This window comes from Atractosteus spatula, chromosome 8 (assembly GCF_055471065.1).
Source record: "Atractosteus spatula isolate fAtrSpa1 chromosome 8, fAtrSpa1.hap1, whole genome shotgun sequence".
Classification (NCBI taxonomy): domain Eukaryota; kingdom Metazoa; phylum Chordata; class Actinopteri; order Semionotiformes; family Lepisosteidae; genus Atractosteus; species Atractosteus spatula.
In genome coordinates this window covers 15,337,633-15,581,474 of record NC_142713.1, presented here as the reverse complement: position 1 = coordinate 15,581,474, position 243,842 = coordinate 15,337,633, and the positions used below count along the sequence as shown (strand labels likewise).

General features: G+C 38.3%; 1 protein-coding gene and 1 pseudogene across 2 annotated transcripts; both read left to right on the top strand.

The window, feature by feature from the left end:
• Window positions 1–5,470: 5,470 nt before the first annotated feature.
• On the top strand, window positions 5,471–6,852 carry LOC148829204 (uncharacterized; annotated as a pseudogene).
• A 29,229-nt stretch (window positions 6,853–36,081) lies between these two features.
• On the top strand, window positions 36,082–189,674 carry wnk1b (WNK lysine deficient protein kinase 1b). 2 transcript variants are annotated; one of them, XM_088922938.1, is made up of 31 exons: window positions 36,155–37,058; window positions 39,847–41,000; window positions 75,555–75,727; window positions 80,646–80,866; window positions 82,594–82,751; window positions 92,941–93,029; window positions 94,048–94,267; window positions 94,459–94,768; window positions 95,712–95,911; window positions 101,404–102,672; window positions 104,117–104,197; window positions 104,318–104,353; window positions 105,705–105,839; window positions 123,972–124,033; window positions 124,249–124,411; window positions 124,899–125,015; window positions 126,363–126,521; window positions 127,561–127,615; window positions 128,023–128,163; window positions 128,406–129,685; window positions 141,228–141,311; window positions 143,245–143,331; window positions 145,697–145,763; window positions 146,131–146,207; window positions 146,844–147,388; window positions 148,437–148,639; window positions 156,849–157,040; window positions 173,299–173,391; window positions 180,175–180,216; window positions 183,122–183,327; window positions 184,624–189,674. In XM_088922938.1, the coding sequence occupies exons 2-31, from the start codon at window positions 40,251–40,253 to the stop codon at window positions 184,972–184,974; spliced, it is 7,566 nt and encodes a 2,521-aa protein (XP_088779064.1). In that variant the 5' UTR covers window positions 36,155–37,058; window positions 39,847–40,250; the 3' UTR covers window positions 184,975–189,674. The 2 variants fall into 2 exon arrangements, with proteins under 2 accessions (XP_088779063.1, XP_088779064.1); XM_088922937.1 differs by lacking the exons at window positions 101,404–102,672; window positions 173,299–173,391; window positions 180,175–180,216 and having other exon boundaries at window positions 36,082–36,157.
• Window positions 189,675–243,842: the final 54,168 nt, after the last annotated feature.

Here is a 243,842-nt window from a genome sequence, read left to right as displayed (position 1 = left end):
TCGGATGTCGGAAGGGACGAACCGTGGAATGGCAAGAGAGCGGAAAAAGACCCTATGCATAGCGGCGAGACGGGGGTTAGCCCGGGATCAGCTGTTCAGGAAATGCCGTATAGAAACCTATACCCACAAGTAGCGGATGTGGGGTGACCTGGTGCTAGGCGGGTTTCAGGACATCCGAACCTCAATGCTGAGCGAGGAGCAGAGCAGAAGCAGGAAGTAAATAGGCTACACAAGAAGACACACCAGAAAGACATGAATAATCACAGGGAACTAGGAACAGGACAGAAGTAGAGCGCCCTCTAGGTGTACTGGGTGTGACACCTAACATGTTCTCTGAATCAGTTTCTGTGTATCCATCTTGTTTCCCTAATGTGGGCTTTTGTTTTCCCATGCTATATTATCTTAACTAACTGCCACATCTTTCTTACACCCAAATAAGGCTCCACAGCCTAAATGTTGTGTTTTCTTTCTTCTCTTTTCAGCATGGAATAAACCTATTACATGTTCCTTATTGGCCTTTTTTGCCCCCTTCACTAAAGAAGAAATCTTTGATTTAGCATGTTATAAAAGGAAGGCGCTACACTAACACCAGCTAGTACTATATACACTAAACATATTAATTTTAAAAGACCAAAATTTAGAAAAAGAGTTCCTGATCAAATGGATGTTTTGGTCTTCTGCTTACTTTATTGTGTTTGTCACTGCTCTGCTGCAGTATTTCACATGTTAAGACAGAGCAATTCTAAACGGCAAATTATTTATTTGTACATTGCCATTTTTTCTCCTAAACTGCTAATCCTGTGGAAGTTCTTATCACCTGTAATATGTGAAGAAGGAGCAGGCAGTACTAGTCACTGAATCAGTCTTCTCATCGGTCCATAATGACCCTTTATTCCACCCCATAAGGTCAGAGTGACTCAGACTGAGAAAACCTCTGGCTGGCACTGCAGCTGCAGGCTCCCCCAGCAGTGGAATCTTCAGTAGACAATGCCTAATGTGTCCTTGACATTCCACCCATAGAGAAGATTATCTCTTGTGTAATAAAAACTGTGCCTGCTCCCAGATAACATTGTGTACTGTTCCTGTGTCCCAGGGATTGCCAAGATATTTACACTGAAACTTTTCAAATACTTAATAAAATACAGATCCGATCAGAACTATTTATTAGTCTCCATAACTAGATATTTCATACTGAATGAACTAAATTTTCTTATGCATAAAACGACATTTTCTTCATTAACATGTCTATGTGATTGAGCAATTTCTAAAACTGATTCCTGAGATAACTGGTATTGGAAAACTCAATTAACATCTAAAACTGCTAAGTTATAAGAGTCAGTTATAACCTAAACACGCAGAAAGTCCACAACAGTTTTCAAATGCCACGTTGGCCAGCTGCTACTTGAGTAATTGTTAATAACCATAGCCATATAGATAACCAAGTTTTGGAATATATAGTTCATCACATAGGAACTATAATTATGTTTTTCATTAATGAGCTTCTAAGGCAAAGTTAAGTAATCATAGAATGGAAACTGTGTGAATACACAAGGTGATGTGTCAACATAAGGGCTGCAAAGGAACAAGCAGAGTTTAATTCCAGGTAAAAATAAGAAATACACACCTGAAGAAGATGCAACAGTACCTTTATTTCTGGGTATTTTTTCTTTTTTGTTTCATTTTTTCCTTTTACATAGTTTCTTATTTGCAGATAAAAATGTGAATGAGAGATTAAATTAATTTCTTAAATAAATATAAAAGTGTTCAAGTACATAGCTGTGTCAGCATGCGTAGGCTGCAAAGGAACAAATAAAGGTTTATTCCATGCTGAAAAGAGAAGAAAAGAAACACAACATTTCGGCTGTGGAGCCTTCTACGGGTGTCACACCTGATGAAGGCTCCACAGCCGAAACGTTGTGTCTCTTGTGTTTTCTAGAACCTGCAGTACAGTTTTGAGATATACAGTATATACAGTATATTCAGATAAATTTTGTGAGAGGGAAGAGAACTGAAATCTAGGCAAATGCACATAACTAAAAGGGACTCTTAAGTGTTCAGTTATATCTGGGTGTCATTTCAATATTTGTTCTGGTATTTATTGTGAGAGAATTCTGTACTGGAGTTTCTTAGAGAGCAGTGGGGATATTGAGGAACAGGGGTACTGTGGGTGCCACAGTTATTTTATGTAATTTCATGTACAGTAGCTAAATGTAAGGGTATATACAACTAAAAAGATCACTTAGATTGTAGTCAAGGCTCCAGTAGCTTAATTTTCAGAAATCCTTATTATCGAACTAAGAACAGGTTTAGCGGGTCTAAAGCGTTGTTCAACTGCATGTTCTTCCAGTTGACCCTAAGAGTCTTCATCAATGAGAAACCCAGGATAAAAGACAGGTAGGCAGAAGCAAGGAGGACACATGGAATGAGAAAGAAGAGACAGAGGGAAGAAACGAGATCAGAGGACCTTGTTTGAATCAATCATAAAAACCAGATTCTAGCTAAGTATGTAAACCTTGTTAAAAGAACTTGCCAATCTGTTATTTTAGGAAATTCTGATTTCTTTTAAAAATAATCTCCAGGTTAAAGCCATTCTTTCCAGATTAGGGTCCCATTCACTTTGGAGCATCTGGATTTACAGGAAGAGATATATACTGTAGTTCTGGGTTGTAGTCTATTTTATTTCGGACACAGGTTTAACCCACTTGTTGTCTGTTAAGCATCATGTTGGATTTCTTAGTACTTGGTTAGCAAGTACTAACTAGGTGATTTTGTGTTTGATCAGGACATAAGCCTCTGAGATGCCATATTTGTAAACAGCATTATGTTTTATATTTTATTTGTGTAAAATTGTGTGTCATCTAGTTGTTGTCATTGTTAATAAATATTGGTTCATCCCAGTTTGCTTCTGATTTAGTACTCTTTCACCAAAGCTGTGAAAGATAACAAAGAACTTGGGTGCCTCTTACTATACCACTCAGGTGTATTCTTGGCATATCTTTTACAATTTGGGCGTTATGATTGTTCTAATTACTGATTATCCTGCTCAGTATTTCTATTTTCTTAACTCCATCCATATTCCACATTTAGATGGAGTTTTTAACGAAAGTTCGGGAGGAATGAAAGCAGCCGAGCTCATTCGACACAGCTACTGCAATTCTCACTAATCCTGACGTAAGCAACCGGTCTCCATATATATCAAACGTCACCCTCTCCTCTTCCTCGTTCGTTTTCTGCATGGTTCGTTTTCGCCTAGCTCGAATCCGTGCTCCCTTCTCATGGATCTGCAAATTCGCTGCTCCGATGAAGACCTTTTCTGCAGCGCAGGAGACTCTCCTATCCCTCTCGTCCAGTCTTCCCCCCCCGCTCCCCTCACCTCCGTCTCATCGCCTCCTTCACCCGTCGTGCCACATCAGCGCCGCTCATCTCCCAGCCAGTCCTCACAAGATCCAACTCCTCGCCGAAGACTGCGTTCTGCCGTCGTAGTCCCTCTCTCATCACAAACCCAGCCTTCCCGTCCCTCCACGGCAAAGTCTCCAAATAACCCCCGCTTCTCTCGAGGATGTCCCAGCCGCCGCGCTTCACGCACATCGGCTCCCCCTTCTCCTGGATCATCTCTCGTGATTTCCAACTGGACCATAGCAAGCCTCCAGAGGATACTTCAAAAACATGGCGTCTGTTTTAAAAGAAACGCTTCCAAAAAAGCTCTGTTTTCCCTGTACTTAACCGCAGTCTACACAAAGGAAACATCAGCTACACAGCTTCCCCCGGCGCCTTCCGATGACATCACCCGCGCCGCCGCCACTCATCCCAACGTGAGGACCCCGAGGCCGTCTGCGCCTCTGCCTGTCACGTCTTCTGTCTTGTCTTGTCCTGATATATCCGTGTCTGTCTCTTCCCCAACCAATCCATTCCTCTGCTGAACAACTGCACCTAGCCTCTTCCACCCAGCCTCCTTCCCTAAACTCCTTGCTGCCGAGTCTAAGGCCCCAGGCTCACGCCCCTCCCCAACCCCCTTCTCTGCTTAATCTAATTTCTGCACTCTCTTCTGTCTCTACCTCCGGCGTCCAACACGGCTCAAGCTCCGCCAGCTTGGTGCCTTCGGCCCCGGTTTCTTTTCTTTCGGCCCCTGCTGCTGTCTCCACGGCCCAAAGGCCATCCAGTAAACGACCCCCAGCTCAGCCAGCAGGCGGCTCTTACCCTCCCCCACCCCCTGGCGTCCAAGACGACTCGGCAGCCTCCTCAGTCCTTCATGCAGCCTTTGCCCCTGCTTCAATTCCTCCTCAACAGTCTTCGGCTTCCATATCCCAAGCCAATGAGCTTCAGGCCCCAGATCCGTCTAACCCCTCCTACCACAATCTGCTTTCCGCTCTTCTTCCTTCCTCATCTTCTCCCATCCCCGGTGTCCAACACGGCATCAGTCATCCCATGCCTTCGGCCATGGATTCCAATCTCCCCTTTACTAAGGACTTTTCTCTCCGAACAGCCGTTCCTCTCCCAGCTCCTCCTAACGCACTAAAGTTTAGTCCTCCTCCCATTCCCTTTTCACTCCGGCAGCAAATTCTACGAGGTGCGGATGTCAATCTAGCTCACCTTCTCTCCTCCTCCACTTACAACTCCGATTCCAGAACAGTTGACTGCGGCTTGATTTCCGTTACTCTCAAATCTTCTGACCCTAAATCTGCTTCAGTCCTTCGAATTTCCGACTTCTGCTTGGCTTTCAGCATTTTTCGCGACATCATGTGCTCCGCCTTTCCTGAACGTCGTCAGGAACTCGACGATTACATGCACATCATCCTCGATCTATCTGTCCGTTTCGAGGGCTTACTGTTCTATGACTACCACAAGCAGTTCTCGGCCAAGGCCGCTGCCCGCCTACTCCAATGGAACCAGCGCACCTACTGGGGAGCCCTCGACATTGAGCTTTACTGCCGCACTTTCGCTGGCATCAGAGCTCTTTCCTGCGACTTCTGTTCCACTTGGACACATTCATCAAATCTTTGCCCAAATACAATTCTTCCGCCAGGTCTTCTTCAAACCTTCCCGGTCCGGAGACGTTCGCGGTCGCCCCATCGTGATGATCAGAGGTCAACAAATTTGCAACAACTTCAATTCCTCGACATGCACCTCTTCCCTTAGTCGCTTCCTCCACATTTGCAACTTCTGCGGCGAAGCTCACGCTTGCTCTGCCTGCCCCCGCTGGCCTTTCCACGCTCGCTCCACCTTCAGCGTTCCCAAATGACTACTGCCTTTTCTGTCTACCCCAATCGATATCCCCGCTCTTGCTTCCGAACTGCTCCGTCACCCCGACCCCTCTTCCACCCACATCTTACTCGACGGCCTTGCCTTCTGATTCTCACCAGGCCTGTGCACACTTCCTTCTTCCCCCGTCTTTTGCAAAAATTTGCAATCTGCCACCGCCAATACCTAGTCCGTTGATTCCTTGTTTGCATCTGAAGTCGAGAACGGTTTCATGATCGGCCCACTTGACTCTCTCCCATTCCCTGCATACCGCATCAATCCCATCGGTATAGCGGTCCGTAAGTATTCCGGTAAAAAATGCCTTATAATCGACTTGTCAGCCCCCCATAACTCCCGCGTGCCAAGTCTCAATAGCCTTATTCCCAGTTCAGACTTCTCCCTGCACTATGCCACAATCGACCATGCCATTTCTCTCATCAAAATCGCAGGTCCGGGCGCCTGGCTCGCTAAGGCCGACATCTCCAGTGCCTTTAAAGTTATGCCTCTCGACCCAGACTTCTGGCACCTCTTTGGAGTTCATTGGCGGAACAAGTTCTTCTTCGCAGTCCTCCTTACTTTTGGATGCAGGAGTAGCCCAAAAATTTTCAATACCTTAGCCGAAGCTCTCTGCTGGATCCTCTTGAATAACTATAGGCTTCCTTTTCTCGTCCACCTTCTCGACGATTTCCTTACCATAGATTTTCCTCACGCCCCACCCACAAGAGCCTCTTCCACACTTATTTCTGTTTTTGGGAAACTAGGGGTACCTCTCGCCACAGACAAAACAACCGGTCCCTCTCATATAATCCAATTCCTCGGGATCACCCTCAATTCCATCAATTTCTCTGCCTCCCTGCCTCGCGACAAGATCGACAGGATCCAGATGTATATCTATACCTATTCTCACGCCAAATCTTGCACAAAGAGGGAACTACTCTCTCTGCTCGGCCACCTCAATTACGCCCTGCGTATCATTCCTCATGGACGGTCATTCATCACCTACCTTCTCGTCCTCGCCTCTTCCGTGTCCTCTCTTTACCACCACGTAAGCCTTTCAGCCGACTGCAAATCCAAGCTCAGGCTTTGGCAGCTTCTCTTGGCCAACTGGAATGGCATATCTGTCTTCTACGATGACCTCTCCGACGCCGAGGATATCCAGCTTTTCACAGATGCAGCCCCCTCAGTCGGTTTCGGAGGCTATTACAAAGGCCAGTGGTTTGCGGCCCCTTGGCCTCCTGAATTCTCTTCAATCCCTCTCGCAGACCAGTCATCGGCCTTGTTCAAAATATTTCCAATTGTCGTTCTCTTTCTTCACTTTGGGGCCACAATTGGAAACAAAAATCCGTCCTTATCCATTCGGACAACTATGCAGTAGTCCATATAATCAACAAAGGAAGGTCTTCATCCCGATCTATCATGAAATTTCTCCGCTGCCTTAAATGGATTTCTCTCACACATCAATTCGTCCTCATAGCTGCTCACATTCCAGGTCACCTTAATGAGATAGCTGACTCTCTCTCTCGCTTTCAATTTCAGAAATTCAGGAACTTGGCACCAGATGCAAGACCGAACCCATGCACAGTACCTCCCTATTCGGAACTCACGTTCCTCTGAATCATCCTTTCCATCACTACGTCCAGCTGGCCCAGCAAACTATCCTCTTAGGGATTGCCCCTCGAACTCTCAACTCTTACTGGACTGCCTGGAAGGGCTTCCAATCCTTCCACCTCTCCACGAACATAAAATTCCCTTCTTTCGATATTCTCACCGTATCATCCTTCGTTTGCTATTGTAGAAACTCACTCAAGGTACGAGCATCCACCACCAAAGTATACCTGTGCGGCATCCACTTCTTTCATAAACTCCTTTTCGACACGACCTGTCCCTCCCTTATCCACCCTCAAATTAGTCTCCTGCTTAAAGGCTTTCAGCGGCTTGAAAAAACACTTCCGAACCAACGCGCACCACTTACCTCGGACATCCTCGAATCCTGCATCTACGTTCTCAGGTCGGGTTACCACTCACCCTGGGTCGACCGCACTCTTGAATCTTTATTCTTGTTAGCCTTCTTCGGCTTCCTAAGATGCTCTGAAATGACCGCTGCTTCCACATCCTTCGATCCTTCTTCTCAACCCTGCTTATCCGACATCTCCATCTTATCTTCCGATACACTGACCTTCTATCTCAAGAAAAGCAAAACCGACCAACTCGGGTCCGGCACTCTCATCTCTGAGAGATTCAAACTCTGTTCATACGTAAGCCCATACGAGCCTCTATCCCATTACGCACATCTTCGCACCTCTGCCGGAACTTTGCCTACTGACCCTCTGTTCGTAAACGAGAAGGGCCGTATCGTGACCCGCAACTGGTTCCTCTCTCACCTCTACGACATCCTTCTAACCGCCGGATTCCCCCCTGAACAATTCTCCGGGCACTCCTTCAGATCAGGGGCCGCGTCCTCTGCCGCTCGCCAAGGCATACCCGAGTATCTCATCAAGCAACTTGGCCGTTGGTCCTCCAAGGCTTATCATGCATACATCAAAACTAACCCCGGTACCCTCAAGCAGGCACTTTCTCTCCTCGGCTGAATTAGTTTAATAATCATTTGGTTTTTGTTTTTGTTTTTCTGCACTGGTGACTGGGGGTCCCGCTTGGTTCTTTTGGGGGTCCTATCCTCCCCGTCCAGCGGCCGGGAGGTTGGCCCTCAGCCAAACGGGTTACGCCAAATCTCCACATCTCAATATATGATTCTAATTTCTCCCAAGCTTTCGGCTGCCGTCATTCCTCGTGAATTATACTTGTTGAGAAAACTAACACCGCAAACATACATAAAACAAAATAAGTGAGTGAATTCAATAGCTGGATACGAGACAGCCCGCTAACATAAAGTGGAAATGTATATTCTCATACTAGAATTGAGTTTGGAATGATTTTTAAACTTGCCTCGTGTATTAAATTAATAATTTGGTAACTTATTTCAGATGTGTAGTAAATGTAAATATAATTTAAAATAATGGATTAAAATTGCGAGTGATTACATTGTCATTTGACATAGGATAATTATTTAACTGTGAAAAAGCAGACTTTCTTTCATAACATCATTAAAAATGGTCTGGCAGTTTCACTAATAGTTCAGACAAAAACTGAAATTCTAATTCACAAGGACAATGAAAAAAGGTGGAATCCTCAGTCATTTCATCAAAAGACAAATTTGATGTGACACATGATCACTAATTTACAATAGTACATGCAACAACTACTCAGAAAAAGTAAGAGATGCTGAAAACACACAGCATATAATTATAAACTTCAAAAACACAGCAACACAGCCCTTGTGGCAGGCAGACAATGCATTATAAAGCATCCTTGAAATCAGTAAAATATTGCAGTAAGGGTTTCAAAATAGAACAGTCATGTACAGTACACATACATGGTAGGATACTACATGTTTGATTCTTCTTTAGACATACAACATTGTTTTTCTTAGGGATTTTGTTTTCACTGTTTAATCATGATTGATGACTGTTACTGTAATATCCAATACTCCCCTTGAGGCAGCTTAAGGCGTGCTCTGGAATGGACTAGATTGACTCAGGTCAAATACAAGTTACAAAAACAGGTTTGTTAAGTAGGGCAAAACTGTTTATTCCATATACACTATCACTCCTGCAAAAATCCAGTGGTCTAAAACAAAATATTAAAATAATTATTACATTCGGTTACAATGTAAGATGACAAAATATTTAAAATTGTAATTAAAATTCACATTGTCTATCAAAGTTATTTGAATTACTTTTCAGTGTTGAAATACCTCCCCTTGAAAAATGAAAGCCATCTAGGTAAAATGTCATTGTCATAGCATTGTGTGTGATTGATAAGAGAACACCTAAATCATGCCTGGTTGCAACTAAGAGTGATGACTGATTGTTATTAAAATGTTGGGAGAAAGACAACACATCCTACTGTCAGTGCATTAACATATTCAAGTTGCTCACCTGGAATTTTGAAAGACTATGAAAGAACTCCTGTTAATTTGCCCAAATTCAGTGCAGCCAGAAAAAAACTAATTTATCCAATATTTCTATTCTGACATTTTAGAAAGTACTTGGCACTACCTATAAACATTAAAAGTAGTATGAAAATTGCTATACTTGTTTCTAAAATGGAGAACTAGAATGAAACAAATGTGAATCACATTTGTTTCAAAATATTAGCTATTAAATATCAGCTAGGAATTATGAATAAATACATGTTCACTGCAAAACATTTACAAGTAAAAAGAAGGTTTCTTAGACCTTCTTTCACCATAAGTTTTCTTTATGAAACACATTTGTCAAGTCATGCTGTTACATGACTGTTTACTGCATTATTTCTGCCACAAAATATTTTAAAAAACATAAGAAACAAAGGTTCTTTAGACTATAAATACTGCACGATTGTCCAATTATTGTAACATATAACGTCTTGGGGTGTAATCCTCAAAATATGATGGAATAAGGAGCAAAGATGTTAATTTAGTTAAATTTCAATGGGGATTTGAAGGTGTCACAAGGTACGAATCCCTTGCATGCAGTAAATATTGGTTGTTGTCTTAGTCATACTATTGTTTACTTAACTTGGATCATCCGCCCTCCATGAAAGAACAGCACAAATTTTATGCACTGCTTCATTATCTGTTGTTTTTACAAAAAGTTATTGAAAATCAGTATAAAACAATTTTACAATTTATCTATAAGTGAAAAGTAAAGCTATCAAAATGTGTGTTAAATACATTTTAAACACATGATAATTAATGCATACTTCACCTAATATGCAAGCATTCTTTTCATCTTGTTTGCTCTAAAATATACAACCACAAGTTCATAGGTGCAAAGATTTAACACGTGAAAAATAACAGAATGGAAAATAGGAACGATTTTAAACGGTTATTAGGAGTGTTTTTACATTAATTAATTTTACCACATATACAGAGCTTTTGAAAATAGCACAAGTCTGCAATCAAAAAATGGAGAAAAAAGTTTTGAACATCCTGGCTCTCTTTTTACAGGGTTATGACAATGAAACTAGTGCCAGATTTCTATTGTCAATCACTACATATGAAAAACAGTTCATTGATCTGTTAGTGATGCATGTTGCTATTCATGTTGGGAGTATGTGGGTCCCATTCACTGAGGTGAATGTTTGGAAGTAGACCTTTTTCTCTTTCTATCTTGTTTTCTTCTCCTTTTCTTTCTTTGTTTAGTGTAGGGGTTTTTAATTGGGTTTTGTCACTAGGAAAGGACTTTTAGTTTTGCATCTTGGCCGCTATGGTGGGGTCAAGAGAAAGCCCTCCCTGACAGAAACAGTATTCATTTGAGCGTTTAAGGCGACATGAAGTGATTGTGTTGGTAAAGTAGGGAATATTGTGGGCTGCAGCAATATCTGTTCTGATTGTAGAATGAACAGGGCTATTTTATTTTTAAATGAAGAAGATCTTGTAGACACATTGGTTTAGACTGGAATTAGTTAAATCATATAAAAATTATTCATTTGAATTATTACCGGTAACACTTTGTAGCACTGATGCAATCTATTATTGTAACACACAGGAGTACTATCCTTTTTACTCTTTTTACTCTTTTTTTAATTTTACTCTTACATATGAAACAGGATTCTGAAATTTGAAACCTTTTTCAAAGTGAGGAATTAAGTAGTGGAATTAAATAGTGAGGTTAAATTTCAAGTAGGAATGCTCATTGTTCAGCTTGCAGTAAGTTATCTATCCACTTAGATAAGTAATCTTATCTCACCTTACTTCTAGGTGGATGCTGCACATTGGTGGTGGTTGAGGGGAGTCCCCGTTACCTGTAAAGCGCTTTGAGTGGAGTGTCCAGAAAAGCGCTATATAAGTGTAAGCAATTATTATTATTATTATCTTCTCTGCTGATCCCTGTTGGTAAAAGGGACATAGATGTGGGCATACTGTAGGTGTTCTAAGAGACCCTAGGACAGCCAATTCTCCTCACACATTGCTCTTAAGGATAAGCAAAATCTTCTTGTATTCCTTCCCAGGAGAAAGTACAAACATCACCCCATCAGAGACAGTAACCTCCTTCCTGTGTGTGCTCAACAATTGGAAACTAGCAGCCAAATCAATGCGCCACCATCTTAAAGTCTAACAGTAATGGATATTCATTTTATAGACTAACTTTTGGTTAATTATCACAATGCATGAGCTCCACTACACACAGGATGTATTCACATCTAAGCTAGACATTATATGGCTTCAAACCTACATGCTTGACTAGAGATCATTGTATTTGGATCTAAAATTCTTAAATATCTTTCCATTACAATATTCTGGAATTCCTTCCAGCTTCCAGCAGAACATAGCAGAAGCAAAATCTATAGTAATCTTCTCCTGATAAACTATTTGCCAGCTAATAGCAGTGAAGAAAAATCACAAAGTTTTGCAGTATTTGTTCCAACAGTTGATCACATTTTGTTTTAATTAATAGCTCATCTAAGCATATGAAGTTAAATTAATGTCTAAACAACAAAGATCTAAAACAAATAACAAACAGATGCCTTCTAAGGATTTCCATTGTTTTAGTCTTCCCCTCTGTGCATAACAGACCTTTTGTTTTGCTGGAAGGTTTTTTGCAAGTATGAAACCTTGGAGAAAATTAAAGTAAATTAATCAGAGGTAAATTTAGATATATTTTTTATAAATGTCTTGTAAAACTGTAGCATTGTAATACGACAACATTGCAATTGAATAATAAAATCAGACTTACAGTGCATAATCTCCACGTGAGAAAGCAGATTACTTCCAGCCTAGCCAAATATAACCCTTACAATTCATAGGAATGTCTAGCATGTTACTTAAAGGCAAAGAGCTTAAACTGAACACGAATTCTTAGGCACTACAGTGGATGTAGATCTGTAGATGTAGATGATGTAGATCTGTAGATCTGTTCAACTAAAAAATTCAGGGGATTTCAGGATCTGGTTAACATCCTGAGCTAGTCAAAGAATACAGACAAGACTATGTTAATGACAAGTCTAAACTAGCAGAGGACAGGATTCCTGCAATTGATGCCATTAGAAAGAGCCAGTAGGAAATACTGCGGGAACAGGGTACACGCTTCACCACTATTTGAAGCAGAGTCAGGGGCAGCACGACAACACAAAAAAAACACCAATGCTCTATTAACAACTTGATATCATCAACACTCAAGCACAATATGTAGGACAGGACCTCCAGCCAGGCACTTCAGAATGGTTATTACATTCTAAAAGTATGTTTGTAACCAAAACTGTACTGTAGTCAATCATATACTTCACTCACAGCTATAAGAGTGGGTTACTTTATTTGGCACAGAAAATAGTTGCAGGAAAAACTGAGTGTTTGTATATAGTGTAGTTGTGCAGCTACACGAAGTGACACACACTAAGGTTGTTGACCTTAGTCACGGCAGACCCAAGCTGACAGACACGGCCATCACAGTCTGTTGGAGAAACATCTGTTGTACAATGTATTCTCCTCCAAGAGTACAGCAGTCTCTTGCTCTCTCATCTGAAAAAGTCTAGGACTACTACAACTAAGTTGTCACCAGGAAAATCTATGTAAATTAGTATATTTCTCCCCTCTCTCACTTCATCTGAGCTGTAACTCTTGAGGGCTTCTGGGCCTTTTTCTCTCAGTAACCCTGTCTCAGGGATCTGTGAGCCAATTTACTCCACCCTTTGCGGAATCCGAGGGTCATTAATCTGTATACCAAGTTCAACACCCTCAGTAGAATCCCATAAGTCCTTATCAAGCTTTCATGACCTCCTCCTCTCAGTCTTTTGGGATCATTATTTTAACCTAAAAAAAAATGCAAAATCATTGTCTTGAAACACAAACTTCCACAAATAAAAAAACATCAGCATGCATATTTGAAAATGAACAGATTACAGCAACCATATTGAGGGAAATATTGTAACCAAGCACATAAAGTGTTTAAGTACTATATAATTCTGCCCATGTCCCTAATCTTTCACTCCCAGACTCGGGGCAACAGGACAGGAACTGCTGCCTCTCACACTGCTGCCTCTTGGGTAGTAGCAGTGGAATCCCCTCTCTTGGTTGTTTCTATTTGGCTGTCTACCACCTTCTTTACCTTACCAGCGACTTGACACTGCAATGACCATGTCTGATACTATTTGTGGAGCCTACTCCTACTCCTTGATGTAACTCTCTCTCTCAGCACCCTATTTCTGCTAGACAGGCCCTCCAACTTCCACACTACTATGGACGCATATAGCCTGCTGGCTCTGGCCACACACACCTCTCCATTCCACTTGCTGACAGAGAGCCAGCAACTAGTTAGACCCTTTCACTGCTCTGGACTTCACACTCTAGATCTGGAGCTGGATTTCTCCAACCATATACCTGCTCTCTGGACTTCACTCGCTCACACATAGTCTATTTTAGTCAGTTAATCAGATAACTGTTTTCACTCACTTGGGCATGACGGACAGCAGAGAGCCTTGCAGGCAGAAAGCTCAGTTCTGTGGAAACACCTCCAGAACCCCATTTTGTTATTGAACGCTCATGGATGGCTTGCCACCAGGTTCCTAGGTCTAAACATTGCTCCCCTTCCAGGGGAAGCTACAGTCTGCTCAGCCTGCTAACTTCCTGTACAACATTATAATACACTTACCCAAAAGCAAGAGAGAGACACAGTCTCCCTAGCCTTCTATCTTTCACACACACCATAACAATTAACACTACCATCAGCTTCCTGCTGCTGCATATGCATCTGCAACATACACACACCTTGTTCACTCATAACACAGAGTGGCTGTGTAGTGGCAAGGCTTATTAAAAATACAGGAATTAAGTTTGCTGCTCCCTTGCCAGTCTCCCTCTCCCTCATCTCAAGTGGTGCTTGATACAGAGAGGCCATTCCATTTGGTTCACAATTAAGGTGTTTTTCTAGCTGATAGAGTGTCCTGATAAGGAACAACTCCCATAGCTGAGACACATCAGCCACCCTAATAAATGGTCATCTCTGGCACCTTACTGTCTGGGAGATTCCAAGGGAGAGTCATCCCAAGTTGTTTACAACCCCTAAGGTCAGAGTGCACTGTTACTCGTCCTCAGCCAATCAGGGACTGGTAGGGCAGGGTAACCCCACGTGGGTCTTGAATGCCCATGAAACTTTCAACCAATGAATGACCATAGTTCCTCCAGGTAAAACAGGCAGCACAGAGCCCAGAAGGTGCGCCTCCTGGACATTTCTCAGACTCAGCTCCTCCTGGACATCCTCAGACTCAGCTCGGACAACCACGTAACGGCCAGTGTGTCTGAGTGCAGGACATTCCTTTGTTCTAAGAGTTGAGAACAGAGGTCGCCAGCGCGTAACCAAAGGATCCACCCGAAGTTAGCCCTGCAGCAAGCCTCGTGAACCCACTGCGAACGCTCACCTGATCAACAAGTGAACTATGGTCGGAACTGTGGACAGCTGAATCTAAGTATTCAGAACTAGCGCTACAACAGGAACGAACCGGTCTTCTTCCTGTCTAAAGAGTGACCTGCTTGGACCCCCAGTCACTTTCCTCATGTGCACAACTCTGCTAGTAAGCCAGAACTAACTAGCCGGTCTTCAGAGAGCCCACTGCTAGAGCATCGAAGCAGAAATCGCTCCCTCCTTATCCCACATCGCACGCCGAACCAGCACTGCCTGGAATCGAGCCAGAGAGCGCCGATTGGACAAAGCAACAGCCTGCCACTGCTTCTTTGTGTCTGCGAGGGATCTGAATCCACACAGATTGGATGAGTATTCCACATTCTGCATTACAGCTCGAGAATTCAATTGTTACCTCAACCTGAGTTGATATCAATTTAATTCCTATGAGTGATGTATTTGCTTTTGAGTATCTAGTGTAGAAGTTGTAATCCAAGTTCATTTACGAAACGGTCTAAATGAATGATATACTGAATGTATGTCCCTCTTGGTTTGTAACTCTTCGTGTTTGAATATATACTTTTTGTATTCTGCTAACTCTCATGATAAGATCTGTTATGTTTATATGCACATTTTATGTATTAATAAATGTATTGTCGTGTATTAGTACCCTGTGTCTGCGTGCTGAGTTATCTCGCAAGGTTGGTCTTCTAATAGCCATCAAAGAATAATTTTGTGACTTACTGCTACAATTAATAATTGTCCCAGTAAATGCACAAAACTCCTACACTTATTGGTGCCTCGTGAGAGGATCCCTACAGCTGTATCTCACTGCCCCACACAGATAAACACATACCTGCACTTCCTCAGCTTTGCCCTGGCCAGTTTCACTGCCTTGTTTGGTAAACACATTAATACTAACATGCTGGCACCTCAATCCTTCCGTCATGGCCCAATCTACTGCCTCACCCCACAAATGGCCTCCTCTTTAACTGCTCTTATAGCTGCTATGCATTAACAACTAACAGTACCTGTGACTTCCCAGATGAGCACTACCTGATGCCTTATCATGCTGCCATACAGTCAACACTGTTCATCTGCTTTTAAACATTTGCCTAAGCTTGATTTTCAGTACAAAATATTAGTAATATTATTAAGAAGACCAAGAAAGCCTAGGTTATTAAAAACCTTGCAGTTCATTAAGCCACAGACAACAATCTATATTATGTTATACAAGCATTATTCATGTCAAAATTCCATGTAAGAATTACATTTTTCTTGGTGTACTTGGTGTGTTTTTTTGTAGCCTGTTTTTCAAATTTGCCTTATGTACTAGAAGGTCCCAGCCCACTGGGTGAGCTTGTTGAGGGCCCATCTGTACATGAGCTTTTTACCCACTTTCCCCAAACCCACTCACTGTTATATTTCCTTTTCTTACACAAGGCTGCACCTAGACACAGTCAACTCACTATATCTTTTTCTCATACTTGAAAATAAACAACCATTCATAATCTCAGTCTGGAGTGTACACTCCTCTGCCAAGGTCTTTCTCTGTCTCAGCAGTGTAGACATGCCAGACATCACTTGTTGCTAGAGAGCGAGCACTCAAGCAGGCCACCTCTGTCACTCTTCCCCACAAGCATGCACACACCTCCACAGCTGCCAGCATGTCTCTCACACACCCCGCAAGTCTGCGTCTATCAGAACGCCACTGCATCTTACCAGCATCTCACACAGAATACACAGTGTCAGCAAGTTTGGAAAATTCTGCACCAACATGCATTGCTTTTAAGGATAAGTAGATTGCCTTCTCTCCCTGTGGTCTGAGAGAGACACCTGCAGTCTCTATTCAGAAGTCAGACAGGCCATTTAATTAGAAGCAAGCTGTATCTCATCAACTATCAGTTTACCATAGCTGTGGCTTCTTAGACAGCGGCTATTGGCCAGTCATACCTTATTCATATTTATTTTCTTTTTACCCATAGCACACAGATAATACATATGCTAGCTAGTACTAGTAATAATCATAAAATATTTGTTTTATAATTTACTAAATGCATGGACCTATTAGCCAGACTAAATGCCTAAATTATTTGGCATTACTATAAAAAAAACGATTGTAATATCCACTGCTTACATTGAAGTAAAGCAAAAGTCTGCAGCTCGTAAGATGAACCCAGGAACAGGCAAGGGAAACACTGGAGAACAGGCAAGTTGCATGCAAGTGTAGCAAACAGTCAGGGAAAACAGGAAAAACACAGATCCATAATCATAGAAAGAAGAGTTCAAAGCCAGATGAAATAGAGAAAGTGGCAAAAGGGAAATCAATAAGGCAGAGTACAAACGAGCACGCAAGGTTCATAGCTGAGGGAAACATAGTTTAAAAGCAAAGGCACTGTCTGGGAGATCAAAGTAGGGTCAAGAATCCAAGTGAAGCACACGATGGGAAACAAGGGATCTAGAATACTGTTGGCCTTGAGAGGCTACAAGAAAAAACTAGTTTCACAGAACACCGAGCACTGCCAGATCAGACCTTAAATAGCCTGCATCACCTGAGATGGGGAGGGGGGGCATAATTGCCCATAGGTGAGATAGGCTTCCTATGTGACTGCTGACTGTGTAGCCATGACACTGACTAACAGGTAAGTAGAGACATGGCCAGCTTCCGCTGTAATGCTAGGTTACTCCACAACACTCCAGCAGTGCAAGCATAGCAACCAGTCACTTTTGTGTATACTGTATAACAACCAACAATTTGCTGTTGATATGGAGAAATAATCAGGAAACTTTAAGTTTATGGGTATTATCACTTTACTTCCTGGTTTATTACACATGCAACCAGAAAGAAGCACTCTTACATATTTTATTAAATTGTAGGCTAATTTAATATTTAACTGCAAGGACCAATCAAACTGCTTCTCTTACAGTAGTTCTCAGCAAGCTGTGTTAGGGCTCCAGTACACACACCACTGATACCCCAAAAGACCCAGCTTGCTGTGATGGAAATGTATTGTATACTTCAGGCAGCATTTGTCCACAAGCCCTTTTTTAAATTAGTTAGTTTCAGTGGATTTCTTAATATATTTTCAAGCCGTTTCATTGATTAAGAATAAAGTAGAGTCCCACCTCTAGGAGTCTGGCCTTTACTTTCACTGTTTTACTCTGCACTCATATGTTGTGGCTCCACAGGTCTTAAGATTAATATGCCTCACTTTCCAAAATCAATGATCTTGCTGCTCACTGCATTCATCTTATCCTTAGATAATGTTTTCTTTTGGGATAGAAAAGTGCAGATTTGTTCATGTTTTTGTTTTGATTCTTATTTTTTTCTTTATTTTATAATATGTAAAAAAATAGTTTTATTTCATGCTTATGCAACTCTGTTTGTTTCTATTGGTTCATTTCCTCTTTTATATTCGTTGGAATGGTCTGTGATAGAATTGTGCATTGAAAATGCAGAACAATGTCACCTTATATGTACTTGCATGTAATATTCTGTATCATGGGTAAAAAATGCATCCTTTTGCATTGGAGCATCCAATGATGTGGGCATTCTTCCAACTACCCCCATGAATGGAAAATTACATTACCTTTCTGCATGATTGGACATATTCAAAAAAATTCTTCTATTAAATTAAAAAACACAAAGCTCAGGAGCAAATTATGTTGAGATTGATCATCAACATGTTTTAGTTTCAGTTCCTGCAGTTTTATCCCATGGGGTATATTTAATTAGGTAATGTCTACATTAGTTACATGTCAGTATGTAGTATATTACTTAATTTACTGTTTAGAAAGACAACAACAGAGACAGATTTAACTTTTCACTAGGAAAGACAGAATTTAGTGCTCTCTCTTGTAATATATGCACAGAACTCAAACAAGAACATTTTATCTCTTTATATATCTTTATATACAGTGGTGTGAAAAAGTGTTTGCCCCCTTCCTAATTTCTTATTTTTTTTGCATGTTTGTCACACTGAAATGTTTCAGATCATCAAACAAATTGAAATATTAGACAAAGATAACACAAGTAAACACAAAATGCAGTTTTTAATTGAAGGTTTTTATTATTAAGGGAAAAAAAAAATCCAAACCTACATGGCCCTGTGTGAAAAAGTGATTGCCCCCCCTGTTAAAACATAAATCAACTGTGGTTTATCACATCTTTGGAAAGCTGAGTTATATTTCTCTAGCCACACCCAGGCCTGATTACTGCCACACCTGTTCTCAATCAAGAAATCACTTAAATAGGACCTGCCTGACAAAGTGAAGTAGACCAAAAGATCCTCAAAAGCTAGACATCATGCCGCGATCCAAAGAAATTCAGGAACAAATGAGAAACAGAGTAATTGAGATTTATCAGTCTGGAAAAGGTTATAAAGCCATTTCTAAAGCTTTGGGACTCCAGCGAACCACAGTGAGAGCCATTATCCACAAATGGCGAAAACATGGAACAGTGGTGAACCTTACCAGGAGTGGCCGGCCGACCAAAATTACACCAAGAGCGCAGTGACGACTCATCCAAGAGGTCAGAAAAAACCCCACAACAGCATCCAAAGAACTGCAGGCTTCACTTGCCTCAGTTAAGGTCAGTGTTCATGACTCCACCATAAGAAAGAGACTGGGCAAAAATGGCCTGCATGGCAGAGTTCCAAGACGAAAACCACTGCTGAGCAAAAAGAACATAAAGGCTCGTCTCAGTTTTGCCAGAAAACATCTTGATGATCCCCAAGACTTTTGGGAAAATACTCTGTGGACTGACGAGACAAAAGTTGAACTTTTTGGAAGGTGTGTGTCCCATTACATCTGGCGTAAAAGTAACACAGCATTTCAGAAAAGGAACATCATACCAACAGTAAAATATGGTGGTGGTAGTGTGATGGTCTGGGGCTGTTTTGCTGCTTCAGGACCTGGAAGACTTGCTGTGGTAAATGGAACCATGAATTCTGCTGTCTACTAAAAAATCCTGAAGGAGAATGTCTGGCCATCTGTTCGTGACCTCAAGCTGAAGCGCACTTGGGTTCTGCAGCAGGACAATGATCCAAAACACACCAGCAAGTCCACCTCTGAATGGCTTAAGAAAAACAAAATGAAGACTTTGGAGTGGCCTAGTCAAAGTCCTGACCTGAATCCAATTGAGATGTTGTGGCATGACCTTAAAAAAGCGGTTAAGGCTCGAAAACCCTCCAATGTGGCTGAATTACAACAATTCTGCAAAGATGAGTGGGCCAAAATTCCTCCACAGCGCTGTAAAAGACTCATTGCCAGTTATCGCAAACGCTTGATTGCAGTTGTTGCTGCTAAGGGTGACCCAACCAGTTATTAGGTTTAGGGGGCAATCACTTTTTCACACAGGGCCATGTAGATTTGGATTTTTTTTTCCCCTTAATAATAAAAACCTTCATTTAAAAACTGCATTTTGTGTTTACTTGTGTTATCTTTGTCTAATATTTCAATTTGTTTGATGATCTGAAACATTTCAGTGTGACAAAGATGCAAAAAAATAAGAAATCAGGAAGGGGGCAAACACTTTTTCACACCACTGTATATACTGATGGAAAAAAGAAACGAAACACCTCCTCCTCCACACTCTGTTCCTCTCGTCTGCGTGAAACAGGCTAAAGAGTGACTCATCCGTAAAAAGGACTTGATGCAACTGCTGACGAGTCCATTGCAGCCTCTGTCTGGCCCAAGCCAGTCTGGTGTGAGGAGAAGGCCTCTGACAGGTCTCCTTGCTCTAAGGCCAGCAGCATGGAGCCTCAGTTCTGTCACTGATGCGGGCATTGTGTCTGCCGGCAGTTTCAGCAGTAGTACTGGTGGCAGATCTGAAATCTTCCTCAGATGGACCAGTCTGATGGGTCAGTTCAGTTCTGCTCTGGTGTGGTCACTCGAGGGTGACCGGATCATGGATGGTCATCTGTCCTGTCGGTCTGCTGAAACCTTCTCTGCAGTCGGAACCCAGTGTAATGGCTTACTCCATAGTGTCTGGCAACACTGGAACATGACATGCCTGCCTGCAGCATGCCAATGGCCCCCTCCTTTGCTTCTGGTGACATTGTTCCACCTTGACCTCGTTAGGTAAAAGTGGACCTAGCGAATTTATGTGTGATTGGCAAGTTGCAATGCTTCACTGCACAAGCTGTATTGCTGGTCAGAGGGCTTAAAACAAATTGACAACTTTTTGTGAAAGTGCATAAGCTTTAATTATAGTATTCTCATTCCAGTAGATGTTGCATTTCTTTTTTCCATCAGTATACAGTATATAGGTTATAAATGAACAGAAATACAAGCCAAGACTGTTAGTGACTATTGACTTCTCCAGTACCATATTAACATAGCTCTGCAAACACAGAAGCATGTTCCTTCCACCTATTTGAATTCAACACATTAATACTTAATGCCAGGGGATGTAAAAAGTGTTCAAGTGTATTATAGTACTTGGGTAAAAGTACTGTTACTTAGAAAAGTACTGTAAGTAAATGTTTCCTTCTTGAAAACTACTTGAGTTAAAGTACTAAAGGATCACCTCCCAGAGGTACTCAAGGGCTGAAAAGAAAAAGTCACCACCCTCACATTCTGCCCAAGGAAATTTGCCATTGGTTGCACAGGAGTACTGCTGCTTCGCAGTGCTGGGGACCTCGGGTGCAATCAGCATGGATTTTGTACATTCACCCCATGTTCATGGGTGCTTCTATTGGACCATGTATTGGTAAAGCGGTAAGAAAATAGCTGAATTTAAATTTGCCATTACCCTGAATTTCACAACAGTTTTATTTATTAATGACAGTGCTGTTTTACTGTTGTTGTTTTTTTTGTACTGTGTACCTAGCTACACAGAAACCTCAAGAAATCAAGAATTAAAATCACAAAAAAAACAACAACTATAAAATCAATGCATTGTGTCTGCTGCTCTTACTGGAGAAAGGCAGTTGTTTGTATTTGTAAAAGAAACCCAACCAGGCATAGAAACAGCAGAAAACAAGCAAGGAGCAGCATGAGCAGGCAGCATGGTGTTTATTGCCAGTAATGGATACAGATTGGAGCACTGAAGGTGAGCACAAGCAAACATGGTATAGGATGCAATCCAGAACAGGTGAGGTTCAAGCCATGGAGGTATACCACAAAGGTAAATCCAAACTCCAAACTGAGGGAAACAAGCACAGTAAGTAAACTAATAGGCACAGTACAAAAGCAGTGGAGGAGAATCCAGAGAATGAAGTAAGGGTAAAACAAAGGTCCAGAGCACAGGAACCACACTTCAAGAAACATTGCAAATTCCATGAGAGTTCCTGAGCACTGCCAGGTCATGGCTTAAGTAGCTTGAACCACCCAAGGAGGACATGGTACATAATTTCCTCCAGGTGGTACAAGACTGTTGTCTAATTAGTAACCACAGTGAACAGTGCTGAATGACAGTTTGCACAGGAGTGGCTGGCTAACATGTAAGTACTACCTCACACTGCAGCATACCAGCTGGTACAAACAATACAATCAAATATTAAAATGTGAAATTTCGGTTTTGAACCTGCTCCTAGTTTCCCATTTCTCTTTTAAACTACTAAATGTATCCTCCACATCTGAACTAGAGCAAACCACAATAAATAAGGTAAGTCAAATAACTTTATTGTTTTTTACATTCAAAATTCTGCATTATTTTTAATATGGTTATTTCCAAAACCTATTTTTTTCAGCTTCAGGAACAGTTGTTTACCAGAATTCTAGTCTTGCTCTTTTTGGATAAAATAAGAGTCTAGCAACTGTCGAAGAAAACTCAGTCTTCACTCAGGTTAGGAGATTGTCAAACAGAGATCTTTAATACAATCAGCTGAAGGTGAGCACATCACAGAGATAGGGTTTCCCCTAGCACTCAAGACATGCTCCCTGTACTGAAGTTATACTTTCCTTTTTATACATTAAAAGTAGGCAAGACTTTAACATATCAAAGGAACATACAGGGAAAGGGGCAGTATCAAAAGTCAAACAAACAGGACAGGAAGATGCCATTTGGCATCCTACACTCTGTTTCATTTCTCTCTGGTTGAATGGGTGTGAGGAATCACAGGCTTTAGTTTGCACCTAAGACAGTGGTCTTAGGTGCGAACAGAAAACCTTTCCCGCGCATAGTCACTGACCTTTTGACTCGGTCTTCCACACAACACAAAAGAGCCTTTCACAGGCAACTGAGGCTGGTAGAGGAGTATTGACCGTGATGGACACCTCTTGTAGGTGTCACGTTCGTAAACCCCTCTTCTTAAGGATGCTCCAGCCCTTCCTTGTTTTCTACTCATCGACCGCACCTGCTCCCTGTTCCAACCCCCCTTTCAGTTCTCCTTAAAAGCCAGGCACTCACTCTATTCCAGGCTCTGCTCTGGTTTCCGTACCAGGCGAGTCCAGAACCTGGAAGCGCCTGGTCCCGTTAAGGTTTTAGTTCCTGTTCCCGTGCCAGTTCCGACCCGGTTCCCATTTTTAAATCTTGTTTGTCTTGGATGGACCGCCTGGTTTTGGACTTTTTCCTCCTTTTGGATTCTCCCTTGGACTTCTTCCTGGATTGTTTGCCTCGGCCACACCTCCCCCCGGACACCAGCGCACCAAGGACAAGCCCCCTATTTTCATCCCCGTATCCTGCATGCTTTTTCCCCATGTTTTCCCCACTCATTCCCAGATTGTGTCGCCAGCATAGGGTCCTGAAAGAACTCGTTCGACCTCAGGTGATCTATGCTGTCTGTTGAATAAACCAAACATCCTTTGAGGTGTTTTGCAATTTCTTGAGTCCAAGAAAACCTTACAGAAGCAAAATTGTCCTCCTTTTCAGAGAAGTTGTTGTGTGGCTGAAGGGGTTCCAGCAAGGGCTCCATTTGCTGACTGATGCTTTTCATACCTGTATTGCATAGTAAACAGTTAGTTAATAGCCTTACTAAAAACTTGTATTATACAAATGTAACATGAATAACATTACAAAAATAATTACATTAGAAAATGATTACCCAATTAGCTTTCTGATCAAGTGATCTCTTGGTTAGCTACAAGTGAAACACACTCAGTCTAATTTGTGGTCCCAAGCCCTACTCTATTCTATTAATCTTATGGGAATAGCTCCTCCCTTATGTCACATGGGCAACATTTATTACTGAAACATCCATATTTACATAGGTTTTGTGGGGGAAAATTCTGTAAGCCCCAACCTTCTGGTCCTGAACCCTGACATGCTCTGTCTAATTATTTTGCTTTTGGGTAAAGAATGGGATGAAGGTTTCAAAATTGTGATTTCCTGTGTAGATGTCAAAAATATAAAGAAAAAGAAAGATAGTATACTGGGTAAATTCAGTTTCTTATGACTTTCTGGAAATATGGTTAAGGTCATAGTAGTTAAACTGTATAATGAACGTATACAAGAAAACTTTGTAACATAACTACAAAGATACTGTATTGTGCTGAAAGACAAGAGTTCAAGTAAGGAGTGTAAAATAGTGAAATAATGTTTATGGCAACTCTGTTGTTCATGTCTTTGACCAGATGGAGTAACCTCAGGAGAGCATAGTTGGCTACCATAGTAAAGGGACTGCCTTGTAGGAAGTACCATAGGATCTCAGTTGCCAAATTGATGGCACTCCTTTTCAATCATGCTGTATTTTGTTCCCTAGGTAACAGCTTCCCGCTGAGGAAGGCTACCAGTTCCTGGATATGTAGTTCTTTAGCAAGATCTAGGCAATTCTCTAGGGAAATATCTAGACAACTAGTCCCTGGATCTTTTTAGACAACACTGCTCCCAGTCCTGTACATGAAGCATCTGTCTGCAAAATAAAAGAAAGAGAAAAGTCTGGGCAGCACAAAACTGGTCTCGACACAGCAGGTCCTTAATTATCTAGAACAGTGGTTTTCAACCTGTACTGCAGGGGGACCGTCAAATGATTATAACATTATATATAATATAAAAAACATAATGTAGCACTTTCAGGTGCACATGGGTATGCCCCCTCACCACTGCCACCTCAGGTCAGCCCTCCACTGCTAGGGGCTTGAACCCAGGCCTCCGGTGTCACTCAACAGGGACCCAGCCACTTGAGCTAAAGGGAAATCTCCCTTCAGCCCAGTGGCTGAAGTCCCTGCTAATCACAGGTAAGGGCGGTGACATCACCGTGCTGGCAAGCTGGCTTGCACAACCTGTAATGTCGGCCGTATGCGTTACACAGGGGTGGATTAATGAACAGGTTCGCCTAGGCTGTAGCTGATTGATCCGGGGCCCCTGATTGGCCGGGGTATTTTTTTAAATGGACCTGTGGACCCCAAACGGTCCATAAAAACGTTGAATAATTTGTGAACAAATGATTGGTTAGATGCAATGGGTTCGCAGTTCAAATTTATTTTGGCGGATTCATCAGGTGATCTAGGGTGCAAGTTCACGGTAGCTAGCCTCAAAATGTGCAATAGAAAATATGATAGTGGGACGCAAAAAATGAAAAGCACAGGAGTTAAAAGAGCAGTATGGGCAGGATCTACTTAAAAAGATCCCCAGATTGACTGGTTATTTCAAATTTGCTGAGCCAGACCCCGATCCTGGGTTCCGGCAAACGTTGCAGCCAGTACTACAACAACTGCAGTTGAAAAATTAGCTGCAGCTAGCTCTAGCCTGGGCACAGTCTACATCAACGCTGCTCATGAGGACAAGCCAGCTCCCGCAATGGGATCAAAGCAACATGAGTCAGAGGCAGAGCCATCTGAAACGCCACCACCATCTGCCACCATCTCCACAACACCAACTAGCCATGTCCGAGCCGCCACAATGGCTGTTGCACCTGCTGCCGTGGAGCTAACAGCTCCAGCTTCCTATAGGTCGGACAGAGCCTGCTGGGGTAAAAGAGATAAACAGATACGGGCATACTGGGCTAGACTGGGCCCGAAATTGTGTCAAAACCAAAACGCGGATGTTGCAGCATCAGAAAGACAACATAAACACCAAAAGAGGTATCTCTTTAAAACCCTCTTCAAAAGAAAACTTGGAAATGGCGAGAGGATGGCTGCTGTATTCCCTTTTGAAAGGTGCAGTGTTTTGTTTCGCATGTAAATTATTTGGGGACAGCGATAATCAGTCCGGACTGACCGTAGGCTATAGTGACGGGAAAAATGCCGCCGCACGCTTGGCTGAACACGAAGTGTCGGGGAGCCATAGAAAAGCTATGGTTGCATACATTATGCGCTGTGCTGATAATAGATTCAGAACTAAAAAGACAGTTTGACAATGGATACGAGTATTGGACTAACGTCATGAAAAGGGTGGTTGCAGTGTTGAAGTTTTTAGCAGAGCGAGGGCTGCATTTTAGGGGACCTAGCGAAACGTTCGGGCGCCCCAACAACAGGAACTTCATGGGTGTCCTTGAAGTTATCAGCGAGTTTGATCCCTTCTTGAAAACCCATATAGAAAAATACCTAATGCAGTGTATTGACTGATTTGAGTCTATTGACTGCAGTGGACTTGCACGAGTTGGGAGTTCTGCTGTTCTTGAAATAATGCGCTCATACAGGGTGGTCATTGGTCTCTGCTGTGCTGATCTTGTTGTTGTTGTGTATCGTCGGTTTCAAAGTAAGCATGCGCATGTTTTCTGTTGTCAGCTTGCAGATTGGCTGTGAATCTGACTTATCGGTTGCATTGCTGTATTTACATTACAGGGTATAGTAGTGCGTGTGTGTGTGTATTTGGGCTCCCTGTGTACATGTGTGTTCCCTGCATGGGCCGCGTTACATTCCGTTTGAATCGGCGGTAGCAGGCTCTTACTCCAAACGTGTCATTGAATTATTACAGTATTTTCTCTTGCTTTTTTTTCTGGTAATGGGATGGGGGGAGGCTACACAACGTGTAGCCTAGGGGCCTCTGATCACCTTAAGCTGCCACTGGCGTTACAATAATATAAACATATGTATATATTATGGCTTAGCATGCTGGCATGACGTGACCGCCATTTAGCGCTATTATATGTGACATTATAAGAAAGCTAATGCAGAATGTAGTATAACTGCCTCATCACCCTTCACATCGTGGAGAAGTGGCTTGCATTTGGTTCTCTTACGAGGACACAGTGGAAGTCCCATCTACAAGCAGTGTCTTATACCGATAACCCAAAATCCAAATTGAAACTAAAAAATGGAAAATGGGAACTGAGAACGAGCCGCTGTGTTATCAAACGAGGCTTTTAAAGCCAAACAAAATACCTCTCTGCACCCCGACATCCAGCATTTGGTATCTGTCAAACAGCACCAGCCCCCCTCTCACTAAGTGAGCCAGAAAGAAGGTGCACAAGTTAACTGCCGGGCTAGTTGCAAGCTATTGAGTGACTGTGCATTCCTGCATCCATTGGAAAATCTACATGTTGAATATCATGTAACGGATGGGGAGTTAACATATATGTTTGTTTTATAATTGTTCTTATAGTTATTGTGCATATTTTTGTTTCTCAATGTCTTCATAAGTTCATTGGCACCGAAGGCTACCCTGCACTTGTGTAAAAATATTCAGTTCCATTTGATTCCACTCGTTCAGTTTTGTTTTTGACAAGGTTAACGTTAAGTACGAGAGATATCATAATTAAGAAAGAGCTCTACTGGTGCCTTAGTTTTTACAATATTATTCTTATTTTTATTTTTATTTAATTTTTGAAAGGTGCTGACTGGACTCCTTCTGTAATCAATAAAAGGTCTTTGTAAAGTCATGTTTGTAGCTTGTACAGTATATACGTATTTTCTCTGATTACCGGTGTTGATTAGGCTACTGCTGAGGTTTAGCGCTAGCCTGTTTTAAACGGTGAGGATGGTCTGGTCCTTGTATGGGCCACGGAAGTTTTTATGGTCAGTAATGTGGACCACGAGCTGTAATACTGTAGGTTGGTAACCTCTGATCTAGAACATGGATCAACACTGCTACATCCACTTAACTATATCTACAGTACCCTTTTTGGTTCGATCAGGGGGATGGGTGATTCTGTCAGAGTTAGGAATGAACCTCCTGGAAACTTGCAAACCGTAAATAACCCAAACAATTCCATTTCTGACTTGGGGGTAAGTAGGTAACAAAAGCAGCCTCCTTGTACTTCATGGACGTACACCTCCTCCGACCAAGAGGTACTCCAAGTATTTTGTCTTGGACCTCCCAATTGCACATTTCTCTCAACGACAGACTTGTTTCATTTTCAGGCTTCAACTTGTCACCTCTCTTCATCTCTCTCAACTTTGCACCTCCTGAGTGACCACTCTGCCTCCCCCTGCTCTCTTTTCAGCATGGAATAAACCTTTTACTTGTTCCTATATAATTGAAAGGATAGAATTTAATTTTAGGGCTGTTATGTTTAACAATGTGCTAGTAAGACCTCATTTAGAATATTGTGTACAACTTTGTACCCCACAATGCAATGAAGTTATTGCAGCTCTGGAATCAGTGCTGAAAAACATTCTCAGATACATTTCCAGGTATAAAGGAATATTCTTCTATTGGGCTAAAATAACTAACTGTACGTTTTTTTGTCTTTAACAGAGAATATAACAAAGGCACTTAATGCATGTATCCAAAATCCTCAAAAGCACTGACAAAGTTAATCTCTGGGATCTGCAGTGCAATATGAACCAGTAGACAAATGAAAACTGCAGGGAAGTGTATTGAAAACTGTGAAGGGGATGTACTTCTTTACACATGGGAATATGGAAATGTGGAAAAACCAAACCAGCAATACTATCAAAGCTCATACCATAATTTAAAAAAAATGGCAGAATAGGATCCACTAACTAGCTACAAAAAAGCAAATAAGCTTGGTCGGCCAAATTGCTTAATCTTGTTTGCAGACATTTTATTTCTATAAATTGTTTGCCATTATATATATTAATAGCACAACGGCATTACAGCGTTACGATGTGTTATAGTATGATCCTTACTAACCCTGAAAATAAGTGAGTTATTACTGAAAATGTATTTTCTTCTGAAATGTTGCCAGTGCTACAAAGATAACTGCTGTCTGTATTTTGAGATGGCACTGTAACACTTAATATGCATTTATTTAAAAAGGACTTTTAAAGACAGTACTAACATGTATATGCAACACCTTTTGCTAAACCCTTTTACAACTGTTAAAGACTACCTCATGCACTTGGCACGTAAAATATTCAAATAAATCATATTGAGACAATGTTCTAAAACCATTAAAGATTTTGCCTTTGATATATAAATTTGAAAAACATATTATTAAACATTAATAATACTGCAGGTTCTCACAGTGTCAATTATAATTTGCGTCTGTCTACAGCTCTGAGGATGATGCCACTATCTACCCTACATTTGCAGATAACTGCCGGTAACATGCACTTCCTGGCAAACTCAGTCTGGTGAGTGGGGGAGAACAATTCACAGGAAGTCTGTGGTGAGTTGTATTTCAGTCATGTTTCAGACACTTCCTGTTGAACTGAAGCTCCTTAGATATGTTACAGTATGTCATTTTTTCTTGAAAATAGAAGACTACTTAAGTTAATCATTTGCCCAGTTTCTAAGGATAGCCATAATCAAGACTTAAGTTTTTAAAGTTTTCTTTTCTGCATTATTCACTTCAGAAAATTGTTTTGCCATTTCCAGATCATCATTAAGGGTATCTTTTAGAAAAGCACTAAATATTACAAAGATTTAATCTTTGCATTAAGAAATGTAGTACACCTTTATGTAGTGTATCTTGGTTTGAATATGTCTAAAATGTAACACTCCTGAAACACTCCTTTGTATCTATTAAGTGGTAACCAGAAATGAGTCATACAGTCTAGGGGTGTCAGTGATTCACGTTAGTACTCTTTGATTGTGATACTCTGCCCAATTTTCACTGGTGCCTGCCTGCCTGAGGAACGAAAAGAGAAAATCATTGCAATTAGAGTCCATAGAATCCATGTTTAAACCTCCAGAGAGTGCTGGCTCAGCAAACTATATACTGTTAATGGTTAGCAACGTGAAAGAACTGTAAGGCTGTAAGGGTTGTTAGGGCTTGGCAGTATGGCATAGTGTGTATAGATCTTAACTTGAAGGCTATGGGTTTAAATTTCCATTGATAAAAATATTAATAATTCTAAGGTTGATAACAATAACTCCTTACACTTATATAGCACTTTTCTGGACACTCCATTCAAAGCACTTTAGAGGTAATGGGGACTCCCCTCCATCATTATCAATGTGTAGCATCCGTGTGAATGATGCGATGGCAGCCATAGTGCAACAGTACGCTCACCACACACCAGCTATCACTGGTGAGGAGAACAGAGTGATGAAGCAAGCTCATAATTGTGATTATTAGGACACTGTGATTGGTAAAGGCCAATGGGAAATTTGGCCAGGACACCAGGGTAACACCCCTACTCCTTTCGAGAAACACCCAGGGATTTTAAATGACCACAGAGAATCAGGACCTCAGGTTTACATCTCATCTGAAGAACAGTGCCTTTTTACATTATATTGTCCCCGTCACTATACTGGACCATTAGGACCAGTATAAAAACCTCAGGGCAAGCCCCACTAACACCTCTTCCAGCAGCAACCTTAGTTCTTCCAAGGAGGTCTCCCATCCAGGTACTGACCAGGCTCACTCCTGCTGACCTTTAGGGGGATGCCAGTTGTGAGTTGCAGTGTGATATGGCTGCTGGCTGTAAAGTTATTCCCATTTGGTCATTGAAAATGTTATTGTATGCAAATTAGTCATAAATATTTTACCAAATTCTAAATTTACTTAAAAATATTGTCCCATTTTTGTACAAAAATTGAAACGCTTATGTACATCACATTCTATAAACCAGAATTAATTTCCTTTCTAAATCTAAAAAACGTGCCTTACTTCCCCTGAAGAGAAGATGGTTCGCTATACCTGTATGTGCTCTTTAAAATTATTTGAGGTCATAATTTGAATAAAGTCAAACACTGTTTTTAAAAGGGGTTGGAGTTTAATGGATATATTGAAGCAGAATTTACAGTTATCAGCCTATCTCCTCCTGTTTAACAGTTTATCACCTGATAAAAATGATAAAAAGGATGCATCATTCTGTGATTACTCTATAAATACAGAATGCAGTATGTATGTTGCTTTAATAAATCATTGCTTTTCAGGTGTCAGATTTTATCTGTGGAGGAAAGCACACTTTCCGAATGGGCCTAGGCATGTTCTTACTTTGATACTGTGATGTGTAAGCAAAGTGTCCAAATTCACTCCCACCTTAGACTTAAGGCATACTTTACTGTTGAGGTTTGTGCTTTACTATAGATGGATTTCTTTGATGTGAGTTGGCATATGACATATCATACACCAAAAATGTGTACTCAGATTAGGCCCTGCCGTTCTTGCCTCCAAGGCTTTAAATTAAGACTAAATAAGGAAGGAAGGTTAATGTTTTTTAGCTTTTCCACCAAAGTTTCCCTGCATTAAATTATTCTCCCTATTTTTTCCCTGATGGCCTCAAGTTCACCCTAAATTTGAATATAATGTCATATTTTGAAACGTGATCACTTAGATCACTTAGCATTCATGTTTATGTTCCAAAAAATGGCACTTCAATCTGATTTTTTGCCTGTAACGATGATCCCGGATGGAATCGTAAAGATAATCTGTGCAGAAAGTCATACTATCCAGCCAATCCTCCACTAAAGTCGCTTTACAGGTAATGGGGACTCCCCTCCACTATCACCAATGCGCGTGTTCCCATGTGCACCTATTTTGTTATACTTTGTTAAGTTCTGAGCAATGACTATGTCTCAAGCCGCAGAAGGACAGGGCTTTTGATAAAGATTGAGAGAGTATTGGATAGTATTAACAGCATAGAGAAAGGAGAACTATTCCGTGTACTAGAAACACTCAAGAGTAATAAATACAAAGGGCCGAATGGTATCTTTCAAATAGTAGTCAAGGAAATGACAGAAACCATTGGCACATCTATTCCAACAGTCTCACGCAGTCTCTTTAAGACATGGATACTGACCAGGGACTGGAGAATTAGTAACATGGGACTCATCCATAAAAAGTGTAACTATAACTAAACCAAGTAATTACAGACAAATATATACATGTAAAGTAATGGAAATGATCACAAGAACTAAACTAGAGAATTACCTACATGGAATCACCTAGTGTATCACATACAGTATATACTAGTAAAAAGATAGGTCTTACCTAACAAATGTGTTAGAGTTCTTTAAACAAGCAAGAACAGTAATGCATATATATAGGACTTAATACATGGTGTATTTAGATATTTAGCTCAGTTGAGGTTAGATTTTTAGGTTTTTGATAATGTTCCACATAAACAATTAATTCTCAGATTGCAGGTGGTAGGCATTCAGGGAAACCCAACTGTTAGGACTGGGAATTGATTATTAAGTAGAAAACAAGGGGGTACAGATAAAAGGTGAATACTCAATTTAGGATGATGTAATTATTGGTAAACCTCAGGGATTGATTATCAGATCATTGTTCTTCTTAATTTATGTCAATGATCTAGATTCTACCAGTCAAATTAGGAGGATTTACAAACATTGTAGAGGCAGAAAAAGACATTTTAAAAATACTTCAGTAAAATTCAAGAGTGGGCAGACACATAGTAAATGATGTTTAATGTCAGGTACTGCATGCGGTAGCTAGAATGTAAACTATAAATACAAAATGGGAAACAGTGAACTAGAAGAGGTGCTTATGAAGAAGCCTTAGGTATTTGTATTGACAGATCACTTACATGTTCTAGGTAATATGGGAAAACAATTAAAAAGACAACTAACATGATAAACATTCAAGTACTGTAAGTAGCTGTGTCAGCATGCTTAGGCTACAAAGGAACAAGTAAAGGTTTATTCCTGAATAAGGTTACAAGTGTTTCTTTTCTTCTCTTTTCAGCATGGAATACATCTTTACTTGTTCCTAAAATTATAGAATATTAAAAAGCATACAATTTAAATAACCAGATGTTATGTTATGTAACACAGAACTGTGTGTCTGAACAGTTGGTGAGTAACACAGGGGCTCCTCAGGGGACAGTTCTTTCTCCGTTCCTCTTCACCCTCTATACTTCGGACTTTAAATACAACTCTATTACTACTACTATTCATCGACTTCAGCTCAGTTTTTAACACTATCATTCCAGAGAAACTAGTCAAGAAACTCAGTGCACTGGGTCTCAACACCACCCTCTGCAACTAGATTCAGGACTTTCTGACAGGCAGACCTCAGGCTGTCAGGCTTGGAAACCACACCTCCGGCACACTAACTCTGAACACTGGGGTCCCCCAGGGGTGTGTGCTTAGTCCATTGCTCTACTCCCTCTATACCCACGACTGTAAGGCCAAACACAACACCAACCCCATCATCAAGTTTGCAGATGACACCACAGTTGTAGGTCTGATCACAGACAATGATGAGAGGGCCTACAGGGAGGAGGTCAATCTCCTTACAACATAGTGTGAAGACAACAACCTTACCCTCAACGTCAGCAAAACCAAGGAGCTGATTGTTGATTTCAGGAAACTGCAAAACGGACATGCCCCTATCCACATCAACAGGACTGAAGTGGAAAGGGTCAGTAACTTCAAATTCCTTGGCGTCCATATCACCGAGGACCTCACATGGTCTCTCAACGCCACCTGTCTGATCAAGAAAGTGCAACAGCGCCTGTACTTCCTAAGACGGTTGAAGAAGGCTAAGATATGTCCCCAGATCCTCACTAACTTTTACAGATGCACTGCAGAAAGCACACTGACAGGTTGCATCACAGTGTGGTATGGCAACTGCAGTATTGCTGACCGCAAAGCCCTACAGCGGGTGATGAAAACTGCCCAGTCCATCACTAGGGTTGCCCTCCCATCTATACAGGACATTTATGACAGACGGTGCTTGAGGAAAGCTCTAAGCATCATCAAAGACCCCACACACCCCAGCTACAGACTGTATGACCCTCTACCATCTGGAAAATGGTACTGGAGCATTCAGGCCTGGACTACCAGACTCAGAGACAGTTTTTACCCCCGCACTATCAAACTATTAAACTCCCAGCCTCTCTCACACTCACATCACCTCTCACCTTTGATCTGAACCTCACAGTTCCTTCTTTCTTACCAAAAACTCAAACACACATTGAAATCTACCTCTACCTTACATGTCAAAAAGCTCACTCCACATAACTTCTATCCTTTTATTTCATTCTGTTGATGCATATTTTTGCACATCTGATGTTGTTTTACACATTACCTGTTACCTTTTGTTGTTTTGTACATTGGCTGTTGTTGTTTTGCACATTGCCTGTTGTTGTTTTTGCACACTGACTGTTGTTATTGCACACTGCCTGTAGTCTCTGTCTTTCTTTTATTATACAATTGTATTGTTGTTTTTTTGTACTACTTATCGTCTGAGAGCTAGCTAAATAGCATTTCGTTATACCATATACCTGTATATGAGTATAACGACAATAAACTTGAACTTGAACTTGAACTCAAAGTCATGGCACCTGCAGAAGTTCTCAGATGACTCTGCAATTGTGGGATGTATCAAGGGTTGGCAAGAGGGAGAGTACAGAGGACTGGTCAGCAGCTTTCTGGAGTGGTGTGGGGAGAACCACCTGCAATTGAATGTAACAAAGACGAAGGAACTGGTGGTAGATTTCAGGAGGAAAAGGGTCAAACCTACTCCTGTCTACATCCATGGGAGTGGCGTGGAGATGGTGGACTCGTACAAGTACCTGGGAGTGCACATCGACGATAGACTAGAATGGTCTAAGAACATCAAGGCCACTTACAAGAAGGGTCAGAGCCGACTTTACTTCTTGAAGAGGCTCAGGTCCTTCAATGTGTGTAGTAAGATGCTACATTTGTTCTATCAGTTGGTGGTGGCGAGCGCCATTTTCTACACGGTGGTATGCTGGTGCTCTGGGATTAGAGCAGTGGATTCTAACAGGCTGAACAAGCTCATCAGAAGAGCAAGCTCCATCATTGGATCTGGCCTGGACCCCCTGGAGGTAGTTGCTGAGAGGAGAATGTTGTCCAAACTAGAAGCCATCATGGACAACGTCTCCCATGCCCTCTATGACATTTTTGTAGAAATAAAGAGCACATTCAGCAATAGGCTGATTCATCCAAGGGTGCGACAGGGAGTCCTACAGGAGGTCATTCTTGTCTTCTGCCATAAGACTGTACAACGCATCCACCTTGCATCTGGGGAGAGGCAACATTGACAGTGACCTGTTTCTGGTCTGAACAGTAAACTGATACATCTGTTCTTTTTTTCTTTTCCCGTTTACAACCGTTTTTGGGCAATATATGCCAGGGACCTGTGCAATACATTTATATTTATATTTATATCATGCAATATGACTTTTTTTGTGTACTGTTCTGGTCTGGTTTGTTCTTTGTGTGTTCTGGACTGTGAGTAACTCTTCTTAGTGCACTTCTCACTGTAGTGATTTTATTGTATGTATTGTATTATTATTATTATTGTATCATTCGTTACACTGTTGCTGTGTTGTCTGTGTTAAGTTGCTGTTGCACTGCAATTTCCCTCACGGGATCAATAAAGTATCTATCTATATGTTATTGTTACAGCTTTAGGTGACTGAGAAGTGTCTCTTTCAAATGCTCTTTGTTAGAATGAAATGTCATACGTAAATATGTCAGTGTAATAAATAATATTTATTGAATAATATGAAATTGTATCACATAAAGTATGCTGATTATAAGTACCAAACATTGTAAATGTTTTATGAAAGTAGTTCAGGTGGGTAGCTGCATCAGCATGCGTAGGCTGCAAAGGAACAAGTAATAGGTTTATTCCATATTAAAAAAAGAAGAAAGAAAACACAACGTTTCGTCCGTTTCTTCCTCACACCTGAAGAAGGCTCCACGGCCGAAATGTTGTCTTTTATGAAAGTGTTGAATTGTGTGTTCTTTCTCGAGATTTATGTATATTAACAGCAACAACAGAAACAGTAATGGTACTGTAAATACCTCAATTAACTGTATTATATGTAAACCTCAGTATTAAAAAAAATAGTATAATCCACTACAACACTTTTATATCTTGGAAAACTCGCTGTGTGTTTTATTATTTACCTTTTTCTTTCCGCCCTATACAGAATATAATGCAGACCAACAGCATATGAGCCTGCGATTAGTTGATTTTATCTTAATGTTGGTGGTTAACATTTGTTTACTGTATTTCCTAACTATAGGGTGTTGAGCACTAGGTAGTTTAACTACATTTCCCAAAACCCTTTAGTTTACAGAAAATATTTGACCGTTAAAAACTTGGATGTCTCCGCGCGGGTTTTACAGATGTATCTTGGGAATTGAAGTCTATCATCGGCTAACAACCAGGAAGCTTTGTCTAATCGAATGGAAAGACTACAAAATCGATGAGCTCATCGCTTCGTTGCGCAGACGTGGTGAAGAATTTTTAAGCTCGGTATGTGGGTCTATTGGAGGGGGAAGGTCCTTGTCGGTTTTTGAGGTAAAGTCGCCATTTAGTAAAGACTAGTTTGCAGAAAATAGCGTACATTGGGAGTTAAATTCTGATTATAGACTAAAATAATATTTCGCATTATGTTGATATTCATTAATAAAATGCTTGTTTTTATTTTCCTTGTTATTGAATGTTCAAGCTGAAAACGCAAACTCATTTTGGTTGTGGGGATGCGGTAATAGCGTAGCAATTTATGTAAACTTTTTTTAATGTGCTTTTTCGTGTACAACTTGGCGCTCTGAGCGGAATCTGGAATGACACTGCGATAACTTTATAAGTATTTTATACTTTTATCTTTTAATTATTTAAAGTCATGGATGCGGTGCGCGGGGGGAAGTTTTAAATCACAGGGTGTTGGGAGGGTTTCAGACTCCCTGTGCTCCGCATAAAGGGGTTATCCCACCCGAACTACGCTTTAGTCAGTCTTGCTATGCTCTGCTGTGTGAAGGGAGTAGAAAGAGGTGATTTCCCAGGCCGGAGAGAGACGAGGCCTGGCGGCCGGGTTTTGGCACAGAAATCGAAGGCAAGCTTATTTTTCGAATAGTTAATGATAAGTTGTTAAAAATCAGATATCGGCCATATCTCCGTCAATCTTGAGCATGGAAGGCTCCCAGTCGCTTACGTGCAAATAAAAAGGAATACGCAGATGGAGACTGGGCACAGTCACACTTTGTGTGTTAAGAAAACAAAGACACTCCTCCATGCCCTGATGTTTTACGGACAACACGGGCGAAACTGCTCGGGCCGACATTCGACCTGGATTCACCGTGCTCTTTAAAAACCCTAGCAACCAAGAAAACGGAAAAGCAGGAGACTGTTGTGAATCGGTGAAAATCCAGGTCAACCGGCGGGGAACACTCCAATGAGCCATGTAGATCGTCTAGTCCAGGTTCGTTGTGCCCGCTGCAGTCAACGAGCGAAGATACTAATTTTTTGACATCTTAACTTAAACTTTTGGCAGGGTTTGGCTGGTAAAACTATATCCACGTTCAGAATGGGTTTTGTACGTTGTTAGGCTGGTTTAGCGAAGACTCGGCAGCCTTTCAATAACTCCGGATTCACATCTGAAATAGCAGCTTGCGCTGTGCTCCAGGTTCAATTCTCTCCGGGGTTTTGACAGTGTGATTGCTTTCAGACTGACAATCCGATGTGAAGAAATGTGGGTTTGGTTAGGCTTTAGGTAAGCAGGTACCTTCGATATATTGCCTCGCATTAGGACGTTGTGGCAAACCTTTCCGGTACGTGAGGGATGGCAAAGTAGTGATTTACTTGAATCCCGTAGAGATTAGGGGTATAATATGGTACTCAATGTAAGATTTTTTTTCTTCTGTGTGTATACTGTATGCAATTTATTGTTCTTAAAATGCTTTTAATATATGGCCTTGATTTGACACTGCATCATATAATGTCGCTTGTTTAAAGCGACATTACTTCGTTTTAGCTTGTGCGTTCCGAGTGCTTACAATGAGGTTCTTAACATAAAGCTATTTTTAATAATACATTTGCTTTGGCAGCCTACCGTGTTTTGTGCACTAGGTTTTAAACTGTATTGGAGACAGCGTTGTGCATTGAGATAATCCTATTTTAGGTCAGCCGTGGGTCTTGAGTAGGCCAGGCCAACCCAGCCCGGTTGGTGCTAATGCTGTGCAAATGGCCTAGCGAACAGTATGAACAAACTTTTTTTGGGTTGTCTGTGACCCAAATCTTTAAACAGTCCTATGAATAGATTAATTTGCTGTCACAGATACTCCGTAGTTGTTCGTTGTAGGTTATAAAACATTTTTCTGTATTTTTTCCTTTCCGTTGCAGGATCAGAACGCAAAAGGGTATTTTCCTGGCTGTTTTGAAACGTTAAATGTAACTTTAAATGATTTTCGAATTCGGTAACTCAATTATCAGTGCATCAAAGATGATCGAGCTGACAACTTGCTCATGACGTTTTGTCCTTAATCCTTTAGTTGACAGAATTGAGGAACAGTCTCACTTCATAGCGTCCGTGTTAGTTGCTGGTTTGGCGATTTGACGCTACGTTTTAAGTGTTTAAAATGAATGACGCAGTATTCAAGATGAACTCCGCATACAGTGGAGTGAAAACTGTATATATGTTTCATCATATTAATGTCTTTGTTGTTAAAATCTATATAAGAGTCTAGAAAGGGACGAAATGAATTATGAAAGTCATACGAGGGAGAACAACAGTGGTCCTGTTAGGATTTTTTTATCCTTAGAATTTCAGAAGAGTTAACTTCAGCAGCGTGATATTTATTATAAGAATTCATCAATATGAGTGGTAAGGCTTCCCCATGTACAGTACTTTCAATGTAACCAACAATGTATTGACTGAAAACCGGCTTGGTACTGTTCTACAATATGTATTTGTTATATTTATTAATAAGTGTTAAAACTGGGAAAATGCAGAGCTCTTTTTGTTCGAGTGAAGGTGACAACCTAATATTATTAACAACTGTTATAGCAATTTATTCCAAAACAATTTAGTGATGTGATAATTCATGGACTTTATTGTACAAGATTTTTAAAGGAGTATCAGTGTAATGTTCTTAGTCTCATTTAAGTGTTAAGCTGGATAGAATATTTTGAAGTGGTTAACTTTTGAAAGTTGGTGTTACATTGTAAATATTATTACCCTTCTTATTTAGTATAATTATTTAATTTAGGTGGATTTAATCTGAGCACTTGAACTCTCTTGTTAGCCTGGGGTGGGAGATGAGCATCTTTTCCCTATTTTTGTTCTTAAAATATTCATACCTGTTATTTTTAAGGATCAGGTTGTATTGATTTACTGCCTACTTTGTGGAATGCAAAAATTTGGAAATGGTTTATGTACTTAAAAACATTCTTTCTGTGGTTCAAAATTATGCATCATCAGCAGCACAACGTTTTCACTCTAGCATTGATTTTTTTTGTATCTTTGCTGTTCCACATGATTGAAATAGCACAAAAACAAACTTCCAGTACAGCTGAGAGCAAGTTGTTTATAGGGGATACTAACTTTATGCCCCATATATTGGAAAAACTGCAGGGTCTCATGGCAATCATAAGATAGTTGGTGACTTAAAGATTAAAAAAAAAACCCTGTTTGCGCTCTCGGATAACTTAGTTTGCTACATGTGAGGTGTGGCAGATTAACAGTTAGAATGAAATCGCACAGAAGTATGAAATATTTTCCAAGTGAAACTGTTTAAATCACCATGTTACTCAAACTTCCAAATACTGAGAAAGTGGGACAGGAAATGTCATCATGCTCATGTTGGAAAACAATACTTTGTACATAACCATGGCTGGAGTGTTTCGGTTCTTCATGTTGACTGTTGACCCATTTTCTGTGTACTTGTATATTGTAAGCAGGGAAAATGTAGCAATATTGTGTGTACTTTTAACATTGAAGTAACACCTTAAGTAACCAGAAGTATGTTCCTGTACGAGTTAAGATTTAGTAACATTAACATGTAGTTGGAGATTGTGAGCGTTGTGGACACATAGACCAAGAACCTCTCTTTACTATTGCTGGAGGGTTAAATCTAGGATATTCATACTAATTTCCTACGGACATCTTTGAGTGAAAAGAACATGATAACCAAATGAATAGAGCATGTTAAAACTAAAGGAAAATGAAAATGTAAGTTTGGGTGTGCAGTTATTTTTTTTTTCTTTTGCAGTTCAAGTGTGTGAGGATCAAGCTTTGGATTACACCTGGTTTTTGCTACAGAGACTACAAGCAAGAACACCACCACCCCTTCCTTTTTCTGCTCAATGCCGACTATCTGTGGTTCCCTTTCAGGATGGATTGTGTGAATCTGATGGTCATTGTGTGTTTACATCAGCATTTAATTTTCTGTGACATTATCTTGTTCTTTTTCATTTACAAGAGAACACCCCCTCTCCAAGCCCCTGACCCTGTACACTGTAAAACTCTTAGCTTTTATTGCTAGTTTGTTAAAAGAGAGACTCCTTTAAGCTCCAAAGGCTTAAAACCAAATTTGACAGGAAGAGGCATTTGAAAGGAAAACCTTTTTTTTTGGCAACTTTTGTTTAATTTGTGTTTTTAATTTGGGCAAATACAATGTCGGAAGACCCAGATAAAGTAGTGACGTTTTTGGCTCCTCCAAAAAATGGCAATGGTTCTAGTTCAGACACATTGGTGGGTGAGAAGCTGAATAGCAGGCATGAGGTTGAGTTCAGAAAACGGAGACATACCATGGACAAGGACAGCAAGACCACGGCAGAGCACCGCTTCTTTCGTAGGAGTGTCATTTGTGACTCCAATGCAACGGCCCTGGACCTACCCAGTAAAGCCTGCTTTGTGTCCTCTCCTCCTGATTTGGATCCACTGTCCATCATCATAGCGGAGCCCAGTGATAACTCCTTTGTGGCTGTTCAGCCTCTATGCATGATGTCAGTGGAGTCGGGTACTGATACACTCACCAAGGTCAATGTACAAAGTGAAGAATGTAACACAGTTATCCAGGAGGTTTGTGATGGGGAAGTGAAGCAGTCTTCTCTGGCAGGGCCCACAGATGACATCAGTCAAGCCGAGGAACCGGATGATAATGTTGTGCTAGAGAAGAGGGATGGGGCGAAGGGGGCTGCGAAAGTGAAGGTGGACCAGAAGACAGAAACTGAACAGCGGGAATTAGAGAAGAGGATCCAAATCCAGGAAGACAATGAGGAGGTGGAGACCAAAGCTGTGGGTACCTCGCCGGATGGCCGCTTCCTCAAGTTTGACATCGAGATTGGCAGAGGCTCCTTCAAAACGGTCTATAAAGGCTTGGATACAGAAACCACTGTTGAAGTGGCATGGTGTGAGTTGCAGGTAAGATGTTTTTTAAACATTTTCTTTGCACATGGAGAAATAGACTTTATTTCCTGTAGACCTTCTTTTATATGCGTTACAGATTAAAAATCACAAATATAATCAATTCTGACCAGTGTCTGAATTTAAAATTGTACCACAGGCCCTTTGTACCTGGGCTGCAGAAAAGTGGGGAAAAAACATTCTGCATCTGAAATGTGAAGAGAGAACATTCTCTTGAAACCTAAAAACTTTATAAAATTTTCAGTGGATAGGTTACAGGTCTGTGATGTGAACTAGGAAAAATAAGTTAAAATGATAAATGAATTTTTTTTTGTTCTAATCCATTGCAAAACCTGTCAGAAGAACTAAAATATGAATATAAGAAAACTGGCATTATATTAAGAGTATTACAGACAATTAAAAAGCAAATGAATGTTTTGACACTTACGAAATAGTGATGAGTAAAGGGAGACTTACATGTAAATGAGATTTGCATAAGGAGTTGTGTATTCTAATTATGCCTGTTATACATTCTTTGACTGAGGCCTCCATAAGATTTTACATTCCTTCAGCTCAGGTTCTAAGCAAACTAATTTCTATGCAAGTCTTTTTTTTCCAGATTTAGTTAAAGGAAGTAATACTGATAATCTATACTGCCATGTTGAATAGGTGTGGCTCAGTTTTGTGCTTTGAATAAATAGCAGTGCACATGCATGGCTTGAAGAGCACATAGGGAGTGTATGTAGGTTATTTTGAGACTTTTTGGAATACCTAGATGCTGTATTTAAATAGACATGAAAACACATGATACAATAGAAGCTGACAACTTCAGTACTGATTTAAATCAGTCAGTTAAATCATTAAAAGTAAAGCCAGGAGGAAAAAAACATATCGCTTCTTACATCACCATTTAAGGGGTCCTGTGTGCTAAATTTACATTATTTCAATTTGCTAAAAGAGTTGCATTATATTTTTTTTCTTTATTCATGAAGATGGCCTAACTGGAGGTTAGGAGGGTCTAAATATTATTGAAGAAAATATTTCTGTTGTGCGACATGATTCAACAACTTGCTTTCACTCATCCTGTTTTACTCACCTGGGTTGTCCTTAATGGTACACTTAAATCTACCTGTCCATGTGTTGTTGGTCAGATCACTTCTAGTCTTGTGATAACTTGCAGAATAGGGTCCATGTCCTGTCTGTGTCACAGTGATAAAACATGAGACGCGACTGTTCTTAGTTCTTAGGTTTTACTTGGCAGAATCATCTGGAGTCTTTTGTTGGTTAATGAAAAGCATCGTTTTACTTCAGTGGCATGTTACTTTATCTCTGAGGTCAAGGGGTCTCCCCTCAAACTACCCCTGTAGCACTGGACATAATAATTTTAAAGGTAGTGCACACAGAAAGTAAATTCTGATAAATTATATGCACATTATTACATAAATATTAGTATCTGACATTAATACAGAGCACTTACGTAAATACAGACATGTTTTAATGTGTCCTGTAGGAAAATTTTCATTTAAGAGAACACCGATGTAATGTCATTTCCCTTTATAATGTGGCTATTAGGGCTAACCTTCAGATTCCAGCAGAAGAAAAATCCATTTCAGGGGTTTTGTCTTTCCTTGTATTTCCCTTTAAGTTTAGTTAGCAGTTTAAGTTACAGCTAAATAGATTTGGTTAAATTCTCTGCCATCAGTAAAAATAGTGATTTAAGTCTTTGAAATTTTATGGATATCTTGCTGTATATCTGTGTAAAATATTCAAAGGTATCGCACAGATATCTTATTTTTCTGCTTGCCAGATCGTTATCCTTAATTGCTTGCACCTTGGAAACTGCTAAGCGGATGTCTTGACTCCAACTATCAGGGCCTGTTTAACTGAATCAGTAAATCATCATCTTTACAGCACTATAGTATATTGCATGTTTTAATTCTGTTTTGTGCACCTCTTATATTTAAATTTTTGGCGGGACTAATTTATTTGGACAGGAAAAGAACAAAAGGTAACTGTTGCACAGTAACTACACTTCATTTTTTGCGCATTTCGATAATGTACCCTGCTTTCTCTTTGTGGCTCTGTTACTTGGTTTTTAGATCACTGGATCTAGAGCTTAAATGCATCTCATGTGGAAAACAAGAGCTTAGTTTTGTGTTCTTTGGCAGTACTTATAACCTCTGTTGTGGATTACACGGCTTAATTAAGAGACACAAAATGCGATATCAGTATAATTGATTTGCTAATGATCTTGAGGTCTTTAGACTTAGATGTGTATATGATATTACCTGGGGGAGAAGACATCAGTGAGGTCATTCTCAGATTTTTTGAAATTGAATCATTAATATAATATATATTATGTTATATATATTATATATATAATAAATTAAAATCTGTACTTTAAGTTAATTATTTGAAAAATTAGAGATGTTTACCAGTCAGAAATAAATGTGGATACTTTAAGGTCTTGTACTAAAAGATGCAAGTAGCCTATTAAAAGTCTTTGGTTTGCTAGTGCCTTTTGGGTGAAAGTGATGCATTGGTTTATAAGTGAACAGATGAAGGTATAATTGGGCACAGGTGATGAGCTGATTAGCAGTTAAATGTCAGCCCTGATGAAAATGTAGACAGGAATTAAATACTCCCTGCTCAAGAAGAGAATGACACATTTGTTTCATTGGTATATCAGCACGTGCACTAAAGTAAAAAAAAAAACTGTTGCTTACTGTTTGGGGTGTTTTTATAGGCAGTGCTTTTGTGCCCTGGTAATGTTTTGATACTTGAGTGCAGTCTGTCAAAGATCACTTTTTGTGATATATTGCCAGAGTTTTGGGATTTACCATTTTCTTTGTGTGCCAATTCTTCAAAAGATCAGCAACTCTTCTAACTATAGGCAGTTTAAATGTTATTTTATACATTTTTATAAATGCTTCTTTAATTGCTTTATTCTTCGTATTGGACTGGTGGATTTTAGCAAAGTTAATTTTAGTATTTTATATTAGGCTATTTCAGGCTGTCAGGGCTGTATTAGGCTAGGAAAATGTCAGGACTGTTTTCTTCACCTGGTCACATCTGGCTCATAGCTATATTGTCTCCTACAGTTAAGACTTTTTGCTTAAACCAAACTTACAGCCATATATTAATTAGTGGAAATTGAGAGTTTATAGGATACTGGAATGTTAATCATAGGAGGCAGTTATTGCACTCAATATGAAAATACTGATTGAAGCAAGGACTAGGTCTTATTTAAGAATGGTTCAAAGCCAGACCAGATATTTTCTTTCACATGTGTAACTTGTTGGAAAACTTGGAGAAATCACACAAAATGTCTGTGCAAATAGCAAATTATTAACATCACTAATGATCCTAATCACAAACTCCTCATTAGTACTGATTTAGATTAGAAGATTTGTTAGTATTTGGATTGGTATGTTAGAATTTGATTGTTTTTAATGATACTTTACAATTTAGCTGAACGTGTGCTTAGTACAGTGCTAAGAGCTCAGCATTGTTGTTCTAATCAGCACAAACAGCAGAGGGCTCTGACTCAAACTTTAATTAATCTAATCAGTTAATTAATATGTATGCCATGTTAATGCCATAATTATTGCTTTGTCTTGTTTTTAAATATGACTGAACTACTGTATAACTACTAATGTGATACTCAGTTGCAATTAGTCATGAAGCAAACGGGTTTTAATGTGAACATGTATTGTATCATAGCAGCTTTTATTTCCATTGCCCTTCAGACAAATAAGCGAACATATCGCTGTATCTGTTATGTAAAAGCTACATTTGTATCTGCAATACTATGAAGGTAAGTCTTATGCACTTTTGGGGACTACATTGCACTTCCTCTGAGTGTTTTTTCTTTAATGTACTCTTACATTTGCCTACACAACTTCTCTATATCCCCAATATACCTGCTTTCCCCAGAGGATCACAATTGTAGATACTCATCACAATAAAAACAAATCTATTCAAGTGACACCCAGATGTGATGGAATATATTTAAGACTTACATACCATCTATATATGTATTTTCTTAGTCAGTCCTCTTCACTTCCCAGGATATCTGAAAATTCACTATTACATACTAAAATCCTGAAAAATCACATGCATTTGCTATAAGACAACTATTAATAAAGATCGATGTTTAAACTTCATTATTATTAAATTACAATTTTATTGATAAACATTAATAAACTTCATTATTAAAAAATGTGGTATGACTGAAAAGCAATTTTAGTTAAATATTCCAATAATCTTCAAGCAATGGATGGCTATGTTCATTACATAGTGATGATATTTCCACTTCATTCAGGAACATTCTGATTTGATCCAGTGTTTCTGCTTAGTACACTACTACGTTGCTTAAACCATCGGAAGTGGTTTACTTAAGTCCCCTACTTTAGTAATCTCTAGAGGGAAGCATCTGTAACTTGGGGCTTGTTGCACTTGAGAACAGGTTTGGAACGGTGCTGCGATCTAATTTCAGCTTCCAAGTTAGTTGCAATTGGTCTTAAGGTAGCCTACTAGTTTAGCACAGAGCTGTGTGCTAACCATAGTTTGAACTCCAGTTAGTACACTGCTTTCAGTTTGTTGCAATTGATGCATTGGGTGTTTTCAAAAATAGAACAGAGATAAGTACTGTGTTCTTCGCTATATTTAAAAATACATCTTCCCAAGTTAGCCTGATCATTTATTTAATGCGATTTATTTACAATTTTATCACCGGAGAAAATACTTAAAAATAACTTAATAAATCTCTCATGTTTGTATAGGATTTTATTGCTGCTCAATTTTGACAGGCCTCTAATTTGTATTTTTCTTTTGGACCCACAAGAAGACGGAGCCACAGGTTTCTGACCCCTGGCATATATATATCTGGCAGAGTGAAAATACTACTCTGCACGTAATAAAGCTAGCAAGTGCATTTAGTAGACAAGTCGATCGTGTTTAGCTAGCCTGTCTATTGAAACATTATTTATAGTGTACTCGTGCGTGATAAAGGTGGCAAGTGTATTTAGCAGACTAACCGACAGTATTTATCTATCCTATCCAAGGAAATTCCAGAAATATCGTGCCTCTAAATTTCATCCCAACCCTAGTCACTAGCATCAGTTTCTCAGGTTAATCAGCTTCACATCACTAAAATAGTAATTGTTGGATGGCTAAACAAGTGTGAATGGGTTACTAATGGTACTGTTGTCTAGTCCTGTGCAACAGTTCCAAAGTGTTTCCTCTTCAAGTGTTTGTGCATGGAACTAGTGCTGTTGTGGAGCACCATCTGTGTTTTACATAGTGAACAGAACCATTTTTTCTGTTTTTTTAGTGAAATACTCCCACACAGAAGAGACTTTTGGTCAATATTTGGAGGGACCTTCCTCGGCAGAATGTGGTGCAACTGCCGCCATGATTAGCCTACTCAGAAACTGAGTGTCGTAGCATCCTATTAACGGCGCACAATTTGGGGGGCGATTAGACAGTTAAGAAAATACGACTACTTTATTATTTTTGCGTCGATTAATTGCGGCAGCCCTACATCAAACTATTATCCTTAGGTCAAAGCCTTTTCAATCAACAGATCTGAACCCAGTCAAGCTTTTATGGGATGTTTTTTAGTATGATACTTGAGACAGTGTTTTCACTGTCAACCACAGGTGAGTTCATTGATTTTCTCATTAAAGAATAATACTCCATCCGTCTTTTTCTAGATGTTGTCTAGTTTCTAGATGCTGGTGCACTTGGCTGGTGGCCCAACACTCTTAAGTGACTATGCATTAGTCACTACAATTACATTATTTATTTGTCCATTATGTTCTGTGTGCATGTTTAAAATAGGTTAGGTGGTGTATTTTGTGTAGAGAGAATTAAGCTTTTGTGTCCTTGTTCTCCCTTTCATATAAGGGTGAAAGGGATATAAATGACCTCTGAGTTAAAAATTGGAGATGAGACCAGTCTTCTTATAGCAACTGCTTCAGTTACTGGATGAGAAGGTAGTGTTCCATGATGTATCCATTGGCAGAGAGGGCAGGCAGCAGTCTGAAATAGTAATATAACCCAGGAGTGATGTTTAATAGTTTTGTTAGACTTTTTCCTGATTTACATTGTTTATAAGTGATGTGCCCCAAAAGTCCCTTACATTTCTTAAACTATATAATTTCAAGAACAAAACACAAATATAAGTCTTATTTCCATGCTGGGCTGGGCATTGTAAATTTCTGAGCTGGTGGATTAAAAAAAGGTAAGGTTTCTCTGTGAATAATGTGTTTTAGCTTGTGGCAGAATCTGGAAAGAAGTATCACCTCTGTAATTACTCCTTTCGGCTTTCTGGATGAGTTTATTTTCAATAGTGAAAAGAAGCAGTCGTGACATACTGAAATAAATGGTGTAAAACACACCCCATCATCCATAGAATACATTAAAGCAACTGAAATCTGTTAAACACACCTTGCCGTGGTGTTTTATTATATTATTTGTACATTGTATTCTGTAAGCTAATCTGAAGAGAATTTTCTTTACAGACGTACACTTAATCACTCTTCGTCCTTGTGTGAGTTTCAATTAAATATTGAGTTAAGAATGAGTCCAAAACGGAAAACATGCCAAAACTAAAAACATTAATGTAGAGTTATAGTGATGGAGAAATAGTTCTGACAAATGCTGTTCTGGAAGAGTGGAGATCTGATCTTATCTTTGTATTCATCATTAGGTGAAAAGTTGCCATTAATAAAAAAAAAGCTTTGTTGAAACCACTTGGGTTTCATGCATATTCCTGTATTAGAAGGGAATGATGACATCATAAATGACTAATGAACAGAATGTATCCACGGAAGGAAGAAACGCTGATGACTAATTGTCATCATTTCCCTTTTATTTTGTTATAATTGGTTGAGATTAGAATAAGAGGAAGACCATAAAGTGATGGTTCACTTAATGTGGGAAGTGTGTCAACTTATTCTTCATTAATTTTGTTATTGAAATTTGGTCACCTGTGTATCACAGCTCAAAGAGGGTGTAGGCAATGACAAAATGCAATTTGTGCATTCAAGCGAAAGATGGGTGATAAATGTCAAGGGTACTACTATCAGTATTGTGCATTTGGAGTCTGGACACATTTGAGAATGACAGGTGGACCTTTTGAAAGTGTTCCAAGAAAAGAGTTTGCAACCTGTAAAAAAAAACTTCTTAAAGCTACGGTAACTGTTGTGCAGGTGAACCTAGACTGATGCTGAATTGCAGTGGGTTCGTCTTTAATTCTGGGAAAAATAGACAGGGTTTCATAGCTATATTATGCACAGATGGGTTCACCTTGCTGCAGATCCATAAGGCAAGCAGTTTTTCTTAATGGATTCAGACTGCATTCTTTACACATCATCTTTAGAAAATGTGGGTTTTCTCTTAACCAATTGATTTTTTGTGGAATGTGTTTAGTGAATACATGTTACAAGAAAATCATTGCATGTAAATATGATAAATACCAGGAAAGAATTTTGGTTGTCCTTCTAGTCTTTAAAAATGCATTGCTTGCCCAGGCTTGTTTTCTTTCTTTTTAAGATTCGTTGATGTCTAGTATAATTCTGTAAATTTCTTCAGACTGAAAATTGTGGAGTTTGAGGAAAAGCTGTTTCCCTTTAATTTTTTTTCAAGTAAATGGAAGGTTTTCAATTACATTTTTTTTTTACTTTTGAGCTGATTGAATTATGATCTCTGTTAACTGAATGCATGAGACTTAACTGGATTGCAATTTTTTGTTTCAGGTTTTGGGGATTTATCAGTCAAAAATAAGAGTTTGTTAATTGTTAGCTATTGTTTTAATTTTTATGCACAAAAATGGACAGTTCTCTGCTACCCACTTAAAAAGTTGACTCCACCAGTAATTGTATTTAGTGACTGGTGTACGTGGTTTGATTTAATATACTGCAGCACATCCTTTAATACATCTCTACTTATGAAATTAAGAATATTATAAAGCATGGGAATTCTGTAAAAAAAGTCAAACTGTGGTAATTACCCTTGCATTTCAGTTGTAAAAGCTGGAATCGATAAATCACGTGACTGAAATGCAGAAATGGTAATGGGAAGAATGCTGACTGCCAGCACTGTTGAAAATATCGATACATATATTGCTGGGCATGAGGCATTAATTTTTCATTAGAAGAATACAGGGAGTTCTATTAAGAGTGTTGTAAATCAACCCATTAAAAAAAAAAATCAGTGTTAAATTCATCCGGTAAGGGTTTGATTTAAAGAAAATAAAAAAACTCAAAACCTTTCAGTCTGCATAATTACAAGACGTGTAGTGTTTTAGTGGATGGATATTTAAATAATTTTAAGACATCTAGTAATTTGAAAATTGTAATAACCTTCAAGCAATTTCTAAAGTTGTTTTTTAATACGTACAACTAGACATTGCTGTACAATTCTGTAGGACAGTTTCTGCCCCTGGCTTTTAGTCATTCTGAATATGAAACAAGGGGAATAGTTCACAGTTGAGATTGCTTTCAAGACGTTATGCTTCCATGTAAAAAGTGTTGTACTTTTTTTGTTAACATACAGTTCTGTGCAAAAGTAGTTTTTTTCCCTTTCACATTTTCTACATTTTTGCATTTTTTTAATGTTATCGGAGTTGCTTAGTGAAATATGAAGGGAGGCCGAGTTAAATAACACCAAGCTTTAGTGCTTGTTTCATGTATCACATAAGTTATTCAATGTCCCCAGTATGTGAAAAAGTTTATATATTTTGAAATTTAGAATAGCACCATATTATGCATCTTTAATAAACATAATGCTTATGTGGATCCAATCAAAAGTATTTCATACCTTTTTCACAGCATAGTTTATAATTATTACAATAATTGAGATTCTCTCTTTCAAGAATGATTTCTTACCCTGATTCTCTATGGATATTGAACAATATGGATACTTTGTAGTAAAATACAACGCAGCAAAGGTTAGGAATGTCCTTAAACAGTAGTGGAAACAAATCAGAGGCAGCCATTTCTACGTACCCAGAGGTAATGGGTATGAAACACTTTTTTTCTCCTTATAATTCCTAAAATTCCTCTTTGAATATGTCTGTCAGTAATAAGTAGGTGTCTCGTTTGTTAAGGGGAAAAAGATTGGTGTGGGGAGTGAATCCCCACCCCACAATTGCATTTGTTTATTCTGCCTGTGAAAGTTTCTATTATGTACACAGAAAAAACTGAAATAAAGCTTTTTTTAAAGGGCTGTCTCTTTTTTTATTAATACGGCAAAAGATTTAAAGAGATGCATTTGAGTTTCTGGCATTTTAAAACATTTTTTGGAATATTTATATGTTGGGGTGTCAACATTTCAAACTGATTTTGCTGACTTTCTTAGTTTGAATTTTCTTTCCATTTCTATATTTGTTTTGGTATAGCTTTAATTGGCTGTCATGTCTTTCCTTATGATTAATAAACCTTTTACCTCCAGAGTGCATTATATGTTGCCTTGGGAAAGTCACTACAACTAGTTCTGTTAAAGCTTTACATGCACCTTCAGTTACTTGACTGGATGTGAATTCCCTAGGTTATATGTAAAAACGTGTAACGTTTGGAGGAAAAAAGGAAAAGCATTTGAAGATAAGAACACCTTGCCAACTGTTAAGCATGGAGGTGGATCTATTATGCTTGGGGGTTGTGTGGTAGCCAGTGCCACAGGAAGTATTGTGCGGGTAGAGGGAAGAATGAATTCTACTATCAACATATCCTAGAAGACAATGTCTCGCAGTCAGTGAAGAAACTGAAGCTGAAAAGGTTAGATATTACAACAATGATCCAAAACATACCTCAAAATCAACCATGAACTACTTCAGGAAACGAAAGATTAAGGTTTTGGAATGGCCTTCACAGTCCCCAGACTTGAATATTATTGAAAATCTGTGAGTAGATCTCAAACATGCGGTGCATGCAACATGACCTAAGAATATTTCTAAACTAGAAGTGTTCTGCAAGGAAGAGTGGGGAAAAAGAATCCTAAAGCAAGAATAGAAAGACTGTTAGTTGGCTACAAGAAATGTTTGGAGGCTGTGATTTCTCCCAAAGCAGGTGTTACTAAGTACTGACTGATAGGGTGCCCAAACTTTTGCACGTGCCACATATTTAATGTTTTATTTTTTTCAATCTGTTAAATTCAGCAAATAAATAGTAACTTTGCATTAAAAGTTGCAGAAATATGTCAAGTTTGTTTGTTCTCTGCAGAGGTTAACTTCACTTCAACAAAATATGTAATTTGGCCAGGGGTGCCCAATGTTTTGCATATAACTATGTTTAGCTGCCATCACTGTTACTTTTAAAAACAGTTTCGAAAAAAGTTCTAATATAGCAACTTATTCCTTTCAAGAAACAAAGTTTGCTTTTTGGAAAAATAGTTTAGTCTGACATTTTTTATAAGCTATTGCTTTGAGAAACTATTCAAATATCTTGGATATTAAGCTTTTTCAGAAAGGATAAAATCTGTTTTGTAATGTCCATTTTGAGTGTTGATTAAATAAAAGCATTAGTTGATGTTAACTAATACTGAACATTGAGGGAGTTTAACTTTCTTGGGCAATTTATTTTCACAAAGCTTTATGACAGGAATCAAGGTTAAAGAACAATCTCAATCATGGAAGCATTTGTAACCATTTATGCAATGTAGGAAGACATGAATAAAATAGAGAAATTGTTATTGGTTTTATTGACATCTTTTATTAATTCTGATATCCAGGTGTTGGTTCACCTTTCATTTAGGTTATCATGAACCTGCCTTTTCTCTCATTTCTTTCTGTGCTAAAATTTTAAGGCAGGCCCAGTTGCATACGAAAAATCTTTGCTTTTTTAAGTTTAATGGTTATAAAAGCAGCTGCCTAATATTTATACCAATATCCTTATTTAAGGGAATTTTTTTCACATTTTAAGCACTTTAAATATTAGTGTTTTATGCTACACCTCCTCAGAAGTGTATCTGCTATTTAAATTAAACATTTTTTTTTCCTACAGTGGATGTGTTTTGATTCAAACTTTAATAAACTGGAAGTCTTTCTTTTACTTCTGTGATAACAGTGGAATTTTACGTGTTTACATTGCAGCTGTTCTGAATGGGCAGGCCTTTTGCACTTATGATTTAGAACCTTAAGCATGATTTCTGTAGCTGCTGTTACTCATCCTAGAGGAATGGGAAAAATTTTAATGCCCTGCATTGTTTTGAATCCTAGATTGATCAGTAAAGAAATGTAGTGGCTTCCTTGGACAAAAATATTTTTAGTTCTTGCATATCTTTTTTAAAGCTTCAATTATTTTTAAAAGGAAAAAGACAACGTCAAATGTAGGTTTTAAATGTAGCAGTTGTACAATTTGTAAGGAAACCAGTGTACTAGTTTGCTACTATACTGAACTCCTTGTGTCCAATCATGCATCGCAAACCTCAAGCAATTGGGTAAAAAAAATAAATTAACATTAACATTAACAGAAAAAATTGACAATGTGTAAGTTTGAATCCTGTTCACACTGCAGTGTTTTGGTTTTGTATCCCTAAGACTACTTGATTAGGATTTGATCTTGTTCCCTCAACCTCCACTCAGCCTTCTCCTCCAGTCACCTGCTGAGCAAGCTTCTCTTTTGCCTTCATGTTTTCCATCTGTTGACAGCTCTAACAATGCAGAACCTGGGTGCAATGTGCAAAAACTGTGTTAAGGGTTAAGATAGATTTTTTAAAATCTTGTTAGGTGTTAAAATTAATTAGAATTTATACTTATGTGCCCAGGATTCATTCATTACATTACTGAAGCTTTTGTTTGCTTTACCATATTTACAGTATAATATTACATCACTTAATTTTATCATTGTGGTGTTGTCTTACTCTTTCTGCTGTAGGCTAGGTGTCACTGGGTATTAGTTTGCTTGAATCCCATCAATTTAAAAAATCCTTTTATCAAGAAATCTTTTCCCCCATTGCTTCCAGATATGAGGTGGTTTACTGTACATGCCTGACAGAAGTGAAGGAGAAAATTTACATGACATATAACATTGATTGGCATTTTTCTTGCATTTCGATAGTAAGCTTTTTGTTGTATCATATGCATTATCTGCAAAACTATTCGCAATTCTCGTACTAAAATATGACATACCCTGAAATCATATTGAATTATTTTACTGATAGTTGCATGAGATCAAGTTTCCTTGAGGTGTAGCCTGATGTTTTTGAATTAATCAAAAGCTCAAAATATTTAAACCAAATTTACTGCAACTGCTTATAAAATTACTGTAACAAATCGCAAAAGAGTGGAGGGTGATTTCTTTAAATTACATTTCATATAAACTATGGTGAAAGCAAGGAGTGGAATTTAGAGAGAGAAGCAGGAGAATATATATAGGAGCACCAGCCTTTTTATTTTTGATTAAATCAAAACTTAATATCTCACCAAAAGCATTTAACAGCTGATACTACATTTTTAAGTTGTTAATAGAGAACTGCTAAATTAAATTGTAAAACTCCATTGCCAGGTACATTAGTTTTGTGCTTTAATTTGGTAATTTTGAATTGCAGTTCAGTTTTTTTAAAGGATTTTTTCTTATTGCCTGAACTTTGGTGTTTCTCCAAATCTTCCTTGGCATTTATCCTCTAATCAGAAAAATTGGTTCACTTCATCCTGAGTCCATGCACACAACACGTAGCAGAAGAATGAGAATTAATGGCACGTGTGCAGAAACATCTGTATTTAGAAAACAGAATATGTGGGCAGCCTAACCCTCATGTTTTCCCTATCAGTAGATGTTCAGATGCAAGACATTGAAGGCAGCTTTTGTGGCCTAAATTACCGTAGTGGACCTATTCATTTCTAACACCCTGCTGTAGAAAGACTTCATGTGGGCCCTCTGCAAGGTAATGCTTTCGGCAGCAAAGTGAGAAGATTTCTGTTCTTTGAAGCACTACTTATTTATAGCGCAGACTACTACTGAGATATTTGAAAACCTGGAATCTGATGGATCTGTCATCTGAGTAACTAAGGAATTAGGTAAAACTATTTTATTTATTAATTTTTAAAATAAAGTTCTACATTTTATTTTTGTTTATTTTTAAGTATTTTAAAAAGCATGCCTTGTTTTCTTAAGGCATCTGAAATCGAATTTTTACAGTATGGTATCTGGATGTGAAATTTGACAAGAACTTGGTGCTATGCAATAGAAGCTTTTCAGTCTCCTAGTTTGAGAGAATTTAGTTTTTATCATTGCATTATTGTCACCATGCTGTTCCCCTTTGGTATTCAACAGGTTTTAGAGTTAAAAAAAATAATTCTGTGCTTGCAAATCAATACAGTTTAGACTATAAGCAGAAACACTTTTTTCACAAAGCATTATAATTAAGCTACTGATACATTCAAGCTGCTGTTTGAATTTAGGGGTGTGGATCTGAGGCTGAAGTTGTTGGCACAGAAGTTGAGATATTGGGTTGCTAGGATTGCAATGATGTATTTCTTACTTGTAGATAGCAGTAATTGGAAATCCTTTATGTTCTCTTAAGCTAGATGAATGTTAAGTACAGTCAGTTCTACTATATATACGTCACATGTTAAATAGTCAGTCATACACAAGTAAGAATGAATGGTGGTGCAGCTGCATCCGCACAGCATAGTCAGTGAATGTAAAATTACATTTCATAACTTTCTTTAGATTATAAATATTTTGAACTAAAGTTTCTTACTTTAAAAGTTATTAAAATGTAAAGGTTGTTAATTGCTTTCCCTCCTCCACTGCTATCAATAGGCTGACACATACTGAACCCGTCTCATACAAGTTTTCAATGTTTTTCTTATAGTTGTGTTCAATTAATGAATATTTTAACAAAAGTTTTTATAAAATAATATACAAAACTGTTCCGATTTAATCAGTGTTTTTCATACGTTTTTCATAACATGGGTTTCTTTAGGAATGTGACTGTCATGTTCTAGCAGAGCTGACTGTGTGTAATTTAGAAGGTGATGCTTCCACTTGGTCTTTTGGTATATCACTACAGTAGCTGTGGGGGAGGAGTGACAGGCATTGAGATTTTGTGTTGTACTCTATTTAATTTATCATCTTTTGCCTCTTGACCTATGTGGAGGCAATCCTAACCCACATGTTGAATTATCATGTGGCTGGGAGAAAACAACTGCAGGATGCCAAGGAGCAGATGTCTTTTTGTGAAATTAAAGAGAAGCAAATGCCAAATTTCATTTCCTTTCTATTTATTGCTGTGAGTGCTTTAGCCTTCACCCAGTGCTTTTAGCTTTTCATAATCCCTGTTTAACTTAAGTCTTTCTAGATAAAGCAAAAGTAATTTAGGTTGCTTAAAATGCAGCATTTTTATTTTAAGGAATAAGGAATTTTGAATTGTTTGGTAATGAATGCTATTTTCGTAGAAATAAGCATGCCAATTTCGCCACTCCCCACCTCCATTAGGTGAATATACCCGTATTCATATTCAGTTGGGTCAATCTTTTTTGTGAACCAAAGTGAAAAAAAAAATTTTTCAGTTCGTTTTTTTTTCTGGTACAGTGTATAGAAAGTCTACCTTCCATTTCAAAATGTTCACTGTTTGTTACCTTATACCTGGAATGAAAATTTATTCATTTTTAATTTATTGGCACCACCTGACCCACCTTCCAGGTGAAAAATATTCTAGGTATTAGAAAATTCACAATGAAAGCTGACATGGTTGGATAAGTGTTCCCTCCTTGTAATAGCAACCCTAAATAGTTCAGTTGTAACCAGTCTCCTTCAAAATAGTGCACCCTGTTAGGAGACCTTCACCTGTGTAACTTTTTACATGATTTAAGGATAGATTCAGCAGTTCTTGTGGGTTTTCTCTGTTGGGTAGTGCTGAGACAATGTTATGGAAAGGCATTAATTGTTGCTGCTGGCGCATTGTCAGTAACCAGTAATACTTTTAGTTTCTGATAACCTTTCGGAAAGTGTATTGAACACTAGGTGGTATGTATCTTGAAGCAAAAAAAGTCATTTCAGAACTACCAACTGAATAAAGGTAATTAACCACAGTTTTTTTACATTCAGTTTTTTGCATTTTTCCATTTTGTAATCTGAAATAAGTTATTTCCCTAGGGCTGAGTGCTTACAAAGCTTTCTCTTAAAAGCTGACTAACATTTCTATAATTCAGACCACTTCAGATGGCTTAAGATAAAAAAATACAATTGTTGCTGGATTTGAGTCAGCTCTTAAACTCTCTTAAACTACTTATTGGCAGGACTATTTTGTACATATTCAGGGTCATTTCTGCTGGTATTCTACCTGAATTTTGGTGAGGTTGCAGGTGGAACTAAATTTTTGATGAGCTATTTTAAAGACCTTTTTCACTTGCAAAACAGTGACACTACTTTCTTATTGTGTTTATTTTTTTTACTTCTTCATATGAGGTTAGATTATATGTTTAATTGCAGAAACAATCATATAATATAAACAAGCCCCCACTGGTAAATGACTTAATTCTAGATGCAACAACAAACATCTTAATGTTTGAAGGTCCCAGTATTCAGCTTGTATGATAAAACTAGCAGATAAAACTAAAAAAAGCTTGTGTGATAAAACTAGCAGAGAAACTACCGATGTGTCTTTTTAAATTAAGAGCTTCAATTGATTAGAGTAAAATAAATATGAAATCAGTAATAGTCCCAAGATCCATATTGCTATTTTTTTATGTTATATGATGTCAATTGTTTTCTGCTTATTTTTTTTTGTTAATTTGTGGACCTAAATTTCCTGTTTAGAATAATGGAATAATGGTTAGATCAATAACTAGGTAACAACGTTAGTGTCTACTATGGAAGAATATTATCATTCAAATATAATTGGCTGTTGTTTTCTTGTTTTTTTAGTCTTTATAGAGAACACTTTAATTTTTTACATCTTTTGTAGTATGACTTTTAAAATGGAATGTATTTTAAGAATATCAGTTTATATACAGCTGTATATGATCCTTTTGTCATTATTGTAGTTTTAACTAATGCATGAAATCTTGATAAGTGCTTGATATGGAGTAAAACATTTACCACATCATGCTACCTTTACAATAATACATAATAAAATAGACTACATTTAGAAAATCATTGCTTTAGTTGTATGCCTGAAATATGTACATATCTAGGATTTTGAAAGTGCAGTATAAGAATGAAAATAAAACTATAACACCACCTCTTATCACAGTAGAGCATGACAGGTCATTGTTCTGATTTGACCAGATTTTTTAAAGCTGAAATTCTGACTTGGGTTTTTTCCTCAACAAGACCAGTTTGAAATTTTAGTAAAATAAAATACAAGTGCTGTTCCTCATAAAGACCTCTGTGTTGCTTTGGATATGTCAAGTAAATCTGCTTCCAATACATCGATTGATATTTGCAACCAATACAATTGACATTTGAAAGTTTTGAATGTGACTTTCTGACTTTGACATTTTGATGGGAAGCTGCTCCATTATTTATATGCCTTTGACAATATTCTCTTATTTTTCTTCCACTTTCCCTTCACAGGAACACATAGGCTATGAAAGTGAATGTAGAAAACATGGACTATAAATCAGCTAGGGTTTCCTTTCTATTAATAAAATCACAAAATGGATTAAATAGTGGGTGCTCTGCTGAACATCTGAGTATATTAACAGGCAGTTGACAAAAAATGGAAATGCCAGTGTAATGTTACTTACTAGGGCATTGAGCCTCCAGATTCAGCCAGTGTGACTTGCATGTATAAGATGTGGCATAGGGTCTGCCAGAGTGCAGACTTCTGCAGGAGGGATGTGGTACCATTCTTAGAGAAAGTCAGACGGCTTGCTCCTTCCTGGTGGTGGTGGAAAACACTGCTTCGTGCATCATTCTAGACCCGTGGTTTTCAAACTGTGGTACGCGTATCACTGCTGGTATGCGGAGTGCCCCCAGGTGGTACGGCAGATGACCCTGGAAATTTGTTGCGTGCACTGAAAGATTGGGACAGGTTTTCATATATTCTATTTTAGTAAAATTCGTTTTGTAAATAATAAATTAAAAAAAGTTATCTCCAGCAAATAGGAAGGTAGGAGAATGTGCGTGATTTTGGAACAATGCCAATCTTGTAAGCATAGCAAAGCATAGGAATGCGTACTACGAATGTAAGTGACTAATTGTATTTTAAAAAAATATGGAGGTTGGAGTATGTGCATGGTTTTGGAACACTGGCAATCTTGTGAGCACAGAAAAGCATGATGGATAACAGAAAATTTTAAGGACTGTTCTAGGTTAATTTGAGAACAATACACAGAGTTTTAGATGTGTACTTGCAGGTGATACAGCGAGCTCTGTTGCAAGGGGAAGTGCCTGGTGTGGATGTTTGTTGAGGGCGGTCAAGGGAGCTGTGAACAAGGAGGTTACGCAGATTAGGTGGTCGGCGATATGAGATGATAGGGCGGTCAGAAAAGAGGGCCCCAATGGAGGGATCATCCTGTAGGATGGAAAAGTTGTCGTTAATAGTCCTGGGGATAGGAAGTGTGTTGGGGTGGTAGGGAAGCACCAAAGGAATGCGGTTGTTACGGCCGGGGTTCCTGATTGTGTTGATGGTCCGAGGGGTGTTTTTGGCTCAGGCAAGGGCCCTGTCAATAACGCTGCTGGGGTATCCTCTGTTGATGAAAAAGGAGTACATTTTGAGGGCTTGGTTCTGGAAGTCGATGTCGTCGCTGCATAATCGTCGTAGCCGAAGGAACTGTGAAAAAGGGAGAGAGTTTTTAGTATGTTTGGGGTGAAATGAGCTATACAGGAGATAGCTGTGTGAATCTGTGGGTTTGTAATAAACCGAAGTGGAGAGTCGGGGGTTGTTGATGGAGAAGTTGATGTCTAGAAACGGAAGAGTAGTGGAAGATATGTTCCAATTTCTTGTAAGTTACCTGTATTTCATAGTGCAGCAACATTTGTACTCTTGCTGTTAAGGTTTCTCTTTCCCTTTAAGGCTAATATCAACTTATTGGTGCAGGAGGAGAAAGTGCCTTGAGCATACTCCTATTGGCTTCCACTTGTAATAACTAATAGAATAACCTAATTTATTTGAATACATTTGGGTTTTAAACTGGTTTCAGAGTATGGATCTTTGCATAAGTAGTTAAAAGTCTGCATTATGTGGATCAGCTCAAACTGAACAGCATGATCATGAGATTAAAGAGAAAAGTGAAAGATGAAAATAGTCCCCCAGAATTGTAAGATTTTATACTCTGATAGGTGTTGCTTGTATTTCCATTGTATCACTTTTTCTTCCACACATTAAATCTTTATTACTATCACTGTATTGGACATGACCAAAAATGTTTTACCCCTTAACTGGCATTGCATATGCTGCAGGTGGTAGCTTCTGAAGTTCATTGTTATGAACCCCTTTCGAATACTGTTACTAACTGATAAATGTATAGTTTTAAAAAATCGTCCAAAAACACTACTTTGACATTTAGTGTCAAACTACTTTTTATTAATAACCTTTTTTTTGAGTTAATTACAACTTTAACAGCTGGGTTCCAATTGTCCATACATTTTTATATTTTTATATTGACTATAGTTATTGCATTGTTATTTTTGCACTCAATTAATGAAACACCCCTGTATATAGTAAAAAGTGCCCTTGGGTAGTGTTTACAATGTTTTATTTTCAGTTCTACTTTATTGCAGGGGACCTGCTGACTGATTGGTGGTTCTATCAAATTAGCACAAGATGAAAATAAGACTTTTTGTGTGTGTAAACATATCTTTGCTTATTTGTTTTGTCATGGTTTAAAAAAGGCAGCCCAAATATATAATGGTGTGCTATTAAAGTAAGCCTTTATTAAAAAAAATATTAGATTTTTTTAGTGGATATTTAAAATGGCATATCTGGTGTCCACGAGTCTGATGAGTAATTGTAAAAGTTTAGTTTTAGTTTATTTAGTTCATATTTAAAGTTTTTACTGGTGTCAAGGTCATGTCCCATACTCAAAATATTTTTTGTATTCAAAGCACCTGTTCTCCGGGTCCCGATATTTATAGCAGCGTTCTTAAAAAAATAGTGAATTTATAAGTAAATAATTATTTATCAGCTTTAAAATTGAGCTAAGTACTGATCTTAATGTTTAACATGCATTCCGTGTAAAACCATAAAATCAGTAATAAGGAATTTGCTTTTAACTATAGGGTAGCAATATTGTTAGACATAGGAAGAATTAGCTTCGTACAGGAAGATCCTCTATAAGTCTTTTTAACATCATCGACATTAACATCAAAGAAAGCAGTATAAGTTTTATAGATATAGTAATATAGATATAGTGTACATATATTTTCAGAAAGAATTTAAGGATTTACCAAGCTAAAAAAAAATACAGAGCAAGTCAGTAACCAGCCTTTTAGGGTCGATACTGATCACCGATTCCATGTCATTAGAATCAACCGATACTGATATTTTCTTTTAAAAAAACATTACATTAAGCTCCTAATTAACCAGCCATGTACAAGCCTCATGACCCATGGTAAAGTGTTACCTTTATTTTTTCCAATTAAAATAAACTGTAGACCACAGGTGTAATTTGTTTATTTTTTATTAATAAAATGAAATTTAGTGGGCTTATTGTTCAATTAACATAAAATAAACATTCTTGCTAAAATAAATAATCACTTAAAATAAAATAAAGACTTTTTACTAATAAAATGTGTACGCTATACATTTATACATATTGCATATACATTTCCCTATGGGATTAATAAAGTATTATCTATCTATCTACATGTGTAATATATATAGCAACATAATAAAAGGCTTGTCTTAATCACAACCCACAATTCTAATAAAATAAAATGTTCAATAAGATGTTTAACAAGAAGATAGCAGCCTACTACAACCAAAAGGAAACAAGTCAACCTAATTTGGCTCTTTAGCTACTAAGCCTGTTTACTAATCATCAAGGGCAGATTCTTGTTTATGAATATGAGCATCTCTGCATGTTTTGAAGACAATCTGCTCCTCTTCCCATCCAAAATGTGTGCTGCTGTACTGAATAGACGCTCGCTGTCCACATTCTAGGAGCGCAAAGGTAGGCACGAGCTGTTTCTGCCAAGGAAGGGAAACGGCTTTTATTGCTTTTCCAGAAAGCCATTGGCTCTGTGCTTGGAATGAGTTGCTCACAGAGGTAGAGATTAATCTCCGATGCTGTTGAGTCATTCCTGTCCAAACCATTGCTTTTATCTTCATTCATAATTTTCTCATACATCGCTTGCAAAGATTTTGGCTTTCTTACTAAACTTACTGTAAGGCTCAATTTTTTAAAGTGTTGCCATTATTGATAGTTGAGCGAGAGCCGGCTTGCCAGTCACCGCAGCCTTCGCACATGCTAATTTTTCGTACACTGCATGTTTTAGGCGATGATCCCCCACGAGTGACTTCTTTTGCACATATATTGGAAACTGTACATTTTTCGTCTTTTGTAAGAAGTGTGGTTAAACTGCCAGACCGGCAGACATGCTGACATGTTGCCAGTTTCTGGTAATGTCGGGAATTTTGTCATCACAAAATCATTTTTTGAGATTGGTCAATTTAGTGACTACCAATCGAGTCATTTGGAGTGAAAATCAATCGGAGCATCCCTAGTTATAACCTGGAATTATCTGTTTACAGCCAGGAAACAGAGAACTGACTGAAATGTTGGACATTGGAGAGTGTTAAGCGTGTTGTCTGATTAGTACATTGTTCTGTGCTCAGCATATTCCTCCTCCTAGTATATCCTAATAAAATAGAACAATATCAAGTATAAGGAAAAAAGTTAACAAAGGAACAAGTAATATGTTTATTCCATGCTGAAAAGAGAAGAGAGAACGTTTTGGCTGTGAAGAAAGTTCTTTGGGCTTCCATAAAAACAAAAGCAGCAGTGTTATCTGATAATTTACATGTAACAAAAAGTACACGTAAAATGTGCAAGGTAAAACTGTGTAACACCATGTGAGGAAAAAAATTGCTTAAAAAATTTTATAACAGATTCATCATCATCTGATAGATGATGAAATCAAGGGAAATGGAATGCATTATATTTAAAAGCATCAAGTACAGTGTGGGAGACTTTCAAAATGTCTTGGAGAAAGCTAACGTAAGGACAGCTGAATTTTCCTAAAGCTGAATACATGGATAATGATTGCCATTTGAATGATTTTCAGAACGTCTTCAGAACCAGTCATCATATCAAATCAAATGTCAGTTAAATCCATCACCTATAATTTCAAGCTCGACCAGGTTGTTAAGGAAGGGAGAATGAGGCTGTAAGATGAATAAGCCTTCATCAATACATACATATGCTATTACCACTGAAACATACATGATTTCACTGTTTGCAGCTCTCACTAAACATTCCAGATTTGTCTACTTTTAGCAATAGCAAATGTATAGAAATTATTTGGTTGAAGCAAGATCAGGAATCTGAGCAGTATTTTCCTTGGAAAAATCCTTCTCAAGTATGACATAATTGAAAAAGGTAGAAAAACTGATTTAATTCAAACCTCAGAAATATTTATCTTTATGGTAATTGTATGGTCTATTTAAATCCATCCAATTTTATTAAAAGGTTGCTTATTTCTGTCATGGGTCGCTTCCATCCCGGTAGTGGTACTATAGCTAAATCCATATCGTGGCACATATTTCTACAGGTATACTATCTATACCAGTTATACCGCCGACCCCTTTGGCTTATGGGCAGGGTAGGATCAACTAATAATTGCTTACACTTATATAGCACTTTTCTGGACACTCCACTCAAAGTGCTTTACAGATGTGCAGCACTAATATGGATGATTTGATGAAACCATTTCATAGATGGGGATTATTTGAAGACCATGATTGGTAAAGGCCACTGGGAAATTTGGCCCAGACACTGGGGTAACACTCTTTTCACGAAACACCCTATGACAGTGGTTCTCAAACTGTGGTACGCGTACCGGCAGTGGTACGTGGAGTGCCGCCAAGTGGTACGCCAAATGACCCTGGAACTGTGTCGTGTGCGCTGAAAAATCGGGACGGGTTTTCATATTTTGTTTTTTAATATGTGTCGAATACGCAGCCTACGTACTACGATACAGTGCGCGCTAATACTTCAGTGGACACAAGAGATACTCTGTAATTCTATACCACTCTATAGGAATGCGTGCTACGGATGCAAGTGGCCGATTGTATTTAAAAAAAGCTACTGTATCTCCAGCAAATAGGGAGAAAGGAGAATGTGCGTGATTTTGGAACAATGCCAACGTTCTAAACACAGGAATGCATAGAAATACGTGCTACGAACACAGGTAATCTTGTGAGCTCACGAAAGCGTGATAACAGAAAAATATTTAAGAACTGTTCTAATATGAGAAAAATACACCGAGCGTCTCTGTGTTTCGCTCCCATGCGCATGAAATAAAAACTTTAAATAAATACGGAAATAAAAACGGAAACGCGGAAAAATGCAAGCTTGCGTATTGCTAAAGCAGGTAAGCTACACTATTTTTGAAGAACCTTATTTACCTTGGCAAAAGAGCTGACACGTATTATGTGAAGAGAAAAAGCTGCTAAACAGCTCGACCTGCTGCCCCCCTCCCCCTGAAAGACACAGTCATTCATAGAATTATTGAAATGAAGGATTATGTCAAAAGTACACTGATAGAGCGCGTTAAGATGAGCAGATGTTTTTCACTGCAATTAGATGAGTCTGTAGTCGATTTGGCCAATTTGCTCGTTTACGTTAGATACGAGTTTGAGGGTATGTCCCATGAAGACTTTCTGTTCTGTAAACCGCTACCAACAGGAACTACAGGAGAGCACATATTTCAGCTTCTGAATGAATTTATCGAAGAGAATGGCCTCGACTGGATGAAGTCTGAGTTTGTACAGACGGTGCTAGAGCAATGACAAGCCGACATAACGGTGTAGTTGCACGAATTAGAGAGGTTGCTTCAGAAATTAATGTACGCATTACAACATCCACCGCGAGACCTTTGCCGTCAAGAAAATGCCTGACGATTTAATATCTGTTAGACTCTGTTGTGAATTGTATCAAGGCTCGAAAAATTAATTCACATCTGCTTTGCTCAACTAAACAGGCTCACCCCTCTCACTGAAATGGTGCTCTTATTAGTTGTTGTTAATGTTTTTTTTTCTGTAAAACACTTTGAGAAGCCACCTTTAAAGGCGCTATATCAAATAAAGTTTATTATTATAATATTTATTATATGTATGTGTGAGTGTGTGTGCACGCGCGCTCATGTTGGTCATTGAGAATTTCTGGGGTTCCTATGAGATGATGACTTGTAGGTGGTACTTGGATGCTTTGGTTGGATTAGGGGTGGTACTTGGTCCAAAAAGTTTGAGAACCACTGCCCTATGATTTTTAATAACCACATAGGGTCAGGACCTCGGGTTTATGTTTCACTTGAAGGACGGCACATTTTTACAGTATAGTGTCCCTGTCACTAAACTGGGGCATTAAGTTCCAAACAGACCACAGGGTGAGCGCCCCCTACTGGCCCTTCAAATATTTCTTCCACTAGCAACCTTCGTTTTTTCCCAGGTGGTCTCCCATTCAGGTCATGATCAGACTCACACCTGCTCAGCTTCAGTGGATTGCCAGTTGCTAGTTGCAGGGTGATATGGCTGCTGACAAATGTGGTAGACGAGTGAATGCAGAGTGGTCTGACAGCTGATCTGCCAGAGGGATATAGTACAGGTAAATTTAATTAAAAATATTTGACATGCCCCACATTTTTAGATGTAGTTTCATCTAAGCTTTGTGCCATATAATGCAATTATTATAGTTCATGTAGAACCTTTCAATTCATGCTTAAAATAGTCTGCTATTAAAAAAACTGCCTCTGGCTCTGCTTTATTGTCTATTTTCAGGTTCCAAACTGGTAAACTCTCCCATCCTTAATGTGTGTATTATCCATTAGTGGTATTTAGCAGTTGGAATAAAAACTGGTACCCTTGAAAATAGGCGTACAGATAATTTTTCAGTAATTTTCAGTATTATTAATGTAATCTTCAAGACTCTTTGCTTTGACTGTTGCATGTTCTATGATTATATAAAATTATTTTCTGTTTTAAAAGGTTTGTTGATGAAGATATTAATGAGCAAGAATGTGTTTTTATGCCATGTTTAATGGGAACTGCAAGCCCAATTTCTCAGACTGGGTTATTAAATCTCAGTAACAAAATAAATGAATGTCATAGAAAACATTTACAGATTTTAAATTAAGCATAAAATCATGACCTTTGTTGTCACAAACCCCTGGTTTTGTCACGGGCAAGAGCGAGCGTTCCCACAAATTGCAACGTGAAGTAGCCCTTCTTGTTCACTAGTGACTGTAAATAATTATGCAATACAATGTCTGAGCAAATAAATACAGGTTGTGCAGTGGACATTTCATCGCAGAAATGTTCCAACGTGATCTGCATGCTAAGTTAACAGGTAAACCATTTCAAAGTTAAGTGCAATATTTCTATCGGATTAAATGATTGTTTACAATGTAATAAGGTTTCTCCTTGTCAATGGAAGTTTTGTTGCCTTGTTTTGAAATGCAGAATGTGGAGCTCTGCATACCTGAAATTCTTTATTTTGTGAGGTAACTTGCAAATTTTATTGTGGTTTGAAATGCACTAAATGCTGATTCTTTCTAACCCTTAAATATAAAAAATAATGTTGCATTTCCCCTTTAACAAGACTGTATTAGTCTAATTCCCTTGCTGTAACAACCTTTCTGTAAGGTGTGGATTTCTATTTAGTTTGACTGTGTTTATAGAGATATGTTTGACTGTGCTTATTATAGCATAATGGGTCTAAGGAATAAAAACACGATGAATTGGACAAATTATGAAAACAACATAAAATCTTTGCCTTTTGGTTTAGTATTTTATGCTTTAAAACATAAGTCAGGTTGTTGTGCAATAAAACAGGTAAGAGTAAAGTTTATTATAATAAGCTCTCATTAAACGAGCACTTTGAGTATTCAATAAATGAGCGATACATTAACAAAAACAAGTCTATATTACAGATTGGCTTCCCTTTCTTCTTTGAGCTCCAAGTGTGTAGCTAGTTCTTCCATTTTTATTCTTTGCTTTTGGCTGCTGCCTGCGCGCATGATGGTGTGTATCTCTTGTGATGTCGCATAACTTATAACTGAATACAGTTTTAATGTCACTAAATATCAGAAGTCACTTAAATTCTTAACAGAAATAAGGGTATTATGGTAGTTATGGTGTAGAATATTTTCAGTGCAACATTTATAAAAATTGATTCCCAAATTAACTTTATAGAATAAGTTGTTTTGTGAGTTTTATGTTATTTATTATGTATCAATAAGACCAATTGAAATGAAGCTCTAGCCTACTTTTACAATTCTAGGTTTTAATCTGTTTGACCACACAAGATTAACATTTTTGTTTGAGAAAATTTTGATTAGTTCATGGCATTAATTGGCGTTTTTACCATAAAGATCACATTTTATTTCTTCACATAACTGCTTCATAATACATTTCAACTTAACTGTTGAAGTGTTGGTAGATTCATAGGTCAATGAAAATTACCCAAATTTAACTAGTTTATGTCCAGTTATGAGCACTTGGAACAAATCAGATATTTTAAATGTATTTTCATGGCGTTAACTTTAATGAGTTTTTGCCTACAAATTATTAAATCAGTTGTGCTTGCGTAGTAAGGGATGGGTCTTTTTCTGATTTTTATATATGGCTTGCAAATGTTCTTAAAAGCATAATGGTCAGTTTGTTTGCTATTTTAGTCTCAAAAACACATCTGTTTGCTGTGGGATTCTGTATCTATATTTTGATTGTGCACTAGGTGGCATATTGGTTGCATCAGGTTTAATATGACTTGTAAGCATATTAAACCTAAGTAAAAAGAAAGCAGCTTTTCTTCATTTAAGAAAATGTAACCAAGCACTGTAGGTCCTGACGTTGTCCTGTGTGTTCAGATAAGCAACAAACCATCACACAGAAAACTGATGTGATGATTGTGGTCCTGAAAAAAGTCACTTTAAGGAAGACACTGATAGTATTCCACAATATTCCCTAACAAAGAAGTTTTGAATTCCGTGTTAGCTTTATGGAATGTAGGCTTTTCCCCCCAACTATTAACATTCTTCAAAAAAATATTTGGTCTTCATGAATTGATTTGAATCTAATGCTTTTTAAAAAAAGGTCAGGTGACAAAACAGCACAATGGGTCTCGTGGCCAATTTGAGTAATATGTAGTATGCTTGTTTTATTTTTATTCTCAGGAATTATTTTTAAAGAACAAGTCTGCTATTCAGATTTTATAGGTTAGCTGAAAGAGCATTCAGTTAGTGAAGTGAGTTAGTAAGAGAAATCTAAGATTCCTTTCTATCATAAAACGTTTTGAAGTGAAAAGAGTTAAAAAAGTTCTATTTCAATTTCTGAGTGGTGCAACAGAGTAGAACAAGTTAATTTTACCATTTTTGCTGTGCTTCTAAAATGCTTTTGGAAATTGTACTTTAGATATAAACCTGCTTGAAATTGTGCTTTACCTTAAACCTGTTTAGTAATTATCATTTGATGATCTTTCCTTACAAACATCCCAATGTGTTATTAGAATATAAAGGCATTTAAAGTAAAAAAATGTAAACCTTACTAAAAGATATTTTACTTTAGAATACTTGATTTAAAATGAAAAAGTCATTTAAAAACGGCTAAGAGTTTTTGACCTTGGAAGACATTTCCAGATCTGTGGACTACTAATAAAAAGGGTATGATCTCTTGCGGTGCTTAACTTTGACCATGTTACATGGAGAATTGTGCATTTCGACACAATATTCAATATATCAGAAACGCTAAAAATATCAAAAACACTAAAGAAGCAAGATAGTATTTTTGAAGACTTTCCATTTTTGCATTGTATGTGTTTTAAGATTTATTGCCAGTCATTGTTTAATTGCTTTGGTCCTTCTTATTATGTAATATTCAACCTGTTTTTTAAATATTAGGTATATTTTGCATGTTGGAATTTTAGACTTTTGTGAAACTACCTTTTTAATATATCAAAAGAAAAAAAAACACTTACTATCAATGTATTTCTTCCTGTGAAATTCCATGAGGTGTTATTAGGCAGAATTTCTTATTTTTTAAGTGTTGACATGTTAGGGAAACCCCTTATTTGAGGAAAACCTGTATTTCTTCTCAGTATTTTCACTTCTGAGTGGTGCAACAGAATAGAACAAGTTAATCTTACCATAGTTCAGGTGAGTAGCTGCATCAGCATGCGTAGGCTGCAAAGGAACAACTTATAGGTTTATTCCATGCTGAAAAGAGAAGAAAGAAAACAACGTTTCCGAATAAGGCTCCACAGCGAAAATGTTGTTTTCTTTCTTCTCTTTTCATCATGGAATTTCATCATTACTTGTTCCTCAATCTTACCATTTTTGCTATTGCTATGAAGAGAATCTGAGACATCATAGGGATTTCACTTCAGAGTAGCATGGCGACACAGTGGTTAGCATTGTTGCCTTGCAGCACTGGGGCTCTAGGTTCAGTTCGTAACCTGGGGTGCGGGGCGTTTGTATTTTCTTCCTGTGTTAGTGTGGGTTTCTTGAGGGTGCTCCGCTTTCCTCCCGCAGTCCAAAAACATAATTACTGGACAGATAATTGGTTTCTGGGGAAACAGGCCATAGGTGTGAGTGTGTTCATGTGTTTGCCCTGCAATGGACTGGTGTCCTCTCCACGGTGGACTCTGCCTTCGGCCCGTTGCTTACTGCCCGGCTGCAGCTCTCCCGCGACCCTGAATTGGGAGAATCGGCTAGAAAGTGGATCAATGGATTTGACTGTCATTGTGAGATAACATGTTTTAATAATAAATGAAATAATTTGCTGACCATATTTACCATACCTTTGCTAATGCTTCATGGTCAGCAACCTTTTAAAACTAGAAAGCAAACTACATCAAAAAGTGGTGAATGAAGCTGGCATAAGGGCACGCACTTATGATTGACAATATAACTTTGTTCTAGATAATTGGCATTTTGATTAAAAGCATTCATAGAACTTTGTATTACTGTTGCATTTCCTTACCTTTGCTTCAGGTATTGAAGTATCAAGCATGGAGGTGGCAGAAAAAAAATTAAATTTGTACCTTTATGAATAATGCAAGAGAATGGTAGGTTCAGACAAGATTATAGTTCTTATCTGAAACCACATCCCCTAGAAGGCAAAGGGGAATGACTTCCCGTCCTCAGTCACCTGACATCTGAGCTAAGGCTTTTTTTATGCAATTACAGGGGATGCATAAGGGTGTAGAGAAAGAAGCAAGCCCGTGGACTATATATGTGAGGTTTTGGAAAGTGATTTTGCAGGAGACTTTTGATTTTGGCTGTAATAATAAATGAGGAATCTAAAGAAGTTTTAGCTATAGCTTAAACAGAATTGTGCTTTGTTTTATTGCTTTTGTTTATGGTGAAAGTATGAATAAAGCCTGATGTTTCATTCATGCTGAAGTAGAGTGGTTTCATGTGCAATGCCACAAATCCACTAAATTTAAATCTACTAAAAATGAGCTTAAGGCGAGTGAAGAAGGTGGCAACTTAGCTCCCAAAGACCGACCGTGTATTGGATGAGGTTAAAATCTCCACCTACAATAAAATGTGAGTAACGAATTGTGATTCGAAATAAACGGGAACATAGGTGGACCATAACAGAAACAATTTGTGTAATTAATGGTGTGTAAAGAATAAACCATCCAGAATTATTACCCCTGTTCCCACCCATAGAATTAACAAAAAGCTGTAGTTAAGTAATAGATGTCTTGATTTAATACAATCAATATATATATTTTTGGTGTAAAAATTCTAAACACCTTGTGTGTTTTGTCAGACTTCAAACCTTGTACATAACATGTTATTATATGAAAATTGGACATTGAATGAATGAAGAACTATACCACACTATACCATGACAAACTAGATAGGATTGTTTTATCATAAAATCCAAGGAAGGGGAAGGTGACAAGCATTTTGAAAGATTAATGATTAGTTGTAAAAGTTACAGTAGGGTTGATAAAAAAATAACAGCATACAAACAAACTGCTAGGGTATAAACGTTTTCCCTAAGGTTTGAGAAAATAAAAAACAGTTATACAGTGGTGTGAAAAAGTGTTTGTCCCCTTCCTGATTTCTTTTTTTTTTTGCATGTTTGTCACACTGAAATGTTTCAGATCATCAAACAAATTGAAATATTAGACAAAGATAACACAAGTAAACACAAAATGCAGTTTTTAAATGAAGGTTTTTATTATTAAGGGAAAAAAAAATCCAAACCTACATGGCCCTGTGTGAAAAAGTGATTGCCCCCCCTGTTAAAACATAAATCAACTGTGGTTTATCACATCTTTGGAAAGCTGAGTTCAATTTCTCTAGCCACACCCAGGCCTGATTACTGCCACACCTGTTCTCAATCAAGAAATCACTTAAAGAGGACCTGCCTGACAAAGTGAAGTAGACCAAAAGATCCTCAAAAGCTAGACATCATGCTGCGATCCAAAGAAATTCAGGAACAAATGAGAAACAGAGTAATTGAGATTTATCAGTCTGGAAAAGGTTATTAAGCCATTTCTAAAGCTTTGGGACTCCAGCGAACCACAGTGAGAGCCATTATCCACAAATGGCGAAAACATGGAACAGTGGTGAACCCTCCCAGGAGTGGCCGGCCGACCAAAATTACCCCAAGAGCGCAGCGACGACTCATCCAAGAGGTCAGAAAAAACCCCACAACAACATCCAAAGAACTGCAGGCTTCACTTGCCTCAGTTAATGTCAGTGTTCATGACTCCACCATAAGAAAGAGACTGGGCAAAAATGGCCTGCATGGCAGAGTTCCAAGACGAAAACCACTGCTGAGCAAAAAGAACATAAAGGCTCGTCTCAGTTTTGCCAGAAAACATCTTGATGATTCCCAAGACTTTTGGGAAAATACTCTGTGGACTGACGAGACAAAAGTTGAACTTTTTGGAAGGTGTGTGTCCCATTACATCTGACATAAAAGTAACACAGCATTTCAGAAAAGGAACATCATACCAACAGTAAAATATGGTGGTGGTAGTGTGATGGTCTGGGGCTGTTTTGCTGCTTCAGGACCTGGAAGACTTGCTTTGGTAAATGGAACCATGAATTCTGCTGTCTACCAAAAAATCAGGAAGGGGGCAAACACTTTTTCAAACCACTGTAGTTTTGACTCGTTCAAAAGCAGAGCAGTTGGTCCCCAATCCACCCCTCACATATACAGTACCGTCCAGCCGAGCCTTCAGTTACAGAATCAAACCCTTGATGGACTTAATAATAATGAGATTAATTGGAACTGTTTGTTCTCATCTCTTAAACATGTTGGAGCTTTAACTTATATTTTGTAAATTAAATAAAATTCCAAACTTGTGACTAGAAACAAAATGCAGATATTAAATTGAAACAACTTCTTAGATCAAGTAAGGCTTCACTTATCTAATTAAGGTGGGATGGAATAAAAACTAGGTGTGTGGATCTCTAGGACCTCTAATCTCTAATCTAATCTAAGATTGGGAACCACGCTGTAGATCATGCAGATACCATACCATACCAACAGTTCTAGGAAAGTAAATAATGCAATATTTATTAAGTAAATAATGCATCTCATAAGACAATATTTAGTTGTGCCCTTTTATCAGGGCATTTCGAAATTATTTTGTAATGGTTTTCAGAAACTGAGAAGAAATGCTCTCTTTTTTAAAATTCTATCTTGTTGTATAGTGGTCAGTGTATAGTATATTGACCTATTTTTGTTGTGGTTTTTGTTTCTATGTGAGATTTTGTCTCTGTTTTTTTTTTAATTATGAAACAATGTATACTTTCACAGCTGGGCTGTATCATTGTGTGGTTAAACTGAATAACTGAGTTGAGATTGCTTCCCTTGGAGAACTGTTATTTAAATTCCATGTTTCATACAGTACTTTCATTAATACCACACTGCTCAGCTGTTGTATGCCATATATTCAACTTGTTTCCTTTTAAAAATGAAAATGTGAAAAAATAGTCCAATTTTACGGTGGATATAAAAAGCCTACACACCCTTGCAGGTTTTTGTGATGTATTTTTTTGCAAAATTTAGACGGGCTTGGATGTTCTTTTTCGTGAGAAATGACGTGTGCAGAATACGGGAGATTGTTGTCACATGCAAGGAGTGACCAGTACCTGCCAGAAATTCCTGCAGCTCCTTTAATGTTGCTGTAGACCTATTGGTAGCCTCCCTGATAAGTTTTCTCCTTGTCCTGTCATCAACTTTGGAGGGTCGTCATGATCTTGTAAATGTCCCTGTGGTGCCACATTTTCTCCACTTATTGATGATAGTCTTCACAGTGCTCCATGGTACATTCAATGCCTTTGATATTCTTTTATGCCCCTCTCCTGATTGGTACCTTTCAACAATAAGATCCCGTAGATGTTTTGTCAGCTCCTTGCGGACCATGGCTATCCCAGTAGGATGCAACCACGCAAGTTTCAAGGAAGTCTTACAGGAAGAGCTTATTTTTAATTTGGGTTAATCGGAATCACTTTCATTGGTGGCAGGTGTATGCTACTTACCTTTGAACATGATTTTGAATGTGATTGGTTAACTCTGAACACAACTACAGCCCCCATTATAAAAGTGTGTGCATACTTATGCAACCAGGGTGTTCTAGGTTTTTTCATTTAAATTATTTTCTCTAATTATCTATTTGTTTTTCTCTTCAGTTTTGTTGGTTGCAAGGTCACTTTAAAGATGGAAAAATGTCTGACATGATATATCTTGATTTCTGGCTTCACATCACAAAAAACTGCAATTTCAATAATGGTGTGTAGACTTTATATCCACTGTATGTATGCCATTATTGTTTCAAATCAAAATTTTATTTGAAAAAGCAGCTTGCAACATAATTTGAACTAATTTTAAGCAGCTGTCGAGTTTTATATTATCTGCTGCTTGAAGGAGTTAAACCAAGCTTCTGGAATATGAGGGTGTTTTTAATGGTACTGCCTAATGTACCAGTCCACCTTTCATGCAAGTCTACAGAGAATTGAAAGAATGGCATCTACATCAAAGTTGTCACTGTGGATGTTCATGGAGACATGTCTGCCTTGGGCCTAATTGAAAGCTTTGATCATGTGAAGCACAGTTTTCTGACACCTTATTATTCTGTGCACAGATGATATGGCTGTATAGCTGTATTGTATTGTCCATATTCTTAGAAAGTGACTTAAAGGAAAATTACTGGTGTAAACACAAGATACTAGACGAGTTTAATACTGATTTAAAATGACACTGCACAGTTGGCAGTTATTTTTGTTTCAAATGCCTACTTAATTTAAAGCTTTGATATGCGCAACTTTCCCTGCCATATTGAATAAGCCTTGCACGTTAGAGACAGGTGTGGCAGACCTGCCTCTCCCAATCAAAGGCACTGCTGAAGGGTCCTGTCCCACAGTTGGTATTTGCTCAGCTCATTGCTCTCCTTTCCCAACACTTGTTTTATCCTGCACTGTTATTTTTTCTATTCTGCTACTGTATAAGACATCTATTGATCTATTTATATATAGTGTTGTCTGGGTATTCACATGAACAAAGCCAGTGGCAATGTGATTTTCTGGGTAACTTAAAGGATTTGCTTGTTGTACTACATCCTTTAGCCAGCAGCCATATCACCCTGCATCTCACAACTGGCAACCCACTGAAGCTAAGCAGGTGTGAGCCTGGTCAGTACCTGGATGGGAGACCTCCTGGGAAAAACTAAGGTTGCTGCTGGAAGAGGTGTTAGTGAGGCCAGCAGCGGGCGCTCACCCTGCGGTCTGTGTGGGTCCTAATGCCCCTGTATGGTGACGGGGACACTATACTGTAAAACAAGTGCCGTCCTTCGGATGAGACGTAAAACCGAGGTCCTGACTCTCTGTGGTCATTAAAAATCCCAGGGCGTTTCTCGAAAAGAGTAGGGGTGTAACCCTGGCGTCCTGGCCAAATTTCCCCATTGGCCCTTACCAATCACGGCCTCCTAATAATCCCCCTCTATGAATTGGCTTCATTACTGTGCTCTCCTCCCCACTGATAGCTGATGTGTGGTGAGCGTTCTGGCGCACTATGGCTGCCGTCGCATCATCCAGGTGGATGCTGCACATTGGTGATGGTGGAGGGGAGTCCCCATTACCTGTAAAGCGCTTTGAGTGGAGTGTCCAGAAAAGTGCTATATAAGTGTAAGCAATTATTATTATTATTATTATTATTATTACACAACAAAGTCTTAGACTTATTTCATTTGAGATATTTTGTAAAAACAAACAGTTTGATATCAGTTGAAATGGTGGCTTTCGTTGACTAAAATGGGAGCTTAATTAATGTGCCGCCATTAAAGAGATCGCTCAACTCGAAGTCCTCTCTGCGAAATTTGAGCCCATTGATAGCTCATTACCTTTTTGTAGTATGTTAAAGATGATCTAAATTTATGCATCAGTCACTTACGGTTAATTAGGGCAAGTAACTTATTTATGTAATAATAAACATAAGTATATGAGGTTTTATTTTAATATACATTATTTAATAAAATAATAGTAAATTCATTTATTTAATATAAATGCGCTAATATAAAATAAATTTGACTGCGTATAGAATCATTGTCTTTATGTTTTTTGGAACTGAGATTAAAAAATGTAGATCTCTGGCTACAGTAAATCTTAATGATTTGCTGATGGGGTTGAGATTTTTAAAAATTCATATAAAAGATTTCATATGTACTAGATTCTACCATTTGTTGTATACAAAGCACTGTCATGAAATTCCTTTTGAGCACTGATATAAAGTTGGGAACTGATTTGAGGAATTCCTCAGATTTTTTCAACATTATCCTGGATGTCTCACATCTAGTTTCTTGGTCACTAATGGAGTAGCTTTAGTCTCTGAAAGGTGATGCCAATATTTCAGTCAGTCAGTGAGTTTATCTTGCTTCAGTGCCTAAAATGCTGTAATTTAACATCTACAGGCCTTCCACTCACTCTGAAACATGTATGTGAAGTAGTTGTATTTCCTTGTTTTTTTCCCAATCATATTCACTGGAATGGATTAAAAACAAAATCAATATTTTAACGTTGTGGGCCAGTCAGATCCCAGCTTTCAGTGCAATCTAGAATCTGTGTCAGCTGATAATTGCTATGCACCACATCCCACTTGAGGAAGCAAGAGCAGTTTTACTAAGAAGACTGGGCAAAAATTGCTGTGTCCAGATGTGCAAAGATTGTAGAGACTTGTCCAAGAAGAATCATGGCTGTAATTTCTGCCAAAGGTACCTCTACCAAATATTGAATCATATAATATTGACTTATATAATTCATTTAGGATGATGTGTACAACTGTTTTCATTTTGACATGTTTTTTTAGCTTTTCTGCCATTGCACTCAAATTCCAAAATAAGTCCTGACCCAATTTCAGCAACATAATTAAAAAAGAGGGACACTCAGTAATAAAGAATGCTAGACATTAATGTGTCTTTTCTATTATTTTGTCAAGGATCGCAAACTGTCCAAATCGGAGCGACAGCGCTTCAAGGAGGAAGCAGGGATGTTGAAGGGGCTCCAGCATCCCAACATTGTTCGTTTCTATGATTCATGGGAGTCACCATCAAAGGGGAAAAAATGCATTGTGCTGGTGACGGAGCTGATGACATCTGGAACATTGAAGACGTGAGTATTTGTCCTATAATCCTGTAATTAAAAAAAAACAACTGACAACTCCTTCAGCTGTTTGAAAAAGCCCATTTCATGTCAAAGAAAAAATATGAAATAATGTTATTACATAAAACATCTTTTTTTAATAAAAGGCATTTGATTATATTTAAAGTGTTTGATAAATTAAAAAAATATTGTCTTGAATCGGACATTAACCACATATCGTTCATATCATTCACACATCGTTCATATACAGATTCAGTCATTCAGAATGCGCGACGCATCATGCACCTTTAGTCATGATGCATGCTGCATTACAATGCTTTGTACTGCCCGACAGCTTTCTTTAAAAAAAAAAAATCTGTGCTGGACTGCACTACTTTGTAAACTGCCAGGTGGCACAGTGAATGCTTAACGTGGCGTGTGGAAGAATTGTGCGCTGTCACACAAAACACCTGGGTTCGAATCCTGATCAGTGCCCACAACTGTGGAGAATAATCTTTGTCCAACAATAAAATTTTAAAAATTAATACACTTTTTATACTATATTAATATTTGTCTTATTTTTATACACCACAGTATGTTAAATATAGAAATAATATTAAAAATAAAGGTAGGGCTGTTTCATAAAGCAAGATTACTCAGCTGGATATTTAAAAGTTAGTAATTGTGATAGTAGGCCATTGTGAAGGGAATGTTTTTTCAGGTTTATGCATTAAAACTATATCTTAATGCTAATTTAAGTAAAATTAATTAGGAATTAGATCATTTTATTTTAAATTTTGATTATAAAGGTGTATTATATACAATGTAGCAGCTTTAAAATCAAACAGTATCATACTGTATTTAAGAGCAAATAACACAACAGTAAAAGAAACAAAAAAGTGCATTGCCTCTTATAAAGCTCTTTTTGTTTGTGTGCATGTCCAGATGTATAAGCTATTTTGATAACATTTTTCTTTGTATAACTTGTACCTAAAGGGTTTGTAGCAGTGAGGTTTTAGCTGCTTTGGTTACGAATGGTGGGAATAATAAGGCCTGAAAACTATCTGCAAAGTAAAAATAAATATTTGCAAAGTAATATCTACAAAGTAAATTATTTAAATCCAAATTGTTCAGTCTTGGTCCTGAAGGCTAGTGTATGTCGAAGTTTTCATTTCAACTCGGTGATAGACTAATTACTAGCAGCTAGTTACTGGCATTATTTATCAATTTAACAGCTTCTCCCAGCTCTTCTGGTACATAGACCTTGAAAACCTGTAAGCTCCAGCACCAGGAATAGGGAGCACTGCTTAAAATGCTACCCACACAACTCCTTTTTCTACAAATTCCAAACATTCCTGGTTACAGTATTGTTTTGTAACTGCAGCACTGACGTTTACAGTAGCTGAATAAATTGAAGTACTTAAAGAGACAGTGACCACTGAACAGCATCTCCCTCAAGTGGACATGGAAGTTTACAGCTAAAATGAGGTGACTAGGATTATGTAGATCACAAGTGCTTTGCCCAAAACACTGCTGCATTTTCTCTAGCAAAGCAGATGAAAGATTAATCTATCCTGGGAAATGGGAAAATACAAAATTTGCAAATGGGTAGACTATCTGGCAATTTACCTTACCTCCATCCCCACATCTCAGAAAAGACAGAAAGCTTTTGAAAGACTTTTGTCATACCTCAGAGACTTTTTGTTTCTTAAAAGCCTTTATTTCCTAGTTCATAATAGAGATCTTGTGCTTTTCAGTTTTCTAACACAAGTTTGGTCCATTCTCTGTAGAATATTGCTTTTGCATTGTAGGGATTAAATAAAAAATATACTTAAAATCCTCCATAAGGCTTTTGTTGTAATGTATCACTAAACAAAAATATAAGCCTTGGCATATGTATGCTAATATCAGAATGTTTTGCTTGCAGTATTCTTAACATTGTAAGACTGAAAGAAATATCAGGGTATTCAGTATTTTTAAGACTTTGAAAGTAAAGCAAAAAGGTTTTGATTTGTAAAAGCAATTTTGTATGAGGTAATTCATGTAAGGAAATCCAAGTTCTTTGTAGTTCACTACATAGTAGAAGTAGTTTTTATAGACGATTAAGAGAAGTATAAAATTAGAGATACATTTAAAATAACCTCTCTTTTCTAAGCTCTACATTGAGAACTTAAGTGGTTTTCCATGGGGCTTAACAAATCAGTGTGATCTACTTGTCAGTTATTGTTATCATTCATCTTTACAGCCTGTGAACTAGGTAGATTGTAGTAATGTGGATTACCAGCAGAAAACTGCCCATGGCTAAGCTCCATATTATTTCAAAAAAGGTTACTGATATAACAGAAGTGCATCTTGATGTGCTTCAGTCACATATATGTCTAAAGCTTTGGCCCCTCCAGGCTTGTCAAAAAATCATATAGACTGCTTGGAAAGACTAGTTTTCAGTATCTAAATTTGTACCATTTGTATTATCAAGTAAATCTCTATTTTATTGATCAGCAACTATAATTTCTAGACACCAAGGATTTTAAATTGTGTATCCATCTGGTCCTTAATTATTAGTGGCCACATTTTCTGCATTCACTTACCAAACTCACCTGTTAGCGGGCTGGGCAGTAATAGTGTAAATGTGGGCGCCCACTCGAGCATCTTCTGGTTAAGTGGAAAGCTGGTTAAGTGGGAAGGTATGCATCTGCGTAGGTATGAGTATACCTTGTCTGTTATACTGTGCCTTCAGAAAGTATTCACCCCCTTGAATTTTTTTGCATTTTGTTCCTGTTACACCTCCATTTTAAGACATCAAAATATTTTTTCTCCCTTCAATAACACAATAAATTCAACACATTTATTAATCCAAAAATTTCCCCCCCCAGTCAATACTTTGTACATAGTCCTTCAATGCAAATTTGCTCCAACTCCATTCCTTGATAGTTTTTGCCGTGTGGTTTGGGTCATTGTCCTGCTGGAAAATCTTCACCCTAAACACAGATCTCTGGCTGACTGAAACAGGTGCTCCTTAAGGATTTGCCTGTATTTGGCTCCATCCATGTTGCCCTTGATGGCAACAAGCTTTCCAGTTCCTCCTGCTGAAAAGCAACCCCAGAACATGATGCTGCCACCACCATGCTTGACGGTAGGGATGGTGTTACCCGCGTGTTGGGCTGTATTTGGTTTGTTAAACAGCGCTTTGCTTTCAGGCCAAAGAGCTCAACTTTAGTCTCATCAGACCACAACATTTTCTTTCAGAAGGTTTCAGGTTTTGTCACATGGCTTCTAGCAAACTCCAGGTGTGACTTAATGTTGGCCTTTCTCAGAAGTGGCTTGCTTCTAGCCAATCTCCCAAAGAGGCCAAATCTGTGAAGTGCTGAAGAGATTGTTGATGTCTGGATAGTTTCTCGCATTTCAGCCAAAGAGTTCTGCAACTCTGTCAGTGTTGTAGCTGGCTTTTTGGTCACTTTTTTGGCAATTGTCCTTCTTGTCCGGTTGCTCAATTTAGTAGGACGGCCTGATCTTAGTAGTATCTGGCTTGTGCCATGTTTTTTCCGTTTTTTTACGATGGACTTCACGGTGCTCTTAGGAAGGTTCAAAGGTTTGCCAATCTTTTTATAACCTTCTTCAGCTTTTGTCCTCCTAACAACATCTTGAAGTTCCACTGGCAGCTCCTTGGTCTTCATGACAGCAGGACTGATGTGATCTGCTGTTTTAGTTGTGAGGCCTCACAAAGTCAGTGATATTTATTGTGCAATCTTTCAAGATAATTGAATACCTCACCCAATTTAGGTTGTTAAAACAAATGGAGTGAATACTTATCAATTAAGTAATTTTCAGGTTTTATTTTTGATATAATTTTGAAGACATCTAAATACTTAATTTCATTTGAAAATTATAGAGAATTACTTCTACAGGAGTGGAAAAAATTCCATTTAAATATGCTTTAATTTGACTTTGCAACAGCAGAACGAGAAATAATAGGGGATGAATACTTTCTGAAGGCACTGGAACTGGTAGGAATTTACCTTGTCTGTTATAACTGTTCTGATAATAAACTTTATTATGCTATAGTAGTGCTGCATTTATAATGGTAATACGATGTAAAAAGTATGGAAACAAGCTCAATAAAGCATTATTAAAATCATATAACGGTGATCTAATTGTTTGCACATGCAATATCTTGAAAAACAGCAGGGTAAATGCTTCAAGGTTGTACATTATTGACTTTCATTAAAAGTGCTTAATACCAATAGTATCTGGAAATACCAATATTTCTGAAATAGTTAATATATTATACTATTATAATAATTATACATTACTACATTACATATAATATTCACAGCCCGAGGAAGTATACCTTGTTTTGCCTATATGTTAAGTCCAACATTCGTGAAATGGCTGTTTGCAGTACCTAACCCTGGCAAATACCAATGTTTTACTGAAGTAGCTACATTAATAAAAGTTTGGCTAGAAATCAAAGCAACTGCAATACCATACATACATGGCCATAGCCAGTTGCTGAAGTATTTTTAACAGGTGCTAAGCCAGAGTAGGCTATACAATACAGATTTTTACAGCTTTAAGATTATTTTTAGCAAAGATATCTGTATCTTTTATCATTAAGGGTAAGGACTATAAATAATCTGAAAACCTATGGCTCATATTTGGATCTTCAGGAAAAGTTTGAATCAAAAGCCTTTCTCTTTATTACATTTATCACAACTGCTTCAATGTTAGGTGTGGCTTTTTGTTGCTGTCTATCCAAAATAGTGTTGTGATTAAGTGAAACGCTAATCACATCGAGAATACAAAACCTGAACATGCTCTCAGGCTCAATCCTGTGGAGTATGCTATTAAAACCAAGCTTGTGTAAATCGAATATGGCTCCTGTTCTGTTAGAAATATTTTTTAGTAAAAATCATCACTGTTGATTTGGTTCCTGTGTTTCATTTGACAGGTACCTGAAACGTTTCAAGGTAATGAAGATTAAAGTTCTGCGCAGCTGGTGCAGGCAGATACTAAAAGGCCTTCAGTTTCTGCATACAAGGACCCCTCCTATAATCCACCGGGATCTCAAGTGTGACAACATCTTTATCACTGGTCCTACTGGTTCTGTCAAGATTGGTGACCTGGGCCTAGCCACTCTCAAGAGGGCATCATTTGCAAAGAGTGTCATAGGTATGCCACCCCTGTTTATGCTTTGTCCACTCAAGCCACATAAAAACAGACCACAGAATTCTGGTATAGCTGATTGAATTAAAAATATATATTACTTAGAGACAGGGTTTAGAAAATATATTTTAAATTCATAAAAGTTTTTTGCAACAGATCATTTTTCAGGCTGTTTCTGTTTTTTAAGCAGACCATAGTTTTTAATTTACCTTAAATTGTCCCTTTTCACTTATTTTTAAAATACTCAGTATTCAAATTCATAAGAAGTGTTTTAATCAACTTCTAAAGAACATGAGTGAAATGATCTTTCTTTCAAATAAGATCACTTTTTCTCATGTCAATGAAAGAAAAATAAAAAGGACCCATTGCAAAACAAATTTACATTAAATTGGGTTCAGGACTCAAAACACATTTTGGGTAGTTGTCACCCAAATGTAAAGCAGATAAAATGTCAGTAGCCCTTGTGGAACAAAATTGTGTTGCTAAATCAGTGGCTAAAACTTGATTTGTTACTCTCTATCATTACACCTTTTTACCCTTTAAACAATATACAATGTTTAACTTATAATTACATTGTGTAGTTTGTGTAAAAGTATCACTTCCAGAGTGTTTGCAATGGTTACTAACAGTTAAAGCGGTTATCCTACAAGCACTTATTTAGTTTTAGTGAAGCTTTCTGTCCTTAAAACCTGTGGTCTGCTTATTATAAAATGATAATATGAATGTTTTTAAATGTTTAATATTTCTCTTTGTAGGGTTTGGATCATGAGATTTTTTTCAATGTTTCAGATCACGGTTTATTTCTGTCTGGCCATCTCCCTGCTACTTTACTTTAATCAACCTTTTTTTTCTTTTTACATTCTTGAGTATTTTTTTGACTGTAGGCTGTTACCTCAACTCTCTCCCTCAGTCTGCAGTAAGGATTAAATTATAAACTGCAGTTCAGACAGTAAGTATTAAAGGAATTGGGTCTGGTAAGTGACTGAGCACTATGTGAACTAATGAATTCAAATTCAAATTTATTAAGAGTTTTTAGTTTTTCTGTGCAAGGCCTTTTTAGTCTATGTTTGAGGTGTACAGAACATTGCTTATCAGTTGCTAGCTATGGAATCTGCTTAACTTAAATTTCTCTTGTAACAGGTTGAAGAATGTAAGTCAAAGTTAATGTTTTAGAGCATATGGTGTTTAAGGTAAGGTTTTGTGGCTATATGTTCCATAGCTAGTCCTTTACCTTTTCTCTTCTTTTTTTTTCAGCCTACCTATGTATAGAACAAAGTAAAGCAGGCCCTTCTTAATTGGTACCATTACGTGCACTGACACATTCTTCAAATTAGAGCTCTGGTGCATTTGTGAGTTAAAAGGGGAGGGGGCTACGATTCAGCATTTGATATTGTTTGTCTGCCTAACAATGTTTAACTGTCCTCTCATCCTTTTTATTTTTGTGCTTAAACAACAAAGAAAACTTTTAGTTGGGCCTTAGAGCATGTTCAGTACATCTACACAAAAGGCCTTGCATAGGGAAACGTGCCTCATTCATTACAGACTAACTTAGCCAAGATTCCCCTCCTCTTTTTTTTCCTTCTTCTTTTTGCCTCCACTTTTCTGTCTCTTTTCCCACAGGTCACCACCACCCCTGACCATCACTCTCCGCCTCCCCGCCTCCCTTCGGTGGGCAGGCCAGAGGAGTCTGCTCTCTGAGACACTCAGAGTCTGAATCGTTCTTTTAATTTAAGGTACCCCAGAGTTCATGGCCCCTGAGATGTATGAGGAGAAGTATGACGAGTCAGTGGATGTTTATGCCTTTGGGATGTGTATGTTGGAGATGGCTACCTCAGAGTACCCGTACTCAGAGTGCCAGAATGCCGCCCAGATCTACCGCAGAGTCACGAGTGTGAGTCTTAGAATTTTCTCTTCTCTGTGACAGAACCTCTCTTGAACTACATTCGTCCATCTCTAACCGAGCTCACCTCTTACGGACATGTGCCTCTCCCAACCTCTGTTATATACTAGTCTGCCGTGGTACAGTTAAAGGTTATTAATATGTGCTTTGGTTCGTTGTTATTCTGTGCAAATAACACAAACAGGACATTTCCTAAATGCCAACAGAAGTTGTGACAGTGGAACAACATTTGTATGTTATGAAAAATGGAAAAAAAACCATCATAAATGATGCAGGTTTTCTGTTAAGGATATTTGTGTATAGTACATACTGGATGCCAGACTGTATTGCTGGTGTTATTTTTTTTTTACATTAGTAGAGTATTTTACTAGATACTAGTTTTCTATTAAAACTCTTCTCAAAAACAAAGATTTACACAAGTAGAATTGCAAGGGGTGCTTGAATATCTGAAGATGAAAGAAACACTTAAAGATATAATGGGTAAATTGCATGTGAGAGATGCAAAATGAAAAAAATGTCAATTATTTCTTTGTAAAGTATTCTGAAGCTTGACTTGAAGCTCATGTGTACCAGCCATATCCATGTAATAGTTCAAATAGTCAGCATGTGCAGACTGCAAAGGAACAAGTAAAGGTTTATTCCATGCTGAAAAGAGAAGAAAAGAAAACCAACGTTTCGGCTGTAAAGCCTTCTTTTTGGAAGGCTCCACAGCCGGGTGTCTGGTGTGACCAGAGTGCTTTGATTTTTTATCTTAGAAGAATGAATAAATTCTTTGGTCTTGAATAAGATGAATATCTTTGTTCAGTCATAATACATAATGAGTTCAATAAGAGGTTACATCCTGTAAATATCTAAGAATGTACATGGATGTTTCTGTCTTGTAAGGCACATGTTGATTGTATTTGTAATGAAATACAGCAGAAAATTTACTTTCTTATCTAGTTATTGACTTGAGGTGCTAGTAATCAGATTATGTTTCAGTTTTGTGATACAAAGTGTAATTCATAAAATAACGTCTGGTCTAAAATTATTTCTGTGCAACAAGATGCTAAGATGTTCAGACTTTTGCAGATGTGTTCTAAGATTGTAGCGAAGCCACTTGAGCAGAGTTTTCAAACTGCTTATATTAAGAGTATGTCGAGACTAGTTGTTAGCATATCCTATGGTCTCCCTCACATTCTGCATGAATCATATAAACTCATGCAAACAAATGTTTTAGAGTTCCTCAGTGTACTTAAAATTAATTTTTACCCAGTAGTCAAACAACTCAAGTAATAAGTTCAGAGTAAATGAGTAATGGTTTATGAGCAAGTGCAATTAGTGAATAACATGCACAAACAAAGGGGTAATGCATAATATGGGCTAAGTGAAATAGTGGGGGGAGTAAATTTGCAGGAGTCTAGTGTAGTTGTGTGGGTCCTATAGAAGTGGTGTGAAATGAACATGCTTGGGTAGAAGTCTGTTATTCAGTGTTTACTTGTACTGTTAGTATGTTTTGTAAGTTTCTGTGTATGTAAAACATAGATGCTAAGATGCAAGACAGGTTCAAGAAAAATTAAATATTTAATATGCCTTTAATGTCAGGAAGAGTTATCCACTTATTACAGTACAAACAGAGCAAACTGGCAGTCAGCCAGGCCCTCTACCAGATCTGTATTCCACTGAAGATGAAAACATGCTGAATCTACATCTCATCTGACACCTTCAGTCTATATTTCAACTTGTAAGGCCCAGGTGGAGGATTTTTTTAGGTTTTCGAACCCTTAAAGTTATTTTTTAATTAAATTACAACCTTTTCTTTTTTTTTAATCAAGCTGGTAGTGGTTCATTTTATTCCCTTGTAAAATGCCATTCTCTCTTTTATGTCTGGAATTTTGCAGGAAGGATGCGGCATAATTCTTCAGTGTGAAAATAATCACTCCTTACCATCCATTAACAAGCAGTTAGCATTGACCTTGCCTTGTTAGGGAATTAGTGCACCCATACCAAGCCAGGAAAATGTACCCCACAGCATTATGAAACCACCAGAATACTTCAGTGTTGAAACCAAGTATTCATGGTTATAAAGTTGCTTGGTGCGCATTCATCCATTTGTTGAGATAAAGGATGTCAAGGTAAAAGGTGATTCATCTGACCTTTTCACATTTCTTTATCTGCTTGGTATTCTGTTGTTCACGCTCTTTGCACCACTAAACTTGCACATCATTGCATGGTGTGATGAGTGGTATGTGCACACCAAACCAATTATGGTATTTTGCTCCGTGGATTTCTTAACAGACCATTTTTGATACAACTAGATATTTCAGTTTTTGTTCCCCAGGTTGGAAAGTCAGTTGATCTACTGTTGCCCACATATTTTGCCTTGCACTTCAAATAAGTGCACTGATATCACGACCCTGGAGTATGTGGTTCAGCCCACCGTTGCAATTCTTTCATTGCCATTTATTGGTCACCTCTTGCAGCCATTTAAGCCATAATTATAGGCAAACAGTAATGTTCAGCATTTTGTATACATGAACAGAATCAATAAGGAAACTATTTAAATAATACGTGAGCCACAGTAGTGCCATGTCTTCTCACAATAGAAGCCAGTTCTTTCAAAATATATTGTGTCCATGTACCCAGAGGTTTCCATTTTTGTCCACTATCTGTATTTACTCATTTGCCCAGGGACTAATTGTGTACTATATCATTATAAACCATGTACTTTTAAAACAAAGCCTTCTAATCTAAAAGGTTATTACTGTGTAATGTAATATTAAAATGTAACTAGGTAAAGTTGCTTTGTATAGTCAGAGTTCTTTTGGCTAGTGGTTTTGCACCTTGTCATTTTTAATAAGAAAAAAAGTTATAGATGAACGTCTTTATTCACTTTCAGCCCTTTTATCCTCTGGGTGAAATTTGTTTTACAGTAAACTACAACAGAACAATATAGAAAAAACAAACCACCACCAGCAAAGAATACAGTAAAGCAGTGTTTCAAGAGAAGAGTGTCACTCTACATTTAGTGCAAGAGCTATTCCCAGATGGGAATAGTGTAAATTCACAATGGATGGATGAACCACACACTCCATAATGCTCCTAGCGTTCTTTAGAACTCTTTTTGTAGAGGGTTCATTTGATTTGTCCCAATGCTTATGTAGTGTGCTCTCACGAGGCACCAGTTCTGTAGGGTTTGGGCATTTACGGGGACAATTATTAATTGTAGCCGTAAATCACAAAATGATTCTTTTAATGGCTTTAGAATCCAACCATGCGATAAAACTCAAACAACGCACACACACAGGTACTAATCGAGAGGATACATTTATTAATACATCGAATATGCATGTAAACCTAACAGATCTTATCGAGAGGGTTATCAGAATACAAAAGGTATATATTCAATCAGTTACGAAGAGTTACATATATCAAGAGGACATACGTTCAGTATATCATTCATTTAGACCGTTTTGTAAATGAACTTGGTTATAACTTCTACATTGGATACTAAAAACAAGTACATAACTCTTAGGAATTAAATTGATATCAATTGGTTGGGATAACAATGAATTCTCGAGCTGTAATGCATTGAAGTTGAATACTCATCCAATCTCTGGGGATTCAGATCTCCTGCGGGCTCTCTGGCTCCGTGCCAGGCTGTGCTGTGTGGCTTGCGACGGTGCGCTGCTGATGCTCACTGATCGGCTAGTTAGTGTTGGCTGAAACTAGCACAGTTTATGCACAGGAGAAAAGATGACTGTGGGTCCCAGCAAGTCAGGAAGAGGACCGGTTCATTCCTGATGAAGACCTAGTTCTGAATAGTGATTCAGCTGTCCACAGTTCCGACCTGTTCACGAGGCTTGCTGCTGATGCTAACCTCGGGTGGATCCTCGGGTCACTCTCTGGCAACCTCCGCTCTAGACTCTTAGAACAAAGGAAAGTTCTGGCACTCGGACACACTGGCCGTTCCGTGGTTGTCCGGGCTGAGTCTCAGGATGGTCAGGAGGCGCGCTGCGAGAATGTCCTGCCCTTGGAAGCCTTCTGCTCCTGGGCTGTCCTGCCCTGGAATTCTCCTTTGAATTCCCTTTAGAATTGTCCGAAAAAGTTCACAGAATTCTCCCAGGCCCTCTGTGTTGCCTGTTTTTACCTGGAGGAACTTCAGCTCATTCATTGGCTGAAAGTTCCATGGGCATCAGAGTCCCACGTGGGTTACTCGGCCCTACCAGTCCCTGATTGGTTGATCAAGGTGAGATATGAGTCACTTACTCCTGACACTTAGGAATGCAGTCCAGATGTCCATCTGGCACTCCCTAGACAGATAGGCGCCAATGGATGACCATTGATCATGATAGCCAGGCTTAGCTAAGTGCATCCCCATTTGGGAGCTGTCCCTTATCAAAAGAAAACATCTTTAAATCAGCCTGCATGAATAGTTTCTCTGTGGCTGCACCACAGAGATGAACAGAGAGATGGGGCCTCATTTGGGAAAGCCCAGCAACACTTAATTCTGTCTTATTAACAAGCATGGCCGCTACACTTATCTTTACTAATTTTCCAAATATTTCACAATTAACTGTACTGATGATGCCAAATCAGCATGTGAGACAGTATGTTAAAATAGGTTTAATAAATAATTTGTCGAAAAGTGTTAAAATAGTTCAGTCTACCTTAACCTAGTTGTTTCATAAGGAAAAAAAGGTCTGTGTAACACCATTTATAGAAATGGCCAGTCTCATCTATGTTTTTGTCTTTGACCAATCCCAAGTACTTTTAGTCATTGACATCCCCTGTAGTCTGATCATCAATTGCAATTAAGTTGTAGGGGTGTTGCATTTCTAATAAAATCAATCATTAGATGATTGAAAACAGTTTTATTAGGTCAATTAGAAATTTTGTCACATCACACTGCTTCTGAACATTTTTGTATTTTAAAAGTGAGAAGGTTGATTGCTGTTATTGTTTAAGCTTCATCTCAGAGATACTTTTTGTCTGCAACCTAACATCTTTATGGAAAAACTGTAACATCTAATCTTCTGCGGTTTTCTGTTAGAAAATGTTTTATTTATGGATCAAAATAGTCAATACAAGTAGTTTTATTTTATTAATAATAATAATTGCTTTCACTTATTAAGCACTTTTTCTGGACACTCCACTCAAAGCACTTTACAGGTAATGGGGACTCCCCTCCACCACCACCACCAATGTGAAGCATCCACCTGGATGATGTGATGGCAGCCATAGTGCTCCAGAACGCTCACCACACATCAGCTATCAGTGGGGAGGAGAGCAGAGTAATGAAGCCAATACATAGATAAGGATTATTAGGAGGCCATGATTGGTAAGGGCCATTGGGAAATTTGGCCAGGATGCCGGGGTTATACCCCTGGGATTTTTAATGACCACAGAGAGTCAGGACCTCAGTTTTACGTCTCATCTGAAGGATGGCGCCTTTTTACAGTATAGTGTCCCTGCCACTATACTGAGGCATTAGGACCCATATGGACCGCAGGGTGAGTGCCCCCTGCTGGCCCCACTAACACCTCTTCCAGCAGCAATCTTAGTTTTTCCCAGGAGGTCTCTCATCCAGGTACTGACCAGGCTCACACCTGCTTAGCTTCAGTGGGTTGCCGAGTGATATGGCTGCTGGCCATAATTATTTTAAATTTGGTCGAATTTGCTTTAGGTACAGCAAAGAACACAGATGAGACATACAACATATACATTACAAATTTAAATAGGACAGAAGACAAACATTGTCACATACATATGTAAACAGCTTTCTATGTAGCAGCATAATTATACAATGGAATTCAGAGTCCAACATGAATTCAGAGTTTGTATGGCAGTGGGAAAGAAGCTCAGGTTGAAGCAGGCAGTCCTTGAGAGGAAAGATTTTAAATGTTTTCCAGAAGGGCGAAGCTGAAAGAGATTGAGTTGGATGAAAGGGTTCTGAGGTGATTTTCTTAGCATGATTGGAGGTATGGCTAGAATAGAGAGATGAAATGGAAGAGAGTTCACAGCCAAGAATTTTTGCAGCTTTGGACACAATCCTTTCCTGTTTGCCTTTTGAATAGTTATCTAAGTTCCCATTCCAGACTGTAATGGAGGTTGTCAGAACACTTTGACTCATGGCTGTGTAAAATTGAATGAGGAGTTACCAGTTCAGATAGTGAAATGTTTAAAATATGGTATAACTTAAAGTTTAGCTGCATGCCCAGAATAATCTGTAAGCTTTTAAATGCCTTAATGTAGTGGTATTTGTGGGCTTACTTTTTCCTGCGTCAGGGTTTTCACTCCACTTTGTTGGAAACCTGTTTTCTTACAAGCTCAGTTGTAGTACCCCACATTAACCTCATAAAGACCTAACACTTATCATGGGTAATAAGCAGAAAAGAAGGGAATTATGAAGTGAGAATGTGATAAATTACTTTGCTAACATGTTTTTGAAAACCTATTTTAACTGGAATATTTAAAATAATTAGTTATTCACATAAAAAACATCAGCAGGCATTAATCCCTGGGTTCACCTGTATTACAGTGTCTCATTGTAATTCTTGGTTTACCAACACAGTTTTGCTAAATCAACTGTGTCTTATGAACAAGTATGTTTAAAATACAAAAACATTGTCAGGTTTAACATAGTACTGTACACTGTGTGTTAGATAGCCTTTTTTACTGACATGTCTTTTTTTTACACCATCCTAAAACTAACAGCATAGAATCCGTGTAATTTTCTCTTCTCTACCATTTGAATGTAAAATGTAGTAAAGTTGAAATGTCTGTCTCACCGTGTTTGGCATGGTGACTCAAACCAATTGAGTCACAAAGAAGAGGCACATATTCCATCAACAAGAACTCCTTTGACTTGGGATAATACTTCTAGTGTGACCATGACTGTTTAGCAACAAGTTATATCCCTTTACTTGCCTTTCTAATGGTCTCTCACATGATCAGATTAGAGGAGTTGTTTATACAAAACATCTCATAATCTGCTTTTTACTGTCCTGTAGCTTAAAGAACACTTAAAATGTACGCAGAAAAAATCAATTAGGAATATTTCAAGGAGTCAATATATTTTAGAAACATGTTCAAGTAGGTAGCTGCATCAGCATGCATAGGCTACAAAGGAACAGGTAATGGGTTTATTCCACGCTGAAAAGAAAAGAAAGGAAACACAAGGTTTCGGTCATGGAGCCTTCTTCAGGTGTGCAACAAAAGGAAACATTGTGTTTCCTTTCCTTTCTTTTCACCATAGAATAAACCTGTTACCTGTTCATTTTATAAACATTCTCTCTTGACATGAGAATCCTGCTGGTACTGTACAGTTAGTTTGAGGTGAGGGGATCTGTTACTGCCGCTTTAACCTTCATATATATATAGTTATAAAACTAATTGTCATTAAAATAGTCTAGTTTTAACATTACAGTGTAAACCTTGTTTCCCAGTATACCTTAAAGCACCACAAACCATTTTCTGTAGGTAGGGCCAAACACATTAAAGCAACAAACCATGTATTTAGCAAAATACAAATGAGTATTTTTGATATCTGAAATGCATGTTTTTGAGGAATATTGAAAAGCTGGCTTTCTTTTTTTCCCCAAAAATCCAAAAATTCAGTGACATATTCAAGTTTTGACACTTAAAATATTTTAATTTTTCTTTTGTCTTACCTCATTCTTAAGTGTAGTATCAGTGAAAATCGCTTTTCCAGATGGAGGGTAAGCACTTTATTATCACTGTGTTCCTTAATTGGCATTTTTTTATTTTATAGGTAGTGAGAGATAGACTTGGCTTCACTCATGTGTTGCTTATTTTATTTTAGTGTTTTTAGTGATTTTGTTCTTTGGGACACAATCCATAGATCTGTTTAGTACAATTAAAACTGTGGGTAAATGTATCCTTTTTGGAAAAAGAATGTAAAAATAAAAGGTACCCTCTCTTGCATGTATCTGAATTCCTTACACAAGATAGCAGGGAGCTTGTATAGTTATTAAAATGTGGTATTTGGTTTTTTACCTTCTCATGTTTCCAATGACCCAGAAGTCATGCCTTTTTAATATGTGGTGGTTGAGAAATACCAGTGAGCATCTGGCTTAAAACAGTCCTTTATTGTTATTGAGCTACAGTATACAAACAGTAATGAGGGATTTAATTAACTTATTCATATACTGTGACTTTGTGACTTAATTTCATTAGTTCTTCCGTCATTTAACTTTGTTTTGCCCCCATGTCCAATGGAATGACATTTTATAAGGCTGTGATCTTTGGATTTTTATGTTGAATAACATTGCAGTACCACACTGAAGAGAACAGTATGTCTTCGTATGAGAGATTTAATTCCAATTTAGATGAGCTTTGTGATTGACTTACAAGAATTTGGTAAGTGTCTTTTGTAGTAAACTTGTTCAGCCTTTTGATTTGTAAGCATGTTTGACATACTAAAACAAAGCACCTGTGCAATCTTCGGTACAAATAAGGGGCTGGTTTAATGAAATGTCTTTATCCTTTTAAATGCAATTTGCTATTTTTAGAGGCATCTCCTTCTTGAGTCAGGCAATTTATTTGGAACCCTTTTTTCTTTTTTTATATGCATAAAAAATTTGAAAGGGATGCCTAGTAGTACCTTTGTCCACATTTTAATGAAGTCTTCCAGTTCAGCGGCTCTATATCGCTTAGGTTTTGGCATTTCTGCTTTTTCCTGAGGATGTACCTATAACAGCATATAGAAGCAAATAGGAGGTATGTAAACTTCACTGTATACGAGTCTGAACCCAGTGGACCTCTAGGTTTTCTGCAAAATAAGAATAGTACCACCAGATTGTTATATTACTTAGCACAACATTGATATGTTGATAATTTTCAGGTAAATGATTTAAAGTGCAATTAGCATTGCTTTGCATCATTTGAAATATTAGTTATGCAAATAGAACTGGGCTGTATAAAATAGCCCAGCTGATGAGAACCAATGTATGTAAATATATAAACATTATGACAAGGAAATTAAAATCAGATCTTCCAGTGCAGCTTTGCAGTGGATGATAATGATATTCAAGAATAAAAATGAAGTATTTTATCTTTCAGTTAGTCAAACTGATTAAGATGTGAGGCAGTATTACAGTGGGAATTTAGGCAGCAATAAGACTGCACAACTTTTATTACATTCAGAAACAGTCATGATTTAAGTTTTTTTTTCCCCGTTATCCTGGATCACCCTTTAGAGACTAAAATCAAACCATTTTTAATCTCTCTAAAGCATTTTTGGAAGTAGATGTTGAAATGTTTTATTTTCTCAAGCAGTTTGCTGACATTTCTGTCAATGATGAATGAATGTGGTTATTGCACCTCTGTTATTGGTGCAATTCATACAAACCATGCTGTGAGACAATTCTAAAAATATCCAGACTTTCACGGACTGGAGTATTTTAATTGCACTTGATTGTATATTTTCAAGGCAGAGGTCAGTGTGCTTGTTCTTCTGTTAGCTAGCCAGCTCTCCCACTTCTAAAGCCAACAATTGTGAAAAATGTAGAGCTGACCGCTAATTCATTTACATCCTCTCTGTAACAGACTTCATCAGTGAGGTGAAGGTTGTATTCTTTGTTTTTGATATTCACTTATGTTTTACATAAGTTCTTTTTCACAATTAATATTTGTATTCTTGGATGATTCTTTTATCCAAAGCATTACACATATTTACAAGTTTTTACTGGAACAATTTCCAGTAAAATAGTTTAAGGGTACAATAACAGTATCTCTGCTAACACCCAACCTTCCAGTTACAAGTACAGTAAACTCCACATTGCAGCTTACCTTATCAAAAAGGCATTTTGATGGATCTAGACCTAATAAAATTCCACTATACCGTTCTCCCATATATAAACAGCACACTTTGTTCCTTATATTAATTGATTTATAAATAGAAGTTTATAGAGTTGCATGAATGTATATTGAGACTCTTTTTTAAAGTGAATCATTATGATTATGATGTCTCAGTTGCTGCTTGCAAGGATGAATGAGTGCTTTATGTAAGTGAAGAGAATAGTGCTTTTTGTGAGTAAGGGTACCAATACTTGCGACTGTGGGTGAAAATTGTACTTGCTCTTTTGTGCAATTTGCATTTCATTCTTTCACTGTTTTATATTGTCTGAAATTAAGCATTTCCTGTCCTTTTATTTTATGGGTATGTATATTTTTACAGGGAGTGAAGCCTGGCAGTTTTGACAAGGTAGCAATACCAGAAGTTAAAGAGATCATTGAAGGATGCATTCGCCAAAACAAGGATGAAAGGTAATTGTGCCTTTATGGAAACTTTATATGAAGTTGCAGGCTGATATGTAGACAAACTGTTGATCAATTTTGAGTGTGAATATCTGGGGTTTGAATTATTCTTTAGGTTTAAGTGAGTTTACTTATCTGGGAGGATCCTTAGAACATGAAACGTTTAATAGTATGTAGGAATAAATGAAAAACAAATAAGCATAAATTCTCTGTTGAAAATCATTGATGAATAATTGGTATATTTTTCTACAGTCCTATACAGTTGTGGAGCATAAATGTGATGTTAAAAGTAGATAGTTTTATAAATATTTTCACTTTAGATTGTTAATCAAAAGATTGAATTAAGATTAAGTCTTTAAGCATAATAAAAGGCTAGCCAGAAAGGGTTGTATACATAACAAAAGCACATAGTCCATCTACTTTAAAAATGGTGTATTATGATCTCAAACACAGGATTCATTCTTATGCTGAATGTCTTCAGTCTTGTGTGTGTGCTTTATGTTGCGGGAACAATATCTCATACACGTGGCTAAATGTGCTTGGGTTTTCCAGGCCAGGGTATCCTTAGTTTGCCATGCTGCATTGATCCTTGTGCTCAGTTTTCGGTGAACTCACTCCCAACTTTATTATAGGTGATTGTTCAAGTAAACATTGTTGATTTAACAGTACAAACATCTTGTAGGATCCATGCATGTTGCCGTCAACCCTCCTGTAGTGCTACAAAGTTATGGTTGTTAGCCAAGTTTATAAACATTTTACTAAAAAAAATAGGAGTTAGAGGAAGGTTGTAAGTTATTTTTCAGTTAGGATCTGACTTTGCTGACTGTAACAACCATATTTTCCAATCTGTTTCAAAACTCTCACCTCACTATTAAAATCTTTTGTGTACTTCCAACTTCATTTGGCTCACTTAATACCAGGCCCAGCCTTAAGTTGTAGCAGTCTATTTTAGTGTATGCTATCTGCCTTCTTTCTTATTATCCTTTGCCATTTAACATGCCAACAATGTACTTGTTTCTGTTTTCAGGTATGCCATCAAGGACCTGCTCAACCATGCCTTCTTCCAGGAGGAGACAGGGGTGAGAGTGGAGCTGGCAGAGGAGGACGATGGGGAGATGATTGCTATCAAGCTGTGGCTGCGTATTGAAGATGTGAAGAAGCTGAAGGGGAAGTACAAAGATAACGAAGCCATTGAATTTTCATTTGACTTAAACAAAGATGTGCCAGAAGATGTTGCCCAGGAAATGGTGGGTTCTTTTGAGAAGTCGACTGTTATTACCACAATAGTTTAGATGCACAGTTTAAACGGAAAATTTATTGTGGAATGCATTTGTTTTTCTTGTCAGCTGATACCATTTATGTTTTAGTTCACTTTTGCTTGGTTTCTTAAATTTATACAGAATTTTTTTCTCCTATGTCTTTTTTTCCTGTTTCCCAGGTGGAGTCGGGATATGTGTGCGAGGGAGATCATAAGACCATGGCCAAGGCTATTAAGGACCGAGTGTCTCTGATTAAGCGCAAAAGGGAGCAACGTCAGCTTGTGCGGGAGGAGCAGGAGAAGAGGAAGCGGGAAGAGCAGCAATCGGACCTTCAGAAAGTCCCTCCAGGCTTGTCCCAAACCCTGCAGAGCCAGTGTGCTGTCCCAGTTCCTGGCTCTGCCTCAAACACTGTCCCAGTGCAGCCGGAGGCAGAGGAACCAGAGGCAGATCAGCAACTACAGTACCAACAGCCTGGCATTTCCATGACATGTGCGCTTGTTAATCTAAGTACTGCTCTTGCACATTAGTGTTGGAGCTAGGGCTTTATTGTGACAGTGAATTTAAAAGAAGGGGTAGAGGCGAGTTTGTTCTAAAGGGTTCTCAGTGATTTGTGGAGCAATAGTAGCCACAAAGAATGAAAGGTAGTTTATCTGTTTGTGATTGTTCAAATATGCCAAATATGATCACTCATTTCATTGAGTGGAAAATCCCTACACAAAATTAAACAATCCACCTTCTGTGACTAGCTCAGGTTATTGGCAGTTTGTAAATGGCTGCTAATAAGTTCTCCAAGAAAGATGAGGTTCATTAAGGAAAATATTTTTTATATCCAGTAAACTTTCTTTCAGATGAATGTGGGCTAAACCACAATATAGACTCCTAAATAACCTTAACATGTCCAAAAGGTAAAACTCAATAAAAATGCTTTACATACTCTTGAATTCTCTTGTAGGATTTTAAACTGTAAATGGTGTAATAGGTTTAAAGGATTATGTGTAACAATGTAAGAAAGTCAAGGATTGCTTTTTACTTTTTTAAATAATAATGCAAACAAGGAACAAGTGGAAACGCATTGCATGCCCTGATGCTGAATTCTAGCTTCTAATATTTTTCACAACATATTTTGTTCAGGTTTCAAATATAAAGCTATTAAAACAAGAAAAGCTTAGGATTCATTAAACTGCACTGAATGTCTCAGTATTATTGTGTTTTCATTTAAGAAAATTAATCACTTTTATTTTCTATAATGTCCTTCATAATAGTTTCCCACATATAGCTTTACAGATTAGTATTACAGGTAACATTATAACAGTTATAAGAGGACTATTTATAGTTAATATGAATTATTTAGTATGGGAGTGAGCTTCATTTTATTATTTTGTTTGAATAAATCTGGTGACTTGTGTTTAGAAGCTTATTTCTGTTTCCTAAGCTGATGGAACAGCAGACAGTGGTCAAGGATCCTCTGTGTTCTCGGAGTCTCATCTGGGAAGCCAACCGACCATGTCTTACAACTCTCCTCCAGAACACCCCTTGTCCACCAAGCAGTCTACAGGGTACCCTGCATCCAGTAGCCAGATCAACCAGCCGCAACAACACCAACAGCAGGGAAATTACCAAACACCATCCTTGGTAAGTGGACTTGTGTTAAACAAGAGCAGTTGCATATTACTGGCAGATAGTAAAGCTGAACACTCCTGAATACAAAAATTAAAATGAACTGAATGTTAACAAGTTACACATTATCATTTGCAAAGGTATTTCTTCAGGTAGGACTTGGGTTGATCTTAGTCATGCAGTCTGGTCTCATCATATATTTTTTCTAAAAAAAAACATCACTTCAAATTCCTTTCTCTTGCACTATAAAACAACAAGCCTATGTTGGTGTGTGTCTGCAAGAGAAATTATAAGCTTAAAATGGTCTGTTTTTTTTACTGATTTACTGTCATGATCACTTTTCAACAAAATACTTAGATAAGTATTTTGTTGCAGGAGTGTTTAGGCTGATTAACAAGGTTGTGTTATATGACTGTGGGTAAATTCAATTTTTTATCTTATATCAGCTAATATGGTAAGTTTAGAATTTAGAATGTAAAAAAATATTATTAATTGCAGAGCTTTACTAACCTCTATGTCAAGCATCCTTATCCTAAATATTAATAGTCCCTATGTGAATTTCAAATGATCATAATTTAGAAATTGTATTAATCATTTGAATTAAGTCTTCATAAAATCAAGTGATATGTTGGATAATAAAATATAAATCTAACCACCCTTATTTTGGTGGTTATTCAGAAAACAGATTAGACTGACAGGTCTAAACCCATCTGTCTTGAAATGGTACAGCAGTAAAAATAATTTCATTTCTTAGTTGCAAAACACTGCAACTGAGAACAAAATCTTAAGCTTTCCCCTGGATCTTTAGTGACCATTTTCTAAAATCCAAGCCTTTGAATGGTCTAATCACATAAACAAAATAATTCAAAGAGTCCTTCAAGCACTCGGACACAGGTAATCACAATGTGAAAACAAATTCATAATTAAATGTTTTACAAATATGCTTGTGTAAAGAATGATAATTTTGTTCATCCACTCTCCTTGCCAAGGGAGTGTAAGCTGTTTTTACTGGTGATGGTATTGTGGGTTTAAACATGACAGCCCTGTGTCATGTTTACCTGGGATTAAAATCATTATTGTTTGATGCATGTGGATAAAAAAGCATATCATGTTCCCACTCTTCTGACACAAGCCATGCTGCTGCCATGCATCCTATATCTGTACTCTGCAAGTATGTTGCCTGTTACCCCTTCGCGCCATTTTATTTGTATTGCTGTTGCCATTGTTTCTTTCTTCTATGCTGTTTCCATTATTTTGGCTGAGCATTAATGCCATGTTTTGTGTACTTGAAAAGTAGCCAGGTTCAAACTGAAGTGGCCCATCAATCCAATTTTTCCTGTTCTTCCTAGTCTTTTGACCAATGATGTATTTACCTCCAGACCTTTGAGAACTAGCATGATCATGATCATGAAGATCTGACAAATCCGTTGGTTCTTTGGTCTATTGTTAGTAACAGGTCTTCTTTTTGTGTCATTGCACAAGAACGCCCCTCCCTTTTTGGACCTGGTTTCAAGTCTTAGTTTGGTTATGCTCGCAATGCATACTGGGACAAGAACTGGACCTTTCCACAATTAGAACTTTTTATCATTAATTCATAGCATTCCATGACTTTTCCAACCATTTTACTTTTTTTACTAGTCATGTGAATTGTGGTTTGTTTTGCTCATTTTTCATGTGCCAGATACATTTGTTTCATACTACCCATTTTGCAGCCTGGAAACTAGAGCCTGGCTGCAGTCAGTATCTGAGTAGGTTATATGGTAGTCTTCAAGGGTATTTACTTAATAATGTCTACTACAGAACCCCACTTGATTTCTCAAAACGTAGTCACAAAATAAAAAAGTTGTGCATGTATGTTGAAGGAAGCTGGTTTTACCAGTTATGCTTATTAAGAAATATATTGTAAAAGAATAAAAAATAAAATATTCAGATTTCAAACCTAGGCTTGTGTTATCACTATTTTTTACATTATGATACTCATGGGTTTGTATTGTTAACTTTACAAAGTATGTTATCAGAACAAGATATTCATCATTGTGTTTGTTTTTAATGAAGGTAAAAAACAAATTATGGAAAATGAGGATTGATGGTCAGCTGCTGAATGGTTTGGGTGGCATTATTTAATGCCTCATAACCCTGGAGGATATTTTTATTTTTCTGTATTGTGTTTTGGTTAATGTTTATATTCTGGCCAATAGTAAACAGTAGAAAAAATCTGCAGTTATAATATTTTTTCATTAGTCCTTTGTTTTTTAAACAATGAAATATCTGTGAATGATGCCACCTAAGATGTTTTCATAGTGTAACCATTCTCAGGCTGGTTTCGTAAAAAACTGGTGGATTATCATAACTACTGCAAATATAGGACCTCTTTAGTTGCAGAAACATATGGTGTGTGTTTAGAGAAACAATAATGGCACAACCTTATTTCCCTCATTCCTTCTCATGAGCACCAGATCTACAGGTGACCATTGGATCCACCTGATGGCTCAGCTGTTCCATAAATTTGACATTGACCTTATAATGGCATTCAAAAATTAAACTGTTTCTGTTTTTCTGGTCACATTAACTGATTTTTTTCACATGATTCCCCAAAAAGAATGCCAATGTTTCCTTAATTGTATACTTTTCCTTTGATCCTTAAGCTAAATTTCATCTTCATTTGTGCTTTGTGAGGTTTGCAGACATGGATACCTAAGCTTAAAAAACTGGTTAGAGAGATGAGAAGCCATAAGTGCTATCTTAATTCTGTGGCTGCCATTCTTGCAACAGCCAATCCTTTAGATAATGCTGTTGGTTAAAGTTGCTTAATTTATGGTGTTTTCCAAGTTGTGGTTTTGCATAATTACCCTTTTCCTTGTTTTTCCCACCTCACTATTCAATTGGCAGCAGAACTAGCTGTTCATGATATAGAGTTTTTTTGTTGGTTTATTAGTTTGTTAGTTATATGGCTAAGGATTTTACTTGTACCCCTTTAAAAATAATTATTTTAAAGCTGTAATTAATTTTTGAGCATTTATATGCATTGTTTTAATTTAAATGATCTCATCCAGCTCCATAATTTCTGCTCATGCATATATCAGATAGTGTTGATGTGATAGGGGTTCATGATTTACATTTCTTGTAAAGATATTTTCCTTCTTTTTTGAACCCCTTGCCTGTAGAAAACAAAATATGTAGGCCTTTTATGCTTCTAATCATTTTATTTAACCTTATAGTGCATTTTTTACTAACTTCATCCTTTTCATCTCATATCCATTTCACATTACTGCAGAATACCATCGGAAGCTGTTGTTTACTGTGGGCTAGCTTCACTTTCTCATGTGTTCCATTTTTTGATTGTTCCATTTATTGTTTTTTTTTATTTTTGATTCCCTTTCCCAGCCTCCTCGCCGTGGTCGTAGCATGTCAGTTTGCGCCCCCCATCTTTACTCCATCTCTCCTCTGTCCTGCCCACCCAAGCCACCCTCCACTCCTCCACCAGTCCTGTCCACTCCCCTCTCACCCTGCCACGGGACTCCCATTGGAGAGACCTTTGCGGGACGCCTTTCCAAAGCACTGGAATGTGTCCTGCCCATGCATTCGGCTTCACCGCGTCGCCGTGCCAGCCTCCCGGCACTGTTTGCAAGCACTGTATGTTAGTGCATCTGCGGGCCACAGGTTATGTGACCAGGGCCACTGAATGAGCTGTTTCTGGGAAAGGCAGCAAAGAGTATCTGAATTAAAGAAAAATCATGTTTTAAGAAGTGATTTATGTCTTGTGTACAAGTGAGAGGGAAATCAGGGGATTTTCCTGTGTAGAATCAAAAGGTATATGACCCCTAAAAAGTAAATATTTTTGTTTCTTATGTGGTTTACTGGGACCTGTGATGCTTTCTGGCAGGTTACATAGAGAAGTGAGGTTTAAACTTCGCTTAAAATTGATCTAATAGTTTTATAGATGGTAATTTAAATATACTATATCTTCAGATGTACATGTAATCTTTAATTTCCTATGCAATCTATAGTGTAAGCCTCAGAAAAGGTAAAACATCTTTGCAGTGTTACCGTTTGCTATCTTAGAATAGTGCATGCCCTTGGGCATGGAGAGATGTCTTCACAGTCTAGGTATTATCAATGCTGTATCATTGCTGTGGAAAACTAGTAAATTTTGCGCTTCATTGGTGTAATACTCTTAACTGTGGTTTTGGCCATTCTGGTAGCATTTGTTTGCATAATAAGTTTATTGAGCTACCAGATGAGCACATGCCCTGATACAAAAACAATATTCATAAGACTTGGTAACAATTAGGCTTATTGTACTTTGTGCCAAGTGGTGCAATTTAATTATCTTTGTTTTTTAAAGAAACATGGTTGAAGTTTTTGCTGTTTTCATTCATCATTTTAAAACTTGCAAGATTTGAATCCGTGCTAGTTAACTAAATATAATAATAATGTTAGTAAATCTGTTTCAGACAGAAAGGAAAAGCTGATGAATGTCTGAAGACTTTCTTTAATCAGATACTACTGTGCTTCTCTCTCATTACATTTTCATTTGGTGCCCTGTGTTCATATTAAATACAGACTGTATCTGGTAAACTGCCTTTTAAACCAGGTTGGACTGTTTTGCTCTTGTGTCTATATTTTCTGTATTCAGCTGGGTGAATTATAATTGCATGTTATGGAACAATATTAAAATTTATACAACAAATAGACATGTTTTAAAGTTTAAGAAATTAAACTATCTCCACTTCAGCTTGCACTCTGTGATTGATATTACTATTAAATATATTACTATGGACAAATAGTATTTGCCAACATGAAGACCATTGCAGGCCTAAATACAGATTGTCAAAACAGTGTAGGCATCATAATGTAGTTTTTAAGCTTATTCATTCTTTTAATTTTGACAAATAGTATAGTTATATAAGTAAAGGAACAAGTAAAGGTTTATTCCATGCTGAAAAGAGAAGAAAGGAAACAAAATGTTTTGACTGTGAAGCCTTCTTCGGGTGTCAATTTATCTAAGTATCCTGTTGGTAGATATTTACTTCATACTTGATACGATGGCTTGTGCGTTGCTGAAGTTAACAAATCTTCACTAGCTTTTCGCTCAGTGTTGCTAGTGTTTTAGGCTTCAGATTTGTTTTATTAGTTGCATATGCCAAGTATAGTTCTTACAATAAATTCACAAAGAGTAGAATATTGTTTTTAACTATTGTATTACCAAAGGCAGTTTCTTTCTTTAAAGCAAATTTAATATTTTGTTTCAAGGAATATCTTTTGAGGCAAAAAGCTTGAAACAAGCACGCAGCAGTCCATGAACCTGAAATGGTGCAGTGCATCACACAGCTGTATTTAAAAAAAACGTTAGAGTTTAATTGTCTTTTTTTCTGAAAAAGATGTTTATTCAGTGACGTTGGGGAACAGTTATGCACTTATATAATGCTATATTATTGCTTTTAATTCTTACTGGATATGATGCATTTTCTTTATAAAGATGATCTATCTTGTTCATGTTAATGCAGCCACAGTCAATGACGTATCCTTATGGTGGGGGAACTCCAGCCCTCCCAGAAAACGCGATATTTTTCCCGACCATCCCAGAGAGGCCTATCTCCTTCTCTCCTCCTCCTGCCTGCCCTCCTAAAATGGTCAATGCTCAACGACGCAAGAGTACCTCCATTCTGGAAGCTCATACTCGTCATTTTCAGCCAGCATACAGGACCTTTGGCAGCACCCTCCACTCATTTGCTGGAGCTGAATCGGTAGCTGGGAGCCATGAACCATCACTTTTGCTTATGCCTGGGATGGTACCCAAGCGTCTTACTGAACCAGTTCGTGTACAGAGCCAGTTTGATCAGGTGTATGGATATAAAGACACTAGGACTGATGTTTCTCAGCAAGATGAGGCTCTGCATAGACTAAGTCAAGCTGCCATGCTGGCCAGTGGCGTTCAGCCAGTTCAAGACCACTATGAGGCTGCGGCCTTTGGTGGCTACCCAGTGACTGCTCATCCACTGAACCAGCTCAGCCTGCACACAGCAACTGGCCTGCTGTATGATCCCTCCCGCACTGGACAGACATATCTGCCTGCTCATGTGCAGAACATGCGGTTAACATCTCAGCTGCCAACCATGAGTGTTTCGGGACCTGCCCCAGTCTCCTCTGCAGAGATGTGCTACCAGCATATTTCCTTCCCTCATTCAGCACCACCTGTGCTAGCTCACACAGGTGAGCCTCCAAGCAACAATATTTTTGAATTTCATGTGCAAAATGTCCCAGTGGATGGCAGTGGAAGTTATGCTTCCCGTCTTTACAGGGCACGCCATGGTTCCATGGACTTGAACCTAGAGGAATCTTCCTGCTCTGCAGGTCTGTATAGCCGGCTTCAGCCGGTCACTGAAGAGATCTACAGCTATGTGAGCCCAGAGCTACCACTGCCTCCAGGGAACTTGCTCCTTCATGGCTTGAGAGATCGCAGTCCAGAGCCATCCAGTGACTCAGTAGCCTCTTCTGACACAAGCGAATTCCACTCTCCTCCTCCTCATGGCCACCATGGAGACGTCTCGGCTGCACAGTCCATCCCACAGACTACCTATTATAGCATTTCCCATGGCAATTCCATTGCTGCACACCCGAACCACCCAGCCTTTCTGTTTTTGCCAGCCACGGATTCTACTGGAGGGTCCGCTGCCCATCTGCATGTACTGGAAGGCTCCTGGTCCCACCAACTACCGATCCAGCAAGACCTTAGTTACACAGATTCAGCCCTGATGCTTCAGGGCCTGCCTTTGGTATTAAAAACACCGGTCTACCGGTGCCTTGGCAATTTTGATTAATATCTTGTCATATTTTAGCCCTTTCCAGCTGTGCTTTCCAAATGTCTTTGACAATTGTCATATTGATCAGGTGCTTAGTAGAAATGCTGTTAAACCTGTCAATTACTTCCACATTCCGACCCCTCCTGGAATGTTTTTAATTTTCTATGTGTGTACAGCTTAAAAAACTTGTCAGCTGATCCATCTACCCATCGAAACCAGTTCAGTCATGTATGTTAGTCTGTGTGTAACTATGGACTATATGTAAATTGTATCTTGGTATGCAGACATATAACTATATATATATGTATTCTTCAGAAAATATCAGTTGTGCTTCTGAAGGCTCGTTTCGATCTGTTAGGTAATCCAAAGCTCAAATGTACTTGGATGCATCTTTAGATGTCAGACAAAGCACCTTATTCTGCAACATTATAGAAATCTAGTATGTCAAGCATGTGAAGGATGAAACCATCAGCCCAGGGCATTTCTTCAATATCTGCAGCTATTTTAACTTTAGATTAGAGACAATAATTCAATTTAATTTTGAAGATTGATGGAAATGTATACAAAGAGTGGAAGATTTTGGACAGGTTTATCTGTATACCTGTGGTTCATAGGTTTCAGTAACTAACCAGAAGTACATTTTCCTTTGATAGTAAAGTATACTGTTTTTTTTATTTTGCCAGGTTCAGAGATCACTGTTACTTGTTTATTCATGCTGGCTGGAAATGGTTAAAATAAGTTTATGCTTTTTTTTAAATTATTAGCACCAGTCACAAAAGTAATAATACAAAACTTCTACAGTCGCATTTTATGTGTATTCCACTAAATTTAAGAACTGTTGAACTGTCGGTTAACCCTTAGAATGCTGGAATTTCTAGTGTCATTCCACAAACTCCACACTGCTTTATTCAGCTTTGCATCTTTACTAAAGCACTTACAAGTATTTTGTACTTCTTACTCCAAACGCCTCTTACTTTCATGAAAACAGTCCTTCTGTCCGAAAACAAAGGTAAGGTAGGTTGACTGTGAAATGCAATTATACTTGTCTGTGGCTTCTAAAAGAGCACAAAACAAGTATATTTGTCTGCAGCCTTCTAAGGGTTGGTTCTGTTATGATGAGGCATAACTAGAACTAACTAGATTTTTAACTAGATTCTTAAACAGAAGTAACAATGCACTTCAGCTTAATCTTCACAAAAGAAAAGCTGTCGTTCAGTAATTTGTGCATGAAACGTACTCATTTTCAACTAACAGCCATGTTTTTATGTATACATTCAGTAAACTAACTGAATGCTGTTTGCCCAATTCTATATGTTCTGTATATGCATTATATGCGGTATAATTAAGGATCAGTAATAAAATTGAATATTGTGTGTTCAGCGACATTCTGATTTCTATTTCTGTTTTAATTCTAAAGCAGGCCCAGGTTTCCTGTCCATTGCCTCCTGGTGGTCCTTTAGCACCCACTTCTCAGTCAGGATCAGTCGCCGGTCAGCAGGTAAACACTATTCCTTCCTAGTCTCTTAAATGACAACTTTGTTTTATCTTTCTCCCCAGATGAGTACTAGTGAATCTAGAGATGCTTCTTCTTACGCTGTGTTGTGTTTGTTTTTTATAGTATGGAGGTTACTACGTCCCATCGCTCCCTCCACAGGTAGAGAAAGACTATTTCAAAACCAGCACATTTATGTTGTTGTGTGAATGGTTTTATTTTTTCATCTCACAAATGTTGTTTTACTACACCATGAAGCCTTTCTTTGGAAAGCTAAATTTAATTTTGCTCAGGCTGGGAGTGGTGAGTATGGGAGGGTTTTAGGAGGCTGCAAAGTTTTGATACATGAGCTCTAAAGGTAAGTCAATGATTTACTGCCTTGGAGTCAAAAGATGGAAAAATGTATGTTTTGCTGCTGTGAACATAAATTGTGGACAATTGAATAACTGTTCAGCGATGTTCGACATCAGAGTAACTCAGATGTTTAGAAATAAAGACTTACCATCTAATGTTTAGATCTTGGATTTGTCATTATTTATAAAAGTATAACCCAAATGTTTAAATATACCTACACAGCACAGATACTCCAACCAGGGTGTAATTAGCACTAATCTTTGATAACCTAATGATATTGGTTAGGAATGTTGATAATTCTGGTCTATGAAGCTAGCATTAATAATAATAATAATAATAATAATAGCTTACACTTATATAGAGATTTTCTGGACACTCCATTCAAAGCGCTTTACAGGTAATGGGGACTCCCCTCCACCACCACCAATGTGCAGCATCCACCTGGATGTTCGCCATAACGCTCACCACACATAAGCTATCAGTGGGGAGGAGAGCAGAGTAATGAAGCCAATTCATAGATGGGGATTATAAGGAGGCCATGATTGGTAAGGGCCAATGGGAAATTTAGCCAGGACACCAGGGTTACACCCCTACTGTTTTCGAGAAACACCCTGGGTTTTTTAATGACCACAGAGAGTCAGGACCTCGGTTTTACGTCTCAACCCAAGGACAGTGCCTGTTTACAGTATATTGTCGCTGTCACTATACTGGGGCATTAGGACCAACATGGACTGCAGGGTGAGCGCCCCTTGCTGGCCCCACTAACACCTCTTCCAGCAGCAACCTTAGTTTTTCCCAGGGGGTCTCCCATCCAGGTACTGACCAGGCTCACACCTGCTTAGCTTCAGTCTTCAGTGGGTTGCCAGTTGTGAGTTGCAGAGTGATATGGCTTCTGGCTGCCAGTTATAAGATTTATTTTAGTGATTAAGAATTTTTTTAAATTTGCAGGTTGTTTCAAATATACTTTGTTCGGGAAGCTTCTTTTTAATGTAACATTTTTGTTTTATAGCAAGGAATTAGCTGCTAGTCAGGATTAATTCTTTAGGTTTTTAAGCATGTGAAAATGGGTACAGAGCTTGACAAGAACTGAAACTGACAGTTAAAAGATTTTAAAAGGTTGCCAAGGCTTTGATGGCCTCTTCCTTTTTTTTCTTTTCAGGTGGCTCCTCAGCAGAGCTCTCATCTTCCTTCTTCTCAGCCCATGGTCTCACATCCAATGCAGCAGCAGTCGGTTGGCACCTCAGGGCAGTCTGTGTCCCAGTTGCAGATCCACCAGGGCTCAGCACCTACACAGGTAAATTTTAACACCAAATAGTGAGTGCAGTATTTCTTTGCAGTACACTTTTACCTCTAGAGACCTGAGCTCAAGTTTTGGTGAGAAGTGTAAAATATGTTCAGTTGTGAATTAAGGATTTAGAAACCTTTCATCAGAGGCTTACCCAAAGCTTCTTGACTGTTCCTTGGGATACATTGTTGTCTGTGTATTGTACAACATAAACTACAAACATGACAGAACAGGGTCACTTAATTGAATTTAAATGACAACTACAAATGTCATCAAGGACATTTATATAAAAACCTCCCGTGGGTCACATGATAAAATTTTCTCTATATGGAGAGTATGGAGAGTTTGTTACATGTGTAACATGTGTAATGCCAGTGCAGTAAGTCATTTCTACAGAATATCCAGGTTATAACCGACCTGTAACCTATAAGCGTTTCATACTTCAGAGGGGTAAAGAACAGAACCAGTTAGGTAAAGGCTCTTCTGAAAGGTTTTGAGTCTAGATTAGAAGGAGTTTAGAGAAGGTGACTCTCTGATATCCTTAGGTGTAGAGTCCAAGAGCTACGGAGCATAACAGAAAAAGGTCCTGTCAGCTATACAGTGTAGACAGGGACAGATACCAGAGAGACCAGAATTAGAAGAGCAATGATTGTGAGGTGGGGAGTAAGACAATAGTAGCTCAGACAGACACTGAGGTACCAAGCCATGCAGAGCTTTATAGGTGAGCCTGAGGTCTTTGAAGAGAACATACTGTAGTTTGTTCAGTGTGAACGTGGAAACCCCAGCGAGTAGAGAGTTACAGTAGTCGATTCGGGAGAAGAGAAGGTGTCAATCAGTTTTTCAGCCACAGATAATATTATAGGATGTAATCTAGCAATATTTCTGAGGTGAAGGAAAGATGTTTTGATAATATGTTGCACATGTGGGTCGAATGTCAAGCCTTTATTTTGTGAATCAAATATCAACCCCAAGTTTTTTAATTTAGACAGCATATCTGTTTAATTCAGCAAATAGTAACTGTGTATTAAAATTTGCAGAAATATTTCAAGTTTGTTTGTTCGCTGCAGAGGTTGTGTTAACTTCTTTTAACTTAGAAAATCAATAAAACATAATTTGGCCAGGGGTGCCAAAACTTTTGCATACAACTGTAGGTATTTTTTAAAGTAATGTATTTCAGAAAATAAATGTACCAAACAAAGTAATGCACTTCCTCCCTCCCTCCCAACCTTTGTTCTCCCGCTACTTTACCTTTGCCTACTGCCCTGTCTCTCTCACACCTGAAGAAGGCTCCACAGCCAAAACGTTGTGTTCTCTTTCTTCTTTTTTTCAGCATGGAATAAACCTATTACTTGTTCCTTTGCAAAGTAATGTACTGTTTACAATTACAAATGCCAAGCATCTTTTGGCATTCAGAGTGTTTCTGAGTGTGTAAAAAATACCCTGTTGAGATTACTACTGAAGTTCAAATATTTGGGTTTAAGCAGTCTTGCTTGAATTATGGAATTTATTAGATTTAGTTGTGGTTTATTTTAGGAACAAAATTCGCAAAGCTTCTAATTTCTTACTTCCTAAGAGTAGTATTATGAACTTTGTCAACTTAAAATACATTTTAAGTGTTTTTATAATATCCAGCGTTCTCTATCAGGTAATCATTTTTGTACTATTCTTCTCTTTGGAATGCTCTCTGTTTTTGCATGGCTGTTAGCTTTTTGCTAGAGAGTCGAGCCCATAAGTTCTTTCCCCTTCATCAAGTGCTGAACACCTGCACTTTTTGTCCCAGGCTGCCTAGCTAACTGTTGTTAGCTAATATGTCTTAGTCATATGGGTTTAGTGTACTGGTTTATTAATTTTTGATGAACTCGTGCTCGTATTGTTTATTAGTGGTATTGCCTATGTAGTTTGCGGTTTGTGGCCGTCTGTATGGAACCTGTCACTTTCAAATTAGTATAGGGTTAATTGGTGGCTTGTGTTTTGAACAGAAAACATTTTAGCCAGTTTGACTTTATTGTTGAGGCTTCAAATCAAAAACTTTTTTCATAATTTTTTTTATAAAGTTCATGTTTGAACATTGCCCTTGCTCAGTCTCTCTTAAAGTACATGGCTTTCACATTTTGCTTATTTTAAGTATTAAGTATTTATTATAAAGGTGGCATTTGTTTGAGCTACTGAGACACGTTTTTTAAGTCATAAATAATAGTTGCTCCTCTACCTAACCTCCTATATGGTAAAAAAAAGTTAAACAACTTTTAAACTTGTTGAAGATTTTACTGCGGTACATTAAAGAAGGTATTGTGTGTTTACTAAGGTAGCAATGCTTTCACCTGCTACTTGCAGTTTCAGTGTTTTTTCTGGAGGAAATTGACACTAATTCTCTTACAGTGTTAAATCTCGTTTTCAATTAATTTATCATGCAGTTTAAAGTAGTCCAGTATTAAAGTCCATTATTAGCACCCTCCAAAACTATCTGTTAACTAGTTTATTAGGTATACTTACTATTGTTTACACATTTTTCTTTATTTGAATGTTATGTCTGTAACTTTGTCTGAATTGAGTTGTGTTAAATTAGGGGTTGGCAAGTCAATTGTCTTCATAAATAATCTCTGATGCATGAACTGTTATTGGATCTGTTCTATTTCTATTTTAAACATTTGTGATCTAGTATAGCAGTATTGTTAGTGAATAATTAGTAGAAACAAATAAATAGATAGTTGCAATATGTGATGGTCAACTTTCTAAAGTTAAAATTCCTTGAAATACTATCCAGAAGAACTGAAGAAATATTTTATGGCATTTTTGGAGAAATGGTCACTTTCTGAAGTTCACAGATTTCTAAAGGATCAATTACAGTGGGTATAGAAAGTCACCACCCCCTTTCAAACTTTGTCCGTTTTGGTGTATCACACTCTGAAAATAAAAACAAATTAAATTAGGCTTGTTCCATTTTTATTCACACACAGTAACCTACATTATACAAGTGAAAATAAAATTAATATTATAATGGTAAAATACCTTATTTGGATAAGTGAACACCCTCCTTCAATTGCATTTGTAAACTTGTTCAGGTGTAACCAATCACTTTACAGATCACACAACAAACTTATTGGCTCCCACCTGTGATCAGTTGTTCAGAAGCAGCTTCAGAAGATTTTGATTAGTTCAGAAGCAGCTGTTTCTAGAGGATTTCACTGCTTGGAAGTGCATTTCAAAGCAAAGAATCTACTATGAGCACAAAGGTGCTTTCAAACGAACTTTGAGATAAATTTGTAGAAAAGCACAAGTCAGGGGATGGGTATAAAAAGATTTCAAAGGCTTTAAGTATCCCATGGAGCGCAGTCAAGACCATCATTAAGAAGTGGAAGATCAGGCTGACCAGGCTGTCCCTCCAAACTGGATGACTGAGAAGGACGGAGACTGCTCAGAGAGGCTACCAAGAGGCTGATGGCAACTTTGAACGAGCTACAGGCCTTTATGGCAAAGACTGGTCATTGTATGCATGTGACAGCAATATCGCAAGCGCTCAACAAATCAGAATTGAGCTTTTTGGCCGGAATGTACCACTGTACGTCTTGCAAAAACCCAATACATCTTACCATCCAAAGAACACCATTCCTACAGTAAAGCACGGTGGTGGCAGCATCCTGTTGTGGGGGTGTTTCTCTTCACCTGGAACTGGGGAACTTGTCAGAATAGAAGGGAAGATGGATGGTGCAAAATACAGGCAAATTCTTGCAGAAAACCTGCAGCCCTTAGCCAAAAAGTTAAAATTGGGAAGATGGTTCACCTTTGAATATGACAGTGACCCAAAGCACACAGCCAAAGCAACCATACAGTGGCTGAAGGACAGGAAGGTGAATGTCCTTGAGTGGCCTAGTCAGGGCCCCGACCTAAATCCCACTGAAAATCTTTGGAATGACTTGAAGATGGCAGTTCATCAACGGTAACTGCGCAGTTTTACTGAGCTTGAACAATTCTGTAAGGAGGAATGGGCAAATATTCCTCTTGTCTAGGTGTGCAAAGTTGGTAGAGATGTATCCAAACAGACTCAAGAATGTAAATAATGCATTAGGTGCTTCCACCAAGCATTAACTCAGGGTCTTCTTTTTATTTTGTTTTTCAGAAATTTTACTTTCTTTTTTCACTTTGATATTGCAAGGTACAATTTGTAAATAAAACTGGAGGAAGTTATTTTATTTGTCTTCTTTTTGGGCTTTAGGGCAACACAAGGTAAACATTTTGAAAGGGGGTGGTGACTTTCTATATCCACTCTATAAACATTAAATTATTTGTAATGTATATGCAGTGCCTTGCAAAAGTATTCAGAAAAATAAAAAATTGAAATATGCTGTTTGCATAAGTATTCATTCCCCACATTTTAATATTTTGTAGAGCCACCTTTTGCAGCAAACAGCTTTAGGTCTTTTGGGGTAAGTATATACCAGCTTTTCACACTGTTCAGGAGTGATTTTGGCCCATTCTTCCAAGCAGATTTGCTCCAGGTTGTTCGGGTTAGTCAGATGACGCTTGTGTACCACAATTTTCAAATAGTGCCACAGATTCTCAGTTGGATTGAGATCAGGGCTTTGACTGGACCATTGTAGGACATTCACCTTTTTGTTCTTGAGCCACTCCAATGTTACTTTGGCCTTGTGTTTAGGATCATTGTCCGGCTGAAAGATGAACTCCAGTTTTTCAGCAGACTGAAACAGGGTCTCTTGCAGTATTACCTTCCATTTTTCCTTCTATTTTAACAAGATGCCCAGTCCCTGCTGGTGAAAAGCAGCCCCACACCATGATGCTACCACCACCATACTTCACTGTAGGTATGCTGTTTTTTGAGGTGTTTTCAGTGTTAGATTTGCACCACACATATCGCTTTGAATTTTGTCTGAAAAGCTCCCTCGGTCTCATCTGACCACCACATCTTTTCCCACATTGCAACTGGGTCACTATCATGCAAACTCTTTTGGCAAACTCTAGATGTGCTTTCACATGGTTCTTACTCTCAGCTACTGAACTCTGTAGCTCCTTCAAAGTGATCATTGACCTCTCTGTGGCTTCTCTCACAAGTCTCCTTGTTTGCGCAGAGTTTTGAGGGATAACCTTTTCTAGGCAGTGTCTGGGGGGGTTTGATGTAGCTTCTACTTCCTGATGATTAGAGATAGACTGATCAACGATTTGTGAGACCCATACCAATTAACGATTTTCTGTAAGTAGGATCGGCAAATACCGATATGATCCAGGGGAAGGGAGGGGTTGTGGGGGAGATGGTATAAGCTAAAATTGTTTTATTAACAAGTAAGGCAACGATTGTCGCAACCAACTTACATGAAGTAACATGCTGCAGTCTAACAGTTCTTTCATCTAATGAAGATGACCACACACCATAGGCCTTAAATTAAATTAACCATATGTTATAGGCCATAAATTAAATTATTTTCAGGCATAAAATAGTCTAATTGTGTAACAAATTATAATCAGTTAAAATGCCGAACATTTTAAATTAAATGTGTAAAGTGCTATTAATGTAGAACAAATCGGCACTTAGCCACAGACTATTCAACTAACTTAGGGTTTACTATTAAGCATCGACGGGAGATTTTTCTTCACGAAGAGGAGCATTTCCGATTTCTGGCAAGAGAGTCTGTTCCTCTTCTTGTCCAAGATATTTGAAGCAGCGCTGAACAATCGTTTGCTATCCACACTTGTGCAGGGCGCAGAGAGAGGCTCTAGCTGCTTCGACGAGAGCAGGAAAGCGGTCCTTACTACTTTGCCAGTAAGCCAGTGCCTGTGCGCTCCGTGGTTGCCTCTGAAAGATATACACGTACTTGCAATGTGATCGGGTTGTCGCTTTCCCCGTCCTCAGTGTTTTCCTCCTGTATTTCAGTGTACATTTTCGACAAGGAATCCACTCGTGGTAATTTATCTGGTAAATTTTTCATTCTGTGTTGATGCATTTACTTGTCCCTGGCCTCTCTATATCAGAGTGCTGCTCCGAGCCTGTCTGCGCAGCCAACACAGTCATGAGCTGTTCCCTTGCTTGTGTTTTGAATGTGCTAGAGAAATACTAGTCCTTGTACCTTTCATTGAAAAAGAAACATCTTTTAAGACAGGTTAAATAACACTACACCCACAAGACGTTTTACGGGTGTGAAAAAATTTATTTATTTTCACTTAAGAAATATTTTTTTTGTGAAATATATATCTGTTTGGACTGGTTAAATTATTTATTTAAATTATGTTCGAACAATTATTGATTTAGACATTTTATTAAAAATAGCCTATAGCCTAATCTTTGTTTTCTCTCGCCTCGGATCAAGGATTGTTGCCACACAGTACAGGGTCTCTGCTTCAATATTGCTGAACCGCTTTTCAATGGCTTCCAAAAGTGTAGTTTTTTCACACCATGATCCGTGTAAGAACTTTTCCGAAGCAGCTGTTTTAAAACTGTGATGGAGGGTTTGACATCCGCGGCAGTAGCAGTGGATGCACAGATTTCTTTTGTAAGCTCTTCAAAAGGTGCAAGTATCGACACCATATTTTCCATCAGCCTCAAATGGGTGGCAGTGAAGGTAGCTGGCAATTAGTAGTCAGCTCCTAAGCACCAAACATACGTTTGTGTTCAAGTAGACTTTGTAACATGTAATAGGTTCTATTCCACCTTGTTGGCACATCTTGTTGAAGCCTTTTGACAGGTTGGCCCAGCTGCGTTTGAATACTCTGAAGACGGGAATAAGCCAGAGGCGAGTATTTTAAGTGGCCAACAATCCGGCTTCCAGTTGCCACAATATCACTCACACTGCTTTGCGACATTACCCCCTCATTTACCACTAGCTGAAGCGAATGTGCTATACATGGAAAACTTGGTAATGCAGCATCTTGCAGGGCTTTTGTTATGTTTTGGGCATTATCTCTCAGGATGAAATGTATTTTTTGGAATCGCCCACGTTTGAAGCATGTTATCGAACTCCGCAGTTGAAGCAGTAGCTGTGTGAGAGCCATTGAATTCTCGTGCATGCAGAACTGTGCTGTGTGGCTGAAAGTTGAGGTTGAACCACTGAGCTATTGAGCTTAACATGGATATGGGACTGACGTCAGAACTCCATATATCGCTAGTAAAGCTCACGGGGTAACATTGTTTTTCAGGAGTTGGTCTATGTGAGAGCAAACTGTCTGATAGAGCTCGGGAAGGGCAACATCATAAAAGTATTTCTGACCGGGAATGGTATAGCGATCTGATACTCACTGTACTTGGTCGGGTGATGTGTTCTTGTCGTATCAGGTTAGTTGTATTAAAATTCTTTGTGTTGCTCCCCCCAGCGGACATGTTAGTTTTACAAATATTGCAAATAGTATTGGATTTGATCTGGATAAGATATGTTTAAAAAACTGCCAGACGGATGACATGTTTTCATTCCAAGGCACACGGCGAAATTTTGGCTCAGATATTTTGCATCATAGATCGGCTCTCAGTACCGGCCAAATGAAAGGAACATCGTCCGATCAAATATTTAGAACTATAGCCGATCGATCCCTCCACCCCAACTGGTAATTGAACCAACAGTGCCTATTGGGACATCCAAACACTTGGATATTGTTTTGTACCCTTTTCCTAATTTATGCATTTGTTTTACTTTATCTCTAACTTCTTTGGAATGCTCTTAGTTTTCATTTTCACAGCTGTCCTTCAGATTAACAACCTGAATAATGATCCCTTAACTGTGGGGGTTTTATTCACAAAATGTGGCTGTTATTTTAATGATTTAATGATTGGCCTCACAGGTAGAGGCCAATTGTAAGGCAGTTGTCCTCGTTAGGGAAATTGTTTTTCACCTGTGTAAACATTTAAAAAAAACATTTTTCTCAAAAACACATCAAAATTATTGGCATCCCTGGAAAATCTTATGAACACAATCTAATTAACATATATTTCCATTCATATGTTACGTTTTTTAAGCACACCTTAGTCTTTAGGAACTTTTAAGTGGTCAGCCATGAGTTTCTGTTTCACTGGGGTATAAATATGAGGTGACATGCAGGCCAAATACCCTTAGTCATCCATTAACAAGGGGAGGATCAGACAATACACAAATGAAATGAGACGAAAGGTTGTTTACCTTCATAATTCAGCTGATAATAAAGCTGATAAACAACACAGACATTTTTTCATAGCCTTTTTTGCTCATCTTTACCAAGGGTGCCAGTAATTCTGGAAGGCACTGTATATGCATGTACTGGAACTTTACCATGTTGGGAGGACCTGGCAGCAGGTCAAGACAAAATATTTTTCCTAATTTTGGCTAACAGGAAGCAACAACAAGACTGGAGCAATCCTGTAGATCCAGATGAATGGGTCATCATAGGATATGGGTGGAAGGGGAGGACCCCTCCTTCCTTAGGGAGCTAATGTTATACAGCAAAGTACAGCACGTGTGACAGTGATGTCACATTAAAAAAAGCCTCTTCAGTTTCATTTTATAGCTCATGGATGCACCAAAGAGAGGTTTAAGAGATCCTTTCTACCTGCAGCCATCTGTGCACTGAATAGCTACAAAGCATTCTAAGACTTGGGCCTTTAATATTTTTTTACCGTTCTTGTGCACTGCTTGGTGTGATCAGTGTCAGTGTACTGAGTTATATGTCTGTTCTGATCATTTGTCATGTCCGTATAGACTTTTTTATGTGCTTACTGTATGTCTTATGAGCTGTGCTGGCAACTGAATTTCCCCCTTGCTGTCTTGCTGAAATATCCAAACTATTTTCTGGTTCAATGTCTTCACTAACTGTGGGACACTAGCTTCTATGATTTGTGGCTATTTAGTTGAATCCCTTCTTCCTTTCACCTGCATAGTATTTCCTGTGCCACTGGCTGCCACACAACCCCAAATCATAATAGATCTACCCACAAATGCATACATCCACAAATTTATCTTTTGTGGTTATGAACAAAAAGGTCAATTTTCATCAGTTCACAGCACTTTGTTCCAAAAAGTTTATTTAAATATTGTTTTTCATACTTCAGATGTTGGCTTTTGTGATGATGCCGTGGAAAAGGTTTCCTTCTGACAACTCTTCAATGCAGATCATTTTTGTATAAACAACGCTGTACTGTGAACCTGTGGACCACTACCCTGTTGTCAGCTAAACCTTTCTGCAGGTCCTTTGCAGTGATATGCTTTGCATATCTGACCAGTTTACAAGCAGTTCCATCAGAGATTTTTCTGGGTCTTTCAGACCTTGCCTTGACTTCAACAGCTCCCCTTAACTTTGATTTCTTAATGTTTCTGACAGTGGAAATTCCAAGCTAGAAGTATTTAGATATCTTTTTATAGGCTACCCTTGTTTTGTAAGAGTCAGTTGTCTTTATTTGTAAGTCCTCTGTCAGCTGCTTAGAGGAGCACATGATTGTTGAGAGTAGGCACAAAGTCCTGAGAGGGTGGAAGAGTTAGAGTATTCAACTCTGGAATTGTGTTCATATTGCATAATTTAAGGCCTAAAGAGTCAATCAAGTTTTGAGTCCTTAAAAATGACCAAACTTCTGCACATTCCACGTTTTATTTTTCTGTTAATTATGGCAAATAAATAGTTGTGTATTAAAATGTTTAGAAATATCATGTTTAAGTTTGTACCCTGCAGAGGGTAGTATTAACATTTCAATTAGAGATTCAGTAAAATATGCAATTTGAAAAACTCTTGCCCTAATGTTTGCATACAGCTGCATTTATGAATGTTTTAGCAGTGCTTAGCAGTGCTTAGCAGTGTAGCCGGGTAATGAGGGTAGTGAACTAATAAACTAATAAGAACAGCAAACAAATGCAAGTAATAATGAACACGCATTTGCCAGGTGAAAACTGAACCTCACAGTTATTTAGAAAAAGTAATCTGTAGGACAATTAGTAAGTGCAAGAAAATTGGTTTGAGGCTTACGAACACACTTTTGTGAGAAATTAAACTGACCGTTCAAACATGCACACAGTGCAGCATACACAGCCTATTAATCGCGCAGATATAAGAAGGGTATAGAAAACTACGAGAGCAGAAGAACATCATGGAACCTGTATAGGGAAATCTGCTTGCTTCTCTGAAACTACATGGTTTGAGGATGGGTGATTCATTGGGTTGCCTATACTGACCTGGGAGGAGGTTGATTATAGGTTAAAGACCTAAGGCCTTCTAAGATTTAAAGTGACAGCAGCCTTTTGAGAGCAACCATTCTAGCACCATCCGGGTAGGCGCCAGACTGAATAGAAGATTTACATGTGAAGGTGTAAAGGAATAGCACACTTGGGTACAGCCAAATGACATCGGCTGTTAGGTAAGGTAAATTGTATAGTGGACATGGCCAAGCCTGATCAAGGAAAGATTTACATTGCTACTACTGGGGATACGAAGAACAGACTATGATTCATTTTTTCTCTTTACTGTGCACATTTTAATCCACTTAGTATTGAATATTTATATGGAATTTTACAACTAAAGGGACATTTTAGTAGCTGAGCATAAAAAGAAGAGGAGCATAATGCATCTGAAGGTCATAAACGATATTAATTTAGGAACATAAACATATTATGTAGACTGTATATTGCTGGTATTGGTAGTTTAATTAAAAAAATACACACCAGTATTCCATTTCTCCCTAAACATTTTAAGCATCAAAGTCTTACATGTGTTTATTTCAGAAATGTTTTTACATGCTCCTTCTGCCCATATTACTGTACGTTTATATACTTTGTGAAAATTGATCGTTTTAACCTTTTCTGCGAATACACTCGTTATCGGAGTAAACAAAAGCATACTTTTAGAATTTGATTAATAGGGAATATAATATGGAATCGTGTATCTAAAGAAATTAATAACGATATAATTATATTCAGGTACTGTAGCACAAACAGTAGTATAAAACTTTCCATTGATATGTGTACAGCTGTTTCAGTGCATATCACGACTGAATCAGTGGCGTGAAAGCTTAAGTGACTGACTTATAAGCATGAGGTTGGGTGTTCAAATCCAACAATTGCTCTGAGTTTTCTTTTAACAAATAAACATTTCTTTGAAAAACTAAAATAGCAAATATTATGGACACTACGGTATATTGACATTTTTTATATTTCTAAAAATCACAACATGTTCGTACTGTATGTACACAGTGGTACTGCAGGGTGTAGGGCGCAAATCCACGTGAGCCGAAAACGCTACATCATTAATACAGTAATATCTTCCGTGTCGCATTAACAAGTTTAAAAAGAGGAGACACTTTACACTTTAACTCTTCAGTTCCCAGAGAAATTTCACCAGAGCCTCTTCTCTTCTTGTGTCTAAGTTTTAGTTTAGCACGATTCAAGCTGGATTTCAGATGATAGACAGTGACGTCAAGCAAGCCCAAATCAAAGTTTAACCCATTCAGAGCCTACATTACATTTTAGCATTTCATTTTGAGCTGAAGGCCCTCACACCTGAAGAAGGCTTCACAGACAAAACATTGCGTTTTCTCTCTTCTTTTTTCAGCATGGAATAAACCTATTACTTGTTCCTTTGCACACTACACAGGCTGAAGTAGTCTTGTACAGTGATAATAGACGTGGGTAATGTCATCCCCATTAAACAATGTGCTTATCGCACAAATCCTGCTAAACTAAAAGTGTGTATTGTCTGTTTAGGGTTCTGTAGCATTCCAGTTTATGTTTGTACTTCAAGAATAGCGATTACAAACATTAAAATCATACTTGCTTTATACTGTCCAACTGAGCAATCTTGCTTTTATAAAATATACCCACTTTTTCATGTTTAATGTGTATGATGCTGTAATACAGTTTAAAATAATTAAAAGTCTGGCATCAGGTCCAGAAATACAATGTCTGCTGAAGTCAATGATTAGGCATCAAGATATTCAATAACTATAATTGACTTTCAAGATGCATTGATGGCCGAGGGGATAACTCTTACTGATCTTTAGACCATTAATGCAAAAAACACACAAACACTTTCATTCATAATTGATTTTTAATAAAACGGACTTTAAGCTTGCGAGCATCGAATGCCCTTTCCCTCAACAATCATAATGTAACTGCACCTTTGACACAATTTGATATTGCTCTTGTAGGGGGCGGTGATATTGCAGGAAATCGCAAATCGCATTGTTGTTGACTTGAATAGAGCATTTCAGTGGTGATCATTATTCATTCTGGAAAGTCATCTGCTATACCACATGTGGCACAATCTTACACGGAATATCTTATTTAATCTGTGTTTGCTTGAGCTCATTTCATTGTACTACAAGTAGGGAACATGGAGAAATGAACATGCAGGCAGTTTAATCATACAAAAATAGTAATAATTTTCCGGATGAAATGATGTATTATATGGCATCTCCTGCAATCCAAAACTCAAGCCTGTTCATTAGCCTTCAAATTATGTTATATTTATGTTTTCGTGCTTTTCTATTGCTTTTGACTTGTTACAAAACTAAAGATTTTAATTGTCCATATAAATTTGCTCATAATGGCTTGCCAAGTTATCAGCACACAGCAGGAGTATGTTTAAAGATTCTGATCCTAACTTTAGTCTTAACTCTAATTCAGTTCAATCCTTCTGCTATAAGCCTCGCCTTTGCTGCTGTGTGTTTTGGATCATTGTCCTGAAAGAAACGGTGCCTTGATCCAAAGTGCTCCCTGATATATGGGGCGGCATGCTGTTTGACCACGACTTCCTCGAAGATTTCACAAACCATTATTCCTTTGAAAATAAGAAGTGGTCCTGGGCCAAAAAGAAGTGGATTTTTTGGCTTCGGCTTGTCCACATGCAATTTGACATGTTCCTTGTAACTACATTGCTGTCAATATTGTAGCAATAGACAAAATGAAACGCTTGGAGTTTGTAATGTAGGGATTTCTGTACGTCTTTATCTAGTGGTTTCATTAGTGGCAAAGGCTAAACCTGCCTGCAACACACACACGCCTCAGGACGGTGACGTCACTGCCTTTCATATGAATCCTTTCATATGGAAACATTGACACTGCGCTTAATCTTAGGAAGATCACAAAACAAGCCTGTTAGCCTGGTTTTTGCCTAAACAAATCACGCCCGAGAAAGTGAAGTAGCATTAACTAGCAAAGGTGTTTCGCAGATGTAGGCATAGTACGTAATTCAGGCTTTATGAACTCTAATAATTAAGAACCCTAATTAATCGAATCCCAGGTGTGAGTTCATAAAGCCTGAATTATATACTATGCCTACGTCTGCGAAACACCTGATCATCTACTCTAAAGACTTCAGTGCTTTGTGTATATTCTAATCACAGTGGGGACAGGGTGTGTGGGGATATTTTGCTTTAACAAAATATATTTACAAATCCTTTCACTTGGCAATCTACCTGAATGCCCAACTTTCTGAGAAGCCCTCCATGAAACCATGTTCACTGATATTACTGACAATAAATATTATCGACACTATATTGTTATTACAAACATGTATGCCATGTTTAAAGCTAAAAGTTTAGCCCTTTTCACTTATGTAACCACTAAATAAAAACATAAATATAGAAATCCCTACATTACAAACTGTATATGGCTGGCATTGATATTTTAAAGAAAAAATACACACCAGTATTCCACTTTCTCCCTAAACATTTTAAGCATCAAAGTCTTACATGTGGTTATTTCTGAAACGTTTTTACATGCTCCTTCTGACCATATTAAGTTTCTATTAAGTTTAAGTGCCTGCAGGCACTTTTCCTGTCCGTGGGGGGAAGGGTGGACTGCCTTTCATTAGAAGGTTAGCCTATTCTACTCTGAGAATGTAAAGGGGGTGGAAAGTGCCCGAGGTCATTTAATTAGTATTAAAATTCACACTGATTCCCTTGCGAAGATCGGGACATAAGAATATTCGTGCGTGGTCAAAAAAATGGCATAAAAACGACAAAGTGAAGGCTGTGAAAACATTCACAATGTATTTTATACACAAACAAGTGTTCTCACAACTCTAGGAGGTGAAAATGCTACAGACGTGTCAAAATCGTTTTTGAACTTCAAGCTAACTTTACCCCTGTTTGCATTGTCAGATTGTGAATCAAAAATGGCATTTAATTAAACACGTGTTAGTGATTTTAATCAAAATGGGGTTAGACCATTAGATATGCAATACAGTTTCCCGTGATCATCTTAGAATCTTAAGCTTTAAGGTTTTTTTGACTTTTTAATTATACACTTTAAACACTTTAATTTTGTAAATGCAACACACATTCCGTACAGATACAGTACAATCACATTCTCCTGTCTTCCAGTGGTGTAAAACGAATTAGCAGGTGATTGAGATAACAATGCATCACCCACTGAGTGGAATGTTCTCATTTGTTCTCAAGTGTAAAAAGAGGTGATAATTCTTAATAATTCCGTGTCGCATTAACTAACTCCTCAGTTTATTCCACCAGACAGTACATGAATATAATTATATCATTATTAATTTGTTTAGATACGAGATTCCATATTATATTCCCTGTTAATCAAATTCTAAAAGTATGCTTTTGTTTACGCCGATAACGAGCAAATTCACAGAAAAGGTTAAAAGACTATCACTTTTCACAAAGTATATTGTATAATCTTAATATGGTCAGAAGGAGCAAGTAAAAACTTTTCCAAAATAACCACATGTAAGACTTGGATGCTTAAAATGTTTAGGGAAAAAGTAGAATACTGGTGTGTATTTTTTCTTTAAAATACCAATACCAGCCATGTACAGTTTACATGATATGTTTATGTTCCTAAATTAATATTGTTTATGAGCATGTGAAAGGCATGGTGAATCGAAGATTCTCAAAACTTACATTGTATGATTGGAAATGAATACGTGATCAGATCAACGAAATGCTGTGGTGTTACTTTTTGTCAATGAAAAAATAGTCTTTTCGTTTACAAAGACGGTTACAAAGTAAGTGGACCAGGGTAATACTTTGAGCTTACAGCTTGTCCAAGGTCATTCATTATTAATACTATTAGTAATATCTTTGGTAAATACATTGATGCATAAAATATTTCTGCATAATTAAAATATTTATGATAAAGGTAGGTTGTGTACTTTTGTCCAATTGAGCAATCTTGCTTTTATAAAATATACCAATGTTTTAATGTTTAATGATTAACATGCTGTAATACACAGTTTAAAATTAAAAGTCTAAAGAATATACAACTTAAATTCTTAATGGGATAAAGATTGTCCCTCAGCAGTGATCGGGATTCAAAACCGGGTGTTTTCTGGTGACAGTTCAAATGCTGTACAGGAGAGGTTAAACTTTATTAGTTCCACCTGGCAGTTTTACAAAGTGATTCCGGATACTATTAACATAATCCAATTTGCATACGGTATAGTGCTCATTTTGAATGGCCGCATCTGTATGTGTGCAAAGAGCTAGGGATGCAGAAGTGTGTAAAAGAGGGGGGGGTGTTTTGGAGGAGGAACACTTCAGAATTTTCAGTAACCCCGAGTTATCCCTTAAAGGCTTTTACGATAGGTAGATGCATCACAGAATGCAGCGAGAAATTAGATTATTTTGCCGTTGGGTGGCACAACCTCATGTATCAATCACTGAGTCAGGGAATCCAGAGACCTTAGGAATTAACACTCAGGTGGAGTTAGATGAAGAACTAAAAAGTCTTCACTGGTTGAATATCTGTTGCTTCTAGTCCCAGTCTCAGTGATAACTGAAAGTTCCCCAGGGACGGAAACAAGAACAGTGCCACTCTTGGAGGAGAGTTCTATAAAACCAGTCAGGTTGTTAATCTTTTAACACTCAAGAGGCTAAGCCTGGAGTGTTCATTCTCTGGGAAAGGATTAGAGACTGTAGGTATAGTCTCACCAGAGCTGCATAGTCACTGGACCCTCAAAACAAAATGTGGTAACAGGCTACAGAAATGCCATAGTCCTGCAAAAAATATGTAAAATTTATCTGCCAGCAACAATCCTACAGGAAAGAGGTGCATTAGCTTTCCTTTACACTGTATACAGTTTTTACTTTGGTTGTTAGTAAAGCAGATGGCATTTTTGCTCAATAAACTTTGACTAAATTTAAGAATACATTAAAAAGTTCGTTTTTGTTTTCTTATGATTTATTGTTGTAATTCAAGTTAAATAATTCATATTATCAATGAATTTACAGACCATTTAATTTGACATGCAAGGAGATTACACAAGGTTAGTTGTTTTCTTAGACCTCTTGCTATGTAAAAAGTAAAATAGACTGTAAGATAGTATGTCATAGTATGAAATGGAAGTGTTTTGTTTTTTTTTAAAGGTTTACTTATTTTATTTACTATATGTTCTATGCTTTGTGGTGCCATGGGGATAGTTGACATCGCATTGGGCGTGGACAGGCTCTCAGTCTCTCCTGTCACGCCTCTTTATAAGCTCTTTTGTGTTCCTTTACTTTCTTACACTCCTAACTCCTCCGAGAGTGGTGATCACACTGACTCCCTCATCAGGGTAACAGGATACATGACTCCGCATTCCATTATTTCTGGGCCCTTTACCTTCGGAGTCTCAAGTTCACCCAGTTCATCCTGTTGTCCTCACTGCTAGGAACCTCCTGCTCCCAGACCCCAACACAGAGCCTCCTGCTCCTACTCCATTAGGTCACTGTTTCATACTCAATCAGTGCCTCAGACTCCCAGGTCTGCCTCCAGCCCTGACGTCCTCTTCCTGACACCACCAGGTTGGGTTACACAAGCACACACTACCTACATCACTGAGTCTCTTCCGCACTACACACTGTACCTAGACCCAACACACAGTCCCTCTCTAACACACACTCACAACCTTTCTGGCGCCTCACTCTCACGCCCATTGGTTATGAACTTACAGCTGCCAGCGTATCTCACATCGTGCCCAGCCACCACTGTTACATCTACGCAGCTGCCAGTGCACCTCACTGTGCCCAGCCACCACTGCGTTATACCATGCAGCTGCCAGTGCTCCTCACTGTGCCCAGCCACCACTGCGTTATACCATGCAGCTGCCAGTGCTCCTCACTGTGCCCAGCCACCACTGCACTATCTCCTAGAAGGTGCAGCTAGATAGACTCCACTCACTTCTTCGATACCAGTGTATTGCCAGGGGGAGGATCCCTCTGCCACACAACCCACTCTGGTCCACACACACTATCTCACAACTAACTCATACAGCAGTCACAACACTCAGACACACAACAGTCCTGCTCTCACACGCTAGCCGGATGCTGTCCCTTTAAATCTTTAGACAATCTCATAAAGCTGTTTCTTCTGTCAGTCTCCTCAACAGACTGACGTTTTCACTCTTTTCCTCACAGGCTATTCCTCTCACAATCCCCTCTGGAATTGTCATTCTTCTCCACCTCCTCACGGGGTTTCTACAGCAGCTAATCAAGTGTTTGCTCACTCATACTGTACATGGCGGCACGCCCTTCTAACATTGCCCCGACTAGTAGTGTCTCACACCCGCTACTGTCATGCTTCAGCCCGGCTCTCTCACAGCAGAGCCTCCGCATTTGTTCTCTCACCACTGCAGCCACAGCCAGGCAGAGGTCCTGCTGGATCTTTTCCCCCTTTAAACCACTTCTACACCTGCCATTCACTTATTCAGGTCAGGTGTGGTTTCCACGGCAATGTGTCTTCCTTAATCTGGGGCTCCGCCCCCCACACTAGACACTCCCTGCATTGTACCACAGCTTGCTATAAATTGCTATTAGCTTGCTGATGATTTCACTACTCTACTTTTATATGATTCTGTTCTGTATTTATTCTTTAATCTAATTAAATATTTCTCTGGTGTCTGCTAGTTTACCTTAATCTGTCTTGTGTGTTGTGTATATGACCGATTTTATTGAAGTATATTTGTAATAACCTGTCATAACTACCACGGTCAGCTTTAAGTGTAATACTACATAGTGATGTTATTAGTGATTATAGCTCTTATTCCTTATATACTGTAGTGACAGTGTGCTATCTGCAGTTAAAATTGTTATCTGAAATTAATCACATATGAGTTATTTTCTTGTGAAAAAGATATTCTCACAGGATATACAGGTTGTTTCTTACTCAGGTTGAGAAACTTGTTGTTTAGATGAGAATGCTTTAGGGACACAGCTTTGACTTTTCCTGTTTGTAATATTTTCCTTTGCAGTCCACCCAACCTGTACCAGCTGAGCAGACACAAACATCCCAAGTGCCTACTTCTATGGAGAGGTAATTCTCTTCCTTGGCATACTAATGGACTGGTAGAGGAAGCTTAATGAGGATTAGTGGTTTGACAAACTGTAAAAAAGAGCTTTTTAAAGAAACTTTGAAAAAATATTAGAGGTAATATAAAATATAAAATTGTATATGTATAAGTCTACAGAAAATGGCAGTGCTATTTGATATTACTGAATCTGTATTTCTGTCTCCAATTCTGTCTCCAGTGGGCATTCAGATGTGGCATCTGGAATGAGTGATGGTAATGAAGGGGTTACAGCAACCACTGGTAGACATGAGGGCAGGTCCACCAAACGGCATTATCGCAGATCTGTCAGGAGCCGGTCTCGCCACGATAAACTCTCCAGGGCCAAGCTAAGGATTCTAAATGTAAGAGTTATAGTATTGTCCAATCAAGTTTAGACATTTCCATTTAATAGACCTTTTGTAAGGTTCCAGTTTACATATCATATACACTTGTTCTTAAACTGTTAGCTAACACCTTAAATGTCATTAAAGTTGCACCTTATTTGCATAACAGTATTTATATGAAGAAATACAATTTTACTATGAGCACTTCGCAAGAAACTCAAAATATTAGATAATAGGGCAAATGTAGTATATAACATATAACAGATGTAAGGAAAAAATTGTTGTTCTTATTATTTGCCACTGCATCTTGTCTTTTTAAGACTATTTTATTATGTAGAGTAGCAGAACGTTTTCCTTTTGCTTATTTACTGTTGAATGTTTTCATTTACTCTTGAATCAAATAAAATGACAAGTATATATATACAGTTGGAGGTAGAATGTTTCATACTTATGGTTTACACTGATCAGTTCTTAGCATGATCTTTAGTCTTTTCTTTTTTTTCAGGTTTCTAACAAAGGTGACAGAGTTGCTGAATGCCAGCTTGAAACACACAATAGAAAAATGGTCACTTTCAAATTTGATTTGGATGGAGATAATCCAGAAGAGATAGCAGAAATAATGGTAAATTTATGTCCCGTTGTCAATTGTACCACAATATGTTTGTGGCTTGGACACCCCCTCCTCCCACTTTATATGCCTTCTTTAATCAGAAATATAACCATTTATTGCAAATGTAATTAACAAGGAAATGGAATACAAGTCCAGTGCCACTATCCCATTCACCTGTTGTAATGCTACCAATGTCAGTGGGAGATTGGAACTTCTTTACTACTGTAAAGGTTTTTAACAGTAACTTTCCAATTATTGTGAATTATAGTTTGCTGGCAGAATTTCTGTATTACATTCTGAAATGTGCCCCGCCATAATCCTGGAATAGAAAATGTGGGAGAGATATTATCATGTTTCTAAGCAAATCATATCTCTTCAGAGTAGGGTGTTTCCATCCTGCATATCAAGAGATTTATTCAGTGAATTGAGAAGTATAAAGAGACAGGTTTATTTTAGCAGAAGATTAACTAGATTAAGATTAAAATGATGAGAAAGCACTCCTCCAACCTAATGCACCCTGCATCACAGCATTACCCTTTAACCCTGTTTACAATGGCACCTTTTAAGATTGCTCTGTGCTGGCTTAGGTGTAAATACCACCATTTTTACTGTATCCAGAGTTGTCAGTATGAATTATTACAGTTAACTGTAATAGAAATTCATACTGACATTTGAACAACTCATATCCCTTTGGCATTGACATACCTGAGAAATAAGAACTAAAACCAATAGCAAAATTGTGGAATTACCCATAAATACATTACTAATACCTTAACTGAAGTATTTGTAATGTGTACACTGTAAGACGATAATAGCAATGCACATTGCAGTGTGTCATACTTGTGTGAAACTTGCTAAGAAAAATGTTGGTCATTCCTTTAAAAGAGCAATGTAATATAATTAATCTTTTCTTATGGTTGAATACAGTCTATACCTACTGATCATTAGAATGGAAAACGCCTTATTTATATTAAAAAATAGGAAATCATGATAAGATTCCATTTCTTGGTATAGTACAAAAATTAATGCTTCTTAATTTGCAAACCAGTCCTTGCTAAAATGAAGGCAAAAATGTTTATTCTTGCTTTTACCATTTCTTAATATCACGTTTGTTTTTTTGCAAGACTTGAATTACGTTGATGAACAAAAGTTAATTTTGCTATATGCCAAGAATTCACCCAGTTGTGACTATAATTTTAAAATATTTACTGATGCATTTTTGTTCTACCTAAATTTGGGTGCTCTCTCTGGCTGTGGTAACTGTATGAAATGTTCTGTCAGAAGCAAGTAAGCTGCAGGAACACTACTTTGTGGGTGACTCATGAAGAGTAAGAGAATAATTGTGCTCTTGTGACTCAGGTCCAGAGTGAGTTCATCTTGGAGGCCGAGAGAGACTCCTTTATTGACCAGGTGCGCGAGATCATTGAGAAAGCAGATGAGATGCTAAGTGAAGATGTGGGAGCGGAAACTGAGAGCGGACAGGGACTGGGGAGACCTCCCTTCTTCCCCGAATGCCAGGTACAGTCAAGAGTTTGTCAGTGCCCCATTGTTTACAAAGGCATGCAATTAATGTTACATGCAGTGCCCTATTTAATTGGTAGTGAGCGATCTTGACATGGGGGTAACACAACGGAAATACAATGCACAACACAAAATGAAGCAGATACATTACATTTAACATTACAATGTCCCTTGTTCAGGCCCTAATACAGGTAACAATCCAGAAAGCAAAGATTTCAGAACTTAGAAGAGCTATTGAGAAAACTGCATAATTCAAAGATGTTTGTAGATACTGTAACGCTACGGGGTTCACGTGGACTCCCTTGCCACTGCCGCATCAGGTCGGCCCCCCCACTGTCGGAGACTCGAACCCGGGCCTCTGGCATCACTCAACAGGGACCCAGCCTGTTGAGCTAACGAGAGATCTCCCACAGCCCAGCAGCTGCAGCCCCTGCTATTCACAGGAAAGGGCGGTGACATCACCGCTCTGGTAAGCCGGCTTTCACACTCAATGGTGGCCGTAAGCGTTAAACTCTCCCCCGCTTAACTTGCCGTCCTCGGCGAAGATCTATCCCATCCCACTCTGACACCAGTGTAACGCTACGGGGTTCAAGTGGGTGCCCTTGCCGCTGCCGCATCAGGTCGGCCCCCCACCGTCGGGGACTCGAACCCGGGTCTCTGGCTTCACTCAACAGGGACCCAGCCTGTTGAGCTAAAGAGAGATCTCCCCAGCCCAGCGTCTGCAGCCCCTGGTATTCACAGGGAAGGGCGGTGATGTCACCGTTCTGGTAAGCCGTTTTCACACTCAATGGTGGCTGTAAGCGTTACAATACAAAAGTAGATTACTTTTGTTTCATTTGTTCAATTTAAATGTTAGTAAGTATATATCATTAGAAGATGAAAATGAATGTTGCTTGAAACAGTTATCTTATCCTAAATAACTGCAATCACCAGAGGTGACCACGTTAAGCTGATTTGTGACAGTTTAAATTCTACTGTACATTTTCAGTTGCTATGTAAGAATTAAATGTTTGTACTTGCACTCTTTATCTTCAAGGTGGTGAGTGAGTTTAGACAGCCAGAGCCTGTGACGTCAGTTCCTCTTCAGATAGGTAGGAAATTACATTTGCTCCCATGTTGTTCACTTTTTATTTAACAGAACTGAAGAGTTTATTTTAAATGAATCAGTCTCTTTTCTTAATTTGAAAACATGTTGTGGGTGTCACTTTAGTCCTTGTTGCTCAACATGGTTTAAAGCAAAATAAAAATGACCAAACATTCCAAGAACATTACCACCTCTGTACAAGTGCCAGATTTATCTAAATCTCAGTAGACAGGTTGCATTTTGGGTGGTCAGTCCCAAATCATTTACTTAACTATTTTTAAGTTTGCAAAGCCTGAATAAATTTATGTGGGGGAGGTGGGTTCCACTGATATATCTAATGGTTAAAATTGAGAACAGTTCGTAAAATTTGCAAGGATAAAGTCCTAAACTTTCTATTCCCTTATTATTGCCCAGGGGTCCAGGCTAGTTCAACTACACAGGTTGTCCACTCAGCCGGTCGGCGGTTCATCGTAAGCCCTGTTCCAGAGTCCCGTCTCAAAGATCAGTTTTTTGGCCAAACAGCTTATAGTCTACCTAAGGAGATGTCAGCCACAGGTGAATTACAGAAACTTTTTTCTCACTGTTTTTGTCTTACTGGGTATATTGTTGTACTGGTGTTTTTAAAGTTTTATTTTTTAGAGCTTGTTTTCATTTGAAGCACTACCTTGAAGTGTAAGTTGGCAGTGTGTTTTTGTTTAATATGGTCCCCTATATACCTTTTTGACATACTTAATAGATTAATCTTAGGGTAAATATATCCTTTAGACTTACGTTTTGTTTTTCCTCTTCTCTTGTAGCTCCAGTGAGTTCTCATAGCTTGGGCCTTTCTCACTCTGCAAATTCCTTGAGTTTGCAACAGGCCTTCTCAGAGATGCGGCAGGGCCAGTATGATGAGGGACCCAGTACCGCTCCACCCACAGTCAACCTCACTATGCCACCTCTGATGCCCTTGCAGTCGGATAGTACTAGCATCACTGGGATAGGCCCAGAGACCACTGAAGCAATCAGTGTTACTTCCAGTAGTCCTGTTACCTCTTTGCCGGTAACCCAAGTACAGAGTAACGTCTCCGATGTTGTCTCTGCCTCTTCTCTCTCACTACTATGTTCCTCCTCACCACCTCCAGTTCAGCAGCAGCCTGCCCAAGCGGTGAGCTTAGCTGGGGGTATTGGAACTGCACCTGCCCCATCTCTGCTTGGCCCTTTGTCCCCACCAGAACCTGCCTCTCAGCCTTCACTTGTTAATGCAGTTGCTCCCTGTATTAGTGCCCCACCTTCTGGATCTCCACCAGGTGTCCCTCAGCTGTCCCAACCACCTGCAGTTGGACCAAACAGTAGTCTTCCCATCTCCTTCTCAGCCCAGCAGCTTATCAGTGTGTCAGTGTCCAAAAGTATGGTTCCTTCAGCTTCTGGTTCTTTAATTACCAGCAGTAGCACAGAGCAACCTCCATCTACTTTCCATCCAGACAGCTTGGCCTCCAGTGCTTCTCTGACCCAAGCTTCTACCTCCCAGCCAGTTGGTCAGCCAATACAAACGGTTTCAACTTCTGTGGCAGGTGGTGGCAGCATTCCTTTACTACCCCAGCTTTCCCTCTCTAGTCTGCAGCCTGTCACCACAAATATTCCTGTGGTGCAGCAGACACTAGTACACAGCCAACCCCAGCCAGCACCCTTCCCCAACCAGCCCCACACCCACTGTATCGAATGTGAGAGTGAACTGCAGGGAAAGGCCGTGGGCATTGATGACATCAAGGCCCTGGACCAAAAGCTGCGCTCATTGTTCCATGAACACAGCTCTGCACTGTCTTCTGCCCAGCATGAAACTTCTGAGTGCATTGGTGGTCTCAGCCTTGCTGGAACCTCAACCCCTACAGGCACCTCTACTACAACCACCACTTCTGCACCCACACCTCCAACCAGCTTGGCTTTAGGCTCCACTGGGCAGCCAGGGTCCACCCCTTTACCCACACCGGGGCAAGCAGGTACCCCTGCCAGCTATGGGCAAACTACACCCTCCAACTCACAAGCTGTGGTCAAGGCTGGGACACCTTCAGCAAAGCCCTCTTTAGGAAGAGTACCAGTAAGTGCAAATTATCACTAAGTTTATCTTCTTGGTCTTCAGCAGTAGTATAGCTAAAACAGTTTAATTTGTTTTCCAGTTAATCTGTCAATAACAGTTGTATAAATACTTAACGTGAAATAATTTGGTGGTCATATTTATCATATTTGCTTTACTATGTCTGCAATTTAATGTTAAGACTGAAGGAGTATGTAAACAGTTTGGGTAATGGGCATTTACAGATGCAGCCATTCAAAATGCGCGGGCGATACCGCATTATTTTGCGGTACGCTGTACGCAGTCTACCGCAAGCTACCGGTAAATACCGCGAGTTACCGTAAATTCTCCTATAATACGACAAGCAAAATAATAGTATCCGGAATTTCCGCAAGGTGGAGCTAATAAAGCTCAACCTCTCATGTTTGAGCTGTGGCCATCAAAGTCTTTAACGAAGATATTACTAATAGTATTAATAATGAATGACCTTGGACAAGCTGTAAGTGTAAACTCAAAGTATTGCCCTGGTCAACATTCTTTTTTTCATTGACCGTCTTTGTAAAAGTAACACCACAGCATTTCGCAATCACGGATTTGTTTCCAATCATGCAAAGTACAGTGCTTCACCATGCCTTTCACATGCTCATAAAAGAGATTGATTTAGGAACATAAACATATTACCGTATGCAAACTGTACTGTATACAGTATGTATATGTATATTTAATGTCTTAACTGTGCCCGTTTAAGTATTGAATATTCATATCTAATTTTACCACTGAAGGGAAATCTTAGTAGCTGAGCAAAAAAGAATAGGAGCATACTGCAACGCATGTGAAGGCCATAAACGATATTAATTTTGGAACATAAACATACAGTATATGGCTGGTCTCGGTACTTTAAAGAAAACATACACGAAACATGGTTTCATTATGACCAGAATCGGTCTTGAGATATTTTTAACTTGATTTACAGTATTTGAGAGGTATGTCTTAACACCGATACTACAGTGCTTAAGTACCGCTCACGTATATGTTTCTAGGTTTATATTATGCATTTCATACGGTCAAATTACTTTTGAGCAACTAATAAGAAGCGCGAAACGGTATGCGTTTTAGTTTCATTTTGTGCTGGGACCTGTGGATTGATTAGAGATATCAAGTACATACAAGTCATTTTTTAAATGTTGTAGTTCGTCTTGAAAAAATGTTACGAGTACATCATCTATCAACAATTACACAGGTTCTGTTTCCATATTGTGGATTTTGGTTACGTAATATTATTTTCTAGATTTCACGTTGTGAATATATGATTTGGGCAAACAGAGCCGCAAAGAAGTACATTTTTTTTTTGCAGTTTTATCTAGAACAAGCGATGCTTAAACCTTTGTCTGATTCTTGTGAAACTATCCACACGACAGTTACAGTACCTAGGAGTTGACTTCAGTGATGTCACTGATGGGATGTTTCTAAAAATCCATCCACTGTAAAACGTCTTCTCTAGTTGTCCTGCATATGTATTCGCTAATGAAGCTGTGTGTTCTGAGCCTGGATCTTTACATTTCTGTATGAACCAGCTTAGAGGGCTAAAGACAGCTTGTGTTTAAATTGAGTGTAAGGCAATTTATGCTTCTAAAGTCATGGTCAGCATTTATTATTGTACTGTGCTGTAAACTTGTTCTGTGCCAAGTCACATTATTTTATAGCGTTTTTATAGCGTTATCAAATCCGGTGGCGCTGTGTGTTAGTTTCCTGACTCCCATGTCACATGGTCTGTGATTGAAACCTGTAATACCGGTTTAATTCGTCACAGCCAGCACTCCGGTTGTAAAGTAGAAGCAGGTGAGATTTCCAGCGAAAAACACCTCCCCCTTCTTCAGGTGTGAGGGTCTTCTGCTCAGAATGAAACGCTAAAATGTAATGTAGGCTCTGAATGGGTTCAGTTATGATTTGGGCTTGATTAAGGTCGCTGCCTTTCATCTAAAACCCTACTTGAATCCTTCTAAACTAAAAATCAGTGTTAGTGAGTTCTAAATAAAGAGGTATCCAGGTAACAGTGAAACGGGTGGACAGTCTGGGGAGATCGCCCGTTTTCCATGTAAATAGTTCCCTCGTTCCGCACCCCTTGGTGTTTCTCTCACTCTCTCTCGGGTCACCTGATCATTAGCTCGAAAGATTTGAGTGCTTTGTGTATATTCTAATGGTAGTGGGGGCAGGGTGTGTGGGAACAGGTTTGGTTGAAATTGCATTGGAGATCTATGTTCTTCACACCTGAAACATTTTCTCTGAAAGCATTTTCTTCGCAGTTTAACCGATCTTGTTACAGCATGTTACAGTTTACTATTATTAACCATATTAATTTTAAGTGCTTAATGTAAAATCTTGTAAAAATATATTTTCATTGTTCAAATATACATTAAGTCTGACTATCATATAATAAGTTAAATACAAAACTAAAGAAGGGTTAAATATAATTCAAAATATTTTGCTAACAATGTTAACTGTTTATGAATAATAAAATGTATTAACTAAGGAGTAGGATGGCACAGTATGTTTTTTGTTTTGTTTCTTTTTCATAAATACAACAGTAGTACCTGATGTCTCAGTGGCTTTCAAAATTAAATTATGCATGCAAACCTGTGAACTAGAAAGATAACTAAGATATCCATCCATTATATTCCATAATATCCATGAAATATATGGCGCTGAAATATGTGTGACGCAGTGGTGGCCTGACACGGTGAGGTGCCCTGGCAGCTGTGTGGTGTGACGCAGTGGTGGCCTGGCACGGTGAGGTGCGCTGGCAGCTGTGTGGTGTGACGCAGTGGTGGCCTGGCACGGTGAGGTGCGCTGGCAGCTGTGTGATGCAGTGGTGGCCTGGCACGGTGAGGTGCGCTGGCAGCTGGGTGATGCAGTGGTGGCCTGGTAGGTGAGGTGCGCTGGCAGCTGTGTGGTGTGACGCAGTGGTGGAAATGTTCACCATGTTTCACCATGCTGAAAATGTTTGTACCAGACTTTTTTGAGGCCTGTTTAATTGTGTCTGAAGTCTGATGTTGTAAATTTTATTGTTAAAAAGATCCATGAAAATATCACTACTAAAGTTAGCTGGTACTGTTGGTATTGTAAGTGGCAAGTAGAGCTCATATTTTAGATTTTGTGTAGTTGCTAGCGTTGAACTGTGTGTTGGATGCACATGAATATATTCATTATATGCCAGCGCACCTCACCGTGCCAGGCCACCACTGCATCACAACACACAGCTGCCAGTGCACCTCTACATACCCGACCACCACTGCATCACACAGCTACCAGCGCACCTCACCGTGCCAGGCCACCACTGCGTCACACCACACAGCTGCCAGCGCACCTCACGGTGCCAGGCCACCACTGCATCACCCACCTGCCAGCGCACCTCACCGTGCCCGGCCACCACTGCATCACACAGCTGCCAGCGCACTTCACCGTGCCAGGCCACAACTGCGCCACACCACACAGCTGTCAGCGCACCTCTACATACCCGACCACCACTGCATCGCACAGCTGCCAGCGCACCTCACCGTGCCAGGCCACCACTGCGTCACATAGCTGCAAGCGCACCTCACCGTGCCAGGCCACCACTGCATCATACAGCTGCCAGGGCACGTCACCGTACCAGGCCACCACTGCGTCACACCACACAGCTGCCAGCGCACTTCACCGTGCCAGGCCACCACTGCGTCACACCACACAGCTGCCAGCGCACTTCACCGTGCCAGGCCACCACTGCGTCACACCACACAGCTGCCAGCGCACCTCACCGTACCAGGCCACCACTGCGTCACACCACACAGCTGCCAGCGCACTTCACCGTGCCAGGCCACCACTGCGTCACACCACACAGCTGCCAGCGCACCTCACCGTGCCAGGCCACCACTGCGTCACACCACACAGCTGCCAGCGCACCTCACCGTGCCAGGCCACCACTGGGTCACACCACACAGCTGCCAGCGCACTTCACCGTGCCAGGCCACCACTGCGTCACACCACACAGCTGCCAGCGCACCTCACCGTGCCAGGCCACCACTGCGTCACACCACACAGCTGCCAGCGCACCTCACGGTGCCAGGCCACCACTGCATCACCCACCTGCCAGCGCACCTCACCGTGCCCGGCCACCACTGCATCACACAGCTGCCAGCGCACTTCACCGTGCCAGGCCACAACTGCGCCACACCACACAGCTGTCAGCGCACCTCACCGTGCCAGGCCACCACTGCATCACACAGCTGCCAGCGCACCTCACCGTGCCAGGCCACCACTGCGTCACAACACACAGCTGCCAGTGCACCTCTACATACCCGACCACCACTGCATCGCACAGCTGCCAGCGCACCTCACCGTGCCAGGCCACCACTGCGTCACATAGCTGCAAGCGCACCTCACCGTGCCAGGCCACCACTGCATCATACAGCTGCCAGGGCACCTCACCGTACCAGGCCACCACTGCGTCACACCACACAGCTGCCAGCGCACTTCACCGTGCCAGGCCACCACTGCGTCACACCACACAGCTGCCAGCGCACTTCACCGTGCCAGGCCACCACTGCGTCACACCACACAGCTGCCAGCGCACCTCACCGTACCAGGCCACCACTGCGTCACACCACACAGCTGCCAGCGCACTTCACCGTGCCAGGCCACCACTGGGTCACACCACACAGCTGCCAGCGCACTTCACCGTGCCAGGCCACCACTGCGTCACACCACACAGCTGCCAGCGCACTTCACCGTGCCAGGCCACCACTGCGTCACACCACACAGCTGCCAGCGCACCTCACTGTGCCCGGCCACCACTGCATCACACAGCTGCCAGCGCACCTCACCGTGCCAGGCCACCACTGCGTCACAACACACAGCTGCCAGTGCACCTCTACATACCCGACCACCACTGCATCACACAGCTGCCAGCGCACCTCACCGTGCCAGGCCACCACTGCGTCACACCACACAGCTGCCAGCGCACTTCACCGTGCCAGGCCACCACTGGGTCACACCACACAGCTGCCAGCGCACTTCACCGTGCCAGGCCACCACTGCGTCACACCACACAGCTGCCAGCGCACTTCACCGTGCCAGGCCACAACTGCGCCACACCACACAGCTGTCAGCGCACCTCACCGTGCCAGGCCACCACTGCATCACACAGCTGCCAGCGCACCTCACCGTGTCAGGCCACCACTGCGTCACAACACACAGCTGCCAGTGCACCTCTACATACCCGACCACCACTGCATCACACAGCTGCCAGCGCACCTCACCGTGCTAGGCCACCACTGCGTCACATAGCTGCAAGCGCACCTCACCATGCCAGGCCACCACTGCATCATACAGCTGCCAGGGCACCTCACCGTGTCAGGCCACCACTGCGTAACACCACATAGCTGCCAGCGCACCTCACCATGCCAGGCCATCACTGAGTCAGAGATTAAATAAAACCTCACTCGCACCAAACAAATTTATATTTCTAAATATCACAACATGATCGAATTTAAGTCATTTTAATAACAATGAATAGTCACCTAGGCGTTACAATATAAACATTTATATTGATTTAAATAACGTTTTGATTTAAATCGCAAATGCGGGTTTAAATATATGTGTTTTTTGATTCACAATCAGACAAATGCAACATAAATTGATATCTTTGTCTTCTAAGTATCTTAATAAACTTTCAGCATAGCTTTCTCCCCGTTTAGATTTATTTTGGGATCAAACGTGGAAAGATTAGATTGTAATCGTTTTTATTTTTTAAATACATTTTAGAAAAGTGTAATCTATACTAAAAAGCTGTACACCACCTGCTCTAAAGATACATATTGTAATACTTTCGGGTTCGGATAGGACAGACACAAGAACTCAGACTTGCGGAGTTAAAGCAAGTTAAAGCCTTGATTTTATATATCACCTTTAAAAGTGGCATCTCAAAGCAAAGTAAATACCCAACACTGATTGTACCCATCTGTCATGCTAATAAAGCAGCTTGAATTGAATTGAGGGGGGGGGTATATTTGCTTTGTGTATAAAGTACATTGTGAATGTTTTCACAGCCTTCACTTTGTCGTTTTTATGCCATTTTTTGACCACGCACGAATATTCCTATGTCCGTATCTTCGCAAGGGAATCAGTGCGAATTTTAATACTAATTAAATGACCGCGGGCACTTTCCACCCCCTCTACATTCTCAGAGTAGAACAGACTAACCTTCTAATGAACGACAGTCCACCCCCCACGGACAGGAAAAGTGCCCACAGGCACTTAAACTTAATATGGTCAGTAACAGTAAACAGTAACATGGTCAGAAGGAGCACGTACAAACGTTTCCGAAATAACCACATGTAAGACTCTGATGCTTAAAATGTTTAGGGAGAAAGTGGAATACTGGTGTGTATTTTTTCTTTAAACTACCAATACCAGCCATATACAGTCTGTAACGTAGGGATTTCTATATGTCTTTATTTAGTGGTTACATTAGTGACAAAGGCTAAAGTTTTAGCTTCAGTAACGTGTACATATCTCCCCTTTTTATAAAACGACATGGTTGAAAACTGTTCCAGAGCCACTGTTGTTTCATCAGTGAAAAGTACATCATGAAATGCCTCTCCCTGTTCAATCCACTGGAAAAAAGAAAAGGAGCATAAAGCTTCTGATGGTCATAAACGATATTCATTTAGGAGCAGCATCAGAGGTATGTTTTTAACTGCACTGCATTGGAGAGAATACCATAGTGTGTTTTTTTTTTTTACTCCCTGGCGGAAACTGGCTTCCAGAAGAATCAGTATGGCTCAGAGATTAAATAAAACTTCACTCGCACCAAACAAATGTATATTTCTAAATATCACAACATGATCGAATTTAAGTCATTTTAATAACAATGAATAGTCACCTATGCGTTACAATATAAACATTTATATTGATTTAAATCGCGTTTAAATCACCTTTATTTAAAACCCATAAATAAAGCTGATACTGTTTAGACTTTTAATTATTTAAAACTGTATTAAAGCAGCACGATACACAATGCAACGCAAATCGCTATCTTTGTCTTCTGTGTAATAATGTTCACCTCTCTGTCCAGCAAATTTACAATAGTAATAATAATGAACTTTATTGTATATGGCACCTTTAAAGGTGGCTCCTCAAAGCGCTTTACAGGTTAAAAACAATACTGTTAGGCTGGGAAAACGATTTTTTTTTAAGAAATACAAAATGAGATATAATGATATGTTCCGGCTTAGACATTAACGAAGAGCATAACGCGTGTACTGTATACACTGCAAGTACAACCCCCCTCTCCGCACGAGTGCTGGCTGTGACGAATTGAACCGGTTTCACGGGTATTTTCAAAGTAGGAGGCGAGATTTCCAGCGAAAGACACCTCCCCCCCCCTCAAAAACCCAGTAAGTACAGTACTTACTAGTTAAAGGCTAGGCTCCTCAATGAAATCGCTTTAACATGCTAATGCGTTGGTGTAACAGTCCGGGCGTGGCAAGCTTCTAATTTCAACCCGACTACGGCGAAAGGAACCCTTCTTTCATTAGAAGACAATGAACATATTTTAGCCCTGAATGAATTAATAGCAAACATGGTTTACATAAAAGACATTTTTCCAAGAAAGTTTAGCCTTTGTCACTAATGAAACCACTAAATAAAGACATAAATATAAAAATCTTAAGATTTTTAAAATACATGACTTTGCTAAAATTTATTTGAAAATAAAAACAATTACAACCGCCAGGGGAGGGAGAGAACAGGGGAGGGATGTTGGTTTTGCATAAGGGGCGGGGCTATGGAAATTAGGTCTGTTTGGGAAGGTGTAGTTACATGTTCTGGCTGTTTGTGAATTATCGTTGTTGAGTATGGAGTGTTGAGGTATTGATTTTGTGTAATGCTTTATGTTGAAAATTGAGGTGGATTTTGTTTATGATAAACAGGATAAACTGGGATGGGAGGAAGGTTTGGTTTTGCATAAGGGGCGGGATTATGATAATTGGAGGACTTTGCGAGAGTAAAATGGTTTGATATATTTGATTTTGTATTGTGGTTGTTATCTATGTTTTTGGTTGGTATTATGTTTATATGGTTGTTTTTGTTGGTTGGTTGTTATTATGGTTATTAATAATACGATCTATAGTTGAAATCTGAGCCTAAATAAAAAGAAAAAGCAAGTGATTAGGTTTATGAGCAATCTAATTACTTATTCGTTTAAAACGCTATATAAAATAAAGTTTATTATTAATTTGCTGGACAGAGCGGTGAACATTATTATGCATAAGACAAAGATAACGATCCTGATCAGTTTAGAAATCTGTGTACGCTGTAAGGTTTTTACTTCTTAAACTTTTAAAATACACGTTTTGAATAGAAAGAAATCCTCTTCCTGGTACAGTATGTATAGCAAACCAGCACGTCTTTTTTCTCCAATCAGAGGGGTGTCAGATGGTGTCAGCCAATCACCATTCTGAAGCCCTACCATAATCTCTGGTATGGGAAGACCCCAGAATTCTGTCCCATAGTTTAGACAGATGATAGATACTTTTATTGATCCCGTGAGGGAAATAAAGTAAATCATTTTCATTTTAGGAAATTATTAAACGCTCGGTTAAAAGCAAAGGAGATTGTCTGTTATAGTGGACATAAAAACAAGAGTTCGCTGGCATTATATCCTGGAAGACACAGACCGGTGCCAGACCGGTAAAATGCCTGATGAACTAGGGATTGGACAGTTTCCAAGTGCTTGTACAATCGATGGAAATGTTCAAATAAATGTGCAAAAGAAATAAACAAAATAATCATTTATTTCTTTATCATATTGGGTAGCTAATGTCCTCTCTTTGCTAGTTAGTGGCTGTGTTTCTGCATTGGGTAGCAACGGGTGACTGTTCTCAGGCGGAAGATGTAAACAGCTTAATGTTCGTGTTAAATAATTTTTTTAAATTAAAATTCATTCTATACAGCAATCGCATATTTGGGTACCGTTTCATAAAACTTTCATGCTTAAAATGTTTAGGGAGAAATGGAAGACTGGTGTGTATTTTTTCTTTAAACTACCAAGACCAGCCATACACAGTACAGTTTACATACATACAGTAATGTTTATGTTCCTAAATTAATATCGTTTATGACCTTCAGATGCGTTATGCTCCTCTTCTTTTTATGCTCAGCTACTAAAATTTCCCTTTAGTGGTAAAATCCATATAAATATTCAAAACTAAGCGGATTAAAATGTGCACAGTAAAGACATTAAATGATTAAATCTTTGCACTACCAACCAATGCACCACGAGTGCCCCTGTCGGTCATTTTGGCCAGCCAATCACTTACCGCGGTGCCCTGCGGTGGCTTGTGGGTAGGTTACTGTACCGTGGGTTTTTACCGCGCATTTTGAATGGCTGCATCTGTAGGTTTGTTTCTTCAGTTCTTATTTTATCCTAGTTAAAACCAAGAAAAGAAAAACTGTAATTTCTATGTGTGATGTCAATTTCCTGTTCTAACTCACCATTTGTTAACCCCTTTTGGCTGGTTTCAATGCCTGGTCTTTCAGTCTCTTAAGAAATTAATATGTGCTTAAGGAATGATTTTGTGTTGCATGCTAATGATTCTTCCTGGATTCTAAAATTCATTTTTTAAAAAGACAAGATGTACTTCTAACAAGGATGCTTCACATAATTTTGTTTTGACTAGTAGATATTTAGTAATAGCATAACCTCTACTATGTTAGAACAATAATTTGTTTCACAACATAAATTTAATACTCCTAAAGCTCCTATATTTTTCTTAACTACATCAGTTTTTGGCCAACTGCATAATATGGGAGACATTTACTGTGTATTACTCTGTCAATATACATAATATTTTTCTAAGGAAGGTTGTTAGGTTGTGTTAACAGATTATTCAAAGTCTAATACTTAATTGCAACGGTAATGCTCCCAATTTTATTACTGTACCTTCTCTAACACCAAGACAGATCTGTTTCAATGAATACATCAAACATTTTATTTCAATTAAAAGGTACACATTTCTTAATTTTTGTTCTCTGCTTTGAAACTAAAATATCCTCTAATTATTCAGTAATGTCTATTTGAGACCTTGAACCTGGCGCAGTTCACCTTGGCACTTCCATTCCGTTACAAAACTTGAAACCTTTCAGTAATTTCGTTTGAGCCTTAATTTGTTAACCCAGGTGCTGAAGATCATTTCAATAGTTAAGATTAGATCGAGCAAAAATGAAAGTGCCTAGATTGACTACTCGTGCCTTAAATTGAAATTGATGTTAATGTGCAGTGCTGTGAAAAAGTATTTTCCTCCTGCCTGTTTTTCTGCATGATTGCAGATTTTTCACAGTGAATCTTATCAGATTCCAACCAAAATCTAATATTAGATAAAAGGCACCCTGAGTGACATTGATGACAACCACCACCACCATCACTATGCTTGACCGCTGGTATGAAGTTCTTACTATGGAATGCAGTGTTTGGTTTTCACCAGACATAACAGGGCCATGTAGGCCATAAAGTTCCATTTTTGACTCATCAGACCGTAGAGCATTGTTCCAGAACCCTTGAAGATCATCGAGGTCCATTTTGTGTCATTCTGATGGTGGAGTCATGGGAAAAAACATGCCTTAGCCAACATAAGAGAGGCCTGCAGGTCCCTAGATGTTATTAGGATCTTTGTTACTTCCTGGCAGGTTTACACTTGCACTTGGACAGATTTTGGCAGGACGGCCACTCCTGGGAAGATTCAGTAATGTCCCAAACTATCTCCACTTGGACAAAATAGGTGTGTTTCAGTGGAGTCCCTAGAAATGGCTTTGTAACCCTTTCCAAGGTAGACAACTTTTGTTTCTGGAGGTTTTCAGGAATTTCTTTTAATGAGAGGTATGAATGTGCCTCTTCTGTTGACAACTTAACCAAATGTACTCAGATTTATATTGGGCAAGGCTGGCCTAAGTGAGGCCTGAATGTTAACCAAAGTATTCAAACAGCTGACCCTAATTATCCTTTTAATTGGATTACTTCACCAAGGGGGTAGGAACATTTTCACGGCTGAAAATTGCATATTTGATTACTTTGCACACCAGACAAATGAAAGAAACACCAAACTTTAGTGTAATGTTTTCTCAAACTCTGCTTATATAATACTACAACCCATGAAAAGATCTGATGAAAAAAATTGGCAAATATGCAGAAAATCAGACAGGGGGCAAATACTTTTTCAATGCAGTGCATGTTTAGTGACTTGAGCTTTATATAATTTTATCAGCAACAGTTATTGCTGTTCGTAAATTAATAAATTCATTTCATAAATTTCATAAAAATAAGTTCATAAATTGTCTGGCAAGCAAATCAGCAGGGATTTATTTAATTATTCAAATTATTTAAGCACAAATCCTAAATCTTAAGACTAAATCTTGCTGATGCAGTTTAGAAAATTGTTTTTACATCATTGGCAATGCTTTAAAATGAAGGGAATTTTATTCATTGTCTTTTCTGTGATTAAGTGCCCTTGTTTCATTTCCTCTTCATTGTCAGGTGTTACCTGTAGGCACAGAATTGCAGGCTGGCACTCCACCCACTGAACATCTGCCACCTTTTCCAGGACCTTCTTTAACCCAGGTGCTTCTCCATTGCCCTGAGACCTGTTCTCACCTTTTTCTCCTTCTCTTGGTTTCCTCTCCTTCCTTGGTTATATCCTCTGTATAAGCATGTCCAAAATAATAAAAATACAATCTGCATGAAGGAGTTTTTTTTTCTGTCAAGCATGATCCGAGTCCCAATACTTTCTCGATTAACACTCTTATTGAAACCATAAATATCAGTGAGTAATTATTCTGTCCCTAAGGCAAAGTTCTATAACAGTTCTCATTTTCAGTTCTGCCTGGAATGTTGTCATTTGTCAGTAAATATCTGTTTTTAGAGCTGAAAGAAGGTAACACCATTTTTGTATTTTGTATATAACAGACATTTTCTTCTTTAAAAAAGACACTCAACAGTCCAAACATCACTAGTTAAAATGCTTAGTCTGCTTTGATCTGGATACCCAGATATCAGCACAAAAATGCCAAAAGAGGTGGAAGGAGTTGAACCATCCATACTGTCCCAGGTTTAGCCAGGCATCAGTGACTCCTAAGTGTCTGAAAACTTGTCATGTATCTGTCCATGACCCTTTGGTGCCATCTCTGTGGTGGGCATTGTAGGGCTAATAGAGTGGGGAAAAAGAAAGATGGTTTTAATAGTGCTTGTTTCGGAGAAGGCATGCATTTTGCCTTTATCCCTCAAGTGCTGAAAAGATCATAATGGCAAACTAATCACAATTGACAATTCCAAATTGCAGCTCACATTTTGTAATGAAAGAAATCAAGAACAGACAACCATTTGACTTGCTTCTAATAATATTATTGAGAAGAGCAAAGATTGTTAAACTGAAGTTTTTCATGTGCTCTAGTATTATATCTGAAGTAGTTTGTCTTAATTTGTAAGTTTGAATGAATTCAGCACCCCTCCTCAGAGTAAGTGAAATGTATGTGCTGCCTCCAAGATTGAACTGAAAAATCTAAATAACCTAGAGTTTCTGGTTAAGACTTTTTAACTCTTCTATCATACTTTAAAAAATTAAACTCCCTTTAATGTTTAAGGCATATTTAATGTGTATAGCTTTTTTTTATAACATTACAAAATCCTTCATAAGGGAATTTAAATGCAGTGTTTTTTGGAGGGACAATTTTTTTTTTCAGTTAAAAATTATTGTTTCTTTGTGCACATAATATGACCTTAAAAAATAATACTCTACCAAATATAAGGTTTTTCAGACTACAAAATTGGTTTTGAATGACTTCTTTAATGCTTTTTTAAAATTTGTTAATGCTTTTTCACTGATACAGAAGCCTCTGCTATTCATGACTTTCTAGAACTAAACACCAGTTTTTGTTATGGTGTTGGTTGTAAAGATCATTTTGTAGATAAACTGCAATAATATTATTCAGATAATGTTTATAAATATGAACATTTTTTCATCCAGATGTAATATTTCCCTCTTAGCAGCAACACAGATTTAACTTGATTTCGAAAGCATCAAAGTCAGAAAAAGTAAATGATTTCCCCTAAAACTTGTCAAATACATTTAATGTAGAAATGAATTGTTAGCAGATTGTGAATATGAAAAAAAAACTAAACTGAAGGAGCTCTGGAGCTCTGTATCTGTACAACATAAAGTAGATTTCAGAAAGATCTTTACAATGCAGGCATCTCCTAAATTTAATATGCTGTTTTTATTCACAAGATTCAACATACCCCAAGTTTTCGCCTGTATCGAATTAAAACTGTCTGTGACCAGATCTGCTTAGCATTCATTTCTACCATTGATATCCATAAAAATAGGTCTAAAAATGCTCCAGTTGAATGTTGGTCTCTAGTAGCATGGACATTATCCCTGAGTGTGTCTTTAGCAACATTCAGTGGATGTTTTCAGTGGTTGAAAGAAATGGAAGAAAAAAGTTTTTATTTTAACCTGGTTGTTTTTACCTTTTCCATTTATATTGTTGTATATTAGTCTCAGCAGCCTCTAGAAGACCTAGATGCCCAGTTGAGGCGGGCCCTCAGTCCGGAGACAGTTGCCATTAACAGTGTCACTGCACAGGTGAGAGACAGTTGTTACACTGAAAAGGTTCAGAATTGCAGTCATCCCTCGCTTTTTGCGGGGGATAGGTTCCAAGACCTTTCGCGAACAGCAAAAAACAGCGAATAATTGACTGCCCTCTCCAAAACAACCCAGATCCCCCCACTCCAAACATTTTAGTATTCTTTTTCTAATCGAGGGCAATTAAGTGAACATTCGAGAGCATATTGCTGGATTTTGGCATTTTTTGACACATGGAAAGGGAGGGGGGAGATGAAGGAAAGGCATACAAGTCTTGCTTACAAATGAATAATTGTTCTGACCAATAAATGACTATGTGTATTTCTAAGGATTTTTATACAATTTTAATGTTTCTTTGTTACTAAATCCCTTTTAGTTATTTAACAAAATAATAAAAATGAAAAGCATTTTATTTTTATTCACTTTTAATGTCATTTTGCGACTGGTTCACTTTTGCTGGTTGGAGTTTCTTTTCTTTGTAGGAACATTGTGATGGGGAGCTGCTTCTTTTTCTCCTTCAGCTCCTTGAACAGATTTTCTTTCTTTGAACGTGTCTAAAAGTGCAACCTTCTCTGCCAAAGTCATCACTTTCTTGTGTCTTTTAGGTCCAGGATTACTAGCACGAACACAGAAGCACGTTTAGGTTCCATATTTAATAAAAATAACAGATATGTGGCACAAAAAACTTCACTTGAACAATGAAACGTAGAGAGATAACGAACGTGAAAAGGCACAAAGGAGGACAGATACGTACGAAGTACAGGGAGTTTTTTTGGGGGGTAGGGGCCACCCGCGAATAAACTAAACCAAGAAATATGAACCTCGCGAAAAGCGAGGGATGATTGTATTTAAAATCACAGTATGTTGATTACTGATAAACTGTAATCAAGAATCAACCTATTTCAAATGTTAATAGAAAAATGTTTTAGAAAATAAATTAGCTGAATCATGTTTAACTGTATCTGAATTAGCCCATTACATTTGTCTATCTGGGGTTATAAAATTCAAAATCAATTCCCTTCCAAAAATTCCCTTGTGCATTATAGATAATCCATGAAACATGTTTTGCAGTAAAGCTGAAATTTGTTGGGTTTTATGCATACTCATTTTTTTCGTCTTGGGTTGTTGTTTTTGCATCCATGTCTACTGCTTTAAGTTTCTTTACCTTCTTCAAAAACCTATTTCCTGATGATGAGGAAGGGTATACATGCAGTGCAAACCTGAAGAAGTAAAACTTAATTTAGTAATCATTCTGACCTGATATTTATCTTTCCATCATTTCAAGAAATATTTTTATATCCAAATTTATAATTGCCATTTATATGCAAAAATAATAGATCTATAGGCATCCAATTTATAATATCCAGTTGTATACTTTTTAAATTTTGGCTACAGTTACTATAACCGAACACAGGGCAGAATGAGGAAGTGAAAGCACAATCCTCCAACATGACCATTTTTGTGCCATTAGCCTTTTAAGATAAGATCACTTTATTGGCCATATACAATTTCTTGTGTTAGGAATTTGTATTTTCGCATACCCCAACTTGCTCTCCATGAGACACACAGACAGGGAGAGAGAAGCTTGGGGTCAGAGCACAGGGTCATCCATTTATACGGTGCCCCTGGAGCAGCTGGGGTTAAAGGCCTTGCTCAGGGGCTCTGCCGGCTGCAGGATACCAACCGGCAAGGCGCAGATCCTTAGCCACAGAGCCACTGCACTGCCCAATATGACACAAGTACCACAGCCCTGTACCAGAGGTTCAGCCTAATTAGAGAGATACTTTCTCCTCATGCTTCCAAGCTCCTGGGAGACTTCAAGGATTGCTATATCACTCAGTCTCAAGAGCTCTGGTTAATTAATCACACTATAACTTCGGTGGTGCTCAGCCAGTTGTCTTGGTGTGTCAGTACAGTTTACTAGTAATATGAGCCAGGCTTGAAGTTGTGGTCATAAAATTCAACCTGCACTCAGGTGATGGAGCCACTCAGGAAGTCTCATATGAAATCTTATTACTAGCAACAGCCCATGCATTAAGTAGGGATAAATGTATACATTTTCTTCTCTTTCTTTGAAATATCATTTCTGAGCAATGAGAGTGGTGAGCAGTAAGCAACTGTGAAAGTTTTGCTTCAAAAAATACTTGGAATAGTTTAGAAACATACAATATTTTAATTAATTGTATTATTCCATCTGATCAGATAATTTGATATTTTTAGAAGTTGATAAAAATTTGAGAACTGTCATTGTTTTAGGTTTTGAATGTTTAATATTTAAGTATTCTTAAAACTAAAAAAATAAATATATTAAATAAAAAAATATAAAAAATGTGAAATTAAGAATCATTTTTTTTTTCCTTTTAAGCCTTCGGTGACTGTACCTTCTTCCGGTTTTTCTGATCAGAGTTCATCTGGGCTGTCTCCGACTACAGGTGCGTGAGATGTGGCAGTTTTGGTATTAAAGGGCTTCCTGGCTTTCCTTTGTATACATGTTACACAATAATCCATACCTTTTCCATATAATTACATACAAATTAAAAAAATAAACTGCTAGTTACTGTTTTCACTGTCAGAGGAATTTCATTAGTTAAATCTGATCATAGAATATATGTTTAGACCTAATCCTATAGCAGCTGCATTAGGTGTGTGTACATGTCTACTCTGAGCAAATACATTGTCAATATCATGAAACTAACACTAATGGAATTGGAGAAACTAAATGCTGATAGTCCTGGGGATCAAGGCATAGGTACTGTGTATGGGGTTCTTGGTTTTTACAGTGGTGTATTAATGTTTCAGCACCAGTTGTGCCAGCTGCAGATTCTGAAACAGGAGCTGCATCTTCAGCGGGAGTTGTGAAGCTGGGTCGATTCCAGGTTATTTTTTGCCGACATCCACATCCACATCTACTTCCGTATTTCAACATTTTGTAAAGGTTTTTTGTACATGAAACTGGTAACTTATTCTATATGAATAGTGAGGTTTCATGGTTATTAAAATGGTGCTTTTCATTTGTCAGTGCAGAATAAAACTGCCAATATTGGGTGTGCTATATATCAGCAATGGTTTTGTCTTTAAAAGAGCCAGTAAAATTTTTCCAGTCTTTGAGCAAACTAAAATCAACAGATTTTAGTTTGTCCAGATCCTTGTCATTCTTGTCAGATCTTTAGCCCAGTACAAAGATGATGCTTTCCTGAAACTTACTATTCTTCCTGCACTTAAACCTCTTCTGTTCAAGGATCTTTTGTTGAAGTGCTGCACGTAATGTATACCTCACTTCTAGATTAATTATATATTTGGCCATTTTGTGAAGAAAGCCAAGCAGACTAATCTCATCTAAAAACCGTCAAGCTACATTCTGGCTGCCTTATTAGGGAATATGCAGTGCTGTGGTTCATGATGTGCAGTAATTGGCAAAACATGCGGTTGTTCCAAAAACAGAAAGAACAAATTATTTGCTGCTTTTGCTTGTGCTCCACTGAATGCCTGTTGTTGTGTTCTACCCTCTCCAGGTTTCTGTTACTGCTAATGAACATGTGTCTGGGATAGAAAGTGAAGTCCATTCAAACTCCAAGGATCCCACTTCATCTTCCACGTCCTCTTCCTCCACCCTGTCCAGCCCTGAACACACGCTGCATGTACCTGTTACACAGTGCCACACACTCGTACAAGATGTAGTGGATGGCTTGCCTCCTCCACCTAACCGGACTGAACATGGATCTGGAGTAGAAATGGCACAGCCTAGCACCATTGGGAGATTCCAAGTGACCACCTCTACTGACACCAGGGTGGGCCGTTTCTCTGTAAGCCGGGCCCAGGAGGATATGCCAGGCCCAACAGAGGAACTGGAGGCTGCGAGTGGGGAGAGTCCATCTGAGTACCATAGTCAGGAGAATGGACCTTTGCAGAGCACAGATGGAGATGTTAGCCCTACGTCCAAGAGCTCCCTGCCTATGCCCAACCTGAACAATTCCTTTACCTCCTATGTCAGCAGTGACAACGACTCTGAGTTTGAGGATGAAGATTTTAAAAAGGAGCTACGCCGGTTGCAGGAGAAGTAGGTTTTGCTGTCAGTTCAGTAAGCAGCCAATACCGTTTTTAGTCACTATTTTTAGAAAATCTGCAAAATAAAAATAAACATTTGCAAAGTAATATCTACAAAGTTAATTCTTTAAATCCAAATTGTCCAGTCTTGGTTCTGGAGACTAGTGTATGTATAGGTTTTCATTTCAACTCGGTGATAGACTAATTACTAGCAGCTAGTTACTGGCATTATTGAATAATTTAACAGCTTCTCCCAGCTCTTCTGGTACATAGACCTTGAAAACTTGCAAGCTCCAGCACCAGGAATGGAGAGCACTACTTAAAATGCTACCCACACAACTCCTTTTTCAACAAATTCCAAACATTCCTGGTTACAATATTGTTTTGTAACTGCAGCACTGACGTTTACAGTAGCTGAATAAATTGAAGTACTTAAAGAGACAATGACCACTAAACAGCATCTCCCTCATGTGGACAAGGAAGTTTCTTTAACAAAAAAGGTACAGCTAAAATGAGGTGATTAGGATTATGTAGATCACTAGTGCTTTGCCAATAACTCTGCTGCATTTTCTCTAGCAAAGCTGATGAAAGATTAATCCATCCTGGGAAATGGTAAAATACCAAAGTTGCAGATGGGTAGACTATCTGGCAATTTACCTCCAGCCCCACATTTCAAAAAAGACAGAAAGCTTTTGAAAGTCTTTTGTCATACCTCAGAGACTTTTTGTTTCTTAAAAGCCTTTATTTCCTAGTTCATAACAGAGATCTTGTGCTTTTCAGTTTTCTAACACAAGTTTGATCCATTCTCTATAGAATATTGCTTTTGCATTGTAGGGATTAAATAAAAAATATACTTAAAATCCTCCATAAGGCTTTTGTTGTAATGTATCACTAAACAAAAGTATAAGCCTTGGCATATGTGACTGTTTTGCCTGCAGTATTCTTAACATTGTAAGACTGAAAGAAGTATCAGGGTATTCAGTATTTTTAAGACTTTGAAAGTAAAGCAAATTCGTAATTTACTTGTCTACAGAGGCTGTATATTTCTCTTTGTCTCTTAGACATATGAAAGAGATCCAGTCTTTGCAGATGCGACAGAAGCAGGAAATTGAGAGTCTTTATATGAAGTTGGGAAAACAGCTTCCTGCTGTTATTGTACCCCCGGCGGCACCCTTGTCAGGCAGGCGGAGGAGACCCACCAAGGGAAAGGGCAGCAAGTCCAGTCGAAACAGTTCCCAGGGGAGCAAGAGCCCATTGGAGCCAGGTATTGTGCAGAGTGTCAGGACAGAGGGGATTCTGATACTGACTTATATACAGGACCAAGTATTAGATTTATTCAATGCTGAAAAAAGAAGAAAGAAAACGTGACACCTTCTTCAGGTGTCATGGCCAAAACGTGTTTTCTTCTTTTTTCAGCATGGAATAAACCTATTACTTGCTCCTTTGCAGCCTACGCATGCAGACGCAGCTACCCACCTGAACTACTACAGCCTTATATGCAGGACTACCCTTTGGTACATGACTACCCTTTGGTACATATACATCAGTGTTAAGCATAAACTGAAGATAAGATGTAATCAATCAATCAACGTTTATTTATCAAATGCACAACAATACGGCATGCAGCAGTAGTTGCTGGCAATGAAATGTCTTTTCTACGAGCTCACCGGGGAAGAGGGGGGGTAAAAATCACAAAATTAAGGTTACATAATAAGGTTACATGATAACAGATAATAATGTAATAGAAATTGAATAAAATAAACTCAGACAAAACTCAATATAAATAGAGCTGCTATGTGTCCATGGTGTATGTAATATATTATGTCCAAGTAGTGCCGTATGCACAATACAGTGAAAACAGTATGTCCATGTAGCCATTATGGGTGATTTGCTAAAGAAGCTGCAGGTTGGCTATCTAGCAGTCTTATTGCCTGGAGGTAGAAGCTGTTCCGTAATCTGTTGGACTTTGACCGAATGCTTCGGTACCATTTACAGTTTGTGACTGGGATAACTGGAGTCCTTGAGAATGCACCTGGACTTCTTAAGACATCTAGCTGAGTAGATATCCTGAATGTTTGGTAGCTCACAGCCGGTAATGAGCTGCGCTGACTTCACCACCCTCTGCAGTACTCTGCAATCCTAGGTGGAGCAGTTCCCATGCCAGGCAGTGATGAAACCAGTCAGGATACTCTCAATAGTGCACCTGTAGAAGATGGCCTGGATATGTGATGGCATGCCAAACATCTTTAGCCTGCAGAGAAAGAATAGGCGCTGCTGTGCTGTTTTGACCACGATGTTGGTGTGGTGGGTCCAGGTTAAGTCCTCTGTGATGTTAACCCCCAGGAACTTAAAACTGCTGACTCTCTCCACTGCAGTCCCATTGATAGGTGTGTGATCTCCTCCCTGGTATTTCCTATAATCCACAATCATCTCCTTAGTCTTACTGGTGTTCAGAGAGAAGTTGTTCTCCTGACACCATGCCGCCAGGGTTTCAACCTCCTCCCTGTACGTAGACTCTTCACCATCTGTGATCTGGATGACGACTTGTATCGTCCGCAAACTCAATGATGGAGTTTGAGTTATGCGTGGCGACACAATCATGGGTAAATAAGTAGTAGAGGACAGGACTAAGCACACAGCCTTGGGGGGCTCCAGTGTTTAGAGTCAGGGTAGAGGATATGTTGGTGCCCACCCTCACCACCTGCGGACGTTCCGTCAAGAAGTGCAGGATCCAATTACAGAGGGAGGTGTTCAGTCCCAGGTCCTGGAGCTTGATGACAAGCTTTGAGGTCACTATGGTATTGAATGCTGAACTGTAATCAACAAACAGCATTCTCACATATGTTCCTTTCTTATCCAGGTGTGAGAAGGCAGTATGGAGGGCAGTGGCAATAGCATCATTTGTTGACCTGTTCTGGCGATACGCAGATTGCAGTGGGTCTAGGATGTCAGGCAGTGAAGAGGTGATGTATGCTTTGACCAACTGCTCGAAGCACTTCATGATAACTGATAACTGATGGCGGTAGTCATTCAGGCATCAGATTCTGGGTTTCTTAGGAACAGGGACAATGGTGGTTTTCTTAAAGCAGGAATGAACTATAGACTGAGCTAGAAAAAGATTGAATATGTCCGAGAAGACATCTGCCAGCTGGCCTGCACATGCCTTCAGAACACTGCCAGGGATAGCATCAGGGCCAGGAGCCTTGCGTGGATTGGTCTTTTTAAAAACTTTACATACATCCACTCTGGATATGATCAGTGGGTTTCTGTCTTGGATTTCTAGAATCTTCCTGACTGGATCTGTGTAACTGACCTCAAACCGAGCATAGAATGAATTTAGCTCATCAGGAAGAGAGGCAGACTGTTGTACGATATAGCTGGGTTGCATTTTGTAGTCTGTAATGGTGCGTATACCACTCCACGTGTTCTGTGTGTTGCAGCCGTGATAATATGACTCTAATTTTACTCTGTAGTTGTATTTAGCTATTTTGATAGCTTTCCTGAGGATGGTGGCATGGTTACCATTGCTTCTTCGCAGTACTGTAGCCCTGAGTTTGGTGATGCAGTTAGAAAATAGTTGGCTGGATGTAATCTCAGGGAACAAGAGACTTCACATCTACCAAGTTAGCAATAAAACAGGAAAATGCAATTCATATAATATTTCAGGTGGGTAGCTGCGTCAGCTGCAAAGGAACTTTGGGTGTGAGTTCAAAACTGAAGAAGGCTCCACAGCCGAAGCGTTGTGTTTTCTTTCGTCTCTTTTCAGCATGGGATAAACCTGTTACTTGTTCATATTATATTATTAATGCTGTTGAAGTGTCATAAGTCAACCTTATGACAGAGCTTCAAAGCAATGAGATGGAGTTGAGGTGTTTACTGAGCTGTAGGTAATCTGAAATAATAATCCTTTCTGGTTTACCCTAGGTAATTAACTCCTTGTTAAATCATTAAGCATCATCATCAGTTTAGAAAAACAAAATAAGTACGTACTCATAGAATTGGCAGTCCCATGGGAGAAGGGCATAAAAGCTGCATACAGATGTAGTCATTCAGAATGCGCATTAAAACCCTGTAAGGCGCTACAGGGGCTGTGCTTTACCACGGCATGTGATTCACTGACCAAAGATCATCAATAAGTGGCACTTGAAGAATTGCATAACTAAAGAAATTAATAACTATATTTATTTCAGAATTTAAATATTACATATTTATATAGCTAGTAGTATTACCATACTCCACTTTCTTTGTAAACATCTGCATCAGTTTCATTGACTTAATTCTTGTGATTACTTTGGAAACATTTTAACCTGTCCATTTCAGCTTTGTTTCAGAGTGGCGTGTTGGTACAGCGAGTCTGGTGGAAGGTTCTCCCCCACCCCCCCCGAGGTCCGGGTCCGATTCCCGCTTAGGCCACACATTTTTCTTCTAACACTCTTTTTTTTAAATAGTAAATATTATGTACACTATATATATCCACTTTGAATACAGTGGATCCCGTGGGGGGTAAAGGAGTTCATAACGAGAATCACTATTCAAAAGCTTATCTGTGTGAAACACCTGACCATATAAAGCAGAATAACAAACTTGTTGGGTTCAACCTCTCTTTAAGTTGGGAAGCTTTGTGTATTTTCTGTTTTTACTCAGATAATAAACTACATATGTAATTTTTTTTGACAGGAGGAAAGATGTTCTGTGCTCAATCGCTTTTTTACCACAGCACACATTATGCTACATTTTTTTATGCATCAGAATTACAGAGTATCTCTTGTGTCCACTGAAGTATTAGCACGCAATGTATTGTAGTACATAGGCTGCGTATTCGACACGTATTAAAATACAAAATATGAAAACCCGTCCCGATTTTTCAGCGCACACAACACAGTTCCAGGGTCATTTGGCGTACCACCGGGCGGCACGCCACGTACCACTGCCGGTACGCGTACCACAGTTTGAGAACCACTGCATTAGATAACAGAACTACACTTATCTTGTATATTTAGTCTTGCATAGGTATTCAGATCCGTGCACAGTTTTTACATTTTGTTGCTTTAAAGCTTGCAGTCATGACACTTTGAAGGAGCAATTAATTTGTTATACACACAAACCTATTCCACATATAATGAATATAAAAGAAAAATCAAAAAGTAATTTGAATGATTGAATACAGTACCTTCAGAAAGTCTATAACCCCTTGACGTTATTCACATTTTGTTCTGCAAGTGCCTCAGAGTTTCATGTATTTAAATAGGGATTTACATTTAATGTATTTAACTGAGGATTACAACTGTGAGTCTTGCAGAGGGCAGCATGTTTTCCCCATGGACTTTTTTGACTTTTTGCTACTCATTTCTGAAGTCTCTCGAAAATGTAAGAAATGTATCATAATACTGTATAGCACGATGGGCAATGGAGTATTTTTTTTAAAAGAAAATCAAAAATAAGAAACAATGACATGTCCCTGCCTAACCTAGACATTGGAAGACTTTAAGAGCTATAAAAAATGGATTAAGATAGTTAAAAACCACTTTTTATGCGTGACAAATTAGTGTTTTTTCTTTCTCATGATCATCTTAGAATCTCTGTGTAAAAGTTTTTTACTTTTTAATTAAACTTTTTAAACACTAATTTTGTATACACGTGTTTCATACAGAAAAAATCACATTCCCGCTGAGAAAATAGCACACCGCCCACTGAGCTGCAGTAGAGAAGAGGTGACACTGAGAGAGAGAGGAGGTGTGGAGGATAGCCATACAGAAATACTGTTTTGCAGCCTGGAGGGCTTACAGTACCGGGCACATCTTCCTTTAAAACTTAGTTTCTAAAATTAATCGTGCAAAGTAAATCATTTCATTTAACTTAAAGTCTTTTAATTATCATTAATCATGGCTTTCTCACCAGTTATCTCATTATACTTCCTAATGACATTACATGTGGAAAGATTATAAAAAAAGAAACCCACTATGAGTTACTCACTGAGGATAAATTTTAAAATGTTGGCTAAAGGAAACAGCCTTTCCTCCTCTCTGGCACATCAATATCCATAGCTAATTTAAACAAATTGCCTCTAAATATAAACATCTTAAGATGCTGGTTCCATGGATCAGCTACTGTATGCTTGCCTACTCTATTTATATGCATCCAACAAACAGTTTAATGCTAACTACTACACAAAATCTAAAATACGTATACATTTAATATGTTTTGATTAAAATGTTTAATCTCATTTCAGTATCTATGTAAACATTGTTTACATGTTCTTTGTAACACGTAGCTTTCTGTGATGTTTTTGTATATTTAAGCTTTTGCAGGTCTTCCTGTATTCCTTTTCTGCCCTTATGTCTGGTCACTTTTTTTCCCTGTTTGCTCATTGCAGATTAATTCCTGCTCCATTTCTAAAACTTTTTTCACATATGCATTTTTTGTATTTTTACATCTAAACCATTTAATTGTGAAGTTTCCTGAATCTTTACATTAATCAAAGAAAATTTTAAACTGTTATTACTGATCAAATTATTGCACTTGACATAATTTGTCAATTCACCCTTTCCTGAATGTCTATGGTAAGCAGATCTAGTGCTGTCTTTGGTGTGATCTTGAAATTTCACTGCAGAATAAGAAATTAGATTGCTCAAATTTCTAATTACTTATTCTATGTAAACACAAATAGTTGTTCTCTGAATGTTTTTCTTTAAATTGATTTCAGATATCAAAAAGACTATTTTATATTTGTATTTCTGCTCCAAAAAAAGTACACATATCCAACATTCCTCTGTCAAAATTTTAAATTAATATTGAGGCTCAGATTTCCACTATAAATCTTACACTAATAACTAGCAGGAAATACTGATGTTTTGCTTCCCCTTACCACAAAAATATATAAATGTATTGTAGCTACATTTTTATGCTTTTTTCTGTCTGTCTCTCAAAATGGGGACAAGTCAGGCAGCTAGATGGTAGGGGGGTCGTCTTCCCATCTCTGACTAAAATGCCAAATAGGAATGGCTTAAGCAACATACAGAGCCTAGCAGCAGATAGTTTGAGGTAGCCTATCATGTAAATGTTGCTTTGTTGCTGATAGGATAAGCTTTTGAAATGGAGCTCCAAATTCATGTGACTGATTTTTCGCCCTGTTTCGTAAACTCTGATCACAAGCATTGCATTGTTAACCTGGGATGTGTAGTTTTTAGTTCAGTTTGAATTTTTACTATACATACTGAGTATTTGGCCAGGGATTTAAACTGATGGAGTGCCAAACATTTTTGGTGCCATCTTCTCTACTTTAATGGTACCCTTCTCGTGGAAGAATTTTCACCTCGAACATTTGCCCACCAACTAACAAGCAGACACAAATTAACAATACAAAGTGTATTCACAAGAATAGTGATAACAAATGTTTAAAAAAAAACGCACTTGCAAGATCACAGTAATTCTCTCTTATATTAAAATTACCACTCTATGGGCACTACATGGTGAGGGAATCTGCCCACTAACCCTCTTTTCCGAAAACGGAAACAACACGGGGCAACATCACATAGCTTATTCGAAGCCGGATACAATTTTAACTTCCCTTGTGAAACTGAAAATACAGATATTTGTCAACATATTTACTAAAATTATCTGTCTCTGTAATCTCACTGCGCATCTTCACATGCCCAGTATAATAAAAAAAAAATTTTTGGGGGGTGTGAAATATCTGTTGTAACTGTTAATACAATGAAGAATACAATTGGATTTCTCTCATGATAAAATACTATGCAAACTATATTCACATTTCTGGTAATTGTACATATCAAAGGATAAAACATTATCCTTTTTTATGAAGTATATCAACTTTGTGTAGTTAGAACAAGCACATCAAAACATTTCCAAAATAACGACCACAAGTTACTGAATTAAAGACCTTAATGCATAAAATGTTTATGAAAAAGGTGGAATATTGTGTGTACTTTGTATTTTTTTATATTTAGCCACCACAACCATCTACTATATGTACATTAGTATGAGACCATGTGGCTTTAAAGCCACTACAGTACAGTATGTGTGAAATATATTTTTCAATTGTAATTTTAAAGATAATTTATCCTGATTACTCATTGCTAAAATTTGCATCACTCAGTCAGTGACGTCACCTGCTCTGGTAAGCCGGCTCTTACACAGTACCTGTCGGCCGTAAGCGTTACAATATAAATGATCTCAATGTGGATTTAAACCTGAAAGAAGCACATTGGTTCACAACAAGCCACAGAAGAATAATCTATTTTTCATGTATCAAACCGAGTAATGTTGTTTTTGTAAAATAGCCCTACTCTCTTTTTTAATTTAATATACTGTAATAAACAGTTTAAAATGAATAAACGTCTCAACAGTATACTACTTCTATAATTGGAAAAAGGTTGTCCCTCAACTTTGACCAAGATTCAAAATTGCCACATTAAGTTTTCACTGTTCCACCTGGTGATTTTACAAGGTCCGACAACTGAGTATTTTTAAAAATGTGCTGTAATCCGTAGCATTGATACCGCAATGAATTGCATTATCCAGCAAGCATTCTGAATGGCTGGATCTGCATAAGAGAAAGAGTTTGCAGCAGAATGCAGACAAAGTTGCTGGAGACCCTTAATCTACCCTGTGGAAGCGGAATGCCAAGGCTTTTTGAGAACATCAATGTTACACCTCCTCTAGGTTGTGGGAGTGGCTGGCATAACATTAAAGAGGAGAGGAAAGGATCTAGCGGAAGAGGCAGAAAAGGGAAGCTTCTGGCAATGATTGAGGAGAACAAATAGAAGCTGGGGGCCAAAATCCCCTAATTAGAGAGCTACATTTGACTTGTTGGCCTATTTAGGTATCATATAGCTTTCATCAGAGTTGTATCAGAGAATAAAAAACTTAGTCCCTCAAACTATACCAAGTGCTTGGGTATATTTTTGGCATTGACAGTTGGGGGTTATAATTATTTTAATTACTGTTTATCCCATTCTATATTTCATTTTTTAACAAAATGTTACAAACATCATAATATCTGGTTGAAAACAATACGAGAGATTTCTGGAGCACACATTTCTGGAAAACATGTCATGGCGTTGCTGAAATCGCATTCATACATGTTTTAAAACTTAAAATTAACTGAGTTATTGAATTGTAAGCTGTAAGTAACAGCTTTTCTCCTCTTAATTACCATTAGCTGAAATTTATTGAGAATTAGATCATCTGTTTCATCAGATTTGAAAAAACTTAAGGTATGTTTTTGAAAATGAGATCTGATCACTTTGATACAACTAACATGAAATATCTTAAAATTTAGTAACTATTTTGAAATCAGTTGTAAAAGAAATAGGAACTGAATCATTTCTAATGCAGAAAGAATTGTTTGTTAGAAAGAGTGTTCCATATTTATTTGTGGAAGAAAATTGTGTTAACAGAATAAAGAGTACATCATTTGATATAACTTAAATCTCTGCTTGTTGGGTTTGCAGGCACTTTATCAGCACAGAGTGCACCCTCTGTGTTCACATCACATCAGGGTCTTCTGGTCCCTGGGATGATCAGTGAACAAGGACAGAGTTCCCTCCTGCAACCTCTTAAACCCTCGCCCTCTAGTGAGAACCTGTCAGCTTATACCAGTGATGCAGCATTGTCTGTGCCCAGTCTGTCTGCACCTACACAAGGTAAGTTAATCTACAGTGCACTAAAGCATTTACAAAGGACTTTTTGAAAGTGCAGGAAATTGTCTGAATTATAAATCATTATAAAGTGTTTGTGTAAATACAGAATTCACCTTTTTTGGTTTTAAAATCTCGAGATCAGGCTGTGTTGTCAACACCTCTCTTTAAAAAAGTTGTATTTGTGCCTTAATTTCATAAAACAATTTTCCTGTGTAAAAAAAAGTGTTTGTTGTATCTTGAAATGCTGCTTGGTTGTTTTTCCATGAAATTGTCAGTGAATCAATGGAAAAGGGCTGTCTTTAAAGTCACACATTTTTTGGCTGAGGGAATCAGAAATACAGTAAATTCAAGCACAAAAGCAGGTGAGACATTCTTTTTCTGACATCTAAGTCAGGGATTATGATAGATGTGTTAGGAGCATTAGTGATTTAGTATGAGCTTCCACTTCTGTTTTCTACATGTAGAACCAATTTGTTTATCAATACAACTTAGACTGATTGAAAGTAAACAAAGATTGTTATTTAACAAACTTTAATTTACATGGCATGTAAATGTTTAAAAAACTGGTCACAACAACTGAAAATAAGATGTAAAGTGTATGAGCAGCCAAGGTAATGTGTTGTGATTACTAATGTACTACATTTGTCAATCAAATCTAAGTTACTCGTAATGTGGGAAATTTCATAAATTCAAATCTAGCGTGGCACACACCTGGGAACTATTCACATAGCTTATAGAAGGACAGTGCTTTCTTTATCATGTGGAAACAGATACAGAGAGGAAAGAAACAAGTATCAGGGTTCCCACGTCATGGAAATCCTGGAAAAGTTATGGAAAATGAAATTTCATTTTCGAGACCTGGGAAAGTTTTGAAAAATGCTAAAATATCCATTAAGTTTTGGAAGAGTTATGGATTTTTTTTTAATTGACCCCAAATTATAATGCTCTGTCATGTAATTTTGTAAGTAAGTTAGCAAGCTCAAAAAGCGGCTGTGGCATTGCCATAGCTAAAATTACACATTATGGTGTCACGTCAGACCCTCTCGCACGAATTTTATAGTAAGTCATAAGCTAGCCTAGCGCCCATGTCAAAATGCCGGGTAAATGTGTTTTCAGTGACCTCTGGTTAGCAGATGAAAAATATAAGCTATGGCTACAAAAAATGAAGACCCAAGATGTGCGAGATGTAAATTATGCGGGAAAACTTTTGACATGAAGAATATGGGTGAAGCTGCACTAGCAAGTCACGCAAAGGGTAAAAATTGACATTGACAATGATAAGACTGCAAGAGAAACAGTTGGAATCAGCACCCTTTTCAACTCATCAGCAGCTACAAACACAGATATCAGTGTCTACCAATTATGTACTTTCTGCTGGCGCTGAAAGTAATTGATTCACATTATTCGTACACATCGTTGGGCAGCTGTTTAAAACAATGTTCCATGACAGAGAAATCGCAGCTACATTTTCTTGTTGCGAAACAAAATCCGCATATTTGCTGAGTTTATGGGGCTTGCCACTGCTCGGGACATTATGGAGATGATGCACAACATGCTCTTAGAGGGTGGACTAAAAACTCCATTGAGACTGATCTAATTCACAAATGACACCTTTCTATATTAATATTGCACAAACTATGTTCAGTTTGAGAGGATGTTGAGGTACTCGAAGTTATTCAGACACAAAAGAGTTTGTGTTTACGCAGTTAAGCATTTCAGGAATGAAAAGGGCCATATATTTTCCTAGCCGATGTGGGCTTACTGATGAGGAATGTGGCTCATGTTATAGGAGTAAACATGCTGTTCAGGTAAAAGAGAAGTAATGCTATGCAAGAATGTATTTCAAATGAAAGTTTTGTATCCAAAACATCTATAGCAACTGTAGACACTTAAATTTATTGTTTTGATGTTGTTTTTTGTACAAATATCCTAAGAAATAAATCATAAGGGAGACCTTACACTCAGATATATTTGTCATTGTGCAAGTTGTAGTACACATTTATGCTTAGTGGTATTTAATTGGCCTTCATATTTTTCCTCTAACCAAGCTCTTGTACACCTGAAAGAACTAATCATCAAATCACCAAACCCTTAGTTGAATCAGGTGTGCAAGAGTTGGGTTAGAGGAAAAATGTGCAGGACAGAGGCCCAAGGAATGAATTAAATACCACTGCTCTAAATCCCACAAATTGTTGTAGCAGTTGTAAGGCCAACTTATTCAATAAAATGCAGAAATATAGCCAAGGAAATTTGGTTAGTTTTGGAATTTTCTTGGTAAAATTAGTGAGAACCCTGAAGTATGAAGGGGAATGGCAAGTGCCTGATTTGGAGTTAAAAATCAAGATTTTGAACAAGGGGTTGGATTGTGAAGACCAGTTTGGCTAGTATGTATGGCAATAATGAACTTTTTTTTTGTGCAGTTAGACACAGAGAACACTATTCATGAGAGCTACAGATCCAGCCATTCAAAATGCGCGGAATACGTCGTGTTAAAACGCGGTAGGCGCGGCGCATCTTACCGCATCATACCGCATGAAAATTAAATTATGATAGTAGTATCCGGAAGCACCTTGTAAGACCTTGTAACACCGCCAGGTGGAGCTAATAAAGCTTAATGTCTCATGTACAGCATTTGAGCTGTCGCCAGAAAACGCCCGGTTTCGAATCCCAGTCACTGCAGAGTGACAAAATTTTTCCAATTAAGAATTTAAGTTGTATACTTTTTAGACCTTTAATAAACTGTGTATTACAGCATGTTAATCATTTAACATTAAAAAGTAATTATATTTTATAAAAGCAAGATTACTCAGTTCGACAAAATTACACAACCTTCCACCTTCATCATAAATAATTTAATTATTCATAAATAAACCCCAGCTTGCTCTCCATGAGACACACAGACACACAGACGGGGAGAGAGAAGCTTGGGGTCAGAGTGCAGGGCCAGCCATTGTACAGCGCCCCTGGAGCAGCTGGGGTTATGGGCCGTGCTCAGGGGCCCTACGGAGTAGGATTCCTCTGCCGGCCATGGGATTTAAACCGGCAACCTTCCAGCCACAGGTGCAAATGCAGCCTTAGTCACAGAGTCACCTCTCCGTTGTTTCATGTTGGGCTTCTCAGATAGTTGGGCATTCTGGTAGATTGCCAGGCGAAAGGATTTGTAAATATATCTTGTTAAAGCAAGTCAGTTTTTTGCATAAAATACATTTTTCCTTTCCTTTTTAACCTTTGTCACTAATGAAACCACTAAATAAAGACATAAGTATAGAAATCTAAAGATTTATTCATTCGATGTTGGTAGCAGGATGAACTGTCAGGTTGAGCTAAGTGTATATTTTGTTGCAGAGTTGGGGCAGATGTTAACAGTGAAAACAGGTATTTAGAAATGACTCACTTCAAGAAGATTTTCAGAATAATTATAAATCTAGCAGGATAGAGAAAGAACAGAAGAGGTAGATTGATCAGATTAGTATGCAAAGCCATTTAGCAAAGAGGGTGCAAGAAGAGTGACAAACTAGTGTACTTTCAATCTTTTTTTCTGAACCAGGGAAAATCTGATCATGTTTCTCTATAACAATAACAAACTTTATTCTATATAGCACCTTTAAAAGTAGCATCTCAAAGCAATGCAGTAGGTGTAAAAACAGTTATAAGGACCACAGATTGCAAAGTAAATACATATAAGAAAGACAAGCAGTTAGAAGTGCTACCGAAATTAGAAAATGAACCAGATACAGACACTAAATAAGTCTGCTGAAAAGAAAGGTTTTGAGGTTAGATTTAAATGCACTCTGGGTAGGTGACTCTGCTATCACTGGGGATACAAATCCAGAGCTCTGGGGTGCAGCTAGAGCAGGTCCCGTCACCCACAGAATGTAGATGTTCTTGAGGACAGCTAGAAGACCAGAGTCAGACAGACAAAGGTTGCAAGGTGGGGAGTAGACAGATAATAAGCCAGATAGGTACTGAATGAGGATGAGGATTTTGAGTTGACTCGAAACCTGATAGGAAGCCAGTGCAAGGTCTTCAAGACAGGCGTAATGCATCCCGATCAGGATTCTGGCTGTCAAATTCTGAACATATTGGAGATTGCTCAGTGTGGATTTAATTACCCCAGTGAACAGGATGTGCGTTTATTAATTCTAGACAAAATGCCTTTCTTGATTTCTCTAGTTCCTAGATTCTCTAGTTCCCTTTTAAAGAAATTATTATTCCACAGTGCAGAGTACTACACGGCCGGTATTTACATAGATATTTTGTGATTTAAACAAATTAACACAAGCAGTTTTTGAGGATTTAAGTGTTGGCTGAGTTATTGCAGGATATAAGACTAGAGATGTAGGTAGGAAAAAGATAATTTGGGAAAAGTCGAGGAATACCCCGATAACAAGATCACTTCCTGATAGGGTTAGGCATGCTTTTGACAAAATGACAGGAGATGTTATAGACTTCAGAGGAAGATGAGGAAGTTAACAGACTGTATGTTTACATAAATACTGAAATGAGGATTGTATTTTAGATTTTGTGTAGTTGCTAGCATTGTACTGGCGATCTGTTTTAATAACTAACTAGGTATGGATACTGCTGTGCAAGAGAGGTGGAAAGGCTGTTTCCTTAAGCCAGCACTGTAAATAATTTATCCTCAGTGAGATGCTGCCATCTCATAATGGGTTTCTAACACTGTATAATTCCATCCACACAGTGCCTTAACTTCCATCCATTTTCTGATCTCTTTATCTGGTACAGAGGATTCTCTGCAAGCAACGGACGCAAGGCAGAATACACTCTGGACATGACGCCTGTCCATCACAGGACAAACAGATAGAAACACACACACACACACACACACCAGGGCCAGTTTTTCTGTAAGCCAATTAACCTACCAGTATGTTTTGGACTTCGAGAGGAAATCATTTCACACATATCAAGAAAACCCACTGAACACAGAGGGAACATGCAAACTCCACACACACAGGATGGCAGGAATTTAACCTAGGGCCCCAGTTCTGCAAGACAGCAACGCTAATCACTTTGCCACCATTAGAAATGGATGGATAGCTTAGTTATCTTTCTAGTTCACAGGTTTGCATGCATTTAATTTTGAAAGCCACTGAGACATCTGGTACTATTGTTGTATTTATGAAAAAAAACACACAAAAAACATGCTATGTCTGTGCCATCCTATTCCTTAGTTAATATTTTTTTATAAACAGTTAACATTGTTAGCAAAATTTTTTTAATTATATTTTACCCTATTTTTTCTTTAATTTTGTATTTTACTTAATTTCTGATCGTCAGATTTAATGTATATTTGAACAATGAAAATATATTTATATATTTTTATATAAGACGTGGGGAAAACTGCAACAATTTATAACACTGCTAAATTTAACATTATTGATTACTAATAGTTAATGCCAACACCTAACTTTCTTAATTAGATGTATTTAAAACAGTGAACTAAGTGTGACATAACCTTCAGAAATACAATCGAGAATAGTTTTGTGGCGTTTTGTTTAGAAACATTTTTAAAACGTATAACAAAATTAAAGACAATTAAAATCTGTAATCTTTCCATGTGTAATGTCATTAGAAAGTACAGTAAGTTCCTGCTTTGTCTAACGATGGTATCAAAAAGTAGTCTAAGTGGTGAGAAACCTGTGCTTAATGATAATTGATGATAAAGTCAAAGAAAATTATTTTTTTGTTTGATTTTAGACACTAAGTTTTTAATCCATTTGGACCCCACTCTGTAGATTGGCCATTGTGTAATACTGAGCTCTGCGCCACCTCCCTCCCTCCCTTGGTGCCGCCTCCCCCTCTGACGGAGCACAATGGGCAGTACGCTATTTTTAAAGCCTCTGACTGGGGGAAAAAAGACCTGCTAATCTGTCCTACATAACAGGAAGAGAACAGAATGTAATTTTTTTCTGTTTGAAACGTGTGTCGTCTTTATGAAATTCATGTATTTTAAACGTTTAATTAAGAAGTAAAGAACTTACAGTGTACACAAAGATTCTAAGGAAGAAGAAAGAAGAAAAATCACCCATTTTTCATGCATAAAAAGTGGTTATTAACTATTGAAACCTGTTTTTATACCTTTTAAAGTCATGCCATGTCTTAATTAAGCAGGAACACTATCTTATTTTTATTTCTTTTTTTAAAAATTAAAAAAAAAATCATTTGCCCAGCGTACTAATAAGAGGCTCTTAATACCAGGAAGATGTGTTCCACTTTGGTGTTCTAAGATTGCAGAACTTGCAGGAAGTCAGCACTTTCAAATCTTCAAACATGCGTGTATCCTAGTGTTAGAATTAACAGTTGAACAGGACCTTTAGATGATGTACTAGCAAAGGTGCTATAGAAATAAAGGTTATTATAATTTTTCACACTCAGATTTAAGACGCATATTCAAACCCCTGCCACATGAATGTGACTATAGAGTGGAAGCTGATGGCCACACACCTGGAACAACTGTAGACAGCAGGCTAAATAACCCATTGTAAACAGCCAAGCAGGGAAGATCGCCCACCATCCAGACAAGAAAACCAGTAATTCTAAGCATGCAAATGACCAAAAATTCAAATTTCAGACCCTCTACTGTGACCAGCCTATAGAAATATGTTCATAGCTGTGGCATATATGAGCACATGCTCATATATAATACAGTACTGTCTCGACATCTGCAAATTTAACATTCACGATTCAGTCTGGCCAACGGGGACTTGAATGAAAGAAAAGCAGAGTGGAATGAAACCAAGCCAAAGGTTATTAATCGCAACTTTCAAATCTGTGCAGTGGACTAGGATTGTGAGATGAATTCAGCTAGTGAGTGAGCCTCCCTGCACCCTTCCCAAGAACGCACAACCTTGCATCCACATCTCAATGTGTTTTTTTTTTGTATTGTAATAAACGCTCTGGATTCTGTTTCGGCAGTGGGGGAAGTAACAGGCTTAAGACAACTTTACAAGCTCACTGACAGTTTTATTGCCCTTTTCATACAGTGGGATTTGCTGATTGCAGAGCAGGTAAAATAGCTGAAAAGGCAGACAAAGAGATCAGGCATCTGCTGGACTCAAAGGAGGGATTTATGTTTTTATTTAGTTGATTACTATAGGTTTGTGATAACTGTTTTAATGGAATAGTGTCACTGCATAACTACTCGTAAATGAGAATATAGGGGGGAAGGAAAAGTGTCCGTGGTCATTTTTTCACTGACAAAGTTGTCATTTTTTACAACTTTTAAAGTCACGCAGTGTTTGAGTTAAGCAGGAACACGTCATTGTATCTTATTTTTTATTTCAGTTGTAAAAATAAATATAAGGTAACCAGCAATCAGATGTCCTGTTTTTTCTTAACACTCTTTTTTCCATACTGTAGTTTGAGTCTTTGTGTAAGCTATAAGTTCTTTTTACTTTTTATTTGTAAATAATTTTGTAAATGCTTCACGCATTCTGTACAGAAATGAAATAATGTTTTCTACAGGTTTAAAGCAGATTAGCAGGTTGCTGACAAAATAGCACACCGTCCACCACTGCCCAGTGATATAACTTTAATATTAACAAGATCTAGTACCTGGTGCAGTTTTTAAAAAAATATATATTTTGAATTAATCGAATCACAGATGTGAGTTCATAAAGCCAAAATTACGTACTATCCCTACATCTGCGACAACACCTGATCATCTACTGTAAAGCTTTCAGTGCTTTGTGTATATTCCAATCGCAGTGGGAGCAGGGTGTGTGGGGGACAGGTTTAGGCTGCAATTGAATTGGGGATCTGTATTCTTCACACCTGAAACATTGTTTTCTCTAATAGCGTTTTCTTCCCTGTTTAGCATTTGTATACCTGTCTTTTTTGTTTGTTTTATTGAACAAATAAATTGTTGCACTTTTCCCCACATCTTGTCAAAATATATTTTCATTGTTCAAATATACATTAAATCTGACCTTCAGAAAATAAGTTAAATACAAAATTAAAGAAAAAATAGGGTAAAATATGATTGAAAATATTTTGCAAATGTTAACTGTTTATAAAAATAAAATGTATTAACTAAGGAATAGGATGGCACAGTTGTTGGCATGCTTTTTGTTTTTTGTTTTTTTCATAAATACAACAATAGTACCAGATGTCTCAGTGGCTTTCAGAATTAAATTATGCATGCAAATCTGTGAACTAGAAAGATAACTAAGCTATCCATCCATTTCTTATGGTGGCGAAGTGGTTAGTGTTGCTATCTTGCAGCACTGGGGCCCTTGGTTCAATTCCTGCCGTCCTGTGTGTGTGGAGTTTGTATTTTCTTTCTGGGTTCCATGGGTTTTCTCCATATGTGAGATATGATTTCCTCTTGCAGTCCAAAACATACTGGTAGGTAAATTGGCTTATGGGAAAACTGACCCTGGTGTGTTTGTGTCTGTTTGTCTGTCCTGTGATGGACAGGCGCTATGTCCAGGGTGTATTCTGTCTTGCGTCCGTTGCTTGCTGAGAAATTTGCTCCAAATCCTCTGTACCAGATAAAGAGATCAGAAAATGGATGGAAGTAAAGGCACTGTGTGGATGGAATTATACAGTGTTAGAAACCCACTATGAGATGGCAGCACTCTCACTGAGGATAAATTATTTTATAGTACTGGCTTAAAGAAACAGCCTCTCCACCTCTCTTGCACATCAGTATCCATACCTAGTTAGTTATTTAAACAAATTACCTCTAAATATAAACATCTTAAGATGCTGGCTCTGTGGATCAGCATCAGCTATGTTTTCCCATTCCTTCAATTCATGTGCATCCAACACAGTTCAATGCTAGCAACTACACAAAATCTAAAATACAATCCTCATTTCAGTATTTATGTAAACATACAGTCTGTTAACTTCCTCATCTTCCTCTGCAGTCTATAACATCTGCTGTCATTTTGTCAAAAGCATGCCTAACTCTAGGGATCTTATCGGTGTATTCCTCAACTTTCCCCAAATTATCTTTTTCCTACATACATCTCAAGTCTTCCATCCTGCAATAACTCAGCCAACACTTAAATCCTCAAAAACTGCTTGTGTTAATTTGTTTAAATCACAAAATATTGTATGTAAATACCGGCCGTGTAGTACTCTGCACTGTGGAATAATAATTTCTTTAAAAGGGAACTAGAGAAATCAAGAAAGGCATTTTGTCTGGAATTAATAAACGCACATCCTGTTCACTGGGGTAATTAAATCCACACTGAGCAATCTCCAATATGTTCAGAATTTGACAGCCAGAATCCTGATCGGGATGCATTACGCCTGTCTTGAAGACCTTGCACTGGCTTCCTATCAGGTTTCGAGTCAACTCAAAATCCTCATCCTCATTCAGTACCTATCTGGCTTATTATCTGTCTACTCCCCACCTTGCAACCTTTGTCTGTCTGACTCTGGTCTTCTAGCTGTCCTCAAGAACATCTACATTCTGTGGGTGACGGGACCTGCTCTAGCTGCACCCCAGAGCTCTGGATTTGTATCCCCAGTGATAGCAGAGTCACCTACCCAGAGTGCATTTAAATCTAACCTCAAAACCTTTCTTTTCAGCAGACTTATTTAGTGTCTGTATCTGGTTCATTTTCTAATTTCGGTAGCACTTCTAACTGCTTGTCTTTCTTATATGTATTTACTTTGCAATCTGTGGTCCTTATAACTGTTTTTACACCTACTGCATTGCTTTGAGATGCTACTTTTAAAGGTGCTATATAGAATAAAGTTTGTTATTGTTATAGAGAAACATGATCAGATTTTCCCTGGTTCAGAAAAAAAGATTGAAAGTACACTAGTTTGTCACTCTTCTTGCACCCTCTTTGCTAAACGGCTTTGCATACTAATCTGATCAATCTACCTCTTTTCTGTTCTTTCTCTATCCTGCTAGATTTATAATTATTCTGAAAATCTTCTTGAAGTGAGTCATTTCTAAATACCTGTTTTCACTGTTAACATCTGCCCCAACTCTGCAACAAAATATACACTTAGCTCAACCTGACAGTTCATCCTGCTACCATCATCGAATGAATAAATCTTTAGATTTCTATACTTATGTCTTTATTTAGTGGTTTCATTAGTGACAAAGGTTAAAAAGGAAAGGAAAAATGTATTTTATGCAAAAAACTGACTTGCTTTAACAAAATATATTTACAAATCCTTTCGCCTGGCAATCTACCAGAATGCCCAACTATCTGAGAAGCCCTCCATGAAACCATGTTTGCTCTTAATTCATATGAGGCTCTCTGACAGAATTGCTGTTTTTTATGTGTGCTAATTTTCTGACTCTATCCCATCAAACCTTCATACTCTCCCTGCCAGAATTGCACCTGGTTATTCAAGCCCCTCACTCTTTGCCAAATCTACTGTATTTCATGTTTGCATGTTCTTTTGTAACATACCTTTCTGTGATTTTTTGTATGTCTAAGCAAGTGTTCCTGCATCCCTCTTCTGCACTATGTCTAGTCATAGCTTTTTTTCCTGTTTGCTTATTTCAAAGTAACACCTGCTCCATTTCTAAAACTTTTAGCTCATGTGCATTTTTGTATTTTTACATTTGTTTACACCTGTAGCACTTTAATGTCCTAAATCTTCATTTGCCTTAATCTGGAGACTGAATTTTAGTTTTAGCCTTAAAAAGCTTAGGTTTTCTCTATCTTTTGTTGTTCTACAACTGTTATTATTGATCACTGAATTATTGTACTTGACATGACTTCTTTCATTCACCCTTTCCTGAACATCTGTGACAAGTAGAGATAGTGCTGTCTCTGGTGCGATCTTTTGCAGCTGAAATTTTACTGTTTTAAACGAATAAGAAATTAGATTGCTCATAAATCTAATCACTTTTTCTACATAAACACAGCGTAATTGCTCCCTGAAAATGCTCTTTTTCCTGTTCGATTTGGAAACCTTGATCGAAACTGATTTGAGATGTCAAAAAGAATTTACTTTCTCTCTGTATTTCTGTTGCTTTGTCGAGCTTTTAACTTTATATTTAGGCTCAGATTTCAGCTATAAATCTTACACTAATTACTAGCAGTAAATACTGATGTTTTGCTCCTCCTTACCACAAAAATATATTTGTATTGTAGCTGGGATAAACTTTTTTTTTGTATGTGTCTCTCCCTACTGCTATTTGGACACGGAACAGTTAAAGATGGTGACAAGTCAGGCACCCAGAGGGGGGGTGTCTCCGCCTCCATAACTAAAAAGCCAAACAGGAGTGGCTTTAGCGACGTACACAGTTGTGTAACTGACAGTTTGAGGTAGCCTATCGTGTAAATTTAGTTTTGTTGCTGATAGGTTAAGCTTTCGAAACTCAGCCCCGAAGTCATGTGACTGATTTTTCGCCCTGTTTCGTTGGTTAAATGCAAGGATCACAAGCACCACCATGTTCACTGGGATGTGTAGTTTTTAATTCAGTTTGAATTATAACTATACGTACTGTCTTCGTATTTGGCCAGGGCTTTAAAGAGAGGGCGCACCTTCTTGTGGAAGAATTTTACCTCGAACGTTAGCCCAGCATATTGTTACTGGAAGAAGGCCAGAGTCCAAAGAGCAGAAACAACATATACAGTGTCTTGCAAAAAGTATTCACCCCCCTTGAAAGTTTGAAAGTTTTTGACCCCAATGCATAATTTAAGATTTTTTGTTTTTTTAACCACAAAATGCATATTTAATCAGAATATGTCACTTCCTAATTGAAATAAAGTATAATTATTCACCAATTTGAGTGTTGTGAAAGAAAATGTCCATGCAGCAAAATAATACATACAGTATACAGAAATTGTGCAGGTGCAAAAATAAGTGAACACTTAGTTCTGTGACTTATATCAAGGTAAAGCAAGATCAAGTGGGTCAATGACAGTGTTAACCAATTAACTGAGATAACCAATGAAACTGAAGATCTGAAATGATGTGTTGGGGAGGAGCAAACATAAATAATTGCAAGAAAGCAGGTCAGTTACTCTTCCTATGAGTCTAGCATCATGCCTCGAACTAAGAAAACATCAGCAGAACTGTAGTAGATGCTCATCAATCTGGACAAGGTTATAAAGCCATTTCAAAAAGATTCGGACTCCATAAATCCACTGTTAGGCAAATAGTATACAAGTGAAGGGCATTTAAAACAATAGCAACCCTGCCAAGAAGTGGACATCCTCCTAAAATTTCACCCAGGACCACAAGGAGAATAATTAAAGAGGTTAAAGGTAATCCTAAAATAACATCCAGAGATCTACAAGCTCTCTAGCTGTTTCTGGAGTAGTGATGCATAGATCAACAATAAGAAGAACCCTGATCAGAAATTCCATCTATGGAAGGGTCGCCAGAAGAAGCCTCTTCTGTCAAAATAGAACAAAGCTTCCCGTCTGAAGTTTGCCAGAGACTACCTGGACAAGCCTGAAGACTTCTGGAAGTCTGTTCTCTGGACAGATGAGTCCAAAATTGAACTATTTGGACACACCAAGAGGGCCCATGTTTGGCGAAGAGCCAACACAGCCTACCACCAACAAAACCTTATCCCTACTGTCAAGCATGGTCGTGTGAGTGTCCTTGTATGGAGCTGTTTTTCTTACTCTGGCCCTGGGCAACTTGACATCATTGAGGGTATCATGAATTCTGAGAAATATCAAGGGATTCTTGAGAAGAATGTCAGGCCATCAGTTCTAAAACTCAAGCTGGGCACAAAGTGAATGTATCAACAAGACAACGATCCTAAACATTCAAGTAAGTCTACTAAAGAATGACTTAGGAAAAAGAGGTTCCGTGTTCTGGAATGGCCAAGCCAAAGGCCTGACCTGAATCCTAATTGAAATGCTGTGGCAGGACCTGAAGAGGGTTTTTAATGAAAAACATGCTTCAAACCTCACAGAGCTGGTGGAGTTTTGTAAAGAGGAGTGGGAATAAAACCCTCCAGCAAGATGTCAGAGACTGATAATTGGTTATAGGAGGTGACTGTGTGAAATCATTGCTGCTAAAGGAGGTGCCACATGTTATGGACTGAGGGTTCATTTACTTTTGCACACAAGTGTATATGGTGATTTGTTAAATATCACAGTCTAATAATCTGAGTTCAGATCCCTTTTTATGTGTGGGAAGTCTTAATTTAGAATATTCATTTCATATATTCATTAAGAGTTCAGGTTCACAAACTTTCAAGCATGACTGTATTGTGTTACAGCATGGAACCATGAAGTATTTAACTGAGAATTTTTGCCACTCACCAACACAAAGTACTCTATAATGTCAAAGTGATTCAGACATTTTACTAAATTAAATAAAAATAAAAAACAGAAAATAATTGAATGCATAAGTATTCACCCCCTTGCTTTGACACATCTAAATTACCTCTGAAGTAACCAACTCTCTTCTCCAAGTCACATAATTACTTGACTGGAGTCCACCTGTATGCAGTTGAGGTGTTTCACAATCCTGGATTAAAACGTGCTACAATCTGCAAGAGCACTGGGACTTGGAAGATGAATCATGTTCCAACAGGACAATGACCCGAAACATACAGCAAAAGCCACACTGGAGTGGCTTAAAACCAAAAAGGTTAATGTCCTGGAGTGGCCCAGACCTCAATCCAATTGAGCATCTGTGGAATAACTTAAAAATTGCCATTCACAAACGGTCCCCATACAACTTGAGCTTGAGCTATTTTGCTAAGAAGAATGGGCAAAAATTCCAGTGTCAAGATGTGCAACGTTGATAGAGACTTTGCATTACTGCCAAAGGTAGTCCTACCAAGTATTAACTCTGGGGGGTGGGGGGGGGGAGTACTTATGCATTCAATTATTTTCTGTTTTTTATTTTTAATTAATTTAGTAAAATGTCTGGATTTTTTTTCACTTTGACATTATAGAGTACTAGAATTCTCAGTTAAATACATCATGGTTCCATGCTGTAACACAATCAAATGTGAAAAAGTCCAAGGGGAGTGAATACTTTTGCAAGGCACTGTACATGTTTAGGGAGTGGAGTCAAAAGTCAAACTGTTCAAGCAGCAGTAAATATCTAATTCTGAAATCCACAGGCAGCCAGTGGAGTGAAGCTAACAGGTGATATACGCATGCCTTTTAGTTTTTGTACTAAAATTATAGTTGCCTTTCAAGCTTTTCTACAAAGTCAGAGTTTTCAGTATGGTTCCTATATGGCATTTCCTGCAGTTTGTTTCCGGCATGGTGACATTGTTAAAATTGTTCTTTAAACAACGCAGATTGTTACTAGTCCTCAGTGCACCTTGCTCTTATTTCTTCGATATGTTTTTCAGTTTGGAGCATGCAAACTAAAGGTTGTGTCAAGCTGCTGTATTTCCAAAACAAAAACTGTGTGGACTTAGTCAAATATTTATTGTACTATGATAGGGCATTAGTTACATATTTTAAATATTATGTATATAAGGTGAAGCACAAAGTATTGCCATTTAAAGACCTTGCTCTTGCTATATTACTGTTTGTGAATTCAGTGTAATAAATATAGTATGTTAAAATAACCTGTTTAATACTATTTGTAGTGAACTATTTGGGGAGTTGAAAAATATAACTGTCGTTTAACTTTAATTACTAGAAACTATCACTAGTTAGGATGAATGTGTATAAAGTAAATACAGAAGACTTCTTATTGTCAAATAACAGTAGTTTACGGTTTTGTACTTTTAATAAACTCATAATTAGCAATGCTGTAAACGGAAGGTGCCAGTACCTGTTTATGAATGTATGTAGTCAAACACATTTCACCCTAAATTTGTTTTTAATGTAGCATTAGTTCCTAATGAGAAAAGTACATTTATGGACAATACATTAAGACTTCATGATTTCAGATTCAAGTGTGTTCGAACTTGGCCCAAGTTCTTTTGCATTCTAACTCTTGCAAAACCTGGTTTTCCAAAGCCTTGCAGCATTCATAGCAAAATATGCAAAATTGTACATATTTTTCTGTTCAGTGTTATGCATTAATTGACATTTCATAATAACCACAATTCACAAACCTGTTGTTTCTTCTTTCTATAGGAAAATAATGTGCATTTTCAATTAATAGATTGCATGATTTTATTAAGTACTGGTGGATTAAAGTTACTTTTGTATTGAAACATTTAAAAAATGTACCCCAGTGTTTTATTGTATTTATATTATATATACCAGACTTTTCCCACAATAGATGAATATACAAATAGGGTAGGTAAGTTTCATATGATGGGTGTTTCAGAGGCTTTAGTAACTTTTATACAGTTTATTTATGACATGAAATAAATAAATGCTTTTCTGGACACTGCATTTAAAGAGCTTTACAGGTAATTGGACTCTCCTCTGCCACCACCAATATGTAGCACCCACCTGGATGATGCAACAGCAAGCAAAGTGCCAAAGTTCACCCACCACAGATTAGCTATCAGTGGGGAGGAGAGAGTAATAAAGCCAACTAATAGATGGGGATTATTAGGAGGCCATTATTGGTAAAGGCCAGGGGAAAGTTTGTCCAGGAACACCCTGGGATTTTTATTGACCTCAGTTTTACATCTAATCCGAAGGATGGCTCCTTTTTTTGCAGTATAGTGTCCTCATTACTATACTGGGGCATTAGGACCCACACAGACAACAATGTGAGCACTCCCTACTGGTACCACTAACACCTCTTCCAGCAGCAACCTTATTGTTCCCAAGAGGTCTCCCATCCAGGTACTGCCCAGGCTCACACCTGCTGAGCTTCCATGGGTTGCCACTTGTGAGTTGCAAGGTGATATATATGATGGTTAAAGGAATGTCACATCTCAGTAGTTAAGTAGTTGAAGAGCCTTAACCCCCTACTCTACAGGTATACTATGTATATTTATGATAAAAAAAGTACATGAACATTTTTCATTTCCTATGTTGTTTGCAATTGTTAAATAGGTAAAAAGATCCAGGAAACATGTATATCTAGTGTATGTTTTCCTCATATAATAGTGTGTTTTGGGGCTGAGAAAACATCATTCATGATTTAACAGACCTTTGGCAATATCGGACACTCCTTTCCTCATTAGTCCTCCAACTAGTGTGTATGAGTTTTTTGTGTGCGTACACCTTTATTCCACAATGTTATCTTTTAAAATGCAACAAGCAGTCATAACGGCTAGCACCATCTTCATGTCTTTAGTCTTGTCTTATTCCACTGTGTCCTAGCTGCTCTTAGCTATCAATTTGTACCATTCTTACTGTAGATTTGTGTACGTCTCTCCTCTTCCTTCTCTTTCTTTCTCTCCCTTGTTTTTGTGCCACAGGCTGCGTAAAGTTCAGCTGTGTTTCGGAGAGAGTGACCTTCAAACCTGGTGGCAGAAGGACCCGATTTCTGAGTACGCCCTGCTTGGCTCTTTGTGTGTAACGCTTTTCCTATGTCTTTCCTTCACTGTCATGTTATAATCCTCACTGTTGCTGGTCTTCTGTCATTTTATATCTACATTTTAGTCTACTGTGCATTTAGGTTAAGGCTCTGAAGGTGTGGTGGCAAAAGTATTCAAATCCATTCCAGATTTCTTTGTTTGATGTGCCCCAGTGTTAATCACAACATTACGTACAGTGGGTATAGAAAGTCCCCACCCCCTTTCAAAATGTTCACCTTTTGTTGCCCAAAATAAGACTTTTTCCATATTTATTTACAAATTGTACCTTGCAACATCCAAGTGAAAAAAGAAAGCAAAATTTCTGAAAAAAATGTATAATTACTGGGTTGGATAAGAGAACACCCCCCTGAGTTAATACTCGGTGAAAGCACCTTTTGCTTGAATTACTGCCTTAAGTCTGTTTGGATACATCTCTACCAACAAAGTTGGTAGAATATTTGTCCATTCCCCCTTACAGAATTGTTCGTGCTCAAACTGCGTGGTGACCGTTGATGGTATTTAGGTCAGGGCTCTGACTAGGCCACTCAAGGACATTCACCTTCCCGTCCTTCAGCCACTGTACGATTGCTTTGGCGGTGTGCTTTGGGTCATTGTCATGTTGAAAGGTGAACCATCTTCCCATTTTCAACTTCCTGGCTGAGGGCTGCAGGTTTTCTGCAAGAATTTGCTCCATCCATCTTCCCTTCTATCCTGACAAGTGCCCCAGTCCCAGCTGAAGAGAAACACCCCCACAACATGCCACCACCATGCTTTACTGTAGGAGTGGTGTTCTTTGGATGGTAAGATGTATTGGGTTTTTGCCAGACGTACCATTTGGATTCCGGCCAAAACGTTAGATTTTGGTCTCATCTGACCGCAGCACCTTTTGCCACTTGGCAACAGAAATCTAAGGTGCTTTTCAGCAAATCATAAACAAGACTTGATGTGGCTTTTTTTTGCCACATTCCCATACAGGCCAGATTTGTGGAGTTATTTTTGTTGTTACATGCACACAATGACCAGTCTTTGCCATAAAGGCCTGCAGCTCGTTCAAAGTTACCATCGGCCTCTTGGTAGCCTCCTTCTTGCTCACTCATCCAGTTTGGAGGGACGGCCTGATCTAGGCTAGGTCTGGGTGGTGCCATACGCCTTCCACTTCTTAATGATGGTCTTGACTGTGCTCCATGTGATACTTTAAGCCTTTGAAATCTTTTTATACCCATCTCCTGACTTGTGCCTTTCCACAACTTTCTTTTGAAAGCACCTTTCTGCCCATAGTGGATTATTTGCTTTGAAATGTACTTCCAAGCAGTGGAATCCTCTCGAAACACCTGCTTTTATTCTGAACTAATCAAAATCACCACAATTGGAAGCCAGTTATCACAGGTGGGAGCCTATTAGTTTGTTGTGTGAGGTGATTGGTTATACATGAGCAAGTTTACAACTGCAATTGTAAGGGGGGGTTTCAGTTTTCCAAATAAGGTATTTTACTGTTGTAATATTAATTAATTTTCAGAATGTTTTAGAATTTTATTTTCACTTGGCTAATGTGGGTTAGTGTGTGTAAATAAAAATGGAACAAGCCTAATTTAATTTGTTTTTATTTTCAGAGTGTCATACAACAAAAGGTACAATTTTAAAGGGGGTGGTGACTTTCTATATCCACTGTTGGCTTGGTATTAGTGATGCAGTCAAATGCATACTGTGTTTGCCAATTTGTTTACTTCAGTGTATCACATAAGTAAATAAACCTCACCCAATCAATGATATTTACCCCTGTGGCAAATATCCTGGGTGTATTATGTGAAGTGTTTATTTTGTAAAGTCAGTGCAGAACAAAGTGACAGAAGTGCAGCTTTTCAGGTTTGTACATGTACTATAATACTCCTTTTATTTTCCATGTGTGAGCATATTTCCCTTCATAGAAAAAAAGGTTTCCCCAACTGTAAAGTAGAGGTATAGGGTATTTTTACATGCTAAACCTAATGAGAATGACCTGTGTGTCCAGGAGGTGGCAGTTTCAGCTAAATACTATACTGTATTGCAAATTACTGTATTACAGAAATTTAGAACTGCAACTATTCTAAGTAAAAAAGCCATGGCTTTATTGACCATCAGATTTTCCATGACTTCAGCAGAGGAAAACAGGAGCTTGATTTACAGAAGAGGATGAAGAGTATAGTATGATATTTAGAAAATAGGAATCAGTAAGAACAAAGTGGTCCATGCTTTTCATTAATTATATATGCTGCCTGATTTAACTCCTACAGCAGGATCTGGCTAGCTAAAATTGGATGGCATGTACCAACCTTCTTACTAGCTCGCTTTTGGAAATACAGTTGAACAGATATAGGTAGATGTTCTATAGAGCACAAGAATATTGCATACAAATAGGACATAGGTTTAATTGTAGTTCACCAGCATTGGGTGCTCACAGTGTTACAATTATGGGAGTGAAAATACAGCAACTGTAACACATTAGGCCCTTTCAAAATGGCGATAAAAATGTTATCTCAAAAACAAAATACCACTCTAAAGTGGAAAGGCATCACTGCTTCATTGTGCTAAACTTGATTAAGATTTAAAGATTGTAGTCAAAGAGAATCTGTTTGAAGCTGAAGTAACCTCTTGATGAATTGGATGAACAACTAAAGCATTGTACTGTATAGGTTTAGAAACTGCAATCACAGAAAAGTGGATTTCGAAACCTTAGTCCATACATCTTTCAAGTTTCTGCACAGGTAAACTAAAAAACAATGTACTAATCCTCCTTAGGATAAGTTTCAACTGATTTAAAGTTGAGGGGCCAATGTCTTAAATCAATTAAACTTGATAATCTTTTTTTAACCTATTCTTTTTCTTAAATTAAAATCATCAGTGAAGGGATGACTTCTGTGGTTTTTCAATGATGCTGTTTTTTGTCTAAGTATCCTGATAATTCCTAACTTTAGTTACCCTTAACCTACACCTCTTAATGATTTTAGACATGAGAAACTTATATTGAGATTACTTGTATTATAATGTATTGTCCTCCCAATTGGTCCCAATGCCAGGTATGCACTGGGCCTCACTGGTGATGCTGCATTTGAACTACTGTATATTATTAAGCAGTTGGGTTTCATTCTAACTGTTGTCTTTAAGTATTAAATCCAGCTGGGAACACTGGACATGTGCTGTTTAGGTGATTGTAATTAATGCTCAGAACCACCAATGTGTATATGATATAGTTTTGCAGTTCTGGTTGATTACATTTTCTGAAACTTCTCAGTAGCCAATAGTGGAATGTATTTAAATCAAATCAAAGTTTATTTATCAAATACACAACAATACGGCGTGCAGCAGTAGTTGCTGGCAATGAAATGTCTTTTTCTGCGAGCTCACAAAAATCACAAAAAATCACAAAATTGAGGTTACATTTTAGAAATTGAATAAAACTCAATGTGAGTAGAGCTGTTATGTGTCCATGGTGTATGCAATATATACATGTAGTGCAGTTATGCTGAATATAGTGAGAATTGTGTGTCCATGTAGCCATTACAGGTGATTTGCTAAGGAGCTACAGGTTGGCTATTTAGCAGTCTTATTGCCTGGAGGTAGAAGCTGTTCCGTAGTCTGTTGGACAAAAAATTGTTTCAGTATAACATGTCAATGCTATTTTCTTGCTATACTGCAAAAAAAGCCAATTACAAGACATTTTAAACTGTTCTTGATGTTCAAATTAGCATTTTTCTTTGTTCTCTCACAATTTCTCTTGCCTTTAAAAATTTTCAGACCTTTTGAGTGCTAGCCTAACTTAAAATGGAAGAATAATATAGTTTCTTAAGTAAGCTTTTTTGTAATGTTCCCTGATTTGTAACTTAATCGTTAATTTTTCATGCATACCAAAAAAGGCCAAACTGGGTTGCATTAGGCTGTAAAAGTTTCTACTGCAAAGAAGCACTTCCCTGTTGTCTACAGTGGTTCTCAAACTGTGGTACGTGCCCCCAGGTGGTATGCCAGATGACCTTGGAAATTTGTTGTGTGCACTGAAAAATCCAAGATCCAATAGATCACGCACACCCATTGAGAACAAGGAGGATTATACATTGGCCACTAGGGTTTTACCATATTTGAACATCCAAAAAAAAAGAGGACACCCTGAGGAACTTTCCTATTGCCATGTCTGGGAAGGGGGTCAGGATGGAGAGGGTTTTCAAAATATCCCATGTTCATTGGTAAAGTAACTGTGATAATGTTTGACTGTGTGAAATGGATAAGTCCCCTCTGTTGCAATAACAGTATCCTCTGTTTTGCTGCCAGATTTTACAAAATAATCTGTTAATTTGGTTGATGAACTCGCTTCGAATTGCCTTTTTGTGTTTGTCTGAGTCAACACGAGCTTGCAAGTCAAGTACACCTTTTTTTGCCACTGAGGCAAAAGTACCAGGTTTACACACCAAACTTTCAGCTTCCCAGTCTTCTCTGCCTCTTTGAAAACACAGAAATTTATTTTTCGCTTTGGCATTGTATTTGAGGGTAGGAAAACGAGAAACAAAATAGGGAGCCTTTCGGGGAAATGCTTGGTGTCGCGTAGCAAACTAGAGAAGTTAATAAATTCTCTCGCTCTCTTTCTAACCTCCTCATCTACTATCTTTAAAACTTTTGTTAATTATGCTTCATGCTGAAAATAAAGCGGTTGAAATACCGAACATTTTTTCTTCATTGAGGTATTTAATTGAAGTATGTACCTTGTTTTGAGTAACACTCAGTAAAAGAAAGTAAACAAATAGTTTACCACTTTATCCTTTATCAACAGCCAGCCTATTTTCATAGGAAGTTTTCAATTTCTCATTTAGCACCTCTTTTTAGTTCTCATTTGGAGCTGGCCTTTGGATGGAAATTGAGATTTTTTTCCACATGATTCCTATGAACATTATTTTGGGGATTATTGATTTAAAATTACATTTTTACAAGTTCAGTAAAAATTTTATAACCTCATTTTTTAATGAAAAAGTAACTTAGTTTCAGTTACAGAAGTTCAACACATACCTAACTCTGCACTACATATTATATATTTAATGTTGTAAATCATGAATAGCATGCAGTCTACTTTACCAAGAATGACAAATCTTTAATAAGTAATTGTAAAGTCAAAAGCATGACATGGAATGCTACAAAGATCTGCAACATTGCTCTCTACTGGTGAATTGTGGTATTTGCTTTTTCAGGGCTTGTGACATACTTGGAACTGTTTTTTCATGAAAGGGGTTTCATATACACAGAAGATCTCTTAAGCAAAATTCTTTCCAATTGTAAATATTTAAATCTATTATCTTCAAGGTTTCATACCTTCAGTCTTTCATTTTCTTTCCAGTATTTTTAATTCTGTCAGATTTTTTGCTTAAGTGGCTTCACTGGTCTAACATTTTTCCTGGACAAATGCTGACATTGGTGATCTGCTAGCTTTACATCCAAAGCAAGGGGGCCGGTAAGTGTGCCACACTTTCAGGGTCTCGGACGGGATTTCATTTTGTTCTTTGATAGTCCATGTAAATTTTAGTTCTCAGGGAAAATTATTTTTGTCCTATCTGTCTTGATGTGTACAATATGATTGCTCTTCTTCCCTTGTTCAAAGTAACAGTTGTTAAATATCAGTCATTTCTAATGTTACAGTATTCTGTTGGTAGGTCAAACTATGATAAATTAATTAAACAAAATTAAAAAAGCAAATTAACCCAGTAATGTGGGAAAATTATACTGATGGAAAAAAGAAACGCAACATTTTCTGGAATGAGAATACTATAGTTACAGCTTATGTACTTTCACAAAAAGTGAATTTGTTTTAAGCCCTCTGACCAGCATTGCAACTTTTTTTTTTAGTTGCACTTTTACCCAACAAGGTCCAGGTGGAACAATGCCTGATCAGGTCACCTTTAAAAAGGCCTTCATTCAAAGCTTAGGTCACTGCAAGAAAAAGGCCGCACTTAGTCAGTTTTCTGTGCATTCCATAATGCCTCGAATTTTACCAGTAGCAAGGGAGAGGGCCATTAGCATGCTGCAAGCAGGCATGTCATGTGCCAGCGTTACCAGACACTATGGAGTAAGCCGGTCCACTGTGTTCCGACTGCCTGCATCAGTGACAGGACAGTGAGGCTCTATGCTGCTGGCCTTAGAGGAAGGCGACCTGTCAGAGGCACTCTGCTCACACCTCCTAGACGTCACACCTGGCTTGGGCCAGACGGAGGCTGTGATGGATAAGTCAGCAGTGGCATCATGTCATCTTCAGAGATGAGTCACTCTTCAGCCTGCTCCACACAGACGGAGGTGTTGCATTGCTTTTTTCCATCAGTATATATATTCATGTATTTATCAAAATCAACTGATGTAAACATGCTTAATTCTAACATTATGAAACCAAAACGTCTGTAAAAATTATTAAAATTGATTGATCATCAGTGTAGCCCTCACATGTTCCTATTCACTGCTTTGAAGTGTGGCAAAGGGTTTATAGGACAAATACCAAATATGCTATCATTGCCATTCATTCTTAGGGACTGCAAAGCAAGTTGTCAGAAAAGTACATCCAGACACATTTCAAACTTTTAAATTGTTTACCGGCCTTCTCTTGGATGTTTAGGTGCAGTTCATTTTGATATCTTTACTGCAGTGTAAATGCATTATTGTGATGTGGTCTGACAGTAAGGATAATGTTCAAAAATCATTAAATGTAACAGTAGATTATTGTTGTTGATATGTTAACACTACCTTTTCAAATTCAATATTCTTTTCATGCTTCAGGGAAGATGGTGAAAAAAGTGTGCCCCTGCAACCAGCTATGTAGTAATTATCTATTTTTTTAACATTTTACCCCCTTCCCCTCCTTTCCTTGCCTGTGTCATTGGTCTATGGCTGCAAATGAATGCCCAAGCCGTTGCTTCTGTATTGTCAGCCTGACTTTAACATTTATCTTCTTCAGAAGATGTTTCTTATAGACATATTGGCCCTTTCCATTAGGAGTTAGTACCTATTTTACCTATTTATTATTGTAACTCTGCACTTTCTATCTCATAGAAAAATTCTTGTTCCATTTTCATCATGCATCTTTTTGGTTTAAAAACACATTGCAAAATGGACCAGTACTTTCTACAGACATATTTTCACTGCAGAACATCAGTCTTTCCAACATAACAGTATCTGTTGTACATTATGTACATTAGTAGACATTTTGTGCATCACTAAATTTATCCAGCCAGTTACCCAAAAGTACATTAAAATTGTCTATCCTTCGCTCTACACTGTGATTATCATTAGCTACAGACTAGGAATAACGGGTAAATGCTGAAGTCAGGACTGGGGCTGCTTCCTTTGATTCTTAGCATCACCCAGTAATAAATGCACTTAAAGTTCGTAAAGACTAGAAAAAAATGGTAAATGCTGAAGTCAGGACTGGGGCTGCTTCCTTTGATTCCTAGCATCACCCAGTAATAAATGCACTTAAAGTTCATACAGTTGCTTTGTACATTTATATTTTATTTCTGCTTATAGCCCACATTTCTAACTGTTTTATTTTAGTTGAAGTCCATCATTATTCTTAAGTGTGCCAAATCCTTGTTTTTTCAAAGTTTATTTTCTAACAATGTGCATACTTTGATTTTTAGAACACGGTGAGCAATATTGGGGTCACAGTCAATTCAGTTGTAAATCCTTAGGCCACTTCACTGGCCATAAACAAAGATCTGCATCCCCCCCAACTTCCACACATACACCCCTTATTCTCTTTTGTAATAGCAGATGTGTTGGCACTTTTCAGGTTGTTAGTTAATTAGTTAATAAAAGTTAATAAAAGTGTACTATTTGTCAATGATATTTTCAGTCAACTTCAAGAACATTGATTTGTTTTGAGCAAGCACTCATGGAGACATGCCTACTGGCACTCTCTGACTGAACTTGATCATTCATTTGGTTTCTTTGTGACTTGCTGTGGGTGGATTTAGGGTTCTGTGAACCTTAAATATCACCAAACCTTAAATGGATAATTAAAATAAGGTGTACCTTAAAGAACTAAACTGTATCAATAACAGAATAAAACAGTTTCAAATACAAATGCCAATACTTTTATCTACGCCAGTAACTGTTTGACTAACTTTTAAATGCTGTCCAGCAAAAGCAGAATTTTTGTTTATATAAAGATACTCTTTGAAGCACTTGAAGGGAAAATACATTAATCTGTTATATTATCATTTAACATAACACATCTTGGAAAATGTTTAATTAAAATGCAATTGATTACATATATTCCCTGAACAATTGAGAGAAAGTGGAAGATTTTTTCCCCCAGAAAGCAAGCAAAATGCATCTTAGCGGTTTTAGTGTTAAAGCAAAAATGCCAGTGTAAGTGCTGTGGTCTTTTTATTGGCTGTGACCAGATTGCAGTGTTTTTCTGTTCTCATTCAGACAGCACAGTATTGGTTTATTTTAACAAAGGTGTACATTAGAATGTGCTATGTCTGTCATTTGTCCCCTTGTCATGTTTTCTTTATTAAAAAGGGGCACCTTTAGTGCTCCCTTTGGTATTGGTTTGGTTTTGTTAATTATTGATTACTTTGATAACATTATGAACTGATTTCCAGAATGTGTGGGAACATATAAATAAACCTCACAAAAATTTGAAATTTTGCATTTTTTTAATATTAAAATTGCTAATGAATGTTATGAAATAATATGCTTTGAAAAAGTAGAACATATTTAATTTTTCCAGCTTGCTTTGTATTATATGGTATTCCTGAGAGCATCTATGGCTGAGTGAGATTTGTAGATATCTGTGCTTGGGGCAGAGTAGTGGCTCTGTGACTAAGGATCTGCGCCTGTGGCTGGAAGGTTGCTGGTTCAAATCCCACGCCAGCAAAGGAATCCTACTCCATTGGGCCCCTGAATAAGGCCCTTAACCCCAGCTGCTCCAGGGGCACTGTATAAATGGCTGACCCTGCGCTCTGATCCCAAGCTTCACTCTCCCTGTCTGTGTGCCTGTTTGTCTCATGGAAAGCAAGCTGGGGAATGCGAAAAGACATTCCTAATGCAAGAAATTGTATATGGCTAATAAAGTGATCTCTTATTCCTATGATGAGACTACATTTTCAATAACTGTAAGCAGGGTACTTGTTTTAATAGAATAAAAAACAGCTTTGATAAGCTCGAAGTTCTTGTGAAATGTAAATGTGCAGCTGTGACAGTGTGCAGACCAACATACTAGTTTTTTGGGGGGTATTCTCGCATTTATCCTTTTAGTGAAGATTTTGTATACATGTGTTATATTTTGGGATAGTAAACAGCAAAGAAAGAATTAAAAAAAACAGTTGTCTGCCTGAATTGATGGTTAACTGTACATGTTATAGAGTCTTCAATTCCATCCAACTAGTCAAGGTTATTTAAATATTCTCATCTACGTACTTTTTAACACAATTAGTTTTTATGTTTTAGACAGAACTAGTCCTTCCCATAATTTAGGGCTTCAAATTAAAGACTGAATTGCCTGTTTTAGTTCTGACTGGGGGAAAAAAAATCATTAAAAGACCTTGAATAATCCCTTAGCATAAACCTGAATACCATACACTAGAGAGATGAATGCTACTCTTATGCTCTATATACCGAGCTCCTTCACAAGCTCCACAGTTCAACATTTAGTTTCCTGAGGTAGTATTCAGTTTCCTGAGCAGCAGTAGGTTTAAAGGACCTGTGTGTGTTTTAGGAACAAGCAGTACCAATACAGTCAGTGGGACTGGCCAGGGACAAACTCAGCCACCCACCACTGTGCCGCAAACCAGGAAGGGCACCTTCACCGATGACCTGCACAAGCTGGTGGACAACTGGGCCAGGGATGCAATGAACCTGTCGCAGGGCAAGAGAGCCACCAAACAACCCCCTCACCAAACACAAGGACACTGCTACACTGATGTAAGAAAACAATTCCTCTTTTCTAAAATGCCTAAAATATATTTTTTCTAGGATACCTAAATTAAAAAAAATAATTTTCCATGATTCATGTGAAACTTGCTTCTAAAAATTTTTAAAGGTCTTGAATTGAAATATTAATATTCTTATAGTTCAGGTGTGTAGCTGTATCAGCATGCATAGTCTGCAAAGGAACAAGTAATAGGTTAATTCCATGCTGAAGAGAGAAGAGAGAACACTGTGAAGCCTTCTACAGGCATTTCCAGAACCAAGCACTCAAAATGCAGAGGATAACCCCACCCATGTTATCGATAGGGCCCTCACCTGGTCCAAAACAGCCGTCGGATCATCATCAACTCAATCAGGAACTCCCGGTCTCACAACCGCATTCCTGTGGTGCTTCTCTACCACTCTTAACACACTTTCTTCCCCCAGGACCGTTATTAACAACTACTCCATTTTACAGGACAATCCCTCCATCGTTTCCCTTTTTTCTAACCACCCAATCATCTCTTACAGCCGACCACCCAATCTACGTAATCTTGTTTACAGCTCCCTTGACTGCAGTCGGCAATCATCCCCACCAGGCACCTTCCCCTGCAACAGAACTCGCTGCATCACCTGCAAATACATATCTAACAACACGCTCATTCAGGGCCCCTTAGGTCAATTACAGATCACCCAGATGACAACCTGTACCTCCAGCAACCTCATTTACTTTATCTCTTGCAAAAAATGCCCAGCTATCTATGTTGGGGAAACTGGAAGGAGATTAGGAGACTGCTTCAGAGAACATTTTAGGGCTGTGAAGATTAAAGATTTCTCCAAGCCCATAGTTTCTCATTTCACCTCAGATTGCCATGATCACACTGATCTCTCTGTCTCTGTTCTCAAATAAGGGTTTCTCAACTCCCATAGCAGAAAGACTACAGAAATGGAACTCATCCTGGAACTAGGTTCACACCTTTTTCCTTCTCTCAATGACCAACTTATTTTCATGTAATCGTCTCTGTTCTCATGCCAGTTTTGACTTCACACATTTCTTCATCCCTCTCTACTTTGCACTTCCTGAGTGGACTCTCTGCCTCCCCCACCCTCTCCCAGCTTTTGTTCTGCTGTGCTATTTAATCTTTGCTGTCTGCCTTGTCTTTCTCCCACCTGAAGAAGGCTTCACAGACAAAACGTTGTGTTTTCTGTCTTCTCTTTTCAGAGTAGAATAAATCTATTACTTGTTCCTTTAATATTCTTATACCTCCTAATAAAGCCAGAAAAATCAATTTGTGTATTTTTCTCCCCAAGGTAATTCCAGCAGCCGTCATTGCCAGGAAGTTTTCAGCCCCTGGTCAGCTTTGTCCAAATATCACACCCTCTTTGGGTGGGCATACACCCATCCCAACTGCCCCTTCTACCTCCTTAGGGGTCCGCAAGGGCTCCCTGTGTCCAACCCCACAGTACGGCTTCTCTTCTGCACCTTACAGCACCCAGTGGGCTGGGTCAACTGGGAGCACCCAGCAGTCCGGACTCCTGACCACCTCTCAGCCACTTACCCAGTTCCAGGCTGTCAACCCAGGGTCCCTGCAGGGCATCCATATCAGCACTTTGCAGAAATCTGTCAGCAACCCTGCAGGACCAAACCTACGGACAACATAGGCAACCCTCTCCGCTGGTGGTGATAATTAGATTGATTGATAATTAGTTTTTAGTGACGGGGTAGTGGGTACTTCTAGAATAACCAGCAAGGAGGAGGAACGCAGAAAGCTGTTTTACAGTGGTATTTGGAAGAAGGAAGCCTACATCGCTGGGTGATTTTGAAACTCAGGAGTGCTGTGTATTAGAAAAATATGTATAACCCCCTCATCAAGGATTGACCAGGGATAGAACCGTTTCATTCCATGATGGCCATGGATGGAAATTAGTGATGTGGCCATCTTGGCACCAAGCTTTTAAAATAAAAAGACAAACCAGTGGACAGAAGAATGCAATATTCAGTGGCCAAAGAAGGTATAGTGATGGCTTTTGTTATTCCCTTAGGTTGGGCTTTGGTTCAGTTCTTTGCTTAACTTACTCCTAAATATATAAATCGATATGTACATGTTTTGGTGGCCTCAATGTTAAATATTCCAGTGAATGTTTCACACTTAGCTCTGACTGACAAAGTAACCATATGTTATACCATCAAATTAGGCACATAGGTATTTATAAAGAAATGCCACACAAGTCCACCTGTTTGATTTTAGAATCTTTAACACTTGCTCACTGGATTTTGTTGGTAAAAGATTAATCAGAACACAAAGCAGCCCACTTCTGATCTTATTATGAAAGGCATGCTCGTTTTGCTAATTCAGTTTAACAGTGTTTCCTTTGTGTTGCGATGTAATGCAATAAAATAATTGGAATATTTAAATCATAAAACTGCAAAGGTGTGGCCTTCATCAAAAATCTGTTTATTTTTCCAATGCGGCAGTTGGTTAGTATAGCAATCTGAGCAGGAGGAATTCTGAAGCCGAGAGACATTAGGCAGCATTAGTCATCAATTTTTTTGTAGTTGTCTCCCACCCCCAGAATCTGTTGATGTACAGTATGTGTTATGGGGTAAGACTTAAGAAGGACAATTCAAGTTCCAGTGTATACTTTTTTATTGTTACCTTTTTAAAGCTGGTTTTGAAATAAGGGTGATTAATGTTAGTGCATCTGTCCTGTATGGCTGCATTATGGCTGCATTGAGGGGAGTGGCAGGAGCTTCGCGAGAAGACCATCAGCTGCGTGATGTATAAAAGCAGAGTGCCTCTGTAGACATTGCTTGTGAGGTTATTTAAGCTTGAAATCTATTATCTATTACTAATTGTAACAGCTTTTATAATCATGACAGCATAAGGGGCCTCTTTAAATACTTTGACTTAAATATATATTTAAAAAAGACAAAAGCGTTCTGAACGGACATGTATTTACCCATCAGTTTTTGATGTTGAAACACTGTGATTATATAGATGTTGTTGAACAACATTAGTTTAAAAAAGTGGACCGTCGGAGGGTTACTAGAAAAAAATAAGGCTAGCTATATCCATATACAGTACTTATTGGAGACACTTTATCTTTTCCTTTGTACTTTCTTTGTTAGATAATGTGAATGTAAAATGGTTTAAATTAATGTACTTGAATAACCTGTCTTTACCGTCCCTCATCACCCAGTATGCTTGCTGGAATTATAGTGCCTTGTAGTTATTTGCTTTGGATTTAGGGTGGAGTAACTGAAGCACTAGTGCTTTGGATTTAGGGTGCTGTACTGTCCCTGTGAACCGAGTGTGAGTTAATAGAGGCATATGGGGAATGTTGTTTTGGTGCCATTTTGTAGGCTTTTGAATATGATTAAAGTCATAGAAGAAATATAATAGTCAAATGCCTAAAGATTTGGAGTTTTTCAGCTTGGGCAGTACAACAGCACTTGAGCCCTGAACATCCAAAGCAGAGAAACATTGAGCATTAAATTAAAAGCACGTTAAGGAAAATGCACTGCCTGTGAAACAAGATTTGTACGTCTGGAAGATATGCTTATTTCAGAGTAATAGTCTTTTTTAAATGCAGTGTACGGAATCTTTCTTAAATGAATACTATTTTCTGAGAAGTAGATAAAGGATATGTTTTATTTTACAAAGCACATAAGATACACAGGTTGTACAGGTGGGTTCTTGGCATTATACAGGTTTTAAGCTACCTGTTTTGGAGAGAATGACAGGGAGATGCCAAAGACTCGAAGCATGTGTATATCTCATCTAGAATTGTCAACAGTACACAGAAACATGTTGATGAAGAAACTAGGGCAAAGGAGCATGTTGCATGAAAGTGAAATGAAAGTCAGTTTGAATCGTATCTTAGTGGATGTTGAAGGGAAAAAAGGTGTGCCACATTGAATAGTTACAGAGAGCTGAAGTTAGTTGCCCGTGCTATAAAGTAATTTTAATTCACATTTTCAAACCAGGTGTATTGAATTAGCAATTGCTATGTTTAGCTAAGTTAGGTTAAATTGGCTAAGTGTGCTTAATCCTAGTTAACTCCAACCCTGTTTTTGTGTGGAGGTATCATTGTAGTTATAAGATTGTTCACAACATAGAATAAAATGAAGTTCATTGATCAACACAAGTCACGTTTAAATACCCACTCTGATACCTGGAGATCTATTCAAGCACCCTCTTGAGCATGTTGTTTTCACATATCTGTTATTTTATAGGTTAGTGCCTCTAGCCAATTTATAGTAATAGCAGCTGTGAAAAAGAATGAAGCTTATGTTAGTTTTTTTTTTTTGCTTTTCAATGACCTTTTTTCCACTTATATAATGGCTAAGGTTTCTAAACCGTCCCATATATAAATAATTCCTGCACGCATTGCCAAGACTTCATTATCGTACAGACATTGTGACCCTTCTCTAATTTTTCTGCTTTATTGCTCTTGTATTCATCTGTTTCAATATGTGTCTAGATTTCTTACTCATTGATTGTGTCTTCTGAGATTATACAAACAGTACCGTTCAAAAACATAAATCCATAAATGGCAAACAATTTTGCATGAGCTGAGTAAATGGAATAAAACTGTCTCATCATAACTGGATACCTGGGAGGCAGAAAAAAATGATAAACTTGCAGATAACTGCATTTCTTGGGGTAGTTTCATGGTATGATAAAACACAGGTAGCACCTGAAGGTGCTAAAATTTCATGAGGTTGCTGTCTTCATAGAACAGATGTAGCATTAATAATACATTTTACTGCAACCTGAGACTTCACTACCTTGAGTTATTAAATATAACCACTTAAACTGCCCCCCTTATCTAATGCAACTTTCATTTTTCAAAATGTCATTTATAGTTTATTATAAGCTCAAATAGGCTTTTATTAAGCAGTTACAACCTACATATTTGCATATAGACAGCATTGAATCAGTGTTGGAGATGCACCAGGACAGACCAGAAAGGCTCTTGCCATATGAGATCCTTGAGTTCTCTTAGATCAACTTTACATTTTTACCCAAGATTTTTTTAGATGCATTTCTCTGAGGTTATTGTGTATTCCCTGTGGAATTAAGAAATTAAGGCAAGTCCTTGAATTTTAAAACAATATTTTAAAGAAGTGTACCACAATAGAAAAGTACAAGGTGAAAATGTAAATGAAATCTTAAAAGACTAAATGTGCACTTTCATGTTTTTCCATGTTGGCTACAGGTGATGTTACAAAGTAGTTATAGCCCACTGAATGAAGATCATTTTACTTACTTCACAGTTCCTTGTTGTCAACAAATCATTCAATCTGATGCAGGATCCATCACTTGAAACAGGTTCTGTATAATAAATTAACAGCAGGTGTTTTTGTGCTTGGTTTTGTTGTATTTAACATTTCTGCTCCCTTTTTGCTTTGTAACATGGCCTGTTTTCATGTTACCGTTTTGTTAAGAAAAAAAAATCAATACAGTATTACAGATAGAATTGTAACAAAGCTGTGAAGAAACATCACTTTGCTTTCTTAATGTTCCTTAGTTTTCTGAAAGAGAGAATGCATTCACTATACCACCACAGTAGTGCCATTCCCTTACACTAAGCAACATCTAGTTAACTTAAGAATTAATATTGTTTACTTCTTTGTGGCTGTAGTGCTTAAGAATATGCAATTATATTTTGGGATGGGGTTGGATGGTGTGTGAGAGAGTTTTTCCTTTCCTCACTGTTGTACAATGGAGGGAAGTTACTGAATTCAAAGTGTATTACTAATTTATCTGTAGAATGCAGACTCTGCAATTATTCTTAGTTTCATTTTATTTTTTTTTTGTCTTTCTGTAATGAACGCTGAGCAAAGTGCCGGTATAAAAAATGCCATTCAATGCAGTAACACAAAAGCACCAAGTTTCAGTGATGAAAAGTGTTTGTTTCTTTGAAAATTGCATGATAGTTCTCTGTCACTGTTTTTTTTTTTTCAAAAACTAAACTGAGGATGCACAAAAATTGCAAGTTGGATTATTTGCCATTAGTCCTCCTGTGGAACATCAACAGAACAATACTGTTACTTATTGCTACTGACCTGTCATTAAGTTATTTTGTGTTTTGTAATACATCTGATTTTTCGTTTTACTGAGATTTTGTTTGTGTCTCTCTACGCCTTTGAGTGACTTTGAGTCATTGATTTTCTGTATGCTATTTAACATTGTACAAAATGTTTTTTTTTTAAATGTAGGGAATCATTGGCAACATGTAATTGTACGTTTGCACTAAATAAAGGGTGTTCATGCTTCATGTAAGATTGCGCTTTGCGCTCCAATAAAATTTGTTACCTTATTTGTAAACTTAATAAACAAAGATTGTTCAAATAGATTTTCGACTGTTGTGTCATTTGTCTAACACAGACATACTTAAAGTTACTACTTCCCATCGTGTCTTTTATTGCTGCCAATTTAAAACACTTTCATTGAAACTGTGGTTCCTTCCATCCCAAACATTGCCAGTGAACACATTGACCAAGCATGGGTATGCAAAGGAACAAGTAATAGGTTAAGTCCATGCTGTAAAGAGAAAAAAGAAAACAACTTTTCGGCCGTGAAGCCTTCTTCAGCCGTGTGAGAAAGACAGGGCAGAAAGCAAAGGTAATGTAGCGGGAGAACAAAAGCTGGGAGAGAGGAGGAGCAGGGGACAGAAAGAGAGGCCAATCAGGAAGTGTGAAGTCAGAATAGGTGAAGAGAGGTGTGAAATGAAACCTACAATAAATAGAGAGAATTTTGAAGAAAAGTTGAGAGTTAAGAGAAGGGGGAAGGTGTGATCCTAGCTGCAGGATAATTTTAGTTTCTGTAGTCTTTCTGATGTATGAGTTCGGAAAACTGTCTTTGAGAACACGGACGGAGAGATTAGTGTGATCGTGGCCGTCAGAGGTGAAATGAGAAACAATGGGCTTGGAGAGATCTTTAATCTTTTGTTTTCTGGAGCGGTCTCCGAGTCTCCTTCCTGTTTCTCCAATGTCGATGGCTGGGCATTTACTGCAAGATACTGTAAATCACACGTGTTTTCTTTTTTTCTCTTTTCAGCATGGAATAAACCTATTGTTCCTTTGCAGCCTACTCATGCTGACACAGCTACCCACCTGAACTACCACAAGAATGGGTATTACATTCACAGTGTAATCCTAGAGATTCTCAAACTGTGGTTTGTAATCCCTTATAGGTGTACTTGATAGCACATGTATGTGGTTCACGGGATGATGTAAGAAAGGTCTGCAAAGCAAAAGGGACTTTGGTTCAGTAATTTACCAAGTTACTACATTTTTAAAGGTACCCAGAGTTTGTCTCAACCACCTGGATAGGATGTGTGTTTCAGATACAGTACCCACTACTCATTGATTTTTCTATCCTAAATGACCCTTACATTTCCAATTATAACCCTGTGATCTTATTTCACTACTGAAACATTTCTTGTGAAACAGCCCCCTGAGCTGAAATTATGGTGCTTAGAATTTTGTATATCTTGATCAAATCTCTCCATCTTTCTCTGTTCTAGACTAAAGATATTTACCTCCTTCAACCTGTCCTTACACAACAGTTCCTGAAAATGAATCATTTTTATTATTCTTAGAGTTCATAGGCTATAATATCTTTTCTGTGGTATGGTCCCCAAAACTGAACTTATTCTAGATAGTCTTAAGAGTGCATTGTAGAATTTAAGCGTAGTTTCCTTGGATTTAAATTCCACATTTTGTTATATGCAGTATATGCAGGCATTCAATTGGCTTTTTTTTGGTTCCCTATATTGTCTTTGTTAGGACCAGTGGCACCAGTGGTTCTATCACATCTATTCTGTTAATTATACCCTGGTTGTAAGAAAAGATTAACACATCTCTAACACATTAAGAAGCAATCATTAACCATTTCAACCTCTGTATTCCCTGTCACAGTATCCCAGTATACGTGTGGAAAGCTAAAATATCCTTACATTAAAGAGAAGAAAGTCCAAAGCAGTTTAAAGAAATTGCAAAGTGTCAAAAGCTCTTTAGAATTTAGAATCTCTCATATCCAGGATACATTGACACCCAAAGGTTCCCAATGAATGAAATCATTTTTAAAGAGACATTTTGAAACTAAACATTCAAACTTTTTGAGAAAACTGTCTGAATATGTTAAAACAAGATTTGCAAATTTAAAGCGTCAACAGAGATAATGATAGATAGATAATACTTTATTAATCCCGTAGGGAAATTGATGTCAAGGCATCAATCTTTAAATCTTTAGAGGATCTTTAAATAATTAAAGAATAACAGTGAGAGAGCTGTGAAGTTCTAGTGTTATCAGTATTTGAAGTGGGAAAAAAGGAAGTGCTGGTATCCCTTTCCCCCAGTCTAAATGGTATGGTATGGTATGGATGTATATTTGAGTATCATAAGCATAGAAATGATTAGTTGAGGCCATGTGATCTTAAAATCTGACCAAGTGGAAACATGTAAATGCTGAAAAGTAAGGGGCCCAGTATTGAGCCCTGAGGAACACCAGACTTAACGTGTCCAATTTCAGACCTAAATCCTCCAAGAGAAACAAAGTAACAGCAATTAGTGAAGTAAGACTTGAACCATTTGAGAGAAGTGTCAGAGACTCCAAACACAATCTCAAGACGAGAAAGTAAGATATCATGGTTAACAGTGTCAAAAGCAGAATGAGGACAGAAAGAGAACCAGAATCAGAAGCTATTTAGAAGATCATTAGAGACTTTGAACAGGGCAGTTTCTGTGCTCTGAAGTTGTCGGAAGCCAGATTGGAGGGTTTAGAAGAGGTTATTTGCCATTAGGCGGTTACTGTATGTCACTGAAATGTCACAGCACGTTCTAGAATTTTTTCAAGAAAGAGGTAAGTTGGAGATGGGGCAAAAATTGTTTAGATTGTCTAGAGCCATGTTAGGCTTTTTTGGCACAGGGGTAATGGCAGCAGTTTTGAGGATCGTTGGTACAACACCAGTGCTCAAGGATTCATTTATTATATTGACGTCAACGGGGCAGAGAGAAGTGAAATAGCACTGAAATAAAATGCTGGGGATGGGATCTAATATACAGGTGGTGGATTTCATACTTCATATGTGAAACCAGTTTACTGATGAATGCATTGTCAAGAAGAGAGAAGTTCGAAAGAAGGGAACTAGAAAAGGCAGAGAGGTGTGGAAATTATATGCATTGTGGAGAGAATGTGATGCCGGATGTTGGATCTTGGAGCTAAAGAAATATAAGAATGTGTTGAAAAGTTGAAGTGAGGCAGGTAATGTGGAGGGGCAATTAAGCTTTAGCAGTCTATTGATGGTGGACAAAAGATGCCCGGGGTTGTTATGGTTATTTTCAATGATGTGAGAGAAGTAGGTGGATCTAGCAGACTTTATGGTATCCTTATATTCAGACAAGTGATCTTTCCAAGCCTGATAATGTACACCTAGGCCAGAAAGACACCACCTACACTCAAGTTTCTGGGAGACTGCTTTCATTGATCACAGATGGTCAATGAACCAGGGAACAGAGCGAGAAAAAGAGATGGTTCGAGTTTTTAGAGGAGCAAAGGTGTCGAGGGTAGATAAAAGAGCAAATTAAGCAAATGTATTTTGTCCTCTAGAGCAGCGGTTCTCAAAGTGTGGACCTAGCCATCTTTCTTAAAGCAAGTCTACACTGGTTAGGCCAGAGGAAAGAATATTGTAGCGTCCGCTACGAAGGGGCTCCCCCTAGGAGCACAGTTAAGAACTGCAAGTTGTAAATAGTTGGACTGTTAATCTGCATAGGAGGGACTTGTGTGTTTGTTCTAGGTATCAGGGTTTCACCAAGATTATTAGGACTGTGTGTGCCAGTAATGGGGCAAGCACCAGCCTAGTCGTCGGGCAAAGTTTCCATTCATTCTCCTTGGCAGTACCCTTCTGTTGTCTTTGTGTTTTAATGAAGTTTGAGTTATGGAGGACCACCTCGCCTCTTCGTTCTCCCCATCAGCATCAGCGCCTATCGCTTCAATGTTTTAGTTATATGCACCGCAAATGAAATTATGTCGCAGTCAATTTGGCAGCAACATCCTTGCTGCCATGCACCAGTCTATTGTCGTGATTGCGTGCTTACGCTTTTTACATTTTGATATGTGAGTGTGGCTCGACCATTGCACTTATTATTGTTTGAACCTTTTTGTTCTTACTTTGGAATATTTTACTTTGAGCTTGAAAGTTCAAAGTGTAATTTAAAGAAGCAGTCAGAACAGAAGGGTTATTATGGATCGCTGGCTTAAATCTGGGTCTCTGAAAAGCAAATATAGCGATGATAATGACAGCGCAAGTGTGAGTAAGATGCAGAATAGAAGCGAAAATGCGAGTGAGGTAATTTGTGAACCGTACCAGCAATGCTGTAATTCTAATTCCAACAGTTTGAGAAACGTAATGTGCAAGGAAGCAGAAGGTGCACTTGATGTGATGTCTTTGTCTGCTTCTGGGCAGGATAAAGATGATAAAGATGGCAAAGAAAGCTTCGGCGATGATTGCTACTCATAAAAATCATTGTGTTTTATGTTACGGAACTTTGACCAATGAAGCAATGAAGCCCTCAAAGCTTAAATGACACTTTGAATGCAAATACAGCCAATACATTGGAAAACCTCTCGAGTTCTTTGAGAACAAATGCAAAGAGTTGATACAGAATAAGAAGATCATGCATTTTATTGCTTCTGGTGGAGAAAACGCTAACACTACAGAGGCTTCCTACAGAGTGTCGCTGTTTGTAGCATGAACTGGGAAAGATCATTCTGTAGCAGAGGAATTGATAAAATCTACTGCCAAAATAATGGTAAATGTCATGCTGAGGGAAAAGGCAAAACATGCAATCAACAAGCTACCCCATTCTAATGATACTGTTCAAGGTTGAATAACAGCTATGGCTGAAAATGTGGAATGCCAGTTGATATCACACTTGCGTCAAAGTCAGTACTTCACGCTTCAACTGGATGAGTTTACCGATAAAGTGGGCGACACCCACCTTCTGGTATATGTCAGGTATGAGTGTTTAGCAGGAGTACATGATAAATTTATTTTTTACTGATGTCTGTCAACCAACACAACTGATGAGCCCATTTTTGAGTTGCTAAACATTTCATTGTAATGAAGTTGACTGGACACGATGCATTGGTATTAGTACTGATGGCGCTTTGTTGATGACTGGTAGGATGAAAGGCCTGACTGCATGTATCAGAGAAGTTGTACCATTGGCAGTAGCAACACATTGTTGCATTCATCATGAACAACTGACTGCGAAAAAGATGCCAGGTGGTCTTAAAAAGGTTCTGGATGAGGCTGTAAAAATGGTCAACTTTATCAAAGGATGCCCTATGGACGCACGTATTTTTAAAGCTCTATGTGAAGAGATGGGAAGGGAGCACACGAAACTGCTCAGTCAAGGCTTTGCACATAAAGTTGGAGCTATGGTGTGATCGCCTCAATCGCCAAGAATTTGACTCATTCACAACTCTTAGCAACTTTCTACTTATGTCTGAGCAAGAAATCGATGAGCAGCTTGTTGATCATTTCAAAGTACACCTGGCAAGGACTACATAAGCAATTCAGGATGTATCTTCCAGAGCCCGAGATCGTATTTGAATGGATAAGAAATCCATTCTCAAATATTGGTTGAATTGAAGCAACCAGTCTCAAATTCCCATCAAGAGAGGTGGACAATCTTGTGGAGCTGTCATCGGATAAATTGCTGAAGCTGTTATTTGCTGGAAAAAGTTTGACATACTTTTAGCTCCACGTATGATCCGAGTATGCTGGACTTAGTGACATAGCTCTGAAGCTTCTATTACCGTTCCCAACAACTTACAATTATGAGCTTGGATTTTCGACACTGAGAAATCGGCTGAATGTGGAGCCCGACATGAGACTAAAGTTGTCCAGCTTGGATCCATATATCACTTCTCTGATTGTTTAACAAAAGTAGCTTCATTCTTCACATTAACTTTTTAAGAATAAAAACATTTGCAAAATATGCAGTTTTGTTTGTAAAAATATGAGTACTTTTAATAAAATTTAATTCAATATTAGTTATTTTTAGTACATTAATAGGTGATGATTTTTACAGGGTAAGAAGTGGACATAGGCATACAGTAGGTGGTGCGGTGGCATCTGTGACTTGGTTTAAGTCTCAGTTTAAGTTTTAGAACTTTGAGAACCACTGCTCTAGCGTGTCAGAGGAAGAGAAACAAGATAAGGAGGATAGAACACAATTTGTGAACCTAGGCTTGACATTTAAAGAGCATAAGGGGGAAGTGTTAGAAACAGGAAATTCCAGATTGAGAAGAATAGCTAAGTGGTCAGAGAGGCCTAGTTCAAGGGAAGAGAAGTGGGAAACAGGAGTCATTTGCAATGATTAAATCTAGGGTGTGTCCTTTGTTCTGTGTTCTGTGAACAAAGCAAAGCAAATCAAAGCATCCCAATAGAGCTAGAAAATCCTTAGCCAAATTGGAAGACCTTGAGTCAATATGTATATTAAAGTCCCCAAGAATAAGTATAATAAATATAATTAATGTATATCCCAGGAGTGCACAACCTTTATTGTAGACCCAAAGATTTTATTTTGATTTGGCTCACAACTACTGTACTTATTTGGTGTATTTAAGCATCGTTTATAAACAATGAGTGGAGTATTGGTTTTTGTGAATCATTTAAATAAACACAATGAGATCAGGCTCCAGTGAAGAAAAATAAAAGATAAAAGTTGACAGCAGAAATCCCTTAAGGCTGGAAGAACTGGAAACTATTGAGTCAACCAAATAATGGGTGAATTGATGTTTTTTTAAATCATGAAAAAGAAAGATATGTTTTCATTTTATTTTTATGAAATAAGGATGTAATTTACCATAAAGAAGTGGCTGAACTGCTGGAATAAAGTAATCCTACTTAACTGGCTAACTATAAAATATTGCCTAATCTAAATAAGGTTTTTAACAGAAATTCATGAGGAGGTTTAGATCCACACCTTGCCACTTCTGCTGTTCTACTTATACTGTACAGTCATGTGAAAAAGAACGTTTCAATGGTTTTACAGTACATATCAGGGCATAAATAACAATCGTCTGGTCCTCACCAACTTCTATAATTAGACAAATCTAGCCTCAGATAACAGACAACACATAACAGATTTCACTATGTCATTATTTATTCAACATAAAGTAATACAAAAAGCAGAAGCCATGTCGGAAAAATTAAGGACACTTTTACTGCTTCCATAGGAATTAAGAAGGTAATCAAATATACTTGATTAGTTGATCATCAGGAAGTGTGACCACCTCCATAAAGACAGAACTTTTGGCTGTTTGGTGATCTGGAGCATTCAGGTGTGTGTTAACACCATGCCAAGGAGAAAAGACATCAACAATGAACTCAGAGAAGCAATTGTTGCTGATCATTAATCTGGGAAGGGTTATAAGGTCATTTCCAAACAATTTGAAATCCATCATTCTACAGTGAGAAGGATTATTTACAAATGGAGAACATTCAAGACAGTTGCCAATTTTTCCAGGAGTGGGCGTCCCAGCAAATTCACCCCAAGGTCAGACTGTATAATGCTCAGAGAAATCGCAAAGAATCCAAGAGCTACATCTAGGGATCTACAGGCCCCTGTTAACATGTTAAATGTTAAAGTTCATGACAGTACCTTCAGAAAAAGACTGAACAAGTATGGCTTTCATGGAAGGGTAGCCAGGTGAAAGCCCCTTCTCTCCAACAAGAACATGGCAGCACGGCTTTGGTTTGCAAAGTTATATCTGAACAAACTACAAGATTTCTGGAACAGCGTCCTTTGGATAGATGAGACCAAACTGGAGATTTTTGGTCATTATGCATAACGCCATGTTTGGCGAAAACCATACACAGCGTATCACCACAAACACCTCATACCAACCGTCAAGCATGGTGGTGGAGGGGTGATAATTGGGCTTGTTTTGCAGCCACAGGTCCTGGGCACCTTGCAGTCATCGAGTCGACAATGAACTCCTCTTTATACCAAAGTATTCTAGAGACAAATGTGAGGCCATCTGTCAAACAGCTAAAGTTTGGCAGAAATTGGGTCATGCAACAGGACAATGATCCCAAGCACACCAGCAAATCTATAACTGAATGGCTGAAAAAGAAAAGAATCAAAGTGTTGGAATGGCCAAGTCAAAGTCCAGATCTCAACCCCATTGAGGACCTTAAGAGAGCTGTGCATAAACAGATGCCCTCAAACATCAATTAATTGAAGCAATGTTGTCCTCACACCTTCTCTACTCCTGTTCTTTCTCGTCCCTCTATTTGCAACACATGCTTCATCTGCAGTCTCCCTTCTCCTCTATTCTCTTTTAGCTCCCAGTTCATCATTTGGCATCCAATTAGACCTGTGTCCCCAAAAACATCTCTGTTGTCTTCGTACTCTTCCCCTCGCTCAGTTCTCTCTCTCTTCCATTGTCCCTATAGAAGCCTCCTATCTGCAGATGCTCTCCTCTCTGAGGTCTGAGTGCACTGGGTCAGGGCTTCCCTGTTCATGGTGTAGGCTGCCATGTGAAAACAAACCCCCCACCCACCCACTTTAGCTTCTTAACCTGTTAATCTCAGTTCAAAGCTCTTATCATTCCTTTACTATATTGGATATCTGCCTGGCTTTTTTCAGTATATAGGGATATGAAGATGTGAACTGGACAATTATATATCTATCATCTTAGTCCTTGCTGTTCATGCATAGATGGAATAGTAAGCACCAAAATAAACTATTCTTATGTGAATTGTAGAAATCTTGGCCAGGTATTTCTGGTTCTGTTCTTATTTTATCTCATGCCACTTATGCAAGTATAAACCTCTGAAAGACACTTCTATTTTGCATTGCATCTCTTCGCTATTTCTTGTGAACAATTATTTGATACACTATGATAGCTGTGGAATTTTCAAGACTTTCATGGTTTTCTTCTGAACCCTTTAAAATATTTTGTCCTTTGTTATGTTGGGTGGCAAATATTATTAGATTAATTTAAGCAGCAACCTACATAAAAAATGAGTAGGTAGCACAGAGGTGTAAAATATCGATCCTGGAGGGCCTGTGAGCCAGGCAGACAAATTATACCTCTGTTTTCCAGTGCACATGCGCACTTTGAAAGGGGATATAGATTTCCACGGCATACCCAATTCGATACGATGCTGGCTTCAGGATTCAATTTAGAAGTGCTGTACTGAAGATGATCAGTGTGATGTTGGTTTAACAGTTGCAGTTATACGTAATAAATCAGGTGTTTCATGTTTTGTGATGCAGTGTCCTGCTTATGTTACCTCTGAAACGAGAAAAATATTGTTTTACTTACCACACCAATTACCAGTATAAAAGAACTCTAGAAAATATTGATAGGAAAATTATAGAACTGAGAGGGGAAGTGTCGATAATATGACACTTCATATTACTAGCCTGCAACTACAGACCACAAGCACAACGTCGGCTAGTTCCTGTTGACACCTCCGTGCGTTTTCTCTGAAAATTGACATTGGCTGGTTTATGCGCAGAATATGAGTACTGGTCTCCAGAATCCAGAAGCCACTGGTTATCCTCTAATTGGACATATTCACCATGTTTAGATGACTTGAGAAACTCATTGATTTCAGGCAACAGCTGTCTGAACCTCGCCAAAAATGTTTGTTTTTTAAATCTCCAAGCAGCAACAGATGCACAGATCTGAATGAATTTTTAGGTTATTGAAAAAAGGAGTCACATAGCCCGTTTATTTTTTGCCAAACATTCTTGCAATCGATCAACTGGTACTGATACTGTATATCAGTTACCCCTGATATACAGTAACTGGGATCAGCGGTGACAGGACCATTCTCAATCCAAACTTGAAATTAGTTGTGGACCCCTAACTTCCACAAGTGGTGTACCTGCCATTCAGTGGTGTACAGTATACCAGCTTTGTCACCATATTCAAAGAATGTGGAATGGAATTTCAACAAAAGACTTTCAACTATGTGGGTGTAGAGTAGGTCAAATTCAGTTTTCAATAGTTAAGGAATAGGAGCAGTATTGTTAGTCAAGTTTTAGAGTACATGCCATCTGCCTTCTGGTACACTTGTTTTTTAACCCAAGTATGAAATAATCTGACCTCACAAACAATGTAAGGTGGGTTTAGAGGTGTCAATTGTATTTTGTATCTAAGAAAAAATAGATCTGGTTAGTCACAGGATATCATATTCGTGCAATGGTTAGCATTGCTGCCTCACAATGCTGAGTACCTGGGTTCAGTACCAAATCTGGTGGTACTACCTGTGTGGAGTTTGTATGTCCTGCCATTGCGTAGGTTTCCCACAGTCCAAAGACATACTGGTAGGCCAATCACTCCGTAGAAAATTGTCCCTTGTGTGAGTGTGTGCATGTCTATGTGTACCCTGAGACGGATGAGGTGGGTGCATCTTATGCCTCTTGCTTCCCTAGATAGACTCCGGCTCACCCGTGACCCGGTATTGGAAAATGGATGGATGGTTAGTCACAAATTTAAGAAAGCCATTATCTAGAAGTAATAATGAGTTGAATGTCCACAAAGGTATAGAAGAAGCTTGGCCTAAAAAACATTTCCAAACACCTGGGGCATTGGTAGAAATCACTATGCCATGATAGAAATTCCAGATTGAGAAGAATAGCTAAGTGGTCAGAGAGGCCTAGTTCAAGGGAAGAGAAGTGGGAAACAGGAGTCATTTGCAATGATTAAATCTAGGGTGTGTCCTTTGTTCTGTGTTCTGTGAACAAAGCAAAGCAAATCAAAGCATCCCAATAGAGCTAGAAAATCCTTAGCCAAATTGGAAGACCTTGAGTCAATATGTATATTAAAGTCCCCAAGAATAAGTATAATAAATATAATTAATGTATATCCCAGGAGTGCACAACCTTTATTGTAGACCCAAAGATTTTATTTTGATTTGGCTCACAACTACTGTACTTATTTGGTGTATTTAAGCATCGTTTATAAACAATGAGTGGAGTATTGGTTTTTGTGAATCATTTAAATAAACACAATGAGATCAGGCTCCAGTGAAGAAAAATAAAAGATAAAAGTTGACAGCAGAAATCCCTTAAGGCTGGAAGAACTGGAAACTATTGAGTCAACCAAATAATGGGTGAATTGATGTTTTTTTAAATCATGAAAAAGAAAGATATGTTTTCATTTTATTTTTATGAAATAAGGATGTAATTTACCATAAAGAAGTGGCTGAACTGCTGGAATAAAGTAATCCTACTTAACTGGCTAACTATAAAATATTGCCTAATCTAAATAAGGTTTTTAACAGAAATTCATGAGGAGGTTTAGATCCACACCTTGCCACTTCTGCTGTTCTACTTATACTGTACAGTCATGTGAAAAAGAACGTTTCAATGGTTTTACAGTACATATCAGGGCATAAATAACAATCGTCTGGTCCTCACCAACTTCTATAATTAGACAAATCTAGCCTCAGATAACAGACAACACATAACAGATTTCACTATGTCATTATTTATTCAACATAAAGTAATACAAAAAGCAGAAGCCATGTCGGAAAAATTAAGGACACTTTTACTGCTTCCATAGGAATTAAGAAGGTAATCAAATATACTTGATTAGTTGATCATCAGGAAGTGTGACCACCTCCATAAAGACAGAACTTTTGGCTGTTTGGTGATCTGGAGCATTCAGGTGTGTGTTAACACCATGCCAAGGAGAAAAGACATCAACAATGAACTCAGAGAAGCAATTGTTGCTGATCATTAATCTGGGAAGGGTTATAAGGTCATTTCCAAACAATTTGAAATCCATCATTCTACAGTGAGAAGGATTATTTACAAATGGAGAACATTCAAGACAGTTGCCAATTTTTCCAGGAGTGGGCGTCCCAGCAAATTCACCCCAAGGTCAGACTGTATAATGCTCAGAGAAATCGCAAAGAATCCAAGAGCTACATCTAGGGATCTACAGGCCCCTGTTAACATGTTAAATGTTAAAGTTCATGACAGTACCTTCAGAAAAAGACTGAACAAGTATGGCTTTCATGGAAGGGTAGCCAGGTGAAAGCCCCTTCTCTCCAACAAGAACATGGCAGCACGGCTTTGGTTTGCAAAGTTATATCTGAACAAACTACAAGATTTCTGGAACAGCGTCCTTTGGATAGATGAGACCAAACTGGAGATTTTTGGTCATTATGCATAACGCCATGTTTGGCGAAAACCATACACAGCGTATCACCACAAACACCTCATACCAACCGTCAAGCATGGTGGTGGAGGGGTGATAATTGGGCTTGTTTTGCAGCCACAGGTCCTGGGCACCTTGCAGTCATCGAGTCGACAATGAACTCCTCTTTATACCAAAGTATTCTAGAGACAAATGTGAGGCCATCTGTCAAACAGCTAAAGTTTGGCAGAAATTGGGTCATGCAACAGGACAATGATCCCAAGCACACCAGCAAATCTATAACTGAATGGCTGAAAAAGAAAAGAATCAAAGTGTTGGAATGGCCAAGTCAAAGTCCAGATCTCAACCCCATTGAGGACCTTAAGAGAGCTGTGCATAAACAGATGCCCTCAAACATCAATTAATTGAAGCAATGTTGTCCTCACACCTTCTCTACTCCTGTTCTTTCTCGTCCCTCTATTTGCAACACATGCTTCATCTGCAGTCTCCCTTCTCCTCTATTCTCTTTTAGCTCCCAGTTCATCATTTGGCATCCAATTAGACCTGTGTCCCCAAAAACATCTCTGTTGTCTTCGTACTCTTCCCCTCGCTCAGTTCTCTCTCTCTTCCACTGTCCCTATAGAAGCCTCCTATCTGCAGATGCTCTCCTCTCTGAGGTCTGAGTGCACTGGGTCAGGGCTTCCCTGTTCATGGTGTAGGCTGCCATGTGAAAACAAACCCCCCACCCACCCACTTTAGCTTCTTAACCTGTTAATCTCAGTTCAAAGCTCTTATCATTCCTTTACTATATTGGATATCTGCCTGGCTTTTTTCAGTATATAGGGATATGAAGATGTGAACTGGACAATTATATATCTATCATCTTAGTCCTTGCTGTTCATGCATAGATGGAATAGTAAGCACCAAAATAAACTATTCTTATGTGAATTGTAGAAATCTTGGCCAGGTATTTCTGGTTCTGTTCTTATTTTATCTCATGCCACTTATGCAAGTATAAACCTCTGAAAGACACTTCTATTTTGCATTGCATCTCTTCGCTATTTCTTGTGAACAATTATTTGATACACTATGATAGCTGTGGAATTTTCAAGACTTTCATGGTTTTCTTCTGAACCCTTTAAAATATTTTGTCCTTTGTTATGTTGGGTGGCAAATATTATTAGATTAATTTAAGCAGCAACCTACATAAAAAATGAGTAGGTAGCACAGAGGTGTAAAATATCGATCCTGGAGGGCCTGTGAGCCAGGCAGACAAATTATACCTCTGTTTTCCAGTGCACATGCGCACTTTGAAAGGGGATATAGATTTCCACGGCATACCCAATTCGATACGATGCTGGCTTCAGGATTCAATTTAGAAGTGCTGTACTGAAGATGATCAGTGTGATGTTGGTTTAACAGTTGCAGTTATACGTAATAAATCAGGTGTTTCATGTTTTGTGATGCAGTGTCCTGCTTATGTTACCTCTGAAACGAGAAAAATATTGTTTTACTTACCACACCAATTACCAGTATAAAAGAACTCTAGAAAATATTGATAGGAAAATTATAGAACTGAGAGGGGAAGTGTCGATAATATGACACTTCATATTACTAGCCTGCAACTACAGACCACAAGCACAACGTCGGCTAGTTCCTGTTGACACCTCCGTGCGTTTTCTCTGAAAATTGACATTGGCTGGTTTATGCGCAGAATATGAGTACTGGTCTCCAGAATCCAGAAGCCACTGGTTATCCTCTAATTGGACATATTCACCATGTTTAGATGACTTGAGAAACTCATTGATTTCAGGCAACAGCTGTCTGAACCTCGCCAAAAATGTTTGTTTTTTAAATCTCCAAGCAGCAACAGATGCACAGATCTGAATGAATTTTTAGGTTATTGAAAAAAGGAGTCACATAGCCCGTTTATTTTTTGCCAAACATTCTTGCAATCGATCAACTGGTACTGATACTGTATATCAGTTACCCCTGATATACAGTAACTGGGATCAGCGGTGACAGGACCATTCTCAATCCAAACTTGAAATTAGTTGTGGACCCCTAACTTCCACAAGTGGTGTACCTGCCATTCAGTGGTGTACAGTATACCAGCTTTGTCACCATATTCAAAGAATGTGGAATGGAATTTCAACAAAAGACTTTCAACTATGTGGGTGTAGAGTAGGTCAAATTCAGTTTTCAATAGTTAAGGAATAGGAGCAGTATTGTTAGTCAAGTTTTAGAGTACATGCCATCTGCCTTCTGGTACACTTGTTTTTTAACCCAAGTATGAAATAATCTGACCTCACAAACAATGTAAGGTGGGTTTAGAGGTGTCAATTGTATTTTGTATCTAAGAAAAAATAGATCTGGTTAGTCACAGGATATCATATTCGTGCAATGGTTAGCATTGCTGCCTCACAATGCTGAGTACCTGGGTTCAGTACCAAATCTGGTGGTACTACCTGTGTGGAGTTTGTATGTCCTGCCATTGCGTAGGTTTCCCACAGTCCAAAGACATACTGGTAGGCCAATCACTCCGTAGAAAATTGTCCCTTGTGTGAGTGTGTGCATGTCTATGTGTACCCTGAGACGGATGAGGTGGGTGCATCTTATGCCTCTTGCTTCCCTAGATAGACTCCGGCTCACCCGTGACCCGGTATTGGAAAATGGATGGATGGTTAGTCACAAATTTAAGAAAGCCATTATCTAGAAGTAATAATGAGTTGAATGTCCACAAAGGTATAGAAGAAGCTTGGCCTAAAAAACATTTCCAAACACCTGGGGCATTGGTAGAAATCACTATGCCATGATAGAAATTCCAGATTGAGAAGAATAGCTAAGTGGTCAGAGAGGCCTAGTTCAAGGGAAGAGAAGTGGGAAACAGGAGTCATTTGCAATGATTAAATCTAGGGTGTGTCCTTTGTTCTGTGTTCTGTGAACAAAGCAAAGCAAATCAAAGCATCCCAATAGAGCTAGAAAATCCTTAGCCAAATTGGAAGACCTTGAGTCAATATGTATATTAAAGTCCCCAAGAATAAGTATAATAAATATAATTAATGTATATCCCAGGAGTGCACAACCTTTATTGTAGACCCAAAGATTTTATTTTGATTTGGCTCACAACTACTGTACTTATTTGGTGTATTTAAGCATCGTTTATAAACAATGAGTGGAGTATTGGTTTTTGTGAATCATTTAAATAAACACAATGAGATCAGGCTCCAGTGAAGAAAAATAAAAGATAAAAGTTGACAGCAGAAATCCCTTAAGGCTGGAAGAACTGGAAACTATTGAGTCAACCAAATAATGGGTGAATTGATGTTTTTTTAAATCATGAAAAAGAAAGATATGTTTTCATTTTATTTTTATGAAATAAGGATGTAATTTACCATAAAGAAGTGGCTGAACTGCTGGAATAAAGTAATCCTACTTAACTGGCTAACTATAAAATATTGCCTAATCTAAATAAGGTTTTTAACAGAAATTCATGAGGAGGTTTAGATCCACACCTTGCCACTTCTGCTGTTCTACTTATACTGTACAGTCATGTGAAAAAGAACGTTTCAATGGTTTTACAGTACATATCAGGGCATAAATAACAATCGTCTGGTCCTCACCAACTTCTATAATTAGACAAATCTAGCCTCAGATAACAGACAACACATAACAGATTTCACTATGTCATTATTTATTCAACATAAAGTAATACAAAAAGCAGAAGCCATGTCGGAAAAATTAAGGACACTTTTACTGCTTCCATAGGAATTAAGAAGGTAATCAAATATACTTGATTAGTTGATCATCAGGAAGTGTGACCACCTCCATAAAGACAGAACTTTTGGCTGTTTGGTGATCTGGAGCATTCAGGTGTGTGTTAACACCATGCCAAGGAGAAAAGACATCAACAATGAACTCAGAGAAGCAATTGTTGCTGATCATTAATCTGGGAAGGGTTATAAGGTCATTTCCAAACAATTTGAAATCCATCATTCTACAGTGAGAAGGATTATTTACAAATGGAGAACATTCAAGACAGTTGCCAATTTTTCCAGGAGTGGGCGTCCCAGCAAATTCACCCCAAGGTCAGACTGTATAATGCTCAGAGAAATCGCAAAGAATCCAAGAGCTACATCTAGGGATCTACAGGCCCCTGTTAACATGTTAAATGTTAAAGTTCATGACAGTACCTTCAGAAAAAGACTGAACAAGTATGGCTTTCATGGAAGGGTAGCCAGGTGAAAGCCCCTTCTCTCCAACAAGAACATGGCAGCACGGCTTTGGTTTGCAAAGTTATATCTGAACAAACTACAAGATTTCTGGAACAGCGTCCTTTGGATAGATGAGACCAAACTGGAGATTTTTGGTCATTATGCATAACGCCATGTTTGGCGAAAACCATACACAGCGTATCACCACAAACACCTCATACCAACCGTCAAGCATGGTGGTGGAGGGGTGATAATTGGGCTTGTTTTGCAGCCACAGGTCCTGGGCACCTTGCAGTCATCGAGTCGACAATGAACTCCTCTTTATACCAAAGTATTCTAGAGACAAATGTGAGGCCATCTGTCAAACAGCTAAAGTTTGGCAGAAATTGGGTCATGCAACAGGACAATGATCCCAAGCACACCAGCAAATCTATAACTGAATGGCTGAAAAAGAAAAGAATCAAAGTGTTGGAATGGCCAAGTCAAAGTCCAGATCTCAACCCCATTGAGGACCTTAAGAGAGCTGTGCATAAACAGATGCCCTCAAACATCAATTAATTGAAGCAATGTTGTCCTCACACCTTCTCTACTCCTGTTCTTTCTCGTCCCTCTATTTGCAACACATGCTTCATCTGCAGTCTCCCTTCTCCTCTATTCTCTTTTAGCTCCCAGTTCATCATTTGGCATCCAATTAGACCTGTGTCCCCAAAAACATCTCTGTTGTCTTCGTACTCTTCCCCTCGCTCAGTTCTCTCTCTCTTCCACTGTCCCTATAGAAGCCTCCTATCTGCAGATGCTCTCCTCTCTGAGGTCTGAGTGCACTGGGTCAGGGCTTCCCTGTTCATGGTGTAGGCTGCCATGTGAAAACAAACCCCCCACCCACCCACTTTAGCTTCTTAACCTGTTAATCTCAGTTCAAAGCTCTTATCATTCCTTTACTATATTGGATATCTGCCTGGCTTTTTTCAGTATATAGGGATATGAAGATGTGAACTGGACAATTATATATCTATCATCTTAGTCCTTGCTGTTCATGCATAGATGGAATAGTAAGCACCAAAATAAACTATTCTTATGTGAATTGTAGAAATCTTGGCCAGGTATTTCTGGTTCTGTTCTTATTTTATCTCATGCCACTTATGCAAGTATAAACCTCTGAAAGACACTTCTATTTTGCATTGCATCTCTTCGCTATTTCTTGTGAACAATTATTTGATACACTATGATAGCTGTGGAATTTTCAAGACTTTCATGGTTTTCTTCTGAACCCTTTAAAATATTTTGTCCTTTGTTATGTTGGGTGGCAAATATTATTAGATTAATTTAAGCAGCAACCTACATAAAAAATGAGTAGGTAGCACAGAGGTGTAAAATATCGATCCTGGAGGGCCTGTGAGCCAGGCAGACAAATTATACCTCTGTTTTCCAGTGCACATGCGCACTTTGAAAGGGGATATAGATTTCCACGGCATACCCAATTCGATACGATGCTGGCTTCAGGATTCAATTTAGAAGTGCTGTACTGAAGATGATCAGTGTGATGTTGGTTTAACAGTTGCAGTTATACGTAATAAATCAGGTGTTTCATGTTTTGTGATGCAGTGTCCTGCTTATGTTACCTCTGAAACGAGAAAAATATTGTTTTACTTACCACACCAATTACCAGTATAAAAGAACTCTAGAAAATATTGATAGGAAAATTATAGAACTGAGAGGGGAAGTGTCGATAATATGACACTTCATATTACTAGCCTGCAACTACAGACCACAAGCACAACGTCGGCTAGTTCCTGTTGACACCTCCGTGCGTTTTCTCTGAAAATTGACATTGGCTGGTTTATGCGCAGAATATGAGTACTGGTCTCCAGAATCCAGAAGCCACTGGTTATCCTCTAATTGGACATATTCACCATGTTTAGATGACTTGAGAAACTCATTGATTTCAGGCAACAGCTGTCTGAACCTCGCCAAAAATGTTTGTTTTTTAAATCTCCAAGCAGCAACAGATGCACAGATCTGAATGAATTTTTAGGTTATTGAAAAAAGGAGTCACATAGCCCGTTTATTTTTTGCCAAACATTCTTGCAATCGATCAACTGGTACTGATACTGTATATCAGTTACCCCTGATATACAGTAACTGGGATCAGCGGTGACAGGACCATTCTCAATCCAAACTTGAAATTAGTTGTGGACCCCTAACTTCCACAAGTGGTGTACCTGCCATTCAGTGGTGTACAGTATACCAGCTTTGTCACCATATTCAAAGAATGTGGAATGGAATTTCAACAAAAGACTTTCAACTATGTGGGTGTAGAGTAGGTCAAATTCAGTTTTCAATAGTTAAGGAATAGGAGCAGTATTGTTAGTCAAGTTTTAGAGTACATGCCATCTGCCTTCTGGTACACTTGTTTTTTAACCCAAGTATGAAATAATCTGACCTCACAAACAATGTAAGGTGGGTTTAGAGGTGTCAATTGTATTTTGTATCTAAGAAAAAATAGATCTGGTTAGTCACAGGATATCATATTCGTGCAATGGTTAGCATTGCTGCCTCACAATGCTGAGTACCTGGGTTCAGTACCAAATCTGGTGGTACTACCTGTGTGGAGTTTGTATGTCCTGCCATTGCGTAGGTTTCCCACAGTCCAAAGACATACTGGTAGGCCAATCACTCCGTAGAAAATTGTCCCTTGTGTGAGTGTGTGCATGTCTATGTGTACCCTGAGACGGATGAGGTGGGTGCATCTTATGCCTCTTGCTTCCCTAGATAGACTCCGGCTCACCCGTGACCCGGTATTGGAAAATGGATGGATGGTTAGTCACAAATTTAAGAAAGCCATTATCTAGAAGTAATAATGAGTTGAATGTCCACAAAGGTATAGAAGAAGCTTGGCCTAAAAAACATTTCCAAACACCTGGGGCATTGGTAGAAATCACTATGCCATGATATAAGCAAGAGCAGGCAGATGGAAGTAAGCAATTCTCAATTAAAAAATAATCTATGCCCGAGTATGCATGATGGATAGGTGAAATAAAGGAAATACCAAAGTCTGAATAACAGATATTATAGTGATGTTTTTTTTCAGTTTCCCCAGATCAAGAACAATAAAATGACCAGAAGATACAAATGCAAGATTTCTGTTTATAAGAATGGCAACCACCTTGCTTCTGCATGAAACATCCAAACATCTGACCCACTCAACTCCCATGGACCCAAAACTGATCAGAGACATGAAGGAATGCAATTCCTACATTGAGTTTCAAGAGATTCATGATTACTTTACTGGATGATTTAAACCTTTCACATTCCAGCTCACAAAATTGACTGTATTAATTTTACTATTCGTTGTTCAATACAAAACATGATAAAAAATACACTATTTGACCAAGAGTGAGTGACGTAGTGAAATGAGTTTCTAAACACCTCAGAAAAATAAGTCATGAAATGAAGAAACACAAAAAGGAAATTTCAAAATCCCTACATTCCTAACCAGCCCTTTCCAAACAGCTAGGTAGCTAGGTAGAGGTCTATAATAAGCAGCAAGTCCCGGTTTTGACAGTATAAACCTCTCATCACGCAAAAAGCAATTGCAAAACAAATTTAAAACCCATGACAGTATGAACACTAGGATACTATTAGCTATAACATTTTGCCTAACAATATAAGTAGTAATATGCTACAGCCCTTGTCAGAGTAACAGGTGACAGGTGGGCAGAGCTGGGTGCATGAGTTGCGATGTCCCGCCTCCACTTCCGTCAGCCTGCAGACAATGATGTTGTCCATCATCAGCATCACACAGGTATCGAGAGTTTGGGTGCCTTGTGATACACATCTAAAGAGCCTGGGAGCTACAGTGGTGTGCCTGGGTTATTAAAGAGTGACATTGGAGGGCTTAAATGTGGGACGGCCTGAGGTTTCCAAATGGCTATCAGACTATTCTGCGCATAAACCAGCCAATGTCAATTTTCAGAGAAAACGCACGGTGGTGTCAACAGGAACTAGCCGACCTTGTGCTTGTGGTCTGTAGTTGCAGGCTAGTAGGTGTTGGGCCCACTCATTTTAAGTAAAGCAATGTCTTAAGTTGAGCCTTGTCAACACAATTGTCTGGTTTGTGTTGGATAGTTAGCACCAGAATGGTTTAACCTTGATGAGTATAAATGTTGAAAAAATAAATAAAAACAGTTTATAAACACAAGGTGTGGAAGGCTGGTTAGAGCTAGTGTGTGCTTATCTGTGCTTATCAGGAGCATCACAGCAGCTGCGGTTGGAAGGCCTCATGATCAGCTGCTAGTTGATTAGCTAGGTCATTACCATACCTATGGTTCCCCTTTGACAAGAATGAAAATTAAGAAAGACATAAATTTGGATAGTGAACACTTTATTTTCACACATAAGTAATATTTTGATACTGTAAGTTAAACACTGTTTCTACACTCTGAAAATTGGACAAAACTTCCCATCAATTAAAATGTTAAAAAAAAAGTTTTAATTAAATGCTTCCAGAAAACACAAAGCTTAGAGTGAAGCAACAGACTCTGCAAAATGCGGAATTAAAGCAAATTCATTGGCACTTGCACATACACAATTAGAGTTACATCATATTATCGACACTTCCCCTGTCAGTTCTATAATTTTCCTATCAGTATTTTCTAGAGTTCTTTTATACTGGTAACTGGTGTGGTAAGTAAAATAATATTTTTCTAGTTTCAGAGGTAACATGTAAGCAGGACACTGCATCAGCTATATAGGTCACAAAACATGAAACATCTGCATCGTATCGAATTGTGTATGCCATGGAAATCTGTATCCCCTTTCAAAGTGCACATGTGCACTGGAAATCAGAGGTATGATTTGTCTGTCTGCTCATGCAAACATATAGTATTGTCTGTAGGAAATTTGCAATTCTTAAATTTTAGGTTTACGTATTACAAATATCTGCATGTCCCAAACAAAAACAAAAGACTCACACAAGCATTGTTTGCGCATACTAAACGCGCAATTCTGAATTTTAGGTTTATTTAAGTATTACAATTATGAGAAATTATGTGTTAATCAGCAATTACATCTTCCTATGAATTTTGTCTTATTGTGCATTACACTAACTCAGAAAGAAGAACCGAAATAAACATGAAAAGACAGTTTGCATTGTTTTTTTCTTTGCCTGAAATATTTTATCGGTAGGCAGAAAATTCACCTTAGCCATGTTATCTACACAAAGTAGTATCCTCTTACATATGTTTGTCTCCCACAGATGCGACACTCAATCATTAGTTTCCCTAGGGAAACTTCTCCGCAGTGTGCGAGTGTGGAATCTGGTATCCCCTGCAAATTTCGTGGCTGCTGCCTCCCAAAAAAAACCAACTCACACAGCCAAGAGACTTCAACTTCCCACACACTCACAGCCCCTCTGGGCCGGATCGGGCCAGCAGGTCCTGAGACACACAGGGATACGCTTCTCCGTAGTGTGCACGTGTGGAATCTGGTATCCCCTGCAAATTTCTTGGCTCCTGCCTCCCACAAAAACTAACAGTTTATCAAAACCCAAACTTTATCTGAACTGACCATACAAAATGGTAAATTAATAGCAAAATAGCTATGTTTTATATAAAATAATTATAGGTATATATTATTACATTATAACTGTATGTGTCTTACATGTACTGTATATATAATTTTTGCATTTTTCCTATGCTCCGACTTTGTCCTCTGAATGCAAAGCTAATTTTACTCTATACAGTACAAGATTTCCCTGTAAATCATATTAGAGCATTTAATACAACTTTATGTAGTACTAAAGTAGAATAATGTACATACAGTAAATGTCACCATCCCACATGGAATGTGGAAGGAAGACACATGTGGGAAACACGTAAAGAAAGTAAAAGAAAAGTATTTTCTAAACCAATGTACTTGAGTAAAAGTCAAAGTATCCCACAGGCAAAGCACCTTAGTAAAGTACAGATCTGGGAAAAATCTACTTAAGTACGGTAGCAAAGCAGTTCTACTTCGTTACTTCACATCCTTGATCTCAGTGCATTTAAAGGTCTAGAGATTGTGAAGAAAATCTGAGTGACGTGTAATTTGTGTGGTGAAGCTAATGTGCTTGCAGATGATCAGAGCCCTCAAATGGAATGGGTGAAAATCTTCTTTCTTGCAGTCTGTGGGTTTGAATCATGTCATTGATCCCAGAAAAAGATTAAATTCATAATGCAGATTTTCAAAATGTGCCTCTAAAATATGAGATTTGCCTCTAGATTTTTTAAGTTCTTTATAGAAATCTGTATGTGCATCCAAAGTCAGCATCTAATTTTTAAACTCTGCTAATGGTCTTGCCCCATTTTGTCAGTGTAGATTGGACTTTGCTGTCCTGGCTCACCCCCTCCTAAATATCAGCCTTCTAACTAGCCCAGAGCCTTTACAATGGAATGCAGAGGCAGAAGAGGCCTTTGAGGCTCTGAAGCGAGCTTTAGTTCAGGTGCTGGCTCTAAGCCTACCTAATTATTCTAAACCATTCTACCTGTTTTCTCATGAAACTCAAGGTTTCTGTTTCTGTAGCTTCTGTTTTTAAAAGGAAGAACGGAGGCATGGTTATATTTTCCAAAATGCAGACACAAAATGGAGCACATTCTAGATGGCTGCATCTGTACAGTGTACCCTTTTCTATTCGTGTCACATTTTTGTCAAGACCACCAGCCAGCAGAGATCAACGCGTAAGCGAGCTAATCAGCACCAGCAGCGGGTTACTATTAACAAGCGCAGCCGCACGAGTTAACACATCTGCAATTGCTCTACCGTGCGGCACGCCGGGTTATTTATACTATTCTAACCTACTTCCCGTTGCTCGGTATTGAGTTCACTTCTTGTTGCTCTGCCTAGCGTTTCTTACCCTTTTGCCTTCCTGGAATTCTGTCTACACCTTTTGCCTTCGGGCTTCGGATCTCGTCTCGCCCCTTGGATCGTTTGCTATCTGTGTCTATTTCGGATTTGACCCTGCAGCTCTCATTTCGACCACGGTTCTGTCTCAAATTTTGGATTGTTCGCCACCAGTGCCTTTACCGGATCTCGACCTACCTTACACCTTCGGACTACGACTCAGCTCCTGGTTTTGCTCTGTTCGCTTACTTACCTCCCAACGACTCCTGCATCTGCATCGGATCTTTTTCACCTCTACAGAGCAGTGTTACAATTTTGTTGAATAACAAATGTTAAATACATGTTTTTAAAGTGAATGCTCTGTAACGTTTTCAGGTTCTTTTCAGAATAAAGGACCAGTGGAGACACGATTACCAAACCAAGTACTAGCTTTATTCATTAACCACACAAAACCAAACACAGAACATACACGCACATGAGGAGACTGACGGAACACGTACACATCTTTAGGGTGGTAATTACTTAACAACATGCTATACTTTTATAAGACTACACAGGGCACTAGAACTACTAGGACATTATTTACACAGGTAGGGTCAGCCGCTGGTCATCGTGCTGACCCTCAGACTCTCCCCGGCTACCACTCCCAGCATGCCCCGCGGTACTACGAGCGCCTAGGGGCGCTTCCTCCTCACCACTAGGCGAGGGCGTTACAGCTCTTACTTATTTGTAGTTTTTGCTGACATGTAACATCTTTCACTTGTAGGTGCTCAGTTTGAGTTTTAAAGTTCTGATTAAAAATATTGACTTAAAAATGTGTAAAGGTCATTATTCATTCAGCAAAACTGGACATCATTGGAAGGGGATACTTTTCAAAGCATTGTACTGTATGTGTATAAAAACAGAAAACTTTTTTTCTAAGTAAAATCTAATGCCAATATTAACAAGTTCTGTACATCTGTATTTTTCAGTATTCAACCATTTACAATTTGATTCAGGAAGCTCAAAAGAGCAGATAACTGGTTCTAGCAGTTCAGGTTGCCCCAATAAACCTTTTAATGTTTTGTTTTTTATGGTTTAAAATTTGTTTCAAAGGGAATATTCAAAAATTCTGAAAATCTCTACTGTTAATACTGTAAGCCGATACTGGTGAAACATACTATAGACAGCAGCAAACTAGACACTTGTTCTGTGCATGGCTTTCTCAGTGATCCAATGCTACTCAATAATCATGTGATGGATTTAGAATTCATAAAATCAGTGTTTGGTGTGATGAAAGAAAAGTAATCCCATCAAGCCACTGATTTCCTCTGTCTCTAAATATGAAAGAGACCCAAATAGAAGAGTGGAGTAATTGTAAAAAAAAAATTACAAAATGAATGGGATACTGTTTCTTGGTATACAAATCTGATGCATGTGATCTAGTTTTCTGTTCTTTTGCTATTCCTGATATTAGCTCAAGATTCTCTCCTCTTTCATTAAGAAGAAACAGACCACTTACCATATTGTAATTTCATCAAACAAATTATAAGCAGGATATCTTATTATTGAGGGTGGGCAAGCGTGGAAAATGGTTTCTGTCTTTGTTTATCATTTTAAACCTAAAGTTGAACTTCAGAAACATTTTTCAATTATTTACTTTTCTGCATGGAGTTTGTTTGTTTTCCCCATGTTCTTGTAGGTTTTCTAGGTGCTCCATTTTCCTTCCACAGTTCAAAGACATACTAGTAAGTTAATTGTCTTCTGGTAAAATTGGCCCTGTTGTGAATGTGCATGTGTCTGCGTCTATACCTTGCAATGGACTGGCATTCCCTCCAGGGTGTACCTTTCCTTGTGCCCTTTGCTTGCCAGGTTAGGCTCCAGCTTCCCTGTAATCCTGAATTGGATGAAGTGATTAGAAAATTGATTCATATATCTGTATATATGACACCATGAAAATAATTAAAGCACTGAGTGGAGCAGGATGCACACTGTACTTCAAAGTAATTTATTATTATTATTATTATTGCTGTTATTGGCTGTAAACACAAGTTAATTAATAGGAAATTCCACAAAAATATCAAATGCTACTTTGATTAAAAATATTAGATTATTCTTTTCAGCAGAAAATTATAAAAAGTTATATTTTTCAATAAATTGATTTCTGATTTTTTTTATGATACTTCTTCATCATGAAAGAGAAGTGCTGCCAGCTGCATTTTGACTGAGGTGTGGGAGAAGAATAGTGAATCTGGAATTATGTTCGGGATTGTGACGAGTAAGTAATCATGAGCAGGCTTGTGACAAGCTCATTTAGTGGGGTGGAGTCTCATTCTGTTACAATTTAGTAAACTTTCAGTAGGGAAAATGTCCTGGTACAGAAGGTGCAGTCACAGCCTGGTCAGCTGTAGTGGTTGTGTAATTGCATTCACATGAGAAGTATATAAGATTTGTTTTCTTACAATCACAGCATTCCCTCTGAACAGCCTTGGCTTTGTGTTTCTTCGTGGTAATTTCTTCCCCATCACTTTTTGTTAAGCACATGTTTAGAAGCATGTCTGCTGAAAAAGAAAGGAATGGTTTGGACAATTATTCTTTTTCTGTAAGTATATTTGTATATTCCCATTAGAAGTTTTGTTTGTAGTACTGTTTAATATTTAAGTTAAGTGTGTTTGGTTTTTAAGTAGTATTGCTGACCTCTATTACCTTCCAGAACGAAAGGAAATGTTTAACCTTTGCAGCTGTAAAAAGATGGAGAAAGCAACAAGCTATTTATGATTTTATCTATGACTTTATTGAGATAAAATACTGTTTTTTCCCAGATATTTGGTACAAATTTAATAATACACAACTGTTTTTAAAAGTGTTTTGCTAAGCACTTTTTAAAGAGGTGTTTAAAGTTGATAAAAAATAATGTCATTTCTGAGTGCATTAAACACAGCAGCAAGGTATAATGCTTTAAAACACCATGTTTTCAGTATAATTTTAACTACTTTGGGGGTTTAAAATGTTTCTTGTTTTGGTATTGCTGTAACCACATTTTAATTTGTTCTGCTTTCACAAGGTATTTCAATGTTAGTGTGTAATCAGCTCTTCTATGAGTTTCCTCGCATAACAATACCAATTAAAAGCAATTAATATATGTGCATCTAGCACTTGGCCTCCAAATCCTCTCCATCTCCCCATATATATTGCACATTTTTTATATTAAAACCCTATTCTATATACTAAGAATTATGCTAAATTATTTAATTCTCAGTTTAATATTTTCCAGCTGTTAAATCATGTTCAATTATACTGTGTTTTATCTCAGAGATGCATAAAAGCCAACATCAGCTTCAACTTGAAAGATTACAGGACTTTAGTCACACCACACAGAATAATCTTTTTAGGATTAAAAACACTGTTATTGATTTGTTAAAACACTTGTGTTTAATACCTCATATTTTACTGTTTGTTTAAATAATTCACCATGCAGTATTCAGAGTTAAGAAGAATATTAAATTAACAAAATTCAGTTATGATTAATTTAACAAAAAAGAATAAAATTAAATGATTTTTATAAATGTATTTAACAGTAAAACACTTCCAGAATGTATAGGCAATTTATAAACCTACATCAGTGACATCTATTTGAATGGAATACTAAAGAAAAACCTATGATTACCTGTAGATCCACAAAAGCTCTTTCTTCAAAGATCCACAAGGCTATCTTCAGTAAGATACAGTATATACTGTATATTATACGTATACTGTAGGTTACACATTTTCTTACATGGATATACCATATTTTTATCTATTTCCAAATTCGTGAGCGAAGAGATATCAAAATATTTTTTTCACAAAATCTAATCTTTTTATATGAAAATATTTAAATAGAACTATTTGAGATTATAAATCAGCAATTTATTTTGGTATTCTAACCTGTGACATCTAATTTATTAATTTAAGTAGAATATGTTTAGATTTTTTTATCATTATATCTTTCAGGACAAAGAAAATAAAAATACATCTTAATGTTAATCATTAACCATAGTATACTGTTAATGATTCCTCTGACATAAAACTGAAGCTGACATAGTACTTTATCAACTACATAATTGCTATATGACTATTTAGGAAGAGCAAAAAGTGGGACAAAAACCATCATGCTCTTTGAATTTGAAGACTACTATTTAAAATCAATAGCACAAGGAGAGTTACTTTAGATGTTCTGAGCATGTGTAGATATTTATGAGAAATTAAGGTTTATTTAAGCAGGACATTTGTTTGAAGTGATGTTTGGTGTCTGTTGTACTGGCAAGGGTTATGTTATTCTTCATCCATACTGTTCTATTATCACTACATTGTAACATGGATGAAAAAGTAGCTGGATACTTTTTTTACTTAGTAGCTCAAGGTAGCTTAGGGTGTCAGTTTCACAATGAAGAGATATGTCAGATCTGAGTAGTATATTACAGTATATATTGGCCAGCAGTCATATCACTCTGCAACTCACAACTGCCAACTTACTGAAGCTAAGCAGGTGTGAGCCTGGTCAGTACCTGGATGAGAGACCTCCTGGGAAAAACTAAGATTGCTGCTGGAAGAGGTGTTAGTGGGGCCAGCAGGGGGTGCTCACCCTGCGGTTCATGTGGGTCCTAATGCCCCAGTATAGTGATGGGGACACTATACTGTAAACAGGCACTGTCCTTTGGATGTGGCATAAAACTGAGGTCCTGACTCTCTGTGGTCAATTAAAAATCTCAGAGCATTTCTCGAAAAGAGTAGGGGTTTTAATTTGGTGTCCTGGCAAAATTTCTCATTGGCCCTTACTAATCATGGCCTCCTAATAATCCCCATCTATGAATTGGCTTCTTTACTCTGCTCTCCTCCCCACTGATATCTAATGTGTGGTGAGTGTTCTGGTGGATGGATGCTGCACAAAGCGCTTTGAGTGGAGTGTCCAGAAAAGCACTACAGTATATAAGTGTAAGGAATTCATACTTTCTCACAGGTTATCGATATTTACAGTTTAAGAAAAGTATGTTTTAAGAAAAGCATAATTTGAAAGTACTGAGGTATAGATATCATAACCAGTGCAGAGCAGCAAAAATTGCCACAGTTTTAGGATTAATATGTAACATGCTTCTAGTTTACATGTCTTTACCCTTTAAATTAGAGAACATTTTATATTGACTTATTTATATCATTCCGCAAACTCATTTTGCTGATGTTTTGTAATTGTTATTCAGGTGGAAGATTGGCTAAGAATTAATGTTTAGATATTAGTAAATTTTACTTAAAATAAATATCTATTTAAGCATTTACAACTAGTTAATATTATTTATACCTGTGTATAAATCGTTGCTATGCAGAATGGTTCCGACAAAGTTTGATTCAGTTCTTTCCAATCTGTTTTTGCTTTTGAGTATGTAATGTTTCTCTGTATATTTTAAGGTGATTGCTGTCACATAATTGTCCAATAAGCTTGCTAGATTTTCATAGTATATTTAACTCATGTTTACAGAAGAATAATTGGTTACTTCACCACTGAAAAGCAGAAAGAAAAAAACAATTAAACCTTCTACAGGTGTCAGGTTTAGTTTTAATTTACCTAGGAAAACTAGCAAGGCTGTACCATATTAAAATGAATTTAAAATGAATATCACAAAAGGAGAAGACATTTGTCACATTATGTAATTATTGTCATATTGAGCCTGTTTTAATGATGAATATAAACTGTACTTACCTCCATGTCAATGTTAAGTTGAAAATGAATTTATCACTCTCTAGACTGAAATAAAATAAAGATACCTGGAAGACATAACAAGTACCTAATTTATGTGCTGGAAGAGGTGTTTGTGGGGCCTGTAGGGAGGGGTCACAGTGCAATCTGCGTGGGTCCTAATGCTCCAGTTTAGTGATGGAAACACTGTACTGTAAAATAGGTGGCGTCCTTCAGATGAGACAGAAAACGGAGGTCCTGATTTTAAATGGTCATTAAAAATCCCATGGCATTTCTCGAAAAGAGTAGGGGGTTTTAATCTGGTGTCCTGGCCAAATTTTCCCCTGTTTTTTCCAGTAATGGACACACTTTTGCTGCCGTTGCATCATCTAGGTGGGTGCTACAAATTGGTGGAGGGGTGTGCTCATTACCTGTAAAGAGCTTTGAGCTGAGTGTCCAGAAAAACACTATATAAGTGTAAGGATTATTTATTATTTGTTAAATACTGCATATTCTGCTTCTTTAGAGTCAAGTTGTGACAAAATGACATTATGAAATAATGTGACACTTTTCCTTATGAAGGGTATGGATAACTTCTGTGAAATACCAGGAGCAGACAATGGTGAGGTCCTGGACTCTACAAATGAGGAGAGGATGAACAACTTGGTGTACTGTGTCACTGATGTCCCACCCTGGTACATGTGCATCATCCTTGGGACACAGGTAGGGAGTTCCATTCTTTACATCGTTACTTAATATTATATTGTTATATAATACTGTAAATAAATACAAAATGCAATATAAAACTCTTCCAGGAGCCCGTTTCACTAAATGTCACTAAATTTCACTCAAGATCTTTACCGAAAAGTTTTTTCTTTGTTGAAGCTAATCAGCAATAACAAATTCTCTACTGGCATATTAACAAAAAAGACTTTCACCACAAGTCAATTGATGATTGACTTTGTCTGATGTCATCAAAGCAAATAATAACCTAGATCAGGTGTTCCCAGCTGCATTGATATCTGGGTCTAGGCACCTCTAGCCATATCACCCTGCAACTCCAACTAGTAACCCACTGAAGCTAAGCAGGTGTGAGCCTGGTCAGAACTTGGATGGGAGACCTCCTGGGAAAAACTAAGGCTGCTGGAAGAGATGTTAGTGGGGTCAGTAGGGGGTGCTCACCCTGCGGTTCATGTGGGTCATAATGCCCCAGTATAGTGACGGGGACACTATACTGTAAACAGGTGCTGTCCTTCGGATGAGACGTAAAACCGAGGTCCTGACTCTCTGTGGTCATTAAAAATCCCAGGGCATTTCTCAAAAAGAGTAGGGGTGTAACCCCTGCGTCCTGGCCAAATTTCCCATTGGCCCTTACCAATCATGGCCTCCTAATAATCCCCATCTATGAATTGGCTTCATTACTCTGCTCTCCTCCCCACTGATAGCTGATGTGTGGTGAGCATTCTGGCGCACTATGGCTGCCGTCGCATCATCCAGGTGGATGCTGCACATTGGTGGTGGTGGAGGGGAGTCCCCATAACCTGTAAAGTGCTTTGAATGGAGTGTCCAGAAAAGCGCTATATAAGTGTAAGCCATAATAATAATAATTTTTATTATTAGATAAATGCCAGCCATTTTTTTGGCTTGTGTAACAACCATATACTAATGAAAAGTGTCACTGTTTCTGTTGTCTGCAAATGTTATATATGATAAGTATTTATTAATCTTCAATTAGAAATGGATATAACGTCTTACTACAGTATACCTTCTGCTTGGATTATACAAGACATGATTTATGTAAATTCGACTGTGGTTCCATAATAAAATTGTCTAGGTAAGGAGAGCTTATGTTACATGCTTAAAGCGCACGTAGTGCAGTAGGTTGCTTAGGTGGGGGAATAGTATGCAGTACTGCAAGTATAATGCCAAGGGTCTGTTTTACTCTTCAGTTTCACTTTAATGCATTTTCATTCATGATTGTAAAACACAGTGGGGGGCATTTAATAATGTAATTTGTCAAGTGCATTTGATCTTAGATTGTCAGATTGTAAAACAATTGAACGTACTGTATATCATTAATGCATTGTGAGGAATGAACTGGATTTAAAAAGCCAGCTGAAGGTCCCGATTTGGGGCACAGAGCACACACAGTCATACCAAGGAGCCAGGACGTAGGAGGAAGAACAGGCGAAATAGTATTACAATTGTGATCTGATAGGGGCTGCCTGAGCACCGGCAGAGCGCTTGCTTTTCTTTTGTGCGGTGTGCCGGTGTGTAGTCGTCTTTGGAGGTGACTGTTCTCCGGTATACGAGAGATTAGTCGACGAATGAAGAGAATAAGTCCTCTTGTGAATAGAGCACTCGGTTCAGTAGCCAGCTTGTGAACCCACTCGGTTCTCAGCTTGAACGCTGTGTCTGCGGGCACATGGGGATTAGCCTCCGGTGTGCTAGCTGCGCATTCCCACGTGCCGCGGAGGGAGGGTGCAGTGGGAGGTGTGTTCCACTGTCACACAATCAAGATGGTGTAAATATGATCCTATATTTCAGACAGGTAAGACAAACACACATGTGTATGTGTGAAATAGAAATGGAATACATGGAGTCCCCTTTTGATAAATTGAGTCGCATGATGTTAAAATCCCCTGCCAACTACCTTTTATGTCGCTGTTTCTCAGAACGATGGAGAGTAAGTTTGAATTTTGTGCTGCCATTATGTCACACACATTCGAGTTGTTCATTACCATGTTGTGCATATTTATCTTCAAATATCTTTCTAATGCTTAAAGTAAGTATAGAAAGAATAGTACTAGTAATAGTGCTGGTGCTGAAAGCAAGAAAAATGGGCTTCATATTGATATTGATATAAAATTAGGTGTGACAAAGAGAAACAGAAAAGGTGAACATGCAGTTAATATTGGCGTAATCGTTTCAATAAATTATGTTTAATGGTTTTTGTGTGTAACTCTGTGCTGTTCCACAGTGATCATTTTTATCAGTTAAATTTCATATTTATGATATTTAATCAATTGCCACAATACAGTAACATAGAAATGGTTTCAAATGTATTGGGGTACTGTAATTGAAACAAAAACTTAATCTATAATGTACATCTTGAAAGTTCAGGAATGTATCCTTGCTATATTATATTATACCTTATGTAATAATCATTCCTGGGTGATTGTTTGAATCATTTTATGATTCCTACTGTTTTTTAATAAAGCATTAAAAATAAAAAAAACTATTCTGCTGCAGCAAAACAGTCTTTATCTGAGTTCACCACTATCTATGAAGTGGTGTCTGTGAGCAACTGTCAGCATGTGTAGAGTAACCATGTACTCATTCCATTCAATGTCTTGCCAAAATATTCAGATCATTCTTATGATGTTCCTTTTTGTGACATTATAATCACAATCATTACACAATGATGCATTCACATTTTTATATTGTTATAATTTACTCAAAACCTGAATGCTTAAACTGAAGACTTTTAAGGGTAAGATGTGTCACAATAAAGAGAACCAAAAATAAAGAGAAAAAATTGAATTATGTTGATAAGTCTTCAGACCTCTGAACTCAGTATGTGGTGCAAACATCTACGGCAGAAGCTACAGCCACAAACCATGTTGGGTGAGCATCTACCAACTTTGCATGCGGGCTTTGTGCAATTTATGCCCTCTCTTCTTAGTCAATTTCTTTGAGCTCTCAAGTTGTTTTTGAGCAGCAGTTTTCATTTTTTTCCCAGAGAACCCTAATACGATTCAAGTTAGGACTTTTACTGGTCACTTAAGAGCAATCACTTATGAAATTTTTTTTTTTTAGTTCCTTACTAGCCTCTATTTGTGAAGTGACAGTTATATTGTTCAGCCATGGATATTTTTCGCCATTTCATCCATGGAATTCTGTAATTCTTTAAAGGTGCAGTAACATCCGTAACCAGTTTTCTCCTTGCACGGCTTCCCAATTTGGAAGGACAGCTGATCTACAGTACGGTTTCTGGGTGACTTCATCTTCATAATGACGAACTTCGCAATGCTCAAATAAATATTATATGAATATAATAATTCTTCATACAGAGTTAGGTAAATTAAATATGAAATCATGAATCTGAATCAATTATTATTGTTGCAGAGACCACTCAGCTCATTGGATTACTTGTTAAGGCTATTTGTTTACCTAAATTAATTTGGATTTGTGAAGGGCTTAAATACTTAAACAATCATAGGTTGTATATACACTGTCAGAAACATTAATTTCTACTTCATGTGTCACATCGTGTCACGAGTTCAAATTTTTAAGGAAACAAAATGTGAAAAAGAACAAGGAAAAATGTGCAGATGTCTGAATTATTTTGCAAGGAATTGTATAAAACATTTATGTTAAACACCTTTCAGTTTATGTTTTCAGCATGCAGTCGGTTTATTTGTTACGAGAATGTGAAAATTAATCATCTCTGGCTTTCTGGTTATTCAGATTGAAGATATTTATATTGTCTCTTTTTATAACAGTTTTACTAATATTTAAAAGTTTGCATCCATTCTTGAATGACTGCCCTTGTTTCATTTTCAGCACTACTTGACTGCATTTGGTGGCATCATTGGCATTCCCCTGATCCTGTCCAGAGCGCTGTGCCTGGAGCATGATTCACTCACTCAGAGCCACCTGATCAGCACCATCTTTTTTGTGTCGGGTATTTGCACTTTACTTCAGGTCATGTTTGGAGTGAGGTAAGCAGAAACAGGACATGTTTTGGAGAATTAATACCTGAATTCTATAATAATATACCAAGAAGTGGTATATTATTATGTAAAGATATGCCAGAAGGTGGCTTTTTTTTACAGCATTTTATTTCTCTAGTTCCTTGACAGAAAGAGTAGCTAAAGATGAAGTAATCATTACAATACAATAGCAAATAATGACTTAATATCCCTTATTTTGATTTAGGCTCATGCGATTGAGATTTTAAATCACAGAGCTAGAGAAAGCTTAAGAAGACACGGCACTAGTAGAATGATTTAGACCAGATGGGTAAACCCATTCAGATTTAGAAATGTCAAAGTCATACTATTCTAATTACCGCATTAATCAGGTTTAAATTCATACTAAAAGGGAGAGTATAGAAACAATAGTTTGAACTTAACTTTTAAGCTTATATAGATTATATATATTTAAATTTGCAGATAATGCCAATAAACAAGAGAAGAAAACTCATATATCAAAGGAAATATAGGGCTTTTGGACCTTTCACATTGGTGACTCTGAGTTGCAGAAAGCTACTTATGGAATGAATCTGTATGTTTATATAGACTCTTCTATGCTTTCATCAAGTTAATGCAGGGAAGTAATTAAAAGCAAATATAATTCTTGGATATATATCAAAAAGTTTGGAATTTAGACAAAAAGTGTAAAAAATGTTTGTGAGCCCCTTAGGATTTTCACATTTTTTAAATGTTATTGGATCTTAATCCTAATAATAAAACAAATTACACAATATATGATATTCTTTCAACATTTATCCTCAAATTCAATATTCATGTGTGACAAACTATATGAACCTTTAGATTCAGTAACTGGTGGCACCCCCTGAAGCAGCAATGACTGAAACTAAAAATTTCCTGTAACCATTGATCAGTCTCTCATATCAGTCTTGACAAATTCTACTGAATGCCTCCCAGAGTGGAGAACAAGCCAACCTCAGGTGAGATAGGAAATGTGCAATCAGGTCTCCCTATGTGGAGGCTTGGTAGTGGGAGAGCCAGTCTGAAGCGGAATAGCAGGGCGTGTGAGGCACTGCTGGTGCAAGAATATGCTGTAAGAGAAGGAAGACTAGCGGCTGCAGTTATAAATCCTGATAAGTGGAGAGAAATTGTAGCAACAGTCTTGGAGAAGACTGTGGAAAAATGTTAAGGACATGGAAAAAATCCTGAATGAAACCAGGAAGAGCAACAGTCCCAGAGGGGATTGTGTAATTGTGAGATTGAAGCCTTGGAAGTCGAGCTAGATAGCAGCCTGTTATGGCACGAGAGCAGGGTTGTTTGTGAGTACACTGTATAAGTGAGAGTTTGTGAGTTAGTACAGATGCAGCCATTCAAAACAAGCTGGGTACGCTGCGGTACTAATAGTATTAATAATGAATGACCTTGGACAAGCTGTAAACTCAAAGTATTACCCTGGTCCACTTTCTTTGTAACCGTCTTTGTAAATGAAAATACTTTACTTTTTCATTGACAAAAAGTAATACCACAACATTTTGTTTATCAGATTATGTATTCATTTCCAATCATACAAAGTAAGTTTTGAGAATCTCCGATTCACCATGCCTTTCACATGCTCATAAACGATATTAATTTAGGAACATAAACATATTATGTAAACTGTATATGGCTGGTATTGGTAGTTTAAAGAAAAAATACACACCAGTATTCCACTTTCTCCCTTAATATTTTAAGCATCAAAGTCTTACATGTGGTTATTTTGGAAACATTTTTACGTGCTCCTTCTGACCATATTACATTTATATACTTTGTGAAAAGTGATAGCTTTAACCTTTTCTGCGAATACGCTCATTATTGGAGTAAACAAAAGCATACTTTTTGAATTTGATTAATAGGGAATATAATATGGAATCGCGTATCTAAAGAAGTTAATAACGATATAATTATATTAATGTACTGTAGCACAAACAGTAGTATAAGACTTTCTATTGATATGTGTACGGCTGTTTCACTACTTTCTACATGACTGCGTCTGTGGCGTGATAGCTTAAGTAACTGATTTATAAGCCTGAGTTTGTGTGTTCAAATCTAGCTATCGCCATGAGTTTTCTTTTAACAAATAAACATTTTTTGTTTGAAAAACTAAAATAGCAAATATTATGGACACTATATTGACATTTTTTATATTTCTAAATATCACAACATGTTCATACTGTACGTACACAGCGGTACCGCAGGGTGTAGGGCGCAAACCCATGTGAGCCCGATAGCGCCACATTATTAATAATATCTTCCATGTCGCATTAACATTATAATGTTCCTTTTTACAAGTTTAAAAAGAGGCAATACACAAGTGTCTCCTTTTTAACTCTTCAGTTTATAGAGAAATTTCACCAGAGCCTCACAACATTGCCCAGTAATACTCTTCTTGTGTCTAATTTTTAGTTTAGCAGGATTTAAGCTACAGTATATGAATATAATTATATCATTATTAATTTCTTTAGATACGTAATTCCATATTATATTCCCTATTAATCAAATTCTAAAAATGTCAAAATAGTGTCCATAGTATTTGCTATTTTAGTATTTCAAAGAAGCCTTGCAAAGGCTTGAGGCATCTGTTAAATTGCCCCACTAGATAAATTGTTTGGAAAGAAATCGGTTTTACAGCTCTTAAGTATGCTGCGGTTTTGACCGCGGGCACTTTTCCTCCCCCTCTTCATTTTCAAAGTAGAATAAGCTAACTTTCCAATGAAAGACAGTCCCCCTTCCCCACACGGACAGACTGACAAATGTTTTATTAGAAAAAGAGATTCACAACGCAAAGCTTAGTCAGTCTTCTGGGTAAAAAAATCGGTTTGAACGTCATGGGTGCTGTTTTTTAATAAGCTGCTGAGTAAAGAATAGGAATTTTCCTGCTGTCAGCAGTATTGTGTATATAGTTTTATGTAGAGGCTGTGAAAATTTGCACAAGTAGAGGTCTTTAAAATGCATTTGGTTTGAAGGCTCTGTTATGTAGCATTCCCTACGTTACAAACTGTATATGGCTGGTATTGGTATTTTAAAGAAATTTCTCCCTAAACATTTTAAGCATCACTTTAAGCATCAAAGTCTTACATGTGGTTATTTCGGAAACGTTTTTACGTTACATTACAAACTCCAAGCTTCTCATTTTGAGCTGAAGACCCTCACACCTGAAGAAGGCTTCACAGCCTAAACATACAGAAATAAAATCATGTTTTCAAATCATGTTTAGCAAATTAGCAGGTTACTGACAAAATAGTGCACCATCCACCACTGCCCAGTGATATAACTTTAATATAAACAAGATCTAATACCTGGTGCAGTTTTTACAAAAAAAATAATTAATTTTTAATTAATCGAATCCCAGGTGTGAGTTCATAAAGCCTGAATTATGTACTATGCTTACGTCTGCGAAACACCTGATCATCTACAGTACTGTGAAGCTTTCAGTGCCTTGTGTGTATTCTAATCGCAGTGCGGGCAGGGTGTGTAGGGACAGGTTTAGGCTGAAATTGAATTGGTGATCAGTATTCTTCACACCTGTTTTCTCCGAAAGCGTTTTCTTCCCTGTTTAGCTGATCTTTTGCTGCCTGTGCATGCTTACACAGCTCCCTGGGTGAATTATCATACTTGACTGAGAAAGCTTTAGATAATAAAAACATTTTTATTATTAACAAATTGTAAAAATGACGTTTACATTAGCATTATTAATTTTTTACTTAAGTGTCTGGAGGAGTGTCAGCTGTCAATGAGAGCAGACCCCCCCCCCCCCCTTAGGCTGGGCAAACAATTTTTTTAATTTTTAAAAAAGAAATCAATAATTAGATATAATGATGCGTTCCTGCTTAACTTAGACATTGCATGACTTTAAAAGCTATAAAAACAGGTTTCGCTAATTAATAACCACTTTTTGTTCAAGAAAAACGGGTACGTTTTCTTCCTCGTCATCAGATCTTTCTTGGAAAAATGTGTTGCAACATAACATATGTGTTATGACTTGCTTTAACAAAATATATTTACAAATCCTTTCGCCTGGCAATCTATCTGAATGCCCAATGATCTGAGAAGTTCTCCGTGAAACCATGTCAGAGATCAGAGAAACCACATCAGAGATATTTTTTTAACTGCACTGCATAGGAGAGAATCAGTATAGCTTCTGGGAAATACATTTTTCCTGCATCAAAGTTTAACACGTTCAGAGTGCCCTACATTACAAATTCCAAGCGTTATACACAAATATACAAACACCACAAAACTATTCTAGATTGTATTTCTGAATGATAGTCTCACTAAGTTCATTGTTTTGAATACATCTAATTAAGAAAGTTAGGTGTTAGCATAAACTATTAGTAATCAAATTAATTAAAATGTGCACAGTAAAGAGATTAAATGATTAAATCTTTTCACAACCCACCAATGCACCACGAGTATCCCTGTCGGTCATTTTGGGCAGCCAATCACGTACCACGGTACGCCGTGGTGGCTTGTGGGTAGTCGAGTGCAGTATGGGTTTGTACCATGCATTTTGAATGGCTCCATCTGTAAGTATTTCAATGTATGAGCCATAGTGTGAGGTGCGGTAGAGGGATTCTTCCCCAGGTGATAGAGGGTATTGGGGGGAGAGAGAGGGGTCCAACTAACTGCAGAACGCTGGTGTTGAGCATATGGTGATGAGAAATTGAGGTTGCCAGTGATGTTGCATTGTGCGTGAGAAGGCTGTGTTGGCTGAGCATGAGATCGCACAGCCTAGGGTGTCAGAGTGAGATGTCAGAGAGATTGTGTGAGTGCTGAGTCTCGGCACAGTGTTGTTAGTGCAAGAAATCTTAGCATGAGTATGAGGCCCAGCTTGGTGACATCAGAGGACAGCATCAGCTGGAAGAGGACCTTGGATGTCCGAGGGCTATCTGAAGAGAAGAACCTGTAGCCCTTGTTGTGTGTCATGGGGAGCTGGAGGCTCTGAGATGAGTGTGAGTACAGGAAGTTCTATGTTGTGGGGGCAGAAGGCTCCAAGATGAGTGTGGGATCAGGAGGCTCCATGTTGGTGACTAGGAGCTGGAGAAAAGAGTGTCATCAGTGTTGAGGGTTTATTGAGTCTGCAAGTGAAGGGCTTGACAATGTGGGGGACCTCAGGACGATTGTGGCGGAGGCAACATAGAGACTCAGTGGTCACTGATTATGTGCACCACATGTTCTACTTGCCCAGTGAGAAGGCCACACACATCACCACTCTCAGTGAAGAGTACATGTACTGAAACAATTAAGTGGGTGTCTTTTCATGCCTACAGTTGCATGAAAGATCGAAATAACGTCATGGCAATAGTAAGAGAAACAGTTGGTCTTTAATGGGATATGTTTTGTTAATGAAATAAAGATGTGCTGCAGATTTTGCAGACACGTAATCCAAAGGAAAAGTCAAGAAATAGCAGTAAGTTTTTAACAGAATTTGAGGGAACAATGTCTATATAGTTAAATACGTTTTAGACAGTCTAATTTTGAGACTTGATGGGGAAGGCCAATTAAAATAATCTCAGTCTTATTCTTGTTAATTGAAAATAAATTTGAGCCATCCACATCTGTTTACATTCAATTTAGCGAAGATTATATTGGTGATTAGTGTTGAAAGAGGAATTTTAGAATTTGATGATGTATGCAGGTACATCTGAGGTATTATCAGCATAAAAGTGGAAGTCTATGCCATATTTTCTCATAACTTGGCCTAATAGCAACTTATAAATAACAAAACTGTAAGGGCCGAGGATTGAACCAGAGAAGACAGGGGCAGGATCCGATTTAAAATCGCCAAGGCTAATAAAGTGTTTTCTGTCAGAAAGGTAAGACCAGTGCTGTATATTATCACTTAATGTAAACCTTCATAAGTCTCCAGTCAATTGATCAGATTGTCATGGATTATAGTATATTCCATACAGTATTATTTTTCCTCTTCGCCTTAAAAGACAGTCAGGAGTCCATCTCAGAAATTAAAAGAAGTTTTTATTTCATGGGCATGGGAGAGAAACACAGAGATGCTCGTGTATTTTTTCTCTAAGTGATTAAACTAGAACAGTCCTTCATTATTTTTCTGTCATCTGTTATGCTTCCCTGTGCTCATCAGGTTGGCAGCTTTCCAAGTTCATGCTCATCTTCCTCTTCCCTATTTACCGAAGATAACTTCTTTTTCTCTTTTCAATTGTCTGTTCTTTTCATTTGTTTACTTGGTTTCATAGCACACGTTCCTAAACATCACAGTATAGAATTGCATAATAGCCTTTTTGTCCAAGATTCTTCCATAGCAGCAGCCATATCACTCTGCAACTCACATCTGGCAACCCACTGAAGCTAAGCAGGTGTGAGCCTGGCCAGTACCTGGATGGGAGACCTCCTGGGGAAAACTAAGGTTGCTGCAGGAAGAGGTGTTAGTGGGGCCAGCAGGGTGCTCACCCTGCTGTCTGTATGGGTCCTAATGCCCCAGTATAGTGAGGGGAACACTGTACTGTAAACAGGCGCCATCCTTTGGATGAGGCGTAAAACCAAGGTCCTGACTCTCTACAGTCATTAAAAATCCCAGGGTGTTTCTCAAAAAGAGTAGGGGTGTAACCTTGGCGTCCTGGCCACATTTCCCATTGGCCCTTACCAATCATGGCCTCCTAATAATCCCCATCAATTGGCTTCATTACTCTGCTCTCCTCCTCACTGATAGCTGATGTGTGGTTAGTGTTCTGGTGTTCTGGAGTCCCCATTACCTGTAAAGCGCTTTGAGTGGAGTGTCCAGAAAAGCACTATATAAGTGTAATCAATTATTATAGTCATCATGTACTAGTCCATCCCATCAATAACTCTTATGTTATTCGTACTGCCTTTGATAGCTGCCAAGGAGAAGACTATTACAACACGACACATCAACGTTAATGAAATTCATTAAATTTCATTAACACAATGAACAATGTTAGCTTCATTTCCAGTAATAATGTTCATGAAATCACACATAACTATAATACAGTGGTCAGTGATGAAATTGACCCTTTAAAGACTAAGGTAGTCAAAACCACTAGACACTCTCCATGGTATAATGATCACACACAATCCCTTAAACGGGAGTGTTGCAAACTAGAGAATAAATGGAGGATTACTGGTTTGCTAGTATTCAAGTCAGCATAAACTGATAGCCTGCAACAATATAAGGAAGCCCTATATAGAGCTCGTTCAGCTTACTACTCTGAACTTATAGAAAACAATAAAAATAACCCTCGCTACCTATTTAAGACAATAGCTAATCTGATTCTATAGCACCATCTAACTTTAGCAGTGATGATTTCATGAATTTCTTTAATGATAAAATTAACACAATCTTAGACTTCAAACACAATCAAATAAGCTGCAAAGATGTCTGGTACAGAAACAATATGAGCATCTTTTTAGTGTTTTTCAATTAGTTAATGAACAAGAACTCAAGAAATTAATTGTCAACCACTGTCCGCTAGATCCCATCCCCACTCACCTAGTCAAAGATTCCCTTGAAGTACTGGAAGGACCTATAATTACTATGATGAACACGTCCCTTGCATCAGGCGTTGTACCTGATCAATTTAAAGTAGCGTTTGTAAGACCGCTCCTTAAGAAGCCAAATTTGAATCCACAAAAACAACTACAGGCCTGTCTCAAATGTCCCATTTCTATCTTAAATTCCTGAGAGAATAGTTGTGGCCCAACTTCAATTGTATCTGGACTCAAATAATATACTTGAGAAATTCCAGTCTGGTTTCCGCCCAGGCCACAACACAGAAAATGTATTAGCAAGAGTTGACAATGATATTCTGTTAGCTACTGATGCGGGGAATGCAACAGTGCTTGTACTTCTAGATCTTAGTGCTGCCTTTGACACGGTTGACCACTCTGTTTTGTTACACAGGCTTGAGTTTGCGGTTGGCTTATGTGGAACCGTCCTTAAGTGGTTTACTTCATATTTAACTAATCGTTTTCATTATGTTCAAATATCTATAATTGTACTGCTTCGTCAATGTCACCAGTTCAATTTGGGGTACCACAGGGATCAGTGCTGGGACCAATATTGTTCTCTCTCTACATGCTGCCGCTAGGTAGGAAAATACAAAAACATAATATTAATTTTCATTCATATGCTGATGACACTCAAATATACATTTTGTTTACTCGTTTACAACGACAACTCTTCTATTATCATTTTAGTTAATTGCATTAATGAAACAGAGACTTGGACGTGTGAAAACATTTTGTTACTCAACTCTGATAAAACTGTAGTTCTGTTGTTTGGAGGCAACAATACTGATAGGACTACTATAACTTCAGAACTTAGCTCAGAGGATTTTAGAGTTTGCCTCAAAGACTAGGCACGTAACCTAGACGTCATATTAGACACTAGACACAATGATTTAACTCTCATGTTAAAACAGTATCAAAAACATGCTTCCTACAGTAAAGAAATATTGCAAAACTATGGTAGCAATTAATGTATACCATCCAAGTCGCCTGCTTAGATCACAGAATGCAGGTTTTCTTCATATTCCACGCATTAATAAACAGTTGCCGTTAAAGCCTTTAGTTACAGGACCCCTAGCTTATGGAACAGTCTCCCACCCCATATTCCGGATGCCGAGTCAATCTCAGTATTCAAATCCACACTAAAGAATTATTACTTCAGCCTAGCCTACTCACACCTTACATTATAGCCTGCTGCAACCATGGCTGCTGGTGCTGCTGTACATGCCATTGTGTGTCTCTGTGTTGGCCCACCATGTAGATACATCTGTTCTGACCAAACTATCCAATTCTCCTTCCCACATGTCCAGATGGTGCCCAGGCTGGGCACCACCTGAGTTGAATGCTGCATCACTGCCATGGATCCAAGAGGAACGTCGTGGATATAGCTATCGTTTAGGAGGATTTTGCTGGTCTGCAGAGATCTGCATGGAGTATGGACATACAGAAGGCATGATGGATGGATGGATTAATACCCTCATTCATTTATTTCCCTTTTTAAAATTATATAATGTTAGCATACCCAAAGGGGTTGGGGAGCCAGTTGACCTTGGAGCCCTAGGGTTTTTTTTCTCCTTACTAAGGAGTTTTTGGTTCCTGTCCTCCATTGTCTTCTGGTCTTCTGTTCTGTATTCACAACAGACCAGGGTACTTGCATTGTTAAGCGCCTTGGGGCAACCTTGTTGTGAAAGGTGCTATATAAGAATAAATTGAATTGAATTGAATCCCAGTTCAAACCAGCTCTGTATCTCCACCCTATAAAAATACTGCAACATCAAATTAAAAAAGTGTACAAAGTTCATAAAGACCCTCTCAACAGTATCAACAGTATTTTTCGGCAAGTTACAGTTTATTTCTACAGTGTGCCGATCATACTACAGTTCATTGACTTGTATCCTATTTTTTGGCATATCTATGAATATTACGTCATGTGATTCATGTACTGTATGTGGCACTTCGGGAATTGTAGTCCTTGTTCACATATTCAATTCACTTGGCCGATGGAAATGTTGTTGAGAGATGATGAAATAAAGCAGGCTGATTAATTATAAAACCAGTAACATCAACACAACACATACATATTTTTTTCAATGTGGAAATGCTGAACCTGTGAGTAGTAGTGTACATCGAACCCACAACATACGTGTATGGCTCACAATATTACACAATAAACAGTAGAAATGCTATTATATTTGCCATTCTATTAACAGTTATAACAGATACAAATACAAATCTGAAAATAAATCTGAAATATTTTAAAACAGAAGTTATTAAACCCACTGTATTTCATACTTGCATATGAGATCGCAGTGTGCCCAATGGATGTTTTGTATTGATAATACTGAGAGTGTAGGGATTCAATGAGCACTATTATCAGTGAGAGTATAGTAATTTTTTATATGCTTCCCAGCATCCCCCTAGCATTTTTTTTGTTCTTGGTGTGCAAGTGCACTTGGGCTTGTTTTAGTTTTTAGTGGTCCTTCGTATTACGGATGCTGTGAGGGGTAATTTGTTGTGGGCCCATCATGTCATTTACATTAGAGGATTTCACTGTGCACCCAGCTTTGGAGCAGTTTTAGAAATATTGCAAGGCTGATATTTCATTGATAGCAGGTTTCTTTAGTCTCTTGGTTTCTCGGTATGCTACGAGGTTGCTATGCATTGATTTAAATCCCCAAGCACAATGACTGGGATTTCCGGGTATTGTTGCTGGAGTTGCTGTAGAATGGCAGCCACTCATGCTGCTTTGCCACTCAGAGGGACAAATACCACAAATAGCAACATGCTATCTAACCTGTCTTTAAATTTATATATTTTATGTGTATGACCACAGTGTTTGTCATTGATATACATATAGCTCCCTCCCAAATATAAACCAAACAAAACAAAATCTTCATACAAACCCAGTTTTAAAGGATTTATCCCACAAGACAAACACAGAAAACCTGATGCCACAGATGCAAACTTAGAGAAGTGCCCTGGAAGTTCTTTAAAATGTTAGCCTGTCTTTTTGTTCACCCTACCTCTTGCCATGTGCTTGTTCACTCATAAAGGAAAGTCTGGACAACCTAGGTACAAGGCACAAGACACAAAGCAGGCAGCACACTGTACACGTCTCTTTATCTATCATGCCTTAAAATGTTCTCCACTATCATTCCCACCCTTTTAAATGTGGGGAGTAGAGCCTCTTGGTGCCCTGGGGCTAATTAGACCTCCAATTTTGTTTCAGGGAGTCACTGCCTAACTATATGTGTAGCATAAAACAACATTAAAAATTTAAAGTTGTGCTACTATACGTGCATTGGTTTTTGCACTCAAAAAATGCTATAAAGCTTAAAAAATACCCTGAAACATTAATGTAAAAAATGTGATTACTTATGACTGTGTACCTTCTTTATGTGCTCTTCCTGCAGTGGTAAAATCATGAAAAAATGTTAGCAGAAAAAAAATCCTGGTTATAAATTCATTCATGATCACCCACAAACAACCAGAAACAAATTCCTGCAAAGCTGATTCATATCCTATCTAGAATAGAGAACATCACAAACACTTTACTAGTTTAACATTGTTTGATACTAAGGGCTCAATCTGTGCACTGAGTACTTTATTTTATTTTTTAGCTGCGGACATTTCTAATTGGAATTGTGTTTTTGTTTCTTATACAACTGAATAATGTGACAATTAATGTGACAATGCGTTAACGTGGAGGTCAAAGTTTGAATAATGTGACTAGTCACAAAGTCTACATGAGTTGTTAAATATTAATCTCAAAACTTAAGTGTCATTGGGCATACATCTAGCAATAGCTTTGTTAATCTATTCAGGATTTTAGGTTTTTGTATTTTACTACTACCGATATCATTAACTCAAGACTTGGAGACAGTCACTTTCACTTAAATGAGTCAAGTATTAATAGACCATATTGGTTTTGCAGTTCTAGATGTTTTGACATGGCTTACTGAAAGAGACATATGCATCTGCTGATGGAATCCAAGTGCTAGAGCTCAGAGTGAAAGAACCAGCAAGCAGGCTGGCGGAGAGATCTGAAGTGCCTGTAGTAGATGGAGATTACGACAGTGAAGCAGTGGTCAGGATCTGGACAGGATTGGAAGTGAGAACAATCCTCAGGGAAGAAGCAAAGACAGGGGCTGTGCAGCCGTGCAAGATTCTGGCAGAGAGATTGGGGTCACTGGTCCAGTGCAGGGCAGGAGACTGGTTTCGGACAGGCAGAACAGGTTCAGGATGGAATGAGATTTTTTTAGACAGATTGAGGCAGAGTATTGTTCAGTAACACAGGTTAGTCCTGCAGAACACACTGCCTAGGTCTGAGGTATGTCAATGACAGAGCACCAGATCAGAGGCAAAGCAGGTTTAATTAGTATGGTCTTGATGGTTGACAAGGAAGACTGGAATATTCAGGTCAAATGAGTCTGAGGAGCCCCTAGTGAAATGTGGCTCTTTGTGGGAATGTGCTAGGTTTCTGAGGAGCTGTGAGCTGTGTCTCACCCAGGCATAACACTGCAATTCAAGTACAATTACATAAATGTAATTATAATTAAAGGACAATTGCATAAATAGTTCAAGTGTATTCAAATTTAATGTTTAAAGCTAACAATCAAAACACAATATTACTGTTATTAATATTACATATTTCAAATTCTTAATATTGATAATAACAACTGGTGGTTAATTGCTCCAAAGATTTGTTCTAGACATTTCTTAAAAGAAACTATGGAGAAGTGGTTAAGAAGCTTGTTCCATATAACTTCAACCCTTTATGCAAATCTGCCCTTCCACATTACATGCAGTTTCCCATAGCTTCCAATTTTGTCCTCTGGTTTGTATTTCACTTTTATTTCTGGTTTGTATTTCACTTTTATTTCTGAAGATGTCTTTGTAAATGTCGCAGGTTTTTGAACAATTGAATTGTTTTCCCTCATGATCTTTTCTTTTCAAGACTACGGTGACTTGAAAAGTCTCACATTATTTTAATTTTATCAGTACATATTTTCTCAGTATCTTCAGTGCAATAATGTCCTCTAAATGTAGGCCGCATTGCTTCTTGTATGACACAGTAGAGAATTCAAGATGATTATAAACAAAATAATATATATTTAATAATACATACAATATAAAATAATTAATCAATGTCTGGTTATATTGTAGAATGCGCCTTTACATAAACTAATATCCTGATTATTGTACATGTATGTAGAGGTACAGTTTATGAAAATAATTTCTTACACTTATATGGCGCTTTTCTGGACACTTCACTCAAAGCACTTTACAGGTAACGGGGACTCCCCTCCACCACCACAAATGTGCAGCACCACATGGATGATACAATGGCAGTCATAGTGTGCCAGTACACTCATCACATATCAGCTATCAGTGGTCAAGCATGATGATCATACACCATTATAAGAACGCAAGAGAGGTACAAAGGAGACTAGGCCATTTGGGCGTTCTAGTTCATTTGGCAGTTAGTACAGTACCATTTGATAATGTAGTGAATTCAGTAATCACTGTATTTTATCCAAGGATCTCATCCAGCCTTTTCTTGAAGAAGCCAATGCCTCAGGTTTAACAACACTTTTTAAATGCACTTCCTGTCAGGAACCAAGAGGTTGAATAGGAGGATCCTTACGCATTGCCATGAACCCTGTGGAATGCAGAGTGGCACAGGGACAATATCCGAAACACGTAATCTGGAGGCTTGATCGATAGAAGAAGCGATGAGTACGGTAACCAGAGAAATCCAAGAAAGACGATATCCAAAAAGCGTGGTCGAAAAGGCAGGAATAAAGATCAGGAACCGGGAGATCAGTTGAGAAGGTTAGAATGCACACTAGAGAACTCTACAGGAGGCTTCACAATAGTGAACATGGGTTGGTGAGTGAGAGAGGCTAAAATAAGGTGGGGCAGGTGCACGTAGTTAGCAAAATAAGAAAGAGCAAGACTGCCCTTATGAGGAGGGATTACGATCGTGACAGCTTGTCCTGCATGTACAGGTCCCCTTAGTTCAAGAAAGACCCAAAAACCTAAATGTCTCTTTCTCTTGCAATCTTTTGGTCATGCATTAAATATTCATTTTCTTTTGCTCTCCTGGGCTTGTGTGTGACTGGTAAAATACTTCTGTCACGGACATTCTATTGTTTAATTTGCAAGATAAAAAATGCAATTGTTAGCCTTTCTTTTCCTACAGTTGTTTCACCCTAGCTCTAGCCAGCAGACTGTTCACTTGTTCAGGGTGGTCTGTACCCTGGGCACTGAGCAGGCCACTCAATATAGGAGACTCCTTATCTCTCATGCATGCATCTTATGATGTCAATACCTAGTTATGTGTGGTATAAAAACAATGTTAAAGTATTGCAAAGAAACTGTGCTGTGTGAATCAATTTTTACATGTAAAATGATAGTGAAAACATATCACATGCAACATTAAAGTACAAATATTATATATGACTGCCTACTTGCTTTATGCAAAAGTTATTATTGTTATTATATGTTAAATGTTATTCCTGATGTGGCAAAAATATGACATTGTTGGCAGAAAAAAAACCCCAACTTCCTTTGCAGACAAGCAGAAACAAATTCCTGGAGGAAAGCAGATTCATATTTTACCAAGAACAGAGAATGTCACAGACATTGGCTCGACACTTAATGGCTTGAGACCAAGGGCTCAATTTGTGCACTGAATACTTCATTTTACTTTTTTGCTGCAGGCTTTTCTAATTGGAAAAGTTTTTTTGTAATTTCAATAATATGAGAATTCAAGGGAAAAAATAATATATGTTCCCCCTTTCCTCCTTCAGTCCCAAATCTTTTTGTGCAGTTTTAGTCTTAGAGTACTGAATTCTCCAGCTCTGACTTATCTCTTGTTTAGAGCTATTCCAGTAATAAGATTAGACTGGAATTTATATCCGGTTCTTTATAAATTGAGCTTATCATAACCCAAATTCCTTCAAGTCATTCCCACTGAATGCATTCAGTGCTGACCAGTTTTTTGTTATCTTTTAACTCTGTGTTTAAATAGTGACTTGTCACAAAGTCTAGATGTGTTGTTAAATATTAATCTCAAAACTATAGTGTCATTAAGCATACACCTTACAATAGCTTTGTTAACCCATTCAGTTTTTTAGTTTTTGGATTTTACATTGACACACCTAATATCATTAAATCATTTTCCGGAGACGTCAAAGTTTAACAGACTATATTGCAGTTCCAGACGCTTACATCTTGCCTTGGTATTTGTGCAGCTAGGGATTTTTCTATATTATATTTAAATAAAAATGGATATGTACTTATATTTATATAAAAAATTATATTTGAAATATTATATTTTAAAAGTACTATATATTGAATTATAATTAAATATAGAATTAAGTATAAAGCTAGGAAAGGAAAATTTAATACTAGTATCATATTTCAAATGCATAATAATAATAACACAAGAACAGTTATGAAAGAATATAATTTGGTCCATCTAGAATAGCTCAATGTTATGTTATATTAATAATGAAATAAAACTGTGAATTAGCAAGCGTGAATACTGTTAACTGTTCAAGCGGTTTAATTCAAAACACTTTATTCAGTGGGGCAATTTAACAGACGCCTCAAGCCTTAAAATGAAATCATATATATTGTAATTAGAATCGAGAATAACATAAATACCACTGAAACTATAATAATGTGTCTGCTCATTATTAACAGTATTAATTTAATAATAATAATTTCAAGCTTCTTGTATCTTTTTCAGAGCCTTTTTTTCTTCGGTTTTTAAAAGCTTTGCTTATTAAAATACCTATTTATGAGACAGATGTCAATAACGTTGTGAACAAATGACAGAGCAGCTATCAGTGAGGAGGAGAGCAGAGTAATAAAGCCAATTCATAGATGGGGATTATTAGGAGGCCATGATTGGCAAGGGCCAATGGGAAATTTGGCCAGGACGCTGGGGTTACACCCCTATTCTTTTCGAGAAACGCCCTGGGATTTTTAATGACCACAGAGAGTCAGGACCTCGGTTTTACGTCTCATCCGAAGGACGGCACCTGTTTACAGTATAGTGTCCCCGACACTATACTGGGGCATTAGGGCCCACATGGACCACAGGGTGAGCGCCCCCTGCTGGCCCCACTAACACCTCTTCCTGCAGCAACATTTAGTTTTTCCCAGGAGGTCTCCCAACCAGGTACTGACCAGGCTCACACCTGCGTAGCCACAGTGGGCTGCCAGTTGTGAGTGGCAGAGTTATATGGCTGCTGGCTTCAAGCAATTTGTATTATTATAATTAATAACTCAATAGCTTTTTAAGCATAACATTATCAATGCTGCAACCAAATGTTTTACACACCAGACAGCCCCCCTCACCTTATACAAACTTGCTTTGGGCTGTGAAATATTTTTTTTATTTTTTAATGATTTTTTCCAATACGGCACCATTAGACAGGCAGTACATGGGGATAGGGGGGTGCTCTTCACAAGTCAATAGCTTTTGCACAACCATACTCTTTATGCTGTAACCAAGGGGTTTACACACTAGGCACGCCCACTGACCCATCACAACCTTGCTTTGATATGTGAAGCCTTTCTTCAGATACCTGTCTATTTTTTCATATGAATATGTACATTTTGCAAACCCTGGTCTGATGAGGGTATGGTATGCACAATGTCACAGTGGTAGGTTTTGCAAGCAGGAAATGTAGTGATAGATTTGAAAAAAACAAAACATAGTTCAGTGGAAGGACTATAAGTTTATCTGCAGGAGTGTTGGTTCTGTAAACTAGGGAAAAGGAATCCAACAGCAATATAAAAAGGAAACACAGAAGTGTTTATCGATAAATCAAATCTTTTTTTAATTGTTGTATTCCTTATTACATGCATGCACAACCATTGTAATGATAAAAATCAGATGTGACAGATTTGATGATAAAATATGTATGCAATTCAGTGTTCTATCCAGTAATATTAAAACAAAGGGGGGAAGACCATGTCTTCAGAGATGATGTTAAAGACCATGTGGTTTGGCATGCTTGAGCCAGAAATGTTTGGATTAATTAAAACAGAAAAGCATTCCAAAATGTGTTTCAGTTGTACAGACAGAACATAATTTCTTGCTGTAAAAAAACATCCCTAGGCATTATTTGTTTGCTATAAATATGTTCCTAAAAAGGAATAAAAAAGCCATTTGATTCAAATAGCTTTGGCAAAATCTATGGATACTTTGCCCTTGAGCTGTGAAGCTTCTAGATTCCTTGGGTCCTTTAGGCAAACCTCTCAACTGTAGGAGCACCCGTTATTTAAAAGATTTAAAAAAACTATAGCTTTCATAAAAATGTGAAAGTACTTGTATCTTAATGCATTCTTCTTCTTAGCACTTTACACTTAGTTTAAACTACTGAGTGAACTAGGCTTAATACAGACAGCAAGGGGCATTTCTTTAGCCGGTTGTGGGTCAACTTCAACAACTGTCCAACTGTGTTTTTGATCATTTTACTTGGGCTTCTTTAAAAAAAGCAGGATAAACTCTTTAGATTAATATATTATTAACTACTACATTAGCTAGGTTGAGTGAATGGCCTCCTGTTGTTTGTAACCCTTCTAATGGTTTTAGATTCCAGGCACTACTGATAAATAAACAGCCAGCCCATAATGCATAGCATAGCATAATAGCTATGTTTGAAAATCAAGAAAACAGTAATGAAAAGTACATCTTTTCTCAGGATAACTTCCCTCAGAAAGAAAGGTAAGTAAGAGTTTCAATATGCCCAAAAAAGTATGTCTTGCATAAGTGTTAACTTTCAGAACCAATGTGAAACTGAAATAAAACACAGGAAACCCAGAAATTACTGGAAGCACCCCCCCATCCCAGTGTATTGCCTGTCTAATGGTGCTGTATTCCAAAAATTATAAAACATTGCAGAAAAGATTCACAGACCAACACAAGGTTGTGAAAGGTCAGATGGCCTGTCTAGAGTGAAAAACACTTGGTTGCAGCACTGTGAGTGTTGTGGTTTGAAAGCTATTGAGTCATGAACAGTGACCCCCTATCCCCGCGTATTGCCTGTCCAATGGTGCTATCGTCCAGAAATAATAAAACATTATGGAAGGGATTCACATTCGAAATCATGACGGCGAAAGATAAGAGGGCCTGCTTAGTGTGTAAAACACTTGGTTGCAGCATTTTGAATATTGTGTTTGAAAAGCTGTTGACTCGTGAATAGCACCCCCCTATCCCCATGTACCGCCTCTCTAATGGCGAGAGATCTCTCTTTAGCTCAACAGGCTGGGTCCCTGTTGAGTGATGCCGGAGGCCCGGGTTTGAGTCCCCGATGGTGGGGGGCTGACCCGATGCGGCAGCGGCGAGGGCGCCCACGTGAACCTCATAGCGTTACATTGGTGTCAGTAGCGGGGTGGAATAGCTCTTCGCCGAGGACGGCGAGTTAAGCAGGGGAAAGTGTAACGCTTACAGCCATCATTGAGTGTGAAAGTCGGCTTACCAGAGCGGTAACGTCACCGCAATTCCCTGTAATAGCAGGGCCCACAGCCGCTGGGCTGAAGGGAGATCTCTCTTTAGCTCAACAGGCTGGGTCCCTGTTGAGTGACGCCGGAGGTCTGGGTTCGTGTCCCCAACGGTGGGGGGCTGGCCAGATGCGGCGGCGGCAAGGGCGCCCACCTGAACCCCGAAGCATTACAATACATTTTTACCAACAAAACCACAAAACCATGTTATCATTCGAAAAAGGACAACCGGAGCTTTAAAAAAAACATGTTTTTAAAAAAAAAACCAAAACAGCCGATCACAAAGTCACTTTTTATCTGATGATGCACTTCCAAACTTCCAATATGCATCGATAAGGCAATCAATAAGCCAGCAAAACAAGACCGCAAAAGCAAAAACCAGCAAAAATAAAATATACTGTATATATATCCCATGCTTTTAACTTATTCTGAAGCATGGTATATATCCACAGTAGCCCAGACTAGCTTATCTCCAGACCTGGAGGCTATTGACCATTATTGCCTTTGTAGTAAATATATCATGATATATTTATCCTTTTCTTAGAATACGTAGTAAGACCACCACTTGCTGTGATTGTAAAAAGATAAGACCACTTTCTTAGCCATATACAATTTCTTGCATTAGGAATTCGTCTTTTCACAGACCCCAGCTTGCTATCCATGAGACACACAGACAGGGAGAGAAGCTTGGTATCACAGTGCAAGGTCAACCATTGTACAGTGCCCCTAGAGTAGTTGGGGTTAAGGGCCTTTCTCAGTGGCCGAACGGAGTAGGATTCCTCTGCCGGCCACGGGATATGAACCAGCAATCTTCCAGCCACAGAGCCTTATCTTATCTTATTTTAAATAAATGGAATATGACATACAGTACAATATGATAACTGTCTTGTCTGTGGATGCACTGGTGGCTGTAGGAGATGAAGAGAACCTGTGTCAGAGGGAAAGAGTCCTAGAACCCTTTATAATTCTTAGGTGGCATAGTCATGAAGAAAGCAAAAATTATTCTTGCATGTAGGGGGTCACCAGAAAATGACATTAAAATTTAATAAAAGATCATGTTTAGAAGAACTGGTATTTAATGTAAATAGTTTTAGGAAACCTCAAATCAAAATGGCGCCGACAGGGAAGGTGGCTGTCCTGCGAGCTCCCATTTGTCTTTGTCTATTTCTCTATTTTTTGTTGTTTTTCATACTGCTAACTGCACATACTGCTTGCTCGGTGATTAGATATGACCGACAAACACTTATAGACATAAGATCAAATATTGGCACAGTTAAATCTACACCAATAATTACTGCCGACTATACGGGCTGTGGTGTCTCACCTGTACCTGTACTGGGAAGAAGATGGCATCGTAGGAAGAGGGGTAAACGGGCAGGCGTTCTGGTAAGATTGAGGCAGAGCAGCAATCGCGCCCCGCTCCCGCGTATACTTGTTGCTAATGTTCAGTCACTGGACAATAAACTGGATAAACTAAGGGCAAGGTTTGCTTTCCAACGGGACATCAAGAACTGCAACATGCAGGCGTTCACTGAAACCTGGCTTGACCCGTCTGTTCCGGACTCTGTTATCCTCCCGGGAGGATTTTCTATTCGCCGTCAGGACAGAACAACGGATTCGGGTAAGAGCAAAGGCGGCGGGGTATGCTTCATGGTAAACAACTCCTGGTGCACAGACGTGGAGATTATTTCAAAATCTTGCTCTACACATCTTGAACATTTGACAATAAAATGTTGCCCTTTTTTATCTCCCGAGATAGTTCTCACAGTCGGTAGTTCTCACAGTGGTGTATATTCCTCTGCAGGGAAATTTCACACAGGCACTGGATGAACTACACTCTCACCTTAACAGACACGAGAATACACATCCTGAGGGGGCATTCATCATAGTGGGTGATTTCAAGGGTGCGAACTTGAAGAAAACAATGCCTAACTTACATCAATATGACTGCCCGATACGCAGAACAAACACATTGGACAATGTTTACACTCCCTTCCGGGATGGTTACAAAGCCCTCCCCCAACCTCCTTTCAGCAAATCCGATCACACCTCCATTCTGCTACTTCCCATTTACAAGCAGAAGCTTTAACAGGAGAGGCCAGCGTTAAGAACCATTCAACGTTGGTCAGATGAAAGATTTTATACGAAATCACTGTTTTTCTACCACTGACTGGCAGATCTTCCGCGAAGCTGCCGGAAATAATATCAATCTGTATATGGACTATGTTACTGGCTACATCAGTAAATGCATTGAAGACGTGGTTCCCAGGATTACTGTTCACACATATCCAAATCAGAAACAGTGGGTAAATGGCGAGATATGCGCCAAACTGAAAGCTAGGACAGATACTTTCAATACTGGCGATATGGATAAATACAAAAAATCCAGATACGACCTCAGGAAAGCTATCAAAACATCTAAATACAACTACAGAGTAAAATTCATATTCATACTGCAACACACGGACCATGTGGAGTGGTATACGCACCATTACAGACTACAAATGCAACCCAGCTATATCGCACAACAGTCTGCCTCTCTTCATGATGAGCTAAATTCATTCTATGCTTGGTTTGACGTCAGTAACGCAGATCCAGTCAGGAAGATTCCAGAAATCCAAGACGGAAACCCACTGATCATATCCAGAGCAGATGTGTGTAAAGTTTTTAAAAAGACCAATCCACGCAAGGCTCCTGGCCCTGATGCTATCCCTGGCCGTGTTCTGAAGGCATGTGCAGACCAGCTGGCAGATGTCTTCTCGGACATATTCAATCTTTCTCTAGCTCAGTCTATAGT

Bases quoted from the DNA above. Each gene is read 5' to 3' on its own strand.
- wnk1b (XM_088922938.1), top strand. From the start codon at position 40,251: ATGTCGGAAGACCCAGATAAAGTAGTGACGTTTTTGGCTCCTCCAAAA. The intron at 82,752-92,940 runs GTGAGTCTTAGA...ATATTTTTACAG, and splicing joins TCTACCGCAGAGTCACGAGT to GGAGTGAAGCCTGGCAGTTT. The intron at 147,389-148,436 runs GTAGGTTTTGCT...TTTGTCTCTTAG, and splicing joins CTACGCCGGTTGCAGGAGAA to ACATATGAAAGAGATCCAGT.